At 57.5% G+C, this 257537-nt stretch overlaps 12 protein-coding genes and 1 pseudogene across 48 annotated transcripts; 6 read left to right on the plus strand and 7 right to left on the minus strand.

Annotated features, from left to right (window-relative positions):
- The first annotated feature begins 1930 nt into the window (after positions 1-1930).
- ASPSCR1 (ASPSCR1 tether for SLC2A4, UBX domain containing) lies at positions 1931-26669 on the plus strand. 5 transcript variants are annotated; one of them, XR_012492025.1, is made up of 16 exons: positions 1931-2112; positions 3066-3121; positions 6229-6343; positions 7837-7937; positions 13222-13279; positions 14230-14303; positions 14614-15046; positions 20708-20847; positions 21016-21097; positions 21468-21534; positions 22175-22237; positions 22525-22632; positions 25844-25895; positions 26170-26239; positions 26319-26491; positions 26578-26669. XR_012492025.1 is itself a non-coding variant. In XM_074319502.1 (16 exons), exons 1-16 carry the CDS (start codon positions 2011-2013, stop codon positions 26589-26591), a joined length of 1653 nt encoding a protein of 550 aa, XP_074175603.1. In that variant the 5' UTR covers positions 1935-2010; the 3' UTR covers positions 26592-26669. The 5 variants fall into 5 exon arrangements, 4 of the variants coding, with proteins under 4 accessions (XP_074175604.1, XP_074175603.1, XP_074175605.1 ...); XM_074319502.1 differs by having other exon boundaries at positions 1935-2112; positions 22580-22632; XM_019735691.2 differs by lacking the exon at positions 1931-2112 and adding an exon at positions 2294-2564 and having other exon boundaries at positions 22580-22632.
- Positions 26670-27933: 1264 nt separating this feature from the next.
- CENPX (centromere protein X) lies at positions 27934-31809 on the minus strand. Of its 3 annotated transcripts, none has more exons than XM_019735577.2 (5): positions 31624-31809; positions 29018-29069; positions 28794-28847; positions 28476-28564; positions 27934-28361 (listed from the first exon to the last, which is right to left on the minus strand). In XM_019735577.2, the coding sequence occupies exons 1-5, from the start codon at positions 31792-31794 to the stop codon at positions 28347-28349; spliced, it is 381 nt and encodes a 126-aa protein (XP_019591136.2). In that variant the 5' UTR covers positions 31795-31809; the 3' UTR covers positions 27934-28346. The 3 variants fall into 3 exon arrangements, with proteins under 3 accessions (XP_019591136.2, XP_074177096.1, XP_074177097.1); XM_074320995.1 differs by having other exon boundaries at positions 29014-29069; XM_074320996.1 differs by lacking the exon at positions 31624-31809 and adding an exon at positions 29434-29473 and having other exon boundaries at positions 29014-29069.
- A 99-nt stretch (positions 31810-31908) lies between these two features.
- Positions 31909-39471, plus strand: LRRC45 (leucine rich repeat containing 45). Of its 2 annotated transcripts, none has more exons than XM_019735564.2 (17): positions 31909-32637; positions 32956-33017; positions 33383-33453; positions 33743-33921; positions 34090-34218; positions 35173-35285; positions 35633-35691; positions 35989-36066; positions 36329-36464; positions 36552-36629; positions 36716-36827; positions 36943-37013; positions 37407-37499; positions 37712-37804; positions 38269-38439; positions 38512-38659; positions 38905-39471. In XM_019735564.2, exons 1-17 carry the CDS (start codon positions 32418-32420, stop codon positions 39099-39101), a joined length of 2010 nt encoding a protein of 669 aa, XP_019591123.2. In that variant the 5' UTR covers positions 31909-32417; the 3' UTR covers positions 39102-39471. The 2 variants fall into 2 exon arrangements, with proteins under 2 accessions (XP_019591123.2, XP_019591122.2); XM_019735563.2 differs by having other exon boundaries at positions 31911-32637; positions 38266-38439.
- Positions 39472-39669: 198 nt separating this feature from the next.
- Positions 39670-42528, plus strand: RAC3 (Rac family small GTPase 3). 2 transcript variants are annotated; one of them, XM_074320993.1, is made up of 7 exons: positions 39670-39831; positions 39921-40217; positions 40785-40856; positions 40998-41115; positions 41249-41311; positions 41741-41904; positions 42049-42528. In XM_074320993.1, exons 1-7 carry the CDS (start codon positions 39824-39826, stop codon positions 42107-42109), a joined length of 783 nt encoding a protein of 260 aa, XP_074177094.1. In that variant the 5' UTR covers positions 39670-39823; the 3' UTR covers positions 42110-42528. The 2 variants fall into 2 exon arrangements, with proteins under 2 accessions (XP_074177094.1, XP_074177093.1); XM_074320992.1 differs by having other exon boundaries at positions 41741-41900.
- A 1399-nt stretch (positions 42529-43927) lies between these two features.
- On the minus strand, positions 43928-45870 carry DCXR (dicarbonyl and L-xylulose reductase). The gene is made up of 8 exons (XM_019735573.2): positions 45688-45870; positions 45519-45616; positions 44874-45028; positions 44735-44777; positions 44556-44655; positions 44414-44478; positions 44222-44339; positions 43928-44127 (listed from the first exon to the last, which is right to left on the minus strand). The coding sequence occupies exons 1-8, from the start codon at positions 45761-45763 to the stop codon at positions 44024-44026; spliced, it is 759 nt and encodes a 252-aa protein (XP_019591132.2). The 5' UTR covers positions 45764-45870; the 3' UTR covers positions 43928-44023.
- Positions 45871-61888: 16018 nt separating this feature from the next.
- On the minus strand, positions 61889-65841 carry RFNG (RFNG O-fucosylpeptide 3-beta-N-acetylglucosaminyltransferase). 4 transcript variants are annotated; one of them, XM_074320972.1, is made up of 8 exons: positions 65490-65841; positions 64974-65022; positions 64291-64393; positions 64030-64183; positions 63818-63906; positions 63570-63735; positions 62919-63004; positions 61889-62742 (listed from the first exon to the last, which is right to left on the minus strand). In XM_074320972.1, exons 1-8 carry the CDS (start codon positions 65766-65768, stop codon positions 62082-62084), a joined length of 1587 nt encoding a protein of 528 aa, XP_074177073.1. In that variant the 5' UTR covers positions 65769-65841; the 3' UTR covers positions 61889-62081. The 4 variants fall into 4 exon arrangements, with proteins under 4 accessions (XP_074177073.1, XP_074177075.1, XP_019591141.2 ...); XM_074320974.1 differs by having other exon boundaries at positions 61889-62843; XM_019735582.2 differs by having other exon boundaries at positions 61889-62843; positions 64291-64396; positions 65490-65840.
- GPS1 (G protein pathway suppressor 1) lies at positions 65767-70898 on the plus strand. Of its 4 annotated transcripts, none has more exons than XM_074320969.1 (15): positions 65798-65937; positions 66103-66306; positions 66856-66948; positions 67506-67687; positions 68082-68246; positions 68331-68466; positions 68571-68648; positions 68748-68805; positions 69195-69280; positions 69465-69559; positions 69656-69761; positions 69836-69916; positions 69997-70134; positions 70226-70360; positions 70456-70898. In XM_074320969.1, the coding sequence occupies exons 1-15, from the start codon at positions 65905-65907 to the stop codon at positions 70528-70530; spliced, it is 1665 nt and encodes a 554-aa protein (XP_074177070.1). In that variant the 5' UTR covers positions 65798-65904; the 3' UTR covers positions 70531-70898. The 4 variants fall into 4 exon arrangements, with proteins under 4 accessions (XP_074177071.1, XP_074177070.1, XP_074177072.1 ...); XM_074320968.1 differs by having other exon boundaries at positions 65799-65937; positions 68745-68805; XM_074320970.1 differs by lacking the exon at positions 66103-66306 and having other exon boundaries at positions 65767-65937; positions 68745-68805.
- Positions 70899-71195: 297 nt separating this feature from the next.
- Positions 71196-77035, minus strand: DUS1L (dihydrouridine synthase 1 like). 3 transcript variants are annotated; one of them, XM_019735570.2, is made up of 15 exons: positions 76876-77018; positions 76583-76708; positions 75710-75953; positions 75126-75234; positions 74584-74634; positions 74163-74275; positions 73742-73824; positions 73556-73659; positions 73279-73423; positions 72953-73049; positions 72786-72874; positions 72306-72451; positions 71981-72018; positions 71671-71746; positions 71196-71564 (listed from the first exon to the last, which is right to left on the minus strand). In XM_019735570.2, the coding sequence occupies exons 3-15, from the start codon at positions 75944-75946 to the stop codon at positions 71425-71427; spliced, it is 1428 nt and encodes a 475-aa protein (XP_019591129.2). In that variant the 5' UTR covers positions 75947-75953; positions 76583-76708; positions 76876-77018; the 3' UTR covers positions 71196-71424. The 3 variants fall into 3 exon arrangements, with proteins under 3 accessions (XP_019591129.2, XP_019591128.2, XP_019591131.2); XM_019735569.2 differs by having other exon boundaries at positions 76406-76708; XM_019735572.2 differs by lacking the exon at positions 76583-76708 and having other exon boundaries at positions 76876-77035.
- A 6819-nt stretch (positions 77036-83854) lies between these two features.
- On the minus strand, positions 83855-101514 carry FASN (fatty acid synthase). Its single transcript, XM_074320960.1, has 42 exons — positions 101259-101514; positions 99321-99455; positions 98630-98782; positions 97426-97599; positions 97104-97304; positions 96860-96982; positions 96661-96776; positions 96445-96579; positions 95455-95920; positions 95191-95378; positions 94909-95098; positions 94241-94335; positions 94015-94149; positions 93719-93922; positions 93469-93584; positions 93074-93246; positions 92802-92993; positions 92648-92728; positions 92357-92536; positions 91957-92136; positions 91674-91877; positions 90670-90974; positions 90050-90442; positions 89779-89943; positions 89577-89695; positions 89337-89491; positions 89027-89230; positions 88751-88901; positions 88485-88663; positions 88280-88399; positions 87982-88104; positions 87633-87856; positions 87357-87558; positions 87114-87265; positions 86915-87006; positions 86521-86672; positions 86197-86439; positions 85904-86083; positions 85388-85618; positions 85056-85276; positions 84872-84970; positions 83855-84798 (listed from the first exon to the last, which is right to left on the minus strand). Exons 2-42 carry the CDS (start codon positions 99445-99447, stop codon positions 84409-84411), a joined length of 7533 nt encoding a protein of 2510 aa, XP_074177061.1. The 5' UTR covers positions 99448-99455; positions 101259-101514; the 3' UTR covers positions 83855-84408.
- Positions 101515-103821: 2307 nt separating this feature from the next.
- CCDC57 (coiled-coil domain containing 57) lies at positions 103822-197952 on the minus strand. Of its 8 annotated transcripts, none has more exons than XM_074320961.1 (19): positions 197827-197952; positions 184091-184437; positions 182422-182530; positions 178134-178235; positions 176853-177010; positions 176648-176722; positions 173948-174148; positions 171550-171708; positions 168553-168715; positions 168050-168190; positions 162397-162619; positions 161626-161769; positions 156519-156622; positions 154149-154349; positions 149304-149490; positions 135943-136058; positions 131783-131905; positions 131025-131241; positions 103822-104211 (listed from the first exon to the last, which is right to left on the minus strand). In XM_074320961.1, exons 1-19 carry the CDS (start codon positions 197950-197952, stop codon positions 104033-104035), a joined length of 3075 nt encoding a protein of 1024 aa, XP_074177062.1. In that variant the 3' UTR covers positions 103822-104032. The 8 variants fall into 8 exon arrangements, 7 of the variants coding, with proteins under 7 accessions (XP_074177062.1, XP_074177067.1, XP_019591080.2 ...); XM_074320966.1 differs by having other exon boundaries at positions 131777-131905; XM_019735521.2 differs by lacking the exon at positions 197827-197952 and adding an exon at positions 188241-189107 and having other exon boundaries at positions 131777-131905.
- Positions 126808-127434, plus strand: LOC109449370 (protein Hikeshi; annotated as a pseudogene).
- A 68-nt stretch (positions 197953-198020) lies between the features above and the next one.
- SLC16A3 (solute carrier family 16 member 3) lies at positions 198021-207534 on the plus strand. 9 transcript variants are annotated; one of them, XM_074320983.1, is made up of 8 exons: positions 198291-198668; positions 199866-200052; positions 203972-204097; positions 204649-204796; positions 204965-205212; positions 205460-205603; positions 205868-206632; positions 206903-207534. In XM_074320983.1, the coding sequence occupies exons 5-8, from the start codon at positions 204990-204992 to the stop codon at positions 207157-207159; spliced, it is 1389 nt and encodes a 462-aa protein (XP_074177084.1). In that variant the 5' UTR covers positions 198291-198668; positions 199866-200052; positions 203972-204097; positions 204649-204796; positions 204965-204989; the 3' UTR covers positions 207160-207534. The 9 variants fall into 9 exon arrangements, with proteins under 9 accessions (XP_019591092.2, XP_019591091.2, XP_074177084.1 ...); XM_019735533.2 differs by lacking the exons at positions 198291-198668; positions 204649-204796 and adding an exon at positions 198021-198121; XM_019735532.2 differs by lacking the exons at positions 198291-198668; positions 204649-204796 and adding an exon at positions 198107-198245.
- Positions 207535-210063: 2529 nt separating this feature from the next.
- Positions 210064-239866, minus strand: CSNK1D (casein kinase 1 delta). 6 transcript variants are annotated; one of them, XM_074320984.1, is made up of 10 exons: positions 239457-239866; positions 233408-233518; positions 220076-220224; positions 219396-219624; positions 218804-218974; positions 218251-218399; positions 216212-216383; positions 215653-215792; positions 212929-213035; positions 210064-211895 (listed from the first exon to the last, which is right to left on the minus strand). In XM_074320984.1, exons 1-9 carry the CDS (start codon positions 239530-239532, stop codon positions 212967-212969), a joined length of 1266 nt encoding a protein of 421 aa, XP_074177085.1. In that variant the 5' UTR covers positions 239533-239866; the 3' UTR covers positions 210064-211895; positions 212929-212966. The 6 variants fall into 6 exon arrangements, with proteins under 6 accessions (XP_074177085.1, XP_074177087.1, XP_074177089.1 ...); XM_074320986.1 differs by having other exon boundaries at positions 212929-212999; positions 239457-239865; XM_074320988.1 differs by lacking the exon at positions 239457-239866 and adding an exon at positions 238890-239107.
- Positions 239867-257537: the final 17671 nt, after the last annotated feature.

Here is a 257537-nt window from a genome sequence, read left to right on the forward strand (position 1 = left end):
CTACATGAGCGGAACCCTACAGCACGTGAGCAGCCTTTGGGACTGACTTTGTCACTCAGCCACTTCCCAGGATGTGGCTGCCAGGGATGACCTCTGACCCCATGTCACCTGCGGCCTCCACTGCGGTCACATCCTAGAATCGGGGCAGCTCAAGGCTGGAACAAGCCCTGAGCTAAGGAGCCAAGTTGCAGTGAGGGCTGGGGAAGGCAAGCAGAGAGGCGGCCTTCCAACAAGAGCGAGCACATGGCCCCAATGTGCAGTCCCAACTGAACACGAGCTCGCGGGGGCAGGTGATGGTCCTTCCTGCTGTGGCCAGGTGCTGGTGTGTCCAGCCACCTCAAGTTTTGGCACTGGCCTGAAATAAACCCCTGCCTGGGGAGAGCCCAAGGAAACTTCCGGGTGTTTCCTGCCTCTGGAGGCTTGTTGAGCTGTGGGTCCAGGATCCCCAGGTCCCCACACAGCATCCAGGGGTAGTCTCTGGGGTTTGCTTGTTTTCACAGGTGCCTCACAGGGGCTTGGTCTGTCCTGCCTGGTCTTCACCAGCTCTGGCCCAGCCAGGCCACCAAGGGGAGGATGGTCTGCCCTGCTTCTCCCACCTCCCACTGCCAGGGTGCCCTGCCACCACTAGGTGAGAACCAGCAGAAGGGGAATGTGCACTTGGGGGGACCGAATGCTGTTTGTCTCTCCATCGAGGGCCATTCCTCCAACAGATCTTTGCTCAGCACAGACCCTGTGCCAGGCTCTGCTCTGTGTGCTGCACAGCGGAGGGCCAGGCAGATGGGCCTGCGGGTGGAGACAGCCAGTAACCAAGTGAGCAAGCACGGAAGGCCTGTCCCAGTGCAGAGGAGGCTGACGAGCTGAAGAGGGCAGGCTGCGGAAAACTTGGGGTGCAGGGGGCCTGGCTGCTACAGAACTGCATGTGGTGCCCTGATAGGTTGAAGGGTAGGGCTGGAAAGCTTGACCAAGCCTTGGTCAGAGATGCCCCAGAAATGCCCCAAGGGTGTCTGTGCCAAGGCCCCGTGTGCCCAGCTACACGCAGACAGTGAGGCCTGTGCATGCAGGGAGCAGTGGACCGGACAAAGCCATGAATTACATGACATGGCAGATTGGTGGGCATCGTCTCTCATCCCTGCAGACCTGGTAATGGCCGGTAAGGGGGCTTGACCAGATCACCTCCAAAGTGCCCGGGACATGAAATCTCCAACATCCTGTGATACTCCTGGCCTTAGGGGAGGGGGCTGACCTATGGTGACCTGTGATGTGTATGGCTCAGAGGCCTTGAGGTTGCAGAGTGTTGGATGGGCTGCCGGACAGTGAGGGACTGAGGGGCCACCCTGAGGCTTTCCCGTTTTCTTACGCATGCAGGCGGTGTCCGAGTTTGTCAGTATGCTCTTGCCTATGAGGCTGCCGTGTCACTGACATAAAAGCGGGGCAGCACCCACGCAGGAGGGCTGGGAGGATCCCACATACCCCTCCTCCAGACCTTCCACAACCAGGTTCGTCCAAGTTTATTTGGCTGCTGGTAGAGTGAGCCTCTACTGACAATGTAGACCGCCCACCTCAGACTTGCGCTGAATCTGCTCTCTGGTCTGGAGCTTCTGGAGCAGAAGTCTTTACTCTTAGCCATCCTCCGACCTTCACACCACCGCAAGGACAGAGGTGACCACAAGGGATGGGAGAGTGGGGGTAGTCGCCCGGAGGGGAGCCCAGGCCTCGGCGCGCCCGCGGCCCGCACGGCCTTCCCCTTTCTGCCGCCGGTTCCACGTGGCTAGGTGGAGTCCCGCGGCCACGTGGCGACCATTGGGGTGAACACGCGCTCCGGTGACCCTGCGGCAGCGCCGGGGGCGGGGCCAGGACAGGAGGCGGGGTCTGGGGCGGGCCCGGAAAGTGCTCCGGCCCCCGCCCACAGGTCCCGCCCCCGCGGCCGCGTGGCTGTGCGTCCCGGCTGTTGCCGATAAAGTTGTTTGAAGTCTGGCAGGCGGCGGCGGCGGCGGGTCACGTGATCGGAAGATGGCGGCCCCGGCAGGCGGCGGGGGCTCCGCGGTGTCGGTGCTGGCCCCAAACGGGCGGCGCCACACGGTGAAGGTGACGCCGAGCTCCGTGCTTCTGCAGGTGCGGCCGCGAGCGGCAGGCGGCGGGCGGGGGGCGGCGGGCGGGCCGCGGGGGCGCGGCGCCGGGCCCACTCCTGCAGTTGGCTCCGGGGGGCCACGGGGCCGGGCCTGCGGGGCGGGGCTCGAGGCGGCCAATGAGCGGCCTCATGGTGCGGCGGGCCCGCCCACATCCGCGCCGGGGTCCGGGGCTCTCCTGTCCCGCGTGGCTGCGGACTGGGGGCGGGCTGGCGAGGGTCGGCACTTATGTCATCCGCTCCGAGTCCGCGGCGCGCAGGAGCTCGGCCTGTGTTCCCATCCCTGGGGCGTCCTCCGGCCCGTGTCCGCTGTGGCTGGGTGTGCCGGCCTCTGCCTGGAAACTGACTTGCTGAGTCACTGCAGTTTCATTGGGGCAGTTGGTTGACCCCAAATCCGTTACATTAAAAATGTTTATTGGGTTCTGCTGTGTAGGGGACGGTGCGCATATTACGGCCTGCTGGGAAGAGCCCGTGGGGGGTCGGGGGGACTCGGTGCGTGCAGCGCACAGGAGGGGGCCGCCCACGATCCCCTTGAGCTGGCTCTGGAGTTGGCTCGTGGGGAGGAGGGTGAAACGCGGCTGGCAGAGGGGCCCAAATTTGGACTTTATCTCTGAGAGTGGGGAGGGGGTTCTGGAATGTATATAGAAAGATGTCTGTAGTGATGCATGGACTGTTGGGGACTGGCCTGAAGGTTGTCGAGTAGAGCTGGGGTGACAAGTCAGGTGCAGTGAGGAGGGGGACAGTGAACAGCTTGTGGGTGAGGCATGTGGAGCTGTCGAGTGGACAGTCCATCATGTGGCTTGTACTAGGCTTTGTCCAGCAGGGCCAACTGGCTCTCCAAGAGATGGACTCTGCCCTCCGCGGCCTCCGTGCCACTGTGCCTGCCAACCAAGTGACCAGGCCAGACACAGTGGCTCACGTCCTCTCATCTCACGCCTAGGTTCTGGAGGACACGTGCAGGAAGCTGGACTTCAACCCCAGCGAATACGATCTGAAGTGAGTGCTCTGGCCAGGCTGCCACCCTGAGGCCACCCACCTCCTCCCCCAGGGCCCTGCTGAGGGGCTTAAACCAACAGAAATTTACTCTCTGACAGTCTGGAAGCCAATAGCCCCAACCCAGCTCTTGCAGGGACAAGCTTTCGCCTGAGGTCTAGGAGAGGATCCATCCTCCTCTTCCAGCTTCTGGGTCCTGCTGACAGTTCTCGGCTGTGGCCACGTCACTCCAGTCTCTTCCTTCTCCTCACATGGCCTTCTCCTCTGTGTGTGTGTGTTCTGTCCTCTTTTGTCGCATAACCACACTTGTCATGGGATTTAGGGCCCATCCTGATCGAGGATGACCTCATGTTGAGATCCTTAACTCACATCTACAAAGTCTCTCTTTTCAAATAAGGTCACAGTCGTGAGTTCTGGGAGTAAGGATGTGGGCATATCTCTCAGGGATCATCATTCACCCACTGCACAGGGTTTTGTGCATTTGGTTGTGTAAGTTTCTGGTGGGGCTCCGAGGGCAAGAGGAAGTAGCTGTGGAGAAATGGGAAGAAACCGGCACACTAGGTTTCTTACAACCCCTGAAGCTGCTTGCACGCATGGGTCTAAAACGGAAAGGACTGGAGCCCCACACTGGTGGGTTGCGCATCTGTCCCACGGGAGGAGATTTCACTGTAGTGATATGTTTTTATGGTATGGCTGTCCTCGCTTTAGTGGCAGAGAGGAGCCTGTGGCGTGGGAGCCTGCTTCGTGGGCCTTGCCCGTGCTTTGTCGTGCGTGGGGCTTTTCGCAGAGGAGACTCTGAGTGGACGCACCCTCACGTTATCCCAGCTCCCCATCTCCTTGCCTGACCCCCAAGAGTCCCAGGACTCTGGCTCCATGCTGGGCTGTCCCCCAGCTTCCTGTCACAGAGCCACATGCCCTCTCTTTTCCCTTCACCTGCCTCAGTCCTTGGTTAGTATTTAGTTGGAGTTATCAGATGTCAGGTCTCTTGCAACCTTATCACCTTTCTCGTGTCTCCCTCTTCTCTGCTGACTGTACAGCTGCCCATTGAAGAACATGGGTTTGAACTGCGCAGGTCCTCTTACACGCGTGTTTTCTTCAGTAAACACCTGTACTGTTTCAATCCACGGATGTGGAGGCCCGCCTGTGTGCACCGATCTGTGCCATTTCACGTAAGGGACTTGAGCATCTGCGGACTTGGTGTCCATGGGGGGGTCCTGGAACCCATCCTCTGCAGATACCGAGGGAGACTGTAGTTAAGTTTTGGGGAGTCAAAGTTACATGCGGAATTTTCAACCCCGGGGGTTGGCGCCCCTAGCCCCCTTGTTGCTCAAGGGTCAACTGTGTTTGTTTAAAAAGGGCTGCTACTGCTGGGGAGGGCAGCCTCGTGTGTGGTCACATGTGCAAAACCTTCCCCTGACTCCAGGTGCCCAGCCTTCTTGCCCTTGGGTTCTCCCTCGATCTCCCGTCCTGTCTCACAATGGACATTGGAATTGTTGCGTGACAGTCTCCAGGCAGTGTTAACATGGATATAAAACTGCCTTCTTTCTCACTCCTTCCAAATGCCTGGGCCTTATAAACTGTTCACGTTCTGAAAACCGTTGTTTCCTGCTGTGTATTGGCATTCATGCAGCTGGTGACCACGGTATGTGTGTGCATATCCCCCATGCTCTCTTGCCAGCACCGTAGTTATCTCCTAAACTTTCATTAGAAATAGAGCTGAGTCCGACTTTTTCTGCGGCCTAAGTAAGGTCTCTTATTCACTCTCCTCCTGATTTGCTGTCTGTCTCCTCTACAGTCAAGGCCACGCAGATGTGGTGGTTTCACAGATGCCATGGGCGTGAGCTTTTCTCAGGCCCGAGTGCTCTGTAGGGTTAACAGTGGTGGTTCTCGCTCTCGTACGGGTCCTGGGAGCAAAGCGTGTTGGGAGGAGAGGGACCAGGGTCAGGAAGGCCCCGGGGTTGCCTGGCTGAGACCCCCCTGCCCATGGGTGAGGCAGCGTCCCAGTCTCTGAGGCTCGCCCTCCTTCCTCTTCTCTCAGGAGTAGGTGTGTGACTCCTTGTAGGTCCACAGCCGGCATGTGATCCATCTTGGACATCAGGGGCCGCCTTTGTGGTCCCAGCTCTGCCTTTGAGTGGCCTGGGCTACCTATTGGTTCTTCTCACCTGAGTTTCTTGTTTGGGAAGCACCACGCTGAGCATGGCCCCGGCCTGGCCTTCCGTAAACGCAGGCTGCCAATTAAGACCAGCAGGGTCACGGAGGCTCCTGGATTCTCTCCCTGCCCTCCTCTCCTGCCATTGGGTATTTCCTGACGTGGCTCATTGGCTGTCTTCATCCCCCCAGTTCCTTCTAAGAAACTGTGCTCCCTCTGGGCCCACGACTTCCGTCACAGGGATCAGAGGAGGCTGCAGGCCCACCCTGTTGTCTGAGGGCCCACGTTGGCCTCTTCCTGAGCGGGTGGGAGACTCAGAGCTGCCAGGTCCCTGCGCAGCGGCTAATCTGAGCTGGATGTGGGCAGAGACTGATGGGTGGCTCTGAGGTTGAAGACTTCGCTTTGCGAGCCGGGAATGGCAGTCTCGGCCCGTCATTCCCGGACCCCGGCCGTATGTGGGCCTGGCTCTCCATGGGGGCTTCCGGCCGGTTCCCTCTGTGGCTCTCTAGAGCCTTTGCCTTCTGTCTTTGGGGTTGTGGCCCTGCCTCAAAGGTGGCAGGATCAGGAGGAATGGGAGCTGGTCATTTTGGGAGTGAACGCAGTGGCTGGACTGTCTCGGGGTACAGTCGTTTGGTTAAAGCTTTCCGAGCACAGCAAGGTACATGCCCCTCAGTTGCTTCTGTGTGTTTCTATTCCCTGACCTGTCCTTGGGCCGCCCATTGCTTCCCATTGAAGGAGCAGCCAGCCCCTCGGATGCCTGTCTCCCCTCTTGCGCTGCCTTCCTGCACTCAACTGTGTCCGCTCACTTTGTCTTTCCTTCAGAAGACCTGTCGCCAGGGACCCACTTCCCCCTCTGCCAGCCAGAACCCCGTTTTCACAGCCTCAGAGGCACTGGAGGGAGTTGCTGTGCAGGCTGCGTTAGCATCTGCACGGCAGCCCTGGGCTCTGGTCTGTGTTACAGGTTTCAGAGGAACGTGCTTGACCTCTCTCTGCAGTGGAGGTTCGCCAACCTGCCCAATAACGCCAAGCTGGAGATGGTTCCTGCGTCCCGCAGCCGTGAGGGGCCCGAGAACATGGTAGGTGCCCTGGGGCCGGCCAGCCGTGCTGCGTCCCACTCTTCCCCGTGGGCTGTGGGCTGTGGGCAGCTTCGCAGCCGAGTTCTTGCACCCATGTTTGCCTTCTTGGGGCCAGGCCAGAGCCATTTTCACTTGGATGATGGGAAATGTGCTGAGGGTGCTTGGGGCTTAGCAGTGCTCTAGCCTCCGTCTCAGCGTGTGAGCGGCACCCACCAGCCAGCAACCCTGGTCACAGTCGTCAGGGTCTCGGCCCACCCGCAGAGCTCTGACAAGACTCGAGTGTGACCTCAGTTTGGGAGGAGAGCACGTGGCCCGGAGGCTCCGGATTTGCCCTGGCTGCTCCCACCAGCCTCGCCAAGACCATAGCCCGAGTCTTCCACCAGGTCAGGAACATTGTGGTCCTAGAGATTTAGGGAACAGCTGCCACGGAGAGGCACCCTCCTAAGCACCCCTACTCCCTACCCCGTCCTTTACTCAACTAATTGCGAGGGGGGCGGCCTTTGTGCCGTGAGAAACAAGGGAACTCGGGCCCTGGGGCGTTGCTCAGGGCTCCAGAGTCCACCAGGAGGCAGGCCTCAGGGACTGACCCTAACACCTCTTTTTTCCGTTACAACCAGTTCTCAAAGTTTCACATGGAGGGAACCCTGACTTCCCTTGGGGCCTGCTCAGGTGTATATTGGGAAACTGGGTTCCCACAGAGCGGCTCCCTTTGTTTGGGGATTTAACGTAAATGTGCACTTGAAGAGGCCCTTGGCCCAAACAGCAGGCAGGGCTGTGACAGAGAATCCAGCGTCAGGCCATGCGGGTGGGCTGTACGAGCTCAGGGTTGCACACACGCCCACCTCTGGGGCCCTGCCCACCTCTGGGCCCTGCCCACCTCTGGGCTCTGCTCACCTCTGGGCCTCTGCCCACCTCTGGGCCTCTGCCCACCTCTGGGCCTCTGCCCACCTCTGGGCCTCTGCCCACCTCTGGGGCCCTGCCCACCTCTGGGGCCCTGCCCACCTCTGGGGCCCTGCCCACCTCTGGGGCCCTGCCCACCTCTGGGCCCTGCCCACCTCTGGGCTCTGCTCACCTCTGGGCCCTGCTCACCTCTGGTGCTCTGCTCACCTCGGGGACTCTGCGTGAGCTCTGGTGTGTCATCAATTGACAGGGAGTCCAGAAAGGAATTTCCCCCCTTTTGGGTTGTAGGCTTGTGTCTCTGTTTAGGGACACAATTACTACAAATAGACTTATAAAAGCAACACGCTCATTAATGGACAAGTTCAGAAAACACAGCATACTCGTTTTCTATGGCTGCGTAACAAATTACGTCCAAACCTGGCAGCTTGAGACACAAGAACCTACCAGTGTGTGCAGAGGGGCAGTACTGGCCGGCAGCATTTGGCCCCCACGCCCCACGAGATAACAGGAGCCCTCCCACCCGTGCCCTGACAGCCGGCCTGGGTCCAGACAGCTGCTTTCCTTCTCCCTCAGTCCGCCTCTCGCCTCCTCAGGTTCGCATCGCTCTGCAGCTGGATGATGGCTCCAGGTTGCAAGACACTTTCTGCTCGGGCCAGACGCTCTGGGAGCTTCTCAACCATTTTGCACAGACGAGGTGAGCATCAGGGAGCGGGTTTCAGCTCTGCCCACTGCACGGTGGGGGTGGTGCGGTGGGCGGTGGGGCTGTTCCAGAGCTGCGGCCCTGGGCTCTGCTGCGCTGGAGGCTGCACCTGGGGGGCTCGGTGGTCCCGGTGAGAGGACTGGTCTGAGATGGGGCGCTGCCTGTTCACTAGCCACAGCCAGCTTTCCTGGTGTGATGCCAGGCCTCGCCCTCCAGGAAGAGCAAGGCCACACTTGTGCCCTGTGGGGTTTGGTGAGCAGTGAGGGGAGAAGTGGGGTGCTGGGCCCCTCGGCTGACAGATGCTTTAGGTATAAAACTCCGTTATCATGAAAATGGGTTCTGTTTGAAAAGAAAATGTTCTTAATGATAATTGACGTGTGTCTGTTTCTACGTGGTGACTAATGCTTTAAACTGGGCTCCTTAATGTGTCAAAATGGTCGCCCTTTAAGAGTTGGCCTGTCATTATGAGGTGGAAGTCTTGTCCACTTTGAAAGGTCTCAGCCAGCAGGACAAAGGGACTGTGGGCAGGTGTGAATCTGTGCCCCACAAAAATGAGGAGTAAGCCAGAGGAGGGGACTGGGCTCTGCGGTATGGGGCCCACCTCCCTGGAAGGACCCGGGCACTCAGGGCGCCAACAGAGCACAAACCAGAGGGAAGCTGGGGGCCTCCACGGAAAAGAGACCTGGGGACGCCCTGCGGTGAAGATAGGGTGAGAGTCCCGTGTGGGAACAGTCAGCAGTGGGGGCAGACGAAACCAGGCAAGTGTGGAGAACAACGTCCTCTGCGGGTATACTGGACTGACCTGGTCCTCAGGTGTCAGGGGAGGGCAGGGCCGCCTCAGGGACATTCGTGGTTCACAGGAGCCCTGACGACGGGTTTACTTCTAAACGATGTTTATGACGTAGTTTAAGAAACATCAGGAGTGGAGACAGCTCTTGGAAGAAATTGGTGCCATCAGGGGCAGGCGGGCCTGGGAGGGTTTATAGAGCCCTCAGCCCAGACAGCAGTGGGTACGTCAGGATGCATGCTGGCAGTTTGTTTGTGTGCTTCATCGACACAGGAGTATTGTGCCCTAAGCAACTTGTGCACGCTCTTTTTTTGCTTATGAAGCTGTCATGATGTCCCAGACGTTCCTTTAGAGGGTCGTTTGCTGTGTGGTTCGTTTGTGTGGACGCTGCCTCATTTGTGCAGCCCCAGCCAGCACTTCTGGTTTTCACTCCACAGACACCGGAAGTCTGTGCACACTCCCAGCTCCTCCCCGAGAATAAATTCCGAGAGGCAGAATTGCTGGGCTGGCAGGTAGGGGCATCCTTAAGTTTTACCTCCAAAAGTGCCAAGCCCAGCCTTTCCTTGGAAGCTGGCGTTCCTTTGGTGGGGTTCACTGACCTTGAAGCAGGTTCCCATCAGGGAGGGTGGGTGGCGCCAGCCCCAAAGCGAAGACCAGATGCTGAGGCCACTGCAGGTCCCGGACAGGTGTGAACGAGGTGCTGGGTGCAGAGTGACGTGCTGCTGGGGGCCTGTGGGCAGGTGTCTCTGGGGTTCCCCGCAGGGTGGAGCCCAAGGAGCTGGCTTTTCTTACTTGGTGCTTTTGTGAAGAGGTGAGTGTCCCAGAGCAGCTGGCGTGCAGCGCTTGGCGGGGCGTCGGAGGCAGCACAGCACCTGGGTCTACTGTTGCTCAGGTGGCCGGTCCTTTGCCTGGGAATCAGGGTGGGCATCTGGGGCTCCTAACTGGCCACTTGACATGCTACCTGGGCCACACGTGCGGGCCACAGAGGTAATTAAGAATTTCTGGTAGCCACATCAAAGGAGAGTAAAAACAGGTGTGATTAATTTTAAGCATTTGGTTAACTGGACTCCATATACCAAATATTACCCTTTGAACATGCAATCAACAGGAAAATGAGATTTTATATTCTTCGTTGTGGGAGGTCCCTCACACCTGGAGCCGGCCTCCCTGTGGGCCAGCTGCCGCACGTGCTCAGCTCTCACATGGGGCTGCTGGGTGCCTCGGTTGGCCCTCGCCTGGATGTGGACTGGCCAGTCTTCCTCCTGCTTCTCGAGCATCTGCTCCAGGGAGGGCCACGAGGAGAGGGGCCCCAGGCACACCACCCCCAGGCTGGATTCTCCCCCACAACCCTGACCCCTCTGCTCCCAGCCTGATTTCACCTCAAGCCCACCTCAGCACCACTCATCCTACCAGTAGCAAAATTGTGGATTCGGGGGTCCCTGGGGAGGGCAGGGCGTCTACATATTTCTCTTGGGGTCTGAGGTCTGAGGCTGGGGTGCAGCCTGGGGGTGTACTGGGGGCAGGTTTGTGTGCCGAGTCCCAGGGCCTTGCACTTGGCCAGAGGCATAGATGCTGGGTGTCCACTCAGCTCTCAGGCAGGCCCCACCTCGTTTCCGTGGGAAGCCAGAGGCCACTTCCGTCTTCAATTGTCCCTGGTCTGTCTCTCCTGGAGAAGGAGGCTGGTTCTGTCCAGCCTTGACCGTCTTGCTGCCTTAACCTCATCCCCTCATCTTTTCATGCCTGGGCTGCCAGGTGGGAGGTGGGTGTTACCTGGCCCCTTGGGACGTGACCTCACCAACGTGGGAGTCCCTGTGGCAGCAGGAACCCTTGCAGCCTGAAGTCACAGCTCTGTCAGTTGGCTGGGTTTTTGTTGTCCTGGCGTGGGCAGCGTGGTGGTGCCAGGTGTGTGTTGGCAGCACCTGTGTTTGTACCAGCCACGACTTGGTCAGGCCCAATAGGTGACACAGACAGAAGGGGCTTCAGGTGGTCTGGCTTGTCCCCAGTAGTGGGGACAGTGTGCTTTGTTCCCCTGTACCCTGCCTGGCTGGCTCCCGCTGGCCCCCACCCGACCAGGGGAACAGGTTTGCTGGCCTTACACTCCCTAAGCACCATGGCGCCCAGCTGAGGTGGCGTCTGGAGCAAGGCAGGCACCCACGCCCAGCCTCGCGTGGTGGCTGGTGGCTCTGCCTGGGTCTGGAACACACAGCTTCTCGGGAGGCCCAGCACAGCCCCCTCAGGGACGTTTGGAACTTCAGCGAGGCCTGTTGCAGGGGGGCGGGGGGCTCTTGCTGAGGGTGCGTGAGGGGACGGCTCCTTGATGCGCTGGAATGTCCCCTGGGTCCACTGTCCCGGACGGAAAGCTCTGCTAATTGGCCGGGAAGGTCTGGAAGTGATTGGGCCACCCCTCCCCTCGCGTGTTTACAGGGAATCGGATCCCTCTGGAGGAGCCGCACATCAAAGCTCGGCTGGCTAGTGTTTGATGTCCAGAGGCCTCGGAAGGCAGGAGGCAGGCGGCAGGCGCTAGGCCCTGTTTGTGATTTGTGGTCCTGCTTGCATGGTCCTGGGGAGGATTGTGACAGGTTCTCCTCTGGCACTTTAGGGTCTTGTGGTTTCCTGAGGCCTGGCCTGGGGTCACTGGGTCTCGGTGGGCTGAGTCCCAGGCCCTTTGGGGCACGCCCTCATCCCATTGTGCGAGGTCACCCAGCATGGCAGCCCAGCGTCACTGTGGTCGAGGCTTTCAGCCGGTGGGTCTCCTCCTTCCTGCGGAGACCTCAGGAGGCAGTGAGGCTGGTGGTGCCCAGGCTTGGGCAGGGGCAGGGCCACACCGCATCCAGGAGCTCCCACAGCTGGCTCTGGATTGTGGGTCACAGCCCTGAGCAACACACAAAAGCATAAGCTAAAAGCAGAGAAACAGGCAAAACCCACACCAGACCACACAGTGGGCCTGGTCACGGCCTTGGACGCGGAGTCTGTAGAGTGCGTGTGCAGTCGGAGACCCCGCTGCCTCTGGTCCCGGGCCCAGCTCCCGTGTCTTCCCGTCCCAGTCACGTCCATGTGGGTGAGCAGTGAGGCCTGGAAGGGCAGTGCTGCACGGCCTGACGTCCCTCCGGGCCTCCTGCCCTGTGGGCCCAGCCCCTACGGCTGCCTGGGTGTTCCAGGGACCGTCTGGGGTAGGCGTTTATTTGGAGGGCTGGTTTACAACTATGGAAATGCTGGAGTGACTTCTCCTTGGTGGGCACAGGCCCGTGTCTGCCGTGTAAACGCTGCAGAACCAGGACTCGGTTGGCATGCAGCCCGTAACCGGGGTCGTAGCTTGGGCCCTGGTAGTGCGAGGTGGCGTTGGGTGTGGTGTGGCACGGGTGCGTGCGTGCATGTCTTTTGCGCCCATCCAGCGGTGCTGCGGGGGCCGGCTCTCTCCCATCTCGGGATCCGGCTTAGGAGGGAACAGGACTCGGTGGCTGGTCCTGTGTGGGCAGATGCCCGCTGCCATCTTACTGGAGAGCACAGCCTCCAGGATAAGAGGGGGGACAGTCTCGCCCTGGTCAGCTGGTGACCTGGGTGACAGCGCTGAGGCGTCGCCGGGTGGGGACACCTGCTGAATTTGCTATTAATGTTTTCCCAGACGATGGAGAGAGGTCTGCGGTACGTCCACAGTGTTTCCAAGCTGTTTGTCCCCAGGAGGTTCCCACACCCAGCCGTGTGGCTCAAGGCTGAGAGCCTGGGCTGCCCAGGTGCGCCTCTGTCCTGAGCCCTGCACAGCCTTTGGTTTTGTTTTGTGTGTTTACTGATGACAGTGATTTCAGGGGCCCTCAAGAGCCATCGGTGTGGGCCTATCCTGTGACCATGCGGACCTCTGGACACACTTCCCGAGGATGCACCATTGCACCCTCCCCAGGGGTGGCCCTCAGGCCGCCCACCCTGGGTGCAGGCGGCAGGGCCCCAGTCCTAACACGAGGCTCCGGTCAAGAGCCACCGCTTGGCCCTCAGGAAGACCCCGGTCCCGTTTGTTCCCATGTTGCCCTGTGGGGCCTGGCTGGAGGGGACAGCACTCGGAGTACTGGTGGCCTCAGAGACCTGGTGTCTGCCTCAGAATCCACTTAGTGGATTTGTGCCCTGAGCTGCTGCAGGCACTTTAGGGGTCAGCGACTCTCCTGGAGGACAGTTTCAGATAAAAGCCCAGATCACAGTCCCCCGGGACTATCTTTCTCATCGCTGCCCCTGGGCACAGTTGATAGTGACCCTGGGCCCGTCCAGGAGGTGGCCGGTGCTGCTTGCCTCCCTGCTCTGTGTCCTACGCTTCGAGTCTCGAGGCTGGTGGGAGATACGCCCAGGCCATGTGCTGGTGGGTCAGGCCTCTCGGGCAGGTGGCTGCTTCCTTCTGGGTAGGGTGGGAGGGGCTCTACGCTGACTGCCTGGGTGCCATCCCAAGGGCACCGGTGTCCCTCCTACGTGCCAGCGGCCAGCCTGTGATGTTTCCTCCCTCTCCTGCAGGGAGTGTCTGGAACAGCCGAGTGAGGCCAGCCCGGTCTGCGTGTCTATGAGGGATGAGGTAGGTGCTGCCGCCCCACCCGCCTGGCCCCGGGCCCCACCTCCTGCTCCCAAGCGGCCACGCGGGCCCAGCCCCGTTTTCCAATCTGGAAAACTCACTCTCCTTCAGACCCGCCTTCAAAGAGTGTGTGTGGGGGGGTGGGGGTGGGGGGGCTTCAGTTCTGAAAGCATGATGTGTTTCATGGAAGAAAGGCAGGCCGCCGGCTCCTGGAACTAACCGCGGGCCGCCCAGGCGCTCCCAAACCTCCCTCAACGCCCTGTTTGTTTTCTCAGCTTCTTTCAAAGCCCAAGAGTCACAAAAGTGGTTTCATTTTAATAAATATTTGCTTTGCTCCGTGTTTTGATCTTTTTCAAAACCGAGTTCAGCGTGGTGCAGGCCCAGCCTGGCCAAGGCCCTGCCTGTCCCCACCCACCTTCCCGTGACGGGGACCCTCCTGGCGCTTGGTCCCCTGGCTCACAGGGGCTTTTTGTTTTGACTCTGGCCAAGTGCCCTTTCCTGGCCCAGGGTGGCCACTGTCCCCAAGGGGCCCCAGGAGGGCCCTGATGTGGATGGGATGCACCCACCAGGGCTGAGGGGATTTAGGGAGTATGTGCTCCCCTGGAGGACCCAGACCACTGGGCCTTGGGCACTTGGGTCGGGTCAGGGCCATCGTGGTCAGTCCATCCCTCAGAGGGCTGGCCAACTCGCCAGAAGTGGCCTGCCCAGGCCTGGGATGAGGCAGGGTAGGGGGACAGAGCCCAACCAGTGAACAAATGCTTGGGAGCAGCTGGGGGCCCCATGGTGCTGGCACCCAGGCTGGAATGGGGCGTGGGAGGGCTAGGCAGGAGGGCAGGGCCTCTGGTGCCCTCAACAGGGTCATTGCGAGTCCTCGGCCCAGGCCAGGCAGGTAGCTTTGTCAACGAGGGGTCAGCGGATGTCCGGGGCACAGCTGTCCTGTCCCCTCCTTGCAGGTGACTGGCAGAGCCGCCTTGCAGAGCACGACGCTGCAGTCACTGGGCCTCACCGGGGGCAGTGCCATCATCAGGTGGGCCCTCAAAGGAAAGAAAATGGGAAATGTGGAAACAGAGGGAGGGGCACACGTGCCCTCTTGCCACCTCTCCCCTAGATCTGAGGCCACTGCCCTGGGGCTCTCCCACCTGTGTGGTGGGGGTGGGGGTGGGGCATGTCAGGCAGGCGTCTGCTCTCTGCAAGGGCCAGTGGGGCAGGTGTGCAGCCCATGCATGCGTCCCCCACCAGGTGAAGTGAGACGTGAGGGGGCGGGAGGGCCTCCAGGGGACTGGACTCAGATGTGAGAGCCATGTGTGGACTTTCATTCTCTCTGCCCCCACCCCCAGGTTTGCCATGAGGCAACGCATTTCAGCCATCAAGCAGGAACCTGGAGGTTCCCGGAGTGAAAGCCCAGGGAGCCCGACCCCTTCCGTGTCGGCCGAACAGGCAGCCAGCAGCCCTGTCCTGCCGTTGAGCTCCATGGGTCTCAGCCAGGGGGACATGAGCCGTCAGGACCAAGTAGTCACCTCAGGGGCCAGCCACGTGGATGGCCTGGGCCCAGAGCCTGCGTCCATGCAGGCAAAACAGACCTCAAAGCAGCCCGTACCTGCCCCCTTTGTGCCTTTTTCTGGCGGGGGACAGCGCCTGGGGGGCCCCCCTGGCTCTGCGAGGCATCTGATGTCACCTTCAGCCCAATTGCCAAAGTCCTCCAGCCCCGGAGGCCCCTCCAAGCCCAAGAAGTCGAGGCCTGGCCAGGAGCCCCAGCCAGAACTGCAGCCGGTAAGGGGTGAGCTGGGTGCCGGGGTCCTTCCTGCTGACCGCAGCTGACCTCTTGGCCGGTCAGCCTTGGGGGACAGCAGGGTCGCTGGGCACTTTTTCATCTTCTCAGGGAAGTGATTTTTTGGCATTGTTTTGTCTTCAATCAGCTTCACTGAGGCACCATTTTAAATGTAGTTTGATGGATTTTGACAAACTCATGTTGGCCCATGACCACTGTCACAGCCAAGAGAGCTTGTCTTTCGGGTGGCCCTCGCGTGGGTGCGGGGACTGTGAACACTCCTGTCCCAGGCCGTGCCTCAGAGCCGTCACCCTCCACCCTGCTGTCTGAGTCACTGGTTTTGACTTGCAGGTGGCTTTGGCATTGATTGTCCCATGTCGCACTTACTGCTGAGCCAAGCATCCCCGCAGCTCATCCACCACCAGCCGGTGGGGGTGCGGGCAGGCGGAGTGGCTTAGCATCACCCTGACCCAGGCACAGGGACGTTTGGGCCATGTTAGAAACCAGTCTGCAGCCCCCAGTCTCGTGACCTTTGTCACTTGGGCCCAGAATCAGTGGCCAAAAGCAGATGCATGTGTTTGGGGTGAGCCAGTGAGGGGGGCCTGACTCCCACTGGGCTTGTTCTTCCTGGGGTTCCTGTGTTTGGGGCTAGACACTGGGGCCAGGACTGGTTGTCTGTTTCTACCAACCTCACAGTTCAGGGATTGCACGGAGTGGGGCTTCTGGGCCCCTGGCCCCCCAGGCAGACCCTGGTTCTGTGTGTCTTGGGGACCTGTGGATGGCCCTGTGGGCTTGTTCTTGCCCAGGAGGTGGTTGCTGTCTGGATACAGGGTCCCTGCACATCCCGGAGCACTGACCCTGGGCCCCAGGCAGGAGGGGGCATCCGCCTGGTCGCCAGCAGCGCTGCCTTTGATCTGGGAGCCCAGCAGCTGGTCGGTGGTGGGGCGTCCCCGCCCGCCTCGTGCCTCCTGTCACTAACAGCCGCACACCCAGAGGGCCAGCAGGCCACATGGTGTCTGCTTTGTGTCCCTTTTCAGTGCTGGGGGAGGGGAGAGGGGAACAAAACAACTTTTGGGGGAACTTCAAAGGTACAGTTTAGTAATCAAAAGGAGTTTCCAAGTTTCCCATTAATGTTTTGCCTGTGTGTGGTTTTAGGATTTAAATAAAGAGTCGGAAGAGACAGGGTAAAATATAGGCAGGTCCTCGGCTGAGCCTGGGATGGTTTACAGACCCGGCGGCTCCAGCCTTTGATGTCGGAACATTAATTATTAGAAGGTAGTTTAACTGGCCATCAGAACCGGGCTGGGCGAAGCTGGGGCTGCCTGGCGGCCCCTGGCCTGCCCTTTGAAGTTCTCCTGCCCACCGCCCCGCAGCTCTATGCGTGCAGCCTCCGTCCCAGCAGGCACTCCGCCACCCCCGCCCCCGCAGAGGGCATAGGGTCCCTGATCAAAAGCCCCGATCCCCTGGGCAGGATGGGTGGCTGATAGTGGTTGCCCCTGTGCCTGACCATCCTATATGAAGGCACCTGGCACTTCCTTGGCACCTTGCACCATGTCTCAGGGCGGCATCAGCCTTGCTTCTGGCCATCCCCGCTCCCTGGCCTACGGGTAGGAGGCTGGGAGGCACCTGTCCACATGGAGAGCGGCGTTCACCGCCCTGCAGCCCTCCTCTCAGCCTGGGACGCCTGCCCGTGATGTCTCCCCGAGAGCAAGTCCCACTGCCTGTCCCTGCCACGCCCAGTGGTGTGTGTGGATGCCCCAGGCTCTGGCTGCAGCCCCAGCCACCCTCGGGCACAGTATGGCCTTAGCTGGAATGCCCACTGAGGTCTCTTGGCTGATAGGGGAGCAGCTTTGAAGGCGCCAGCTGAGTCTTGGTGGCAGTTTTTGAAGCCTGGTGACAGGCAGGTGCCCTTCAGCATCTCTGTCCTGCAGTGTCTTGTCCACGATGGGACTCAAGGGAGGGACAGATGCCCAGCCTGTGCACCGTAGTGGAGAATGGGTGTCTTGGCGCCCCTGGCACCCGGAGCTGCCCAGACAGGCCGGGGGGCTCCCGTGGATGAGGCCTGGTGGCCCGGTTTGCAGAATTTGGACCCCTTTAGCCTGCTGACTGCAGGCTCCCCGGGGCAGCTTCTGTGCCTGTGGCTGAAACCCTTGTTTACTTCAGTGTTTGGGGCTCCATTCGCCTCTCCACAGCAACATGCCTGGCCCCGCCATGGCCACGTGGGAGCTGCCCAGCCTCGATGCTGGGGCCCAGTGCTTACCTGCCCTGTTCTCTTCCTTCTAAAACACCTCTCATGTCTTCTGCTGGGAAGGCCAGTGGGCAGGCCCAGGAGTGCCTGCTGGGCCCTGGGCCTGGCTGAGGGAGGGCCTGGCCCCGCCGAGTGCTGGCTGCTGGGCATCTGTGCCTCCGAGCCTCGTGTCCAGGGCCATCTCTCCTGTAGCTTTGCGCCTGCCTGCCCAGGCCTTTGGCGGTGCCCATGCCCTGGCGCTCCCTGCAGGGGCGGTGGCTCTGGGAGTAACTCGGGAGGTTTGGCCTGCATCCCTCGGTAGTGATTCATTTAAGCTCTAAGCCTCAAGGGGAAACGCTTCGAATTCTCTCTCCCCAGAATCATTGTCAGGACCGTCTGGGCTGCAAAGGAGGCGGGAGGGGAGGAGAACAAGAGCCCTCACCAGGAAGCTAGGAATCTGGGCTTGAGGTCACCTCCACAGAGGTTTTACAGTTTTTTCTCCGTGTGTCATCACGTCCTGGAAAATTACTGTCAAGAAAATGAAACTCAGCGGGCAGCAAGGCCACTTCTGACATGAGGGGAACCCTGTGTGCCCAAGTGGGTTCTCAGCCACTTGTGTGGCAGCTGCTGGAGCTTGTCCACCCAACTGTCCAGAGACGGTCAAGCCCATATCTCCACCCAGCGCCCGGTCCTCTCATCCCCTCTGTACTCAGCCCCCTGTGGTGACAGCCAGTGGTGTGGGGCTGTGGTGGGCACTCTCGCAAGCCTTCATCTCCTCAGGTCTCCCTCCACCACCTGTCCGGTGTACTAGGGACTTTCTGAAGGCACCAATGGCTGTCCACAGCTGACAGTTGTCACCAAGTCCCCAGCCCTAAATGGCGTGTCGCTCCAGCCTTTGTTCAACTCTGACTTGTTACCCAGGGCTGCCTCTGAGCATCACCCTCAGATGGTGCTCCTGTTCCTTCTGCATGCCTCTGGGGCCCCTGGCAGTATCATCCTGGTGAGACAACTATAAGACGGTCCACCAGTGAGGTGACGGCAACTCACGTTCTTGGTGGCAAGCCATCTTCTGTGTGGCTCCCTGGAAGCCTCGAGCCAACCTGGAGATTTGAGTCATGGCGGTCAGCTGTCAGGAGCGTGAGGAGGTTCCAGGCTCCATTATTCTCAGCGCAGAGCCTGGGACCCTGCCAGCCTCTCAGATGCCAACTGAAAGATTCATCTCAGACCCCTCCCCAGGCACCAGGGATGTGCCCCTTAGCCAGGACGTAGGACTCACTCCCATAATGAGGGTGAAGGCATGACACGTTCCCTCACGGCTGCCACCATGTGCGTTCTGCCTTCCTAATGATATCCTAGATCTCTGTTCTCCATCCAAAAATGTCTCCATAAACTACCTGGGCTGGGAGCCATGCATAATACCTGCTCGTGACCAGGGACCAGTGGGTGAAGGGACAACAGACGAGGCCAGATTGCGCCGAGTGGCCACAGTGAGCACTTGGCTGGCTGAAACCCCTCCTTGAGCCTCTTCCCCCGGGAGCTGTCAGACCAGCCCCTCCCCCACCTCCCTTTGCCTGGAAACGCTCTCTCCTGGGAAGGCTAAGGTGAGGGTTTGAAGCCTCCTGGCTTCTCCCTTGTCATTTGGTAGCATGGTGACATTTCCTGCCAGCCTAGCCACCAATCTGTATTCCTGTGGGACAGGGCCTGCCTGGGGCCAGGACGTGGCAGCAGCCCTGGGGCTGGGCTATTCCCTGGAAGTGCCAGGAGGACAGCAAGGCCAGAGTGGCCATGTGCTCCCTGGGACTGGCTTCACCGCCTGTGTCCCAGGCTCAGGGACTCATCTGGATGGTCAGGCTCAGCTTGGTGCCACCGGCTGCATGTCACCCAATTGCTGCATTCATGGGGTGACTCTTGTGCCTGGGGCTGGGTCCTCTAAGGGAGGTACTAGGACAGGTGGCCCCAGAGCCTTTGTGCTACAGCCCTTAGGGGCCTGGCTCTGGACACGGCGATTCCTGCTCAGGCACATGTGTGTTCTGCCCTCACCCCCCACCCCCCAGGAGCCCAGGCTTGCTCTCGGCCCTTCTGGAATGCAGGCGCCATGGCTGTGGGGGGCAGCCTGGCGCCTGGCATCTTGTTATAAAAAGCTCTGGCGTAGACTGCTCGTGGTGGCTGCAGGATGGTTGTGGCTTTGAAGGGGCAGCCCCCAGGGGCCTCGGTCAGCCACCTATGGGCTCTGCTGCCCAGGCCTCAGCTAGCCCTTCCTGGCCACTGTGCCATAGCATTCTGAGATCAGAGGGTTTTCCTGGCGAGAACCCGCCTCCTTTCTCTGGGGGAGAGGGCATTGTGAAGTGTGACTGCAGGGACCTACCAGAGTGGACAGTCCAAACTTGGGTGTGGCCTGGGAAGGGCCGCGCTGGAGATACCTGGCAGGTGCACTGGGGGAGTGCCTCCCCAAACGCTGAGCAGCTTGGGCCTGGACGTCCCAGGCCAGGGGTCTGACCTTTAGGGCAAGCGGGGCTGTATGGAAGAACCATCAATCTATCAGAGAAGCGAGTTCCCAGCACCCGCTGAGCCCGCCCTGGCCCCAGGTGTGAAAAGCTGGAGGTGTGTGGGGGTGAGGGAGGACAGGACCTGGCGTGGACACCTTGATCAGGCCCGGCTCCTGCAGCAGCCTGAGTGCTGCAGAGTGTCCCCTGCCCCCCTGCTCACTGCCATTACCCACCCAGAGGCCACAAGAGCAAGCCCTGCCTTGTAATTTCCATCGCCCTTGCTGCCAATCAGGATTGACGCTGTCCCTTCCTGTGTCCCCAGGGTGGGCAGAGGGAGGGGCCAGGCTGCTCCCTTGGGGAGTGGTAGTGGGGTCAGCTGGGCCGTGGGGCCAGCGGTGGCAGGTTTTTGCCAAACCTCTAATTTGGGGGCTGCCGCTTCCCCTGCCCCTCCCATGGAGCCCCAGACGTGGCCTTGACCAGGTCACTGCTCCCCAGGCTTTGGGGACCCTGATAGCAGGCAGCTTCCTGGGTCCCTTCCGGTGGGGGGGGGTGAAGGGGGGCTCCCATGGAGACAGGAAGTGAGGAAAAGAGCTGCTGGGGGAGGCGGGCCCTGCCAAGTGGCCACTCCCTGACTCCCCCCAGCAGTGACTGAGCCAAGACCCCAGGTCCATGTGCCCTCCTGGTGAGCGAGGGTCCCAACAACAGCGTTGCTGAGCAGACCGGCATGGAGGGAGCGGTTCCAGCCTGGACAGGCTTGGCCTGGGTTCCCAACCCACTGTCCCACACCCCACCCTGGAGACCTGGCCCTGGCTGATAGCTGGGGCTGGCGAGTCCTGGGCTTGGCTCAGGTCTGCACGGCTGCTCCCTCAGCAGGGTTTGGGTGACCTGGCCCCATGTGGCACCCGGGCCCCTTGTGGGAGTCTGCGTCAGCAAAGCCCTCTGCCTCGCAGCCGGTTGACCGGGACCCCGTGGTGTGCCACCCTGACCTGGAGGAGCTGCTCCAGGCCTGGCCCGGGGAGCTGCCGGATGAGTTCTTCGAGGTGACTGTGGACGACGTGAGAAGACGCTTGGCCCAACTCAAGAGTGAGCGGTGGGTGTGACCCCAGCCCCTGCTTCCCACCTCAGGCCCCCAGTACCTGTGCCCTCACACACCTGGGAGCATGTGGGGCCCAGGCAGGGGGCACCTAGTACTGTCCAGCTTGTGTGGGACCTCCACTGTGGCTGGGGAGACCCAGGCCTTCACCCACCCCTTCCGCAGGGAGCGCCTGGAAGAAGCCCCCTTAGTGACCAGGGCCTTCAGAGAGGCTCAGATGAAGGAGAAGCTGGAGCGATACCCTAAGGTACCGGAAGGGCTGGGGTGTCGGTGCGGGCTCTGAGCTGGGGCCTGCCTCGGCCACCGCAACCCACACGCCGCTGGCTGTGGTCAGCTGTGCTTCACCCAGGCCTGCACAGCCTGGTTAATTACTGAACCAGTCAGCCCGTTTTATAATGAAAACAGAGTTCGGTGTGTTTTTACACACACACGGGGGCACTGCCCGGGCCTCGCGTCCAGCTCCTGGCACAGCTGTAGCCAGGGATGTGGTGGGGACAGCGAGGGCCAGGGGGCGAGTGGCACTTCCTCCTGCCCCAGTCCTGGTGTCTGCCTCCCGGGGTGGGGGCCTGGCCACCGTGGGCACAGGGGTGCTGCTGACGCCTGCCCTGTCTGCCCAGGTGGTCCTGCGGGTCCTGTTCCCTGATCGCTACATCCTACAAGGCTTCTTCCGCCCCAGCGAGACAGGTAAGCAGCTGCCTGGGCACCTGTGAGGGCCGAGCCCCTCCTGGCTCCTCCCTCGGAGGTCCGTGGCCACCTAACCTCTGGGCTCCAGGGAGGCGGATGTTTTCAGGTGGCTGTTGTCCCTGTGGGGCAAGCAGCAGACTCTGAGCTTGCAGTCTGTTGGGGTGCAGGCACAGGGCCAGGTCCGCCTGGCGGTGCCTGTGACCCTGGGCACCCCGTCACCCCCATCTGGGCATGGAGGGAGGTGGGCCCTGAGCTCCCCATACCCAGCAGCGGAGTCCCTGGCCTGGGGCTGCAGCTGACCTGGAAGGAAGGCACTGATGCCACCACTTCTGAGTGGGGTCCTCTAAGCCCCCACAGGGCTGTGTGACAGTATTGTCACACCTGGGGCCTCCCCAGTCGGTGCTCAGGACTGGGTGATGGGCAGAGACAGAGGCAAAGGGAAGGGGTCCAGCCAGGCCGAGCCCCTCCACCCCCCCACCCCCCACCCAGCGGGGCCTGAGGGCCTGAGGCCCTGCCTGTGGGGAGTGGGGACCTGCACAGCTCAGCCCCGGCCGTCCTGTCCCCCAGTGGGCTGGCGCCATGCATGCGGGTGGGTCCCTGCTGGCCCTGCGCCTCTGCTCACCCGTCCTTCCTCCTCCAGTGGGGGCCTTGCGGGACTTTGTGAGGAGCCACCTGGGGAACCCTGAGCTGCCCTTCCACCTGTGTGAGCTGCCACGTGACCTGCTCGCGTGTCCCGACTCCCTCCTCAGAGCAGCCCCAGAAACAGTATCTGGAGACCCGGGGTGGGGGTGGGGGTGGGGGCGCTGGCCTCCCTCACAGGGCACCTGGGTGGTGAGGGCTGGGATCCCTGCAGGTGAGTCTGCCCCAGGTCAACTCCCCTCACCTCCCAAGCCTCTTGCCCAGGATTCTGCAGCATCAGAGGGGGTGAGAGGGCTGAGGGCGGGTCTGAAATCCTCGAGCTGATAAAGCCTGGGCTTCCCCCTCCCTCAGGCCTGCCTTCCGAGGGGCAGGGGGCTGGGCCCTCCTCACACTGATCTCTCCACAGTCATCACTCCTCCAAAAACCACCCTGGACGACCCCACGCTGACCCTCTTCCAGGTACTGGCTGCTGGGCCTGGGTTGGGTGTGCTGCTAGGTCACTCCGCAGGGCGAGGCCAATGTCAGGAGGACAGGGTGGTCTTGTGCCCTGCAGAAGGTGGCCTGCAGGCAGCTCAGTGCCTCTGCAGTTGGCCCTGGGGGGAGGGGCCCTGGGGCAGGGCTGCTGGGCCCAATCCTGAAGGCTCAAGGGTCGGAGACCACTGCAGGTGGTCAGCTGCCTGCGAGGCCCCTGGGATGCCAGCTGCTGGGCAAGTGTGGCCCTGGGTTGCGGGGCTGCTGCCCGGCCTGCTCCCTTCCCTGCCCCTGCCTTCCCCCACCCGCGCGGCCTCTGCTGGGAACGCCGTGCTGGGGCTGGGCCCTCCCGCTAGCTGGCAGTGCTTCTGCCCGACCCCCCTGTCGGCCCCTGGAGCTCCTGCAGAGGGTGCGGTGCCGAGTGTTGATCTGGCGCCCTGCTGGGCTGCCTGCCAGAGCTGGAGGAATGTCCTGTCCCTTCGCCTGGGAGAGCAGCCTGGGGCCTCCCCAGCCCCTGGCCTAATGGTTTCCTCTTCAAAGTCTCCTCAGATATTTTAATTACTAACAGAGGCCAGCCCTTGTTAAGTGGCCCGCAGGCCCTGCAGAGGTCTGAGCTGGGGCTGCCACCGTTGTGGGGGAGATGGGGCAAGACCGGGCAGAGAGCTGGACGCTCACCAAGGAAAGAAGGCAAGGTGGGCGGGAGCTGAGCGCTGGGCCCCTTTTTCAGCCCCCAGGAGCCCCAGAGGCGCTGGGCCTCTTTCCTCCATCCCCGCCCGCCCTCCCTCAAAGGCCAGCCTGTTGATGTGTGAATTTGGGAGATGTTTGGGGATGGAGGGGGACCAGTGCCCAGACCTCCCCCCTAATTGGGAGCCCTGGGGTGCTGCCTGTCCTGCCCCCAAGGCCTGATTCCTGGTGACACTCTGCCCCGGCTACCAGCAGCCGTCTCCTTTCATCCGTCAGCTCAGCCTGGAGCCCGGGGGCCTCCGCGTGGGCTGGCGGGGTGTCGGCCCTGTCCGCCGATCAGAGAGCTGGCAGGGCCCGGAAGGAAGCCTTCCTCCCTCTCATGGGGGAGTGGGCGCGGAAGCCGCTGGCTTTCATGTCCCTGGCAGGGCCGCACTCTGCTGCTGGCTGCCCAGGAGGCTGCCTGGGGCCTGCCCCGTGCTCCAGGGAGGGACAGCTTGCTCAGGGTGGGTGTGGGGGACGGGCAGCCTAGCTGCCCCATTTGGCTGGGAGAGGCAGGGGATGAGCACCAGGGTGGGAGAGTGTGGGTGCAGAGGCCCCAGTGCCCCATATCAAACCTGCTTCCTGGGCCTGAGTCCCCTTCAGAGCTGGTGCTGCCCGCCACTCAGTCCAGAACCCAGGCATCACCCTGGGTGGGTTCTGCAGACGGCCACGATCTGTGGGGCCCCCTCAGCCTGAGCAGGCAGGTAGACCCTCTGTGCTGGTGGTCACAGTGGTTTTCTGTGCTGTCTGCTCACCACTGGTGGATTGGGAGTCAGAGATGCAGGCCAATGGGGAGAGGGCTTCCAGCAGATGCTGAGGGGAGGCCAGGAGTATGGGTTCAAGAGGAGCTGCCCCAAAGGGCCCTGAGAATTCCCGTCTGGTGGGAGGGGCCTTCAAGGCTCTGAGCCCTGCAGCCCCCAGACGGCCCAGCCCAGCTGGTCCCGTGAAATAGGAACATGCTGTCAGTCGGTGCCGTGACAGTGGTCCCAGCACTGGGGGTGGTTTTCCGAGTCAGAGCCTGGCCATGCTGGGAAAGGGGTCCCCACTCTACCACCTGAGCTTCCGGCACCTCCAGAGCCCTAGGGCAGCTCCCCCACACCCACGAGGCTTTGATCCCAGGTGTCACAATGGGGTTTTCAGAGCTCACGGCGTTGTCTGTGCCCCTTGGTTTCTGCTGTGGTCTCAGCGTTCCTGGACCTGATTTGTGAGGCTTCCTCTTTTTAATGCCCCACCTCGACTCCAAGAGCTCGGAGCTAGAGCCAAGAGCAGAGAAAACGCGTGCCCAGCTGGCAGTTGCTGTGGTCCTTTCACCAGAAGCTGGAGACATGGAGGCTCATGCCATTGCTGCTGCCTTGGCCAGCTTTAGGGCTTGTAGCTGTGGTCTCCCTTGGATGCAGAAGTGGCTGGGGAGCAGGTTATGACACTGGGGGCTCTAGTGCCATCCGTCGACCTCTACACCACAGTCCCGCCTCCATACGCCTCCGGGGGCACATAAGGGCTGCATGACCCTCTCGTCCCACACCTGTGCAGTTGGAGTCGGTCCCTGAGCAGAAACCCTTTCCGCCACCCCCCTACAGCTGGGGGCTTAGGAGAGGTGCAGTTTCTGGACCCCCAGGGTGGGTGTTGCACCCAGTTGCAGCACCCTCCTGGTGGGAGGGGCTTCCCGCTGGCTGGACTGGCTCTTCCCACCAGGCCAGACCCAAGTCGAGTCAGGGTACCTGAGCGTGGCTTTTGAGCTGTTGGCTGGTGGATTCTCAAAGGCAGCAGACCTGGGTTGCCCCTCCACCTGCGACTCCCAGAGCAACTTGACTCTGAGTCCCCACTCCCTGTGCCCGTCTCTGTTCAGCTGCTCCCAGTGGGTCTGACTTCTCCTCAGCCTGAGGGTGCCCACCTGACTGCCCCCACAGACCCTCCAGCACTCTTCTTCAGGCAACATAGTTGGGGGAGAGGAGGTGGAGTGGGAGCATGGCCAGCTGGGGAAGGGCTGGTGGCTGCCCTGTGCCTCTGCGGCCCCTCTGGCCATTCGCCTTCCCCATACCCTGACCAGACAGAGCCGACCTGTGGGCCTCCTGCCTCTCTGCTGGGGAGGGGCCATGCAGGCCTAATTGCTGCCTTCAGAGTGTTAACTATTCACCCCAGAACTGGGAACTAGGCAAGAGAGAAGAGGGGAGGGATTAAAATGCCAGCACACAGCTACGCTTCCTGGGCCTACGCTGGGGCTGGCCCCTGGAGGGTCCCCTGTGGTCTGATGCCCTGGGCTGGCTTGCACTGGGGTTAGTGCCAAAGGAGGTGCCTGCAAAGCTGAGCTTGGGCAGCTCTTGGGGGCTGGGGAGCAGGAGGGCTATGGTGAGCAGCTTGCCTCCAGGTGCAGCCCCAAGGCTACCATGGAAGTGGGGTGCAGCCAACCTGCCCCTCTTGCCAGCCTCTACCCACAGTGCTCACCTGGACCCTGAGCTCCCCTCTTCCCTCCCTGCAGGCAAACCTCTTCCCTGCTGCTCTTGTGTACTTTGGAGCTGAGGAGCCAACAGGTGGGTGGGGACCCCCACTCTGCTCACCACCGCACTCCCCACCTGGTCCCCCCCCCCACTGGGCCCAGTACCCTGGCTGATCAGGTGCCCCAGAGCAGGGGGCTTCCTTTGGGTGTGGGAGGGAGATCTGTGGCCCCACACCCCCATACACTACTGGGGCTTCAGGCTGAGACAGCCACCTGCCCAGGCCATGTCCCCAAGCGGAGCGGAGGTGGTGGGTGGGCCCGTGGGTGGGGCCCCTCTGCTTTCTGACCTCGGGCTGGGCCTCCTGCAGTGCTCTACCTGGAGCCCAGGCTGCTGGAACACACCGTTTCCCCGTCTGCAGCTGACGTGCTGGTGGCCAGGTGAGTGCCCGCAGTGGGTGGGGGGCCCACTGCTGCAGCGCTGGCATCATTCATTCCCATTCATTCATTCCATCCCCAGGTGCATATCCAGGGCCTCCGTGACTCCGTCCCCACCACCAGCCCCTGACTCTGCGCCCGTTGAGTCCCAGCCCGCTGCTGAGGACGCAGTGGGGCCCCTTGAGCCTAGCCCCAGGGCAGCCCAGCCTGTGAGGAGGGATCTGGGCAAGGTGCCCAAGTGGCTCAAGCTGCCTGGTACTGTGGGGGGGGTGGCAGGGCAGGGAGGGGCTGCTGGGCAGGAACCCAGGACCCCCAGGTCACCTGGCATGTTTGAATTGCAGCCACCAAGAGGTGAGATCCGCCAGCCCAGAGGGCCCACTGCTGGCAACAGGATCCCTCCCCACCCTGAGCGGGAATAAAGAGGAGAGCTTCTGAAACCCTCCTGTGGCCTTTCTCCAGAAAAGGGCCCCACAGCCCTCTGCCCCAGTGCCCCCTCCCACCACTACACGACTCTCTGGAGCTCCCCACCACAGGCCTCAAGCTGCTCCTGCAGCCTGGCTGGACCGCAGTGTGGGCCCTGCATCCCCTTGCTGCAGCCTTGGTCTTTAACGAGGGCACAGGTGTCCTCTTGGCTTTTACCTAACGGACATCATTAATTCCCCTGCCCCCCAGCCGGGAACACAATTGTGGGGAGAAGGGCCTCCAGACATTGCCTTCCTGGCTACGTCACGGGCCCGGCCACCCTAGCCCATGGCACAGAGAGGGGAGGAAGGCGGCCCCCACCCTGGAGGGGCAGGGCCTGGCCTGGGGTTTCCCGCCCGCCCTCACCATCTGAGGCACTTCAAAGTGGCTGTGGGGCACGGGTTCTGGCACTTGTCGCCAGCCTCTCCCTTCAGGTCTAATTACTTCCACATGCTCCCAGTGCTTTGAAGCCCGGAGACTCCCTGAGGGGCGGGGGAGAGGAAAGTGTGGGGGGCCCAGCGGGGCCAAGTTAGGGATGGGGTCTTGCCCCTAACCCATGCCCTCAGTCCTCAGGGATGGGGGCTGACGTTGCCCCGTATGCCCTCCCCTGGATCCCCAAGGCAGGTGGGGTGGCTCTGCGTGGGGCAGCTGTTGTCCCACCTGGACAGCCCTCCCCAGTGTCCCACCTCGGCCCAGAGTCTTCTGGGTGTTTCCCGTCCTGGGCACTGTCAAAATGAGAGGGAGGTGGGTGCTGCAGGGTGGGGAGGCAGAGGCTGGGAGCCGGGCCCTGGAGACCCCTGAGCACCTGAGGGCAGGCAGGCCTCCCAGACCTGGGTTTGGCTTCTAGTGTGTCCCCACCCCAGTCTCCGAGGTGGGCGTGGCCTGAGGCTGACCTGCCATCCCTGGCATTGCCCAGGGCCTGGTGGCTGGTCTCCAGGTCTCTGCCACCCAAACATCCCACCAGCAGACCCTGCCGACACCCTCATTCCCGTCTGCCTGCCAGCCAGGGGAACCCCAGTCAGGCAACCCGTGGCAGCACCACCTTCTCCAGACCAGTGACCACGTGTGCAAGGGCTCTGATTTCACAGCCCCTCTCACGGCCCAAAGCAGGGCTTACACATGCTGTTTATTATTCTGTCCTTAGCATTGCTTTCGTCCTACCAAGATGGATGGGGGCGAGTCGGCTTTGAAGCAACTTGACTTTGGGTGATTAATGGCAACACAGAGGCTGGGCCTGAGAGGCAGCTTTGGTTTATTGGTGTTGCTTTCTGAGGACAAATCTATAGCTCAGAGAAGCAGCTTCTAAGCGAGTATCACATGGGTAGGAGTTGACACACCAGCTTTGATGTTGGGGTGGCAGGGCTGCAGCTCTGCTGGTCTGTGGGAGACAGCCCCCGCTTCTCCCTTGGCACCTGCTTCCCAGGGCTCCTAGCCCAACACAGTGACCTCTGCTACAGTCAGGCTGTCGGGGACAGAGGAGGATGTGAGGGAAAGGGGTGCATTTGCTGAGACCGGCCCGGTTCCAGGGCTGTAGGAGAGTCAGGGATCAGCAGCCTCTTCCCCGTCTGAAGCCAGAGACCACAGGAGACACGTGGACATGGGGCTGGGCCGTGACGCAGGCAGGCGGCTGGAGTGAGGGTGGAAACCCCTAGAAGTCCAGAAGCTGTGGGGGGACAGGAGCACTCAGCCTCACAGGTGCCAACCATGGCCAAGCCCTGCTCCTGGGAGGGTGGCACAGGGACAGACCCATGAGCTCACCCCTGTCCTGCCCACCTACCAGCTGAGGCAGCACCTTCTCCAGCTGTTCCACGTCCACACGGGCCAGGTCCTCTGCCTGGGCCTGCCGGACACTGCGGATGGCCGCTTCTGCCATGAAAAGAGAAGCAAGAGGTACAGAAGGCTGGGGGGCTTGAACCCCAATGCCCCTGGGCCTCGGCCCCAGCTGCCTCCCTGTCCCTGCTGGCTGGCAGGTCAGGAGTCTGAGGTTGTGGCCCCTGAAACACGGAGCTTTCCAGGGACACAGAGCCTAAAGAGTAATGTGGGGAAATGGGTGAGACGGGACGAGCGATCTGGGCAAGGTGGGGTCTCAGCTCACCCGAGACGAAGATCTTCAACAGCTCTGCCATGAGCAGCAGTGCATCTCCGCCAACTGCAAGGTGGAGGCGCAGGTCACAGGCTGCACCCTGTGTCAGCCTGGCCAGGGGCTGCACGCTGCCCCACACCCCCACTTCTGACCTGGGTCCTCCCCGCCCCAGTGGCCCACACAGAGCTGGGAGCCCCGCCCCGAGCCCCACTTCCAGTACCCCTGTACTTACACACCTCTGGTTTTGTCATCTTTAAAATGCAGGTGCAGCAGTTTGCTCACCAGTTCCTGGGGGGACCAGCGGGACGTCAGTGGCTCACTGCCCCCGCCCCCCCACCCAAATGCTGCAGACTCCTTAGGCTTTTCGTTCCGGGTGGGAAGGGGTTGTAATTTCTGGCCTGAAACGCCCTCTGTCCTCTGAGTGGGGGACTGGGCGGTGGGAGAAACCTCCCTGTGGATGCCTCCAGGACCAGAAATTAGACACGTGGCAGGCAGGTGGGAGCAGCCCAGGTGCCAGCCTGCCCCTCTCCTGGAATCCAGGAGCCTGGTGTTCCCACCCCCGGGGCCAAGGCACTTCCTGTGAGGGGCTGCTCCCATGCTGGGCCCCTTCACAGGTCTGTCCATGCCCAATACCACACAGCTTGTGCCAGACCTGCTTCAGGTGCCGGGTCAGTTCCATCCGCGGTCCCTCCCTGGAGAAGTGAAGGAAGGAGTCTTCCTATGAGATGAGTGCTCTGGGGACTAGGGGACTACAGCACTGGGCAGAGACCTGGCTGTTTGGTCAGTGGGTGGTGGGCATGGAGAACAGAGCCTTGGGGGTATCTGCAGGGCTTCCTGACAGACATGAATAGGACGTGGGTGGGTCCAGGCCAAGACTCCACAAGGCGGGCTTGAGCCCCCAAAAGATGGGGCCACTCCACAAACATGGGGGCTGTGGGTGGAGATGGGTTCTGGGGACCAGGGACTCAGGAGCTCAACTTAGGACACATTTGAGTGAAGGACATGCTTCAGATGCCCAAGCAAAGCAGCCGGGTGGGTGACTGGAGCCAAAGGGCCTTCTGGAAGGTTGGAGCTGACGACGAGGATTTGGGAGGTGGCAGCATGGACGGACCATGACAGGCTTCCCAGGGCAGGAGCCAGCAGAGCGCCTGGGGAGGCAGGAGGACAGCAGCAGCGAGCGACCAGGAGCTCAGAAACAAAATGGACTGTTCTGCAGGGAAGGTGAGCGGGGGATTGGCCTGGCCTCCCCGTAGCCACGGGAGGTCACACAGCTTCACCTGTGCAGCTCAGCAAAGTTCAGGAGCAGAGCGGAGTGAACACCGGTGTGGCCCAGGCTCAGAAGGGTAAACTTACCACGTCACTAGGGGAAGCCGCAGGCCTGGCTGTCCCAGCAGTGGCTGCGTGAGCTTGGTGCCACCTGCTGGTCCTTCTTGCCACTTACCAGGAATGGCTCAGAAGGCTCTACTGCCCCACCTGCTCCCAGACCCCCAGGAAGCGCTAACTAAAGGGGTCAGTACCAACTGGGAGTGGCACTTCCCAAACAAGTGACATGAACTCAGCAGGATGGGAACTGGGATGAGTTCAGCTTCTGTCCCACTGCACGTTGGCACCACTGCCCCTCCCTCCATCACCCTCATCCACAATGAGCACAGCTCTGGCCAGAGTCTGTGGCGCCAGGACTGCAGAGCTGTCCAGGTCGGCCTGATGAAGGCCAAGCCCTGTACCCCCCTCTCCAGCTGTTACAAGGTGTGTGTGTGTGTGTGGGGGGGTGTCTCACAACCACCATGGTGGATCACCCAGCCTCAATGACGTCCCCTTTTAGGTGATTAACCCTTTCTGGGCCAGGGCTGAGCCATGATCCTGGGTGATGAAGAGGCAACAGGTGAACCCGAAAGCAGTCCCATGCCTCTGCAAGGCTGAAGTCCCCACTGGGGTCAGGAGGGACACAGGTGCCCACAAGGGGCTGAGATCCTCCTTCCCTCCACAGCTCACAAAGGTCCACAGGCCCTCCCTGCACACCTTCCTGATTCAAGGACTCAGTGCCACCTCACTTTAGGATAGAGCAACGAAGCCAGACTCAGAAACTAGCCGCAGCCTCAGGCGTGGGAGCCAGTGGACATGCTACGCACGCAGAGTGGCACTTCCCACAGGCCTGCTTCGTTTCTCCCCTGGTCATTGGGGATAGTACTACCTTCTCCTAGGGGTGGTAAGCATTAAATGGGCTAATCTATGTCAAGTGCGCATAACACTGCGTGACTGCGCCAGGGGGGTTACTAAAAGGACTTGTAGGACCCCCCCACGCCAGACCAAACCTAGATAAACGTGCTGCCCCGAAACGCAGCTTCAGCTGGGCTTCAACAGGTGAGACACAAAGCACAGGGCTCGAGTGACAGGGGACAGACCAAAGGAAGCTTTAGGCTATGCGGCTATGTGACAATGTCAGCGAGCTGGGCGGAACGGTGCCCTACGCCAAGCGGTTTAGGGAGAAGAAAAGTGCAGCCGGATCCGCGGCCGCGGGGTGTGGGGGGCAGGCTCAGGCTCCTCTCTGAGATCCCCTGCATTTCCGCCGTCGCGGGGCCCACCTCTGCCGTTTCTGCAGACCCGCTCCCTCTTGCCCCAGACCACTCGGCCTTCTGCCACCGGGCCGCGGGACTCCACCCCCGGAGGGCGAAGGACGCGCGGGGTGGGGTCGTGGCTGGATTCTGGGAATGGGCTCGCCCTAGAGGGCACTCGCACGCAGCGCCGGGGCTGGCTCAAGGCCCACACATGTGTCACGCGTGGGGTCCCGCCGCACTGTCCCCACCACCCCCATCGTCCGCCCCAGCATCGTCCCCTCTCTCACTTTCCGGAAGCCGGAGCTGGTTGCCTCCATGACCGGCGCTGTGTCGCGCGCCCTCCGGAGCCCTGAGCCCCCGCCAATGAGCCCTGAGCGCGCCTTTCCAGCCCCGCCCCCGATCCTCCAGCCAATCACCACGGAGCGCGCCCTCAGAAGCCCCGCCCCCGCTGCCCCCATCCAATGGGCCGTGAGAGCGCTGCCTCGGCTTCACGGGCTGGAGGCCCGCAACGCGAGCCCGTTCCTCGCCCTCATTAGCCCGCGGCGAGCGCCCCTCCTCCGCAAAGCCTCCTGGGAGTTGTAGTTTCTGCTAGCCTTTCCCGGCGCTCCTTGCTCTTCCTGGTTACTGAGGCGCCGCGGCGGCGGGGTACACCGTGGCCAGGAGCAGGGGTCGGTGGTGCGACTACTGGGGGCGCGAGGGTACGCGCGATGCCTGGACCGGCCCTGCCGCGGGAGGCCCTAGCCCCGAGGGATCTCCGTTCCCGCGTCGGCCCCATGCTCGGGCGGTCCTCTGGCCATCCTTGCACTCCTGGGGCCGCCCGCGTGTAGAAACAACTCAGTTTGTTTTTCGTTCCTCGGCTGCCGAGGTCGGACCTGGGGTCGTTGAGCCCTACACTGAGCTGCTCGGAGTCCCTGCCTGCCCCCAGGGGAGAAGCCCTGCCCTACTGCCAGCAGGAGAGCAGTCCTGCAGCGGGGCCAGCAGCCCCCTTCCCCCAGCTTCGGCTTCCCGCGTCGCTGGCTGCCACACGGTGAGGCCTGGCTCTAGGAGCGTGCTGAGGCAGCCCTGCTGGCACCCCAGGGACATGGAGGAAGTCCGGCGCTCCTACAGCCGGCTGTGCAAGGAGAGTGGGGCCGAGCCCCAGGAGACTGTCCTGCAGCGACTGCACGAGCTGCCGCGGGGCCGGCTGGACCTGGCCACGCAGAGCCTGACAGCTGACACCTGCGCGGCCCTGGGCAAGCTGCTGCAGAAAGAGGCTTTTGTGACCGAGCTCGTCCTGAGCGACTGCATGCTGAGCGAAGAAGGTGGGCACCGTGGGCGGCTGGGGCCGGGCAGCCCTGGCAACCTCATAGCCGGCTTGGGTTCAAGCCCTTTGCCTCAGGGCAGCCTTCCCTGGCTTTGTCGGCCCCCTGCTCCACTGCTGCTCCATTGCATCTAGCTCTTTGGGTGGACTCCCCCGTCCCCCTTGTGCTCTAAGTTCAGGCAAGCAGCAGGGTCCCTTGAAACCTGGGAGCAGAGAGCAATTTCTCTTTATAAAAGAGAAGCCTTAGCATCCCACCTTAGGAGAGTCACAGTGTGCTCTGGCCACCAGGGACAGAGAGTGACTGCTCTGCCCCTCGCAGGGGCCATACTGCTGCTCCAGGGGCTGTGCGCCAACACTGTCCTTCAGTTTCTGGATCTAAAGGTGAGGGGACTGCCTTTGGGCATGCCACCTGAGGGGAGGGAGGCCATGGGGTGTGGGCATGACCACAGAGACACCGTCTGTAAGTACTGTTGGCACACAGGGTTTTGTGTGCCATTTCCTGGTGGTCTCGTGAATGTGTGGGTGTTTGGAGGGTGGGAATATGAGTTCCAGAGTGTCCCCATAAGCACACTGACCGAGCCCACACCAGGAGGCTCCCTGCGGTCAGGGAAGGAAGCGTCTGAAAGGAGCCAGACCTTCTTGCCAGAGTTTATGCTTGGCCTCAACCCCACCTGCAGGGCCTGTTGGAGTACACACGCCCGAGTCCGGCCAGGACAACGTGCCTGCTCTGTCTCTTCCTGTCCTAGGGCAATAACCTTCGGGCTGCAGGGGCCGAGGCTCTAGGAAGACTCCTCCGACAGAACAAGTCCATTCAGAGGTAAAGTGGCATTGGCCCCACCCGCCCCCAACCCCCTCTTTCTCTGCAGGTTCAGGCTTGGCCCCAGAGGACAGGGTTCTGCAACCCAAGAGTTCATTCCTTCACTCCTTCCGGCCAGTTGTCTGTTTACCATCTGTCCATCTGTGGGGAGTGGACGGGTACAAGATACTCACGGGACTCGAGGCTTCCTGCTGGAGACCCCAGACCTGCGTCCCTCCTCAAGCCCCCTGGACGCCGTGGGAGCAGGGCGTTCCTTGGGCCACGCAGCTCATGTCCGCCCTTCCCGCAGCCTCACCCTGGAGTGGAACAACCTGGGCACATGGGAAGATGCCTTTGCCACCTTCTGCGGCGCCCTGGCGGCCAACAGCACCCTGCGGCAGCTGGACCTACGCAACAACCAGATTAGTCACAAGGGTGCAGAGGAGCTGGCCCTGGCCCTGAAGAGCAACACCAGCCTCCAGCAGCTGGGTGAGGCCCTGGCAGACCGCTGTCTCGCTTCCCGAAGCAAGGGGTGGCGAAGGGGGTGGGGAGAACCAGGCCGGCTCCTGCTCTGTGGGCGATTCCTCCAGGGAAGCTTTCGGGCTGGGCCCGCACCCCAGGTGCCTTCCGTCTGGTGATAACAGATATCTTTTCCAGACTTGCGCTGGAATAACATCGGCCTCCTGGGTGGCCGGGCCCTGGTGAGCTCTCTGCCGAGCAACAGAACCCTGTGGAGGCTGGAGCTGGCTGGGAACAGCGTCCCCAGCGATGTCCTCAGAGCCGTGGGTAGGGGCATGAATAAAGCTGGAGGCCCAGCCTCCAGGGGGCATGCAGACGCATCCTGATGGCAGCCTAAGTTAGAAACAGAGGAAGAGGGAGGGTGAGAGCTCGCAGAAGGAGAGGTGGCAGCAGGCTGGCATGGCACTCACTGTCCAGGGCCACACTTTTCATTCCTGACACCTGCGTATTCTGTTCTTAAATCCACCACTGGGGGGGGGGGGGGGGCAGGGTCACCCATTTCACAGATGAGGAAGCTGAGGCAATGTGGCTTGGGGCCTTGCCCTGATGGCTGTGCTGCTGCCTCAAGTGGCATCTGCCCTCATCACACCTGAGTTTGTGGCTGTGCCCAAGAACCGTGTGGGAATGGGGCCACCAGGTCCAGGCCACAGCCTGCATGGTCTCCTCCTGTCCATGACCTGGACAGCTCAGCCGCGGTCCCAGCAAAACACTCTGCCACTCCCTGTGGCTCCTCATCCTGCCCGCAGCGCCAGCAACCCGAGAGCCCAAGCTTTGGCTGGAATTCTGCACAGGTCACCACCTCCCTTTGGTTCTACCCAACCTGTGTCATCTCCAGCTTCTCCATTCTTGGCCTGCCTCTGGGTCACCCCAACGGTTGTAATAGTGACTCCACAGCAGCCTCTGGCTGGTCCCTCTCCAAATGCTGCCTGTTAAAAGTCAAACAGCCACCTTTGACCTTTGGGAGGGAGCCCAAGTGCTCCTCTCCATGTGCATGTCCCCTGTACCTGGTGCCTCCCAGGTTCCTGGCCCCACTGTTGCCCCCCCCCCCACTGAAGGCTTTCATCCCTAGTGCACTAGGGGTCTACCAGATTTGTGGGTGAGACACTACCTCGCATAGTCGTGATTCCCAGATGGCTGGCTCCTGGACATGGGGCGGGGCCGGCTCTTGGCCACCCCCGAGACTGAGCAGCCCCTGGTGGGTAATTCAGCTCCTTCTGACAGAGCAAGCCATGGACCACAACCAGGACCGGGAGGCCACCTTCCGCGAGAACCAGGCCCGCGCCCGTGTACTCAGCAAGGAAGTGAGGCACCTCCAGGAAGAGAAGTCCAAGCAGGTGAGAATGGGGCTGCCTCTGACCACAGAGCCTCACCCTGGCCCCCACCCTGGCTGCGTGAATGAAGGGCCCCCCAAGGCCTCTATGCCTTGGCTACCTTTCCTTTCTCTGGGCCCTGGACTCTCTCCAAGCGGCTGACACCCAGGCCCAGGCGGTGTGGTCTCTTGGTCTGACCCCTTCCAGCCAGGCAGGTGGACAGGCTCCTCTGGGGGCATCTGGGCCTCCATGTGCAAGAGACATCCTCCTTTGCTGTCCTGCTGCCTTGGTGGGTGTCTACTCTCCTTCCCACCTCACGGGAGCAGGCGGACTCTGGGCCCTGACAGATCTCTGGCTGTGTCTGTCCCCAGTTTCTGGACTTGATGGAGACGATTGATAAGCAGCGAGAGGAGTTGGCAAGAAGCACCAGGCAAGCTTGGCCCAGGGCCGCGGGAGGCAGGGCTGGGGTTTGGTTGGAGTACCCAGGGTTCAGGCCCTGGCTCCGGCCTCGGGGGGATCTAACCTGAGCCTTGTCACTTGCCTACGGATGAGGTCATAGCGTGTGCTTTCTGAGGAAGTTGGCTGGAGGTTTCAGGGAGCACAGAGCACTTCCTCAGCCCAGTACCTGAAGTGTGAAATAAGTGGGAGGAAGGGCAGCTGCCAGCAGGGCTGGGTGCCGGGAGGGCTCTGGGGTTTGGGTTTGTCTGACCCTGCTCTCTGCCCACAGGACATCGGCAGCACGCATCGGGCAGCTTCAGGAAGCCCTGAATGAGAGGCAGTCCATCGTCAATGCCCTCAAGGCCAAGTGAGTGGAGGAGGGGCAAGAGGGGGACAGGGTACTTTCACAACACTTTAGAGACAATGCTCACGTGACAAGGACCTGAGTCCCCATGTACAAGGTAAAAGTGGGAAGTGGCTGCATGAGAACCCCGGAGGGCTTCTTGGAGGAGGTAAGCACTAGGTGGGGTGAATAGTGGCCTGGCAATATTGAGAACAGGAGGCCTTTGCAAGGCTGTGGCGGGGTTCACAGAGGGGCTGGGGTGGGGCTAGCCCTTCCTTCCTTGCAGGCTGCAGATGGCCGAGGCTGCCCTGGCTTTGTCAGAGCAGAAGGCCCAGGACCTGGGGGAGCTCCTGGCCACCGCAGAGCAGGAGCACCGGAGCCTGGTACAGAGGCAGGCCAAGGAGCACAGGCTGGAGCAGCAGGTGGGCAGGCAGCGTGGCGGGTGCCAAGCAGGCAGGCGGTGCGTGGTGGCCGGTGACCGGTGGTGCCCTTTCCCTTCTCACTCTTAGGAAGCTGCGGAGCGGGAATCTACGCTGCTCAGAGACTTGTCCGCTGCCAATGAAAAGAACCTGCTTCTGCGAAACCAGGTGTGGAGGTGTGGGGCCAGGTCCCCGTGAGCCCGGGGTGGGTATGGGCTGGGCCAAACCTTTCCTCCCACGGTGCGGGCTTCCAGGTAGACGAGCTGGAGCGGAAGGTGAAGTCGCAGCAGGAGCAGCTGTTCCTGACCAGACAGGAGCTGACCAACACGTCGGCTGAGCTCAAGATGCGGGCCATCCAGGCTGAGGGTGTGCACCGAGGGCCCTGGGGACGGGAGCCCATGGTCTGGGGTGGATGGGGGCATGCGGGCATGGGAATGCGGCACCCCGAGGAGCCCCTCCACGCTTTCCCCTGGGCTTCCAGAGCGCCTGGAACTGGAGAAGAAGAGGTCTCGGCAGAGCCTGGAGGACTCGGAGCATCTGCGCTTCAAGGAGGTGCCTTCTTAGTGGTGTCATGTGCCTCTTTCTCCCTCCACTGTCCGCCTGGGGCCTGCAGATGTCTCACTGTGGCCTAGTGTCCCCAAAATACACCCCTGGCCGGGCTCCGCTCACCAGCCTTGGGGTGCGGGGTGGCGATTCTCCACCATCCCCAGCAGATACCAGACCCATAACCTGACCAGACTCTAGGAGGGACCCCAGCTGCTCTGGGGCCACGGCACAGGTGGCTGTGTGCTCCATGCCACCTGGGGCGTGGTGCTGGCATGTGCCCTCCACTTCCTATGAAGCCACTCAGGGCCGCCCCTTGCAAGGAACAGGGTCCCCAAGATTGGCCTGCCTCCCAGGGTGGGGAGCCGGCCTGTAGCCCCGCACCTGTCTGCACCTGGCCAGGTGGAGCACATGACTCGCCATCTGGAGGAGACCGAGAGGGCCATGCAAGAGAGAGTGCAGAGGCTGGAGGCTGTGCGGCTGTCCCTAGAGGAGGTGAGCACGTGCTGCGCTGGACACCCCTTCTGTGTCTCTGCCTCATCAAGCCCCCTTGGGGACCCACCCACCAATGTCCCCGTGAGGCCAGAGGGACTTAGTAAGATGGCATGAGGACTCCCTTGGCCGTGGACATCTCGCCTAGTGAGCAAAGCCCTAGGGGCTGGTGGGGGCCAGAGGCGCAGGCTCAGTGGTTGCTGTCTGCGGTGCAGGAGCTGAGCCGAGTGAAGGCCGTGGCACTCAGCGAGCGTGGCCAGGCCGAGGAGGAGCTCATCAAGGCCAAGAACCAAGTCCGACTGGAGGAGGTGAGCCCAGCCTGCTGCCCACAGTGTCCACCAGAGTGGGGCCTGAGGAGCTGGTGTGAGCTGCCCCGCTGACTCTGTAGGGGGAGATGGGGGTCAGGGAGACTGGGGGACAGGAGCTCCAGGGGTGCAGGGGGTAGGGAAGTCACAGCAGGACACTTGTCTCGTAGGTACTACTCCCCACAAAGCCACTGTCATCCGTCCCTGAGCTGGGGGAAGGGGGTTGGCTATCTGCACCAGAGGGCAGGATGGAGTCCTCCTGGGAGCAGGGGGAGGGGAGCCAGGAAGGGATTTCCCTGCTAGGCTCATGGAAGTTGAGCCTGGTCGGATCAATAAACAATGACTTGAGTGAAAGCTCCTCTGGGTCCGAGGAGGTCACCCCTACCTGACAGCCACTGCACACCTGAGCTCTGGGCCACACCGTGCGGCCCCTGCTGCTCACCAGCCCCTCTGTGCGCCCACAGCAGCAGCGCCTGGGTCACCTGGAGGAGAAGCTGCGGCTGCTGGCACAGGCGCGGGACGAGGCACAGGGCACCTGCCTGCAGCAGAGGCAGACGGTGGCTGAGGCTCAGGCGCAGGCCAGCCAGCTGGGCCTGCAGGTGGAGGGCCTGACGCGGCGGCTGGAGGAGCTGCAGCAGGTAGCTGGGACTTTGAGGGCCCCCGGGGTGCCCATGGCGCCCAGCTGACACCTCACTGACCATGCCTGGCAGGAGCTGAGGAACAAGGACCAAGAAAAGGTGGCTGAGGTAACCAGGGTGCGGGTGGAGCTTCAGGAGCAGAATGGCCGCTTGCAGGCTGAGCTGGCGGCCCAGGAAGCATTGAGAGAGAAGGTGGCAGCCTTGGAGCGCCAGCTAAAAGGTGAGCTGAACCCCGAGCCTCTCCATGCCACCTCTGCAGCACCTTGGTGGGTTAGCCGACAGGCTGCTGGGCTGCAGCTGAGCCTGGGTCTCAACTCCCAGAGGCGCTGGCATGGGGAGCTGAGTGTGTCTGCATCCAGCGGATCCTGTGCAAGACCCGCCTGGCTTCCCGGTGGTCACTTCAGTGGCCAGTGGCCAGTGCCCAGACAGCACCCAGTGGTTCTCTCTGCTCTTCCTCCCCTGCAGTGATCGCGAGTGACCACCGGGAGGCGCTGCTGGACAGGGAGAGCGAGAACGCCTCTCTCCGGGAGAAGCTGCGGCTCAAGGAGGCAGAGATGGCCAGGATTCGGGATGAGGAGGCCCAGAGGGCCAGCTTCCTGCAAAATGCTGTGCTGGCTTACGTGCAGGGGTCCCCACTGAGGGCTTTGAACCCTCAAAAGTGAGGGGAGGCAGGCAGTCTTCAGGAGTGGCAGGAAAGTGGCTCTCGGGGATAGGTCGTTGCGGGTGTGCTTGGAAATCAGTGCCAAGATGGATTAGCGAGTGGTTCTGCTGCAGCTCACCACCTGGGTGCCTGACCGGGTCAGCGCGGAGCCTGGCTGACCAAGAAGGCTGGAGTGGCCAGTGCATCAGACACCAATGTGCTTGAGAAAATGAGCCCATGATGGATGGAAATCTGGGGGAGTGGTGTTTTGAGTTATCCCAGCCCCCCTCCCGTGTTTTACAACCACCTTTTACAATGTAACTGCGAAGGCAGCAGGCACTGACCGCTCACTGGGGGTGCTCTGAAATACAGAACTTTTGCACTTTGTGATATATTTTGAGCCCTGTGCCTTTCTTCTACTACCTCATCCCGTGCTCCCAACCACTGCAGGGTCTCAGGAGACTCTGCTGGGTCCTGCAGGAAAGGACCCCCCCCCCCCCCCCCCCGTGTGGCTGGGTCACCCCTACTAATGGACTGCTGCCAGGGAGGGAGAGTAGAGCTGCAGCATACAGGAGGGGCCGGGAACAGTGGGCCCGGGCTGCCCACCTTGGGAGGACTGCAAACACCTGAATTGCAAACACCTGAATTGTCACCAGCTGTCCCCTGGCCAGAGGGTGAGTGGGCCGCTGCCCCTACACCGTGGTTTTACTGGAAGGAACCACGTGCACACAGACCACCCAACGCATGTGCAGGTGCGTGGGAATCGCCGGCACTCCCCCTTGGCGGGGGTCACAGGGGCCTCAGGGAGCCCCCATGCACCGAGCCCTGTATCTCACCACAGAGACCGCCCGCCCCTCCCCGCCGTCGCCGCCGGGACTGGGGGACAAGCTGGGGGTGTGTGCACCGGGTCCTGCCTCCTTCAGATTTTTCCGGAAAGCCCGCGCCCCTCGCCGGCCGCGCTCGGCTGTCTCCGCTCCTGGCGCTCGGCGGTGCTCGGCTGTCTCCGGCCGCTCGGCTTGGTGCTCGGCTCAGGTCCGCGGCCGCTGCGGCGCGGGCATTTCTCCGCAGCTCGGCTCGCGGCCGCGCCCGCCCGGCCCGCGCCCATGCAGGCCATCAAATGCGTGGTGGTCGGCGACGGGTGAGTGCGCGGCGCGGAGCTGCGGGCCGGGGCGGAGGCGGCCCGGACGACCCTGGCTGGGCTGGGCGCACGGTTCCGGGGCGCGGCCAGCCAGACGGGCGGCGCGCGTGGCGCAGGAGGGCGCGGTGGGGCGGGGTCCTGGCTGGCCGGCCGGCCGCTGGGCCAGGCCTCCAGCCCAGGCGCACCTGATGCTGCCCGGTACCCCCCCTGGCCGGCGCCTGGCCTCCCAGTGGGTGGGGCCAACCCTCTTACCTGGGCAGAACCCTCAGCTGGTCCCTCCCTCCCTCCCCTGCCATCCTCCTGGTGGCACGGTGGCGGGAACTCTGCCTGGGGCTCTGAGGCGGCTTGCCCCACCCAGCCCGCGCCCACCACTCCGCTGTCGGGAGGCCCGCCCGCCCTGGTCGTCCTCTCCCAGCCCTAGGTTGCTGCGGGACTGCTGCGCTGGGACCCCTGTCCCCACCCCAGGAACCCTAAGTTGGCCTGTGGCTCCATGGGAGGGGGCTCTCCTCGCTGGGCAGAGGGGCTGAGGCGGCCTGGGAGCAAAGTGGGCTTGCGCTCTGTCCACAGCGCCGTGGGGAAGACCTGCCTGCTGATCAGCTACACGACCAACGCCTTCCCGGGAGAGTACATCCCCACCGTGTGAGCGGGGCTGGTGGGTGGGCACTGCACAGGGGCTCCCCTGGACTTGGAGGTCAGGCCCAGCGGGTGCTGACAGCTCCAGTAATGTGCAGGCCTGAGAACCCGAGGCTTAGGCTGACCCTTCCTGCTCTGCCGCTGCAGTTTTGACAACTACTCTGCGAATGTGATGGTGGACGGGAAGCCAGTGAACCTGGGGCTGTGGGACACCGCCGGGCAGGAGGACTACGACCGGCTGCGACCACTCTCCTATCCCCAAACTGTAGGTGACGACAGGGCCAGCCCCAGGAGCTGGGTGGCGTGGGTGGGGTTCCCGAGGTCCTGATGCAGGGGGGACAAGGGCCCTTTGGAGCCTCCTTGAGCAGTCCCACCTGGGCCCCTCTCTCCCTCCCAAGGACGTCTTCCTGATCTGCTTCTCCTTGGTGAGCCCAGCCTCCTTTGAGAATGTGCGAGCCAAGGTAGGGCAGGGCTGGGGGCTGCGCAGCTGAACACAGCGGTGGGGGTGGGGGGTGGGGTGGGGTGGGCTGGTGGGATGGGTGGGGGGGAGGTATTTCCAGAGGACTTGTCCTGACAGGACAGGGTCTCTGGCCTGAAGACTATACAGGCAAATTGGCCTTTGGTGGCACACGGTTGTTCTGCTTGGCAGGGGGTCTGCAGATGGCCCCGGAGGGGTGGTGAGAGAGCAGGGTTGGGTCAGGGGTGGTAAGCAAGGCTCTCAGAGAAGGGAAGCTTGATAGGCCTTGAAGCTTCCTGGCTGGGTATTTTTATCCCCCACCAAGTAAGCAGGAAGGGCTAAGTGTGCGTGTAGGGGTGGAGGAGCCGTGGTCTGCTCTTGGCCAGGCTGGGGAGAAGCCCGAGGAGTAGGGTCAGCGCCTCCATCCCCACAGTGGTACCCAGAGGTGCGGCACCACTGCCCCCACACTCCCATCCTTCTGGTGGGCACCAAGCTGGACCTCCGTGATGACAAGGACACCATTGAGCGGCTTCGGGACAAGAAGCTGGCGCCCATCACATACCCCCAGGGCCTGGCCATGGCCCGGGAGATCGGTGAGTGGGCTCCGCCAGGCCTGCCAATGGCAGGGAAACAGAGGCAATGGAGGTGTGCTCTGGGGGGGGGGACACCAGGCTGCCCCACCTGCAGTGACCCCCCACTCACGCTCCACCCCCTCGCTGGCCCCTCCCTCGCTGTCCCCAGGCTCTGTCAAGTACCTGGAGTGCTCTGCCCTGACTCAGCGGGGCCTGAAGACAGTGTTTGACGAGGCCATCCGGGCTGTGCTCTGCCCGCCCCCTGTGAAAAAGCCAGGGAAGAAGTGCACAGTCTTCTAGAGCCCGTCTTCTGGGGGGCAGCCCCGCCCACCTGTGTCTGCTGTTGTGTTGAGTGTCCAGTGTCCCTGAGTCTGCTGTGGGGAGTGGTGGGGGTGGGGAGGGGCAAGAAGCATGGGGCTGGGCTGGGGCAATGGGGTCCTGGCCGCTCTGCCTCCCCTTTCTGGGGGCTGGGCTCCAGCCTTCCCTGACCCTCACAGTCCAGGAGGGAGCAGGGTCTCCCTCAGGCTGCAGGGGTGGGTCCCGGGCAGCCCCAGGATGGGCTTCCCCAATGGGGGAGGGGGGTTCTGTCCTTGCGCCCCAGATGGGGCAGCCCTTTCTTATTTTATACAATAAACCTTCTCCATCAACACCTCCTGCCTGCTCGCCCCTGCCTGCCCCTAACTACCCCCCAGCCAAGGGTCCAGAGGGGGTGAGCTTGACCCCACACCCTGGACAATAGGGGAGAAAACAGCTTGCTGAGCTGTCTCAGTCCCCAAAAGAGGTGCCCAGATCGAAGTGAGAGAGTGTATTTAACCTCTTCTGGACAAAGAAAGCCCCCAGTGCTGACTTCGGGCCTCTGGGAGGGGCACACAGGATCGAGGTGGTCTCCACTGCAGGTATGGTGGGGAACAGTCCGCAGTCAAGTCCCTTGGAGCCATTTGGGCAGCCTCCCCCAGTCCCTCCACCCGCCCAGGCTGGGGCCACTGAGCTGAGTATTCACGTAGAAAAGTCAGGGGAAAAGGCAAACAGACAGGACCAGTGTAGACAAAAGTGTGAAGGTCAGGACAGACGTGATGTGGGCAGGAGAGAATGGAAGGGCCACTGGGCAGCCGGGCGTGGCTAAAGTCAGAAACAGAGTGGGGTCAGCCTGGGAAGGCCCAACAGCCATGGTCCAGGGACTCAACACCGAGGCAGACCTGTGATCAGAAGGCCATACTCGGCTCCCCCTTGTGGCGTGCAGAGGGGGCTCACACTGGCTGGGTAGAGCCAATTGCTAAATTTTCAGGAATTTCGCTAGCCAGTTGTTAACAGCCATACTTAATTACATAAACTTAGTTAGTTGTATTAGAAACAAAATACATCACTTCCCAACTTTTGCACGTTACCATTAGTTATGCTTTCAGGGTTATTTATACCTGCTGGATCTGCTGGGGAAACCGTAGGGGGGGGGGGCAGCACATCGCTCCCAGCTGTGCTCTCAATGTCAAACTGGTGCGAGTATTTACACCATGGGAATCGGCAAATTCCACAGCTGGGGCTTGATTACGTAGACTTCAAGTGATGGAAAGTGTGCCGTGTTTGTTGTCCTTATACGCTATGAATAACCCAAAAAGCTGAGGAAATGTCCCCAGTATCTGAGAACTGTCATCTGATTCAGCAAAGATGTTGCTCGGGTCACTGACAAATTAATGAAGTTCCAACATACTTCCCCCTTGTTTCACTTTTGTTCATTAACTGTGAGGACTATTGACCCACATTCATGTGAGACTTGCACTCCCAGAGCTGTTCGTTAAAAACGCCACTGCTTCCAGCCCAGAGGCCTCTGGACAGGGTCAAAGGCCAGCCTCGGTCAAATGCACCACCCTCGGGAGCCGGTCTGGAAAGTCCCACCTCCCAGCCCGTGCCAGAAAGTTGGCCAGATGTGAAAAACCTCAGGCCTGGGACATGAATTGAGTGGGTGCCTCCCCACCTGGGACTCACTTCTACACCAGCCCTCAGCTCTGCATCTTTTGGCCACTTGCCGGCCGCCTTGGAATCAGTGTGCAGACTGGGCAGAAGAATCGTGTTTATTGGAGGGATGGGGGTGTGGGGGTGGGGAGGACTCAGCATGGAGCAGGGCTGTGTGGGTGGAGGGGTGGAGGGGCTCAGCTGGCCAGGAAGCCCCCATCCACGGGCAGAGTGGAGCCTGTGATCATGGAGCTCCGGTCACTCAGCAGGAAGAGGATGGCGTCCACCACGTTGTCCACCTCTGCAGGCGGGGTGGGGCCGGGTGTGGGTGAAGAGGGCTGCCTTCCATCCTTTCCTCCCAGCCCTCACCCAGGCCGGGGGCTCCGCTGACTCACCAGCAAACCTGCCCAGTGGGATGCGGTCCAGCATGGTCTTGGCCTTCTGGGGGTCGCTCCAGTTGACCTGGCCCATGGCTGTCATCACCACTGTGGGGTTCACTGCATTCACCCGGATCTGTGCTGGGATAGGCAGGGGTCAGCAATGTGGCACACGGGCTGGGTGATGGGAGGCACCCCGGCAGGACTCACCTTGTGTGGCCCGAGCTCCAGAGCCATCACTTTGGTCAGCATGTCCATGGCACCCTTGGCGGCACCTGTGAGGGGCAGCATGAGTGGGGCCTGAGCTGGATGCAGGCGGGAGTGGGGGTGGGGCCAGGGCAGCTGGGCTCACAGTAGATGGTGTGGTTCCTCAGTGCACGCTGGGAGGCCTGACTGGACACATTCACGATGGACCCTGGGGCTCCCCGAGCGATCAAGCCCCGAGCTACAATCTGGAATCACAGAGGGAAGCGAGTGAGGCTAAACTGGTGTCACCCAGCAGTTCCCATGCCTGCCCTGAAGGCAGCTCACCTGGGACACCTGGATGACAGCCCGCAGGTTCACGTCAAAGGAGCTGCAGGCAAATGAACAGACCCTGGTCAGGGATGGGCTACTGCTGCAGGGGCAGCCCACACCCCAGGGTTCCTGCACCCGTCCCCTCCGGGCTCACATGTCAAACGCCTCCTTGGTGACCTCCAGGAAGGGCTGCAGCACTGCCACAGCGGCGTTGTTCACCAGCAGGTCCACCGGGCCCACGCCACCCAGTGCCCGCTCCACAGCCTCCCAGTCACCAAGGTCCACGCACACGGGTTCCACCCCGGGGCACTGTGTGTACGTATTAGGTGGTGAGGGCACAGCTACCAGTCTCCATGCCCAAGAAGGGGCACAGCGAGGCAGCGGGGCTGGTGTGGGTGACCTTTCAGCCCACCAAGGGGAGGACTCAGGGGTCCCCGAGGGCCAGCCACCTTCCTGGGGCTCAGAATCCCAGTCTGAGGAAGGGGGAGGGGAGTTAACGCGCCTCTAGGCGGTTAGGCAATGCAGGGCTTCAGGACCAGGCGCCTGGCACCGCCTCCCGAAAGCCCATTTCCTCCCTGCGCCTGAGCCTCTGGCCGAGGCATGCAAGACAGCCATTTCTTCCTCCTTCCAAGCCCAGGGACGTCGCCATTCTGTCGGCCACTCGGGGGCCCACGGAGTCCGCGCGCCCTGCGAGGGTTTGCTGGGGGTCCTTGGTCAGCCCCCGCACCTGGCGCCGCGCGTCCCGACCCACCCCCGGCGCCACCCGCTGCCGGCTGGGCTGTGACGAGTCGGCGCCTACCTCGCGGACCAGGCTGTCCAGGTCGGCCCGGGTCCGGCTCACCGCCACCACCTGCATCCCAGCCGCGTGCAGCGCCTGGACCGTGCTGCGCCCGATGCCTGTGGCGAGAGCGGATCAGTGCGGGCGCCCCTCCCCAGCCGCCCCCAGCTATCCTCGGCCGCCGGCCCACCTTTGCCCGCCCCGGTGACGAGCGCCCGGCGGCCGGCGAGCCCCAGCTCCGAGGCGGTGTTGCCCGGCGTTGCCATTGCTGCCGTCCAACCACAAGCTGAGGCCTGGGGAACGCCGAGTCCCCAGGGCGCGGGGCGGGTAGGCGCGGGGCGACACTGGGCGGAGCGGGGGTGCAGCGAAGCGAATCGCAGGGCGCCGGGCGGGGACATTTAAATAGAGGCCCCTGCCGAGCGATTGGCCAAAAAGAGAGGGCGCAGCTGAGGCGGGGCAGTCAGGGTCCTGGGGCGGGGCTCTTCAAATTGCCAGGAGGGCGACCCATCCACCTGGGCGTGAAATTGGTTTAGCCGGTCTCCGCCAGCATTTTTTTCCCTGCCAAGAGGATTACTGTATTACAAAAAAAAAAAAAAAAAAAAAAGGTATGGTAGTTAATACCAAAAAGAACGTGTAAATGGAATACTCAATGCTAACATTTCCTGTTTTGTTTTGTTTTTAATATTTTATTGGGGGAAGGGGAACAGGACTTTATTGGGGAACAGTGTGTACTTCCAGGACTTTTTCCAAGTCAAGTTGTCCTTTCAATCTCAGTTGTGAAGCGTGCAGCTCAGCTCCAGGTCCAGTTGCGCTTGTTAATTGCAGGGGGAACAGCCCACCATCCCTTGTGGGAGTTGAACCGGCAGCCTTGTGGTTGAGAGGATGCGCTCCAACCAACTGAGCCATCCGGGAGCTCAGCGACAGCTCAGCTCAAGGTGCCGTGTCCAATCTTAGTTGCAGGGGGCGCAGCCCGCCATGCCTTGAGGGAGTCAAGGAGTCGAACTGTCAACCTTGTGGTTGAGAGCCCACTGGACCATGTGGGAGTCCAACCGGCAGCGTTCGGCGTTAGGAGCACTGAACTCCAACCTCCTGATCCACTGGGCCGGCCCTCCTATTTTGTTTCTGAGAAGAAAAAAATTTGGCAAAAAGGACTGCTGCATGCTCTCCCGCCCCCATTCCTTGGAGTGGCGCACTGGTAGTGCCTAGAGGGAAAGAGTTTGGACAACCAAGTAAGCCTGGAGAAGTACCTAATGCCCACGAGGGTCCCCCAAATCATCCCGCAGCCCACAAGACCACCAGCACTTTAGAAATCTTGCATAGGATGGGCGGGACAGGACCATGGGGGATGCGGCGGCCGGCAAGGGCTTCCTGAGGCTTTAGGGTCAGTTACAGAAGTACACATGCCCACGTGTGCACTGGCTCCCCCTGCACAAGCTTTTTTGCTCTGTGGGTCATGGTGGGAAAGTCTAGAACCACTGCCCCCAGGACCTTCTGTGGCCAGGAATAGGGAATTGGCGATTCCAAGACCTCTGGGTCACCTGGGGCTTTGGGCCCAGAGATGTGGATAGGCTAGAGGAGAGGGTGGCCAGGGACAGCAGGAGGCACAGATTTGAGAGGCCCCTGGAAGACAGTAAAGAGAGTCCTCCCCATGAAGCCTGGCCTGTGGTGTAGCGTGCGCACACACACACATGCATGCACCCTCCGCCGCCCTGCAAACCCTGCCGGATCCTTCCAACCTTGGACCCTGCTCTCTGCCTGCCAGAGACCTAGCATGTCCCTCCTGAAAGACCCACATGCAGATCCCTCAGCGGCTTCTTGCCCCCAGAATAATATCCAAACCCCTTCACTTGTCCTGCAATCCTTGGTGGGCCAGCTAGACTGACCCAAGCCAGCTTTGGCGCAAATCCTGCTCTGGGAGGCCCTCCCGCTAGCCAGAAGCGCCCTCAGCACTCCCCACCCCCACTGTATGCCCTGTACTCTGCCAGCTCAGCAGTATGTTTGCCTGGAGGGCTCCACCCTAGCCCTTCATCCCCTGCCCCCGGCCCAGACACAGTCCTAGCCCAGCTGACTGACACCCATGCCCAGCCTTCCGGATGGCACATGCCACGTGAGGGCCTGACCCAGGCCAGCACAACTGGAACCACCGCGCAGGGCTGCAAGACCCTCTCTGCTGTGCCTGAATTCCGGCCGGGACAGTAGGAAGCTCCTCCCCAGCGTGGGCTGCCCTCTCAGGGGTGATCTTGTGGTGGGAGGTGTGCCTGGAGAGGAGCTGGACTGGGGGCGGGCGGGGGGGTGGTAGGTGTTGGATAAATTAGGTTGGCCGGGCACCCAGCCCCTCAAGCTTGTCCCATGTTCCCTGGGGATGGCCTAGGGCCCAGGCCTCTCCCTGGACTCCACAGACCCTCTACCCTCTTCGACCAGCAGCGGTTAGATCCCATTGCTGGGCTGGGGAGCCAGGACAGAGCCTCAGGGGAGGGAAGGTGCCCAGGGCTGGCTGGGTGTTGCAGGAGGGGAATGGACAAGAGGAATCTCCTCCATGTGAGGGAATCTCCGTCCTACGGCCACAAAGCGGGCTGGGCGGTGGAATCTGGCTGGCTTCAGGATTTGCACTCTCCCCCTCATGGAAGATGAAATGTGTGCCCACCCACAATTCCTGACCCTGCCGGCCCCGTCTCGCACCAGCCTCGCCCAGTGCCCCTTCAGAGCAAGGCTCCCGCCGGTTCCAGGAGAATGGCCTCCGTTTACTAATTTAGGCAAGTCGACCCCAACTCAGGGGAGGACACTGTGGGTGGGGACCACAAGGGCGGGGTCTCATGGCAGCACAGTGTGCAAGCAGAGGACGGTCAGCTGCGGGGCCTGGACGGGGGATGGGCTGTGGGGTGGGCAAGGCCATGGACGGAGTGTAGAGGTGGAACTGACCGGTGTTCTGTCCCAATGGGATCTGCTGGGTAGTGGGGAGCAGCCTGGGCACAGGTCTGGGGGCCATGGTGGGTAGGGTGGGGAACAACCGCTGGCGGGGCAAGCTGTGAGAGGCACAAAGGGACTCGCAGATCCCGACACGGGCCTGTGAGGCTTGGGGTCTTGCTCTCTGCCCGCTCTTCCCACACCCCCACCTGCCCCACTCACACCTACCTTTCCCCGCCCATCACCAGGGCCTGCAGACCACTGAAATTCAGCTGCATGGTGCAGAGTCTTAGCCTCTGTCCAGCAGGAGAGGAGGACGTGGAGGTCTTACAGGCGGGGTGGTGGTGGGGGTGTGGCAGCTTAAGGAGGAGAGGCTGGGTGGGGGCATAGGTACAACTTCTCCTTGTTCATAGGACTCTGTGCCCCAAGAAGGGGCCGCCCTCCTCACCCACAACTCAAGGTGCTGGCCAGCTTTGGAAAATAAATTAAAAATAAACCCTGGGTTGGGGTATGTGCCCCTTCCTGGCTTGCTGGGGGCAGATGGCCTAGAGTTGGCCTCTGCAAGCCCTGAGCTGTGTACCCCTCGATGATGGCCAAGGCACACTATGCTTAAGGCTGCCCCCCCGCTCCCACCAACACAACCCCATCACGACCCCAATCTGCCCTTAACCAGCCGAGGACTCCCCTGATCCCCTCCCCTCACTGGAAATACATCTTGGTGCAAATCAGTGGACTCTTCTGGGGGTGGGGCAAAGGACTTAACATGCGCTCCCACTTTGTGCCACTAACACCTGTGGATTCTGATACCAGTTTCACTGCAGGAAATGAGCCTGAGGGTGCTGCTCAGAGAACCTCCTGACTTGTGGAACAGGGCTCATAGGCCCGATGTCTGCGGAGGTTTGGGGATCATGGCAGGGCACACGACACCTCCACCAGGTCCCTTAGGCATGGCTCTGACAGGCAGGTGGGCCCCTGCCACCTCTCCCTCAGACTTGGGGCTGGACCCCCAGACACAGTCCCAGGAAGAGAGGCCCCTGACAGAAAAGCCATTGCACCTCTCTGAGATCGCCCTGACTCCTGGAGGCTCAGGTGAGATCAGGTAGGGAGAAAAAGATAAATGTTTGAATTCTGCTTTCAAAGGTGTAATTTACCAAATTGCTGTAAGTCAGAGTTAACAGGAGGAAAAGTTTCCTTATATCTGGAAAATAAAGATTAAAAAACCGGCAATACAGGAGGTCCTTGAATAACCACATTTTGTTCAACATTGTGTCATTATAAGTTACTGAGAACAAAATCACTTCCTGGCTGGGGCCACTGTCTGTGTGGCATGTGCACGGTCTCCGTGTGTGTGTGTGTGTGTGTGTGTGTGTGTGTGTGTGTGTGTGTGTTTCCTCCGGTCTCCTCCCGCACCCCGAAGATGTGTACATGAGCTGGCGTGTCCAGATTGCCCCAGTCTGAATGAGTGAGCGTAGCTGGGTGTGAGTGGCCCTGCGATGGAAGGGTGCCCTGTCCAGGGGGCTCCTGCTTTTTGCCCTGAATTGCCAGCAGAGCCTCTGGTACCCCTTGACCCTGAACTGGAACAAGAGGCTTGGAAAATAATGATCTTACTTGTTTTTATTCCTCTCTTAAATGCAGGTATAGCTCACATTTATTTCATTGTTTAATATTAGAAATGTAAAAAAGAACATAAATAGAGACACTTCCAAATGGAGCAGGAGCTGCCATCCCAGAAGAACCACTTTCCTTGTTGCCTTATTCCTCAAACCTTTGGGATGTTAACAAGGCTAAACAACCTCGGGACTGAGCCTAAAGCAACATTGTATCCCAAACAACTCTTTGCAAAGGTAACAAGAAAGCACTTGTTATGACTCTGGGCCTGAAAACTAAAAACACTGTTTCGAATCAGCATCACTATGTTTCTGCTCCAGTGGCTTCCCTGAGAGATGAAACTGCCCCTCCCTTTCTCATAAACTCCAGGCCTCTGTCGCCTGGGACCACAAAGGTTTCTGTCAGAATCAGTGCTTGCCAAGTAATTTTTCTTTTCTTCCCCACCCCCCAAGAACAAATAGAACATTTATGAAAATTCACTTCAAGACAAGTATCACTTACCTAATTCCGTTTCCTACGCTTTGTGTCATATAGAGCACATTTCTGACCAAAACGCAATTACGTTAGAAATCAATAGCAACATCAACAACAAAACTAGAAAACCTCATGTGACTGGAAATCAAGAAAAAAAGCTCAATACATCACAAGGCAAAGAAGTAATCATCATAAAAACTAGAAAGCATTTAGATTCTTCTGACGAAAGTATTATATGGAAAAACAAATGTCTTACAACTAAGGTAGAAAGAAAGTCACCTAGAGAAGAGGCATGAGGACTATTTTTGCAGAAGGAGCTAGGATAGCAGGTTGGGTTCCCAGCCTGCTGCCTGTGTGCCACCAGACACAGAGCTGGGCAGACAGACGTTAATCAGTGATGCAGAGCAATCTCTCTGGAGATTAGAGATTCATGAGGCCCCTCCCACAGCTAAGCCCACAGAAAGGAAACACTCTTGTTGTGCTGTACAAGAGTTAAAGACAAACCTGGCCCTATTCTTCTTGCATCTTACTGAAGTTACAGATAAACTTGCCATTGGTTTCCTATCCTAGCCTTCCTACCCCCATACCAGTGAGTTTTCCACAGAAGCAGAAAACACAGGTAAACCCTAGGCTGGGATGGAACCGGTCTGTCTTCCACTAGCAATTAGAGAGCGCCACTGCATGTGGGGGTGGCCTTTGCTCGCTTACTCTCTGCTAAGTAAACTTACTTTCATTTTAACTCTGTTAGGTCACTGTTTGAATTCTTTCCCACTGAAGCCAGGATGCTCTTTTCTTTTCCTGCAAAGAAAGTATGCAAACTTTTTTGTCGTTGTTTTTACATCTGTTTCTTTTTATTTCTTATTTATTATTTTTCAATTACAGTTGACATTTAGTATTATTTTATATTAGTTTCAGGTATATAACATAGTGGTTAGACATTTATATAATTTGCAAAGTGATCCCCCCATTAGTCTAGTACCCATCTGACAACATACATACTTTTAACAATATTATTGACTATATTCTACCTATGCTTTACTTTACATCCTCGTGACTACTTTGAAACAACCAATTTGTACTTCCTAATCACTTCACCTTTTTCACCCTGCACCCCAAACCCCGCCCATCTGGCAACCATCAACTTGTTCTCTGTATCTATGAATCCTTTATGTTGTGCTTGTTCATTTTATTCTTTAGATTCCACATATAAGTGAGATCTTACAGTATTTGTCTTTGACTTGTTTCACTTAGCACAATACGCTCTAGGTCTACCAATGCTATTGCAAATGGTAAGATTTCATTTTTTTTATGGCTGGGTGCACAGGAACACACATGTGTACATGGGACACAGGGACACACATAGGCATGGGCATGCAGGAACACACGTGCACACATAGACAGACACAATAAAACACAGGACACATACAATACACATGTGTGCACACCCACGCAAACACACATGACTGGGCACATGCATTCACACACGGGCAAGTAGCACACAGAGATGTGTGGACACACGTGTGCACACACATCAGCACACAAGCACGCCCACATCTGGCTGACAGGATGAGGAGGCCCCGGAATGTCTGCAGGTTCATCCTGGATGCTGAGCTGAGCCAGTTGCCAGGCCTGGCCTCGTCCTCTGCTCAGCCTCCTCCTGCAGGACATCCACGCTAAGGCGAGGACGGAACCCTGGCACGCTCTGTAGCTGGTCACACAGGCTGGATCTCGAGGCAGAACAGCCAATAGCACACTGGTGCAAGTGACTCCCTGAGACGGCTGCTGCTTCCCAGTCTCCAGATGGCTCCTGGGACCCTGCCGGGCCAGAATTGCCCCAGTGCCCAGAGCTCAGCCCAGTCCTGGAGGCTTTGAACGTGACCACAGTGGGGGAGGGGGCTGGGGAATGTTCGCCCCTCCAGGAGGGTGGCCAAAAGACTCCTCACACCATATTTTGTTTTCTTGAGGACAATGAGGGGATTGACAAGATTTAAGACCTTGCAGCCCCATCTTGCCTGGAGACTGTGCTGGTCCTTCTAATCTCAGGACTGTCCTTGGGTCGCCTGGGAAAAGCCACACCAGCTACTCCCAGACTAGGCCCAGGCAGGAGGCAGGTGGGGATGCAGAGCTAGGGAGGAACCACCAATCTTCCTGACCGCATACTGCCTCCCTGTGGACCCCCATCCCCACCATGGGGCACTGAGGCCCCATACCTTTCATGCTCAGGAGCTCATCCCCCCGTCTACAGACACAGCCCCATGCATTATGAGTGCCAGAGCTGAGGGCCCTGCTGTTGGGTCCATGGTAAATTTGGGGGGCTCAGGACAGTTTTCTCCTCCACAGGCCAGGTCACTGTCTCCTCAGCTTCTTCTGCCTGCTGCCCCCATGCCCCGGCCTCTCTGTCACATGGAGAGGATGGGCCTTTCCTCCAATGTGATGGTGTCTCTGGGGAGTCCACAAGCCCCCTCGGAGCTGGCCGAGCTCAGACACGTTTCTTCTTCTTAGGCCCCACTGCACCCTTCCTGCAGCTCGTGCCTCCTGGTGGGGCTGGTTCGTCAGGAAGTGCTGTAAGTCGCCCCCCACCCACCGGAGCAGAGGGAACAAGTCCAAAAAGACTGAGATGTACAGCATACTGTCCTGTCCGTAAACTAAACATGTAGCACAAACAGTCGTGGACATCTGCTTGCAGTGGTAATGTCACCGATGTCACCCAGACTCGCCCTCACACTGTAAATCATCACGGAGCATGACAAAGTACACCTGTCATCATTTTCGGGAAAATGATAATAAGCAGCACAAGACTCTCTTCCCTAGAGGATGGAAACCCCTCAGCTGAGACCCACAGATGCCCTGCCTGGGATGACACCTCTGAGTGCAATAGTCCTGTCCAGCAGGGTTTGAGGCAGCTGAAGGGGCTGGAACCCCAGGGCACAGCATCGGAGAGCAGGAGGCCACGCCAGCAGTCTGTGTGTGGTTCCTTTGAGTCCAGGGCTGAGGACTAGGCTGTACACGTGGGGTGAGAACAGCTTCTAGGGGTGCAGCAGCGCTAGAGACATGGGTGGTCTGGCCCAGCCAGATGGGACAGAGCTCATTAACACCAAGTCCAACTCCCTGGGTATCCTGCTATGACCTGTAATGTCAGGACCGGTAGAGGTAGGCCTACTCTAGTTCCACTCCCTGAAGTCCTGATAAAATTCACAGGGGAAATAGAGTTTGGAGGCTGAGTCTCACTAATTTAGAGGACCTTGGGAAACCCCATACGTTTTCTACAGGTAACCCTAATGATGCACAAAACCAAACTTAAACAAGGTCAAAGTGATTAGTCAGTAATTAAACTGCTTACTAGAATGAAAATCAACCCTCTTTAAAAGAATATAACAAAATCCAGACTCTTTATGGCACATCATCTGCAATATCCAGTATACATTGAATTTTTTCTAGAAATGAAAAGAAACAGGAAAATGCTATCCATAGTCAAGAAAAAAAAAATCAGCCAATTAAAAAATTGTCTGGATTTACCAAGCAAGACTTTAAAGCTGCTATTATAAATATATTCAAAGAATTAAAGAAAATATCATCTTGATAAGTGAACACATAGGAAACTTCAGCATAAAATGGAAACTATGAAAAAGAATCAAATGGAAATTTTAAACTTTAAAAGCACAATAATGAAATTAAAAAACATTACTAGATAAGTTTAACAGCAGATTGTAGATGACAGAAGAGTCATTAAATTTGAAGGCAGATCAATAGAAATGATCCAATTTCTGTTGGATCTAACCAACAGATGGTTCAGTTGGTTAGAACACAAGCTCTGAACAACAGGGTTGCCGGTTCGATTCCCACATGGGCCAGTGAGCTGCGCCCGCCACAACTAGATTGAAGACAACGAGCTGCCGCTGAGCTTCTGGAGGGGGGTGGGCCAGATGGCTCAGTTGGCTGGAGTGCAAGCTCTCAACAACAAGGTTGCTGGTTCAATTCCCGCATGGGATGGTGGGCTGTGCCCCCTGCAACTAAAGATTGAAAATGGCGACTGAACTTGGAGCTGAGCTGCGCCCTCCACAACTAGATTGAAGGACAACGACTTGGAGCTGATGGGCCTTGGAGTAACACACTGTTCCCCAATATTCCCCAATAAATCTTAAAAACACACACACACAAAAAAACAACAGTGAAAATGAGACTGCATTTCAACTTATGGAAAAACTGGGTGAAATGTTTCATATTAAATGCATCTGATTTAAAGCACAATTAAAGTTTCATAAAAATAAAATATTAAAAAAGAAACGATCTAATTTAAAGAAAGAGACCAAAGAGAAATCAATAGACCCTCAAGGACCTGCTGGATATGATGGATAATCTAATATAAAGGTAATTGAAGTCCCAGAAGAAGAAAATGAGAATAGGGCTGAAAAATGTTTGAAGAACTAATGCCCCATATTTCCAAAAATTTGATCAGAACCATCAACATACAGAACCTAGAGCTCACTGAATCCCAAGCAAGGTAAGTGTAAAAAGAACTATATCAAAGCACTTTATAGCCAATCTGATTAAACCAAAGATAAAAAGAAAATCTGGAAAGAGACCAGAGGAAAAGCACCCATATTCACAGGAAAACAATGGCCTGAGTAAATGGGTGATGACTCCTCACAAAAAAACAAGGAAGGTTATAAGGCAATGAAATGCTATCTTTAAATTGATGATGATAATAATAATAATAATAATAATAAGAAGAAGAAGAAGAAGAAGAAGAAATAATATTAAAAAAAATCTATCAACTCAGAAAGTCTCTATGCAGCAAAACTATCCTCTAAAAATGAGGGTCAAACGAAGACATTTTCGGGTAAACAAAAGCTGAAAGATTTTTGTCACCAGCAGATCTGCTCTATAAGAAAGCTACAGGGTGTTCTGTAGCCTGAAGAGAAATTAATCAAATGATGCCTTGCTTCTGCCAGAAGAAAGGAAGAATGCTAGAAATAATAAATACATTGGAAAATATAAAATACAAATTTTCTTTTAAAAATTTCCTTTGAAAACAATTGACTACTTAAAATAAAAATAAGATTGTAAAGCGGAATTTTTGGCATATGTGAAAGTAAAAGACAACAACAACATCCCAAAGTATAGTGAGGGTAAAAATGATTATACTCTTGTACGGTTATTACATTTGTGAAGAGGTATGAGGTGTCAACTAGTTCAATACTGACCCTCAACAAATCCTGATAAATTGAGGATGCATATGGTTAACACTAGATTTATAACAAAATAATTTGTAAATGTAGAACTAAGAAACCAATAGAGGAAATAAAAATACTAAACCTACTTGATTACCTCTCCCTTCCCCCAAGAAAGGCAGGAAAGGAGCAACAGAAGAACAAAAAGCAGAAGGAAGAAATGGAACACATAACAAGGCGGTAGTCCTCAACCCAACTATACCAACAATTACATTAAATGTAAACTGACTACACATTCCAACTGAAAGGCAGAGATCGTCGTACTAAACATAAAAGCAAGACCATATGCTGTCTACAAATGACTCACTATAAATATGAAGTTACATATACAGTAGCACCTCGGTTTTCGAATGTCTCTGTTGACGAACATTTTGGTTTACAAAAGCCATAAATCCAGAAGTAAATGCTTCGGTTTTCGGACACGCCTCAGAAGTTGAACATGTCACGTGGCATCCACTGAGTGCAAGATCCCGAGGCCTAAATGTCAGCTGTTTTTTAATGTTTCAGAACTCGAACGGTCTTCTGGAACAGATTATGTTAGAAAACCAAGGTACCACTGTATGTTGAAGGTAAAAGATGGAAAAAGATACACCGTGCAAATAGTAAGCATAAAAATCTCTGCCACAAAACAATACACATTTTACAGGAACACAAACACACACAATTATACACTGAAACACATTCAAATGGTGTCCGGGAGGGGTGTGGTACAGAGGACAGGACTACAAAGGAACGGGCCGGAGACAAAGACGGGCATGGCGTGCACGGGGGTGTGATGAGGAGATCCTCATCAGCTAGATGTGGAGAAGGGAAAAGCAAAACAGAGGAAAGCAGGAGAGGGAGGGAGCCCTAGCTGTGGGTGCCCACCCTGGCTCAAGGACGGGGGACACGTTTCACGGAGGGAACCTCCCAAAATTGTGCATTTTGAGGCTTTTGCTCCTGTCTTCCAAGCAAGGGGAAGAAACAGCAGGTTAGGGGCCCAAGGCCAGCCTGTGAACCCCAAAGAGAACTGTCTGCTCTTCCCAGGGCCCAGGCTGCCTTTGTCCAGAACGCAGCTGGGCAGCCCCGAGGCCTTGCTCAGGTGGGAGGGAAGGCGCTGAGGCTGCTCTAACGGGAGATGGGGGGAGGAAGTCCCGCCCTGCTGGGCTTGGGGTGCCCAGACATGGTGTGGGTGGCGGGGACAACCCCGGTGCCCAGCACAGGCTGATGGGACCGTAATAAATGCAGATGACAGCGGTGGCCTGGGCTTGGGAACCCCGGCCCCAAGCATTCCTGCATCGAGGACAGAGTCCAGCAGATGGCGCCGCCGTCCACCAGCTGAGGCTTCCAGAGGCTCCTCCCATGGGGACCCACCCACCCCTCGCGGCCCCTGCCGTCACCGTGGTGACTATCCCTGACTACAGTTTCAAAATGCAGGGGCTTACCTCCCCTTCTCGTAAAAGACAGAAGATGGACGACTCCCCGGCTGTTCTGGGGCATTCCTTCTGCGTCGTCCTTCTTCCCTTTACTCCGTTTTCCTTCCCCTTACTACTCCTTGAAAAATCTCTCTGCGGCTCCAGACCAAGTGTCACCATCCATATCATTAGGAATGCTTTCAGCTGCCAACAGGCAAGTGACACCGCGGGAACAACAGGAGTTTGTGCCTCCTGGAGGGACGAGAGGGACGAGGCACCAGCCCACACCTGCAGACCCAGGCTCTCCCTCCTGTCAGCGCTTCTCCACCTTGTCAGCTCCCCTGCTGTTAGGGGGCCCTGTGACTCTTTCCAGCCAGTGCGAGAAGTAACGTGGGTCCCCTCTGGGCTCAGGCGGCACGTGTCCTCTGTCCTGCATCTCAGCTGGTGATGCTAGGGTGACTTAAACAAAGGACTGAAGAGGCCTGGACTCCCTACTCACCACGCATGCAGGTGACAATGTGATGTGGACAAATACACTTTCAGGGCTGTGCTTTCTGCTGCACGACCTCGCCCATCCTGACAAACACTCCACTTTGGCTTTTTTTTTTTTTTTAATATAAATTAAATAATTAATAAACTAATTCTAGCACCATTTGTTGAAAAGACTTTTCCCCACTGAGTTGCCATGGTGACTATTGGAAACCATCTGACAGGGTAAGCGTGTGTCTGCGTCTGGGCTCTCTGCTGTGCCCAGCACCTGTGGCCGACGCTGTGCCAGGCACACTGGCTCGATACCGGAGCTGGACAGCAGATCTTGGAGTCAGGCTCTGTGAGTCCTCCAGCTTTGTTCTTTTCCAAGATTGCTTTTTGTATCTATGCATTTAGCATTTCCATATAAAGTGTAGATTCAGCTGGTCAATATTTTTGTAATGTATTTGTCTGATCTGGGTACCAGTCGTGCTAGCCTCCAAAATGAGCCAGGAAATGTCCTGTTCTCATCTATTTCCTGGAAGATTCTGTACCAGTGAAGTGGTTCCTTTCTGGGACATTTCACAGAATCCACCAGTGCAACCATCTGACCCTGGGGATTTCTTTGTGGGAATGTTTTTGTTAATAAATTCAAATTAGGTAATAAATAGAGGGCTATTCCAATTTTGAATTTCATCTTGGCTCAGTTTCTAAATAACATCTTTACTGAGATATCATTCAAAGAAGTGTACAGTTTTCACATGTACCATTCAGTGGCTTTTTATTATATTCACAGATGTGTAACCATCGCTTGCCCTATTCCAGAATGGCTATTTCCATCACTCACAGAAGTCTGAGGTCACAAAAATAGAGAACCAGTTAGGCAGGGAGCCGTTGCCTGCAGGGAAAATACGTATGCACGCAATTTGCAGATTGTGATCTTAAATCCTAAAAACACCTCCGTGCGGTGGACTCTAAATTTTTTACTTTACAAAAGAGCAAATGAGGTTAGGGCGTGCTAAGAGACTTGGCTGGGGCGCAGAGGTGGGAGTCAAAGCAGTCCAGCTGGACCACAGCTCAGTACTCAGGCACCTGGGAGGCAGAACCCCACCTGTCCGGGTCAACCTTCGCAGGGGATGGCACACCTGGCAGCTCTTCCATGTCTGCGAATGACCAGGAAAGCAAGATCGATTTGGGGTTACGAATAAATTTCATCGAGTGGGCGAATTCACAAACAGACAACGAGGACTGACTGTGTTTTCATCACCCCCAAGGGAAGCCCGTACCCATTTGCAGTTACCCCCACTCAGTAGAGCCTCCAGCCCGGCAGCTGGTCCCGGCTGCAGGTCCTCATCCCAGAAGCCTGCACTCGCTCGGCACCCGGCACACGATGGCAGGGGTGCACTCAGCAAACACTCATCCCCAAGGTGTTAGAGGGCAGGCTGAGTATACAGTTTAGTTCTTAAACTTAACTAACAAGATTTTAAAATTTTCTGATTATACATCTACTATATTGTCCATTATGACACAGATTTTGTTATTTGTAAAATATGAAAAAGTGGGAAAACATTTTACCAATTGTTGCATTTTTCAGAGGCAGTTATAGATAAACATTTTGGTGTGTTCCTTCCAGGCTTTTTTCTCTCTGAAAAGTATATGGACCAGCTAGCCGGCCTGGCAGGCCCTGCAGCCTCAGGATGCCACCCAGCCGCTCGGGTGACTGGTCCTTGGACCTGGTGAGGGGAGGGGTTGCGCGTCAGAGATGGTCGGGGCTGTAGGTTGCTCCAGCTGGACCAGGGGCAGCTTGGTCCAATCTGATGCCCTGCTCTGTGCTCTGTGAGCACAGGAGAGGTCTGTGGGTCGGGGACACTCAGCTAGTTTCTAGGTCTTGGAAGATGCCGCACATTCCACATCTGGAAATATGGGATGTGGCTTCTGAGCAGACAATTCCTGATGACCTTGCATAGAACCCTTTCACAGTGACTTGCGCCCAAGGCCAGAGGACCCTGGCTGGCTTCTCCCACCCTCGTGGGCTGCTGGAGCCCATGTGCCTGACTCCGGGCTTCATTCCTACGCCTGAGGTCTGGCTGGGCCTCGGCTCTCTTCCCGCCCCATCCACACTGCAGTCCCCTGCACCGAGTTCACCAGCTCGGCAGCGACTGGAGTCCTGGCTTGCCAAAGTCTCTTCCCAGATCTGAGTGGCAGGACTGGCTTCTCCTGGGAACAGTTATTTGAATCCAAGTGGAAAATTACTGGTTTCAAAGTGTATAATCATAATCCAACAACACAAAATGGCAGTGGGGTGACTGGTCACTTATGAGAAAAAAAGCCTCAGGTCTTGAGGACATGAACTTAGACCAAAAAAGACCAAAAAAATGGAACAGGCCTGGCTCACAAACCTGTGGCGAGATGCAGCGTCAGAGGATGGCTTACACACCGAGAAGCGTCTACATGTTTCCCCGAATATAAGACCTGACCAGACAATCAGCTCTAATGCATCTTTTGGAGCAAAAATTAATATAAGGGGCCGGCCTGGTGGCTCAGGCGGTTAGAGCTCCATGCTCCTAACTCCGAAGGCTGCCAGTTCGATTCCCACATGGGCCAGTGGGCTCTCGACCACAAGGTTGCCAGTTCTATCCCTCGGGTCCCGCAAGGGATGGTGGGCTCCGCCACCTGCAACTAAGATTGAACACAGCACCTTGAGCTGAGCTGCCACTGAGCTCCCAGATGGCTCAGTTGGTTGGAGCGCATCCTCTCAACCACAAGGTTGCCAGTTCGACTCTCCAAGGGACGGTGGGCTGTGCCTCCTGCAACTAGCAACGGCAACTGGACCTGGAGCTGAGCTGCGCCCTCCACAACTAAGATTGGAAGGACAACAACTTGACTTGGAAAAAAGGCCTGGAAGTACACACTGTTCCCCAATAAAGTCCTGTTCCCCTTCCCCAACAAAATCTTTAAAAAAAAAATTAATATAAGACCCAGTCTTATTTTACTATAATGTAAGGCCGGGTCTATAGTATAAAATATAATATAATAAATATAATATAACATAATGTAATACAATATATGAAATACCAAGTCTTAATTTTTGCTCCAAAAGATGTATTAGAGCTGATTGTCTGGCTAGGTCTTATTTCAGGGAAATGTGTTATATGTGTGCTCCACGGCATTCCAAGTGCTCGGGCTGGTGCAGACAGAGCACAGGGGGAGCCACACGTCCCCTCCCAGCGGCACTGCAGGTGGAACAAACACCTCTGGGAAGCTCCGGGCAGTGACAGGAGCTGGACGCTGCTCACAGGTCCTGAGTAATGACCCACTCATAGGAGCCGCTCGCCAGACACTTTCCATCAAGGGGACACGTTTTCTTCCTCGTCCCCCACCATCTAGGACATCGTGTCATAGGCGGGGCCTGGTGCAAGGCTCAGGAAGGCAGGAAACCCTTAGGTGATATTCAGGGGAGTGGACACAGAGCCCCAGTCCGCCATGAATGGAGCACCAAGCTGACCACAGGCCATGTGCGGCGAGATGCGGCCCACTGGGAGAAGCTGACAGCCGGCCCCATCCCACAGGCACCCACTCCTGTCCTGGTGACCTTGGGTCTGTCATTGGTGCTATACCATGTCCAAGGCAAGTTTCGAGAATTCTCTCTTCCCCCTTGTCGAGATGAGGCTGGAGGCTTGCGGGGACTGTGCCCCTCCACTCGTCTTGACCTCCAACGTTGTTCCTCAGCCCAGAGCCTGATGGAGCAGTCGGGGCCTCTCCCGGGCTCCCACAACCCCAGGCCCCAGCCCCAGGACACCTGGGCCCACGTGTCCCCGGGGTTCCTTTTCTTCCTGAGGACACATCAACGACTCACACACAAACCAGCTGTGTAGACACCAACCTGCTTATTGGGAATTGCCTGTCTGCCCTCCACATATGTCTCCACAGCCAAGCACATGCATGCATATCCACATGCCCATGCACACAGCTGCTAGCACATGTGCACAGCAATTCACACAATACGTGCCAGGAACAGGTGTGCATACCCCCCGTACATATGTGCATGTGTGCACGCACACACGTGCACACAAACACACACACACTCCTAGTGTTGATAACACGCAGGAAGACTGCCTCCAGGGTAAAGGCTTGCCAGATGCTGTCATTCCCTGCAGGACCCCCCACCTCACACAGAAGACCCCTGGGCAGCTGACGGCGGGGCTGTAAGGAACTCGACTTGTGTGGGACGGGGGAGACTGCACGTTGTGTGGCCTGTCCGGAGCTGAGCCGCCAGGAGTTACGCTTGTCCGTTGAGACAACGAGCCAAGTAGAAAGTGACAATCAAGCTTTTATTCACTATTGCAACAGCATAGCAAGAGGCCAGGAAAAGCTACTAGCCTCCCTCTGTCACCTACTCCTTCCGTGGAAAGGCAGTCAGGGCAGGTGCTTGCAGATGGAGGGGGCTGTCCCACTGCAGAGGGGGCCCCAAAACAGAAGTCTGCTGCTGTCTTATGGACTTGGGGTCAGGCGAGCAGGACAAGTACTGAGTCAGACTGGAGAGGTGTCTTCAAGGCCCCCAGTAAGGGGGTCTGGCTGAGGAACCTGACAGAGGCCTTGGCTGAAGGGCCCCCCAGTAAGGTGGCCTCTGCTTGGAGACACCCAAGAGCATGGCTGGCCGGGAGGCCTGAATCCTTGAGTGCTGTGTTCCCCGAGACTGCGATGCCCTGGCTGGGCACCAAGCTCGGTGTGGGGAGGGCCACGCCCCCGAGGCCTGCAGGTAAAACGTCTGCGAAGGAACCCTGGCCTTGGGCCCACTCCTTAGCACCTGGTCCACCCGGGGCCCCCTCCAGCAGGTGAGGAGGGCAGGACAGAGCCCAGGAAGCCGGACACAGCCCCCTCCCAGGCCCCAGACACGAGAGTGCAGACCCTTCCTGTGGGAGCAGAGATGGGAGAAGGGCAGCCCACATACTACTGGGCCCATGGGCAGGGTGGGCATGTCCTCGCTCTCCCAAGGTGCCTGGTCCGGGCCTGCCAGGGGCTGTGGGGGAGGTCTGCAGGCCAGCTGTCTGCTGGGTGCTCACGTCTCCCTGGATGTGGCTGTGGCCATGGCCTTGACCGCCTGAGGGAGTCAACTGAAGCCAGCAGGAAGCAGTACCATTCTTCCTCCCTTGGGCAGAGCCACTCCTGGGTCAGGAGTCAAGGGTCACTCAAAGGCGAGGTCACCCTGCTTCTGCACAGGACACCAGTCCGTGTCCGGGTAGAGAAGGCAGTGGACGGACTTAAATCTGAGAAGGGGGAAGTGGTGGTCAGGGCGTGGGAGGGTGGGCTGGCTCCAGAGCGCCTCCCCACTGCGCACTCACCGTGTGGGGTCCTGCTGCAGGCTGAAGCCTCCGGCCACATTCACCACGTTGCGGGGGTTCTCAGGACCCCCGTAGCTCAAGGTGACCTGGGAGAAGAGGAGGGCGACACACTCTTTCATGGCCAGGCCTTGCTTCCTCCATCCACCTCAGGAGTCCAGCCTAGAGAGGCTGCTCGGCCTCCTGGCTCCCCTGGGGCCCCCACCCCGTGCCCTGCCAGCTAAGTCTGGAAGAGCACTGAAGGGCGATGTGGGCAGGATAGAAGACACCACAGGACGGCCACTGGTGGCTCTGCCCAAAGCTGACTGGCCCTGCTGGTGGCCTGGTCTGACTCCCGTCACCACCCGAACCCCTGCCCACTATCCAGCTGTCCTGGGCCCGTCCACATGGGAAATCACAGCAGCTATCCTTTATAATTGGGCCCCCAGATGAGAATGGTGTCCCCACCATACTCGGGACCTGGGTCCTAGCAGGACAAGTCCAGAGTCCACACTGGGGCCCACCTCAGCCACGTGCGAATCCCTCCTGAGCCCTTAGCCCTTGCTCAGCTGAGAGACCCTCTGGGTCAGGCCCCTTCAGCAACAGGGTGGGTGCAAGGTCCCCGAGGCAGGAGGGACAGCTGCCAAGACGCCAGGGTGCACCCAGCGGCCGTACCTGCTGCAGCACAGTGGCGGCTGGCAGCCTCTGCAGGTTCTCCAGGTGGGAGTGGAAGAGCGAGCTGTGCAGCAGGCGGGCTCCCAGCAGGCCCTCCACAATGTAGCCCACCGTGCAGTCGTCCGGGAGCCGCACCCGCTCGGCTGTGCTCATGAAGCTGCCCAGGCTGGGGGTGGGTGCTGGTCAGTGCCTCCTCAGTCCCCCACACCACCACCTGGGAAGCCGGCGCCCCCATGGCCCCTACTCACCTGGCCCATGGGCTCATCTTGAGGGCAAGGCCTCTGCTCAGGCAGAATCCAGCCCCACCGGTAGCAAACCAGAACTTGACAGTGGTCACCTGGGGAGGAGGGAGCTGTCAGGGCTCCTCACCCTGCCCCTCCACCCCGGGTGGATCACACATCTGCCCTTCCCCGTGGGGTCTCCACACGCTCGGCTGCCACTCCCTGGGCCAAGCACTCACGGTTCCACCTCCCTGGACCCGCTCAGTAGCCTCGATGGGGTGGTCCAGGCTGGGCCGCCCCAGGTAGACGTCCTGGCTGGGTGAGAAGGTGGACAGCAGCTGTAGCAGGCTTCTGGGATTCACGTAGTTGTCGTCATCCACGTGGCAGAACCACCTGGGGGCAGTGGGGAAGTCTCTCGAGTGTGGAGCCTGCCCAGGTGTGTGGGCCCAGCTGCAGCCCTGGGCTGTCCGAGGGGACGTGGGGGCGCGGCCACCACATACTTGCGTCCAGACTCGATGAACTTGTCATACTCCACTGACATCTTGCAGCACAGTGCCTGCCGGGTGTGCACGGCTGAGCAATTGGTGTTGATGACGTGGCTGCCTGCTGGGTTGAAAGATTGGGGACCTGTGAGGACCTGGGCGAGGCCTGGAGCGAGGCCTGCCCCACCAAGGTCAGGGCAAAATGTGACTATCCACAGGCCTGGCTGTCTTGCCCTGCTCAAGACCCCGAGGCCAGATCCAACCACAGCCCTGGCCTGGCCTCACTCAGCTGACCCTATTACTGACCTCTGTGGTCCAGGCAGATGACAACTGCTTGGAATCCCATGAGTAGAAACTCACCACGAAACAGGACTGCGGGGGGAACCCACCTGACTGGTGGGGCAGACCCAGGAGGGATAGTTTCCTGGTGGGGCTTCTTCATGGGCTGTGGCTCGAGCCTGAAGCCCTGGAAGTCAGCCAGCGGCACAGGGAGGCGGACCATGGCTGGCAGAGTGAGGCCCTGGATGGATGCTGGGCTGGTGGCAGGTGGGCATCCTGGCTCGGCCTTTTACCAGTCAGTGACCCGGAGCAGGTGGCTTAAGCCCCCTGAGCCACTGTGCACAATAGGGGAGTATGTGGCACTTCAATGAGGATTCTGTGAGGGTCCCTTGGGCACGCTGGCTGGGATGGGGGCCACTCACCTCCCTGGAGCTGTAAATCAGGGTCGTCCCCATCGGTGAAGATGAATGTCTGGGGAGAGAGAACCTGTGAAGTATAAGTGGCACTCCCCATGACCCCCGGCCTGGCAGGGCCGTGGACCGGGTGAGAGAGGGTGAGGCTGCAGAGTGGGACCTCAGGAAGAGAACTGGTGCCAGGCCAGGCCTGGGCATGGACATGGGTGGTGGTGGGGGGAGAGGAGAGCGTGGTGTCCCAGCGCCAGCCTGCTACTACCGTCGGCATCTCGGGTGAGGCTGGGACCAAGCCAGCTCTCACAGAAGTTTCTAGGGTCTCCGCCCAGTGTCAGCTGGGAGAACCCTCCCAAGTCTAGCGCCCAGAAAAGAGCAAGAGGGGTGGACACCGGGGGCCCTGGGTCCCCGCTGACTCAGGGCCTGGGGCCTGGCCACCACGCAGGGGACACAGCCCTGGGTGGGCGGTTCCGGGGTCAGTGATCTCGCAGCAGTGGCGCCGGGGCGGAGGGGTCCCGGGGCGGGGCCCACCTGCCGTGGGGCCCGGGAGATCCAGGTGCGCAGCAGCAGCCCCAGGCGCCGCCCGTGGTTCTTCCGGGTGGTCTTGACAGCGATGAAGACGTCGTCGGGCCGCAGACGGGGGGCGTTGGCGCGGGCGGGGGGCCTGCGCAGGCCGGCGCCGGGGGTCGGCGCCGGGGCCCGGGCTGGGGCGGGCGCACGGGGCAGCGGCAGCGGCAGCAGCAGGAGCGCGGCCAGGGCCGCGGCCAGCGCGAGGCAGGCCCGGCACAGCAACCCCCACACACGGCTCATGCGGCCGCCGACCGGCCGGCAGCGCCCGGGCCAGGCGCCCTCCGCGGCCCCTTTAAGAGCTGCCCCGCCCGCGCCCCGGAAGCGGCGGCCGCGCTGCCCCGGAAGTGGACGGCGCGCCGCGGCGGGGTGGGCGAAGATGCCGTTGCCGGTTCAGGTGTTTAACTTGCAGGTAACGAGCCGCGGCCGGCGGCCCCTCCGCGCCCCCGCCGCTGGGCCGGAGCCGAGGCCGAGGCCGGCCGTGCGGCGCGCGCGCTCCCGCCCCCGTCCCGGCCGCAGCGGCCCCGCGCGTCGGCGCTGGCAGGCCCGCCTGCGCTAACGCTCTTTCTCCCTGCAGCAGCCAGCCAGCTCTGTGTCAGGGTCGGGGGGTGCAGAGAGTCAGGACAGAATGAGGGATAGCCCGGCCCCCAGCGCGGCCGCCTCGTCAGTGACAGCGCTGTACCGCGCCCCTCCCAGCGGTAGGGCAGACCTCTTCCTGCCGGGCACGGCCGGGGACTTCAGCCTGAGCGCCAGCCTGTCGGCCTGTACGCTGCTTTACGAGGTACCGTCCAGGACAGGGGCCCAGGACAGCCAGCGAGCGAGCGAGCCGGGCGGGGGGCAGGCCTGCCTGCCTGCCGGCCGCCGTGCTCCCGGGAGCGCGCGGCTCGCGCCGCCAGGGCCGGCCCGCTGCGCCCCCGGCGACCCCCTCCCGCCTCCGGATCGGCTGGCGCCCGGCCCCGCGGCAGGAGTCGCCGGCACTGCTGCCCCGGCAACTCGGGGTCGTTCCTGGGTTGAGGTCGCGTCCGTCTCTTCCTGTGGCTTGGAGGAAGCTGCGCCAGGACGGTGGCTGGGGACGTGCGGGGACCCTCGGGGGTCCCTGGGTAGCGGTCCTCCGATGAGTGCTTTCCCGCTCCAAAGATGGGCGATTAGAATCGGGCCAGGGTCTTGTGCCCATGAGCCGCTAGTCTCGAGGCGCTGGAGACGCGGGAGTGGGGAGGGGCGGCCGCCGGGGAGATGGCTGGCGGAGCGCAGCTCGGAGCACAGTGAGGGTCTCTTGCCCTCCGTGCGCAGTCCCGCGCTGGAGGTGACCAGGTGTCCGCCCACGTTGCAGGGGGCAGTGGAGCCCATGCAGATCGACGTGGACCCGCAGGAGGACCCGCAGAACACGCCGGATGTCAACTATGTGGTGGAGAACCCCACCCTGGTACGGGCCTGCGGGGGCCCCTGGGGCGGCTGGGAGGCGTGTCGGTCCTGCGGGGGTCCAGGCCAGGCTCCTCACTCTGGCCGTGTCTTTCTGTGACCCAGAAACCTCGAGGGTTTCTAACTGCCCCCTTATGAAGGGGCTCTGCACTCCACTTCTCCCTGCCTGGAAGGGCCTGCGTGCCAGGCCACCCTGCAGGTTGTCTCACCGTGAGGACAGGTCTTCCTTGAGGCCCAGCTTATGAAGTCCTGTCTCCTCGCTGCCCAGCCTAGTGACTGGCAGTCATGAGTGGGTGCCCATCTGGCCCTGGCCATTCCCACTCCACGTCCTGGGTGTAGCTCCACTCCAGGGGCCCCTGCACTTGCCGTCCTGTGTGGCCTGCCCTCGGCACGTGGATACTGGTCCATCTGGTGCCCACATGCCCAGCTGTTCCCATCGTGGCCCAGGGCCTTTCAGACACGGGGGAAGGGCCAGCATTCAGGCTGCTGCTCCTGACTCACTAGCTGGCGCTTGGGGTCTGGGGTGCCTTCCTGAACAACCCGCCCCCCGTCGCTCCCCAGGATCTGGAGCAGTATGCGGCCAGCTACAGTGGTCTGATGCGCATCGAGCGACTGCAGTTTATTGCCGACCACTGCCCCCCGCTGCGCGTGGAGGCCCTCAAGATGGCCCTGTCCTTCGTGCAGAGGACCTTCAATGTGGACATGTACGAGGAGGTCCACCGGAAGCTGTCAGAGGCCACCAGGTGAGGCCAGGGGCCAGGCGTGGTGTGTCCCCATCGGGCCCAGCCCAAACAGGGGCGCTTCTGTGCTGCTGTAGCGTCTGGCCCCACCCTTGGAGGACAGTTATGGCAGCACTCCCATGGCACAGTGACCAGCCTTGTTGAAAAGCCAGGAAGGGCGGTAAATGGCAAAATGGGTTGGGTGCTTACTCGCCCCGCAGGGGGAGTTCAGGCTCTTTATGTCATCCCAGCTTTTTTCTGCATGCGTGTGCTCATGTACTTATTCTGCAGCTCCCCAGGCTCCCCCGGTGCCCCCCTGCCAACTGGGTGCTCCCAGTGGGGGCTGTGGGCAGGCAGGGGCCTGTGGGAGGTGCCCTCCTGCTGGCACATTGCCCCTGACGGCCAGGTCCTCCCCCAGGGAGCTGCAGAATGCGCCAGACGCCATCCCCGAGAGTGGCGTGGAGCCCCCGCCACTGGACACGGCCTGGGTGGAGGCCACACGGAAGAAGGCCCTGCTAAAGCTGGAGAAGCTGGACACGGACCTGAAGAATTATAAGGGCAACTCCATCAAGGAGAGCATTAGGTGCCACTGCGGGGGACAGGGAGCGGGGTGGCCAGGCCCATACCCTGGGGATGGCCAGGCCCATACTCACAGCCCAGCCCACAGGCGTGGCCACGATGACCTGGGTGACCACTACCTCGACTGTGGGGACCTTAGCAACGCCCTCAAATGTTACTCCCGGGCCCGGGACTACTGTACCAGCGCCAAGCATGTCATCAACATGTGCCTCAATGTCATCAAGGTGGGCCCTGCAGTGGGTGGGAGGGGTGGGAGTCACAGAGCATCACTGCCTTGTGCCAGGCAGGGCTCCCCAGGCTGAGTCGGCCCCACCTGCCCACCCACCAGGTCAGCGTCTACTTGCAGAATTGGTCTCACGTGCTGAGCTACGTCAGTAAGGCTGAGTCTACCCCAGAGATTGCCGAGGTACCCTGCCGCCTTTGCCCTCCTCAGGCCGGGGCTGGGGGTGGGCGAGGGTGTGGAAGGCACTGCTTGCTCACGTGCTGCCGCCTACCCCTGCAGCAGCGTGGGGAGCGGGACAGCCAGACCCAGGCCATCCTCACCAAGCTCAAGTGTGCCGCAGGTGAGGGCCCTGGGGCCCTGGGCGGGAGGACTCAGCTGGGGCAAAGCCTGGAGCCCCACACCATGGCTGTAGGTGACACCTGCCCGGCTCGGGTTCCGTGTGGTGAGGCCATTGTGTGACCGGTGCTTAGGAGCAGAGACACTGCCTTCTGACAGCTGCTGTCAGGGCAGGCCCCCGGCCTGCACGTCCTTTGCATCAGTAACAGCTGTGCACGGATGGCTTCCCCAGGCGCCTGACTTGAGGGAGGCACCCTGTCCAGGCTTTTGGCCATTGTCACTCACCGTCCTAGCCAGAATATCTGTCCCTGAGGCTGAGGAGCCGCTGGGGTGGGAGGGATCCTTGGAGGTCTGGCAGCGTCCCCTTGGGACTTCATCCTTCCCGTCCCCCAGGGCTGGCTGAGCTGGCTGCTCGCAAGTACAAGCAGGCAGCCAAGTGCTTCCTGCTGGCTTCCTTCGATCACTGCGACTTCCCTGAGGTGAGGGCTGGGACGTGGGAAGCAGGGGGAGGGCCCATGGGTTGGGCTCTTTGTTGGGGGGGTCTCTCCCAGTGAGGTCCTAGGCACTGAGTGGGCATTGGGCAGGGCAGGGTGGCCTCCACCCTGGCTTCTGTCCTGACTGGCAGTGACCCCGGGTCCTGGACCGCCTCCCTCTGCCCCTCAGCTGCTTTCCCCCAGCAACGTGGCCGTCTATGGCGGCCTGTGCGCCTTGGCCACCTTTGACCGGCAGGAGCTCCAGCGCAACGTCATCTCCAGCAGGTGGGTGGAGGGTGGGGTGCTGGGCCCTGCCCCTCCCTGGGCCGCCGGGGCAGGTGGGCGGGCGCAGGGCGGCTCTGAGGAGTCTGGCGCCCTCAGCTCCTTCAAGTTGTTCTTGGAGCTGGAGCCACAGGTGCGGGACATCATCTTCAAGTTCTACGAGTCCAAGTACGCCTCGTGCCTGAAGATGCTGGACGAGATGAAGGTGAGGGTCTGGGCCTGGCTGGAGGGCGGCCGGCGAGGGCCGACAGGTGGTCCCTGACCAGCTCTCCTTGCCAGGACAACCTGCTCTTGGACATGTACCTGGCCCCCCACGTCAGGACCCTGTACACCCAGATTCGCAACCGAGCCCTCATCCAGGTAAGCGGGGGCACAGGCCGAGGCAGGGCGCTGCGGCCGCGCCTGGAGGCTGGGCAGCTGATGTGCCCTCTGCTCTGCAGTACTTCAGTCCCTACGTGTCGGCTGACATGCGCAAGATGGCCACGGCTTTCAACACCACGGTGGCAGCTCTGGAGGACGAGTTGACGCAGCTCATCCTGGAGGGGCTGATCAATGCCCGCATTGACTCCCACAGCAAGGTGGGCGCCCCGGGGGTGGGGCGCATGCAGGGGGCGGGGCGCCGGGGCGGAGCCAGGCTCGAGCCCCGCCTCACCCCGCCTCACCCCGCAGATCTTATATGCCCGTGACGTGGACCAGCGCAGCACCACGTTCGAGAAGTCCCTGCTCATGGGCAAGGAGTTCCAGCGCCGTGCCAAAGCCATGATCCTGCGGGCGGCCGTGCTGCGTAACCAGATCCACGTCAAGGTGAGGGCAGGGGCGGTGCACAGGCGGGGAGGGGCCGGGCCAGGCGCAGGCGCACTGGCGCACCTCCTGGGCTAACGGTCCTATCTCCATCGCAGTCCCCTCCACGAGAGGGGAGCCAGGGGGAGCTGACACCAGCCAATAGCCAGTCCCGAATGAGCACCAACATGTGAGGGCATCTGTCAGCGTCCAGGGCCATCTGCGTGCCCTGCCCCGCCCGCCTCCTCGGACTTGGACATCTGGGCCTACCTGCTCTCCGGGCACTTCTGGAGGTGCTACCTGTGGCCCACTTGCAGGGGCCCAGCCACTGGACCCTGCCCGGGCTTCCCTGTGCCCAGCTTCTCTGCCCTCCCCGTGCTGTGCCGCATGCTGGGCCCCTACGGAGGAGGGCCCTTCCTGCAAGGAGAGGCCCGCAGGGCTTGACCCCCAGCGCCCAGGGTCCCGCCCACCGGCACTGCCTCCCAGCCTTCCTGTTCACGTGTGTTTCGGGGTTGCAGACGATCATGAAGCTTAGTCCATTAAAGGGCGATCTGAGAACACACCCCTTGCACTGCTCCATCTCCCTGGGGCCAGGCTTTGGGGCAGGGCCTGGGCCTTATCCCTGGGCTGCCCCTGCCTCATGTTTCGGTGGCAAGGCAGGGGTGGAGGGGAGGGAGCTAAGCCCCAGCCTTCCCTCTGCAGGGCTGAGGCTTGTCTAGGGAAGTCTTGGGCTATGACAATATCAAGGCAGAAGGTTCTTTGCTTGTCTGCCTGGCCCAACTCCCACCTTCCCAGCTCGTGGTCAGGGTCAGGGGTCTTGCTGGGCCTGGGGACATCATAGGTCGGTTCTCTGCGTGCGTATCTTTGAAGTGATTTATTGTTCACTTTTGAACACACACAAGTTGCGAGGACAGGGCAGGTCCAGCCTGGGAGCCTGCTCGCTGGTGCAGCATTTCCAGGCCCCCAGGGCAGGTGGGCGAGGGGCAGACGGTCAGCTGGTCCTTCCATGTGAAGTAGCAGAGGACTCCCTGAGTGAAGGCGTTTCCTTAAGTGGGACTCCGCGGCTTTGGCAGCAGTCCTGGGGCTCGTCAGGCCAGCGCACCACCCAGGACCTCAGGCAAGCCCCCAGGTTCCCCAGGCCCAGCCTGCTGAGGGTCCTGCAGCCGGGACTGGGCCCCCTTCCAGGCCAGAGACTTCTCCAGTTTGGTTTTAAAAAGCAATCCATGACCTGGCAGAGGGGGTGGGGGTGAGAAATGGGGCTTAGGAGGCCCAGACCTCAGCTGTCCTGCCTACAGGGGTCAGGGGAGGGGCTGAGGGCGGCGGGCGCCCCTCACCTGGGCAGTCTGCCATCTCTTTGAAAGCGCGCTTCTTGCAGCAGCCCCGGCACAGGTTGAACACACATCTGTTGCCCTGGACACAGGAAAGCCAGTGAGCCCGTGCGCACAACTCTTAGCTTGAGTGGCCTGCTCCCCAGGCCAGGGCCTCCCTCCCAGACTCCGAGGGGCACAGGCAGCACCCTCGGCAGACAGGGGAGAACCGCTCCCGTGGGTCCCAGGGACTCTAAGACAGTGTCAGCAGGAACCACCCTGCCTGCTGACCCTGGGGCTGAGCTCTGCCCTGGGCAGCGCGGCAGGGCTGACTCACCTTTGGGTTCCCACACTGATCACACCTGGCATATTTTGCTGGGAAAAGAACACAAGAAGGTCCTGATTGAACAGGTGCGCCCCCACCACTGCTGTCTCCCACACGAAGCCCCTAGCAGGCGTCCCTGCTCACGGTGGCCGCCTGGCCCGAGCACGTGGCAGGCCTGGTCCTTCCAGGCTCCATGCCCATCTCTGCATCTCCCACTTGGGTCTCTCCAGGGCGTGTGGGAGGGTCACAGGGCCCTTCCTGCTGGTCTCCCCTATGGCTTGCTAAGATCCACATGGGGGTGGCCCCCTCCCATGGCCCCACAGCAAGAGCAGCTTACGCTTCAGTGAAGGGTCAAAGGTCTTGTGAGGGTTCCTCAGCTGCTTCTTCTGCTTATTCTTGGACAAGACGTCCATGCTGCCCTCCTCTTCCTCCAGGGCCCGCTTGCTGCCAGCACCCCCGTTCTCCTTGCTCCCCTCCTTGGGCCTGAAAGGGAAGGGCAGTGGGCAGAGCTCAGCTCTCGGGCTGCTGGGGCTGGGCTGGCACAGAGGTCGGGACACTGGGACCCTAGGTTCTGAGCCACTGAGCCGCAGCCTGGCCCTGCCTCTGAGAGCCCAGAGGGGATCCAAGGGTCACCCTCCTGACTGACCCCAGGACAAATCCACCCAGGGCTAGACGTAAAGATTTAAAAACTAAGCATCTGCTGATGAGAGATCCACTGGGCACCTAGCAGGATGGGGCTGAGTGGCACTGCCCTCCCCAGCCCTTGTGTCACCCCTCCTGGCTCATGGGCCACAGCCCAGTGCCTGTGGGAGCTCACCCTGGCCGGAAGTAGGGCTGGCAGATCCAGTGGAAGAAAGGCAAGCCGCCCGCAGGCTTCTCCCCTTCCTTCTGCCTGGCCATGTCCTCCTGCAAAAGCCCAGGGGGCCGTCGTCAGCACCCAAGCCTCCTCCCACCCGCTGGGCATCTCGCCAGCCCTGCACGTGCCTGACACCGCAGCTTCAGCTCCCGGCTCACAGCCGCCACGCCCTCCAGGGTCTTGGCTTTCGCAAGCTCCTCTCGAAGCATCTGGTGCACCTGCAGCCTGAGACAGACGCCCTGTCACGGTGGGCCCACCACCCAGCTCACCATCCACCCTGAGCCCTGGACACAGGGCACTGCCTCTCTTCCTCCCCAGGCTTCCCGCCTGACCTGTCACCCTGTCCCTTCCAGACCTGACTTGGTGGCAAACTTTCCAGAAAGCTCCCTCTTAAAACCCCCAAGGCCCCAGGTAGGGCTCAGACCCACAGCATCTGCCTGGCGGGGCGACTCACGTGTGGTGCCACAGCTTGAAGAGGTGGGCCCGGACGTAGGACAGGGGGCAGGGGTGCTGTCGCACGATGTCCAGGTACTCCTCAGCCAGCTCCCACACGGCCGGGCTGCGGCCCTCGAACAGGGCGGGGTTGTGCAGATTGCCCTCTGCAGGGGGAGGGGCTTGAGGCTGTGGGCCCTCCTGTCCCAGGGCACGCCCACCCCCACCCCACATACAGGGCAAGGCTGGCCCCGCTCAGGCTGCTTGTGTGTGTGAGTGTGGGGGGCGCACAGCCTCACCTGCACTCATGACGCCCTGCACCCCCGTGTCCTGGATGCAGCGCTCCACGTCCCGCAAACACTGGATGTTCCCATTGGCGAACACGGGGATGGCCACGGCCTTGCTGCGGGGAGCAGTGCGGCACTCAGCCCGGTGGCAGGCCCAACCCCCCCCTCCCCGGCCGGGTGCCCGCCACGTCCCCTCACCGCACAGCCTTGATGTGCTCCCAGGACGCGGAGCCCGACAGAGGCCCCTTCTGCTCCTTGGTGCGCCCGTGCACTGTCAGCAGCTACGACAGACGCCTGGCTCAGCCCCACACCAAGCCCACAGGGCCCTCCCCTTTGGCTTCTGTGCACCAGCCGCCCACACAGTGCCTAGCTCTGTCCCTGCCCCCAGAAGACCCAGGTGCCCTAGGCTGCACTTGGGGCCAGCTGATGGGGAGGGGAGGAGGGAGAGGGGCCCAGCACCCCACCCCCACCCCGCACTTGCCTCCCTCATCAAGCATTGCCTCAAGGTCACCGTGATTCTTGTCCACCCCCCACCCCTCCCGGGTGAGCTGCTTGTGGGTAGTTCCTGGAGTCAGGGCCCCCCAGGCACGGGGTGGGGAACAGCCCATGGCCCGCTCACCTGACAGCCAGCCTTCTCCAGCATCTGGGCATACCTCACGGTCTTGTCAATCTCTGGGAAGACACGGATTTTGCACGTGACAGGGACAGAGAGTTTCTCGTGGGCCAGCAGAACTGGGGGAAAGGAGAGTTGGCTTCTGAGAACTGTGGCCTTCACCCTCAGGCAGGCTGTGGGGATGCACGGCTAATCCCCCAAGGGAGCAAAGGCCCCGAACACATGGTCCCCACTTGACGGCAGCTGAGAGCCGCCTTTGTCCCCCATGACATAGGAGGGGCCAGAGCTGGGCAAGGACACTTGCCCTCTGGCATGGGACAGGTGCCTCTGCACAGCCTCCACCTACAGCAAGGAGCGCACTGCGGCCAGGACTCTGCTGCCCACGGCCCTGTCATCCGCCCGCTCACCCCGCATGCGCCCGACTCACTCATGCTCTGCAGCAGGTCCCACTCGTCCTGTAGGAAGGCTCCGTAGTGGCCTGCAAATGACAGCATGTGCTCTGCATTCTCCTCCCCTCACGTCCACGCAGGCCGTGAGGGCCTGCACGCTCGTCCAGAGCCCTGGGCTGGGGCCTCCTGAGCACCACCCCCACAGGCTCCCCAGGAGGGGGTGTCTCAGCGGGGCAGTTTCTAGGCACCAGACTTGTCCAGCTGCCTGAGCTCAAGGGTGCTGAAGCAAGGCCCATCCCGCACGGCCTCTGCCCAACCAGCCACTTCTCAGGCCCAGCGAGGAGGAAAAGCCAAGCCCCACATGAGGGGCACGGCAGCCAAGGATGTGACAGGGACCTCCTTCCAGTAAAACATTTATCCAGAGGGAGCCCAACAACCTCCCAAGCACTAGAGGAAGTGAGGACCCTCTGAGAGCCCGCAGAACCCTGTCCCCACGCTCTGCGCCCAAGGAGGGCAGCCCTGCGGTCCCCTCACCCCGGCCTGAAGCAACTGCTAGACATGACACTGGGCCCCAACTCACCTCGCTTGGCGATCATTTGTGGGCAACCCAGATTCAGGTCGATGCCATCGCAGTAACCCTGAGCCAGGAGAGCTGCCTGTACAAACACCTCTGGGTCGTTGGCACAGAACTGGAAAAGACAGGCCTGTCACCACAAACCCCAGCCAGGCTCTAGTCCCTTTGGCCACCTAGCTCCACAAGGATTCACATGGGACTGTGGTGGGGTGGTTCCGGGGGTTGACTATAGGATGGCGTCCTGTCCTAAATGCTTCTGAAACGACGAAGTTAGGACACATCCCCACACCACCAGGAAAGTGCATTACAGATTCACAGAATTTCTGTCAGTTGTAACAGAAAACCAGTGTCACTGACTTTCCTGAGGGCAGCCATTCTTTCTAACCGGAGACAGCAAGTGGGGTGATGTCACACGGCTTTGGACCTTTCGTGGCACCTACCTGTCCATTCACCAAGGTCTGAGCCAGCTCCCTGGGAAACAGATGTAGGTGCGCCTGGCGCTTCTATGGCCCACCCGCCTTCCCCGTCCTCCCTTCCAATCAGGAAGCTGTTTCTGGAAAGGCACTCGAGGGCAGGGGCAGGCAGCCCACCTGCACGATGAGGGGCCGGTCCTCGGGGCACACTTCACAGTACAGGTTCTCCTTCCGGTAGTTGGCATCGCGGACGAAGACCTGGGCGTGCAGCATGGGGGTGTAGCAGAGCTGGGCCCCATGGCGGCGGCTCAGCAGCCTCCAGGCCAGCTCGCTCTGGTCCACCATGGGGGCCACCACGTGCCGGGCCCCCCCCAGGGTGCGGCTCCAGAACTCGAAGCCCTCCAGCTTCGGCATCGCCACGCTGCAAGGGGGAGAATCCCAGGGCTCAGCCATGGCCCAGGAGAGGCAAGGCGGGCAGAGGACCAAGCTCAGGACGCGCTCCCCGCCCCCCCAAAGCCAGTCCAGTGCTGCCCCATGGTCATAAGCATGGACACTAAAGGTATGTGTTGGTGCAGGCCAAAAACTGAAACCCAGTGCCATCACCTTCCAGTGGAGACCTTGGGCAAGTCAGTCAACACCTCTGAGCCTTAACCCCTCACTTGTTAGCGGGATTAAGATGTTTGCCCGGCAGGACTGGTGTCAAGACCCAACAACATCCTGAGAGCCATGTCCCAGTGGGCGCCTGGTCCCAGCAGGCCACCATAAAAAGCAAGTTCCTGACCCGCCCCCCACGCCCCGCCCCAGCCCAAGGCAGGAGCACCCCGTGGCCACATCACAGGCAGATGTGCAACCAGGCCTGCTGTCCCCACCCACCCTCCTCCGGGTGTCAGGGGGCCGTCCCGGTGCTGTGAGGGTCCCAGCCTGGGCCGTGTGTCGGCGAAACGGAGACAGCGCTACCCTGCGCTCCTCCATCCTCCCAGTGAAGGTGCGCGAAGCAGAGCTCTTTCCTGTGGCTCGTCTCGTCCGCAGAAGCAGCCTGGAGGGACCCACCTTCCCCGCCGGCCCGGCCCGGCCCCCGACACCACGAAGCGCCCAAGGAACGGAGGCTTTCTCAGTGGGCGCTTACTTCACTGTGCAGCTGTTCAGCGGGGTCACTTTAATAACTGCCGCGCCCAGCTGTGCGTTTGGACGCACAAAAACCATCTAAGTGCCACGCAGTCCCCAAAACACCAAGGCAGAGTGGGTCTGGGCAGCCGACACGCTGGTCCGCGTGAAGGAGGAGCCGGGCGGCGGCAGCGCTCGGGAGCCGCGGGCGCCACGGCCAAACCCCGCGGGAAACCCACCTGAGTCCGGGCGAGGTCCTCCTGGGGCGGCCTGCGGGGCTCCAGGCTCGCGCAGGGTCCAGAACCGCCACGCCGAGGCCGCCGCCGGGCCGCCGCCGGGCCCAGGGCTCCGCGCCTGGGCCGCCGGAAGGTGCGTCCGCCAGGGAGGTCCGGGCGGCGCGCGGTGCTGCGGGAAACGCGTCCCCGGGAAACCGCGCCCGGCCGCCGAGCGGCCCGCCAGCGAGGCCGGGGCCGCGCTCGGGGTCGGAGGGCTGAGGCCGGACGTCTGCTCGGCCACACCGGAGTCCCGCCCCAGCCCGCGGCCCGAGCAGGATCGCTCCTCTCAGGATTGTTTTCCTCCCTGCCAAGCATCGCGTCCTGGGAAGCCGCCTTGGGCCCCGCGGACTGGGCGTCACGGGCCGCCTGCCTGTCTCCTCCCTCCTCTTGTGCACAGTTCACAGCCTCCGACCTCCGTCTCCACGAGGCTAACGCCGGCCCGCCATGCGCGATGGGGCACAGCCCAGGGCCACTGGAATTCTCCAAAGTCACGAAAGGGTAGCGTTGCCAGTAGCAGTGCTTCGGGTGTCGCAGGTGGAGACAGTGATACCAGGACTGGGACGTGGCGCCACTGTCAGCCCCACTGTGTGACACGGAGGGCACTTGGTCAGGCCTCCTCGGCGTCGTCACCTCCAATCGGGGGTTAAGCACAGCCCCTCATCCCTTCAAGCATCATCCGCGACAGCAGGCGCTCTGCCCCGGCTCCCACACCAAACGCCGGGGTACCCTCAGGTCTCAGCGCCTCCCGAGCTGCGTGGGGGAGGCCAACGCCTCACAGCCTTCGCATTGTTGGGTTTTGCACTAGTTAAATTAACGTCATGCGTTCCTTTTTATCTTTTCCAATGCAGCTGCTAGAAAGGTTCAGTTTACATATGTGGGTGGGGGTTTCTGGAACAGAAGGTGAAGCAGCTCACCACATCTTCTGGAGAAGCAATGATCAATCAAACTGGACAGAACTGTTCACAGCACTCGCTCCAGGGCTCCGGAAGTTGGCCAAAGGCATATGACATTTGAGAAACACTCATTATTTAAAAACAAATTACTTGAGAAACACTCATTACTTAAAAACAAATTACGGGCTATCAGTAGGAAGTAAGAACAGTGGGATACTGGAGTTTCCTCTGGGACCGCTTTCATCTCCTCCCAGGAGAGCAAGGCGGGTCTGGAGGACCTGAGCCCCCTGCTGACGCTGGAGAAGGCTGGCCTGACTGGGGGAGGGGAGCCCATTGAAACAGGTGTTCCTCAAGAACAGTTGCAACCACAGTAGCAAACTGTAAGGTTAATGTAACAGCCATCTCTAAGCAGGCAGTTGACCCCTTTCTTCTGGTATCTTTAGTTACATAGTGATAGCCTCTCCTTTGTTCCTGACATTGGTAATTATTAATAGACAACTTAGATGAAATGGACACATTCTTAAAAACACACAGACTACCAAAACTGACTCAAGAAGCAATAAAACACCTGAATAGACCTGCCACAAGTAGAGAGACTGAATTATTATTACATCCACGTCATGGATACGACACAGCATTAAAAAGGAACAAAGTATCGATATGTGCAGCACTCAGATGGTTCTCAGGAAAATTATGCTGGGTGGAAACAGCCAATCTCAAAAATAAGTCTGGTTGCATTTATAGACTGCTCTTGGAGTCACATCATTATAGAGACGGAGAACAGGTTAGAGATGCCAGGGGCTCGGCTTGGGGGACGGTGTGGGAGGGAGCCTTACAGTGACGGAGCAATTCTTTCTTGCTGGTCATGCTGCTTGTACAGATCCAGAGCCACACGTGTTAAGATTGCACCCCTATACACACACATACACACACACGGACACAGGTAAAACTGGCGAGCTCTTTGTGCTGATGCCCACTTCCTGGTTTCCATCCCGTCCCACAGATGTACAAGATGTTGTCACTGGGGGAGTTGGGTGAAGACTACACAGAACCTCCTGCACAGTGTTTTGCCACGTTCTGTAAATTTCTATATGTAGTTTAAAAAAAAAACAATAGCCAAGGCAGGAAAACAACCTGTGTCTGTCCACTGACGAATGATGAGTGGATAAAGAAAATGCGATGTGGAATATTACTCAGCCATGAAAAAGGAAGCCTTGCCTTTGGGGACAACATGGATGGACTTTGAGGGCATTTTGCTAAGTGAGTTAAGTCAGAGACAAATGCGGCATAACCTCACTTACATGTGCAATCTAAAAACACCAAGCTCATAGAAACAGACTAGAATGGTGGTTGCCAGGGCTTGGGGGTGGGGAAAAGAGAGATGTGGACCAAAGGGTACAAACTTCCAGCTACAAGATGAGTAAGTTCTGGGAAGCAAACAGACAGGTGCTAATTCTAAGTAGCAACAGCATATCGCACACTTGCAAGTGCTGAGTGAGTAGACCTTGAATGTTCTGATCATGACAACGAAGGTGATTCTGCAAGGTGAAGGACGTGCTAGCCTCACTGTGGTAAATATCTAGCGATATATACACATGCTTCAAATCATCACGTTGGGGACCAGGTGTTTCTAGTAATGCTGCAGCGAACACGCTGGTGCATGTGTGGCTGTGGATTGGGGGTATCCACCTGAATTGCTGCAGGTATACATTCAGTATAAGTTCCAAGACTTGGGAATGCGTAGGAAATCTCTCTATATACAGACACTACTCAGCTTAGGGTGGGGTCGTCCCAGTAAAGCCATTGCAAGTTGAAAATTTCACAAGTGGAACAATTAAATCCCCCCCAGGGGTGCCACCGACAACAGAGCACGTAGTCAGTGTTCTGACCTTTGCCCATGTGACGGGAGGAATGACCGCTGAGTGGTAGCTTGTAACCTGCATTTTTCTTATAATAAGAGGTGTCTTATTATGTTATGGGTCTGACTGACTTGCATTTGGTATATATTGTTTGTTTTCTTTTTCTTTTTTTAAAAAAGATTGTATTGGGGAAGGGGAACAGGACTTTATTGGTGAACAGTGTACTTCCGGGACTTTTCCTGTCAAGTTGTTGTCTCTTCAATCTTAGTTGTGGAGGGCACAGCTCAGCTCCAGGTCCAGTTGCCATTGTTAGTTGCAGGGGGCGCTGCCCACCATCCCTTGCGGGAGTCGAGGAGTTGAACTGGAAACCTTGTGGTTGAGAGCCCGCGCTCCAACCAACTGAGCCATCTGGCACTGGCCCATGTAGGAATCAAACCGGCAGGCTTCGGTGTTAGGAGCATGGAACTCCAACTGCCTAAGCCATCAGACCAGCCCGTTTTTTTCTTCCTTTCTCTCTCTCTCTCTCTCTCATTTATTTTTTCTAAGTCAAATTGTTGTCCCTTCAATCTTAGTTGTGGAGGGCGCAGCTCAGCTCCAGGTCCAGTTGCCGTTGCTAGTTGCAGGGAGTGCAGCCCACCATCCCTTGCAGGACTCGAGGAATTGAACTGGCAACCTTGTGGTTGAGAGCCCACTGGTCCATGTGGGAATTGAACCAGTAGCCTTCGGAGTTAGGAGCATGGAGCTCCAACCACCTGAGCCACTGGGCTGGCCCCCTGTTTTCTTCTTGACTTTTGAGAGTTCTTTAAATTCTGGATACAAATCTTTTCCTCCTGTTTGAAAGTGATTTGCAAATACTTTCAACAGTTGGACATTTTTCACTCTTTTAACCATGTCTTTCAAAGAGTAGAAATGATCAAACTTTGATGAAATCCAATTTAACATTTTATTTTCTTATTGATTGTGCTTTTGGTGTCATTTCTAAGAAATATTTGTGTAGCCCCAAGTTCACAAAGATTTTCTCCTATATTTACTTCTAGAAGTTTCAGTTTATAATTTACATTTAGGTCTGTGATCCATTTTGAGTTAAATTTTGTATGTGTGGTGAGGTAGGGGTTGCAGTTCTTTTTTGTTTTCTTTCTTTGCGGATGGAGATCCAACTATTCCAGAACCACTTGTTGAAAACACAATCCTTTCTCCATTGACTTGCCTTTGCAGTTGTTGAGAAGCAATTGTCCTTACATGGGTGAGTGTATTTCTCCACTCGCTATTTTGTTCCATTGATCTAATCATGTGTCTTGATATCCGTAAAACAGCCTTGATTATTGTAGCTTTATAATAAATCTTTAAAAATCTTGAAATCAAGGGGCGGCCTGATGGCTCAGTTGGTTAGAGCACGAGGTCTCAACAAGGTTGCCGGTTCAATTCCCACATGGGATGGTGGGCTGCGCCCCCTGCAACTAGATTGAAAATGGCGACTGGACTTGGGGCTGAGCTGCGCCCTCCACAACTAGATTGAAGGACAACGAGTTAGAGCTGATGGGCCCTGGAAAAAAGTTACCCAATAAAATTTAAAAAAAAATCTTGCACTCGGGGTGGCTGGTTAGCTCAGTTGGTTAGTGTGGTTAGCACCAAGGTTGACATTCAGGACATCAAGGGTAATACGACGACAGCTCTGATGGCCAGTCCAGAAAAAGAGTTCCAAAATTGCTTTGAAGGGTGGATTAGGTGCTGGCGTTGGTGCATAGCTTCCCAGGGAGAGTCCTTCATAGGTGACCGTAGTGATATTCGGTAGTGAGATATGTAGCACTTTTTATAGGATGAGTTCACGAACTTAATTGTCAGACCTCTTAGACGATGAATTACGGAATTGTACACTTGAAACCTATGTAACTTTAGTAACCATTGTCACCCCAATAAACTTGAATTAAAGGGTTTTAACTACAAGTTCATTTTCTTTAATAGATGCAGGGTTGTTCGGGTTGCCTGTTTCCTGTCTTGTGTGGAATTTGCTCACTTCATCTAAGTTGTTTGGCACAAAGCTGTTCACAATATCCCCATAGTAGCCTTCTAACGTGTAGAATCTTAATGATGTCACTTGTCATTCTTGATATTGGTAATTTGTATTTTCTCTACATTTTTTTCCAGCTCTATCTAGTCTAAGGTTTATGAATTATTGGTCTTCTCAAAGAACTAGCTTTTGATTTCATTTTTTTAAAAAACTTTCATTTATTTTAAGTGTGTTTTTCCAAGACCCATCAGCTCCAAGTCAAGCAGTTGTTTCAATCTAGTTGTGGAGGGTGCAGCTCACAGTGGCCCACGTGGGGATCGAACCGGTGACCTTGGTGTACGAGCATCACACTCTAACCAATTGAGCTAACTGGTTGTCCCTCATTTGTTTTTTATTTGATTTTCACCCTGGTGTATATTATTTCCTTTATTCTGCTTACTTTGGGCCTCATTTACTCGTTTTAGTTTCTTAAGGTAGAATTTGCAGTCATTGAGAATTCTTTTTTTGACACAGGTCTTCACTGCTCTAAATGTCCTCTATGCTGTAGCTGCATCCTACACATTTTTATGCCATTTTCATTTTCTTTCAGTTCAAAACACTAATTTCCTTCAATCTCTTCTTTAAATCAAGGGTTATTTTATGTATAACTGTGTTATTTGGTTTCTAAATATTTGACGATATTCTAGAGATCTTTTTATTATTGATTCTAATTTTATCCAATTGTGGTCAGAGAAAATACTTTATAGAGGTTGAATTCTTTGGAATTTATTAAGACTAGTTTTGTGACCCAGCATGTGGACGCTTTTGATAAATTCTCCCAGGAATCTGAAATGTCATTCTGTTGTTGGGTGGATAAACGGCAGGTCCAACTGGTTATCGTGTTGTTCATTTTCATGTCCTTTTCTGTCTCCTTTTTCTATCAATTATTGAGAGGGGTTTTGGGATCTCCCTTATTTGCAGATTCATCCACTTCTCTTCTCAGGTCTGTAACTTTCGCTTCCTGTCATTTGGAGCTTTTTTAGGGGCATGAAAGTTTAGGATTGTTACCTCCTTTGGATTTGCTATGAGATGACAATCTGTAGTATATTTTTGATGTTAAGACGCCAACTCCGTGAGTCCTTTCACTACTGTTAGTTGGCATGTTTCCAAGCGGCATTCATGCTGTAGCACATACGGGAAATTCATTCCTTTTGGGGGCTGGATATTCCATTAAGAGGATGGACCACACTTGTATATCCACTCACCTCCATCTGTTGATGGGCTCGGGTTGTTTCCATGTTGTGTCTGTTGTGGGTAAGGGCACTGCTGCTGGGAGCATTGATGTCAAGGACGTTTGAATGTTTGAATCCGTTTTCAGTTCTTTTGGGTACATAGTAGTCACGAAATTGTTGGCTTGTATGGCACTTCTGTCGAACTTTCTTAGAAACATGGAATGGCCCTTGGTCTGTCTCTGGGGTCAACACGAGCTTGGCGAAGCTGGAGTGGGCCTGCATCCACATCCCTGTATTTTCAGTCCTGGCCCCTGCACCCTACCCTACCGTAGGGCCCAGCTCTCCCTATCAAAGCTCACCTCCACCAGTGGGCCTAGAAACCCCCACTCCAGTGTGTCCACCTCATCCCTTGGCTCTCCCTGCCCCTCCCCCTTCCTCCCAGCCTCCACTCCTTTGCATAAACCCTGAGTCAGTCTTAAGTTCAGCTTGGCCAGTTCTGCAAACACTGATGCAGGTGTTGCTGTGAAGGTATTTTGCCATGTGGCTCAGGTTCACGTCCACAACCAGATGACCTCAAGTCAAGATTATCTTGAGGATGTGGGTAGGATGCCTGCCATCAGCTGAAGCCCTGGGAACAGACCCCAGGTTCCTGAGGAACAGGAATTCTGACAAGACGTGCCTGGGGGTCCTCACGATTGCTGCCAGCCAAGTCTTCCAAATGCTCCTAATAGACTGTAGGCCTGTCTCCTGCTTGTTCTGTTTGTGGTACAGCCCCGCAGCCCTCCAGGGGGTGTCTAGCCTGCTTTCTGCAGCGGGGCGCTGCCACTCTCCCTCTGGCATGCCCAGGAAGCATGCTAAAGGCTGAGGGGAGCAGAGGGGTCCCCTGTGGGCCCCCAGGTCTCAGCCAGGACAGGGCTGGTGCTTGCAGTGGCTGGTCAGGGAGGAGGGCAGAAGAAAAATGACCAGAGAGGCCACAGCTCACAGGCAGTTTAATCGTGAGAGGCTCAGAGAAGAGCAGCAATTTTACCAGGTTGGTGTAAAAATGAAACAGGGGGTCTTTGAACTAACAATTATAGTAAATTTCAAAATCTGAGCAGAAATTTGAATCACATTTCTTGAAAAATTAAGAGAACAGAATGGGTGCCCGGTGCCGGCTGCTCTGCCACACAGGCGTGCATCACTGCCGGCTCCGTTGTGCCGCCGGCTCCACCGTGGACATGGCCGGGGGCTCCCCAGAAACGCAATAAATAGAATCCAAACTGAGCCACGAAGGGACCCATGGGCAGAGGCTCGTGGCCCCGTGGACTCTTCACAGACCAGGACAGGTCTCCGAGTCAGCAGTGCAGGTCCCGGCCCTGCGCCCACATGCGAGGTGGCAGCAGAGTGGCCATGTGGGAGGTACCTTGGCCCCGGGAGGGCTGGCGTCAGTCCTACTTCTAGCACGGTCCGCGGGCAGCTGCGCGGGGTACAGGCCGCGCGGTCCCACCGGCAGGACCCTCCCTGGCCCGAGGGACGTGGGGGGTGGGCTAGCCCTCCCGCACGCTAACGCGTGGCTCGGCCAGGGAGCTGTGGATGATGCCCAGGATGGCCTCCAGGCCACTGCCCTCCAGCAGCGTGCGGTGGTCCCCCTCGATGATGTGCACCGACACCTTGCCATCGCACACCTGAGACAGGTTGTAGTCAGCGCCCAGGTCGTCGCCGTACGCGCCGCCGGTCTTGGCGCGCAGCAGCGTCACGTTGCCATGGTAGGTGGCCCGCGGTGTGTACTTCTCCGCCGCCCGCAGCTTATGGTAGAAGGAGTGAGCGGCGAAGGTGAGTGCGCGGCGGTCCAGACCCGCGTGGCTCTGTACGATCAGGTCCACGGCAGCCGCCACACGCTCCTCCAGGCCCGCCAAGGGCAGCAGCACCTCCAGCACCTGCGGGACAGGACGCTGAGTGGGTGCCCACGTGCTGCTCGGGTAGCCCGCCCCCCACCGGCCCGGGACCCACCCTGCTGTGCTCGGCATCGGTGAACTGCTGCACGAAGAAGCACAAGGCCTCGGTCTCCGCCTCCCCCTCACAGCCTGGCGTCAGCTTGGCGCGGTAGCTCTGCAAAAGGAGGAGGGGCTGCTATGGCTTCGCAGACGGGCACGGGGCCCTGGAACAGGACGTGGGACCCCGACGCTGCCCTCACCTGCGTGTACGCCAGCACATAGGTGTGTGAGCCGTCGAACAGGAAGAGGCTGTTGTGTGTGTGGGCGGGGTTCTGCTGCGCCTGCAGCTGCGAGCACATCTCAAAGGCCACGCAGGCCCCGTAGGAGTAGCCAGCGATGCGGTAGGGCCCCTCCGGCTGCACCTGCCTGATGCACTCGATGTAGTAGGCAGCCAGGCTCTGGATGCTGTCCAGGGGTGCAGCTGTGGGGGGGGCAACAGGCTCAGCTGCGGGTGGGGGGGGTCCCTGGGCCCCACAGGCACACCACCCGCCTGGTTGGGGAGCGTAGCTTGGCAGGCAGGGCCCGGCCACACCTCGGGTGCACTGCAGGCCGTAGGTGGGGATGCTGAGCTTGGCGGCCAGGCTGTGGAACACCGCAGTGGAGCCCTCGATCGGGTGCACCAGGAACAGCGGCTGCTCGGAGCTCTGCACCGAGTTGAGCCTTGTCAAGGTCGGGCCCTCGGGGTTCACCAGCAGGATGCTCAGGTTCAGCTGGGCCTGCTGCTGGGCAGGGCTGCTCTCCTTGGGCGTGGGGGCTGCCAGCTCTAGGGGGAGGGGCAGATGCCAAAGAGGGCCGGGGCGCACAGGCACACGCGCAGACACACGCACGCTTGACTCAGGCTGCTGCAGGCCTGGTGACGTGTTGGGCATGGGATCCTGGCCCTCCAGTAAGCGCTTAGGAAGGGGCCAGATAAACAAGCCCTGACATAGGGGCCCAAGCTGCCTACGGGCCAGCAGCTCTGGTGGGGTGGGGAGGGCTGTGCTGGTCCTGGGACACCTGGCCCAGGCTCCCCCAGGGTCCCCCCAGCTGTCTTCCACCCCACACGTACCTTTAGCCGAGCCACTAAGTCCCTGCAGCTTCCGAAGCGTTAGCTGCTGGATGTCCCTCATGGACATTGCCAGCTCGTGCTCGCGCTCCAGCATCTGGCGCACCTCCACGCCCATGAGTGAGTCCAGACCCAGGTCCGCCAGCGAGCTGTCCAGGTTGACAGCGGCCAAGTCTCGGATGCCTGGGGAGAGGCGCTTAGTTGGCAATTTGGGAAGGGGGGCTGGGGCAGCAAGCACGCCCCCTTGTACAGCTAGGGGAGCCGAGTGCCGGCCAGAGGGGACGCTGCTTCCTCACCCAGGATGTGCGCCACGGCCTTCAGCAGGTCCCGCTGGCCGCTGCTGTCACTGCGACCTGCGGCCTTCTCGGCCAGCACATAGCTGGACAGGACCGGGTAGGGCTGGTTCAGGAAGCGATCCAACACCTCCAGGCAGGAGACTATGCGCTGGGGCAGAGTCCCACCAACGACCGTCTCGTTGGTGCCCATTGATTCAAGGATGATGCCTACGTCACCAATGGCGCCCCACTGCACGGCAAGGCCTGCAGGCGAGGAGGGTTGGGGTGAGTGGGTGCACAGTGGGGCTGGCAGCCAGCGGTGCAAGGATGGGCAATGGGGCGCACCTGGGAGGTTGTCTTGCTGACGCTTTTCACATATGCGTTCCATGGTGGAGTTGGCGAAGCCATAGTTTGTCTGACCCATGTTGCCACGCCCGCAGCTCAATGAGGAGAAAACCACGAAGTAGTCCAGCTCGGGGCACGCCTCCCGGGTCACCCTGTGGGTGCCTGAGTCACAACCTGGCCGGCTGCCCCTGCCTACCCACTGCTGCGTCCCTAGGCCCTCGGCTCTGACCCCAGCAGAAGCCTGTGGCCTGGACCCTGGAAGGGGGTGGGGGCACCGTGTGGGGGAGGGTGTGGGGTGAGGGGGGAGGACTGGGAGCTGCTCCCTGTACACGCTGGGCCACAGCCAGGCCGAACTGCACTGGGGTAGGGCAGGGCAGGGGGCCAAACACCCCACCTGTCCAAGTTCAGGGTGCCGCTGTACTTGGGCTTGTTGACGTCCTGGAAGAACTCAGGGGTCTGGTTCTCGAACATGGCATCTCTCAGGACCTGGGGGTGAGGCGTCCTCAGTGCCTGGCCTGGTCCCAGGGCTTTGGAGGGGTTGGCCTGGGAATCCTTCCCTGGGTGGTCAGCACTGGCCCCTCAGCTGCACTCACCATGGCCAGGTTGAAGACGCCTCCTACAGGGCCCAGTTGTGTGGCCTCGGCGATGAGGGCCCGGGCCCCATCCAGTGAGCTGGCGTTGCTGGTGGACACCAGCAGCTGGACTCCCTGGAGCCTCAACCCGTGGACCTGCTTGGCCTGGTAGCCTATGGTCACGGGGCAGTGGGCCGGGCCAGTCAGCTTTCGGCCGCCCAGCCCTCCCGCTGCCCTGCCTGTACACGCCCTCACCCAGCTCACCTGTACGAATCCCCGAGCGAGAGGTCAACACGAGCTTCTGGGCCCCTCGCAGCACGAGCCAGTGTGCCAGCTCCAGGCCGAAGCCACCCAGGCCCCCGGTGATGATGTAGCTCTTGTGAGCCGAGAAGAAGGTCTTGGGCACGGCCACCATCAGCGTGGGTGTGGGCGCCTGCAGCATGGCCTCCCGCTCCTCCTCACGCACCTGCAGTCCAAGCAGAGCGTGTTCACACGCTGCCTGCAGGGGCCAGAGCCAGGGGTGCCGGGCGTCCCCCTCACCTGGACCACCACTTTGCCGATGTGCTTCCCCTGGGCCATGTAGCGGAAGGCGTCCTCCACCCGGTCCTTGGGGAACACGGTGCAGTTGAGGGGCTGCACCACGCCATCCCGGATACCCGCCCGCAGCAGGGCCGCCACCTCCTGCCAGTTGGTGCTGGCCTCGTCGAACAGTGCGTCCAGCAGGATCCCGTGGAAAGTCACGTTCTTCAGGAAGACGGCCATGCCTGCGTGGCGGGGGGGCGGGCGGGCAGAGGGCTCACCACTCTCGGCCCCCTGCTTGCCCCGGGTACCTCACCGCAGCCCTCAGCCCCTGCCCACCCGCCCATTCCAGCCCATTGCCCGGCCTCACCCAGCGGGTTGTTGTTGGAAAGGTCAACTTTGCCGATTTCCAGGAAGCGGCCGTGCTGGGCCAGGCACCGCACACTGGCCTGCAGCTTTTCTTCTGCCAGAGAGTTCAGGACCAGGTCCACGCCTGGTGGGGGACAGAGGGGTCCTCACAGTCACGACCACTGCCGGGCCTATCGGCACGAGTCCAGAGGGCCAGAGTCTTCTCCAGCTCCACCAGGGAGGAGGGAGAGAGTGTGGGTGGGTGTCGGACGGTGGGTGATGGGGGTCGGGAGGCCGCTGAGCGCCCACGGGCCACGCACCCTTCCCAGCTGTGTGCCGGAGCACATGCTGCTCGAAGGATGTGTCCCGGGAGTTGGCGAAGCTGGTGTCGTTGAGCTGGGGGAATCTGGCTTGGAGGTATGCCCGCTTCTCAGCTGACCCTGGTGGGGGAGAGGCACGTGATGACGAGCCTGGCTGAGGGGCTGCTGGGTCGGCTCAGGGCTCCAGGGATGATGACCAGCTCACCCACGGTGGTGAAGACTCGGCAGCCCATGCTGAGGGCGATGGTGATGGCGGCCTGGCCCACACCACCCGAGCCTGAGTGGATGAGCACTGTCTCCCCACGTCGCATGCGCCCGCGCACCACCAGTGAGTAGTAGGCCGTGGTGTAGACGACAGGCACCGATGCCGCCTGCTCCAGGGTCCTGCAAGCATAGTGCACAAGGTCAGCTCAGGCCTGAGCCCCGGCCACATCTGTGTGGGGCCCCAGGCTCACTGCCCGATGGACTCACCAGCTGGAGGGCACGTCCCACAGGAAGTCCTGAGACAGCAGGACAGAGGTGGCCAGGCCTTCGGCGGGTACCAGCCCCATCACACGCTTGCCGTTGACATCTCTGCCGGAGAACTCCATGCCCAGCATGCAGTCCCGGGAGGTGAACTTCCCTGGGGGCGAAAGGCGGCTGAGTCCAGCATTTCCCCAGGAGGGCAAGTGCATGAGCTCAGGCCCATGACCCGCCCTTCCCAGGTCCCCCTGCTCCCCGCCGCTGCATGCTGCCCGCACTCCACACCTGGAATGGCATCAGGGGACAGCTTGCCCGTGGCCAGCATGATGTCCCGAAAGTTGATGGAGGCGTAGTAAACAGTGCAGAGCTGGACTCCAGGGCTGGATGCTGGGGTGTGGCGCAGCGGGGAGCAGACCCAGCGAATGGAAGAGAGATCCCCTCGGGTGAGGACGTTTACGTAGGCATGCTCTGTCTGCTCCTTTGGCTGGTCTGAGGGCAACACGAGGTGGGGCTGCCACGGGGCCACTGGGCTGGGGTCCCCGTTCCCTCCTCATCCCCCCAGCTGAACAGCAAGGAGCCGGCTGGGGGTGCTCACCGTGCTCCAGTGGGAAGTGGCGGAAGGCCCCCCAGGCCCCATCCCGGTACACGTTCATCACCAGGTCCCCCTGCAGCACCTTCTGTAGCTCCGTGGAGCCCGGGTCCATCTTGGGGACGGGGGACGTGCTGCTGAGGTTGGACACCAGGATGCACCTGTGGGCAGCAGCGGTGAGGCGAGGCTGGGGGAGGGGAGGGGAGGAACAGGGAGGGGGGCAGCGGGGCAGGCATATCTTCTCACCGGACCCGGTGCCCCCCAGGCTCCTTGCGGAGACAGTTGACCATGCCTACGACGCCTGATGTGGTGCAGCCGACTGCCGTCAGCCACACAGGTCGGGAGGAGTCATCAGCCAGAATGTTCTGCAGGACAGGGAAGGGTTGGCCTGTGGAGGGTCCCCAGGCCCCTGCGTGTGGTACTGGGTGGGAGCTGGGAGGGAGCTGACCTTGAGCGAGTCCACCCATCGGAAGCTGGTGTCCTCCACGGGCAGGAAGATGGGGCTGTCTTGCAGGGCCGGCCGGCGGCACAGGAAGAGCACGGAACCGTAGAAGGACCTCTTCAGGGCCACCAGCTGCAGGGCTGCCCCAGCAAACAGGCTCTCCCACTCGTCCTGCGTGTGGGGGGTGGTCAGCACTCTGGAGGGCTCTTGGCCCTGCCCACAACCCCACCCCCCACCTCCCAGGCCGGCTCCCAGCTCTGCCTCCGGCACCCCGCACCTGGCTCAGGAGGCTCTGCCTGCCTGGCTGTGGCTCCGGGCAGGTCAAGAAGGCCACTGTCTCCCCGAGGGAGTGTCCTCTGAGCAGGGTGTGCAGCAGCAGGAAGCCGCCCTTCTTGACAGCGGCCACCATGTTGTCAAGAGCTGTGGCCAGGTCCCCAAGGGTGGCCACTGCGAGGTTGCACACCAGGAGGTCAGCCTCACCCAGGCTGCTGGGGGCGGGGCCTGCAGGGTCCCACTGGCCCTGGGCCACGTCATGCTGCTGAAGCTCAGCCTGGGCAGACTCCAGGGCCTGGGGGTGGCGATCAGTGGCCATGTATTCCAGCTGCGTCATGGGCTGGGTGTTGAGCAGTGCCGGAATGCGGGAGTACAGGTGGCCATCACCAGCCAGCACCTGGAGGGGACAGATTCCTAGATTGCTGCCATCCTGGCAGACATCTCGACACTGGCTGGGTGAATGTCTGCCACAAAGGCCTGGACCCCTATGGCCTGTCCCTGTGGTCCCGCCAGTGTTTAGGGAGGAACAACGGGAACGGCAGCCTGGCAGTCTCGAGCCAGCGAGCTGGCACTGGAAGGCGCCCTGGCGCCTTAGGTCTGAGCCTGCATGGAGCTGGCACCCACCTCCACCACCTTCATCTTGATGCTGCTCAAGTTCTCCAGGGCGGTGTCCACGCAGGCCTTGAGCGCTGGGGAGTCCAGAAGGCCGCTGAGCAGTGGGTCGTCACGCAGCAGGGGCCTCTCCCGGGCCAGCATCTGGCCCAGCTCCAGGTGCAGGTTCCCGTTGAGCTGCAGCTGGCAGGCGGCTGCCAGCACCCGAGCCAGGCCCTGCTGCGGGGGCTCCCGGGGCACCTGGGCCCCATCCAGTCCAGGCACCACCATCTTCAGCCCCTGCTCCGCCACCTTGGTCTGCAGTACCTGTGCCAATCCTGAGGGGTAGGGGGAAATAGGCACTAGGGAGGGGCCTCACCTGGGCTGGTGTCTCCTGGCCCCCTGGGCAGTTGTCTGCTTGGAGCAGGGACTCGGGTGACCAGGACCCAGGTGGCCTTGTCCTCCCAGGACACCAGACAAGCCAACAGATGGGGGAACAGACTGGGCAGACCAGTCACCCAGGGCTGGGAAGTGGCGTCAGCCACGGGCCACTCACTACTGCATGCTGAGGGCAGAGGCTGCTATGTCCCCACTGAGGCTTGAGCCCCACAAAGCATGGGACTCCACAGAAGGTGAGTTCAGTGCCCTGAGATCCCCAGTTGCCCCCCTCCTGCCCCCCCATCAGCACAGGTGTGAGCTGTCCACAGGGACAGGGGACCATCTGCAGGGTCAATGCTCTGTGGACACTATGCCAGAGGCAACGCGTCATGTGTCATGTTTGAGCCCTGGGCCCCCTCTGAAGACTGAGGGATGGTTAACAGCGATGGGAGAGGCCGCTAATATCAGCTCCGGGTGGGGAGCCAGGCTGGGGGGTGCGGGGAGCTCACAAGGGGGCCTCAGGAAGGGCAGGTCTGGGTTCCTGGTGAAGGAGAGGGATGGAAAGGCAGAACAAGTCCCAGTGACGGGCTATGTGGGGAGATGAGCTGCCACCACTGGAGGACCACAGCTGCAGCACCGGGCCCGGAGCCAGGCCTCACCCCTGCACCGCTGCAGCTCCTCCTGCAAGGCCACACTTCCGGCCAGGCACCTGCCCTCCACGTGTGGCGTGAAACAGAACTTCTCCAGGGAGGGCGTGTGCTGTTCTTGCTGCCGTCGGGGGGCCACCGAGGTGTTGAGCCGTGAGACAAGGACGCCACCAGCCACTATGCTCTGCAGACAGCTGTCCACCGTCACATCAACCGCTGTGGGGACAGGCTGTCAGTGTGGGCAGCGGCTGACACAGGGACAGTGCTGGGGGCACAGGTGCGGGGGCCGGACTACCTTGGGCCTTGCCCTGCACTGCATACACCTGCCGCTGGTGGGTGGCCGGGTCGATGTGGACAGCACCAATGCGCGTGGGCAGGCGCAGGCTGCGCTGGCTGGAGCCCAGGATGGTTATCTGCAGCATGGAGTCCAGGAAGGTCACCCAGTTGTCTGCCCACAGCAGCTGGCCTGTGCTGCCTGCAACAGACGGGCCATCAGCTCAGCTAGACCCGGTCTCCTGCACCCAGAAGCCCTGGGAGGCCGTGGGCCCCTCACACCTACGACTGCCCTCCCGCCACCTGGTTTGGGCGACGGTGCAGTCACGTGGCACCTGGACACTGGGCAGCAGGTCAGGCCCAGTCTGGCCTTAAGAGGGACCTTGACCCCCGAGTATAAGTGGGCAGCCCGTGTGCCTCACCTTCCAGGTCGGCTTTGAGGACACCCTGGAAACGAGGGCCATAGTCGTAGCCTCGCAGCCGCAGCTCCTTGTACACGTCCTCTGAGGTCAGATGGAACGCTGCCGTGGGGTCCGCCGGGTCCAGGCCACCGCGACTGCTGAAGAGCTTAGGGTCGGGGTCCTCCCACTGGTACACCTTCCCTGTGAGCAGGGGTGTCAGAAGGGCCTGAGGGTGGGGACGAGCCAAGCTGGGAGCCAGGGCCCCACCCAGGACCCCACCAGGGACCCTGCAGCCGCAGGCACCCTGCTCACCGCTCATTATCAGGCTGCCATTCTCAGACACCTCAAACGCGCGGGAAGCCTCCAGAAGCCGCACCTCCAGGGCCACGGAGCCTGTGGGCAGCAGGGTCAGAGGTCAGCCCCAGCGGCCAGCACGCCCGCACGCCTCCGGGCCACGCCGCCTCACCTGTCTTAGGCAGGATGGTGGCCTGGTGAATTGTCACGTCCTCAAACACCACAGGTGTCTGCTCCATGTTTTGGTCCAGGGCATGCGCCAGTGTTCTCCAGACCAGGCACAGGTAGCCGGTGGCGGGAAAGATGACACGGCTATTGATGCTGTGGTCCGCCAGGTAGTGGTCAGGGGACTCGGGGCTGGTATCTGCACGGGTATAGGTCTTAGTGCCCTGCCCGGAGGAGGGGCCAGGCCCACCACCGCCCGCCGCCCGCCACCCCGCTCACCAATGTTGTAGACGGTGACAGAGGCACAGCTGGAGCCACTGGGGAAGTCCTTCGCGGTAGGCACGTCCCAGGTCTGGCTGTGGTCCCACTTGATGTGGGGGGAGATGAGGGGGGTGCCCCGGGGAGCTGGGAACTCCACAGGCGGGAACAGGTCATTGGGGCTGACGTCAATGCTGGGGGTGGGGGCAAGGTTAGGACATGTCTGGCCCTGGGACCACCCTGCCACACCCACTGCCATTGGTCTCCCCTAAGGCACCGGGTGCTGCCAAGACAGGCCGAGGCCACAGTGAGGGTGCTCAGTGCGGCCCAGCACCACCGGCCTGAACCCTGGGGATGGTGGTTCACTACAGAACTGCTTGGGGTCCCCCCGGGGGCCCGCAGGGGCGCAGACTCACCCGGCCAGGTGGAGCTGGCCCACGTGGCTGAGGAAGAAGTGCAGGTTGTCCGCGTGGTCCTTCTTCATCAGGGGGACGATGGTGCAGCTGGGCTTCAGGCCTCTCTTGAGGACGGCCTGCGTGGGGCACAGCAGGCTGAGGGCTCCCTCGGGTGGTTGCTGCCCACCCACTGTGCACACAGGGCCACACAGAGCTCCGTGACCCTGACGCGCCCCCCCAGCCCCATCACCGCCCTGGTCCCAGGGCGCACCTGCAGCAGCGCGTGGGGGGCGATCTCCAGCACCACGGCGTGTTCCGGCACGTGCCACAGCGCTTCCTGGAACAGCACGGGGCTCACCAGATTGTTGACATTGTACTCAGCCGAGGGCGTGCGGGCCAGGCTGCTCTGCCACTGGGCCTCGGGGATGGAGGTGCTGAGCCAGCGTGTGGAACGGGGACGCGGCTCCCGGATCACCTGTGCATGAGGCCGGCTGGGTCAGCGCCAGGGCCCAGCCCAGCCGCCGCCCTCCGGAGGCCCCTCCAGCAGCCCCGCAGGGGCCGGCCCACCTTCTTGAGAGCTTGCAGCAGCGAAGGGGCGATGGCTTCCATGAAGTACGAGTGGAAGGCCAGGCCGCCCGTCCGCACCTCCTTGGCAAACACGCCCTCCTGTCTCAGCTGCTGCACGAACTGGGACACTGCAGCCTGGGGGCGGGGAGGGAGCTAGAACACGAGCTCGGCCCCCACGCAGAGCCCACCCCAGTGTCGGGACAAGGCCTTGCCTCGCAGTGCACACCTGAGGTCCTGAGATGGTCACCGTGTCCTTGGAGTTGTGGCAGGCTGGCACAACGCCCGGGGGGCAGCGCAGCTTACAGTCTTCCCAGGACAAGCCTGTGGGCAGAGACAGTCTCACAGAGTGGCCATAATGACCAGCCAGGGTAATGACAGCCGCGGACTGGTGCCTTTACGAGGCACTTTCCCCACGCTGCATCCCATCTTGGGCAAAGGTGTCATTACCATGCTCTCACGGTACCACCGGTGTCAACACCCCAGGCTTCTGCCCAGTGGAGGCTGCAGCCTGGCCCCAGCCAGGCCCTCGGGTCCCCCGCCTGCCTGAGGAGTGAGCAGCCGTCTCTCACCCGCAGCCTCCCAGGGCCGAGTGCTAACGGAGGACGGGCAGGACGGCTCACCCCGTACCCTGACTTATCAAAAGTCCCGTAGGTTCTCGTCCTCAGGTGGGTTCAAATCAGGCTCACACAAAGACAACCACACTGGCCTTTACTGACGCCCATTGGTGAGTGTGCCGGGCACCAAGGCCACCAGGCACGGGGCAGCCATGTGGATGTATCTAAGGATGGTGGCCAGCAAGTGACCCCTAGGCCCCTGCTTCCACCCTCCCGCGCCCCCAGGGGCACCTTCTGGCCCAAGGGTGGAGAGGAACAGAGAGCACGGGGCAGCACCTACCTACGGCCGCCATGGACCCTGGGGGGATGTTGGCCTCCTTGATGCACTGGCCCCTCCAGTAGGCGGCTAGGATGGCCTCCTCCCGAGAGAGGCAGCCGTCAGCATAGCCACAGGCCACCTCCCCCAGCGAGTGCCCGATGATGCCATCTGGCCTCAGGCCCATGGAGGTCAGCAGGTCTATGAGGGCGATCTGTGGGAACGGACGTGTCACCTCAGGGCCGGGACGTCAGACTGCCCACTTGACTGTGCCCTCAGGTCCAGCCCCAGACCCTGAGGGCGCACCTGGATGGCGGTCAGGCTCACAAAGGCATGGACAGTGTCGTCGAAGGTTGCCTCGTCCGTGCTCAGCAGCAGGTCTGCCACCTGCACGCCCAGGGGCTTCAGGACGTCATCCGAGCGCAGGACGGAGTCTCGGAAGCTGGGCAGGCGCATGAGGCTGAGCCCCATCCCGCGCCACTGCGTGCCCATCCCTGTACAGCGACACGCGTCAGCACGCAGCCGCCCGCCGGGCCGCCACTCGCCCCGAGGGCCGGGCACAGGACTCACCAGAACAGATGAACCAGAGTGGGCGCTGGCCGGCAGGCACGCGCTGCACCTCTGCCTGGCCACTGCCCTCGCTGCCCAGCACGGTGTAGCCACGGAAGGGCATGGCGGAGGTGGGGGTGGCGGCGATATTATTCAGCATGCTCACGAACGCCAGGTCCTGGTGGTGCTGGCGGCCCTGCTCCAGCAGAGCTTGCACGGCCTCAGCGGTGCGCCCACTGGCCAGCAGCAGGCGGGGCAGGGCAGCATGTGGGGCGGGGGCCAGGGGCGGGCATGAGTTGGGTTGGATGATGACGTGCACGTTGGAGCCACCAAAGCCAAAGGAGTTCAAAGCCACGTTGCCCCCGCGGACGGGCAGGGGCTGCACCACCACCTGCAGGCGCCCATCACACAGTGCCGGGATTTCGGGGTTTGGGCTGTTGAAGTGCAGGTTGGGGACCCAGAGCCCATGCTCCATGCACAGCAGCACCTGCGGGCAGTGGCAAGTAGTCCTGAGGACCCAGCAGCCAGGGAGCTCTCGTCCCCACCTCGCCCTGCCCCGGTGCAGGGCTGCGATGAGCAAGTTCTTGCCCCTGCCTGGGTCCTGTCACCTCACAGGCCGAGTGGCTGGGGGCCCCGACACAAAGGCCTCCTCAGCCAGACCCCACCCAGGTCCCCATGCGAGAGTTGGGGCCGCCCAAGGGAGTACAGGAAGCCCCCCACATCCCGGAGCCCGAGTGATGGTGACCTAGGTCCTCTGGTGACCACTGTCCGTCTCTCCACTGGCCACCCAGCCCCCACCCGCTGGTCAGAAGGCCTGCCTGGGCTGCCCCCGCCATTTCCACTCTCATCGGCCCACATGGAGCCAGCCGTCCGCAGAACGTGACCCAGAACGAACCAGGACTGAGGCCTGGCCCATGCTTGTGCTCTGCTGCCTGGGCCTCAGTGGCCGACAGCTACCCTGAGGCCCGTGGGGACCTCCCTCCACCTGGCAGCCAGGACCAGCCCACCCACCTTGGTCAGTGCCACCAGGCCTGAGGCGGGCTCTGCGTGCCCCATGTTCGACTTGGTGGACCCGATGAGCAAGGGCTCCTGGCGGGTGGCGCACAGGGCTCGGGCAATGCCATTCAGTTCCTGGGGGTCACCAACCTGCGGGGGACATGGGGGGGTCAGGACTCGACCTGGCGCCGGGGGTGTGGGTGTGGGTGTGGGTGTGGGTGGGGGCCTCACCATGGTGCCCGTGCCGTGCGCTTCGATGTACTCCAGGGACTCAGGGGTCACCGCGGCCGGATCATACAGGGAACGAATGAGCTGCTCCTGCGCCTCTCCAGACGGGAAGGTCACGCCTGGGGGAGGGGCCGGGCCTCAGTACCCTGACCGCCGATGGGCTGCGGCAGCCCCGCCGCCACCCCCCCCAGCCTGCTCCCACCTTGCTCCTTGAAGCCATCGGTGTTGGCGCCTGTGTTCAGGATGGTGGCATACACCCGCCGGGCCAGGGACTTCTTGGTCAGCAGGATAGCTACCACAGCCTCCGCGCGGCAGTAGCCATCCCCTGAGGTCAGAGGGTACCTCAGGCTCAGGGACTTGGAGGACCCCAAGCTCCCTGGGCCATGAGGCGAGGCTGCCCACGGGCCCGCCCTGGCCCACCCCCAGGTCCCCCATCGCGGCCTCACCCGCCTTGTCGAAGGACTTGCAGGTGCCGGAGGGGCTGAGCATGCCCAGCTTCAAGAACTGCACTGACGTGGTGGGCTTGAGAAGGACGTTGATGCCGCCCACGAGGGCCGCAGGACACTGCCCGCTGCGGATGGCCTGGTAGGCGCAGTGCAGGGCCATCAGGCTGGAGGAACAGGCCGTATCCAGAGCGATGCTGGGCCCTGCAGGAGGGCAGGCGCAGGGCTGTGAGCCCTGGGGCCCAAGGGCTCAGCGGGGGAGGGGAGGCGAGCACCTGGGAGGGCCTCGCTGTCCTGGGGCCCACACCCCACAACGGGCACCCACCTTTAAAGTCGAAGTAGAAGGAGAGGCGGTTGGCCATCATGGCCCGCTGGCAACCCACCATGCTGTAACCCAGGAGGGTCTCGGGGTCTCGGCTCAGAGCCTCGGAGGCCTCAGAGCCGCTCACGCCCACCCACACGCCGGTGTGCGACCCTCGGAGCGAGGCCGGGTTGATGCCTGCGGGGAGCAGCAGTCAGACCCCACAGCTGGGCCTGCTGGGCCACACCCTGCCTCCCAGCTCTTGGGGGGAGGCTGCTACTCGGCCTTCTTGGCTTGGGTGAAGGGTGCTCCATCTCAGCCTAACTGGAGAGGCGGGGCAGACCCAGGCAGAGGGAGCAGAGCCTTGGCCAGCCCATGGAGGGCCGAGAACGGACAGTCAGATAACCAGGTCACAAAGAACTGGGGCGGGGGTGTGGGAAGGGGGGGGTGGGAAGGTGCGCCAGGTGGGGCTCCAGGTTCTGGGTCAGGCAGTGGCTGGAGACAGCCAGAGGTGAAGACAGAGGGCAGCATTGTCCTCAGTCTACTCCCCTGGCCCCTGGTGTTGCAGACAGGGTCTGGTGAGCCCCAAGGGCCAATGAGCACCCAAGCCCCAAGGGCAGCCTGCCCTGGGACAGGCGAGATAAGGAGACAAAGGGAGACAAAGGCTAAGTGTCCAGGCTCTTAAAGGAGACACTCCCCGGGAGTGGCGTCCAAGGTCTCTGGGTGGGGCCTGGGCAATGGAAAGGCCACCAGGGTCTGCTTGCCTCCCCTCCCCCCAGAGGGGTGCGTGCCCATAACCCTGTCACGTTCAGTGTCGATCCCAGGGACTGGCTAGTGTCTGCTGACCAAAGGTGGGAGCAGGAGGCCCCCAGGGTCCTCATCAGGGCCAGCCACCCACCCCTTCCCACAGGCAGGGTGGGCATAGCAAGGGCAGGAGTCCTGGGGCTCAGCACTGGCCCTCACCCCAGATCAGCCATGCGACGGGGAGCCAGCAAACTGGGGCATCAGGACATGCCTGGATACGTCCCTGCCATTGTGACACCCCGACTTGCCCCAGGGCCCACGCCTCCTGAGCCTCAGGGCCGGGGACAACCTCGGCTCCCCTTCCTCCTGGATCAGCTGCACTCAGAGTTCTGCTCTGAACATGTGCTGCTTTTGGAAGCGAACAAACAGAAGCACTGCCATCAGATTGTGGCCCCAGGCCGGCCAGCAGCTCCTGGTCACCCACCTGCGTCCACAATGGCCTCGTAGGAGACCTCCAACAACAGACGCAGCTGGGGGTCCATCGTGTGCGCCTGCCTGGTGTGGACCCCAAAGAAGGCGGCGTCAAACTTGGACAGATCCTTCAGCTTGCCAGACCGTTTGGGCAGGCCATAGAGTCCTGCAGACATGGGCAGACGGACGGCGCCCGTTGTGGGACGTCACAGGCCCCACGGGACCCACGGAGGAGGCCATGCTGCGAGGAGAGCTGGCTCCCCAGGAGGGTAGGCAGCAGCCCCAAGAGCGGCCATTCTGCCAGGCCTGCGTGTCACTTGGCAGCGTGTGGCTGTCTGTGACCCCAGAGCAGAGTGTGGTGGGGCACAGCAGCGTCCCACAGCCCACCACCATCCTGGACCCTCTCTGCCTGGCCCAAGCTGGGCCAGCCCCGCCATGCTGACTCACATCCTGTAGATCAGGTAGAGCCACCCTGCGGGGGAAGGTACTGGGTGTGAGGGAGTCAAACCAGCTTCCCGAGAACCTGGGACATGTGGGCCAGCCGTGGCCGGCCGGGCTCTCGCCCACCTGGCCTCACCCTGGCCCTGGCCCCGGTGCCAGGACCCAGCAGGTCACATAGCTCAGCTGTAAAGTGGGCACGGATGCACACCAGGGCCGACCCTCTGCCTCCTGAGGCCAGAGCCCAGAGCCCAGAGCCTACTCACCGGCCTTCCACCGCCTGTCGTCCTCTGTCACCATGTCCACGCCACCGATGAGGTTGGCCCAGAACTCCTGCATGTTTTCCGACTCGGGCAGCTTCCCTGACATGCCAGCGATCACCACTTCCTCCATGCTGCTCCCTGCGGGGTGCACACGGGTCAGCTCTGGCCCCAACAGCATCTGCCCTCCTCTACCTGGCCCATTCAGGGTCTGAGAGCAGCATGGAGGACCAAGCCCCCCCCCCCAGACCAAGGGCCAAATGGTCAGCTCCTGGTCCTGCGCTTCCCGGACGGAAGCCCAGGGTGTGTGTGGGTTCAACTCTGGTCCAGCCAGCCCTCACCTCTTACTGGGCCTTGGCACTGGCCTGTCACATCTGGGGCCCCGACCTGGGGTGATACCACCATGGATGGCCCTGCTGCCCTGTGGCCACCCCTAGCAGTCAGTGGCCTCTGCAACCTCCTGCTGTAGTGCTCCTGGGAGGCCTATCCAGAGAAGGGCCCAATCCCTTCCCAGGACAAGACCTCCTGGACGTCAGCCTGCTAAAAGCTGGCCCAGGAAATCAACAAGGAAGGAGAACGGGCACCAAGGTTTGAGGGAAGGAAAACATAAGGGTGGGGAGGAGCAGCAGCCCATCCTTCACTCAGCACCCCAGGCTGCCCTCCACGGCCCGATGCCACCCAACTGCCCGGACTTGGGCAGGGCTGTGGGTGCCAAGGCCCGCAGGGCTCTGTGGAAAGGTGGCCCCTGCTCCACAGTGGGCCAACCCGAAGAACTTTCCCTGGTCAGGTTGCAGGCAATTGCTGCGCAGACCCATACAACTGTGCAGGTGAGGCCGCAGGATACTACTTGCTGACCTCCACGTAGCCTGCCTGACCCAGGTCCCCAAGGCGCCTGCAGAGGGAGCCCTGGCCACCCTGAGCTTGTGGGCGCAGGACGGTGGCTCCTTTGCAGCCCGAAGGAAGGGGCAAAGTCAGGGTTGGTCTAGCAACTTCTGCCAATGCCCTAGGGCCTTGTAGTGCTAATGTCCGGTGGGGGTGGGCACGCCAACCCTTTGCCCTCCTGGGTCTCTCTGAACAAGGGCCGGCTGAGTAGAGGAGAGCAGCGACTTCGTTGGGTGGCCGAGTGTCCCTGATGTCTCAGCAGGGAAGGAGCCCCCTCCCCCAGCGCTGAATAAAGAGCTCTTTGCGGGCCCAGGGGCACCAGCTCCGGGGCGGCTGCTTCCTCCAGAAAGCGCCGGCTCTGTTCTCCCCCTACTTGCTATTCACGCGGAGTCCGGCGGGGCCCAGACGGGGGGTGGAGACCCCCGCAGCGCGCACCGCCTCCCCAGTCTACCCCGCCGCTGCCACCGAACGGGCTGGAGCTGCTTGCCACCCCAGAACTTTGGGGGTTCCGGCCGGCGCCCACGTGGTGGGGAAGCCGGTCCTCACCCGGCGCCGGGGGCCTCTCCACCACATCCCTCCCTTCTTCCCGGCCCTCCGGTTGGCTGGAAGGGAGCCTCCGGCTGGGGCTGGGCCTCGGCTATCCGGCACACGAGGAGGAGAGGTGGTGGTGGTGCCGCGGTCGAGCTCAGGGGCCTGGCCCGCATGGAGACCTCTGAAGGCGCCAAGGGGCCCGGCGCGCACCAGGCGGCGGGTGCTCCCACCGGCCCTCGGGGGTTCGCAGCTGCCCGGCCAACCCCACTCCGAGACCAAAATGGCTGTTCGCGGCACTCTCTGGCGTCCGCCCCTCGCCATCGTCTATCTGTCCCACCAGGCCTGGGGCGCGGCGCACGGGTCCTTCATCACCCGGCCCCGGACGCTCTACGGGGGCTCGGACCGCGAGACCCGAGCGGGCCTCGCAGGGCGACCTCTCACCACGGGCGCGCCCCGTGGCCGGCGGATGCTGGCCGGCGGCGCCCTCCGAGCCCGGCCGCGCCGCCCCGGCCCCGGGCTCGCCGCTGGTACCTGGTCTGGGCGCGGGCGGCAGTGCGGGCGGGCGACTGAGAACGAGGATGGAGCGCGGCGGAGAAAGGGGCCAGGCCGCTGCCGTCTCTCTGGCTCCCTCTAGGCCGGCGCCGACTCTATTTAACTGCGGCCGTCCCCGCGCGGACACGCCACATGGGCTGACAGCTTGGCTGCGCCGCCCAGGCCAATGAGCGTCGGGGCTGCGCCCCGGGACCCGGCGCGCCGCCGCCAGTGGGGTGATGCCGCGCGCCGCCGCCGCCACCGCCGCCGCCGCGACCCTGCGCGGGGACGCGCCTGGGGAGGAGGTGCCGAGCTGGTGGGCCGAGGACTCGGGGGGCGCTGGGGCGGGGCGCGCCGCATCACCCCCGCCCTCCACTTCCGTTTCCCGCCCCGAGGGTACGCGGTGCGTCCCCACCCCCAGGGCCGCTGGGGCCACGTGTGCGCGGCGCGCGGGTTAAACGGGACCGGGCGTGTTTGGGCTACTTCGGGGTGGGGGCGGGCGGTCACACCGGGGCCACATTAGAGTCCAGGCGGACCCCCGTACGGACGGACGCACATGCCAGCGTCTGGGGCGGGCACAGCCGGCTATGGGCGTGGCTCGTTTTGCCGCCGCGGCCAATCGGGGGCCGGGGGCGTGCGCACAGGCCCAATGGCGGCGCGCGAGGGGGCGTTGCTAGGAGATAGGGTGAGGGGCCGGCCCCAGCGCTGCGCCGGCCGCGGCGGGCGAGCGCGGTCGTTGACCCAGCCGGGGGCGCACTGGCCGGGGTTACTGCCGGTCACCGCAGCAGGGGACTGGTCCTCTCTGCCCGGCCGTCCCGCTTCGCGGGGCCGGCGCGGGAAGCCGGGCGGACACCTCCCGAGCCAGGCAGGGGTCGAGTGGGCGCACCGCCGACTCCCCGGAGCCGGCCGCAGGGAGGGGCGCGGCCATTTGGCGAGCGGGCTCTGCACGGACACCGCTTGGTGTGATTCGAACAAAGGAGCCTCCCTGGACAGACGCACTCGCGCGCGCACTTGGCCATTCGCACCCTCGCGCGCTTATGCGCACCGGCGGAGGCTCAGCTCTGCGTCCGGGCTCACTGGCGCGCCCTCCCTTGCAATTCTGCCTAAACGGTTATGGAACTTACAACTCCCTGCCCCGCTGCTCACTGGGGGCTTCTGGCTCCTGCACAGTGGAAGGAAGGGCAGGACAGGAAAAGGGGAGAGCTTGGAGCCCCCACAGCGGAACTGCTGTTCTGAACAACCTCTCCGCGGGTTGTCTTTTTCCTCTTCTGATTTAAGAGTTTATCAGATACCTGGGGTCCCCGGCCAGGGGCGGCTGGGCGGGCTGGGCTCGAGACCCCGGGCTCGCACCACGGAGGGCGGGTAGGTGGGGGACTCGATCATGAGCTCTTAAGTGAGTCTACCGAAAGTGACCCGGCATCTCCATTCACTTTTTCAACTAAAAGAAGTCACATGGCCTTGCGGCATTCGAAGAGGCAATGCGGGAAACAGCAGAGCACCGACCCCCCCCCCCCGCCCCCACCCCCCCCCCACCCCCTCTCGCGGAGCTGCTCCAACTTGCAACTTCCCGGCGGGGCTGACCGAGTCACCGCCGTTGCTTCTGCCGGAAGCCCGCGCGCCCAGGACGAGCAGTTCTGGCCCCTGGAAAGGCCGACCTCCCTGGCCGGGTGTTCAAAGGGGGCTGAGTGAAGCACACGGCCGATGCCCAGGGAGGCATGAGCCACGGCACCGCACACCAGGTCTGTGATCTCCGCGCCCTGCACCCGGCAGCACCTGTGAGCCAGGCAGGTAGATGACACTGTCTACATTTTACACAGGGGCTAACTGAAGCCCAAGACGTCACACACAGGGAGGGCTGGGTCCAGCCTTCCCCGTCTCCTCCTTTCTCCTGGAGGGTGAGAGCTGGCCCCGTTGGGAAGCCTCAGTGCTGCACCCAGGTGGCCTAGGGCACAGTCATGCTCCATCCACCTGGGGTGAGGACAAGGCCTGTCCCCAGCCCTCAGCACTGCTGTGCCAACCAGGGGCAAACACCAGGGGAGAAAAGGACTCAGGACTCAGGACTCGGAGAGTTGAGCACAGGGACATCTCCCCACACTGCCCTCCCTCCCAAGACAGGCGATGTGGCTGTGACAGCCTAGAACCCACGGGTGTCAGGACGTGCAGTTGTGATCCCTGGGATGTGTTCTGGTGGGGGAGAATGGGTGTGGCTTTGCAGCACCTGGAGTGACCGGCATAAGTTTGTTTCTCACCCTTGCAGTTGCCCGGTCTGGGGCCACCTCCACCCCAGCTGCACCCTGACGCGAGCACGAGAGCACGCACGAAAGAGCATGTGGGGGGCAGCTTGGCGAGGCAGCCTCTGCTCTGGCGTGGGGTCACCGAGCCTCACGGTCCTCATTCCTCCTGGGCTGTGCTCTGTGGGGTCCACCTGCTTTGCGGTGGGCCTCTGCTCTCCATGCCCTGCGACTTGCCGGCGCCTGTGGGCAGTGACATGGGCAACCTGGCTCTGCTGGGCACAGTCCTGATGCCCAGACACCTCCCAAATAGGACAGGTAAACAGCTCCCAGGCCAGCAGGCAACCGGCTTTAATGCAGTCCACACTCAGTCTGTGAGGCACCCCAGCAGCACTGGGGGACCTGCACTGCAGCTCACAGCACCCCCCTCCCCATGTGGGCACACACACGCATCCCTGATGTGGAGTTTAAAGCACAGGCCCCCAGCACCAACTAGGAGTGGGAGAGATGGACAGGAGGACAGGGGAGGGGTAGCCAAGGAAGTCAGTCCTTGAAGTTGTAGTTCCGGACCTTAGGGGGCCGCTGGTAGCCTTTAGGCTTTGCAGAGTGGGCCCTGGAGGGTCTTTCGGGCTTGGCCTGGGCTTTCATCTTCATCCCTTTGATGGCCACGGGGCTCCGGTCAGGGTGTGGGAGGCTGTCAGCTGCTGGAGGTGCCGTGAGCTCTACCAGATGAGAGAACAGAAAAATGCAGTTACATCCCAGGCCAGGAAGCCATGTGCTTAGAAAGCAGCTCACTTGAGTGTACACTGACCGGCAGTGGTTCCTGCCAGCAGGAACCAAGACCACACGCCCTGGCTGTTGGCACAGGAGCCCCGTGCAGGCCAGAGGCCCTTCTGTGGTGACCATTCAGTGGCAGCAAGGTCCCAGTGTCGCCGCACAGGAGGTTTGTGGGCACGCGCTCTCCAGATGCTTTGCAGGGCGTGAGCCTGTCCCTCCACTGGGTACAAAGCGCACTCGGCCCTGAGAACTGTCTCCTGTCATAACCATCCTGTAATGGCTCCATGGAGGGGGCTACCAAGGTTAATGGGTGACTCCTGGCACTTGCCCACTGTCAGCGCCTCTGCACCTCCAATTGCCCAGCAGCCTGGACACACGTGGCCAGGCCCAGGCCAAGGACCTGGGTGTGGCAGCACACACCCCACGTGGGCCAGCATGCCAGAGCGGCCCTTCCTCTACACTGGGGCTTCGATGGTGATTTTCTTTATCCTTTGAGCTTCTATGTTCAAAGTTTTTAGAGCTAAGAATGTATTTCTTTTGTAAAACAAAAAGGATGTTATTAAAAAGCAATTGTAAGGGCCGGCCCGGTGGCTCAGGCGGTTGGAGCTCCGTGCTCCTGACTCTGAAGGCTGCCAGTTCGATTCCCACATGGGCCAGTGGGCTCTCAACCACAAGGTTGTCGGTTCAATTCCTCGACTCCCCTGCAACTAGCAACGGCAACTGGACCTGGAGCTGAGCTGCGCCCTCCACAACTAAGACTGAAAGGACAACAACTTGACTTGGGGGAAAAAAAAAAGTCCTGGAAGTACGCACTGTTCCCCAATAAAGTCCTGTACCCCTTCCCCAATAAAATCTTTTTTAAAAAAAGCAATTGTAAGATGCAAGTTCAAGACTGGCTGTCCGTTAGGGTGGGCCCAGCAGGTAGGCCCAGGAGGTCCACACTGAAGGGACCAGAGCCCAGAGCATAGACCAAGGGGGGTTGGCCCACGCGGCACTGGCATCTGTCACGTGTGAGACGCACTGTCTGCCCAGTGTCACCCTGGGCCTGGAGGTATGAGCTGGGGGGAGAGTATGGGACGGCAGGACACACCAGGTGGAGACCTGAGGATGAGGAAGGCAGGGCTGCAGACCGCTGGTGCCAGGGCTGGTGTGGGCGGGGGGCTGTGGAGAGCACGCACAGGCGAGGCACATGGGGGCTTGATGGCACCCCACTGCCCTTCCGGGCAGTGTCTCCAGCGAGCTGTCCGGACATGCCCAGGCCCCTGGCCCTCGCCTTGGGCCCCCGGAGCTGGTCTCCTGTCCTCTCAGCCTCCCTGGGCTCACACCCCCATGGCCTCCCTCTGCCCTTGGACCCAGTCCTGGCTCCAGGCCTCCCAGCATCCTGGTCCTGGAGGGATGGCGATGCGGGTCCCTGGACCCTCCCACACTCCTGCTTCCTGCCGCCATCACTGCTGCTCCCTCTCCAGGAAAATGTCTGAGTTTTTGGTTCTCCAGCCCCAGACTAAACTCATCCTCCACATGCAGAGCTTCCCACATGAGCCTACAGGCCGACCTGAGCACTACCCTCTGCTCGCTTGGTTTCCTTCTAGAAGGCATTGTCCAGTGTGGAGCAGTGGGGTCAGGGCCCTGACCACTGTGACCCTGGGGGAATCCCCCCAATGCGGGGACTGGCCCTCTTGGGTGTTCCAGGGGCCGCCTCCTGGAGAAAGGGAAGTTTAGGGAGGAGGGCAGCCCAGGCCCAAAGCTCTGTAGTGCTGAGGGGGGAGAGGAACTCAGCCAAAGCAAAGAGGCTGGAGGGCAGACAGCGGCTGTGTGGTCTCCCAAAGAGCCCGCACTAGGATGTGGCCGGTGCCTCCAGGGCAGGGTCAAGCCGGCTCCCATCTGAGTAACCTGAGCTGCCCTTGTCTGTCTCACCCGACCTGTTCTGCCCGCCCAGCCCAGGTTCTCTTCCAGCCCTGGGTACTGATCAGGCCTCGGGGGAAATTACAGGCCTCGGGGAAATTATGCGGGCACACGGCTTCGTCATGGGGCTCTGCTGGGCCCTGAGCCGCCAGCCTCTTCCAGGCCGGGCTCGCGTCCGGGATGGTGGTGGCCAGTCTTTTGTCTCAGAGCCTCCCAAGGGGCAGTGCTGGTCCCAGCTCCCTGGTGGCTCAGAGCCACTGCCCAACCCCCGTCAGCATCGGCCTCCAGGTCGCGCACTTCGGGCTTCCAGGTCTGTGCTCCTGAGAAAGGGGTCATGGAGTCCGTGCCTGGCCTGGTTCTCCAGAGCCCTCCCGGGGGCTGGGGGCAGCTCAGCACTCACTGCAGCCTCAGCTGGTCCAGCCAGTCCTGTCTCCACTGCCCCCCAACTCCCCTCTGGGGGAGGTGCTGAGATCCCTCTCAGGCCCTGAGTTCACTACTCCTCAGACAGGACAAATTACACACCCAGGTCTCCTCACCCTGAACCCCCTTTTTGATCAGTGTTTCAAATTAGGTTATGTCACACATAACTGTCCCAGGCAACCTAGCACGGTGGTGATGGAGCCCCAGGCCGTCAACATGTGTTGGACATGGATGCGGGTGTAACCTCCCTCCCCCTCCCCCAGCCCCAGGTTTCTAGAAACTGTACCTACTGCCCAGGACCCTGCCTGCCCCCTCCACCCGCAGCGAACCTATAGGAAACTGCTGCCACCCTTGGTGCCCAGGCTCTTGGTCAGACTCCAACTCAACAGGGTGGGGAAGAGGCAGGGAGGGCCCTCAGATCCTTCAGACCTGGCCTCGGTGAGCGCTGCCCACAGACCTGTCCTTCTTAACACCCCTCCCTTCCCAAGGCTAATACCCCACACTAACCCCTAATCGCTGCTGCCTCACACCATTTTCAGGGGCACCCCTCCCTGGTTCCAGGCTCACCCAGACCTGTCTGCTGGGGTCTCGGTGTGGCCCAACAAGGCTCCCATCCTGCGCCACGAGAAAGGGAGCTTAGGGGACACGTTCTGTGGGCTAGTTCTGCCCTGGGGGAAAGGAGGCATCATCCCAGGTGGGCATGCGGGCCCCGCCCCCCATGGGCTCTGTCCCCTCTCCCTGACCCTGCCTGAGGGTCAGCTGGGAGAGGCCCGCAGTCAGGTGGGTAGGCCAGGACAGAGGCCAGGTCGGTGGCAGCTGGGGGGGGGGGGGAGGCATGGAGGTGGCTGAAGGTGGCGGCCAGGCCATAAGCCTGGCTTGGTCCCCACTTTGGAGGGAGAGGGCCCAGCGGGAAAGGAGGTGCAGAGGGCTGCTGGTCGTGGTGGCTGCAAACTGGCCTCAGGACCTGGAGCGATGCTGCCGTGTGTCCCCTGGGCTGCAAGCACTCAGCTGTATGGGGCCAGCAGGTGGTCACGGCGAGCAGTGGGGTGTGTGGACTCTGACCTGCCTTTTCAGAGACCTAAGCCCAAACACTGGAACATGAGAGAAAATTCATGAAAGGCACATTTTCAAAAGGGGCTGAGGGGCTGGGGTCAGCTAGGCCGCTCATGGCTCTAGGAGGCCCCCAACGCCCCCGGGACTCCAGCAGTGGGGCCATCCTCACACGCTGGTGCAGACCAGCAGGCCACACACGGCCACCGGCTGCTCTCTGCTCCTCTTGGCGGGGGGACAGCTGTCAGTGAGGCAACGCTCTCCTTTTCCACAGAAACGTGGCCCCTAGGGAAGGCTGCCCATCTCGCTCCAGGCGCCAAGAGCAGTGAGCCTGGCCAGGGTCTCCGCACGCCACACCAGGCCCCTGACATGGCTCTGAGGTCTGGTGATGGCCCTTTGGGCCCCGCAGGAGAAGCATGGGGGCGGCCATGCTGATGGCATGTGGTGTGTGGCCAGCTGTTCCCTGTCCCAGTGGAGCCCAAGTGGCAAGCAGGGCGGCCGTGGCCACGCGCACCGGCACCTCGGCCTCCAGGGCCCGTCCACGACTGCAGGCGAAGCTTTCCATGCACACACCTGCCTCGGCGCCCCGCCCTACACAGGACTGCAGTGGCCCCATCCTGACAGGCGGTGCTGGGCCGAGGGGCACAGCTCCTGCCCAGAGAAGCAGCTGTGCCCAGCAGGCGCCCACAGGAAGCAGGGCAAGGCACCCTGATGGAGACGGCTGCACCCAAGCTCTTCCCTGGCTCCACTTGGGGGGAAAGAGTACGGCCTCCTGGTCACCACGCTGGGCTCAGGGAGGTCCCAGAAATGGACCAGGCGGACAGAGCTGCTGAATCTACACTTCTTCCCCCACAACCTGGGCTGCACCCATCAGCTCCTTCCTGGCCCCGTGGAAAGGCTAACCCTCAGGAAGTGGCGTCTGGAAGGTCCTCTGCCCAGGAGCCTCGAGCAGACAGCTCAGCTCCCCACCCTCGCCGCCTGTGGGCTGGACCGCGGCGCACGAGGCACCAGGCACTTGTACCATGAAGAGGCCAGCAGATGGTGGGGCCACCAGTAAAGGTGATGGGGTCGGTGCGTGGGAGTGACAAGGAGCAGCTGGGCGGGGGAGTGGGGAGGGGCAGCCCCAGGTCCTGGCGGAGGTGGGCATCTCAGGCCCCCAGCACCCTCGTCACACCCTCCATGCTCCCCGGCAACACTCGGAGAAGACGCCACACCAGTCCTGGCACAGTACCCTCCCCTGGAATGTAAGTTAGACGGTCGACATCCGCCCAGAGATGGAGCTCCCCCTGGGAGGGGCCTTGGGCAGAGGAGGGACGAGCCTCCTGCCTCGCTGCCCTCAGCTCCCCACTGTGCTGGGGACTCTCAGGATGGACACGTCCAGAACAGGCTCTTCCACAGAACAGGGCTGGCGCTAGGCCTGGAGCCAGAGCACGGACACAGGCAGAGGAGTACATCTCAGTGCTGAAAGCACAGCCTGTCTCCCTTAGTGAGCACAGCTCCGCCCCTCCAGCCCCTGGTCCCACGACCCACCCTGGCTTCTGGCCACCATGGTCACGGGCAGCAAGCCAGAGGCTGACCTCCAGCAGGTTACCTCCTTCACTTTGCAGCATGTAGAGAGCAAGCGGCCACGACCAGTGGCTTGCGGCCACCATGGCTAACAAAAAGAATGATCTTTGTTAGCTCCTTGGTCAGGCACCATGGGGGAACAGCTGAAACAAAGGCACCTGCTGCAGTTTTGAGCATTTCACCTACACCCCCACCCATGAATTGGGCGCCCCTTCTGTGGACAGCTGGGCTTTTCTGCCCACCAGAAGGGTTCCCTCAGTCCCCACATGGACCAGGGGGGTTCAGCCCTGGTCACAGAGGGAACCATAAAATCCACACGTTTGCCGCAGGGTCCAGTGAAAGCTTAAAACCACATGAATTTTAGGGTGGGGACCTCGTGCTTCCTGTGTGTGAGTCTGTAGTATCAGGATTATAGCAGCTCCCTGTTTTAAACTAAAATACAAATGCAGCAGTACCTGGAACCTTCTATCCATGAGACCCCTGGTTCCAGAGAACAAAGCCCACAAAGCACCTTCCTGTCCTTCCAGAGCTAGAAGAATAAGCTGCTCACTTCTGGCCACCAGGTGCTGTCCTGATGCTCACGTGAGGACTGGATGGCATTCTTGGAGGAGGAGCATGTAGGACAGTTTGGATGGGGCCAGACTCACATGTGACCCGCCCAGGTCTCCGTGTCCAGTTTAGTCACACACCTGCAAACACCTACAGGGCACAGGGGTCCCTACACCAGCGGGACACCAGCTCTGCTTCTGCATAAAGATCCACACGGAAAACATTCTTGGAGGGAGCACTTAAATAGGGACAGACAAATCTGGCAGGCGCTGTGAGAGATGTGGGAAACAGGAAGTCAGAGCTGTGGGCCGGGCGGCGTCAGTCCGATGGGGCCGCGTGGCACAGCGGGGACCAGGGGTGCATGTAGGGAACGGATCCTGGGATGGGGGCCGATGTGGGAACAAGTCTAGGAAATTGGTGGGGCTCATGGACGTGTGCGAGTCAGGAAAACTATCTCAGGACACAGTCAGAACATGCATCTTGTAAAAGAGCGAAGAAAACGTGGTTTCTCCAATGAAAGGCAGGAATGCAGAAAAGTGAAACAGAAGAAAGTAAATGGGAGATAAATACTGTAGATTTAAGCCCAAGATAAGAATTCAGTAAGTATAAGTGAGTTAAATTCACTTAGGAAGACAAAAAAAATTCTCCAACTGGATTTGAAATAAAGAAAACAAGATCCAACAAGACATGGTGTGACACTCATTTAAAACAAAGGACACATAAAAACTGGAAAACAAAAAAAAGAGGTAGAATTAAGCAAAGAGTGTGACAAGAGGCAGAGAAGTGTGTGCCAGTAAAGGTTCGACCTCTAGGCACACTGAGTAACAGCCGAGGGCTGCAGGGGCAGCGGAGTCAGTGAGCACGGTGGACGGTGTGCCCGGCCTGTTGATCACAGACAGCCTCGCCGAGAGTGCACACACGTGCCCAGTGGACTGCCGGTGGATTACGGGACGCGGCAGCAGGCAGGAGGGTGACGCTCTCTCCTGGCAGCTGCAGCCTCTGCAGTCACCTGGCAAGTGTCCCTCAGGCCAAGTCGGATGCGGTACAGCTGGTCACCAGCACCAGGACCCCTCAAGTGTTGGCTGCTTCCAACTGTACAACATGCCAGTGAGTGACACGTGGGCAGGAGAGGAAATCGCACATGAGTTAGGAAATATTCTGAGCCGAATCGTAGAACGGGTAAGACACTGAAGCCATTTACATACATTTGTCAGGAGATACTAAGTAAAACTGGGAGGTGAGCTCAGCCCCCAACTTGGGAAGCTGGAAAGAAAGGAACAACAGACTTAGGGAAACAAGAAATGAGGAAATCGTGAAGCCAAAGGCAAATGAAATAGAAACCCTGAGAAAACAGAACACAGAGTATCGCTAGAACCCAGACTCCCATCTGCAGAGATTAGTACGACTGATCTACAACTGGGCAGGCAGCTGAGCAGCGCAGGGGAGTCACGGGGGAAAAAACGAGCGTCCTGAAGAGCGATTCAATAGAAAGCGAATAAAACCCAGATGAAATGGAAAATTCCAAAACAAGGACCAAAAAGAGGCATTTGAAGTGTCCAACACCTATGAAGGAAATTGAAGGCTAAGCAAACACTTCCCTCCTCCAGAGCCCCAGCTCAGACGCACAGGTATTTCTACGGAATTTTCAAAGAAACCAAGGAATACTCAATTTCTACCTTATTCAAATAATTCAGAAAAGCAGGAAAACAGTGACAGCTGCCCAGCTTATTTTATTCCCAAACGAGGTAAGGACCATGCAAGAAAAAAATCACAGGCCTCTCCAACTTGTTAACAGGGAGGCAAAGACGAAATATAAACTTGAGCAAATCACATCCAACAAGTGTTCAAAACACAGCATTCCCAGCGGTGCACACCTGGCTCAACGCCAGGAAACCTGCTGCCATATGTCACCACATTAATAAACGGAAAGGAAAAAAGCAGGCTTATCTGAGTCAATGCAGAAAAAACATCGAACAAGGTTTAACACCTGCTTATGAGGTCTGACAATTAACTTTGCGAATTCGTTGCAACAATGTTGCTAACCTTTTTTGATATCAGAGGGATTATTTATTATGAATTTGTACCAATTGGACAAACAGTTAACCAAGTTTACTATTGGGGAGAGCTGAAAAGTCTGTGTGAAAAAGTTAGACGACCTGAACTTTTTGCCAACAATTCATGGCTCTTGCATCACGACAATGCACCAGCTCACACGGCACTGTCTGTGAGGGAGTTTTTAGCCAGTGAACAAATAGCTGTATTGGAACACCCTCCCTGTCCACCTTATCTGGCCCCCAATGACTTCTTTCTTTACACCAAAATAAAGGAAATATTGAAAGGAAGACATTTTGATGACATTCAGGACATCAAGGGTAATCCGACAACAGCTCTGATGGCCAATCCAGAAAAAGGGTTTCAAAATTGCTTTGAAGGGTGGACTAGGCACTGGCATCAGTGCATAGCTTCCCAAGGGGAGGACTTCAAAGGTGACCGGAGTGATATTCAGCAGTGAGGTATGCAGCACTTTTTCTAGGATGAGTTCACGATCTTAATTGTCTGACCTCGTATGATGAATACTCTTAGTAAATCAGGGATATCAGGGACATTTTCACCTTCGTAAAGGTTATTATTTCAGACATGCAGCAATGATTACATTTAGTGGGAAAACGAGCCTTAGGGGTTCAAGTTAGGAGATCAGACAAGACGGCCACTGTGAGTGCGCCTGTGAATGTGGCCCCAGGGCCCCAGCCGAGCCACAAGGAAAGAGAAGGAAAAAGGAGAAAAAGGAATGGAAAGTAAGAAACAGTCAGTCATTATCTGAAGATAATATAATCATCCACTGAGCAAATAAACAGCTCCAAAGACGAGCTGTCAGCATTAATACAGAGGCCCAGCAATGAGGATGCTCAGGTAAACCCACAGACTCCAGAACACTCCTGCAGACCGTGACCGGCTAGTAAATGTGCTACCGCAAAAAGCAAGAAAACGCTAAGCCAGCCTGCCGCCCTGGTTACAGTGTCGCTGGCTGCTTCTGCCACCAGCCTTCTGGTGGCCTTTCCTTAGCAGAGGATCTCGGCCACTGTTTTTTTGCCAAGTAAAATCTGTGGCATCCTCCAGAGACCATATAACCCCTTCTGAAGGAAGCAGACGGAAGTGGGTTTGTTCTATACACTGGTTTTCAATGTTTTCTAAGAAGCTGAGATACCATTTCTTACCACAAAGTCTGGTGTGTGGGCTGACACGGAGGGGCGTCTGGCTGGGGATATGGTCTGCACTAACGGCCTCCGGGTTCCTTCTCGGTACCACGTGGAGGGTAATCGGTAAGGGTGACAAGGGCCTGCAGCCACCAGGAAACGTGCGGGAGGTTGCTGCTTGGGTCTGTCCCATGCTGGGTCTTCTCGGCTGTGCCCATGACAGACTCCGGTCTCCTACACTAGAAACTGGGGGACCAGAAGGCGGTCCTGGGGCAGAATGTTCACTGACTACAGCGTCCCCAGCTCCTGGGTGGTGCCGTCCACAGGCTTCCTTTCCAAATATCATGTCTATCGAGCTATGGGGCAATGAAATGAACCCATTTTTAAGCATACATTTCAGTGGGTTCTAGGAAACATATCCATCCATGTGCATGGAACACTCTAGCACCCCAAAGAGCCCTGTCTCCAGCCCAAGGCCACCCTGATCACACGGGCGTTTTCGAGGTTCATGTCTATAGAGGGCATGTGGTACTTTTTGGTGTCTGGTTCTTCCCGAGACCAAAGCAGAGCTTCTGAGATTCATTCCTGTTGTTGTGTGTGTCAGTGGATCATATCACTTGTGGAGCAGTATTCCATTATATGGCCACACTGTCGCTTGATTTTCCATTTATCTGTGATGGACGCTTGCATCACTCACAGTTTCGGGGTGTTACAAGTGTTCACGGCATGTCCCCGGCTGCATGTGTCCCCATCCTTCTTGCAGTCACCCTGACCTGAACGCTGGGCTGTGCAGTCAGGGGGGCCACACTGCAGTGCCCCAAGATGTGTGACAGTTCCCGCTGCTCCATGCCCTCACAGCCACTCAACGTCATCAGGTTTGAAAGCATCTCCGGTCATGTGAGCGAGCGGGTGGTGGCATCTCGTGCTGGTTTAAATTTACATTTGCCTGATGACTAATGACACTGGGCGTCTCTCATGGGCTTACTGGCCACTTGTACGTCGTCTTCTGTAATGTGTCGTTTCAAGTATTTTGGATGTTTCTTATTGGGCTTATTCGTTTCTTATTATTGGGTTGTAAAGTTCTTTGTACGTTCTGGGTACAAGTTCTTGATATGTAGTCAAATATTTTCTCCCAGCTGGTGGCTCCCTTTCATCTTCTTAACAGTGTCATGTGAAAAGCAAAACTGTACTATTTTGATGAAGTCCAATCTGTGGTTTTTTTCCATTTATGGTTCAGACTTCTAGCATACTATCAAGGAAATCTTTGCCTACCTATCTCAAAGTCACAAAGGTTTCCTCCAGTGCCTTCTTCTGTAAGTTTTATAGTTTTAGCTTTTATGTTTAGGCTTACAATGGATTTTGAAGTAACTTTGTATCTGGTATTAAGGTGGCGGTCGAGGTTCATTTTTTTTCTATATGGATATGTAATTGTTCCAGCACAATTTATTGAATAAACTACCCTTTCCTTTTAAATTACCTTAGAACCTCTGCATAAATGGAAAAATCAATGAGCACGTGTGTGTGTCTGTTCTGACCCTCTGCTGTATATGCCTACCCTACACCAACAGCACACTGTAGCATTACAGTAAGTCTTACAGTCAGGTAGTTTATGGCCTCCAACTTTGTTCTTTTCCAAGATAGCTTTGGATATTCTGAATCCTTTGCATTTCCCTGTAAATTTTAATTTTCAATTTCAATTTTAAGGATGCTTGGATTTTGATTGGGTTGTGTTAAAACTATAGATAAATGTTGGAAGAAAGGACATCTTAATACTGAGTCTTCTCAGCCATGAATATGGTATATCTCTCCATTCTTTAGGTCTTAATTTTGTCAGCAATGATTTTTTTTCAGTGCACAGGTATTTTGTTTAATAGATCCATAAGTATTCCCTGGTTTGGGATGCTATTGTAAATGGTATTTTTATTGCAATTTCCATTGCTATATATAAAATATAATTGATTTGGTATCTTGACCTTGTATCCTGGGTCTTTGCTATTGTCACTTTTTAATTCTAGAAGGGTTTTTTTTTGGTAGATTACTTAGGATTTTTTATGAATTAGATCATGTTTTATTTCTTCTTTTGTGATCTGTATGTCTGTGTCCGCTTTTTTTCTTGGTCTATTATGGGGCTAGGACTGTCAACACAATGTGGCATCAGTCTTTGACCATGAAGTGAGATATTGGCTGTAGGCTTTACATAGATGCCCTTTATTGAGTTGAAGAAGTTCCCTCCTATTTCTAATTTGTTGAGGGTTCCTTTTTTTTCTTTTTGTCATTCATGGGTGTTTAATTTTGTCAAATAATTTTTCTGCAGTTATTGAGACAATCATGATTTCCCTTTTTGAATCTGTTAATATAGTGTACTAAACTTTTAATGTTATACCAACCTTTTGTTGCTAGGATAACACCCACCAGGTAGGGAAGCTCTGCCCTTTTCCCGTCATCTTTGGCATTGATATTCTAATATTTTATTAAAGATTTTTTGGTCTATATTCATTAAAGATACTGGCCCATAGTTTCCTTTTCCTTTATTTTTGGATGGGATTAATATCATTTTTTTATTAAATGTTTTATAGACTTCACCAGTGGAGCCCTCTGGCCTGGAGTTTTCTTTGTGGGAAGGTTTTCAGCTACACATTCAATTGCTTTAACAGATACAGGCCTACTCACATTTCTGCTTCTTCTTGAATCAGTTTTGGTTAACTCGGGTCTTTCAGAGACTTTGCCAATTTTAACGACATTAACTTGTCAAACTATTGACATGCAGTTGTTCTTATTATTCCATTACCTTCTTACTACCTGTAGGACATGCATCGATGCCCCTCTTTCACTCCTGACATTCGTAATTTGTATTGTCTCTCATTCTATCTTGATCAGTATAACTAGATGCTTGTTGATATTTTTTCAAAGAATCAGATTTTGGCTTCATTGTTTTCTTGTATTCCCTTTCTCTTTTCTATTTCGTTGTTTCCCACTTTTATCTTTATTATTCCCTTCCTTCTATAACCTTTGAATTCAATTTGTTCTTATTTCTCTAGCCTCTTATGGTGGAGGTGTCGATTGCTGATTCTGCAGCAATGTTCAATAATGCAAGCATTTAAAGGCATACATTTCTAACCACTATTTTGTGATTTTTTTCTTTGACTCATGAGTTATTAAAAAATACTCCATTTTCAAAATTTGGGGATTTTTTTTTCTTTTTTTCTTTTTTAGGTATCTTTCTGTCATTGATTTCCAAGGTAACCCCTCTGTGGTTAGGAAACATAGTCTGTATGATTTCAATCCTTTTAAATGTATTGAGACCAGTTTTATGACCCAATATATATCTTGTGGAATGTTCCATGTGCACCTGGAAACATGTGTGTTCTGCTGTGTTGTGTGAGAGGCGTAAACATGTCAGTTAGGGCAAGGTGGTTAAGGCACAAAGCTTTTATGTCTGTATTTATTTTCTGCTTGTTCCATCAGATCCCGGTGAAGAGGTGCAGAAGTCTGCAACTGGAACAGGGATCTGTGTACACCTCCTTTTATTTCTGCGAGTGTTCGCTTTATGTGTTTTCAGCTCTCTTCTTAGGAGCTCACAATTTGGGACTGCTGTGCCTTCCTGATTGACTGACATGCTGTCATTATAAAACGTCCCTCTGGTACTCCCTGCCGGGAAGTCTGAGTTGCCTCATATGAACACAGGCACTCAGCTTTCTTTATCTGTATCTTTATATTGAACGTGGGTTTCCTGCCTTTTTCTTCCAGTCGGCTTTTTAATGGGGCATGTAGACCATCACATTTAATGGTATTATCAACATGGTTGGTTTTAAATGAGTCTTCCCATTAAATTGTTTTGCATGTGTCCCATCTGTCCTTTCTGCCCCTTTTCCTTGTTTCCTGCCTACTTTTGGATGTTTTATGTTCCATTTTACCTTCAGGACTACGCTATTAGCTCCATGCCCTTGGGGTTTTTTTTTGGTTTTTTTCAATGGTTGCTCTATGGTTTACAATATGCATTTGTAACTTACCACATCCAACTTCAAAATAATATTACACAACTTCACATACAAGAGCCTTACAAGAGTAGACTTCCTTCCCCTCTCCTGCCATTTATGCCATTTTGTCACACAATTCACTTGAAAATCTATCACGAACCCCGTAATACACTGTTATTAGGTGTGCTTTAAACAATCCATTACCTTTCCGAGAAAAGGGAAAGTGTGTTTTCATCATCGGCCCACACAACTGCCACTCCTGCATCCGTGTTCCTCTCTGGTGATTCAGGATTCCATCTGGCGTCATTCAGCGTGAAGAATAGCCTTTACAATTTCTGGTAGTGCAAGTCTGTCGGTGTGAATTCTATCAGATTTGTCTGTCTGTAATAAACGTTTTAAATTTGCCTTAATTTTGAAGGGTTTTTCTGCTACATATAGAATTCTAGGTGACAGCTTTTTTCCAGCACTTTGAAGGTGATGGTCCTTTGTCTTCCGACTTAGGCAGTTTCTGAAGAAAGGCCTGTCATGGTGTTGATCTGCATTCATTTCTATGTAATGTGCTTTTTAGTTTTTCTTCAACTGCTTTTAAGGTTTTATCTTTATCACTGATTCTCAGGAATCTGATCATGATATTCCCTGGGTTGCAAGCGTGGGTGTGTGTTTATCCTGCTGCTTGGGACAAACTTCTTGGAACTGTGAGTTAAGAGTTTTTATCAAATTTACAAAGAAAAGGGCATTATTTCTTCAAATGCTTTTTCTGTCCCCTCTTTCGTCAGCCGCGTGGACACGACCTGTCAGGGCACCAGCGCACTTCTCGCCCCCGTGTTTTCCTGGGCATCATTCTGGAGGTCGGCCGCTGTGTCTCCAGGACCCCATTCCTTTTCCTGCCATCTCCACTGTGCTGTTAGCCCCCCCCCCCAGTGAGTTTTCCTTTCAAATATTGTACTTTTCATCTCTAGAAGTTTTGTTCGGCTTTTTTATATTTTCAAGTTGTTTCATGTTTTTCTTTAAATACTTGACTACAGCCACAATAGTTCTTTTAATGTCTTTGCTTGTTCCCTCATTTCCGTCACTTCTGGGCCTCTTTCTACGGACTGATTTTCCTCTTGAATATGGATCACATTTTCCTGCTTCTTCCCAGGCCCCGTAATTTTTGATAGGATGTCAGATATTGCAAATATTGTTGAAATTTCCTCATTTTTTAGAGTGTTGGGCTCTGTTTTGGTAGGCAGGTGGACTCCTTGTTTGGTCACTTCAAAGACTATTTTTAAGCTTGTCTAGGATAAGTCTACATGGGCCTTCACTCCAGAGACGACTAGCCCGGGGTCTCCAACGAATGGAGGTGATCGCTGGGGACCCACCACTCTGACTGGCTGGAGCTTGACTATCTCCCTCCCCTGTGACACTCTGGAAATGGTTCCGCTTACAGGTTGGTTGTCTCTCTTCTGCCTAGATCTGTGCAGCTTTACTCTACGGGTTTGTACAGAGTGAAGCCTCGCCAACCCCAATTCCCACTCCCTCAACTCGGTAAAGCTCCTGAGCTCCGCTGGTACCCGTCCCCGTGCCAGCAGTCCAGAGCCGGGGGCCCCGGAGCTTCATCGCTGCACTTCTTTGAAGGTGACAGACCTGTGCTGCCTATGCCCAGCGTCTGAAACAGCTGCTTCTGTATTTGGTCCAGTTTTGTACCTGTTTGTGGAGGAATGTTGAAGTCCAGTCCTTATAAGAGGCTGGCCAGAAGCAGAAGAGAGGGCTAGCCAGGCTGTGCCCAGAATAAATACCACTAAAGACTAGGTGGCTTTGGCTAGTTCTTAAAGTATTTACTTTGTTTCAAAAGTTATTTCGACACAAGTTTTCCTAGGTGGCAGTAAGTGCTACATTATAACAACTTCAAGAGAAGAGCCAACAAAGATCTATTTCACCATCTGTTCTCAAAGTTTTCAGGATGCTCTGTACTTCAGAAGTCTCAGGCTGTGATCACTGGTGATGGCAGGAAGCTGGCCCCCTCACCCCCCCGGTCAGGCACTGCTGCTCCTCCGGTGACCAGCACATGGTGCCTGGGCCTCTGGGGCGCAGGTACAAGACGATGCTGTGGGCTAGGGCTCATCCAGTCCCCTCCTGAGCATCGTATGGGCGGGGCCAAGAGGACAAAGATAACAGCTGAGCAGCCAGAGGGTAGGACCCCTTCACCCCGGGGTCCTGGAGCAGTCGCGCTCACAGTACTTAACAAGCCCCCGTCGTGCCCTTGTGGGCTACTTCCCAAGGTCACTGTGACAGCAGCAGTGAGCATGTGGCTGAGCCCTGTGCTGGAAGGTACTTCACCTTGTTCCTGGCCCGTGTTCCTACAGCCCAGCCCTTGAGCCCTGACCGGGGCTTGCATCATCACGTTTCTGGTGCAGAGGACAGCCCTTCTCCGGCTCACAGCAGCCTCTGTCCCATGGGGTAGGCTGGCCAGTCTGTGAGCTGCGTCTGGCAAGGTTCTCTTCGGCCTGCTTGTGTCACGGTGGCACACCGAGCCTTGTACAGATTCCCAGAGCCCAGGGGAGTTCTCTGGTTAGCGCACAGGCTGAGCACACAGATAGGCAGATTAGGACGCAATGTTCCGGGAGCAGCGTGTACAGTGGGATCATATACTGTCCTCTGTGGTCACCCATCTTGTGTGGTTTCCACTGTTCCTTTGTCATTACAAGCTGCGCCCCACTCCTCCCCACCCCGCATCCATCACTCAAGTGCAGCGTGGGGCGGCTGAGCCCTAGTTTCACAGGAAACAGAAAAACACCTGTGGGGAGGACAGATTGCCCCATTCCTGTTCCCGAGGCTTTTGCTGTGTATGTGGTATGACACGTGAACACACTCCCTGGGGCCCACAGGCTGATACGGCCACGGGCCATGATGCATCTTCTTGTTTTGTTACCCATGTGAAACCATAAACACGGCTCTTTACTGGAGGGCCATGTGTCACTAGGCGTAGCCAGATCTGGTTCTTTGGAGGGCCTGCTCCAAAGTGACCTGCGTTTTGGCTCACTTTGTTTTGATTTTTAATTAGTTGCCAATATTAAAAAACTGAAACATTCTATATAAAAATAAGCTTTCTAGCCCATCTCACTCAACCCACAGAAGAGCTGGCTTGTTGGTTCCACCACGGGGGGAGACAACTGTGGGGTGGCCCCAGCCACCACCAGCCCAACGTCTTCACCAGCCACCTGCTGCCTGGGGCCCATGGGTACCAGTGTTTGGGACCTGCCCTGCCCGGTGGACTTAGGGTCTGAAGTCAGACGGCGTGGGTTCTGACCCTGATCCACACTGTATGCTGGGTGCCCTTCAGCGACTAAGCAGCGTCTCATCATGTGAATGCAGAGGCCAACTTCCCTGAGCTGCCGGGAAGGAACAATGCCACATGGCGGGGCCCAGGGAACACTGGGAGAGGCTCCGCAAACACTGCGCTGGGATGGGTGTGTGCTCTGCCTGGGCCCTTAGAGGAGAACAGCCTGACAACCTGCTATCTGATCTAGACGTCATCTCTGTCATCCATGGACATGTCCTAACTGCACACGGTTTCAAATGACTCTGTATTAACAGCCAGGTAACACGCTTATGCACATCTTAACATCTCACCCAACCCTTTTTAAATGAAAAAAATTTAATTTAAAAATTTTCTAATGTAATTTAAAAAAAAAACAAAAATTTAAAGGAAAAACCCAACACTACGATTGTGCCCCTTTGAAAGTCGTATTCCTTCTTATTCCTCATCTTTTCTTATTCCCTCATTTTCAGTTTGGGGGGTGGGTAAGAGTCTCCTCCCAGCAGGAAGCAGGGTGCACTGTAGGACCCTTCAGACCCCAAAGAGAGACAGAGATGGGGAGGCGTGCCCTCCTCAGGGCTGGGCTGGGTATTGATCCCTGGCAGCCAATTCCTCCACATTCCTGTCTATTATCTGTCTGACTCTTGTGACAACCTTGGCCCTTCCCCCACCTACCCCATCCCTGTCCCCTCTGGGACTCCAGGGAATGGAATGAAGGTTGGGACTTGGAACATCTGGCTAAGTGCTATGCAGCCTGGGGTGTCACTGGGGACCTGGGCCTGTGGCCTCCCGGGAGCTCTGTGGAATCAATCAGTTCACCCTGGGGATCCCACACCTCAGCCCAGTGAAGCTCTAGGAAGGCCTGGCACTTGATCAGCACTTGACCAACACTGGCTTTCAGCTGCACTCTCCCCTTAGAAACCCACCCAGATGGCATTTATTTGTAAATCCAGGCATCTGGGCGCCGCCCTCCACCCCCCAACCCCGCCCCTGCTCAGGGCCTGGGCAGCTGTCCCTTCTAGAGCACACGTTCCCATCCTTCTGTGTCTGACTTTCAATAATCACAGAGAACATTCATTTTCTTATTTCAAAGCACACATAACTGAAAAACTGCAACTGAGAACCAATAATGAAACATCATTGTGCACCTATCAGACTGGCAGGAAAAGCAAGTGCCTGATAAGGATCGTCCTGCACTGCAGTGAGGAAAGGCGCGCTGACAGCCCGCAGCCGCGAAGCTTCAGTGTGGTAACAGGTCAGGACGCGCACTCTGACCCAGGCACTTCCCTCTCCTTCTCCGTCCTGTCCATGGGCTCTGGGCAGCGCGGCCAGCCCTGGGAGCTGCATACCCGCAGAACCTAAGTGCCCATGAGCCCGAGAAGGTCAGAGAAAGTGCCTGGACAGTCACGGCCGCCAACCCCTGAGAAGGCCTGCAGCTCAGGATGCTCCGCGACACCAAGAAATGCCACAGACGGACACGGGAAAAGCTGCTGCCCACTGGGGTGTGCAACTGAGCAGGACAGAGGACACCGCACGAAACAGCGTGCAGAGCCGTCTGTGGCAGCAGGGCGCTGGGCAGTTGTGTCCTGGGGGACAGGGATGGGGACTGGGAGGTGAGCAGGGGAGGGAGCGGGAGGACGGCACAGAGTTCACCTAACACCCTGGTACCATTTCACTGCTCTCCCAGCCGCAGGGAGCAGTCACTCATGACCAGAGGCGGCTGCAGCTCCCTTTGCTCCAGTAGCCGACCCACAGCCTGCAAGGTTGACACACCGACAAACTGAACTCCCAGAGGGCTGTGCGGCCACCTCACCCGCCTGAGGCCGACCCACCGTGTGCCAGGGAGGTCAGATGCTTGTATCTGCCTTGTGTATCTGGTTAGCTGGGGTGACATACTCAGGTATCACTGACCTACCTGTGACGGTGCTTAAGAGTATCTTTCCAGTTTGATTATTTTTGAGGTTAAAAAAGAACTATCTTAGAAATTGTTAATTTTAAATAATATCTAAGGTTAACCTTCTATTTGCTTGCAAACATTCAGTTCCAATTTTGTGTACTTGTAGGTTTGATTTCAAGCTCTGTCACTGCGTGTGGTCTAGATGGCAGGTGTCACAGGAAGCCATGTTCCCACTTCCCAGGCTCTGTGGGGGAGGGGTATGCCCTTCCCCCTACACCCGCCGTCTTGAAATTACACTAACTGGTTACTTCAATTTGGAGAAGACAGCTGCCTTTATAATACTTAATTATGATATTATAAGATCACACAGTTACGTCTTAACCTGAGTCCTTGTCTTCCTAAGAGCCATCGTTTAGGTCCCAATAAGGTTCTAGCAAATATTCTTGGACAAAGCAGAAGTGTCACCCAGATAATTCAATTATGCATGCTCAAATACTCAAGATAGAAGGAGAGGAGAGAAACTCTGTGGACAATTACAACAGCTAAGCCGCACTGATGTCAACCTTCTCCCCCAACTCAGTGTCACAGGGCAAGCCCAAAGCCCATGCTGCGATGTCTTTCCCACTTTTTATTGTAAAATGCAGCTCAGGAACAGCAGCCGCACTCCTCCGCCCCCACTCCTGTCACCACATCCCCCCACCAGGCCCTGTTCCAGCCCCACGCACAGCCCTTCCCCACTCCGCCGCCCAGGGACGCCCCCAACCCCGCACACTGTTCCCTTCCAGGGGCAGGTTCTCTGGTGTAAGACAGTCTCCCAATGACTGGTCAAGGGGAGGCCATGTTACCACGCAGCCAGTGAGATGGAAGAGGGGGTCTGTTGGGCGCCCTGGGTTATTGAAAGAAAGAGAAAAGAGAATTAAAGAATTAAATCAGAGGTGAGAAACAACTTCCGCCTCTGGCCTCTGACGGATGCACTGTGAAACACCCTGGAGGAAAGAACCCCAGAGCAATTGATGGACCTGTTTTTGGTCAGTGCGGTCTGGAATGCTGTCAAGATGCCGTGATTTCCTATGGGTGCCGCCATGAGACAATGTTGGGAAACTTATATGTCACTTTCACTGATCTGACACACACCACTGCAACTATCTGTCTCCCCAGGCCAGCTCCAGGCCAGCCTCTGTCACCAGCGGAACGAACGGGACATCACTGCCACCTGTCTTTGTGAGTCAAGATGACCACCCAGGATGTGCTCTGTTTTCACCCACAGCCCCCAGCAGGGACCCGCAACCCCATCCACGGCCTGCCCACTTGCCCAGCTGCCATTTCACAATTCCCGTCCTGCAAGCCACCCACACTTCCCTCAGCGCCCACGGCTTTGCGTCACATCTGAAGGGGGGAAATCAAGGGATATGACAGGAACCGCCTTCCCACCACAGGCCGACTGTTGGGTCAGGTCTCCGCTGGCACTTGCTCCTGCCTGTCACGGCTCCCACAACTTCTGTTCTGGACCCGCCTGAGCCGGTGTTTGCACAGCTCGCAGCCTTGGGGCACAACTCCCTCTGGGGCAAAGGTCAGATAGGCTTGTCCACTAGATAAGAATGAGGTTCTCCCTGCTCGGGGTTCCTCAGCTGAGACACATGCCCAGAACACAGGCCCTGCTCCGCTTTGCCTTGTGGGACAGGGGCGAGGGGGTCACACAAACACGCACACACAAGGGGACCCATAACTGTCTGCTGTGCCTGACCCAGGATTCTCATTCTTCTGCCAGCAACCATGAAGGCAGCCATGTGGCAGGATCATAGGTCAGCGTGCAAGTCAGGTAAGCTCAAAGCTACACCCCCCTTCTGTCCTGTCAGATCCCAGCCCCCCACCCCGTCCTGTCCTGTAAGACCCCAGCCCCCCACCCCCTATCCTGTCCCATCAGACCCCAGGACGCATGCCCCCAGGACTTCCCTGCTGCCCTCCTCACATGACAAATCATCACAGGTCACCCTTCTTTCCTGCCTGCCTTAGACAAACTGTAACCTTACACCACCTCCACGGGTGCCTGTGGTCTGCTGCTTTTCAGAGCAAGACTTCTCCAGTAAGGCATCCAGCCATTCATTCTTCTTGCCACTTCAGCCAGGCAGGCTGGAATGACAATCACACCTCTCCACTGAGACCACTCAGAAGACCACAGTGACACTCAGCTTGTGAGAAATGGGAGTACTCTTCTGTCCTGACATTACCTGACCTCCCTGTGGCACCCCCCCCAGGTGCCACTTCTCCTCCTTACAACTTCTCATTACAAAAGATACCCAAACTAGGGGCCGGCCCGGTGGCTCAGGCGGTTGGAGCTCTGTGCTCCTAACTCCGAAGGCTGCCGGTTCGATTCCCACATAGACCAGTGGGCTCTCAGCCACAAGGTTGCCGGTTAGACTCCCACAAGGGAAGGTGGGCTGCGCCCCCTGCAACTAGAAAACGGCAACTGGACCTGGAGCTGAGCTGCGCCCTCCACAACTAAGACTGAAAGGACAACAACTTGACTTGGGAAAATGTCCTGGAAGTACACACTGTTCCCCAATAAAGTCCTGTTCCCCTTCCCCAATTAAAAAAAAAAAAGATACCCAAACTACATGCAGCACATATAATGGACACGTATGGTTTCAAGAATATCAATTTAAAGAATAATAAGAAATAAAATATTTTAAAGAATAAAAGAAACACCTGTCTACTCAGCTTAAGAAACAGGCCTATGACCTGTTTTGTAAATAGTTTTATTGGGACGTCCACGCCCACATGTACAGTGTGGCTGCTGTGGGGCTTGGGGGGGGAGGGCGGGGCGCTGCAGAGACCACCACGTGGCCGTAAAGCCAAACGGAGACCACATGGTCCTGCCCTTCGCAGCACACACCAGCCATCTCCCACTGGGAAGGTTTTCAGTGGACGCAGGTGGTGGTGAAGTTCTGTCTGATTGTCTACAAGTCACTGTTTTGCCCTCATTCGGGAAAGGCAAAGTCCCCGTGTGGGAGACAGCTGTCTTCTCCTGGCACAGACAGCTTGTCACTGTCCTGGGCTCCCACTGCGTCAGCCTCACCTCGCCGAAGGTACCCTATCTATTCTGACACCTTTCAAAGCAGCCTCACGACCTCTGGGGTCCGGTGTGTTGTTAGAACACATCCAGTGGGCATTTCTTTGTGATTCTTCAAGCTGGGATTGCTCGGGCTTCCTGCGATTGGGAATTACCACCTCGTAACACTTCAGCCCATCCTCAGCCCCATCCCCTCAAGTGTCACCTCTGCCCACATTCTCTCCTCCTGAGGCTCTGACCAACACGCGTCAGAGCTTCTCACTGCGTCCTACACGGCTCTTCTCCCTCCGTCATTCGTTCGTTCATTTGTTCTTCCCTTCCTCCCTCTCTCCCTCCCTCCCTCTCTTTGTCTCTCTGGGTAATTTCTTCATATAGAATGTCTATTTCATTAATTCTGCAGTACACACTCTGCCGTTGACCCCTTCCACTAAGTTTTCAATTTCAATAAATACATTTTTCATTTCTTAAAGTACTACTTGGTTCTTCCTTCAGTCCACTTGGTCTTTCTTTATAGCTCCTTGTTTCTGGAGTGAATTTCCTTGCTGGTATTTTACTTTTTTAAACATACGAAGCACAGTTATTGATGCCCTGTACCTTCCAGCAGGTCTACGTCTGCTGGTCGTGCTCCTGGGGCCCTGCTCCTTGTGTCTGCGATCGCATTTGTAATTGGAATCTGGTTTGCAGGAATTTTTCATGGCCTGGAACAAAGGTGGAGTCCCCCCGAAATGGCCTGCATTTGCTGTTGTCTAACTCCTGGGGGCTCCACCAGGTCAGAACGACTCCAGGATAAAATTCTCAGACCACCCAGGGGTCTAAACTGGGGCTAACCCACACGAAGGCTGCCTGCAATGGCAGATTATAAGTAGCTCCCAGTGAGTATGAGGCCATGCCCTCAGTGCCCCCCACAGCCCCGAGCAGGGGAGGCAGGTGGAGGGGCAGGGGTGGGGGGTTGTGATTTACCTTCACACTGAAGGTGTACCCCTTCTGAGTTGCAGCTTCATGGGGGTGGGGGCCCCCACTGCATTCCCGCCCTGGGTGAACCCCCTGTTTTCTAAGCCCTGTGACTTGCACCCATTTTCAAGCTCACCCCCTTTGACCAAGTCCTCGGCTGACAGCCAGCTTCAGTGCTCGGCCTGCCGTCACGGCTCCTCCCTCAGTGGCTCTAGCTTGAGAAGGCCTGAGCCTCCCTCCGTTTACTGATGCCTCACAGCATGGTTTTAATGTTTTGTTCAGCACTTTAGCTGTTTTCAGTGCAAGTGTCAATCCAGGTACTTACCTGATACATGACAAGAAATGGAAGACTAGAGTTTTATGCTTAATGAAGGAACATCTAAGTGAGGCAAAAATGAAAATACTCTTACAGATAAGGCCTCAAAAAGTCTCCCATATATTAAGCCCCGGAAGTACTTGCAGCCTGAGAGGCGTGCTGTTTAGGAAGAAGTGTCAGGGGTCGCGGGGGCAGAAGGCGTTCCTGCCCCTGGCATAGTTGCTATGTAGTGGCGAGGCTTGCGTTCTCTGAAATATTTTGGAAGGTTCTTAGGCTCTACTAGCGTAGTATCCCAAGGACTTCTAGTTGCGGTCTTCAGGTCCCTGCCTGCTGAGAGGAATCGCCGCCGCCATGTTTGCCTGCTTAGTGGCGGGAAGGCTGGTACAAACAGTTGCACGGCAAGTGGCAGAAGATAAATTTGTTTTTGACCTACTTGATTATGAAAATATCAACCATGTGGTCGTTTTTATGCTGGGAACAAGTCCATTTCCTGAGGGAATGGGAGGATCTGTCTATTTTTTCTACCCTGATTCAAATGGATCGCCAGTATGGCAACTCCTAGGATTTGTCACAAATGGGAAACCAAGTGCCATCTTCCAAATTTCAGGTCTTAAATCTGGAGAAGGAAGCCAATACCCTTTTGGAGCCATGAATATTGTACCAACTCCATCTGTTGCTCAGATTGGCATTTCCGTGGAATTATTGGACAGTCTGGCTCAGCAGACTCCTGTAGGTAATGCTGCTGTATTCTCAGTTGATCCATTCACTCAGTTCACACAAAAGATGTTGGACAATTTCTACAATTTTGCTTCATCATTTGCTATCTCTCAGGCTCAGATAACACCAAGTCCATCTGAAATGTTCATTCCAGAAAATGTGGTTCTGAAATGGTATGAAAACTTTCAAAGACAACTAGCACAGAACCCTCTCTTTTGGAAAACATAATTTGAATAAAATAATTTTTAATGGAAAAAAAAAGTTTCCCATATAAAATTCTCTTCTAAATTTGTCTTAAAAGAAGAAATACACATCCATGAGACTACTAGGAGAGACTCGAAAAGCAAATAAACTAAAAGAACTTAGTCAAATTCACTTTTGTCAGAAACACAGCCACCCCCGCACAGCAGTTAAGGAGTTCATTATAGATGCTGATAAGTTAGAAATTGGTGGATGAAATGAAAGTAAGTGGGGTCTTCATAATTTAGGAGTGAAAACTGAGACTACAACTTAAAAACAGGCAGAAGGGAATGGGAAATGTGATCTACCCAAAGAGAGGCAGGAGAAAACATTTCAAAGAATTTAAAGCATGCCAAATAGAAAACAAGACATTGGAGGAAAGCGCTAATGAGAGAGCATCATAGTAACTGCAAACGTATGAAACCACCAGACTAAAGCACAGACTCCGACGGGGACACAGGGAAAGGAAGCCAGAGTGCTGCGCTTTCCATGGCTGTGAGCCTCATCCGTCAGCCGGAGGATGCAGAGGCTGAAACGATAGGACGCAGAAAGCCAGTGGAGTATGAACCCACGGCACTGAGGTGGCCTCCGGATGTAAGACAAAACAGATTTCTTGGCAAAAAACATGAGGGCCAGCAGGAACATGATGCAGTGGTCTTGGCAAAAACCTAACACACGCACCTAAGGACACGCCTCAAGATACAGTGAAGCACCACACGCAGGTATGGTGCTTCTCACTCTCTCAGAAGGATTCACATCACGGTGATTTTATACTCTGCCCAAAAGGTAAAAATAGAGAAATCACTAACCAAGACAGTGAAAAAATAAAAAATCTCATGACTCTGGGGATTTAAAAAAATTCCACACAATTTAGAGAAAAAAATAAAAACGCGAGTTAAGTCCTGAAGCAGGAGGAGGGGACGACAGAGGACAGGCCCCACGGGAGCCTCGGTCCCGTGGTAGGGTCAGTGCTGTGGTCGGTGGGCACGCTGACCAGGGAACAGGGAACAGGGAACAGGGAGGTTCCTGACCTGACATGGGCATCAGAAAGCTCCCAGGTCTCCTGTTTTTCCTTGAAATCTTGCCCCCTGGTTTTTGTTTTGTTTTGTTTTTTCCATTCAAACAAAGAGCTAAAAGCCCAGATGGGAGAAATGGTAGTTCTGCCAAAGGCAGTGGGAATTTGGCAGGGGGGCAAGTACAGGCCTTTGGACAGGCGGCTGGAGGGCTCTGCAGGAGCCTGGAAAAGTGTTTCTCAGAGGTGAGGGGCACAGCTGAGGGGCTGGAGGCAGGCCTTCTAGAAGGCAGGAGAAGTGGGACCAGGACGTGCACAGGCCGGTGGGGGCGGGGTCCTGTTGCAGGAGGCATGGTCTCTGGGGGGGCGGGGCAGAGACTACTCTCTGGAGGACGTTGCAGGTACTGACTTTCACTGGTAGATACAAGTAAAGGCTGAACTTACTGAAACACCAGAAAAAAGAAAACACTGCTGCTGGACGGGGAAAACAGCCCAGCCTCGTCTCCTACAAATTTCCCACAAACACCTGGTCAAGGAGAGACTTACATTGATAAAAGTGAACTGTCATCTTGGGATACTTAATCATGGAGCTGGGAGGACTGTGGGGTGGAGCTGCCCCCCCCAGTTGACTCTCTAGCCCGACTTCCTGTTGAACTTTGTGGTGACTTCAGGGGGAGGGACGAGAAGACTAGAAGAGCCATCTTGGAACCAGGCCATTATGTTCCTTCTACACGTGGGAGCCGGTTGGAGCCCCGGGTTGGAGGTGTGCGTTCCCGCACTGCAGTTTCATGGTTTTTGTTTCTTTTTCCTTTTTCCAGAATAAACCGTTGTTCTTGTGGGTTTATCCAGAGAGTTACTTTTGCCAGTCGACAACGTCTAGTCAAGATGAGGGCAGCAAAGCGCCGCAAGAACAGAGGGGGGAGGAGACAAGCAAACGAATGGCAGTGAACGTTCCCCCAAAAGCTCCTGGCAAAGCCGATGAGAAACACAAAACATGCTGAATGAAAACGGTGCCGAAGCAGTGGCCACGCAGATTCCAGGCCACAGAGCAGACAGAGCTTGGGGGACAGGGGACGTGTGAGCACAGCAGTGAGCTGGCAGCTTCACGGGCGCTGAGACAGTCCAGAGCTGAAAGCTAAATCATAACAGACCAACACGATGTCATCTCTTCCTGCGTCAGAGAACAGGCGTGAGGACCCTAAGAAAGCTGGTGGCAGTGGGGGGACTAGACAAACTGAGTCTAAAGCCTATGGGAAAATCAACGAACGCGGAGAACTCGGGTGCTCTGAGGAAGGAGTATGAAGAGGGGTCCCGGGTCAGCCAGACCTGAGAAGGCACCAGAGCCAGATACCACATACCGCATGTGAGCAGACCAAGAGGCAGTGGGACACAACAAACAATGCAGGTTCAGGCTCAAATATACCAAGAAGATGTAGCATTACCGCAGGATGTCACACAGTGGGGGGCGGAGAAGTGGGGTGCTTTAGCAGCTGCTGTGGAACAGCTCAATGGCCAATCTGGGGAAACTGGTTCCTACTTGTAGCATATACCATGATAAATTCCAACTAGTCCATGGACTTAAATGTAAAAAAACGAAGCCGTAACTGTGTTAGAAGAAATCCTGGAAGGATCATCTCAAATCTCAGAGTGGAAAAGGCCTAAGTATGGCACAAAGCCCAGAAAGGATTAAAAACAAGGACGTTAATTTAACTACATAAAAATAAAAACCATGTGCATGACAAAAACCACCATAAGCAAAGTCAAAAAAAGCAAATGAAAAACCTTGGGAAAATATCTGCAATTTATGGCTCAGAAAAAGCCTCATTTCCATGATATATGACGAGCTCCTACAAATCAATAAAAAAGATAATAAAGCACGTATAGAAATGGGCAGAGAACTAAAGGAAAGCACACGCATAATGTCCTCCCGGGAGGAATGGCGCTGAAATGACACCTTGCCGCCTGGGGAAGACGGCAGTCGGCGGGTCCTGTGCTGGGAGGCTTTCGGTGTGAGCTGGCACGGTTCCCAAGGAGCCAGCTGACCGTGTCTCCAAATGAGACCTGATGACACTTCTGAGCGTACTGTCACATGTGTGCTGCAGCCCATGCAGCTACTCACTGTGGCATTACGGTGACATGACTGTGACAAGCCAGAATGGCCATCCGTGGGAGGGTGCTGGGACAAACGCCGGCCCGCCAATGTGGCTGACACAGTTAGCAGGCGTGTGGCTGTGAGACAGGGAGGAGGCACTGTCTGGACTGACCTGACGCTGAGTCAGTGCCTCTCCAACAGGGTCCCCCCCCTCCGCCCTTCCTGCTACATCCTGGTCTCATGCAGCAACCCCCAAAGGGGCCCTTCAAACGGGCCTGCCTGCTTTTCATGGAGACGATGCTCCGCTCTGCGTAGATGCGACAACGTCATCAGCTGGATGCTGAGCTGGGCTCTGTCCTTGGGTCTGCACGGAGCATGCGGGGGTGCTCGGGGGGCATGCCACAGGAGGGAGGTTCACCGAGTACAGGAGCTTCACCAAGCAGAGGAGAGCAACTGGAGAGCAACCACGGTGTCCTCAGTGGCCCAGGAACACACGCGCTCGCCTACCTGGAGTCGAGTCATCCTGGGAGGTGAGGCCAGAAGGGCTGGAGCCCAGGTCCAGTAACTTCCACGTGTCCTGGAGGGAGCTGCTGGCAAGTGACGAGGACCTTTGGGTGTGGTGTCCATTGTCCTGGTGGAATTCTTGAGCCTGGTGTGGCTTTGGGGACTGGTTTTCTTTCTGACGAGTTGATCTGCAAGTCACTGTGGAGACCTCGTGTGGCTTCTGTAAAAGGTAGAAATGACAGTTATCCTTGGAAGCACTCTCCCTCCAACACAGAGGCAACAGGGCTCCCTACCCATCTGGGCAGGTGACAGGCCTTTGTGGTGAGCCCTCAAGGACATGAGAGGAAGGTCACTGGAGGCAGGCCGTGTGCCCGTGGCTGGGGGCTGCCGGTGTGCCACCAGCTGGGGTCCCTTGGAACTCAATGCAGGGATGGCAGAGGCAAGGCCGTCAGGACGCGCTGGGGTCTGGAGGGACGGGCGAGAGGGTGAGGCCAGTGTGCCACAAAGAAGGGCCACTGTGGGGCCTGGCTCCCACCACCACCTCATTGTCTGGCTGGACCCTTCTGCTAACACTACAGCACCGTCACCTACATGAAGGTCTGGTGACCGAGATGGCACTCAGGGTAATGGCCTTCTCCTGTGACACCAAGCATGGCATTCCCGAGGGTGGTCCCCACACTGAGACGTGGCATAAACACACAGCACCAGGGTACAGCCTGGCCCTGCCGTGCCCCCCTCTGTACCCCCCTCTGTACCCGCACCGGCTCCGCCTTGCCCGCTGCACAGCCTCTCCAAGCATCGATTCTACGGACTGTCTGAGCCACGTGGGGCCGGCTCTTTGCTGCGCTGTCGCAGAAACCATCCTCCTTCGTATTCTTGGCGTCCTGCCGTGGACATTTAAATAAGGAATTCAGTGTCCACGGTTGTCCACTGGGCATTTTACTGAGTCTTCACTCAAGATTAGAAGAAACACTTTTCCCAAGTTGCTGGTACTGGGAAATTAGTCCACTTGGTGACAAGCCAAAAGGGAGGGACATGCACTGTCCAGCGGCCAGGATGAACTTAGCCCCACCCCGCCACACTTCTCACACCAGGCTCCTGCCCTTGTCCACCGGCCCCCTGCACAACGGAGCTTGTGGCCACTCCCACCTCACTAACAGCAGCTCAGAACTCATGTCACCTCATGCTATAACAGGCCCTCTGGCTCGCTTTTATTTCCATCCGTTTAAAATAAACTGAAAGGACAAACTACATACGGGGAGACTGTATTTGCAAAACATCCCACAGATGAAGATTAGCATCAAGACTGTAAGCCCCCATATCCCTTGAAACTGCACAGACGCCTGATCCGTGAGGGTGGAAGTTTCCAGTTGTACTGAAATGCTCCTGAAGAACGAAAAGTGAGGAGGCTCCCAAGGCAGAAGCACACGACCCAGGCTGAGGGGACACTGCTGCCCCTGCGAGGACCTGCAGTGCATATACGCCCTTAACCAGAGCGTGGTGTCGGACGGAGGGAGGCTGACGGCACACTCGCAGGAGCCAGGTCCCCGGACGGGCACTGGCAGAACTCAGCACCAGTCCTGGGCACCATCTCAGCAAATCAGGAGCAGAAAGAACTTGTTTAAACTGACGAAGGGTCTGCACGAGGCTGGACTTAGGTCCAAATGTGAAACTGCTGATATATAACTACTTTGAGCCACAAAAATGGCAATTTTGTGTGGATCGACAGAAGACCAAAACCTATGGCAGAAGCTAAACTGTGTGTGGGGGGGTCATTCTCTGAACAGGATACAGTGGGGGTGCCAGCCACCGGCCTCTGTGCTGCAGCGTGTCCTGGCCAGGCAGCAGGGTACAGCCTGGGGGGCGGGGCGGGCCCTCCCCACAGAGCCACGTCTGTCAGAGTACAGAACCCAGGTGACCATGGGGGCGCGCATATTAGCATCAGTTTGTTCCGCAGAGCTGGCAGATGAAATCATTCTAGAAACGTCCGCTGTGTTCCTAACAGCCACCATGGCTAGAACATGTAAGTTGGAAGGACTGGCACAGCCATCAAATGGACTAGGCAAACCACAGCTCCCAGGCCAAACCCCACCTGCCCCACTGCTTGTGCAGCCCAGGAGCTGAAAGTTTTTATATTTTTAAACAGTTGGAAAAATCAAAAGAAAAAGAATATTTCACAACACGAAAATTATAAGAAACTAAAATGTGAAGATCCATGAAGCTCACCGGTGCGGCCAAGTCCATCTGGCCACGGTCCGCCCGTGGCCGTGTTCAGGCTGGACGCGACTTGATGTGTCCAACAGGGGCTGCACAGCCCTTAAGGGGGAGAACAATTGCTGTCTGGCTGGTTGCAGACACAGTCTGCCAACCCCTGAACTAGGATGTGTGTCTGCATGGACACAGCTCAGACACGTTATGGTGAAAGAGAGCAGGTGTGCAGAAAGGTGTGTGCACAGGCAGACACGACTTACAACGGCTTTTCAACTGTCGCTCAGAGACACCAGCCTCAGCCAGTCTGAAGGGGTGGGAGGGAGTATGGTAGAGCACTACAGCGGCTTTGACTTTCCAACATTTACTTAGTAAGTTGGATGGTATTCACACAGGTGTTCTTTGGATCTTCTTAGAGTCTAAAATATTTATTTAAAAAAAATCAGTGCATAAATAACACTATCTACCCAGTAAAGATTAAATGAGAGAGAATAGCCAACAGAACTTGGTAAAGGAACAGAAACAAGGGCAAGCTTGTTACATATATTTGTAATGTGATTTGTAAAAACATGACAACTTTGAAGCAGAAGCATGACTGCCTGGAACGCTGTGGGAAATCAGCGCATAGCCCGAGCCCTACAATCCTGCAGCGTCAATCCCACAGACCAAGGCCCACCGGCCGGCTTCTCCAACTGTCAGTGCCCTGGAAGCCACGGAGGGCAGAAGACCTGTTCTGGCTGAGGGACACTCACGCACACAGGCACACGTGCACGCACACAAGGCACACGTGCACGCACACAAGGCACACATGCACGCACACAGGCACACGTGCACGCACACAAGGCACACGTGCACGCACACAAGGCACACGTGCACGCACACAGGCACACGTGCATGCACACAAGGCACACGTGCACGCACACAGGCACACGTGCACGCACACAGGCACACAAACGTGCACACACAGGCTCACACTCATACACACACGAGGTCTGAAAACTAAGTTCGCGAGCTCGTTGCAACAACGTTGCTCACCTTTTTTGACATCAGAGAGATTATTCATTATGATTTTGTACCAACTGGACAAACAGTGAACCAAATTTACTATTTGGAAGTGCTGAAAAGGCTGCGTGAAAAAGTTAGATGACCTGAGCTTTTCACCAACAATTCATGGCTCTTGCATCACGACAATGCACCAGCTCACACGGCACTGTCTGTGAGGGAGTTTTTAGCCAGTAAACAAATAACTGTATTGGAACATCCTCCCTACTCACCTGATCTGAACCCCAGTGACATCTTTCTTTACCCGTAGAGAAAGGAAATATTGAAAGGAAGACATTTTGATGACATTCGGGACATCAAGGGTAATACGACGACAGCTCTGACAGCCATTCCAGAAAAAGAGTCCCAAATTGCTTTGCAGGGTGGACTAGGCACTGGAATCAGTGCACAGCTTCCCAAGGGGAGTGCTTGGAAGGTGACTGCAGTGATACTCAGCAATGAGGTATGTGGCAGTTTTTCTAGGATGAGCTCGCGGACTTAATTGTCAGACCTCATATGTGCACACATATACACCCACACATGTGCACACACAAGTGCTGGACCGACTGAGGTCATGGACAGGCTGCTTGACAGAGAACGGCTAAAAAGGGGTGGCTGGCAAAATGTGAATATTAAACTCTAGGGCTGTATGAACGCTGTTTCCTGACTTTGGTAATTTACTATAACTATGTCAGGGGGTGTACTTATTTTTAGACATAAAGGGGTTCCATGTCTGAAACCTACTTTGAACTGGCCCAGGATAAGATCTGTCTGTCTGTCTATCTGTCTGTCATCGCTCCCTCTCTCTCCATCGAAAATGTGGGGGAGGCAGAGGGAGCGAAGAGAGAGAAGATAAAGCAAACGTAGCGATAAGTTAACAACTGGTGGGTTTAGGTGAAGGGCCATGTGCTATTCTTGCAACATTGTGCAAACTTTAAATTCAAAATAAAAAATTAATTAAAAAAATAAGCAAGAGTATCAATTTGTAGCACATGATAAAAATGTGAACTCCAAGTCAGTGAGGAAAAGGGTATTGTGACAATTAGTAAATAGAACAACCGGGAAAATGAGTGACTATTAACCTAAACTCAGAATAGAGAAAAATGCGTTAAGCCAAAAAGCAAAATAAACCGTCACAGCAGACTGACAGTTCATTAGAGTAAAAAAAAAAAATGTTGCCTGTAGATTTAAGAAAAATTAAAAATTAAAAAGCAAATCACAAGTTTGAGAAAGATTTAGAACAGACAAGTAGCAATTTCCTTTATCTAGAAAGAACTCTTATAAACTAACAAGAAAAGTACAAACACACCAGTAGAAAAATAAGCAAAGAATAAACAAATGGGAGATAAATAGATTGAAAACTTTAATACCACTAAGGATACAAGACATTTTTAAATGATGCAATTTTTTAAACCTACCATATTGGGGAATATTTCAAAAAAGAACAGCGGAGTGGGTAGAGCTATAGTCGAACATATGTCTGATATGATTTGTAATGTAAACAACAGCAGAAACAGACTGAAATGTTATTGGTAACTACGTTTGGGTGCTCAAAATTGGAGGCTTTTAAAATTGTGTTGACTGTATTTTGAAGTTCCTGTAATGAAAATGTGATACTTAAGCAACTAGTCCAAAGTTATTAAAATACGTTTTTCAGACAAAGGAGTGTTACCTGCGCTGTGCAGTGGGGCTGCAGCTGTCCCACAGGCAGGCCGCGATCCGTGGGCGCCTGGGTCTTGTCACCTGGGGTGCGGGTCTCGCAGCCAGGCAGCGGGTGACGTGGTTTCCCTGGAAACAAGATGAGGGAAAGCGTTTGCTCTCTGTGTGCACATAACTTCCGATTTCTCTCATACACACTACAAACACTCAGGAACAGCTTGTCCCTCTTGAGAACCACAGTCCCTCTGTGCCCGCGAGCTGGAGCTCGGGTGGACAACTGTGAAGGGTATGCGCGCCCCGCATAGCTCATGACACACACAGACAACTTCCCACAGCTGTGTCGACAGCCTCACACAGCTTCTCAAAGGGGTGGAAATGGGCTCCTTCATCAACAGACTTGAGGACACACCTCGTGGCAGCAAAACATGGAAGCAAAGTGTAAGCCTGCAGTCAGCTGTGCACCGGGCTGTTCCCCACCTGCAGTGCGGATGGCCCACGGATGCACTCCAGCACCCAAAGAGTCGCGTACCTGGGGGGTGCCTGGAGCCAGGCCCCCACAGACGCCAAGGGATGGTGCTTGTGAGCAAGCTCGGCATTCTTTCTCAGAAACGGGGTGGGCATCCAGTGAGTCATGAACTCACCTGGGTCACATTACTGAAAAAGCCTGGAAATTGATCTTTAAGCTGACATAGGGCAAGACACCTTTACTGCTGAGCAACATTTCTCAGGAACGAATCGGCTTGCTTACACACAAGCTTCCCGCCGACCCAGCTGGTTCTCTGTGGGTTGCGCTGTCGGTATTTACCAGACTGGATGCTGAAACAGAGAAACTTTCTAGAAGCCGACATCTCCACTCATCTGAAGACCGCGACCTGAACACATGCGTGTGATGGGCCTCTGAGTGGCTCTGCAGTGGGTCCTGCTGCCGTGGACCTCCTCATGTGGCCCTAAAGTAACAGTGGGTTTTTCCCAGTGATTCAAGGACATAGGAGGGACAGAACTTGGAAATAACTTCATTTTCCTCAGTTTACAACAGCTGAGTTTAAAAGCTATAAAATCAGAAGGTGCACAAACAGCCAACGAGCCCATGAGAAGACGCTCAGCATCATTGGTCACGTCAAAACCACAGGGAGACACCACTTCCCAGCACCAGGATGGCTGGCATCGCTAAGACAGAAAGGAAGTGTGGCCAGAGATGCGGAGAGATGAGAGCCCTCCCATTCCACCCGTGGGACGTGAACCAGTGAGATCGGCATGGACACTGGCCTCGGCCTGTCACACAGAGTGAGCGTGTGAGCTGGCAGGTCACCCCGAGGGATAGACCCAGGAGACCTGTAAACAGGTTCAAATGAGGACTCGCCCGAGCACGTTCCCAGCAGCGCTGTTCACAGTTGCCAGAGACAGAAACAAGCCAGACGGCCATCACTGGGGGGTGGACGGGCCGTGCACACACTGGAACAGCCTTGGCCATGAAGAGTGGAGCTCTGACGTGCTGCAACGTGGACGAGTCTCGAAAACACGTCACACAGCGTGGGGCTCCCTGTGCATGAAATGCCCACAAGTCCACCCTTGGGACAGAGCAGACTGCTGGTCGCCAGGAGCTGAGGTGGGGGGTTCGGGGTGGGCGGTGACTGCTGAGCAGAGTGTTTCACTGGGGATGAGAATATTCCGAAACCAGATGGTGGCAATGGTCACACAGCATCGCGAGTGTCACTGACAACACTGAACTGGACACATTAAAATGGTTTAAAAGTGACAGTTTGTTATATGGATTTGAGCAAACTTCAAAAAGGAATGCCAGTTTTAAGAAAAACTATGAAATGTGTTCAAATCTTAGAAAGTCTGCCCAGTTTCGATGGGTTGTTCCGTCAGTTTGCTGTGACACCTTCACCTGCACTGTGCAGCTCGCTTTCTGCCATCTGTGTAATCTACCCAGTCTCGCCAGGATGATTTTCTTTCCTTTGTGGTTGTCTTTATTATGCTTGAATTATTAAAAATTAACAAAGCTCCTACAGGCAGGAGAGAGCCGAGGTTCCTGCAGTCAGAGCCTTTGTGTTTACTCTGAAACGCCTCCAAGGTGAGCAGACATCTGCGAGGCATCCACGGCCTGCAGAGCAGTGCTGGCCCGGTCCCGTGTCTGCCTCAGAATTTCTAGAAATGTAGTCGAGACAGACATGGGACTGTCGAGACCTCAGGACCAAGAGTGAACAGAACAGGACTTATCCCCTTGGGGCTGGAGGGGCTGACGAGGGCTGATGGCAGCTTCTGTTTGGAATGTTGTAGGTGTCGTCCTACAACAGAAGGAACCCTTTCCCTTTCCTCTAAACTGAAAGGAAGCATTTCTGAGTGCCACCTCGCTCTCCTCCCCCCACCCCCCCACCCCCCAGCCCTCCAGAACAAGGAAGCTCTTGCAGGGCACTTACTTCCCGGGAAATACAGTCATGTGCCTGGGCTCAGTGACAATATGGCTTGTTTTCACCAGGACTTGACTGGAAACGGCGATTATGCAACCAAGGCTCTGCCAGATTAGAGAATGACACGTGTCTGACTGTGGGCACCTGGCACCCATGAGGAGCTGTGCTTGTCTTGATGGAGCCAGGGCAGCTGCCAACACAGTGTCAGGATCACATCCTGGCAGGTCCGGGACCCTCAGAATACTTTGAAAACCTCGGGAGGAAATAGGAATTTGCTCAGTCACCCAGCAAATGAAACCTGGTGAGTCCTGGACTCCCAGCTCCAGGACAACAAAGAATCTGTTAAATGTCCAACCCGGAATCCACACGGAAACTTCTAGCAGAGCAGACTCCGGAGGGCCGACATGGCCAGTGAATGCTCTGAGGACGCCCAAGGAAGTAAGCAGGCCGACAAGACCAGACTTGTTTTGGGATCAAAACTAATCTTTCTTTGAAATTATTCTTTATCAAAAGCAGAGAAACTGTAGGGAAAATTGTGGCCTCACCCACAGCACACCCTGGAGCTGTCAGGCCTCTGGCACTTCACAGACACGCCTGGACAGCCAACCCCGCCTGTCCTCCCCCCTCCCCCAAGAACTAGTTCTGCTCCCATGTGCATCTGCAACTCAATTCCTTTACTCTATATAAACTTGTGCTTTTCTGAGTTTTCCTTGGAACTGGTTGTGACATCTGACTGGTCCCCTGACTGACGACAGGAGAAAATCCTCAACACGTACTCATTCCCATAACTGTGCGAGAGCCACGTTTTACCTCCTTCTGAAAATTATCTGGTTAAAGAAATAGTACTAAACGTTATCACACGTCAGACAGGAGCTGCGTCCCAGGGGCTGAGGAGCTGTAACTGTCAGGCACCTTTCTACCCCGGATGACACGGCCTGAGAACCGACACGACCCTGTGGTGAGGGGAGACAGACAGGTACAGGAACCTACTTCTCAGCCATTGAAGTCAACAAGTAGAAATAAATTCAGAAAGAATGTTAATAAGTACGGACAATAAGACGTACTTAATAGAACTGCTTAATAGAACAGAATCAAAAGCAGAACTCAACACAGGCTTAAAAATAACTACAGAAATGTGGAAACTCTCCTAAAAACTCGAGTGAAAGAGAAAACGAGCCCCAACCGCAGAACATCTAGAAGCTAATCGCAGGGTAACAGTATCTCGAAGCTTCTGGGACGGCCAAAGTGAAACTTGGATGGAAAAGTCACACCTTAAAGTTGTACTAAACGAGAAAGAATAAACATTAAAGAAATCCAGAAAAGCACAATGAAGCCCTCGGAAAGGACGAAATAGAAAGTGCAGGTAAGAACAGGACCCCACCCATTGGCTCAGCTGCCCCTGGGGAAGCTGCTGGAAGGCAGCAGAGACAGAAATTCCTCTCACACCTTAAGAAGCAAGTCCGAGTGTCCAGTAAGATCTCCAGAAGAGACTGGAAAGAAATGGGAAGGAGAGTATTTAAAGCATTTAAAGAATGAATGGTTGAGATTTAAACCATGGAAAAAATAATCGCAAGTCATAAGATTTAAAAACCACACTGACTCTAGAATCGGATAAGTTACAGCAAAGCACCACCCTGAGATAGGGGACAAAGGGAGGAGAGATGGGGGCGGCCAGAGGACAGGTCCCTGCGGAGGTGGCGCTGTTCCCTCCCACACAGCCCTCAGGCCAGCCTGCCGACTTCTCTGAGGACAGTGGAGCACGGGTTTCTTTACAAAGTTGTAAGAAAACGCCAACACCGAGTTTTATTTTGTGGACGAAAATGGGGTTCTATGGAAAGTAACCTCCCAAGGGGATCTGATCACAGATGCCCCAGGCCTGTAACTCTGCCGGCTGGCCTGCCTTTCGGTGGATCCAGGCTCACACAGGCCTCTGCAAAGCCTCTTTCGGACTCTCCTCTTAAAGCGAGACCCCCCTCAGGAGAGCACAGGCCTGTTAACTCTCCTGTAATCCCTCCCCGAGGCTTTCCCCACCTCCAAGGAATCTCCCTCCCGTTCCTTCCTTCATTCCCAGGCATAAAAGAAGCTGCAAACTGTCATTTCTCGGCAGCATTTATCTCTTGCTCTTGCTTCCAGGCGTATCCTCTGTGCAGCTCAAATACATTTTTCTAAAAATTCTCTACAGGTTTGGACATTCTTACCTCCACAATTTCCAGCTAAGCCATCATTCTCAGTGCTGGCGGGTGCTGACATCAAGGGGCGGGAGTCTCAGTCACCCAATTCAAAAATGTGGCTGAAATCCCGCTTCTCTCAATGCACTTACAATGGGATTTTAGATGTTCATGTGTAATCATAGCAAGTTAAATGTAAATAAATGTTTTCTCCTTATGCCTCAATGCAGTGTTGGCTCTGCTGGCTAACCATTTTGAAAACATGAAGCGGGAATTCTAATTCACTGTTTTATCACATCTTTTCTAGATGAATCAAAAATTCAGCAGGAAAATGACATGATAATGAAATACAAATGGCACACACTCATCAAAGAAATACAAATTAAGACAATGAAATATTTTTACCTAAGTAGATAGGCAAATAACTCCTAACAAATACGTAGTTTGTGAGCTGTGGTCAGAAAGGCACTTTTATCTACAGCCGTAGCAATGCAGGGTCACTCCCTCTCTGGAGGGCGGTTTCATGCACTCAATACTTTGACATCCCAAGAAGGTGTCACAGAGGGTGTCTGTGTGCCTGGACACTGCAGAACTGCTGGCAGAACAAACGACACCGGTGTACGATGTCGCCTCTGAAAGGAGCCAGCCATGGTAATGACCTCAAAATGTGCACAATGGGCCGTTCAGTGAGAAAGCATCAGAGGGGTTGGGGGGGCCAGCGGGGTGCGAGGGAGCCTGTGAGCATGCACACAGACACCCTGGGGGACAGATGAGAGGCTCTAGTCGGTTGTGCTTCCCTGTACAAATTAATACTTCTCATAGTGAGCAAACAGCCTTTTTATAATCAGAAAAACAAAAATCTTTAAAAAATGTTAGGTATCAAAGGCTGCATACCATGTGATTCCAACCCTATGACATTCCAGCACAGACATAACTAAGGAGACAGTAAAAGGATCAGGGGTTGTCGGGCTGGAGAGGGGGGGATGAATGGAGGGGGGTACACTTTCAGAGCAGTGAAAATACCCTCCATGACGCTGTAGTCGGGGGTACGTGTCACTATCCGTTTGTCCAAACCCATAGGATGTACAACACAGAGAATGACCCTAATGTCAGCTACGGACCCTGGGGGTCAGACCACAGAAATGCCAGGGGGCTCTGATTCTGGGAAGAGGAAGCTGGCAGGAGAAGGGCTCGGAAGGGACAGAGGTGACCGGAGCTGAAGTCCACTCAGCGGTGCGGTCTGCTCTGGCTTCCCCGTGGTCTTGGCCTGGACCCCATGGCAGGCGGCACGACGGTCTCTATCTCAGAGAGGGGCCACCATGTCACATGTCACCTACTGGAGCCAGCGCCACAGCCGTGTGCTTCCTCGTGATGGGCTGATGGAAACGTGGACGGGGACAGGCCCAGGTGGGTCCTGACACCTCCAGCCGCCCACACACTCCGTCTGAAGGCCTGGACCTGCATGGGAACCTGACGCTGGTCACTGGCAGTGTGGGATGGAGACCTGCCAGGCAGCACTGCTGCCAAGTGGTGAGGGGCAGCTCTGCCAGCTGCCCGCGGGGACAGGCTCTTCCAGAGGCAGACGGGTGAGGACACGGCTTGGGGCAGGTACAGGTGAACCCTGGGGTCTGCCCTGCCTGGCGGTGCTGGAACTGCCAGAGAAGCACCTGGAAACCACTGCAGACAGAGAGTGTGGCTTGGCCTTGGCTGTTAAATGATGACAAGACGCTCTGTCACAGGTGGTCACCATGCAGCACTCAGTGACTTCAGCCACACAATTTATGAACCAGACATCTTTCCAGAAAAATGTGGACAGACCAGTCTTGCCCAACATCTCTGCCATCTGGTCTAAACACTGGGACAGCTGAGTCCCACCGCCAGTGTGGCTCTGGGACGGCGGCTCCTGAAAGGAAGCACACGGAGCGGGTGGTGTGTTCACGAGCACAGCGAACCTCAGCAAACCCACACCTTTTCTTCCCACAGTCCTCTCCCCAACTGCCAAGAAATGGATGTTTCCTTCCAGCCTTCCGTGTGCGTGCGTGCAGCCACTTACACATGTGAACACACATGCACACATGCAGCCACTCAAAAATGTGTGTACACTCTTTCACATGCAGTCACACATGCAGCCACACTCACACATGCAGAGTCACACATGTGCAAACTCAGTCACTCACACAGTCACACACACGGACACACACCCCCTTGAGATGTCTGTTGATTCAAGTATGCTTGTCTGCAGGCTGCGTCTTGCACAGGACACGTCCAGGCTGAAGTACGCAGAGCAGTCAGCAGGCCAGGCTGGGCTGTGCTGAAATGATACAGAAAGTGAGAGCTTCTGAGGAACCTGGAGCTGCCGTCGGACCGTGTCTGGCAGAAGCATCATCCATACAGCTGGAACCAAACGGCGAAACCAGACCCCTTCACATGGAGTTTGAGAAGTGTGCAGACAGCTCCCTCCTGCTTCTCATGGCCGAGTGCGTTCCCAGGTCTGGACTCCAAGGCTCTAGGCAGACAGTGACATGTTCCCAGTCACTTTGTTACTGTAACAACAATGCTGCCAAGATCATAGATTTCTGGGAGGATTGCTGATTCGAACGGTGTGAACAGTTAAAGGTTGGACAGACGCAGCCCAATAGCTGTCCAAAAAAAGACTTCGCCAGGGAAGGTTCCTGGGTGTCCGTGTGCTCAACACCAGGCCCGGAGTCTTTCGTCCGAGATTTGAACCCGATGCTTAACCTGCCCTGATCAGGCTCTGGGTCAGGCTGCTGTCACTGCACCATCATCAGCTGAGTGGATTCCTCGTGGGACCTGCCATCCCCACAGGTCTGCAGACACCCATTTCAGGCACCGGTCCTTTTACGAGTGTGTGTCCAATGCTTAGCGAACATCCCCACGTTATAACTGTCTTTGTTTACGTGCCTCTCCCTTGGAGATGTTTTAAAAAGGAATGACATCAAATCTGTAGACCTTCCCCTTTCCCATGTCTGGGTGGCTTTCAAGTTTCTAACCTTATTTAGGCGGGACTTTCTCACCAATGAGGGAGGGTAAGTCCAGATGACCACACATCCCCACATCCCCCCACACCCCGAAGTCTGAGAAAATGAAGGGGAGGCCCCCCCCAGCGACCGGAGAGTGAGCTCACAGGCTCCCACGTGGACTCCATGAGAGAGACGACGCAGAGCTTTCTAGCAAAAGGTAACTGACTAAACTGATCCAGGAAGAGGCAGGAAACCCACCCAGACAAATCACCACAGAAAATGAAGAGTTCAGTCCGACATTCACAAAGGCACCAAGTACAGAAAGCTCTATGGTTGAGGGCTCACCAGCCTTCAGAGAAGGCTGTAAACTTCGTCAGCAGGGAATGACCTTCCTGTGACTGCTTAGCAGCCAGGGAGCAGGCCCGGTGAGAGGGGCTGCGAGTTTAGCCAGAGTGGGGGCCTAGCGCGCAGGAGTGGCAGGGGTCGCAAGCACCTGGCACCCAGTGGGAGAGGCTCCTCTACTGGGTGGGGAGGCTGGGGGGATGAGTGTGACACGGGGCTCAGGGCAGGCCACCCCAAAATATGCAGCTGATGTAAGAAACGTCCAAACCCGTGGAGAATTTTTGTGAGTGCATTTATGCCCAAACTGATGCCAGTTGCTGGGAAGCAAGGTGTCCAAGGTTCTGTAGAGTGACAGCCTTGCAGTTTCTCTTACTCATTTGAGATTAAGGAGGGAAGGAAGGAAGATGACTGAGGGTAGCAGAAAGCATGCGGGGATCGGATTACAGGACAGACTCTTGCTCTGGAGGCTTCTTTCAAAGGCCTGTAACCTAGATGCACAGACAATGGTCAGGGCTGCTGGACAAGCCTTTTGCTGAAGAACTTACAGCCTGGGGTGGGACTCACCCACTTGCCCGCCCAGGGAGGAGTCTGTGGTCAGATCGCGGGCGAGGTTCCTTTCCTCAGGACCCCCTTTTTGTCCACAATGCCAGTTTGCACATTTTGAATTAAAGTTACTTAAGAAACAGCTGGTGCACAAAGGATCCTCTGACCACTTCTGTCTCCCTGAGAGCAGGAAATCAAAATCCTTGCATGACAGACAGGGGACTGGGCCCAGGGCTGTGTGCATTCCCCACGAATTAAGCACCCAAGCCTAAATTTCTTTGTCTTGTCAATCCCTCACAAATATATGGTTTCTTTATCTACAAAGTATAAAAATTGCCTGCTTTGGTCATTTCTTTAGGTTCCGCTTCTGTGATACCTCTGTAGGTACAAATTAAATTATTTTTTTCCTCCCGTCTATTTTTCTTGTGTCAATTTAATTCTTAAACCATCCAGAACTTTCCATCCCTATAGCTGATGCAATCTGCAGGACACCGGCAGGGCCGAGACCCTGGGCCTGGGACAACAGGTGGCACAAAGCAGGAACCCCTGCCCTGTCAGCCTCCCAGATCTCTGTCTTCAGGGTCCGGTGAGTCAAAAGTGGTGAGACTCTTTGCCTTTTTCTCTAAGTTTTGGTTAGCAGGAAGTGTTTGTGAAAGTTTCTTGGGCTAGCGACACTGGTCAGCTTGGTGAAGGATACTCTGGGTTTGTAGGTCTTTTCCCAGAGATGGTCACTGCTTGTCTCTGCTTATTATGCCGTTTGTCTCGTTCTGTGTCCTGAGAGCTCAGCTTGGTGACCAGTGAGAATATCCTCTCTGGCCTCCACCATCCAGAAGATGCACTTACAGGGGTGCATCTGGGGGCCATTCAGGTAGACTGGGGTTCCCAACATGAAGTCGAGCAGCACTCTCTCTGTTCTGCCCTGCCAGCTCCCCAGGGAGTAAGTGGGGTCCCTGCCCTTAGGGGCTTTTGTCGTCTCAACCTTCATCATCCATTAGTGCTGGAGAGATTCCAGTGCAGTCATGCCGGCCCGGGGCCACAAATGAGCGGGTTTGTGGCTGGAACAGCTCACAGTTTGAGGGAGACGAGAGACACCGCATGCACCCCACCATCCTGACCACCTGTATGACGAAGGTCTGTGCTGTCTCTGACTGTCTCTGGGGCGTGAACATTCAGGATCTCATGAGGGCTGCCTTATTTTGTACCCTCTTTGGGGATACATTTGTGTCCATGGTGAAGCCATAAAAGGCTTATTAGTTTGAATCACTATTGAGATGATGCTACTCGTCAACAGCGAGATGATGGATCCTTTAAATTGGAAAAACTTCTAAATGGAAAAAAAATTTTAGAGAGCTCCCATCCTAAAAAACTGTGAGTCTGGTGTGCAAACGTGGTTTGGTAACCATCTAGTTGGGGCCCCCAAAACACAGCCAGACAAACATGTGGGTTTTGCACCCCAGTTGCGGATATGGCAGGACAGGAAATGTGAGTTAAACTCTGTTGGTAGCTGGGATCCCACCAAACAGCTGTTGATTCTCAAGGAACTCACAACCTAGACCTACAACGGCCACTGTCAGGAACGACGCAATGTATTTAAAAAGCACCCTGAAAAGCAAGAGCTTCCAGACCAAACAGCTGGAGGAAGAGGGCACCTGCTTCCACGGGCGTCAAGTGCCCTCAGTAGGCGGCGGGACGCCAGAACAGCCTCACCCAAGACTTGTGGTCCAAGGCCAGCAAAAAAGTAAAGCTGTCACAGCACCTAATGCAGAAGACTGCCCCTCCTCTCGGCTGAGCGGCCCTTCCTCTGGGGAGACAGCCCACTAGGCCACCTGAGGCCACACACCCCCTCGGTCGGGTCAAACGCCCAGCCAAGGGCTGTCACTGGAGAATTGCTGAGACCCAGGGAGGATCCTCAAACGTTTCTGTCAATGAACAACCTCCTGAGATTAATGGGTTTCAATGGATTTACTGTTATTTTTTTTTCCCCTTCTTCCACCTCTCCCCCCACTCCGGTTCACTCCGGTTCAAACCGTTGTTTCTCAGTCTAGTTGTGTAGGACACAGCGCCCTGGCCCCTGCGGGTATTATGAGCCTTGTGCTCCCCCCACTGCTGAGGCAGTCGGTCTCTGGTTGTCGGTCGGCCACTCACGGCACCACACAGCAGTACACGGCCACTTACACTGGCTGCCGACCACTCACGCTGGCCACCAGCCGCTCCTGGCCGCACACAGTAGCCCATGGCAGCTCACCGCAACTCAGCTCCAGGGAGAGCCATTGTTCACAATCTTAGATGTAGAGGGCGCAGCTCACTGGCCCATGTGGGAATCGAACCGGCAACCTTGGCGTTAGGCACACCAGGCTCCAACTGCCTGAGCCACCAGGCCGGCCCATATTTACTGCTATTTTAAAAACTAAAATAAAATAAGATGGGAGGCCACTGGTCTGAGTGAACGTCCAGAGCTGATGTTCAGAGCCTGGTAGGAATTTCTCTTAGGCCTTTGCCCTTGAACTAAACGCAACCGGAAAAATGGCAGTTAATCAACATGAAGATGGAAAGATGCTGAAGGGAGAGTCACAGGACTCGTCCAAACAAGGTGAAAAGTTTAAAATAGTGATTAAGAAATAGTCATTAATGCACTAGAACAAAGTGTGGATTACAGCACTACCTAAAGTTGGGAGGGCCAAAGGATCCCCAATGGTCCCCCCAATATTAAAGGGCCCCAAACAAGTCCACTCTATTTATCTGTTTGGAAACATTGTGAAGGCCAGGAAATAAACTTAGCAGCAGCCCCCGAGACGGCACCAGGGGTCGCTTTGCTGTCCCGCCAACAACTCCTACCCCCCAGGCCGCGCAGCCACCGCCCTGAGCACCTGCCTGAGCACCTGCTGTCCTCTGCAGGGTGTCCTGGACCCCCCACCACGAGGAACTCCTGTCCCCTGGAAGGGAACAACTCTTGTAAATTACAAAGCCCTTCGCTACCCTCCACTTCAGAAGATCCCACCAAATTTCCAGAGCAATTGGAAAGATTAATGGCCATTCCCAACCCCGCTCCTAGGGGCTGTTTGTCTGTCCCTCCTGCCATGACTGTCCTGTGGTTATCAGATGGCCGCACGGCCCCCAGAGCACCCTCCTCCAGTGAGCTCAGAAAGGAGCCATCAGAGGCCATCGTATGAGCATGCTGTGTGTCAGGACAGAACTCCCGACTCCCTCCGGATGGGAAACCTCCCCGACACACACAGCAGTGGAGTGGAGTGGGTGGATGGGTCAGCCTTGATGCTCAGCTAGAATCCAGTTCTGTGGGGACTGACAACAGCTGTCTTTGACTTGCAAATCTTTGCAAAACCAGACTTGCAACTCTGGAAGCAATTCAAAGTCCTGCCTGATACATTTCTCATTAAAGGGAAAAAGGGGGGGAGGGGCAGAGAAGGAAATATTTGGAAATTGGGAAATGAGAAATCTTAAAAATCTTATCCACAAATATTGGTAAAAAGAGCTTTGGCCTTCTGAGCAGGCGAACTTAACTTATTCCAACTACCACCAAAAATTGGATCCAACTGTTCTCTTATAACCTAGTGAGTTTTGTGCTACTATTACCCATCTAGTGACTAATTTAAAAAATGAGAGCTGTTTGCACCTGTGTGTGAGTCTATGTACATATGTGGTAGATGTGTGACATCTTTCTACCCCCGGATGGCACTGCTAACAGTAATTTGTAAAAGAGCTCTATTTAATTGGTTTAGAACTTACATAAAAATTCTCAACAAATACAGAAATTAACCCAAATGTTTTTTTCAAGTTAGCAGGATATAAAATAATCTTTGGTAAATAAAAGCTTAAGTTTGTTGGTTTAACTAAAATAGGCATGTTTTCAGAGTTATCAGAATCATCTATCATGCAGACATACAACTTTTATTCTACCTCGGTTATTAATCAAATAAGTTCATATTACCACTGTTACAAAATCTGTCATCCAGAAGAGTAGCTTGGGTGATAGCTGACTTTGTGTAATGTCTCAAAGTTTTCATGAGTATCTAAGTATGATTATGAAAATCAAATGAATTAAATATATGCAAATAAGATGAGTGTTGCCGAGCTTTTTTGCAGTTATTGTTCCCAGTGTTTACTTAAATAGTTTCCTAAGTCTCTTTGGTAACATACAACCTTAGGGTTTTCCTAAGTTAAAGGAAATGAAGAGAACGCACTAAATGTCTGGATCATTTCCAAGTACAGTAAAATAACAAACCATTAACTGCTGACCACAGGTTCACCTACTTTTGGCTTCCTTGTTACCGAGAAAGGGCAGAAATGGTGCATGTGCTGCTCTCCGCCACCTGGACCCCGTCACCCACTCGGACGCCCAACCGAACACAGTGCTTCTGTGTCAGCTCTTTGGCAGAGGACACACAGCCTTCCTGAGGGTGTGGGGAGGTGCAGTGAAATGATTTTTACGGTGTTGGCTCCGGTCAGGAGCCACAGAGACACAGAACGGCCTTTTGGCCACTGCTGCTTCAGCAATGGCCACAAAAGGGAAAAGTGTGCGCATCTGTTTTGAAGAGCGTCGCCGCCTTCCTGGGAACCAGCTCCTCTGAGGCAGGCAGCCTGCACATCTGCGGCCGACGGCCCCAGCCTAGGTCGCAGCAGAGACGCAGGCGGCCACAGCCAGCCTGGGAGCATGGCAGCCTTTGCTGCTCACGGTGCACATGGGCCGCCGGCCACGTCCTCACCTGTGGGTTTTCTCACCAGTGCTGCCAGCCAGCAGGTTCACGCACTCCCGCCCCAGACTAGGCCGCACCGCACCGACTCCTGACCCTGCTTCCCTCCACAGGGCGCCTCTGTTCTCTCTCCCGCCTTCCTCACCCTGCACCTTGGCAGCGGTTCCCTCCATTCCCCAGGGCATGGCGTCCCTGGCCGGTACCCTTGCTGGCTCACCTGCAGGCCGGCCTAGCTCGGCGCGGAGCCGGTTCCCCAGCTCCACCAGCTGCTCCTTCTCCAGGCGCAGGTGCAGGATTTTGCGGGCTGCCTCCTTCAGTTTCCTCTGGAGTCGCTGCACGGGCAGGGCCGGTGAAGGCTGCACCGCCAGGCCCTCGGTCCCCGCCGGTCCTACATCTGCCAGGCCCTGTGAACCAAACCCGCCGATGAGATGAGCCCCTCTATCTGGCAGTGGGGGTGCAATGCTCATCTCAAAACTGGCATCCCTGGGTGACAGATGCCATTCCAAAGGGACCACTGTCTGCAGGCATTAGCAGAGATGGACAACGGCCATGCACCCGATGCCTTTGACAAGTGGCATGAATGAGGCCCCTGAATCTCCCAGTCACATCCTGGGTCCTTCTCCTCACCCCCCAGTGTGCCTTTGTGTCTTTCCAGTGAGGACAGGAGGAGCCAGCTGGCAGTGCCCCCAGGGCCCGTGAGGCGGGAGCCCCTGGCATGAAAGGGGCAGGACAGGCCTGGCGGCAGCCTCCCTCCCTGTCTTCCTTCCCAACCCGCACTCAGCAGCTGGGGCGCCTCCCCCACTCCCCGCAGCCCACTCCTCAGCGTCTGTCCCTATCCTCCCGGCTCTGTCTGGGCACTTTCTCCACCTGCCATCTGTGTGGACTCTTTCTCAGCCACCGCAGGCCGGCCCCAGTTCCCCACCATCCTGACGACAGTGCGGAGAAAAAGCAGAGGCCAAGGGGGGAGGCAGCAGCACCTGGGGCTTCTGGGCCAGCACTCGAGTCCTGAGCACCCCATCCCCCAGTCCCGACCCCACCGCTGTCCTGGACGTCCTGGCCTGTGCCCACCAAATGGCTCCTACGCTGACGTGCCATCACACTTGGAGGCGTGTTTGGAGTGAGGTGGGGCGTGGAGAATAACAGAAAGGGAAAGAAGGATGGGGGGCTGTCTCTTCAGTCAGGGGCCCACGAGGGGCCAGTGGCATCCAAGGCCCTGAGGGAGCAGGACACTCCTGACCCTGTGAAAAGCCAGTGTGCCCTGACCTGGCGCCAGCACAAGAAACTGGCAGCCCGCTCTCCCTGTCCCTGCCCCTTCCCGAGGCGCCTCTCCAGGCTGGCACGCGCGGTGCTCTCCCACGACCTGAGGCGCACTGACTGCCCACACAGGCTACTGTGGCACGTGGAAGGGGGCTGTGGCGGTGGGACCACGTAAGGGAGAGTCACTTGGTCCTGCAGCCCTGCAGCCCCATGCACCCAGCCAGCGACCTGTCTTCCCAGTGAGCGGGGCTTCCACCTGCTTGTCTCTCAGGGACGCAGGACATGAGTGGGGCCCCCGGGCCTGTGGAGGGGCTGGGACAGGCCTGGAGGAATGGGGGCTGGAGCTGGGCTCATGCGTAGGGGCCCCATACGCCTTCAACGGGCTGAGCCATGCCACCATGAAAGTGTCACAGCCTTCCAGGCGTGTCCAAGGGCAGCAGATGACTGGGGTGGGGGCTTGACCAGCCTGGTCCGCTGCAGGAACACACTGTACACTCACTCGTGTTCTCTTAAGTGAGGAAAGAACAATCCTGAAAACAGAATTTACAAACCTCAGAATGCCTAAGAGATTTCAGAGAAAACTCACTCTTCAAGAGCAGAGCTCCGTCCCCAAAGATGGCCCAGCACGAGCACAGGTGACACTGCCCCAGGCCTGTGATCCTGTACGGGCCATGTTCTCGTCTCAGTGGCTGCACACGGGGGTGGGGGGCTGCAGCCAGGGACCCCATGATCGTGGGCTCAGGTGGTTTTACTTTGCTAACTCCCCCCACAACAAAGGCGCGACAGTCACGAGAACCTGAGGCCCAGCTGAGACCGCTGAATGGCTACGTGCTTGGTCCCACCCTGTGCAGCTGTCCACCCCCACTGGTCCAGATGCCGACCAGAGCAATAGAGGGAGAGGTGTCTCAATGATCACCCTGTTCCCAAGGGTAGCGATTGACGGGCTCCACAGAGAAGTCCTGGAGGCTGAGGCCAGGACCAGAGCGAACCCCAAACGCAGGCGCAGACGGCGCTCTGTCAGGCTGCACCATGGTTCCCCAGTAGCCCCGGGCTTCCCTGGGGAGCCCACGGGAGGACCGAGAGCAAACACTGCCCCCCAGTGGACCCAGCGCGCCCTGGCCGTGTGCTCCTGAGGCAGCCCAGTCCGGTTCTGGTTTTCAGGACTGGGTGGAGTGGTAGGAGGAGGGGTGGCCCTCAGTTCTCTAGGGCTGGGGCGCTACAGACAAGGGAAACGTGCAAATGTGAACCTGGGGGCACCTAGCCGAGGGGGGTTCCCACTGTACCGAGGACCCCGACTTGGCTGGAGAAGGAGGGCGCTGGCTTCCACTTGGTGGAGTTTCAACCTTTCAGAGAAGCTGCAGGAAGGCACTGGGGGCTCCACACAGCCTGGCCAGGTGCGCGTGGCGGCCACTGGCCCATCACTACCTGCCCCTGAGCCGCTGCACGGTAAGTTGAAGACACTGTCCTTTATGCCCAAATACTTCAGTCTGTACCTCCTGAAAACAGGGACATTGTCTTCATTACCAGTCATCAACCCTGGAGATTTAACATGGATCCGACACGATGACCCAGAGCACCATGCACCAAACGTGCACAACACCCTTCAGAGCTTGTTTTCCGCTGTCCAGGGTCCTGGGTCCAGCGTCCCCTCCACTCCCTAATTGGCACCCTGGGCCCGATGACTTCAGTGTGTCCCTCGGTTTGGGGTCTGAGGTCTCCTCGTGGTTACAGTTGGGAGTAAGGCTATGTCCCCGGTGTGGCCGGTCCAGAGGCCCGCAACGTCTGTCTGTCCCAGTGTCGGCGACGGGAGCTGACCCCTCGGCTAAGTGGTGTCTGCAGGCTGCTCCCTGGAAAATTACTGCTTTCCCTTGTAATTGAGACTTCACACGTGGGACATACCGCATAAGGACCTGCTCCTAATTTTAGCCTGCAGTGCCAGTTTTCCAGGTGCATCGCCCTGGTATGTGCTGAGGCGGCTGTAAAGGGGCGCTTCCCTCTCCACATCTTTCTTCTTCAGTCTATTTGCATCAACACGGCCTCCTGAGCCCCGTTTCTTCAGTGGACTATGACCCTGACTCCAGGGCTGACTGGCCTGGATTCCTCGGGGCGGGGGGGGGGGGGGGGGCCCTAGGCAGGTTCCTATGACCTCGTGTCACATCTCCATGCTGGTTCCTCTCAGCTGTGGGAAGTGCAGAAGCCAAGAGCTGGGACACGCGCACGCTTCTGTCTGTCTCTAAAATAACCCATGACTATGCTGGCAACTCCACCCCAGTACTCCAGCCCCTCTCCCCACATGTAGCCGTCTCCCAGACGTGGGAGCCTCGTGCCTGCAGACACACAGCTGGGCAGTTATGGGCGGAAGCCTGGGTGGGCCGGTCTGGGCAGAGGGACTGGCCCCTTAGTTGCCTAGGCCTCACATTTCTCACCCAGGAAGTGACCTCCCCAAGGTCACAGGACACTTACACACGTAAGGAGCGTGAGACCCTGACTGCTGTACAGAACTAAGGCCCAGGGAGTTTGTCCCCCAGCTGCCCAGGGAGGGCTGCAAGGGCCTCCAGCCGCTTCAGCTCCCAGCCTGTCTGCCAGGGGGTCAAGCACCTTGATTTCAATCCTGCTTATCTGCACGATTTCTTCCCTTCACCCTGAGCAAGGGGCCCAGCGAGTCACCAGTGGAAGGGCTGCTAACAAGAGAACTGCCAGCCCCTGACTGTGACCAAGCACCGGGCAGCACCTGCAACAAGGTGTGGACATGGGGTGGCCGCGACAGAGCCCCCACGCCAGGATGCACACGCGCGCGGGAAGGTTGTGGGATGGCATCCTCTTCCCGGCAGTGCCGAGGTCAGCCCCACGCCTCCTGCCCCTTCCACACCCGCCCCGCACGCCCCCCAGGCACATCTGGCCCCTCCTCGTGTTCCGGTGCCAGGGAGCACCTCAGACCACATGTCCTCCCCCAGCCCTTTCACAGCCCAGCAGTGGCTCTGGGAGGCCCATGCTGCTTAGGTCCCTAAGTACCACTCAAAACTGGCTGTACGTGACGGCGTGTGGCCTCCGACTTCTAGGCTATTCCTGTGAGAGAACTCCTAGTGCCCACCAGGCATCATGTTACTGTCCTAACTCCTTGTGCTGGTGAAAAAGTAGGTCACCACAGGTCACCACAGACCCCTGACGCGGTCTAGGAGCCACGTCAGAGGACCCCGTAAGGGAAGTCTGCTCTTCAAACACCGCCATCACAGCCTACGGGAAGCGGGAAGCGGGAAGCGGGAAGGGGGCCGGCTGTCAGGCGTGTGCGGGGGACGACACGCAGCCACATAGCTCTCTCCACGGCTCGGAACCTCGGCTCCGACCCAGCCCCGATGCTAGACGGGACCGGGTACCGAGGGCCTGAGCAGGACAGGGAGTCCCACGACGCCCGCACCGTGGCCCTGCTGTCACGGGCACAGGGGGAGCAAACACTGAGAAGCTCATGGAAAAACAGGTTCCCCTCAAAGGAACAGCCCCAAGTTAGCACCTGGTTTCGAGGCTTCACAGAGAAGGGACTCTTGCTGAGAGGGCAGGACAGCCCTCTTCACGCATGTGTTTCCTGTCAACGACTTCTGGATGGAGGGTCGGAAAGACCCTGACGACCAAGGCTGGGACTGCCCCTCGGCAGCATGTCCACCAAGGACAGAGCCCACCAAGGAAGAGGGCAAGCCCCCCCAGGGGCTGGAGGCTCTGCAGACCAGCCATCAGGCAGCACCCACAGGGCACTTCTGCAGTGAGACCCTGGACGGCCAGAGCTGATCGGAGGCCGGCACAGGCCACCCACCTCTCTCCCAAGGACCACGGTGTCTGGGGCTCGTGGCTGCTGCTGGCTGGGAGGCCCCCCGCCTGCCTCTGGGGCTGTCCCAAGATGCTTCTCAAGCTCAGCCGTCCGCTTCCGCAGCTCCAACACCTCTAGGCACACCTGGTCCACCTCGTGGGCAAGCTCACACCGGACAGTGCCCTTGTCCAGGGGTTCCTGCAGCACCTGGGGACCATGGAGGACATCGTCAGGAAGTAGCACCACCGGGACCGTGTGCAGAAGGCAGAGGCGGGTAGTTTCATCCTCAGACGACCAAACACAGGGATCCCTGTAATGATTCCTATTCGATTCTCTAAATTTGTCACATACACACTAAAAAGGGATCATCTGGAAACAGACTCCGTTAATTAACAAAGAAACAAAAGGAACATCCAGGGGGACATTTTCCCCAGGATAATCGAAGCATCTGTGATTTCCAAGAGAAAATGAGAAGCTCCTATTTAAATGTTTATCCTGATTGTAGTGTGTGCATGTGTGTGTGCGTGTGTGAGTGTGCAAGCCTGTGAACTCCAGGAGTGAGGTGCAACTGGAAATAGCAGCCCAGAAGACCTCTCCCCCCATGTGTGTGCAGATCTATGATCTTATTAACAGAAACAGGAGAGAGGTCACGTTCACGTCCATCGCAACAGTAAAAATGTACTTTCAGTCAAGACAAAGCACCAGATTTCTGGAGCATCGCCTGCTCCTGCAGCTTGTGGAAAGCTCAGAATAGTGTTTCCAGTGGGGTGTTCTGTTTCACAGAAGATGCAGAGTCTAAAGGACGGTGTAATTATGTATTTCTCAACTTAAAAAGACATGTAAAATCTCCTCTTTATGTTGTCTCATGAGAAACAGGTGTGCAAAAGGCAACAGGATGGCACGACACCAAATGTACGGCAAGAAGAAAAAACAGGTACGCTGGACTTCATCAAAATTAAAAACATTTGTGCTTCAAAGGACATTATCAAAGAAGCGAAAAGACAAGCCACAGAATGGGAGAAAATTTTTGCAAATCGTATATCAGATCAGGCACTTGTATCCAGAATATTAAAGAACTCTTTACAACTCAACAATAGAAAACAAATGGGCAAAGGGCTTGAACAGACATTTCTCCCAAGAAGACATACACATGGCCAACAAGCCCATGAAAAGAAGCTCAATATCATTTGTCATCAGGAAAATGTCAATCAAAACCACAGAGATCCACTTCACAGCCACCAGGACAGCCATAATAAACAAACAAACAAACAAAAATAACAAGTGTCGGTGAGGACATGGGGACATCAGAACCTCACGCACCACTGGTGGAAAAGTAAGATGGTGCGGCCACTGTGGAAAACAGTTTGGCGGCTCCTCAAACATCACTCAGAGAAGCGACCTCACAAGCCAGCAATCCTGTCCTTCCACACACCTCGAAGAACTGAAAACGGGCTTAAGAGAGCCGTGCAGGGCAGCCAGAGGTGGACACTTTGTCAAGTGAAGGGACAAAGTGTGGGGTGCTCACCGGGCCTGCCCAGTCACTAAAATGATGAGCTATGCTACGATGGATGAGCGTTATGAAAAGGGAGACAGGCCACTCACAAGTCACCCTGCGTGACTCCGGCTGCGCGAAGCTCTGAGCAGCCAGGCTCAGAGACAGGAGGAGCAGAGGCTCCAGGGCTGGGGGAGGGGATGGGCTCCATGTTTCATGGGGACAGATTCTGCTTGGACGATGAAAAACTTCTGGGAATAGACAGCGGTGACGGTTACACAATATCATGACTGTACCTCCTGTCACTGAACGGCAGGCACACTTGGAAACGGTAAGCTTTTGCTATGTACGTTTTACCACAATAGAAAAGGAGATTTTGTAAATGTGCAACAATAAAGAACAGCTGTGACCCCAGTATGGTGGAACAGGGGGGACTGTGCACATCTGTCTTGTCTGCACAGGACACCGTGACTGTGATTGCCCTGGCAGGGCAGGGCTCAGAGGACTCGCCACTGCTGCTGCATGCTCCTGCCAACCTCACACCGAGACGGGACACCACTGAAGAGTCCTGCATGGGCAGCAGGCAGCATGGCGGCAGAGAACAGGCTCCTCACTCGCCCGCCAGGGCCACCCATCGCCAGACTATCTTCTTGTCTCCCAGGCACTTCCTGAGCCTCCTGGGAAGGCACACAAGACAAACCAGCCACTCCTCACAATAACCCATCCGTTGGAGGGAAACAGGTACAGAGAGTTCCAGCGACATGTCCGAAGGCACAACAGGGCTGGCATCCAGCAGCTGGCTCCAGAGCCCGCATGCTGCCCACTCCAGGAGCACTGCCCAGTCAGACACATGCAGGGCCTGAGTGTGGGCGGGGCGGCCGTACCTTCTGCCTGAGCCGGGCTACCAGGAAGTTCAAGAGCTGTGCTCTATCTCCCAGCCTCCGGAGCGCTAATCCTGTGGACGCGCCAGCAGCAGGCACAGTTCCTCCTGTAGAGAGAGTGGTTCTGTCAGGCTCAGGTCCCCTAAGGTCATGACAGAAGGACAGCCATTGTCAGTGCTGGTCCCCCTCGATGTGAAGATGAGTAATGGCACGGGGTCTCTACGAAGACTGAGATGTGCTGGACATAAAGTATAATCCTTTGCCAAGAAAGCAGGAATTTTTACAGGAAAAGTCCAACCTTACCACCTGGTGTCTGGTGGAGGTCAAACGGCACCAGTCTCCTAGTCGTTGGGGAATTAACAGAAATGTCACACAGCCCACAAAGAAAAAAATCACAACAGACATTAGATGTTATTTTGAACTGAATTATGATGAAAACAGTGCTTATCAGAATGTAAGAAATGCATCCATAGCTGTCCTCTCAGAAATATTTACAGCCATAAAACAAACCAAAATAATAATAATAATAATAATAATAATAATAGTAGTAGTAGTAGAGAAAAGAATATTTACAGCCATAGAAGCTTATTTTAGAAAAGAAGGCTGAAAAATCCATGAGCTGAATATCCATTTCAAAATATGAGAAAAAGAACCAGCAAATAAAGTAGAAGAAAGGAATGAATAAAGCTAATGTTAGATACTGAGGAAACAGAAAATAAAAGTATAACCAAGGATCAACAAAACCAACAGTTGGTTCTTTGAAAAGGTTTTTAAAATAATAAAACCCTGGTGAGACCAGGCAAGAAAGATGGGAATAGAAACAGGGTGGTGACTGAAAAGGCCATCTCTTTAGATCCCAGAGGCTTTAAAACTCATAGGAGGAGACTGTAAGCAGCTCTATGCCAAAACTTTGACAATTTAGATTAAATGGAGAATTCTCTAGTAAATATAACATAAAAAAATGACACCCAAGGGGCCGGCCCGGTGGCTCAGGTGGTTGGAGCTCCGTGCTCCTAACTCCGAAGGCTGCTGGTTCGATTCCCACATGGGCCAGTGGGCTCTCAACCCAAGGTTGCCAGTTCAATTCCTCGAGTCCTGCAAGGGATGGTGGGCAGTGCCCCCTGCAACTAAGATTGAACACAGCACCTTGAGCTGAGCTGCCTCCCAGATGGCTCAGTTGGTTGGAGTGCGTCCTCTCAACCACAAGGTTGCCGGTTCGACTCCCGCAAGGGATGGTGGGCTGTGCCCCCTGCAACTAACAATGGCAACTGGACCTGGAGCTGAGCTGCGCCCTCTACAACTAAGACTGAAAGGACAACTTGACTTGGAAAAAAGGCCCGGAACTATACACTGTTCCCCAATAAAGTCCTGTTCTCCTTCCCCAATAAAATCTAAAAAACAAAAGAAAAAACAAAAGAAAACAGAAACAGGGAACATCTTTCAACACGTTTATGAGGCCAGAGCAACTGACATGAGCAACACGAGGAAGGGCGGTTACAGTCCAGTCCTACTCATCGGCACAAACGGAGTAATTCCCAACAAGATGCTAGTGAGAGAACATATTGCACGTCGAGTTTATTCCAGAAACACAAGGTTGGTTAACACTGGGAACCAGTGTGAGCTTCGTGCTCTGGAAGAGATGGCCATGTACACCAATGCCCTCTGTCACGGGACTGACGTGGGGGCATACACACCGGACGGCAAGGGGAAGCAGGCCCACGGCTCTGCAGCTTTCTAGTGAGATGCGGCGCTTCTGGTCCTTTCTTTCTTCCTGTATCTCCCAGCTTCAGTGCTAGAGCAGCCACAACCCAGAGACACCCATGAGCTCAGACTGGGACGAGGACCCCAGGCAAAGGGAGGCCACGGGCAGAGAGCCTCTGACTCCATAATCCCTGTGCACACGGGCACCCGGGAGACAGGGACCCCACCCTGCACTCTTCAAACGACAGCAGCCCTCCCAGTGAGAGCATGTGGGGAGGGAGGTGTGCAGGGTGGGGGGAAGAGGGGGCACAGAAAGTGATTCCTAAGTCGTGTGCAGCGTCCCTGAGGAGCCTGTGCGCAGTCTAGTAGCATCCGCACAGCCCAAGCTTCGAGAGCCGGGCTCTGCGGCACAATACCACCCAGGCCTTGCACAGCCTCTGGCGCTAGGCCGACAGGACGGGCATCGCCAAGGCCCTGGAGAGTAAGTGCACATTTGAGCCCAGACCAAGAGCGTGGGCAAAGGTGGGCAGCCTAACCAAGTACAGGTAGGACTAAAAGAGATTTGGTAAGAACCAGACTTTAGAACATGACACTCAAAACATCCAGTAATAGAATCCAACATTATCCATCACACCAACAACCAGGAAAATCTCAGCTTCGATGGTAAAAGGTACCAACAAAATGACACAAGTGTTGGAACTATGTGATAAGGATTTCAACGCAACTGCAACAAGCAATCCGATACACTCTTAAAATAAATGGAAAAATGAGTCTCAGCAAAGGAGTAAAAGATATAAAGAAAAACAAAATGGAAATTTTAGAACTGAAATTAAAATAAACACCTCACTGGATGGGCTCAATATCAGAATGGAGATGACAGAAGAAAGAATTGGTGAACCTGAAGAGGGATAATAGAAATTATCCAATCTAAACAATAGAGAAAACAGATGGAAAAGTAATAACAGAGCCTCAGGGACCTGTGGGAGAATAACAACAGATTTTACCTTTTTTTAATCATCGGACAAAGTCCCAGAAAGAAAAAAAGAGCATGAAAAAATACTTGAAAAAATAATGGTTGAAAACTCAAATTTGGCAAAAGACATAAACCTTCAGATTCAATGCCAAATAGGATAAGCCAAAGAAATTTATGCCCAGACACATCACACATTTCTGAGACTAAAGACGGCCTCTCGGAAGCAGGACCTACAAGGAACTGATTCAAGTGGTGACGGCGTTCTCCTCAGAAATGCTCACCTGACTTCTCACAGGAAGGAAGTGACACAATGTATTTAGTGCGAGAAGCAAACAACTGTCAGCTCCTCACGTTATCCCAGTGAGTACGTTCTTCAGGGATGAAGGGGAAACAGAGACATCGCAGAAAAAGGAAAACTGAAGTCCACCTGCTGTCAAAGAACTGCCGAAGGAAGTACTTCAGGCGGAAGGGCACTGACAGCGGAACGGAACAGGACGCCAGGCATACGGAAGCGTCACGGAAAGGCGAACATCCCAGCACCTGCGGCAGGTGATGTCGCTCCTCTCGAGTTTTTAAAATGACGTTCGACAGCTAACAGGTGCAAATGAGAATCCTGTGTGATGTGGTTCTTGGTGCATGGGGAGATGGCCTCTGTGACAACAAAGGGGACGGAGGGGCCTGACCGGTGGTGAGGCTTCCGTGTTCCACCTGAGACGGTAAAGTGCTGACACAGTTGACTGTGACGCATAAGTATACTGTAATCTCTGGAGCAACCATCAGAACAGCTACCCAAAGAAATACACTGAAAAAGTGTAGATAAAACAGGACACTAAGCAATGTTCAAGTAACCCACAGGTAGCAGAAAAGAGAAAGCTGAGGAACTGAAAACAAACATTAAATGGCAGGCTTGATCCTAATGGCAATAAGTGCCCCAAGTGTAAAGGGCACACATGTATCAGTTAGAAAATATTAGCCAAATGGATGGAGAAAACTGACCTGGCTGTATGCTGCCTTCAATAAATTCACTTCAAATAAGATGACGGAGGTAGGATGACGAAGACACAGCACGCACACACTAAAGAAAGAATGTTTGCTCAGCGACCTAACTGGTATCAGATGGAGTGCCCTTCAGAGAAAGAAAGTTGCCAGCATAAACTACGTGATGACATAAGCGTCAATTCACCCAGGAAACCTAACAATTCTAGAGGTATAGATCTGGCAACAAAGATTCAAAATACATTGAGCAAAAACTGACAGAATCGTGACAAAAAATACAGATTTGTATCACAATAGGAATAAGAAGAAACTTCCTATGAAGAAAAAAAGGTCAACAAACATTAAACTTAAAAGTGAAATGATGAAAGTTTTTCCAAGATCAGGAAGAAGTCCGCTATTACTGACACCCTTTGGAGAGCCCGGCAGGAGAAATAACAGAAGAAGAAATAAAAGACAGCAGCCCTGGGAAAGAAGAGCCTCCCAGGACCTGAGACGAGCCGACGCAGGCACAGTCCTGCTGCTTTCCTCTCCTTCCTGAACAGCGACCCTATGAGCCGCTCAGTGGGTGGCGTGAGGGGGTGCCGGGACTGTGTCTGGTGACCCTGGGTGGGCTATCCAGCTGGGGACAGCACCCTAGCCAGGTGAGGGGCGCCTGTGTGGTGGGCAGCCTGGCTTGGTGGTCAGAGCACGGACAGGGCCAGGGAGGCGCCCACAGAGCGGGCCTGTGTGGGGAGGGGTGGCGGCCACAGTGGGAGGCTGCCGACGTCCAGGGAAGTAAGTACTGTGAGAGCGGAGCCCGGCTTCTCATGTCGGAAAAGGAAGTCAGAAAAATGGAACAGGAGAAAACGAGAAGGGACCCTGTGATGTTGGACTAAGCACAGAGGAACAGGCTGACCGCTACATTTGTCTTCAAATTAACACCTTCTGTTCACCAAGAGGCACCAGTAAAGACGTCAATGCCTGTTGTTTAAGATCAGCCTGTGGCATTTGCTATGGCGGCCTAAGCAGACTCAGGCCCCAGAGACACAGAAAAAGGTGGTCACCTCACTGACAGGATGACGCGAAGTTAAGCCATAACCAGATGTCCTATGGGCTCAGCACAACGGCTACCATGAGAAGGACCGATGACGCTAAATGGTGGCGGGACGGAGACTTGGCTGCCCCAGGCCTGCTCACAGGGTGTGCAAACATGGAGAGCGGCCGGGCGTTGTCACCAAGCATCGTGTAGGAGAAGCAGAGCACAGAAGTTACAGCATGGGATTCTGTTCCGTGAAAATGGAAACTGAACTGCAGGGTGAGGGTCGACGCCCGGCTGACGGGGGTGCTGGTGACGGGGCCCGATGTCGGCATGGTCCCCACACCGGACTTTCTGGGGATTTGCATTGCAGTTTAGAAAAAAGACTGACAGAGTGTGTGCCACAACGGGACAGGGACTCTCACCTGTGGCTCCTGCTGAGGTGCTGACACTGGGCTGAATGTCAGCATTAGACAAGGACGCCCTCGAAGGCTCTTCCAGCTGTTCTTCCAGGGTTTTAAATTTATGCTTCAGGTTTTGTATTTCTGCTTCAAGGGCCAGAACGTAATCTGCCAAAAAACCCCACCAAAACCATAAGCACAGGTGACACATGGGCACACGCATTCCTGTCTCATTAGTGTAACCGAGCTCTGTCTGCTCGTGTCACTGACCCCCCACACTGTCCCCGTGCACCCATGTGCCATCCTCCCCCCATCACTCACTGGGCTTCCCATGGAGGGCTCAGCAATCGGCAACAAACCCGTAACTCTCCCACAACCCCACGAGCCGTGCACAGACGCAACAACCGTACCCTGAGCGCAGAGCCATCTCAGCAGCCTGGTGTCCCTCCACCCATGGCCACACATAGATCCCACTCTGAACAGGCGGGTGCCCACCTCCGCCTGGCAAGGACACTCCAGGAGAGCGCTCACTCGCCCAGCACCATCTGAAGCTGACTCTGGTTTCTAAGGGTGTCAAGCATGTATTCATCCCTCACTTTTTTTCCCACTTTACCAACAAAACGTTTTTATCCCACATATAAAAACTGATGTGCGATCCCTTCTCTTGGAGGAAGAGCAGCCATCATACTTTGAAGTAATTCATGAAAGGGATGTACACACATCCCTCCAACGGATACCTACTCTGGACCCAGCGGAGCCTGACCCGGCCCTGCTGCGCCCTCCAGGCCCACTCACCAGGAGTGGTGGCAGCTGCCGCCGCCTTAGTGTCAGGCTGCTGTGTGGCCTCGATCTCCCCTCCTAGCCGGGCAGAAGGAAGGGCGTGGCCGCTTAGAGCTTCCATCTCTGTCCTCATCTGGGCAACAGCGTCTCGCAAGCTTGTGTTCTGCTCCTGGAGCCGCCGGATCTCACTAGATGGAAAACTCTGACTGATTTCTTCTTCCTGATGCCTTAGGAGCATCTGTCAGATACAGAAAAAGAAACACAATGGTTGTGGCTACAAGAGAGACCAGTCTCTGCACGTCCAACGTCTTCCCACCCTCTGGGTCCCTGCTGTCCCCATCGGTCCTCCAGGCGTGTAGGGACCTTCCTTTCTAAATGGACAGAAGTATGAAAACATCTCTTTTTCGTCTAGCTTACACAAGATAAGACTGCTGGTTTTCAAAGGTAACTTTTACTGAGAAATTTGGGCACCCTTCCTTTTCAGTCAAAAGTCATCAGTCACCCGCTGGAGTGGCTGTAATAAGAAAGACAGTAACAAGTGCAGGCAAAGGCGTGGAGGACGGACCCTGCACACGTACACAGCAGCCACGGAAAGTCTGGCGGGTCCTCACACAGGGTTGTCGTGACCCAGCAATTCCAGTCCTAGGTAAATACTTGAAAGAACTGAACAGGTATGAAAACAGAAACTTGCCCATACACGTCCACTGCAGCACTGCTCACAGTAGCTCACAGACACCCTGAAATGTCCACTAATGACCAATGCAAATGCAAAAACAAACTGTAACTCAGTGGGATGCTGTTTGGCCACAAAAAGGAATCAAGTTCTGACACACGCTACCACACGGAAGAGCCATGAAGACATCACACTAAGTGACAGGGACTTTAAGGCACTCAACGTTACACAGATGCTCAAGGATTTAAAGAAAAACAAGAACAGACACGGAAAAGAAATGGGAGGTATTAAAAAAAGAAGCACCTGGCATGTGTAGGGATGAAAAACACATCATCTGAATCAAGAACCACCTGGATGGGACCGGAGTCAGAGCAGGCCAGACACCGCAGAGGAAAGAGTGGTGACTGTAAACACAGCAAACATTCGAACAAGCAGAGCGACAGACCAGAAGGGGACCATGACTAGCGCCTCGGCGGCCTCGGCAGCAACAGGAGCCGCGCCACGCAGTGAGCAAGAACCCGAGTGCTTTATGACATAGTGGACAAAAATTTTCAAATGTGATGAACACATTAAGTCCACAGGTCCAAGAAGTCCCATGAACCTGCAGCAAAATAAACACAGACAAAGCACCCCACAGAGCATCAGAGGCAACCGGTACAAATCAGTGACGCAGAGAAAACTAAGAGAGGCGAGAGGAGAGGTGCCTGGGTTCCACGCAGAGGGGCAAATGCTGCCCTGTCCTGAGATGCTGGGACCCAGAGGCCGAGGTGGCAGCACCCAACACGCAGAGGAAATGCAGCACCTCAGACCCCTGGTTGGCAAGATACCCTCCAATGCGATGGCCGTGATGGGCTCCACGGCTATGGACATGCCCACTGGCCATGACACCTAGAAAATCAGACACCACTGTATGATTCTAGGAAGCCACTGTCTTCAGACACCAGCACAGAGTGGGGACGCCTGGGTGCAGGGACGGATGGCATGAGTGCTGTGGCCCGCGCAGCTCTGAGTCCAAGCTCAGCCACACCCTGTCCGATGTCCACCTGCAGAAGGTCCCTGCCTCCTCCCACAGGCCGCGGCTGTCCCAAATGCCCGAGCACGGATATCCCGACACAGGAAGGAACACCACCCCAGGACGCAGTGCCCGAGGCCTTCCGACTTCTCCCACCTGTGGCCGCTGGCTCCCAGGTGGTCTGTGAGGGACAGAGCAGCTGTGGAGGGGCTGCCAACAGGACCGAGTGGCCTGGCGCCTGTGCGGCACCGACACATACAACTCATCATCCCAAGGCCACTCGTACGAGGCTGGCTCCTGACGTGCAGGCCGGACAATGCGGGACTCTGCCGTCTGCGGTGTGCTGCAAGAATGTCAACGGTACGAGAAACACCTAATGCAGGAGCGGATAAAAGGACTCGGTGCGGGGCAGGCGCACGTGCAGGAATATACGAGACACGGAGACAGTCAAGCAGAAGGAGAACACAGAGGTCGGGTCTTGCTGAGCAGGGCCTGTCTTCCTCCTTGTAAGGAGTAATGAGTAACGCCGGCATCCACTTCCGAGCCTCCCATGGGGCAGCACATGCTGGGTCACAGCACCCATCGTGCTTTGCGAGGGGCACCACCACAAGGGTGGGGGACCTGGGACCCGGGGTCACAGGTGGATCCCACCCTGGTTGCCTCCCAATCAGTGACGTGCACAGCGCCAGCACATGTTCACCAGGTCCCAAGTCACTCTAGGTGCTAACAGGCACGTAGCAGACGGCGCTCACTGATCTCTGCAGAAGCTTGGCAAGATCGAGCCAGCGGATTCCAGAGACCAGTGTGCCAACCTAACACTCTGCTGGTGGCCACATGAGACTTTCTCTCCCAGATGAAGCTGTTTTCCTCTGCTTGTCACCGTCCCCGCTTTTCACAGGCTTCCTAAAGTCATCCACGGGCTCCTATGACCTGCCCTGCTCTGTACCCAGCTCGTACCCTGGGCCCAGCGCTCACCCTGACACTGTACACTGGAGGGGCGACACGGGTGTGTGCCCACACCTGCTCCACTCCTGCACATTACACAGGATGGCACGCTGGAGGGACATGGTGCGGTGCCTGGTCACCTCACTCAAATTCTTCCCCTGCCACCATGGGGCAGGACGGACATCCTCATCTGTGGAATGGGGACGACAGTATCAGCCTCCAGGTACCAGGGTGGCCGGTGGCTCTGGGGGGGGGGCACAACCATGTCATCCCAACCAAGCCTCAGCTGTACAGGCCACACGTTGTCCCCCTGCGGCCGTGGAGAGGAGGGACCTGCACCACGGTCCCTTGAACGGTCACTGCAGGGTCACCAACAGCTCCTGCTGGGGCTCTATATCCATAACTGCCAAGCGGGCTGTGGGCAGGTGCAGACATGTGCCCAGTAGGACCATGGAGGCTCAGCTCTGTGCCACCAGCTACCTCCCACTGCAATTTACATCCTATTGCTACTGAAGACTCAATCTCTGCCCAGAGGCCCACAGAACCCCGGCAGTGCGACCCACCCTCACCGGCTGTCTGCGGTCACACCTGCCAGGGTTATAATCCTGGGAGGTGGGATGTGGTCACACCTGACAGTTACCCCAAGAGTGGGACGCGGTCACACCCAACAGTTACCCCAGGAGGCAGGACAAGGTCACACCCGACTGTTACCCCAAGAGGTGGGACGCGGTCACACCTGACAGTTACCCCAGGAGGCAGGACGTGGTCACACCCGACAGTTACTCCAAAAGGTGGGATGCAGTCACACCCAACAGTAACCCCAGGAGGCAGGACACAGTCACACCTAGCACAGTTAAGCCCCCAGGAGGCAGGACGCGGTCACACCCGGCAGTTACCCCAGGAGGCAAGACACAGTCACACCTGACAGTTACCCCAGGATGTGGGACACGGTCACACCTGACAGTTACCCCAGGAGGTGGGACATGGTCACACCTAGCGCAGTTAAGCCCCCAGGAGGCAGGACGCGGTCACACCCAGCACAGTTAAGCCCCCAGGAGGCAGGACACAGTCACACCTGACAGTTACCCAGGAGGTGGGACACAGTCACACCTGACAGTTACCCCAGGAGGCAGGATGCGGTCACCCCCGGCACAGTTACCCCAGGAGGCAGGACACGGTCACAACTGACATGGTTATCCCAGGAGACGTGAAGTGGGAAGTGCAGGGGTGGCGACACCTGTAGTTTCTGGCTCTAAACTTGGTCCCACTGTCTTTGGAACTGTGTTGAAGCCCCCTCCCCACCATCCTGGCTGGAGCCTGTCTCTCCATCAAGACTGGCCCTTGGCCAGCAGGTAGCCTCCACTTGCCTCACTGCCAGGGCCCATGGCCAGGTGCCCTCTGCACAACCAGAGCTGTGGGACCCATTTCCTAGGGATGGGTGGGTGCTGGTGTCGCTGGCCCCCAGGCCCACTGCTAAGATTCTCTGTTTACCTAACAAAGCAAACAGCCACTGACAGGCCCCCTGGGCCACTGAGCTGGTGCTTGGAGATAAACGTCTTCTTTTAATTGCCAGCCTGTGGGGGATACACCGAAGGAAAACATGGAGGGTGACACAGATGAAAAGCAGCATTTGCTTTGTTTCTGTGCCCTACAGAAGGTCCCTGTGTGACAAGGACCCATGCAAAAGCCCCTGCTATGGGCCCCCCACCAGGCCCCACTGACCACGAGTCCCCAGGATGGGGGTGGGACCCAGACGTGTGCACTTTTGTAAGCGATGGATATACTCTGTATGGACCTTGTTGGAAGGGTGGGCCGCATGGCTACATTTGTGTCAACCATACACTTAAGATCTGTGCATTTCACAGTGTGTAAATATAACCCATTTTAAAAAACCACTACCAGGGCCGGCCCGGGGGCTCAGGTGGTTGGAGCTCCATGCTCCTAACTCCGAAGGCTGCAGGTTTGATTCCCACATGGGCCAGTGGGCTCTCAACCCAAGGTTGCTGGTTCAAATACTCAAGTCCCACAAGGGATGGTGGGCTCTGCCCCCTGCAACTAAGATTGAACACGGCACCTTGAGCTGAGCTGCCGCTGAGCTCCCAGATGGCTCAGTTGGTTGGAGCGCGTCCTCTCAACCACAAGGCTGCCGGTTTGACTCCCGCAAGGGATGGTGGGCTGTGCCCCCTGCAACTAGCAATGGCAACTGGACCTGGAGCTGAGCTGTGCCCTCCACAACTAAGACTGAAAGGACAACAACTTGACTTGGAAAAAAGTCCTGGAAGTACACACTGTTCCCCAATAAAGTCCTGTTCCCCTTAAAAAAAAAGAAAAAAAACTCATCAAACTGTACATTTAAAAAAAAAAAACCACCACCAACAACAAAAACCTGCAGAGAAAAGCAAGAACCACTCACAGGCCTAGAACGATCCTCGCTCATCAGCCCGTCAGCTCCTCCTGCTCTCTCGTTCCCCAGCGTCGCACTGTCCCTCTGGTACCTCTGGCCGTGGCCCATGGCCATGTGGGGCTGGACCCCAGCTGTGCTCCTTCCAAGTGACAGCTCAGGCTCAGTACTTAGGGGGCCTGCGTCTCAGCTGCCTTGGTACCTACGTCAGTCAGAGATTTAAAGACTAGACAGACGTGAGCTCTGAGGGCTGAACCAGGCACAAGGATGCACTCAATAAGCTCTGGCCACCACTGTCACTACCTGCTGAGCCCGGGGCTTCAAGACAGGGTCACAGCACAAAGCAACCCCTGCCGGTTCTGGGGACATACCACTGCCACAACGTCCCACTAACTGTCTGCCACGGCATAGTAGTAGAACCGGGATTTTTAGAGATTTCAAACGCTGCAGAAACAAAGAAGATTCTGGGTACAGACCACACTTACTCCATTTGTGCAGTCACGTAGGAAGGAACACAACTGAAGAACCAACCACGTGGTTCTGTTAGGTCCTATTTTCCCACGGCTACCCTGAGAGCAGGTTCTGGGACACTGGGCGCTGAGGAGGGGTGTTTCCCAGGTGGGAAGGGGGCACTAACCTGTGCCTTGTCCTCGTCCTCGGGGAGGAGCCCGCGTGTCCTCAGCACCTGCACGGCCTGGTCTCTCTCTAGGGTCACAGCCTTCAGCAGCACCTCCTGGTCACACAGCTTCCGCTCCGCCTCCTGGAGCTTGGCGGCAGCCTGGGCAAAAGGTGGGACTCAGTCCACCTGGGGCGGGTGCGGAGGGAGCAGTGCCAGCCTTCCGGGTGGAGAAGGCCGGCGTCACACCCACGAGGAGATGTGCCACGGGAGCCACCGGCTGTGGGGGCCATCACCCAGCCCACTGCACTGGTCAGTGGGGGAAACAGCCAATGAACCTCAGTGTGAGGCTGCTGAGCCAGGCGGGCACATCCACCACTGCAGCTCTTGTTACAAATCAAAGTGCTCCATGAGGTCCAAGGTCACGGTGAGAGCCCAAGCGGCCTCCGTGGCTCCCAGTGCATGCCCAGGTCCTCCTTCCACAGGACACCGGCGACAGCCATGGTGGGGCCCTGGGCACACACCTGCTCCCTGGCCACAGTCAGGCCCTGGATCAGCTCCTCGGACTTCCGGTAGTGGTCCCTCTCGATGCTGGCACAGAGGTGCTGCCAGTCCAGGCCCAGCTGCACCTTCTCGCGCTCCAGGCTCTGCTCCCTTTCTGCCGCCAGAGACAGCTGCTGCTGGTACCTGGGGCGTCACAACCACGGCACATTAACCTTTCCCTCGGCAGTAACGCAGGCCATGGGGGCACAGAGCCGCAGACACTGGAGAGGGTGTAGAGCCGCGACAGGATGCGGAAAGCCCTGGACGAGAACCAGACTGGCTCGCAGAGTGCCGCTGGGGGCTCTGCACGGCCGCCCTGAGTGTGGCAGCGGTGACAGAAAGGCATGGTCACTTGTGGGATTGGGTGGTGTTGTACAAGCCTCCCTCCCGCCCACTGGCCTCAAGGAAACAGCTACCGTGCTATGAGGGCCACGCAGCTGGCACCCAAAGGTGCCTCTAGGGCTGAGCACGACCCCAGGCACAGCCAGCAAGGAAATGGAGACCCAGCCCTACAGCCACTGGACATGACCTCTCAGGCAACTTGAATGGGCCGGGAAGGGGACCACAGCCCCAGAGGACAGGGTGGCCTAGTGACAGCTTGGTTTCAGCCTCATGAGGCCCTAAGCAGGGACTCATTGAGCCGTGCCCGGACGCCTGAGCACAGAACTGGAAATAAATGGGATTGATTAAAGCATTCAGTGTGTGGTGATTTGTGGCAGGGCAACAATAAAGTAATACACAACAGGTCTAGAACCCACAGAGACCGCAATCTGCAGTCTGGTATCCTGAACCTGGCTACGTCACCGTTCACACAAGAAGGCGGAAAAGACACAGAGCTTGTCCCCTACGAATGGACCCCTGAAGAGAAACGATGAGAGGACACAACAGGACAGGGCTCCTCGCCACAGAAACACAGGGGTGGAGGCAGCAGAGAAATACTCTAAGTCAGCGATTAGAAATCCATTTAAGGGTCAAAGGCAGCCATGCGCGTCATGAGAAGAGAAATGAAAAGTAAAATGTCTGAAGTGGAAAACTCACCAGCCGACCAGCAGGGCAGACACAGAGGGGAGAACGGCCGGCGACCTGGTGGGACATTATCACGCAGACATGCGCTGACACACATGCAACAGAAAGGCCCAGAAGGGGATGGGCAGGGTCTATAAACGCAGCAGGACACACAGCCTCAGCAAGACACACCACAACCCAATTGCTGCAATTCAATAATAGAGAAACGTGAAGTGGAGAGAGAGGCACAGTCTGTGCAGGGAACAGAGTGACCACACAGCTCCCACGAGAAACTCCGGACGCTGGGAGACACAGAAGCAGCCTCGACAGGCTGAAGGAAAGAACTGCCGCCCCAGAGTTTTTTCATGTAGTGAAAAGGCTTCTGAAAGGTAAAGGCCAGAAATTTCAGACAAATCAGGTCTGAGGTAACTGAGAAGCAGGGGAGCCGCACTACAGGGATGGGAGAGGAAGCTTGGGGCTGGAGAAAAAGGGGACCTTACGGAAACTCTGAACCTGACTTTCTAAAACTGAAAAGCATCCGGAATAAATATCAGAAAAAGTATAAAACTTTTGTTCTCATTTTTAAGTTTTTAATTAAAGAATAGTTGGTTGATCAAAACAAAAATATATATGTAACTAAATATATAAAAGTAAAATGTATGACAACTACTAAAGAAGAGGTAAAAAAAGAAATAAAGGTTAAAGGACTTTATATTACACATAAAGAGGTATATATTTAAAGGTAAACTGTGCATATTACAAACCTTAGAACAATCACTAAATAAGGAAAACAAAGAGATTTTATAAGACAACAGTGAAAAGAAAATGGAATCCTAAAGAATACACTATATTTTTAAAGAAAGAAAAAAACTTAAAAACATGAGGAAAACAGGAAACAAATAGCAAGTTGGAGATTTAAACCCAAACATAACAACAGCACTAAATTATCTGCAATGAGCAGGCAGAGATTGTCACACGAAATCAAAACAGCATGACTCAGCCAAACACATGGACAGGAAATGTACTTTAAGTACTACGCACCATCAGAGTCAAAGGTGGGAGACGTGCCATGCAGACTCTGAGCATGAAAAGCTTCAGTCAGAGGGGACTGAGGCATGAGGAAGGCCACCAGAAGTGGGTGGGCAGTTCATCCAGGAGCCATGACAATCCAGTGCGGGGGCACTGGGGAAAGATGTCAAGGGCACAGAATTGGCAGCTGAAGGACAGCTGACCCACAACTAGCGGTGTAGATCACACTCACACCCACACACCCAACTAACAGAACAGGCGGCAAGGACACAGGAGGCAACACTGCCAGCACCAACGTGGCCTCAGCAATGTTTACGGAGCCGGAACCCAAGGGTGGGACCCGTGGTTTTCAAGCCCATGTTAGACAGCCACTGAGAGATGACATGCTCTGAGGCCACAAAACAAGCAGGTACAGAAAAGTTAACATCAAACAGAATATGTCCTCTGTCCAGATCAGAATTAAATTAGAAACCAGTAACAAAATGCTATCTAGAAATCTGAAAGCAACACACTTCTAAATACCCCACGGGAAAAAGAAATCACAAGGGTAATTAGAAAATATTTTCAGCTGAATAATATCAAAATCTGTAGGATGCAGCTAAGCAGTGCTTGAAAGAAAATACAGCATTAAATGCTTATATTTCTTACAAAAGGGAAATGGTCCAAAAACCAATAAGCTAAGATTCACCATTAGAGGCTATTGAATATCAAATTAAAGGTGAAGGAAGTAGAAGAAAGAAAATAATAAAACCAAGAGTAAGTGTCAATGAAATGGGACAAAAACAATTGAGAAAAACTCTATTTCTATGTGTTTCCTGTCTTTCTCCCCCAATAAGGTGTGACACTGGGGCCTTGGTTCTGCTCCATTTTGCACCCGCAGCGCCTAGGGCAGTGCCTGGCCCCAGGAGGCGCTCGATGGAAAGGTGGGCCTTGGGGACAGTCACCTTGCCATGTCCTGCTGGCACTTGGCGAGCTGCGCCTTGAGCTCCGCCTCTTCCTCCTGCAGCGACTGGACCTGCAGGTCTTTGGAGGTCATGTCCCGGGAGAGCTGAGCGACCTGGGCATCCCAGCCGGACCTCAGAGCTGCTGCCTCCTCCCGGAGTCTGAACAAGAAGGGGGCTGTGAGGTGGGCGGCTCTGCACCTGCTCCGTCAAGCTCTCTTACTCGGCGCCTCCAACACACACGCATTCACACCCACACACACACCACATACACTCTCACACACATTCACACACACACACACCATGTACACTCACACACACATTCACACACACACCACGTACACACACACGCACACACCACACACTCTCACACACGTGCACACACCAAACACACACCACACACTCTCACACACGTGCACACACCACACACACACCACATACTCTCACACACACCACACACCACACACACACCACATACTCTCACACATGCACACACACCACACACACCACACACCACACACACACCACACACTCTCACACATGTGCACACATGTTGATGTAATCGCTCTATTTCATTATTAGCTATTGTCGCTGACCTCTTACTGTACCGAACCTATAAATCAGACTTCATCATAGGTGTACACATACGGGCGGAAACACAGTACATGCAGGGTTCAGTGGGAGCCGTGGTTTCGGGCACCCACTGGGGGTACGTACCCCGCGGGTGAGGGGGACGCCTGCACGGTAGGTTACATAAAATATGCTCCTGATGTCAATTTTACCCATTTCTTTTCCGCCGTGACCGTGGGCACCACAAAGTTCGCACGCTGCGCCCCCGTCCCCACTTCTACGCCAGGGACCAGGAGGGTGCACGGGGTACAAGCCGGCTCTCACAGGGTCCTGGTCTCTGTCCGGGGCTCCCGGGAAAACCGGCACAAACAGGCCCAGCAAGTCAGAAAACTCGAAATCAGGGCGGTTTTTGTTGCTGGTTTTGAAGGGGAGTGTGTCTCAGTGTGACGGACTCAGATAGCGGCTGGTTCCTGGGGACCCGCGGCCCCGGGGGCACCAGGTCGGACAGGCATGGCTGCCGCAGGTCAGCCCGCCAGACCAGTGCACAGGGAGCGGCGAGGGCGGCCACGCGGCCCGGGAGCCACAGCCCCGCCCCTCGTCCCGCCCCCGCCCGCCCCGCCCATGCGGGGGCGTGGCTCCAGCGGGGGGCGTGGCTGCAGCGCGCGCGGACGGTTGGTGCTCCAGCTTCTCTGACTAGTGTCGTCTGCATCTAACAGATCAAACAACAAAACCAAAGGCAAACCTAAGGAAACATCCGAGTAAGCTTTGACTTCCGGGTAGCTGACAGCTGTAAAGCCGCTCTCCACATAAACAGAAATGTAGTTGGGCAGAGGCTGCTCTGTAAGAGACGAAACGCTTCCTGAACCAAGGGGAGCAGCAGCCGCTAAGCACAGCTGCCCCCGGCAGGGACCCCTTAGCTGTCCTTGGCAAACAGGGCTTCTGTAAGGGTCGCTTCCTCAGTGCTCCCAAGAGAGCAGAGTGCAGTCTCCATCTCAGTTTCAGTAACAAAGGCTCTGCGTGTACGCACGTCCCCTAGGTGCAGCGGGACAGAGGGCTTAGATGCCAGAAAGAAAACGGTTGAAGAAGAAACCAGTTAACGGAGAAACTGAACCCAAACTGGTGTGTCCGGGGCAGAAACTGTCTGGCAGGTCCTCAGAAAGTAGAACATGACATGAGCACGTGACCCAGCAATGCCACTCCTGGGGACAGACTCAAAAGAACTGAAAAAGAGACCTAAACAGACACCCAGGTTCACAGCAGTCACAAGAAGGGAACCACCCAGGTGTCCATCCACAGATGATGGAGAAATGACATGTGCTGTCTCCACACAGTGGAGTGGGACTCGGCCTTAACAAGGACGGAAACGCCGACACTACGGCGTGGAGCACCTGGAGGACGTCATGCTACGTGGATCCCACTCGTGTAAGGTGCCCAGGACAGGCAGATTTGTGGGGACAGACAGGGGGACGGTGGTGCCTGGGGCTGGGGGAGGGGTTGGGGGAGGGCGTGGGGAGTGTTTCCTGTGCACACAGTTTCCGCTTTACAAGATGAAAAGTCCTGGAGGCAACGGTGGTGACAGCTGCACCACACTGTAAATGAGCTGAAAGCCACTGAGCTGACCACCCAAACGGGTTAAGATGGTCAATGTCATGTGTTTTACCAAGGAAATAACTGCACACATTCCATTCATACACACGCGTACTAACTAACCACACAATTCCAGAAAAAGAACATTTAGAAAAGGAACATTTAGAACTACAGAGGGGGCCCCTGCGGCGCCCGCTCCAGCCCTGGTCTGAGTCGGAGGAAGCAGCCAGCCACCCACACTCACTTGTCCAGGGTGGCGTCCTTCTCCTTCAGGGCGTCCGTCTGCCTCCACTCAGCCCTGCGCAGCTGCAGCTCCAGGGCCTCACACTGCACCTGCAGCTCCACGACCCTGGCCTCCAGCGCCTGCAGCTGCTCCATGTGGGCGCTCTTCACTGACGCCAGCACCGCGTCCCTTTCCCGGGCCAGGCGATCGAGCTCCTCATGCCTGGAAGACAGTGTGGACCACGCAGCTCACGCAGGGCCCGCCGCGGCCCCGACACCAGGCTCTCCCTGCCCCACAGGGGAGCTTACATCCCCAGCCAGACAGGTGCTGCCCAATCATCGCTGTAGCAGCCACTTGTTCCTTCACACGTCCCTCCTCACACCAATTGCTGACTAGGCAATTCTTAGATGCCAGGCCCCTGGCCTGCCCTCAGAAGATCACAGCCCCGCGGAAGAAAGAGCAGAAACAGCTGCTTCAGTAAAGCACACCTGTACCACCACCAGCACCCTGTCAACACCTGAAAGCAAAGTGCAGGGCAAGCTGCCGGGCGCCGCGGTCGACCTCGCCCAGGGTACATGTCACAGTTATGCGATACGTCCCTGAAAGCCCGTGCGCGCTGGGGTGCTGGCTGCGTTTCGGTCTTTGCTGGAAATGCCACACCTCCCGGAATTCTGTCACCACAACAGACGTTCATCTTGACAGCGTACCATGGTGACACGTACTGTCTCACTGACGTCTGCCTATGCTGCTCAGGACCGTGGATGCTTTTGCTCTATTTGATTTCAGGAAAAAGTGGAACCTTGAAGAAACACAATCCATGACCTCTTTTACATCCCATCTGTATTTTCGATGAGCCTGGTGTACTTAGGTCATGGTTTGTGCGTCCGCTGCAGCCCCAGCGATGCCCCCTCCTCTTCCTCATCCTGCCAAAGGCCCTGCGAGCAGGGAGCACCGGTGCTGGTGGCTGGGCTCATCATCCAGGCCCTATGTGCCACCTCTCTCATCACGTCACAGGAAGTCTGCCCATCATGGCCAGTGGAATGGAGTTATTTCTGAACCGTGTGATGTGCCTGCTGTTTATTCTCAAGAGCAAGCACCGAGACTGCAGGGCATGGAGTACTGTGGGTGTGCCTGGGGACACACGCCTTGTGTCACCCTGGCTCCATAAACACCATCATCTGAGCTGCATGAGCCATTGCACTGTCACATACACATTCCAAGGCAAACTGTTTGCAGTGTCCTTGTTCTAACAACTCGATTTCAAATGGGTCCAGAACAGCACTCAACTGTCTTCATCTTGGCTGCACTAGTAATTCATCTCACAAGGTGTGTTGTGACGATGTCCTCCACACACAGACACACCGATGTGAGCTGACAAATGCAGTGACAGCCTTGCCAAGCCCACCTGCCCTGGCGGATGACTGTGTGGGGAGGGCCTCTGCCACTCAGGTGAGCTGGTGGACGTCTTCCCTCACCTGAACGATCTGCAGCTCCCAGGTTTGGGGGGAGAACTGTAGGCTGTGATGAGATGGAAGCGTTCTGTTCATAGATGCTATGCCAGCAAACGCATACTGAGATTCACAGCACTTGGCTTCCTTCGCCTTTCTCAGTATATTGGGTTTTTCAAGGTGCCCCCCAAGTAGAAAAATATCGGGTACATGTCACAGTCACGTGATACGTCACTGAAAGCCTTTTAGCTAAAATTCTGGAAACTGAGAGTGAATGACTGCCAGCTGGGTGCTGGAGGAACAATGCACCACCAGCCGGCAGGCGGTTTACTGTGGTCCTTGAGGGAAGGCCAGCAGGTGGCTGTTGGCACATAAGGTGAACTTGGAAGGAGTGTGCAGCACGTGAGACGCTGTCAGAACCCACCCAACCCTTGCCTGGGGGCATGACGTTGTGGCCAGCCCCGTGCAGGCTGAGAGCTGACGTCGGGAAGCCTTCTCATCTCATCTGAGCAGGAGGAGCAGTTTACTTAATAGTTATTGAATTTTACAGGGTATGATATTGCTGTGTGAAGTCTGTCCTAACCATCACATCTTAATTCAGAAGCGCTTAGAGCCTTGAGGCCCAAGCAGATCTTATTCTTTTACTTTACACGAACATATGTGTGAATCCAGGTGACTGACTTCAAATTCTTCCAGTGCAAGGGCTACACTACAGTCAGACAGAACTGCTTGGGGACCTGGAGTGGAGACAGGAGGAGGAGGACACAGTGACATTCCTGGCAGCTGGACAAGAGTGGGTCCGTGTACTTCCTCATTCGATGGCAGAGGGTGTTAAATGGCTCTGGAATTCATGTACATTTTAAAGACCAACCGAACAGTTTCATTTCTTAATGCCAGTGTTTATGATATGTGGGAAATTACATTCATTTCAACTATTTCAATTCATAATTTAAAAGATTCTAGGGGTGGCTGGTTAGCTCAGTTGGTTAGTGTGGTGCTGATAACACCAAGGTTGCCGGTTCAATCCCTGCTGGGCCACTGTGAGCTGCACCCTCCTTAATAAAAAAAATTAAAAAAAAAAGATTCTAGACGAGGGCTTAAACACACATGAAGAGAACAGCGCTTGTCTTGCTTCTTCCACGGCTGCACAGGACAACAGGCTGGTGGTGAGCAAGCGGCCTCAGCACCGCTGGCCGGGCTCGGTGGGTCCAGGCGAGGCCATGCTCTGCTGAAACCTGTTCACACCACCGACACTGGGGCCAGGAATACTCACTTCCTCCTAAATGTCTCCTTTTCTTTCTGCCTGGTGAGTTGCACAGAGTGGAGTCTACCCTCCAAGTCTTTTATCCTGAAAAGAACCAATATTGGTGGGAACGTGGGTAAGGGACGACAGCCAGGCTGGCCTGCAACTAGCCAGAGCAGTAGACACCTCCAGACACAGCGGCTCCACCCCCAGGGGGACGGGAGGGGCTCCGCACCGGGCGTCCTTCACGGCGGCGAGGTCCCTGAGCTCCTGGGTGCCACGCTGCAGTCTCTCCTCCAGCTCCAAGTTCACCATCTGGGTGCTCTGCAGAGACTCGGCAGCCTGGGCTCCTGCTTCTCTCAGAGCCTCGAGCTCCTTGTTCAGTAGCTTAACCTTGGAGAGATGGAGACGGAGAGCCTTCATCGCAGGTGGTAGAGGCGAGCGACGCCACTTTATTGGGATCGCAACACAATGTCCTCACTCGCTCGCTCCCACAGAGGAAGCCGAGATGGGGCAGGGCCTACAATCTGGGAGCCCCCCCAGCCCCACCTTCCTGGACAGGGGTACCCACCATGCTGTGGAGCACAGGGTGACCCCACACAACCCTTCTCCCCAAGTGGCCTGGTGAGGGTCACTGTGCGCAGCCCCAGCCTGGTGGTCTGGACACCTGCTGGCCTGGCTGATAGGGGTGAACTGGGGGCAACTCAGGCAGGTAGGCAGGCGGGCCCAGGGGGACTCAGGAAGGTGGGCAGGTGGGCCCAGGGGGACCCAGACTGGCGCTCCTGGGAGAACAGTTGCTAAGACCTGTTCACACAGGTCTGGGCTCCCGCCATGCAGAGCCACCAGGGTCCTTGGGGCCCGGCTGGCCGAGTGCTGCTCCTGGACGGCGGCACTGTGCGGGGCTGGAGGTCTGGGGAGGGGCCCTTGCCGACCATTAGGGCAGAGTTTCAGTGTAACTGACACCTGTCTGGACGCCTGCACAGATGTAACCAGTCAGGGCTGGCTGGGCCGGGTGTCATCCTCACTGCCTCCTCCCCCTGCACAGCTCCCTGCCCCTCGGGGCTGGTTCCTCTGTCAGTGCTAAAGGTCACGCATACCCGGCAGTGTTGGGCTAGTGCTTGGACAACCCGTGTTCACGGAGACGCCGCTAGCAGGGGAGTCAGGGGCACGAGTTTCAGACAGGCGCTGAGCCCAGCCTGGCCTCCTCTGCTGTCCACGGGGACACGGGCAGCGCCTCGTCATGGGCTCCTGCCCAGGCACTCCCGCGGGACACAGGACAATGACAGAGTGTGCAGTCTTGGGCAGCTGGCCAGAATCGGGGTGGCACCTCCCCAGGTCAGGGTAACTGGACCCAGGGTGGTGGTGCCACTGCTCCTCGGGCTGGCAGTGACCTGCACTCCTGAGCGGGCCCCGTGGCCGGCACTTCTCCTGCACATCACCCCTGGCTCTGAGCAAAGGAGGAGGCCTTCGCTGACTCGCGGTCCCGCGGTCCCCGCCACCCGAGAAGGGCCGTTACCTGCAGCTCGTGCGTCAGGGCGGCGTGGCTCGCGCTGTCGGCCTCCAGCCGGAAGCTGCGCTCCCTCTTCTGCATCTCAGATTCAAACTCCTGCAGCAGCTCCTACAGCAGGAGGGCCTCAGGGTGAAGGAGGCAGCAGGGACCCAGCAGAGACCCTGGTGGCGGGAGCCTCGCCAGCACCAAGAAGGGCCGCGAGCCAGGCCAGGGCCACGGCACTGCATCTGGGAGGGCTCAGCACCAGCTCCCACCGGGGACGCATGTCTGTCCTCCTCCCTGCAGTCCCGTCACCTTCTGTCCCGGCACACACAGGGTGAGAATCGCTACAGGCCTTGCGATGACGAGACGCACGCCAAGTCCCCACCGGAGCCGCACTTCGACCAGTTTTCCTGCTGGTCCCATCTCGTCTCTAAACAGCATGCTCACGCACCATCCCTGTGCCAGGCCTCCAGGTGACCTGCTGTTTTCTTGCTACAACCGCGACTATTGAGCAGCCCTAACCCCGCACATCCCAGGACACCAGGCTCCGCAAACAGTCTTCCCAGCATCATCCAGTCTGACTCTAAAAGCCAAATGCCGTCAATTATTACAACAATAAAATAATTCCTGCCCACCCAGCAGTGAACCCTCATCCCCGCTCACATGGTGTCCAGCTCCTCATCTCTGGCGTTTCAAAGGACCCTCCTCCCACCCCGCTCTCTGCTTCTCTGTCTTGTCCCCTCATTTTCCGAGTGGTCCCGTTCCCAGGACGCACCCCACAGTGTGACCCTCCGGTTCCTCTGGAGCCCACCATCTCCACGCTCCAGTCAGCCTCCCCACTGGGCCACTGCACAGCTGTCCCCAGGGCTGCCCCTCTTGGCCCCCATGCAGCCCTGGGGACTCCTTTGTGCTGCATCCCCTCTCCTGCTGGGAAGAGCCTCCTTCCACCCACAGTCCCCCTCAGGGGGAGTCCTAGGGCCCCCCAGCCCCATTAGGTCCTGTCCAAGGGTGTTGGAGCCAGGAGCCCAGCACCTCCAGCCTCTTTCAAGCTCACTGGCTCCCACCTCCCCTCGGAGCTACTGGCTTGGCCCTGTGACTGGGGACACGAATCCTGGGGATGACGGGCAGCCACCACCCAGTGACGAGTGCCCGGCTGCTCTCTCCCACTGTCTGAAGGTCATGTGAGGCCTAAGAGGCCCTACACGGAAGTACAACTGAAAACCCACGCTTCACTCTTGTTATCCTTTAAGAAGCAAAACAACCCTGTTGGCAGCAGCCTGTGAAAGGCACGGACAGTCACCCACTGGAACACGGCACCAAATGCCTAAGCACCAGTTTGTGCTCAAAGCGCTGCTGGCTGTGGCTGCCAGGGCCTGTGCCCAGCGCTGAGGGAAGTCAGCCCAGGAACAAGAGATCCGCTGCCCTCGCAATGCCGCGGTGCCCAGCCCCTGCCCCCCAGACACAGACACGCGCGGCCATGCCCACCTCCTGGCCACCTCTTCTCCCGTCCTGGGGACCCTGGCCAGTGCCCTCACCTCCCCCGTCCTCACGTGCAAGGCTCAGCTCTTCTGTCTACACCACCCTTCAGGGATGCCCTAGGCTCCCAGCTGTGTACCCTGTGACCCCCACGCCCCCCGACCTCCAGCGTCCACCCAGAAGTGCAGTGACCACCTCCCATAAGCCTGGCCAAACATGGTCCCCATCTCAACACCAGTGCTCAGCCCCACACCAGGATGTCCTCAGCACCTGCCTCTCTCGCTGGCTCTGCCACCCAGGTGTCTCAGAGCCCGCCTGCTTGCCCAGGGCTCCCGCCGGCCCATGCCCCACCTGCCCCCGGGGCTGCCGCAGCCTCCTTACTGCCTCTGCATCCCCGGCCCTGCTATGGGTCCTAAGTGCAACAGCAAGTGACCTTTTAAAATGACAATTAAGCTCACAGCACCCGGTGCTCAAAGCCCCCAAGACCGTGTCACGACCCTTGAGCAAAAGCCCACCCTCACAAGGGCCTGTGAGTCCCACGTGCCCCCCCCCCCTGAATTTTGCACGCTGGCCCCAGGCTCCCTGAGCAAGCGGGCATCTGCCAGTCCCGTCACCTGAGCTCATGGGCCCTGTTCTCTGGGTGCCCTTCCCAACCACCATTTCAAAGGTTAGTCCAGCCCCCCACCCTCGTGTCACGCAGGTGCTGCCCTTGGGCCACTGGATACTGTACTGTCCAGGTGTTGCCACAGCAGAGGGTCAGCTTGCCCAGGACAGGTAGTCCGGTGCTGACACCGTAAGCCAGGCCCTGGGAAGGCGCCTAGCACCGGGCTGGGGGTTTGTGTTCAAATCTACTTGCTGAATGAATGAATGAATGAATGAATGAAGCACAGCACGTCGCCTCCCGTGGCTTCTCACCCTGTCACTGGTGACCAGCCCAGCCTACAACCTGCACACATAATGGAGTTACACTGACCCAGCTCCATCGCTTCCATTTCACTTGTTGAGAGAACCCATGGTCACCACTTAGTCACTCCCACCTCTGACAAACTGATGGGACACAAAGGTCTCCGGAAATAAGCTCCAGGGACCGGCCCCCAGGAAAGCACGAAGCGCACACGCACTCAGACCACAGCTGTCACTGCGAGTTCTAGTGGAGGCCACTGCACCCCAGGACCGGAACCACACCAGGCAAATGCTACCTAAGCTTCCAGCAGCAGCCCTTGGGAGGGCGGCAAGAGCAACGCTGGAGAGTGAGCACCAGGCTTCCAGGGTCCCAGACAGGGCTGCTATACATACCAAGCCCCCTGGTGTCAGGCCGTCTCCTCGTCCATGCAGGAGCTCAGGGCCCAAAGGAGCTGGCTTGCAGCAGGGGCTCCGAGTGTGCACAGCCTGGGACACGCCAGGAGGCCGGCCAGCCACCCCTCCCTTCTTGGGAAGTGACTCTGGCACCATCTGAGGAAACCTCCTCACTGTCAGATAAATCACCCAGATCAGGCCCCGGCTTAGTGCCCTAAGGACCAGGCTGGTCCCAGATGTCAAACCTACTCGTAACGGACAAAGTGCTTTGGTCCAAACCAAAGTCCTATGCAGAGAATGTCAGGCGCTAAAGGATGTTCTCAGTAAGTGGCAGCACCGTGGGCAGTGGACTTCCAGAGGGAGGGAAGGCAGGGCGTCCACCCCGTGGCCATATGTGAAAGGGCAGTCAGGGGGCAGTCTTCGCCACAGGCAACTTCTCGGCCCAGCTGGCACAGAGCCCCTCAGGACGCTGTCCTGTCTCGGGTACCTACGCTGTGGTGTGGGACGGCGGGCCAGCACGGCAGGCCTGTCCTGGAGACCAGCTGACCCCGGCGCCTAAAACACAGCCAGCACAGGTGGCCACGCAGCACACATCCACCGACACACAAGGGGACAAGCGCGATGGCTCACTCAGCAAGCCTCTGAGAAGGGGCGAGACGGATGGGGACATAGCACCAGTTGACTTCCAGATCACAGACCTGAGTACAAATGAGACGTGAGGAGCCATCCCAGGGCAGCTCACAGTGGCCACGAGTTCACAAGCTGGAGCGTCTTAGACTCAAATGAAAGCTCTGCCGTTTGTTAAGGGGATTCTGGGCAGGTGGCTGAATGCCTCTAGGCTTCTGCCCCCACCTGTAAAATGCAGATCGAAGCTGTGCCTCTGCTGCGACAAGCACACAAATTCACACACGTGCACAGGAGCCTCATGGAGGCGTTTTCCCTAAACACCAGCCATTGCTACAATGACATAAACTCAGCACACCTGGAAGGAGACCAGGAGACCCCCCATCACTGGGTTCCTGCCCCCATGTGGCCCCCCATACGTGGGCTCTGGCCATAAATGCAGAGACTGTCTTCTGAACAGACCCCAATACAGCTGAGTCTTTCAGAGATTAGGCTGAGTCTTAACAAAACCGAGAAGAGATTTTGGTGGTAGGTTGAAGTGTCACCTGTCAGTTTATACTTTAATTTATAATCACCTATTGTTCTGCTGAAAGAAATATAGTTATCACAATTAGAGTTCCCAGTTCTTTTCTATAGTAAATAACTCAAATTTAAACTTCATAAAACTTTTTTTCTAAAATAAATCAGGGAGAAAATGTCTCCTCACTTCTGAGGGATGAGAACGCTGTGGCGTGAGCACAAAGAAGACCAACGTCCTCAGATTTCCCGACAGAAGTGGACACATCTGCCCAGCAACCCAGCTGTGGTCCCTCCCACGGACACCACACAGGGCCAGGACGGCCGTCTTCCCTCCCCTTGTGCATTCTGGGGGAGCAGCCCCAGGAAGGGGCCAGATGCCCACGCCAGTGCGTCCCACCTGCCTCTGCAGAGCGAGTTCTCCATCGAGCTCCTGGAGCCTCCGCTCCAGCTTCCATTTCAGCTTTTCATACTGTTCCCGCTGTTGGTCCAGCTCACTGTTCTTGTCACTGCACAAAAAACACAGTGTAAAGAAAAGCCATACTTGGGCGGCCGGATGGCTCCGTTGGTTAGAGCACGAGCTCTCAACAAGGTTGTTGGTTCAATTCCCACATGGGAAGGTGGGCTGTGCCTCTGCAACTAAAGATTGAAAACGGCAACTGGACCTGGAGCTGAGCTGCGCCCTCCACAACTAGACTGAAGGACAACGACTGATGGGTCCTGGAGAAACACAGTTCCCCAATATTCCCCAATTTAAAAAAAATTAAAAAGAAAAAAGAAAGAAAAGCCATACTGAATAGTCCTCAAAAGGATACATTGGCTGAGTAAACTTTACAAACATGAGGTGGTACTTCGCTTTTGCAGGGGTGGCTTCAGCAGGACCTGTGGGAGCAGCACTTTCACCCACACCTGGGCCTGAGCGCTACGCCCGGGCCTGGCGCTACACCTGGAAAGGTAACTGCCTGAGAAGAGAACATGAAATGGGATGCATACCCTCAGAACACAATCTCCAAATTGTCCAGGATATAATAAAAATTCACCTAGTCACACCAAGAACCAGGAAAATCTCCACTTGAATTAGAAAAGACAATCATCAGATGCCATCACCAAGACAACAGATGTTGAACTGATCTAACAATGACTTTAAAGCAGCCGTCATGAAAGCATTTCAACGAGTGACCTAAACGCTCTTGGAAAAGAGAAACTCTCAGCAAAGACAGAGGGAAGAGAATCAAATGGAAACTGACAACTGACAAGTGCAACACCCACACAACAGGTTCCCTGGGGGGCTCAGCGGCAGGAAGAGGATGACACAGGACAGAATCCAGGAACTCAAAGACAGAACAATGGAAATTACCTAGTTAATTGAGTCCCAGAATGGAAGAGAAAAGAGGGAGTGGCCAAAAATGCATTTGAGGAAGTTAATGGCTAAAAATGTCCCAAATTTGGCAAAAATACATGGGCAGAGGACCTGAGGAGACACTACAGAATAACGCAAGGAACCTCACGGCTGCTCTAAACACCCCCAGGCGTGAGAAAGAAGCTGGGTTCTCAGTGGAGGGACCCTGCGTGCACCGTGTCATTTTTAACAGGGCCAGGGCCAGCCTGATGCGGACGTGTGCGCTCCGTGTGAGAGGTTATCGAGACACTTCCCTGCTCCAGGAGAGGCTGGCCTTGGTTAAATGTGACGGGGGTAGGTGGTGTGGGGTATGACAATGCCACCAGCCGCGCTGTGGGGTGGTGTGCATGACGGCATGGTCAGGGGGCGGGGCAGCTCTGCCGGGGGCTGTGTACTCTGGTGTCCCTGCACGCAGTGACTCTTGGGACTGTGTGTGTGTTGCAGGGACCCCGGCAGGCTGTGCATCATTACAGGGGCTGTTGGTGGCCCTGCACCCACTGAGGTGGCTGAGCCCCTTTCTTGCGCCTGGCCTGCCACAGAGGAGTGCCTGCGTGGTACTGCTGGGCAGCTCTGTGCCATCTGAGTGGACGGCCTCGGCACCCACACAGGGCCACGCAGCACTGGAACGAACGCGAGCACACGTGTGCTCGGGCGGGCGAGAGCCCCGTACCTGTGGGCACGCTCCAGCGCTCGGCGGTGCTCCCGCAGCAACCGCTGGTGCCGCCGCTGCAGGTCCTCCCGCTGCTCGGCCTCACGGGCCAGCGCCTGCCTCAGCCTGGCCGCCTCCACCTTGAGCTGGCTCACCTCGGCCTGCCAGGCCTCCTCCAGGCCACGGGCCCGGGCAAAGGCGGCATCGTAGCGCTGCAGCTCCCGGTCCCGCTCCTCCAGCACCTGCAGGTTGTACAGGAAGTCCTCCTGCAGGCTCCGCAGCCGGCCCCGCGCCTCCTCCAGCGCCATCTCCTGCAGCGCTCGCCACGCCTCTCCCTGCGGGCCGGCTCCGAGGGCAGCACCGCGCAGCTGCAGCAGAGAGAAGGCAGCCATTAGGGACTCACACAGTGCCCGCCTCGGATGCCCACCTGCAGTGAAGGCTGCCACCCTAGGAAGCAGGGGGAGTTCAGGGCCAGTTACCACCTGCCAGGTCCCACCATGCATTCTGGGCCACCAAGGGGCAAATCCTCTGGGCCCAGCAGGTCAGGAGCATACACATCATAAATAACACGCATGTGACACGTTGTAAATGGCACACACGCTCCAAGTGCCATGCATGCGATGCATTTCATGAGTGATGTGCGTGTCATAAGCAACAGACATGCAGCACGTCATAAATGACACGTGACATGCATGTGACACATAAAATTAATTCCATGCGTGACAGAAATGACACGTGTCATAAGTGCATAAGTGCATAAGTGGTATGCACGTAAGTGGCATGTGATGCATGCCGTAAGCAGCACACATGTCATTAGTGATCCACATTCTATGGGTTGTGGTCCTGTGCTGGCTGCAGGGCTCCACTGGGACCAGTCAGGCCAGGTCACAGGTCAGTCCAGCCACCACGCTCGGGGAAATCCCAGGCATGGAATAACGAGGTGACACAGCAACCTCCATGGTTGGGTGTCCCATACAAACGAGGCATCTAATGGCTGCCCCCCAAAACACAGCACACACGTCAGCCCAGCTGCCTGCCAGCGGGCTGTGTGAGCGAGGAGCCAGTGTGCAGCCTGGTGAGTTCTGGGGTCTGGCACCATCGGTCCCATCAGCAGAAGCCACTGCACACACAGGCCACCATGGGCCTGTGCTCACTCAGGGAAAGAATCAGGATGGACGCACACACACACACACATTAAATGACGTCACGCTGCTGGGCCCTGACGAAGTGCTCCTGTGTCGCCACTGCGGTGCTTCAAAGGACACCAAGGTTTGCGAGGCCCACAGGCCTCCCTCCTCAGCACCGGCCCCGCATCGCTCACACAGCCACCCACCAAGTTACTCTTCTCACACGGAAATCATGTGACACCGTGCCCGTGGCTCCTGGCCATTTTCAAGATAAAGTCCAGCCTGTTTGGCACAGACCCCAAGACGGGGCCTGGCCCATGGTGCCCACCACAGCTCCCTCTGGATTTCCAGCTGCTTCAGCGAGAAACTAGCTTCTACCATGTACACCAGACTCCGCTGCTCTCAGGACCCCAAAGGTGCCCACGCATGAAGGGGCACCCCGAGTGTTCGGTCCTCCTCTCCTCCTCACCCCATCACAGAATGGCCTGACCTGCTGCTGCAAACTCACCAAAGGACGATCCTAAAAGCCCCAAGGCTGAGCTCAATCGGCCGTAAATGTCACAAATCCAGTCTGCACCTAATCTGTCAGCCGCAAGTCCCCAGCAAATTCCTGGTTTCCAGGAGGGATCCCACAAAATTGCTGGGAAAGCTGCAGAAATCTCCAGAGGGGAGAAAGCTGTCAACTCGGCTTTGCCCATGGCACTCACAGTCCCCTGGGAGAAGCCAGGATATCAGGAGACCTGCTGCCAGCTGGGGAATAGCCAGGACCACTCCAGGTCATCTCATCACTTTGGTTTGCTCATTTGTACAATATTGAGTTTTCTAACCCTTTTTTCCCCCTTTATGTTGTGAGTTTACCTGCCAGGTATAAAAAGCTCTTGGAAATCCCAGGTCTTAAGAAGGAGGAAGTCACTACTCGTGAAACCATGGTTTCCCACGCATGAAAACAAGCAGGCCCCAGACACACGGGCAGCAGAGGCCCCACCCAGTAGGCCACCTCAGTCACCGGTTGGGTGGGATGGCCTGCTGCTAAGACGACACCGTGGCCCACACTCACCAAACCTACCCTGAGCCTGCAGCCCAGCCTCGTCAGAGACAAAGGGAGCGGCGCTGAAATCAGGCACTCTCCACGCACAGCACAGTGTTTCCCGTGGGCCAGGGGCTGTGAGACGTGGACGCATCATACTTAAAGAGGAAAGAGTGCAGGGCAGAGGATGAGTCGCAAGGAACTACGAAAAGCAGCTCCATGGATAAGAACTCCCCATGCACAGGGGCTGGCCTTGCCCTCGTGCCCCAGCAAGCTGGCTGTGGTGACCACATGCGGGATAAACAGGCAAGGAGCAGGAGACAACTGTCTGTGCCAATCTAACCCCTCACCAACATGACCAGCGCACCACAGTGACACACATCCAAGTCAGAGATGAACCGTAGCTGCCCAATCTGCCAATGTGACACTTTTGCTTGGCTGACCAAAACTTTGGAGCGGTTTGTTTTAAACATTGGATAAGTACTTAACAGGAAGGGAAAGTCTTTCCCACTACAAAGCATAAGCAGCTGCAGACTCTAACCTGTACACGAAAGTCAGTCCCCAGGTGCTATGAATGGCCGTTGAGGTGTACTGTCTGGGCGGAGATACCGAAGCAGGGGTGCTGCGTACCCCTTCTGCAGAGAATGCAGCTCTGGACGCACCAGGCTTCCGCTCAAGTACGAACAAGATGCACCTTCCCTAATACGAAGACCCAAACCTCCAGTGAGGAATGTGGTCTCCTTGCTGCTCTGTAAATGTATCGAATGAGCTTAATTTACAAAATGCTTTCATGAGCCTTGAAGGAGAGTCCAGAGGTGGCTCATGGCACTCAGGGCAGGGGACCCAACAGGAGCCCCCTCTGGCAACCCAACACTGGCAGTGGGGCTAAGCTCAGTACATTTCACCTTCAAGGGGCCCATGGGGTGACAGTCACAGACCTGAGACCCAAAGCCTTCTTTCCCATCCTTCACCTACTGCCAAATAGTACTCACAACTATGTGTGAAACTGAAGTAAGGAAGTGAATAAGGCCGGGGGTTTGCCAAAGGACACAGAAGCCAGCGGGAAGGGGCACCGAGTGCCCACATCTAGACAATTAGAGCTACACAATTAGTGACGGTAACAGATGGTAACCCGTGGAACAAAAATGTCTACACCAACATAAATAACTGAATAACTAGGAAAAACAGGGAGAAAGGAAGGCTCTTTCTTACAGTAGAATTCCAACTAATGCATGTAGAAGGAATAATGAAAATGGAAAAATGACCATTTGGTGACTGATTGTTTCAGAATAATTGTTTCAGAAAACACTCACTTGCGGATGCTAAAATCAGCGACAGGCAGCATGTTTGGAAACAAGATATGTACTCCTAGTCTGAAAGTATCTCCCCACAAGACACTTATCTACAAAGGGGAAAATGGTAACTTCATGACAGAGACAGCTGGTGGACACCACCTAAACCCTGTGACCAGTTAGCAATGGGACAGATTGGTGTCGTGTGCTACTGGTAAGATGCACTGAGAAGAACACACTTTCACTGCTGGAGGTTTCTTACCAAAAATGCAGAACCTGACATTGGTCACGAGAGAAACCCAAATTGAGGGGCACTCTATAAAACGCGTGAAAGCCAAAGCCAGACTGAGGGACTGCTCTGGATTAAAGAAGATGAGAAAACAAGGATGGTCCTGGATTGGACCCTGCAGGAGAGCAAAGTCATCCGTGAGATAACTGAACACATCCTGTGCATCAGATCATGACTCTGTATTAACGTTAAGATAATTTACCTAGTTTGCGAAAGGAACTGTGCTGGTATGAGGTTATTTCGGGGAATCTGGCAAAAGGTACAGGGGAAATCTCTGTACTCCTTTTGCACCTCTTGAGTAATTCTCAAATAATAATAATAAAAAACTTCACTCTGGGCCAGCCCGCCGGGTTTGAACCCGTCCTCACCGGCCGCAGACGTGGGCAAACTCTTCGTCCCGCGCGTTTCGTCCCCGTAGCGCCCGCTCCCCGCTCACCTGAAAGGGCGAGGAACAGTCCGAGGCCGGAAACAGCGCGGCGCCAGCGGACGCCTGCAGGACGCTACGCGCCCCCGGGACGGCGCTGCAGGGCACCGACGCGCGGGGCCAGCGCCAGCTCAGTGTGCGGGGCTCCGCGGCCTGGCAGGGGAGGGCCCTGCACCGTCAGCCCGGGCCCTGGGTCCCCACAAGACCCCGCTGTGTCTGGCAGGACTTGAGAGTCACGAGTCCTTCCAAGGAAAGCGAAGAAACCGCGCAAAGTGACCCGAGAGGCCGTGAACGAAGGCACCTCCGCGTCCCCGCCCCGCCCCCCAGCCCGCGTCGCACCCGGAACGCCAACGGCGAGCAAGCGCAGGTCCAGCCACGTTGCCATAGCGACACGAGTCGGTCCGCGAGTTCCGGGTGCGCTCCGTGCAGCGCTCGGGTTCCGCCGGCCTGAAACGCGAGCCGGCCTCCGGGTTCCGGGCTCCTCCCGTCCCGCCCCGCCCCGCCCCGCCGGGTCCGCCCCCGGGCGCCGAGGGGCGCAATGGGGGACCCCCCTCGGACCTGACTCCCCGCAGGGTGAGCCGAGTGAGAAGGGCGCCGGACCATCGTGGGGTGGCGGGGTGGACCGGAGGCGGCTGAGCCCAGAAAGCCAGGACGCGAGCTCCCCAAGCGCCCCGTCTCGTTGCACCGAGGGTGGACCTTAACCCGGGGCAGGAGGCCGCACGTGGGGCTGCGGGGACTGCGGGGCCGACACCGGGGCTTTAGGGAGCGTGGCGCGCACTTCCACGGGGCGAACCCCCGAGCCCCGCCCGGGCACGTGCGGCGTGGTGCGTGGGTCCCTCCAGCCGTGAACGGCGCTTGCACTCGTGCGCCGGCAGGCGGCAGTCAGGCCCGGGGCGGCCCGGGCGCCGGCCTTCGGTGGGCGAGAATTCGTCAGTGCCTGTGCGCTCAAACCTGTGCGCTTTTGTTTGTGTGTTCAATTGTACGTTAAAAGAAGAAACAAAACTGCTTCTGCAGGCAGCCCGGTGCTAGGTACACCCTCCAGCAGCGGCGGAGGGGCCACTGGGGGTGGGGAGGACACAGTGGTCCTGAGTGGAGACTAAACGGATGCTCAGCCCGCATGGCGGTGGCACCGTTGGACAGTGTCCTGCACGCCGCTTGGCCCAACCCCTCCTGTAGGTCTGTGCTCTCGACCTGGATGGCATACCGGCCGGTTCGCAGGCTGGTCCCAGTGCTGGACAAACGTTTCAGCCGTAAGAAAAGGCTCTGTTTTAGGAGGCAGCTCCTGGCCAGAGGTCCAGGAGGTATTAAATATCAGAGACAGATTGATGACTAACCCTGGCCGCATGAGAAATATAAGATGTGAGATGTGATCCAATCACTGTGCAGAAACCACTGAAAATAGCCCACCTGCTTGGAGGAGCTGCAGGACCTGCTCTGATCCTGTCTTGCCACAGCTTTCCTGGACTTGGTTTGCTTCTCCATAAAATGGGGAGGACACCTTCCCTTCCTGGTGCTTTGCCAGTGAGAAACGTGTGAACTACACAGCGCTGTTTCCCTCCCGCTGAAGGGGCTCTGGGGTGTGTCTGTAAACAGGCGGGACTCCCCGTTTTAATGAGTGAACTTCACCCCTCACCCTGACCTGACCCACCCCAGTCCCAACTCTGATCCTGATGTTAACCCCAACAGCAGCTCCAGGCACAGCATGACCTTGCCTTCTGCGGGAAGGGCCCACTCCTACTGCCCTCTTGAGGTGATGAGGTGACAAGGTGATGAGGTGATGTGCTTCTTCCTGGTCCCCCCTCCAACCTCCGCCCAGCCCCCAGAATTGACCCTCCCCCCCCACCCCCCACCCCCGAGTGCTATCTGAGACTTCCAGGGTGACCCAGGTCCTTACCCGCCCCCACACGTCACACAGCAACACGGTGGAGGCCAGCCGGCAACAGGCCCTGCCGAGCCCAAGCGCTCACCACCCGGCAAGGGGCTTGTCAGGTCACACCTGGCTGGCCCCCGCAGCCCCTCTGACGTCTGCCATCTTGCCTGCTTGGCCTCTCCAGAGCCCCTTCTCCATGCCCCACACCCAGTAGCCCAGTAGATGCCCATGGGGGGACATGCTGGTCCCCAAGGTCAGACCCACAGAGCACTTTGGCGCCTGTTGTCTTTACCCATCTTAACTGCCCAGTCTGGGTGGTGCCCCTCTCCACAGTGCCCCCCATGGGTCAGGCCAGACTCCCTGTTCTCCCAGTCTGTCTCCCCTAAGCCACGTCCAGCCTACTACGTCCCAATGGCTGCGCAGGTGCCAGTGTCCTGGGGCCACAACAAATGACCATAAACGGCAGGCCTTAAGACAACAGTGCCAGAGACCAGAACCAAGCTGTCGGCAGGGCTATGCTCCCACCAAGGCCCTAGCTAGAGCCCTTTCTGCCTCTTCCGGTTTCTGGCGGTTTCCTGACAGCTGTCGGTGTCCCTTGGCCAATCACTAATCTCTGTCCCTGTCATCACATGGCCCTCCTGTATGTCTCTACCTTGATATGGTATTTTTTAGAAGGACATTGTCATATGGGATTAGCCCGTGCCACCCCACCCCCACCCGACGCCAGTGTGACTTTGTCTTAGTCACATCTGCAATGACCCTATTTCTAAGTGAGGTCACATCCTGAGACCCTGGGGTTGGGACTGGAGCACACCTTACAGGGACCACCGTTCAACCCTGGGCCTGTGCTGGGCTGACAGCCCCCAGTGCCAGCTCCCCACCGGCCCCCCTGTGGTCACCCTGTCACAGATGTAGAAACCCCAGTGGAGGGTTTCTACAGTGAGGGACCCCACACCCGAGGACAGTGCTTGTGGGGTGATAATGTTGAGGACACCAGAAGGTTGGCGAGGGACTTCCCAGCGTGTCACAGGGGATGGCCCCCTGTATCACATGGAGACCTCATAGCCACCCTTCAGGGTAGTTCTAGAACCTTCCCCACTTTACCGACGAGGAAGCTAAGGCCAGAGGGGCTCGGGAGCAACCGAGGCTGCACAGCTGGGTGGGGGTCAGGCCGTCTTCCTCCCATCAGCACCCCAGTACCTAAGCCCGTGATTAGGAAACGCCCTGTGTTGGGCCTGAGGCAGCACCTTCTCCATCTGCCTGGCTGCCCCCTGCTCCCTGGGGCCCCTGCCTGTGAAGACGCCTCCAGAAGGGTGTGGGCACAGCTGTCTGGGCAAAACCCCTGGCAGAGTCCTGGGGAAACAGGGACCCAGATGGGGGTTCAGTGGAGATGCCCTTCACCCCCAATGTGTGCCAGACTCTGGAAGGCCAGGCAGATGGCCCTGCCCCCCAGCACAGGGTGTGCCCTGTGAACCTGGGAGCAGGGGAGGATGTCCTCTCGGCCCCATACACAGGAAGGGACTCGGTGGGGAGGACCGTGCTCCTGGGGGACGAGGATTAGGGGCCCAACACAGCCGTTCCCAGAAGTCGAAGCCTGGAGGCAGAGGCAGGGTGGTCAGGGCCCCACCAGCAATCAGTGACGGATGTGCCTACGGCGGGTACCAGTGGGGCACCTGACCAGGCCGGCCCCCTGGGCTGTCTTGGGGGAGGAAGCCGGCATCCACCTTCTTTGCTGTCCTGCCCACTACACAGATGGCAGCCTGTGAGCAGGTGATTCCAAGGGGATTTGTGGCATGTTCCCACTGTAACCCAATCTCCAGAGACCGTGAGGCCCACCCCTGTGGGGTGAGAATGAGGAAACAAAGGTGAGGCAAGCCAAGAGGCTGGGAGGCCCTGAGCAGGCCCTGTGCACCTGCCCGGCCTCGAACGACCCTGAGTGGAAACCTGCCCTCAAGCTGGCGTCACTTCAAGGGGCAAGGGACAGGGCACCAGGGCATCAGAAGGCCCTGGCCTCGTCCCGCCACCCCAAGCCCCCAGGTTCAGCTGAGCTCACAGTGGGTGCTGAGTCACTGGGGGAAGGGGAGATGTGGTCAGCACAGGAAGCTTGGGCAAGGCCTCGCCCTCTCCACACACTGGGAGGGATGCTGAGAGCTTGGCACGGGGCCCAGCCTCCCTCCCTTGGCCCCCTCACCAAGGCCTGGCTGCCGTTCTCCCCCCTCCATCTGGCCTGGGGAAGGCCAAGGGTGGGCAGAGATGCCCATCCTCTGCCTGGGGAAACATGCCTCCATGTGCCAAGCAGGGGCTGGGGTCATGACCTCTGTTCCCTGGGGCTGGGATGCTTCAAACTGAGAGCAGGGCAGGGTGGCCCAGGTGAGCTAAGTTCCATCACTGGAGAACAGAATCAAGGACTCAGGTAGCCCACACCTGGGTCACACCTCAGCAGGTACTGAGTCCTGCCTGATGAGCGTCAGGGAGAGGCAGGCAGAGCAAGGGCAGGTGCACAGTACATGGGTGGGCGCATTAGCTGGGTCCCTCGGCAGCCAGCTGAGCAGGTGAGACCTGAATGGTGGCCAGAGGAGAGGACAGAGGCCGGGGCGCTGGGCCGCGGGGTGGTATGGACCACCCGATGGGGTGTGGGCTGCAGGAGAGGAGGCCGGACCAGGAACCAGGCAAGGGACACGGGGGCCCTGGGGCCAGGCTGGTGGCTCCTGTGCGTGGACGTGCTGTTTCCCCAGCGTTGCTCACTCACCTGCATTCACAGAGTGCCTACTCTGTCCCAGAAGCTTTTCCAGGCACCTGGGTGGCCACAAGCCAGGGCACAAGGAGCTGCAGGACTCGTCCAGGCCTGGATGTGGGAGTGAGGGGAGGAGGGGAACCTGGAGGGAGGCCCAAGGGGCTTGCGGGACTGGGAGGGTGCAGCAGGGAGTCCCACCTAAGCCAAAGGGCATCTTAGAGTCACCGGCTCGAGGATGGTCTTGAGGGCCCTGAGAATGGACAAGGCCCCTGCCCAGAGGGGTACAGACACAGAGGAGGAGGGGGCGGGGCCCTCAACATGGGGTCGGGAGCCTGGGAGGCAGGGAGCCGTCCACTGGCAGCAGTACAGCCCCACACGGCCTCGGGTCCCCCCGTGTGGTCTGAGAAGTGGCCCCTGCACATCAGGGTCGGGGCTGGAGGCCTGGACAGACAGTGGGGGGTAGTGGGGTGCTCCCCCGGCAAGGTCCCTCACTGAGGAGGGTCTGTGCAGTCAGCTCCTCAGCAGTCCCCGGCCCATGATAGGCCCTGCACCTCACCTGGTGAGCAGGTATAGTTGCAGGTACGACTTGGCTGCTCTTGGGACATGCCAGAACCACTGGAGCAGGCCGCTGCCAGCAGAGGCTGTGTAGTCACCAGCTCTGTCCTGGGCCCCCATGTGGGGAGACTGGGTGCTCGGGGCCAGGCCCAGCCAGTGGGGGTTCCCCGCCCTTGACCTTGGTGGTGCTTCTGGCCACCAGCCTTTCATGGGCAGTATCCTAGGTTCCTGCCTGGCCACCCCACGGCTTCTTAGCGACACCTCATTCAGGCCAGGGCTGGGGGCAAACAGTGGCGGTGAGGTGATGCCCCACAGCCACTGCTCCGGAGCTGTGCAGTGTCACCTCCCTGTGCTGATGGGACATGCAGGGAGTGCAGGCTTATGGGCAGCAGAGGAGGTGCCCACTGGGTGCCTGGGCTGGGCGGCCTCAGGAGGAGAAGACAGAGGAACAGACAGTGGGGACATCAGAGAAAGGCTGAAGGGCAGCCCTTTGGGCCTGGAGGGGGCGGGTCCCGGGGGATGGGGGGTGTGGAGGCAGGAAGCAAAGAGGGAGGTGAGGGGCCCCAGCCAGTGGAAAGCATCAGGTGACACTTCCAACCCTGACTTGTTTTCCCCTGTGTCCCAAGGCCTAGATGGGCAGAGGGAGCCCTGACAACCCCCCCCCCCCAGCCCACAGCTCACAATGGGGCAGGGATGGCAGAGCCCCATGGCCGCCCATGGGACGAAGGGCAGGCAGCAGCACAGGAAGAGGAAAAGCATTCGGGAGGCTGGACCCAAAGGGCCTGGGGGCAGGGGGAGCCCAAATGCTCGGGGCCACTCCCTGGCCAGCCTCCAGCCAGATCTCAGGGACAGAGGTGAGTCTTGATGGTCTACAGAGGAGCCAAGGTTCCAGGCACCTCATGCCCTTCATGCCAGGTGAGCACTCCCACACCCGTGCCCATCAGTAAGGCGCACGGGCTCCAGTGCTGTAGGGGGCAAGGGGCTGGGGCAGGGTTTGGCTGCCCCAGGAGCAGGAAGGGGGATGCCCAGGGCAGCCTCGGGCCCCACAGGGGCCCCGCCTAGTGTCGCCCACTCCAGCTTAATCACCAAGCGGGCTGATCACACACACTTACGTTTGAAATTTTGAAAGTAACAGACCACAGCAGTGCTGCAGCAAATGCATTCCCTCGTGCAAAAGCAAACAAGACCCCATCTCACCCACATGCGGAAACCCATGCAAAGTGGATCCACAAGCTAAACACGAGAGCTAAAACTATGCAAGTCTTAGAAGAAAACACAAGGCAAACTTACATGCAATCGATTATTAGACATGAGTCCAAAAACATGGCAACCAAAGAAGCAAAGATAAAACCTTCATGCATCAAAGGCCATTATAAGAGCGAAAAGACCACCCACGAAACGGGACAAAATATTTGCAAATCATGTATCTGCTAAGGCTCCATCGAGAACAGTAAACTCAACAGAAAAGACAAACAGTCCAATTTTTAAAATGGGTGAAGGACTCGAATAGACACTTCTCCAAAGAAGATACACGCGTGACCAGCGAGCCCATGAAAGATGCTCAACATCATTAGCCATCAGGGAAACGCAAACAAAAACCACAGTGAGAGGCCGCCTCACCCCCCTGGGATGGCTACAATTTAAGAAAAGAGAAAATACCACATGTTGTGAGACTAGGAGCCTGGGTACCACTGGAGGGACAGCACAGGACGCCACTGCTGTGAGAAAGACTCTGGCCGTTCCTCAAAAGGCCAAACGTACAATGCGTGAAGGAGCAGCGGCAGTGCCACTCCTAGCTCTGTACCCAGGGAAATGAAAACATGTCCACACAGAAACAAACAGGATGGTTGTTTACAGCAACACCGTTCACAACCACCAAAAGGTGGAAATGACCTCAGAGTCCACCCACAGATGAGTAGGTCACCACAGGTGGTCCATCCCTGCGACAGAATGTTACTCAGCCATAAAAAAGAAAGAAGGGAGGGAGGCCGAGGCCCAGACGAACCTTGCAAAGCTCGTGTTGGGAAAGCAGCCGTCACAAAAGGCCACATCACGCGTGAGTTTTCTCCTGCACCCAGAACAGGCAAACCCAGAGACACACATCAGACAAGTGGCTGCCAGAGGGTGGGGGGGAGGGATAGGGACTGATTAATGAGTGTGACACCCCAACCCCCACCCAACACAGACACCCCACCCCCGTCTTAACGGCCATGCCAACAGCTGCGCTGGGCACAGTACACCAGGCTGGGCAGGCGGGGGGGTCTGGCCTTTGGCCACAGCTAGCTGGCTGAGTGGGTAATATGTTAATTTTCCTATGAGCCTGAGGAGACACTGAGGAAAAGGCCCCAGGAAAGCGTGGGAGGCCAGGGGCGTGTGTGGAAATGCCTGGCCCTGGGGCCCGGCTGCCCTCACTGGCCTCAGTCATCTGGAAAGGCGGCCTGGCCTCTCCAACCTGGAGTCAGGGAAGGTGTAGCCGCAGGTGTGGAGGGAGAGTGCAGACTCACTATGACATGGTGCCACCAGGCCCCTAAAGAGAGCCTGGACCCCAGGGCAGAGGTTGTAGCTTGGCTGGAATGTCCATGCCGTGACTCAGCTTTCTTCATCTGCCCAGGGGTTCCCAGGTCTTGAGGATGGGGGAGTCTGCATGGCTCCATCAGGCCCTGGAAGGTTCCCTGGCACCCAAGACCTGACCCCGGGCCAGAGCAGGCCTGTCCTGCCACCCTCCCTGGGCACGGCCACAGCGACCCTCAGAAGCCTCTCTGGGTTTCCAGTGTCCTTTTCGGAGCCTTCCGTCTGCATGCACAGCAGCGTGGCAATTGCTGCCCCTCCAACCCACCACCTGTGCCAGAGACAGCTGGTGGGAAGCCAACAGGAGCCTCAGCCGGCTGGGCAAGGGGACACAACCCTGGAGGCCCCTTGGAGCACACCCCAGGGCCTGCCTGGACCTGCAGGGACTGGAAATCAAGGAGATGGACAGGAGGATGGGGCAGGTGGGGGCTCCTGGACCGTGGGGGAGGGCAGCGCAGTCCTGTGAAACCACCCCCTCGCCAGGGGTGGCTACACCTCCCTGGTCCCCCACCCCCTTCCCTTTCAGAAAAGGGCAGCCTCAGTTGGGGGGCTGGCCCAGGACCAATGTGGGGGACCAGGCACTGGAGCAAGCTCTGGGATGGGTGCCGCTGGCTTTCTCCACCCTTCCCCTGCACAGCACCCACTTCCCCATGTTCAGGGTTCTGGGCCCTGGGAGGGGCCTGAAGCACCCAGGAGGAGATGGGAGCCCCTCTGGAGGCCACCTTCTCCCAAACTTGAAGGTGCCCCGTGGAGCTGTGCAGATCAGAGCCTTGCAACCTGAGACCTGGGGTCCATCCAGATGCCAGGATGGACGAGGGCCAGGTCCCCTCATGCTGGGACCTCACACGGAGACTTTCTGATGGCTGAGCACTCAGAGGTCCAGGGGGACACCCGTTAAGGAGCACCAGAGTCCTGGGAGGTGGGGCTGAAAGTCTCGGGTCTCCAGGCTCCTGGCCCCTGCAGGGCCCTGGTCCGGATGAGACCCTGGCTTAGCCTTCCTTACCCTCTTCTGATTACCTGCAAGTTCAAAGGGCACCACACAGTAGCTATCATTCGGCACCCCCTTAGGTCTTCCCCCCCAACGCCCTCAGTCAGAGCCCACGCCCTGTAACACTCTGCTGGGATGGGGGACTGCAAGGCCAGGGCCGATCAGCTCTCCCTCTGTGTCCCTGTGAGGGGGAGCCCCCAGCAGCTCTAGGTGGGCAGTCAGGCTGGTCCTGGGGCCCACAGCCAAGGCAGACTCCGTCTAAGGGGCTGTGGGCCTGGGGGACAGTCCTCTCTCACTGCAGGGCTCCCACAGAACCACGGTGTCCCCAGCTGACTGCCCCCAGCTCTCCCAGTGGGACCTGAGGAGCCCCTCCCCTCTGGGAGGACAAAGGCCAGACCTCAGGCACCCCTCAGATCACTGGGTGGGGGATCACTGCGTGGGAGTCTGCCCAGGTCTGAGAGCTCTGAGAAGGCCCAGCCCTGGCCTTGGGAGGCCTTGAGGGGGCAGGGACACCCCAGCCACCCAAGCCCCACATGGCCCAGCCAATGTGAGTGCCAGGGGGTAGGTGGGGGGTGGTCTCTCTGTGGACTTGGCATCTCAGAAGGGGGCTTTGGGCCAGGAGGCCAATACCGCCATTCTGCCCACCCCGTTTTATTGTGGGGGTGCCCACAGGCCCCTGGAGCAGGTAATCCTCCACTGAAGTGCTCGGCCCTCCATTCTAGACAAGCTGGGATCTGTGACAAAGCCCAGAGTTGCCAGTGCCTCCGCCTCCTGTACCCCCAGGAGACTTGGGGTGTCATTCCAAGTTGGTGAGGTGGCAAGTGTTCCTGTGGTCCCAGCTGTCCCCCACCCCCAAGCCTCGCCCCCTGCTGCCTCCTCAAACCTTAGCTCTTTCCACTTTGCAGAGAACAGTGGGGCTCGAGCGCCTTGCCGGATCGTCGCACCCCCATGGGCGAGTACCTGCAGGGAGTGGGGATGAGAACGTCTTGGGACCTGGCCGTCCTCCCATCCCCACGACCCGGCTCTGGGTGCGTGAGGGGAGGGGCACGGCCGCATGTGGCTTCGCAGGGCGCGCAGCCACACAAGGAAACGGAAGTTCTGAGGGGGTGCCGGCCTTGCCCAAGATCACCCAGGCAACGCAGGGCCGGCGGCTTCCCCAGCCCCGGGAGGAAGCGCAGGTTTGGATGGGGGCGCAGATCCCAGGGTGGCCTGGGGAGGGAGGTCTGCGGGCCCGAGGGCTGCTGGGGAGCTGGAGGCGGGAACTCCACGGGGTCTGCGGGCACCTCGTGGCATGGTGTGCAGGTGGGTGCGCGTGGCCCGGGGCGTGGGGGGCAAAGGGGATCACTGCCGGGAGGTCGCGGGACCCCGCCAAGCTTGGAAGACAGCGCGCACAGAGGGGAAAATGAGGTGGCTAAGGGCCGGGCGGCCCGACCGCGGGCGCGGCGGGCGCGGGGCTGACCGGGCGAGAAGCCACGTCTCCCGGCTGTGGTCCGCGAGCGGGCCCCTCCACCCGCGGGAGAACCCGGGACGCGCCGTCGGGGAGCACAGGGTCGCCCCTCCCGCGGTGGCATGGGGTCCAGGCGGGGCGGCATGGGCGGCGCCAGAGGCCGTGACGTGCGCGGGGGACGTGCCGCGCGAGCGACCAGAGCACCGAGTCGCCCCCGGGGCGGGCCCAGCAGCCAGGCGGGCAGAGACGGGCAGAGGCGCGCTGGCGAGCGGCGGCAGGTAGGCGCGGCCCGGATGCTCCGCGCGGGCCGGGGGCCCGAATCCTGGACCCTCCGAGCCGCCCGAGCGCTGAGTACGCGCTTTCGCTCCCCTTGCCGGGTACCTTCCTGGTCCGGGGATGCCCGGGCACGGACGAGCCCCGCACCTCCCGCAAAGGGGGCCCTGGGGAGCCAGCTGCGCCCCCTCCGCGTCCTCGGACCCGGGTCGCGTGATCTTGCCTGACCCTCCCGGGCGCCCCTCCGTCGGGCGGACCTCGGGGAACGGGCTCTGGCTAGGAGGTGGCTGCGCCTGGCGGCCCAGGCTGGTCCCGGTTATAAATATAGATCGGTCCGCAGCGGCCGGGCGCGCGGGCTATATTTGGTGGGGCCCCCAACCCGAGGCAGTGGGGAGCACATGCGCCGCGGGAGGTCCTCTCTCTCACCTCCTCCCCCTTCTCGCCGCCGCCCTAAACACTCCCCGACCCACACCTGTCCTCGGGCGACGGCTTTCATCCTAGACTCGGGGAATTAGTCTGGGCTCCCTGGGTTCGCCTCAACCCGTCCCAGCCCCCAGCCCGTGGGAGAATCAGGCAGGGCCTCAGGAGTTTCAGTTTACTTTTGTGAAAAATGGGTTGATAATGCACCTACCTGGGTTTCTGGACCACGCTGAATGAATGGAAGGGAAACAGGTCATAGCCACTGGGGTACCTGGAGTCTGAATGAGGGACCAAGGGGCACCCCAGAAGGCCAGAGTGCTTCTCTGTCCCAGAGGCACTGAGCTGCACGTCCAGAGGAGCCTGGGCTGACAGGATCACGCTGTATGGTGACCATGGCCTGGCTGGGTGGTCTGATGGGCATCAGATGGCAGCCGGACCTTCCTCTATACAACCCAGGACCGAAGGGCTTGTCCAGTCAGAGCAGGGGTGGATGCTGTGTGGGTGGGTGGGTTCCAGGGTCCCCCTGCCTCATGACCAAGGCCCAAGGGTCTACTGGGGTCAGGTGGGTGCTAGGAAGGAGAGACGCAGGGCTGAGGAGGTTGGATTGGGCTTTGTGGGGTGGGCAGGGGTTCACGAGTTGTTTCCGTTGGGAGGTCTGCCCCCAGAGGGCCTCTGGGGTTACTGGTGGCAGTGCCCAGGCAGGTGTGGTGTGGACAGAGCCTGGGGTAGGCATTGGGAAGCCTGGTCCCAAGGCAGTAATGACCCCATGTGACCCCGGGCAGGGCCTGACACACAGGAGGAAACCTGGCTCTGACTTCAGCTGGACACCAGGAGAGGCTGTGCTCCCCAGGGCAGTGGCCGAGGAGTGTGTGTGGAGGAGGACCAGTGGGCTCCCACTCACTGGCCCTTCTGGGTGGTGGTGAGTGGAGAAGACGCCACACAGCCATCGACCCATCAGCGCGTCTCAAGGTAAGGCCTGGGTACAGTGGGCACGGGCCGCACTGGAGGTGGGGGGAGGAGCATAGTTGCCTCAGTCCCCATCTGTGAAATGGGCCGTTAGGAGAAGCCATCCCAGAGATCCGGGGTCGAGTACCCTGTCGAGGGAAATGAAGCCGGTCCTGCCCTGGGGGAGCCACGGGATTCCGTGTGGCTCCGCTGTTCGCTGACTCCTGCGGCCCCGTACATGGGCCGCGCGGGCCGGATAATACGGTAGCAGACGGGGAGGGCGCCTACTCCAGGCAATACGGCGTCGGCTCCTCCCTTGGCGCGGTCACGTCCCCCACGTCCCTCAGCCAGGCGAGCGGCCGGGGCGGAGCCGGCGGAGCATCCTCCCTTCCCACCCCCTTCCCCCCGTCTCTACCCAGGTGGGCCCCACCCAGCCCGGCAGGGGTCGCCCGACCCCCACCTGCGCCCACTAGGCCCCCAGGCAGAGTTGGTGGGAGGGGCCGTCCTGGCTAGTGGGACTTGCTGGGGCAGAGACTCCTCTTGAGCCTTCCCCTTAGGGAACTGGCTTTAGGGTGGGGACTGCAGGCAGCTGAGGAATAGGACCAGGTGGCCACGTGGTCGGGCGGGCAGGCAGGCACTCCCAGGCTGGGCGGGGGCCAGGCGGGGAGGGGAGGGGGCTTTGGGCTCCAGCTTCCACTGCCTCCCAGCCCCTCGCTGACCTCCGAGCCTTCCAGAGGGGGTCTGACAGGGCCACCCACGGCCACCAGCCTGTGGCCTCCTCCTCGTCAAAGTGGGGGATGGTGTTGGAGGGAGAAATGACTCAGAACCAGGGGCTGGCCAGGGTGCAGTGTCCAATCTGGCCAATGAGGCCAGTGTTCCCTCCCCCAGGCCCTGCAAGCAGATGTGAGTGCGCCCTAGAGCTTGCAGGGGTGCCAGCCATGCACTGGGTGGGGGTGTGTGATCAGCAGAAGTGGGGTGGAGGGCCCAAGCCAGACCCTAGCCCAGCGCCAACCACCCACCTCCCCAGAGAAAGCCCCTGGCACTTTCCTCATCACAGCTCCGCACACAGGTGGGTATCTGGGGTCCTGCGCTGAACCTGGGCAGGTGACAGTGTCCCAGACCTGCTGGTTACCTGTTTGCACAGTGGGCAGTGAGGGAAGGAAGGGGAGCCCTTCCCTCCTCTGAGGACACAGAAGCCTCTTGGCTGGCGGCCACCCCCACTGGCTTCAGGGGCCTTGGGGCTGGCTGTTTCCCCAAGTCTAGGAAGGAATATAATTGCCCCTTTGCTGCATCGCAGGCCAGAGCTAGTCTCCAAGGCCTGGAAGTCCAGCTAGATAACTGGCCAACCTCCTCTAACAGGAGCCTTTAATCACTGGGACAGGCGGCAGGCTTTAGGGCCAGGGATCAGTTCCCTGCAAGCAGGGGACATGGGCTGCCCTGGGGCTGACTGGCTAGATGCAGGACCCCAGGTGCACTGGGGTGGCTGTGCGCCTGCAGCAGGAGGGGGTCCCCAGAGCTGGATGAAGCGACAGGATGTGGGCTTGGGGGTGTGAGGTTGGAGATGCAACAAGGAGCAGATGGGCTGGGGCTTGGCACTGTCAACACCCAGATGGACTTCAAAGCCGGGGAGTGTAGGCAGAGGAGGGGGCACTGGGGAGAGGGGTGACCAGAGACGGCTGCAGCCTGACCTGGCAGGAGGCCAGGCCTAGAACCGGGCAGCTGGGACGGCCAGTGGGCCCCAAGGGAGCAGCCTGCAGGGGGCCCCCCTTGGGAGGGCACAATGGATCCTCCTGAACGGGTCAGTCCAGGGGTCCCCCGTGCACGCCTGCTCCCGCCTTCTGCTGCTCAGCTGCCAGTTGCTCAGGGGTGTGGGGCCTGCCTGACCCAGAAGCGGGGACACAAACCCCACCTGGGAGATCAGCTTTCTAAAGCTCAGAGAGGGTTATTTCTGGGCTGGGACATGGTTCGCATGCTTCCCCAGGAGGGTAAATGTCATGAACAGTCAGGGTGCCTCCCAGCGCAGGGCTGTCTCTTCCACCCTGGGTCCTGATTGAGCAATGGCAGGGTTTTCCGTGAAGCATCAGCCAGTTGCACCTCAGCCAGCCCCAGCCCTCAAGATGGGTTGGGTTGATGAGGCCATTTGGCTTTTGGAGGCCTGGCCCCGCATCTACCCACCATACATGGGCAGAATCCCTTTCCCCAAACCTCAAGCCCACTCCCCACACCCTCCCCAGCTTGCCCACTGCCCCAGCATTTTCAAGTCAAAACCTCACTGAGGACCAGCTGGTGTGAGGAATGGGGCAGGGGGCCATTTCAGTACGGCTGGCCCCGCAGGCTGGGGGTTCGCTGGGAGAAGTGTTTGAAGAGCCAGTGGGCCGACAGGGGCGGGTAGGAGAGAAACCCTGTGTGGCCTTGATCCAAGCGCAGAGGGCGGGCCCTGACCCCGGTGAGCCTCACATGGCAGCCACACGGGCCTTCTGGGACCCACACAGGTCCCAGAACGTGCCATCCCCAGCTGGCCTCTGGGCCTGGCACCGCCCCTTCTGCCTCTTCAGCATTCTAGATGCTAGTTCAGGGGATGCCCCGTGCCCCACAGGCAACTGGTGTGTATCTCCTGAGGACCCTGGGGGCGTCCAGGGAGGGTCCAGCCATAGCGGGCAGCAGACGAGCAGAGCACAGGGCCAACAAGGTGGGGGCGCCCATGGTCCCCTGGTGAGAGCGTCCAGGTGTGGCAGGTACAGCCAGGCGGACCGTTTTGCTGTGTGACCCTGGCTACAGACACACTCCCCTCCTTGTCCTCTGCACGGCCCACCTGATGTATTTACAAAGTGCAGTAAACGTCAGGGCACAGCCCAGACAAGCAGGATTTTGAGCACAAGCAGCGCTTCAGGCACCCGTGGCCGTGACGCGTCCTGCGTCCTGGTCCGGGGTGCCCATGCTTTCTGCCTGAACTAGGGGCACTGCATCACACAGCATTCCTACAATGTATGTATTTTTCAGTTTTTTCTTTAAAGTTCCCCTGCTGTGTGTGCCTGAGAGACCTTTTAAACGAGAAGCTTACGCGAGTTGGGACAGTGGCCGCCCCGCACGCCCAGCAGTGTTTGGCTGCAGTCAGAGGCTGGGTTCTGGAGACCCCAGGGCTGGGCCAGAGTCCCGGCCCGGGTTCCCTGTGTGCCTCAGATGTGGAAGGGGGCCGCCCAGGGGGCTTGCCAAGTCACAGTTCTGTGGATGCTTTTGCAGAATGGGGGCTCCCCTGGCTGGGGCGCCCTGTGCACCTCTCGGCTGTGTCCCCCGACGGGTGCACAACCCTTGGCTCTAGAAATGGCCCGCGCTGCTCACTGAAGTCCAGGGCTCCTCAGTGGTCAGGGCCTGGAGCCATGGGCGGGGCCCGAGGGCCCTGGGGTCTGGGTGCCCTGAGAGACCCTCTCCTGGGCTCCCAAAAGCAGCACGTGTGCCCCTAGCCAGGCTGGAGCAGCACAGGCTGACGGCAGACCTCTGGCCCAGACTGGGGGGCTGCTCTGCTCAGTGGGCTGTCCGTGTAGTCATCACCCTGACCACTAGCTGGCCCCTGGGGGGCGGGCTGTCCCACGGTGGTGCTCTCGGACGGCAGCCTCTGCTCCGGAAAACACCCCGCCAGAGGGCACAGCACCTGTGGCCAGGATGCCCGGGGTCAGGGAGGTGCAAGAGGCACGCATCTCCCACATTCCTTTGCTCCCACACTGAAGCTGTGCTCTGGGTGCAGGTACAGACCATGTCCTCACTCGGGTCCTGTGCCAGGCTCCCTGTGTGCCTTAGCTGTGGAAGTGGGCCACCCAGGGGGCTGCGCCAGGCCAAGGGGGGGGTCTGAGGAAATGGCAGGGTGGAGCGAGGGGGGGGAGGAAGGAGCGACTGAAGTGCTTGGGCAGCAAGACTGCAGATGTGACACGTCTGGGTCTTTCCCCAGACAGCTGGTTCACTGCACACCACCAGTGGGGACGGACCTGAGCTTCAGCAGCCAGCAGCGTGGGCTGGACTGAACACGCCCCAGGTCTCAGGCCTGCCCGAGTCCCCTTGGAACAGCTTCTGTCCGGTGAGGTGGGGGAACAAGGCCACCAGGCTGATGGGGAATCAGGGGATTTCTGGGGCCAGGAGCAGCCAGAGGGACTGGAATGAAGATGCAAGGGGAAGGCAGGGTCTCCAGCTGGGCTGCTGGGTCTGGGCTGCCGCAGGTGTGGGGCCTGCAGTGGGTGCAATCAGCCCCCTCCTGGCCGTGGCAGCCTGCTCCAGTGGGCTGGATGGAAGAAGCCTGCCCCTGCCCACTCTTCTCTTGCCAGAGAGGGTCAAAGTCCGTTAGCAGACATGCCTCCACCTGGTTCAGCCTCTGCCGCCCAGCCCAGGGCTCCCCTTCCTTGATTTACCCGGAGGCCCCTGCCTCCTCCCAGAAGAGCTGTGGCCTGTGGATAATTAAGGTGGAGCAAGCGTCTGGGGGTGACCAGGGGGTCCGCCTGTATGGGCCAGGTCCCCACCTTCCCCACCTGCCTCCTGGGTAGTAGTGATGTCCACCCCAACAGCAGGGCCAGCTGCCCTGGCAAACCCCCCTTCAGGCTTCCGGGCACCGCACCTAGAGTCTGCCCTCTTCAGGAGGTAACCTGAGACCTGGCTGAGCCCAAAAAAGCCACTGCCCTTTAGAGCCAGCTGTGTGGGAGCCACCAGCCAGACAGAGGGAGGAGGGGCCGCAGCTGCTGGTCACCCCAGACCCTCCTGCTGTGCCCAAGCACTGGTGACACAGGTGAGGGCCAGAGGCCGCTGAGCATCAGGTGCGTCCAGAGCTGAGCTCCTGCTGGGGGCTGAGGCCCGAAGGGAGGGCGGCCAGCCCTCAGGTGTCTGTCCCCACACTGCTGGGCTGTGGCTGGATGACCACCTGACAGCCCACTGACCTCATCTGCTTCTTTGTCAGGGACGAGAAAGCAGCCCTCCTGGCCATGGGAGGGGCCGTGGTGGACGAGGGCCCGACGGGCATCAAGGCCCCGGACGGGGGCTGGGGCTGGGCCGTCCTGCTGGGCTGCTTTGTCATCACGGGCTTCTCCTACGCCTTCCCCAAGGCGGTCAGCGTCTTCTTCAAGGAGCTCATGCATGAGTTTGGGATTGGCTACAGCGACACGGCCTGGATCTCCTCCATCCTGCTGGCCATGCTGTACGGGACAGGTAAGGGGCCTTCTCCCCGGGGTCGGTCGGGCCCGTCCACTCAGCCGTGCAATCCCCGAGCACGAGGTCCGGCCCCCTCATGTGCGGGCGGCAAACACGGGCTCCTCTCGGTGTGAATTGCGCTCCGTTTGGGGGCTGCCCGTGACCACACTCTGGGCAGCGGGTACTCCCGGTGTCTGCTGAGCTGGGGGCATCTGCCTGGGGGGCTCGGAGAGGCTGGACCCCACCACTCAGCCTGTCCCCGCAGGCCCGCTCTGCAGCGTGTGTGTGAACCGCTTCGGCTGCCGGCCAGTTATGCTGGTGGGTGGCCTCCTGGCATCCCTGGGCATGGTGGCCGCCTCCTTCTGCCGGAGTGTCATCCAGCTGTACCTCACCACAGGGGTCCTTACTGGTGAGTGGGGCTAGCCAGCTGCAGGCTGGGCGGGCAGGCGGTGGCAGATCCATTCCGGGTGGCCACAGCTCAGGCTGACCAAGGAGAATGGGGCGGTGGGTCCCCTGCCACCCCACCCCCCGGGTGCCAGCCCGCCCCTCGTTCCCCATGTGTGTCCTGGGCGTGTCAGTGGGTGACCATCTTCCTACACTGACACCCCACACATAGAAGCCTGTCCTGGGACAAAGGGGCAAGGCCACTCACCTGCCCCCGCCCCTCCCCCAGGCCTGGGACTGGCGCTCAACTTCCAGCCATCACTCATCATGCTAAACCGCTACTTCAGCAAGCGGCGCCCCATGGCCAACGGGCTGGCGGCGGCGGGCAGCCCCGTGTTCCTGTGCGTGCTGTCTCCGCTGGGCCAGGTGCTGCAGGACCAGTACGGCTGGCGGGGCGGCTTCCTCATCCTGGGTGGCCTGCTGCTCAACTGCTGCGTGTGCGCCGCTCTCATGAGGCCCCTGGAGGTGCCCCGGGCGGGGGCGGGGGCGGGGAAGGGGCCCCAGGGGCCGGCCCGGCGTCTGCTGGACCTGAGCGTCTTCAAGGACCGTGGCTTCCTTATCTACGCGGCGGCTGCCTCCGTCATGGTGCTGGGGCTGTTCGTGCCGCCGGTGTTTGTGGTGAGCTACGCCAAGGACCTGGGTGTGCCGGACGCGCGGGCCGCCTTCCTGCTCACCGTGCTGGGCTTGGTGGACATCTTCGCGCGGCCCGCCGCCGGCTTCGTCACGGGGCTGCCGTCGGTGCGGCCCTACTCCGTCTACCTCTTCAGCTTCGCCATGCTCTTCAACGGCATCACCGACCTCGCGGGCTCCACGGCGGGCGACTACGGCGGCCTGGTGGTCTTCTGCATCTTCTTCGGCGTCTCGTACGGCATGGTGGGGGCGCTGCAGTTTGAGGTGCTCATGGCCGTTGTGGGCACCTCCAAGTTCTCCAGCGCCATTGGCCTTGTGCTGCTGCTGGAGGCCATTGCCGTGCTCGTCGGGCCCCCGTCGGGAGGTGAGGCTGCGGGGCCGGGAGCCCGCCCTGCCCAGGGAGGGGCTCACTGGGGGAGGACTTAGAGGAGGACCCCCTGCTCGGTCCAGACCCACGGCCGGCAGCTGTCAGGAAGGAGTGGGGACCCGCTCCATCGGCTGTGGGAGAGGCGGGCGGCCTGGGCCAAAGGCAGGACCACACCCGAATCTCAGGGGTGGTGCTGCCGCATCCCTGAGACATGAAGGGGATTCAGTGGGTGCCTCTTGCCCCTGGCTGACGCTGTCCCCTTGGCAGGCAAACTCCTGGACGCGACGCACGTCTACCAGTATGTGTTCATCCTGGCGGGGGCCGAGGTGTTGACCGCGTCCCTGGTGCTGGCCTTGGGCAACTTCTTCTGCATTGGGCGGAGGCCCGCTGTAGACGCGGAGGGGCCGGAGTGCCCCAAGCCCCCTGCGGATGGCAAGGTGGACTCCAGGGAGGTGGAGCGGTTCCTGAAGGCAGAACCTGAGAAAAACGGGGAGGTGGCTCACACCCCGGAAACGAGCGTCTGAGCCGGAGCCCGTGGGGCCCGTTCGTTTCACACAGGACTGGCGTGGGCAGCGGAGCGTCACCTGAACAGTGTTTGTCAAGGTAGGCGGCGGGTAGGAACCATGTCATTCCAAGCGGATCTGCAGTAAAGCCAAGTCGAGGTCACCAGCCGTGTGCACCAGGCGCCTCGCCTGCTGACCCCCGAGCAGCCGGTGCCCAGTCCTGGGCTGAAGGACCTAGAAACCCACGCTCGGAGACAACACGACTTTAATCAGACGGTGGGCCCATCCCTGCCCTGTCTGTGCCCTACACCCCAGCCTAGCCTGAGTGTCTGGGACACAGCGCCCCTCCTGCACCTGTGGAAGGTCTGGAATAAACCTGCGTGTGGGAGGAGCTGAGTTTGGTTTAACGCTGGGGTGGTCCACTTTCTGAACAAGCCAAGCCGGAGTGGTCCTTGGCAGGGAGCACGGCCGCTTCCTAAGTGCCACTGGTTCTGCGCCCTGCCATGCTGGACCCTGACGGCTCGGAGCTGTCACGCGGGACCCAGGCGGCCAGTGCCCCTATGAGGTGTGTGCACTTGAGCTGAGACATGTGTTCACTGCTGTGTGTTTAAAGAAAATGGTCTTCCTGCCTTGCGTTTATTACCCTCGGCTGGCTGAGAGCGAGTAGCCCTAGGCGGTCAGTGCCCGGGGCCGGAATCTGCTCCCCATCGGCCTCATCCAGTCCTGCCGGCCTCACCCCGGGACCTCACACCCACCTGCCCTCGTGGCCAGCATGGCCTGCGTGGCTGGGAGCCCGATCAGAGGCCGCTGGGGCCGCCTCAGTACGTGGTGCGTCGAGGGCGCTGGGGACGGCAGCGGGAGCCCTGGCGGGCCGAGTGCAGCCGGAGAGATGCCACCTCCCTGCTCCTCTGCAATGAAAAGCAAGCGAGCACTCACATCGGGCTGGGGCCGCTAACCCCACCTGCTCGCGGCCCAGGAGCTCTGCACAGAGGCCCCTGCAGTCCCACAGCTCTGGGACCCTACCTGTCACCCCTTCTGGCCCTTCTGGCCCCTCTGCCAGGGGTTGGGCTGGGTGGTACTGGCAGCCACAGGGTCAAGGCACAGCCCTGCACGTGGTGACCCGCCTGTGCCTGGTGGGCCAGGCAGGGCCCCTGGGCAAAGCTGAGGCTGTTGCAGGCCCGAGCTCCGTGCTCCGTGCGAGGCGGAGTGGGGCCCTGCCCTCCCCAGCGCCCCGGGCGTTCACACCTGCCCCCACCCCCTCAACCTGGCAGCTCCCCAGGCACTTTCATTCCAGGCCTGCCGATTGGCCCGAGCACCCCACAGTGTTTTCCCCCGTAACTCTGAGCCGCCTCACCCTGGCTGGCCAGGAGCAGCAGGTGGTGGGTGTCCCCTGCTGTCCCCACACCAGTGACCAAAGGGCCTGGCTCATGTGAGGACCGGCAAGCCCCTAAAGTCATGCCCTGGTGACACTACTATTAAGCTAGCTCAAGATGGTCAACATGTCTGGATTGCCCCACGGAGGTGTGGCCCACAGCTGGCCAGTGGGCTGGGGTCCATGCAGTCCAGGGAGGGCGAGAGGTCCAGGCCCCCTCCCCTTGGCCTTGGGAACACGGCCCACATGCTCCCAGCCATCACAGTAGCAGCAGTACCACTAGACTAAGGCTTGACTAGAGGCTGACACTCAGGGCCAGGGAGAGGGCGAGCAGACAGCCTTGTCTGCTTAGTTTTCTGGTTCCGGATGTTTCCAGCTGTGCCCAAGACACAGAGAAAGGAAACTTCCTGTTCTCAGGTAGCTGTGGCCACCAAGGGCCCTAAGGGTCGTTGAGGGGGACTGGGAGGGTACAGATGAGAGCTGATCCTCTCCCTCCAGACAGCCCCAATACCCAGTGATGCAGACACCTGTGCTGAGCCATCCTCTGCAGAGGGCATGCACACATCACCCCAGTGAGATGCAGGGGACACACAAAGGACACCCAGGACACATGTGGTCCCTGACCTGCCTACAGCCCCCCCACCTGACAAGAAAACAGAGGAGGGTGGCTCAGGGCTGGTCCCAACGCCATTGCAGCTGGGTCCAGGCACCGGCAAATGGGGTGCAAACATAAGAGACAGGGCCAAGGAAGAGCCCAGCCCTCGCCCAGAACCTCAGGGACAATCGGGCACAGCCAGAATGGCAGGGGGTGGGTGGGCCCAGGAAGAGATAAAGCAAGTGGGCAGGGCGTGGGGCGTCATCTGCCCCCCATCCTTAGGGCAAAGAGGCAGAAAGCAGCCCAGGCACATGCAATGAGTGGCAGTGGACCCAGAAGCGTCTGGGTCCCCTGCACGAGCCCCTCCATGGCGGGTGAGCGGCGGGAGAGGCCCGTTAGCACAAGGGGGCGGGCGGACGGGACAAGGGGTTTGAAGGATGGCAAGCTGCCTTGGGCTGGGGTGGGGGCGGGGCAGGCTCCGGCCTGCCTTCCTATTCAGTGCCATCCCCAGTTCTTGGGGGAGGGGGCTCTTGGGTTTCAACAACTCAAGTGGGAGAGGGAAGCCAAGACCATGCACAGAACAGATGAACAGACAGACGGACGGACAGATGCCGCCTTTCCAGACAGTATTTGTCTGCTGGTTAGAAGGGAAGGGACGGCGCCCAAGGCCACATGGGAGCGGATGTGTGGCAACCGTGTGTGCCCCACCACGGGCAGCGGGAACAGGTACCATGCTGGCAACCCCAAGGTGGGGGGATGTCGTTCAGGAGCTTCCCAGAGGGTCACTGGGGTCGCGTCCCCACCCAGTCTCTCCCCACCTGCCCCCACCAGCTGACACACCACCATGCCGGGAGGGCAACATCAATGCCCACCTCCCAACATGCGCTTCCACATGGTCAGTCTACACACCGAAAACTGTCCCCCTGACGAAATAAAAGACCACAGGGCGGGGCGGGAAGAAAGGTACACGTTGTCATGAATTTATTACTGACACGGTGCTAAGTACACAAATACAGTGGTCATACAAACGCGCAGGGCAGACCTGCCCCCGGCCCCAGGCTGCACAGACACTCGGCTACGGTTCCCACGGTTCCCACAGGTGGTGCGTGTCAACACTGTCCCCAAGCACTGCTGAGTACGGGCCTGGGGCCATCCCCCTGTCCAAACGGTCGAGGTCTGGAGTGGCCGGGCCATCACCAGCACTGGCCTGTGGGTGCAGCGTCCCACCTCCCGCGAGGGAAGCCCGCCTGCATGCGGCGCTGGGCCAGCCCGAGCCCTGCACAGCAGCTGCAGCTGCAGCCTGTGTCAGCGTCCCCAGCCCAGCATCCCAGCATCCCAAGCACCCCTGTGCCGGGGCTGGGAGGCAGGAGGGTCACACACCTGGACCTTCCAGGCCCCTCGCTGCCTCCGACACCCACTTTCCAAACGACACTCCACAGTGGGGTGACAGGGCCACCTGTGACACTACCCACGAACACATATATTGCACCTCGCTTCCCCGAGATGGGGGCTCCTGCCTGCTGGCTGCCGCCACCACTGGATGCCTCTGAAGCCGCACAAGAGACGGCAGCTCAGGAAAGCCACGAGCCCAGCCGCCCGGTCGTGGCGGAGAGCCTCAGCAGGCCCCGTCCCTGGACTTCCGGTGTCCGTTCCATCCCAGCAAGGCCATGAACACGCACGCCCACGCCCTCCGGGAGCGGCAGGTCTCCAAGTCACTGCGTCGTGGCTCTTCAGAGTGGGTCCCCGGCCCGCCACCTTGCAGCACACCTGGCACCAAGTGTGGACGGCCACGGCCGTGGTTTTCAGAACACAGATGTTAAAACACATGAAGGGCCAATCCTCGCTGCTAATATTTACAGTCTGTTCAGAAAATTTCCCAAACTCCAAGGCATTGAGGCCACCACCACCACCACCACCACCACCCACGACCCTGCGGGAACCAGCGACACACAGAAAGCCTCGGCTCCGAGTCTTCAGCGCCTGGCTTCCATCTCGCATCTGGGAAGAACAAACGGGCACCGGCATTTCAGTCACGGTCGGGGGGGTGACAGCCAAAACCAGGTGAATGAGGTCACAAGACACACAGCACACAGACACGCACGTTACTTACACACGCGTATACATGTGACAATTTCTGAGAGAAAACCCCCTTTGCACAGTGGACCGCACAACAAAACAACGACAGGAAACAGGTGACAGGTTCCCGCATCCCTGCGCCCTGCCTCACTCCATCCTATACAGAAACTCCACGCCAGTGTCCGTCAGCGTTCTTTCAAGTTCACACCTTGTTTAAGACCGCAAAAACAGACAAGAAAGAAACAATAAAAAGATTTCTTTACACAGATTTAAGCCAATAATTTTTAGCAAAATGATACAAAACTGTCTGAACCAAGTAGGTCGGTGGTTACAGCAGACTCGCCAGGGAGCACGGGCGTGCCACTGCGGGAGGGAGGCTGCCAGGCTCCTGACCGCAGTGGGTTCTCGGCAGCCGTCTCCCTCTGCTTCTCTTCCCAGCCCCGGGACAAGAGTTCACGTGGGGGGCCTCAGTGGAGCCCCTGGCGGTGGCAGAGCTCGCAGTCTGTCCGTTTGGTTTGTGTTTTGCCTCCCCATGGGCGCTGCTGGGTGGGTGGCCTGCAGAGCTCCCGGTGCTCTAGGCCGGGACGTCACTAGTAAAGCCATGTAACAGAGTAGATCAGCCATGCATTCATTGTGTGCCCTTCACAGCAAAAAGGAGCGTTCTCATCGGTGCACGACAGACTGAAGACCACTGGAAGCCACCCGACCGGGAATCTGTCGGAGCCAAAGCACAGGACAAGGTCAGTGCGTCCTTCCGGCTGGGGCGGCAGCTCGGGTACAAAACAGTGATGGCGCCCTGTGAGGCGGGGGCAGCTGCGCCTAGCCCCACACTGGACACCCATGCCCCCAGCCGCTCCAGGCGCTCCCTCTGCGGCCAGGACATGTGCTCAGCGGAACAAGTGACAGGAAGATGGGGAAGGAGGAAGAGGCATGCAGGCGAGGAGGCCTGGCAGCCGCGGAGCCACAAGCTCATGAGCGACAGGAAGAGTCAAAGCAGGAAGTTACTTGCTCCCAGTCCCTCTCCTGGAAAGGAATCTGGTGTTTTGCAAACAGGGACCAGGCCCCGTGGGGCACCGAGATGCCCTTCGGGGGAAGACGTGACAAGCACTTCCCATCAAGACGTTTCCGAGAGCACCAGCATGTTAGAAGGGTAGCAGGCCGCACACAGCAGCCGAGCCCTCGGCGGGAAGGAGTCGCCAAGTGTCACCCGGACGGGAGCACGGCTTGGCGCCCAGCCATGCACCAATGGCAGAGGAGCGGGCGGCTGGGGTGACGGCTGGTACAGACGGCACAGGGGTGAGATGCTGCGCAGAGACCAAGTTCGAAAAGAAAAACAGACGAAGACAGAAATAAACGCGGAAGGAAGAGGGAGAGAGGTGACAAAGCCAGGACGGCAGAGACCCCAGGAGTCTCCCGCAGCAAGAGCCCCCGCCAAGCGTGGCCACTCAGTGAGCGCAACACACAGACCCGCACAGCTGACCTGGAGCCGGGACCAGGGGAGCCAGCGCAGGTGCACAGCCCCGGGCCCCTGCCCCCCACGTGGGCACCGACGCACACAGTGGGCAGGTGCTGGGGTCACCCGTTTGGGGACTGCTCGCCCTACAGCTGCTCTGGAATCCACACGCGGTGAGGACTGGGCAGGCCTCTCTCTACTGGCAGCGGCTGGCATGCAAGCCCAAGCCCATCTGTGCACTCCCAGGGGGGCGAGGGGTGAGCCCCGCCCGCGAGCCCCGCCCTGAGCACTCACCCAGTGCCGCCTTCCACGGGGCGGGACGGGCCGTGCAGCTACTTGCCGTGGTGGTCGAAAGGGATGCTATTCTGAGGTGGGAGAAGACAGCAGTCGGTGAGGGCTCCCTGCGGCCAGGACGGAGGGGGCGTCCTGTTTCAGCCAGGTGCCTCAGGGGGACCCCAGCCTCACCTCTGACACCCTGATCACGAGCCGACTGCAGCCACTGCCCAGGACGATGTGACCGAGGCTGACAAGGGCCAGGGCAGAGCCCCGTCCTCCCACGGAAAGAACCTGACGCCCTGACGCCACCTCCCTGTGACACACAGACTGGACGCACTTCCTCACCGACACAAGGAAGATGGTGATGGGACCTTACCCGGAGGACGGGTCAAAAGCAGTAAATCAAAAGAAACGCCAGGCCCCGGAACCAGCAGCCATTTTAACAGCACAGCTGGGTGGTGAGGCCCTTTCTTGTCACAAAGACGACGACCCCACAAACAGGCTCACCCGCCAGGTGTCCTTCAGGCTCCACGTCATTCTGGCCGAAGGACCCAGACTCGTACTCTGGAGTCCAGAATGCGGGACCTGGAGTCTCCCTGGGGGGGCTGGTCTAGCATGAGCTGCCCGCCTCTTGCAGTCTCAGCGCATGAGGGCCATGGGGTCAGGACAAGGGACACAGGAGCCGACCCCAGCCCCGCCCAGCTGGAGAGGGTCGGCGGGTTCTCACACAGGCTGGCCGGCGGCTCCAGACAACCTGTGCTGAAGCTGCAGCACCCGTGGGGCTGGCGTCTGCCTGGGACGCCACGGCACCTCCCCAAGGGCTCAGGGCCCAGGGAGGTGACCACACAGGAAGCAGGTGACCAGCACCCGGCCAGGGTCTATGCGCACATACTGCCTGCGGCTCCTGCTCAACACTTGCAATGCTGCTTCTACTGTCACCCCTTTCTTTAGGGGGAGCAAGTGTGAATGGAGGCCACAGAATCGCAGAACCTAGAGGGACACACACTCTGTAACTTCCAAGCCCCTCGGCTGAGTCCCAGACGGAATCTGTGCTGTCCCCCAGACACTGACCGTGGCCTGGGAGGGCGGAAGGCTCTGAAAGGAAGGCCCACGGTGACCAGGAAAACCCAAAGAACACCCCCCAGGGGCCATGTCCTCGACGTGAAAAAGATCCTGAGAAAATCTCCAGGGTGACCAGGAACAAAAAGTAGGGTGCTGTACTTCTGGGAGGGGAAACACCCCAAATCAAACCTCTTTCCCTGAGCCCCCGCCCCCATGTTTGGGCCCCGCTCTCTCCCTCCATATAGAGAGCAGGAAAGTGAGAGCAAGGACATAGGAGCGCAGGGCACAAGCTCACCTCATCTAGCTGAGATCTCACAGGAAGGTGTCCCCGGGGGCTCAGGCCGGGCAGTGAGGACAGGACTCGGGCCTGTCCCTGCCACGCACCCACGGGACCTTCCGACTCATTACCCCAACGACCCCAGATGCTTAGTCTACACTGGCTGAGTCCCTGACATGTGGCGCTGAGTCCAGACAAAGCGCCTGCTGTCCATAGGCCCCGGTCAAGCCTGAGGCCTGAGGAGTCCAGGGTCACAGAGCTGGCCGCACGCCCAGGCGCATGCGGACAGCACCCAGGACCTGCTCCCAGCTGCTGGCTCATGGCTCCCAGGGCTTGTGGGAAGAGCCCCAGGAAGACCTGTGCCTGTGGTGAGGGAGGGGTGGGTCCAGGGGCCGTGGTGGCCCAATCTCGTTAACCTAAAGACCCCTTGAGCCCCACAATTCAGTCTCCCTAGAAAAAGCTACAGTCCAAACCCAGCCACCTCTAGCAGAATCACCAGTGAACGGAAGGTGCTGATCGGAAGGAAAGCGGCCGCCGGGCACACCTGTTCAACCGCGGCTGAGCAGCCAGCTCCAGGCCACCTCACAGGCACATGCACCCCACACGCTTGGCCCACCCCACTCCCCAGCACCGGTGCCCACACCCAGCAGAGCCCGGCCACCGGGACAGCATCTTGGTGACCAGCCCGGGGCCTGGGCTGCCCCCAGGATACACACGGAACGCTTGCCGAAGCGGGAGGAACAGCCCCGCTCAGGCGGGTTCCTGGCCATGGCAGGGCCCCTGAAAGCCACCTGAGCAGATGCAGCTGCTGTGTTGAGACCAGCGCACAAAGGCGAAAGAGCAGCAGTGACAAGAGCGCGAGTGGGGACGCGATGTGGGTGGAGGGAACCGATGGGCAGGATGCGTACGCCAGCCCCGTCAGGGGAGATGGGACCCTTGCCCCAGGGCTCGTCACCAGGCGCTGGCTCCCCCAGGCCTCTGTCCACACTACATCACAGGACTGATAACAGTACTGTCCCCTCCCCGGCACAGGCTCTCTGCGAGGAAGTGTCCCAGGCTGGGTGTGGCAGTGACAGACAAGCAGCGGGCCCCATCTGCGTCGGGAGGACGGCCGAGCCCCCACAGCCACCCAGGCCTGGGCACAGGACAGAGCAGCCCCAGCACCTGCCCCAGCACGGCAGAGAGTGGGGGAGCCTGGGCCCACACTGCTTGTCACCAAGGCTCTCAACCAAGGGCTCAACAGCAGCCAGGGGACAACATGCCCCATGGGTTAAAACACTCACAAACTGGGGAGGAAAGGGGAGGGGGGATAGCGGGAAGGGAGGAGACCCCCCCCGAGCCCAGCCCACGACCTTCCTGTGAGACCAGCCCTGTGGAGCAGCGCCAGCCCACGGGGCACATACCTGAGAGGTGGACATGCGGGACGTGTCTTGCCGGCCCGTGAGGTCGGACGAGGACATGTTGACGGGGGCGCCCCGGTGCAGCCGCATGCTCACCTTCCGCTCGCGCTCCACGCCGGACACGGGCCGCGGGGAGGTGTTAGCTGTACAGGAAGGGCGGGTGGTGGTGAGGCCTGGCAAGGCCCACACCCACCACCAGGGCTCCCTCCTCAGCGCCAGGTGGAGCGGGCCAAGGGCTTCCAGGCTGGTCACAGGCAGGGGGTCCCTGGCTAGCACCCAGGACACCAGAGCCCCAATGGGCAGGCCCCCAGGCCTCTGCCCAGGACGGGCAACTCGTGGGGGAACATACGTCAGAAGTACGAGAAGCCACAGACGTTCCCGAAGGCGCCGGCCCAGGCAGCTCCGTGGCCTGCCCACCCTCGGGAGTGACATACTGGGAGGGGGACGCACAGAGCTGGCTCTCCCCTCCCACCCAAGGTCACATAGCCCGAAGGGCCAGAACCACCATCACTGCCTACAAAGGGGGGATGTAGCACGAGCTGGTGGCCCCAGGACCACTCACCAGTGTGTGAGGTAGGGGTGAGGGGCGTGGGAGGAGCCACTTCTTGCGTCCCCCTCAGCCGGCCTGAGGCAGTGGAAGGCAAGCCGCGGGTGGCAGGGTTCCGGGAGTGCCTCAATCGCTCCTCCCGGTCCCGGCGCTCCCGCTCGGCATCGTCGGCGGCCCGGCTGGCACCCTGAGAAGGAAAGAGATAAGACCAGCACTGAACGGGGCTCACCAAAAAACCACCCAATCCCTTGTCTCCCCAACCCGAGAAAACACCGTGGCATCGGGGACAAGACCACCCAAGAAGCCATCCATGCCAACGAGCCATTTCTCCCTCCAGGACAATGTAGAGATGAGCAGACAATCTGTGAGTGATGCAGCAAGGACCCCACTTCCCAACACAGCAGAGGAAATCCCATCCCGCCCATCGCCGAGGCAGCTGGATGGCCCTCTTCTGTCAACATTTGCACAGGACAGGAAATCGGCTTGAGGTGTCAGGGGTCAGCCCCACAGGGTGACAGTGGGGAAGTCTGAGAAGGTCCAAATCCACACGCCCCCACCCCCAGGCCCTGGGGCAAATGTCGTGTTGGTGCACAGCCCCCGTGAGGGAGCCAGCAGCCAGGCGTGTCCTATGAGCAGCCATTACTCAGTAACAGCCACTGCTGGGGGCTGCACGCCAAGTGGTTTGGCTGCGACACCCACACACTGAGGCTCACGCCGGACCCCCAGAGCTGCCAGGCCAGCCTGCAAGCTGCAGCCCACGGCCAAGTCCAGCCACACACATCTATTTCTGAGACGTCCACCCACTGCCTGGGGGGAGGGCTGGCTCCAGCTCCAGCGTGCTTGACACTGCGGCACATTTACCATCGGGCCCTTTATGGAGAAGGTGTGCCGAGCCCTGACACGAGGAACTTGTAGTGGCTCTGGCAGGAGGCCCACCCACATATCCACACTCTGGCAATCTGTGTGGGCAGCACCATGGCTGCCCTGTAAAGTCACCTGCAGGGCACTGTCCTCCCAGCTCCGGGCTGTCCCCCGGGTGGCACAGGCCACGTCTCGGTCAGGCTGGCTGTGCCGGCTGGACCCCACTCAGGGAGGCTGAGTCCATACAAGCCCCCTGCACGTGCCAGGCCGGGAAAGGCTTCCTGTTTTGCACCCTGTGAAGGAGGCTCTGCCCATCAGTCAGGCTGTCACCCGGGATAGGTTCCAATTTCTGGTTTAAGCTCTTAACTGAACAGAACACGTTTTTAACGAAAGAGGAAGTGGAAGTTGCAAAGCAACTGGAGCTCTGACGGTGCTGTCCAAAGGTCAATGACCTGAACCTAAAGAACCAACTCAGGCAGGATGGGCAGCGGTTTTAGTGGAACAAATTCAAGTGTGAGCTCCGCCCCCCTCCTGCAGCACTCGCGTGAGCCTTCAGCGAACAAATTGGGCCTCAAAGATGAGTTGAGCTCATCGCAGGGCCAAAGCCAGACTGAATGTGCGGCGCCCAGCTGAGCGGACGCCAGGTGCTCGGCAGGGCCCGGCTGGGTGGGGGGCAGGTGGGGCGGGCCCTCCCCTCCTGCACAACCAACATGTGGGCACCGTGCCGACACACACGTCTCAGACAGTCAGAAACCACGACACGCAGGAGTGACGACGATGATGATAATGAAACCATCTTCAAAGTCAAGAAGGCAGAGCATTCAAGCAGAAGCTCTGCCTCCAAGTGGACCTGCTCCTGTGGACAGAGTCTACTCCACATGGCCTGCTGCCCGCACCCCACAGACTCCAGTGCCCCGGGGAGACCCCGGTCCCCCATCGTCCTGCCTGCCATTTGCTTTCCCTTCAAACACCTTGTTTGGACACCTTGCTTCTCAGCACCTCACTTTCAGGGGGACCCCACAGCCACAGCCCTACAGAAACACCAGGCTCCGCAGTGCAGCAAACAGGCCTTCCAGAGTTCAAGCCTCATACAGCTCGCTCCTTACAAGACACGACCACACAGCGGCAGCGGCCTGGCGCTGACCAGGCTGTTCCCGTCCTCACTGAGCCCCAGTGCGGTGGTGGCCACTTACAAATTTGAGCATGTTCCAATCAAACACATAGTCATAGGAGAAACCCTGGCGATGGAACAGGTTCCTGAAGAGCTGTCTCAGGTATGAGTAGTCCGGTTTATCGTCAAAACGCAAGGAGCGGCAGAAATTCAGGTACGTGGCAAATTCAGCTGGAAAATGACAAGAAAGCCAGCGCTCACTACAACGCCCCACCCGGGAACCACCGGTGTTTAGGAAAGTACTGTCTGCCCCGCCCCCCGGGCCCCACTGCCCCCACTGCAGGTGAGACGTGGGGTCTGCAGTACCGGTCACAATATGGCATGGCAGAGCAATTGTTCCCCCTGGGGCACCCATCCTAGGGGCAGTCCCACAAAGCAAAGGGCAACTCCGTTATGGCTCCGGACGTGCTGACGGACAGGCCACCAGCCCACTCTCACCTCCCTAAGCACGAGGGCACACACGGGCCCACGAGGACCCCTCTGAGCCGACTCCAAGGGGGTTCGCCTTGTTCGCCTCCCAGTGCACCCCCCAGGCACTGGGGACACACGCCAGGCAGGCCCTGCAGGACACTCACAGGGGTAGCCTTTGCACAGCACCTCGATGGGGGTGGACATCTTCTTCTCGCTGATCCGCTCGTACTTCTGTCTCTTGGTGGCAGCCTTCAGGCCCTGCCAGGGCAGGGAGCCCAGGTTGAAGTACATGAGCACGTACCCCAGTGACTCCAAGTCGTCCCTTCGAGATTGTTCTGGAAAGAGAAGGGAAATGGGTCAAGGATGGCCCATGTGCACTTGCATCAACCAGCAGACACTTCCCATGGAAATGAACCTTGGAAATCAGAGAAACGCATTTGGATTCTTTTGTTTCACCAGAAGTTGCCCGGGATGTGACGTTAGGAAACATCCACACCCAGAGAAGTGACAGCACCATCCCAGCTGTCAGAAGCGCGATCACCTGCCCACCCCCACCGCGCCTCCCAGAGCAACACGTGCACAGCCCCCGAAGCCTGCCTTTGCACACAACTTTGCTGGCAAGCACCCCATGCAGCACCCCAAACGTGCTGACACACCCAGGTCCCCCGAGTGGCTGGCCTTTCCCCGAACTGAGGGACGTGCCCAGGCAGCTAGGCCAGCGGGCTGGCGCAGGACAGCCCAACACCCACGGCTCACCGATTCCGAGATGCGTGTTGATGGAGGCGTACCGCGCGGTCCCCGTGAGGTTCTTGTTCTCGCGGTAGGGGATGTGCTGGTGGGTGCGGGCATCCCGGTACTTCTTGGCCAGGCCAAAGTCGATGATGTACACCAGGTTGCCCTTCTTGCCCAGCCCCATGAGGAAGTTGTCAGGCTTCACGTCCCGGTGGATGAAGTTCTTGGAGTGAATGTACTCGATACGACTAATCTGTAGGCACAGCAGCAGGGCTACGTTACCCCAGATGGCGGTGCGTGGGGCTGCATGTTCGGTGCCCCTTGGCCAGAGCAGTCATTCAACATTCAGGAAGGGGTCCTGAACCGACCACCTCACCCCCACATGGGCCTGGACATTTCCCTCATTGGCTCTCCTGGGGGTGGGCAGACAGTGGCCTGTAGTGACAGCCGCCATGGGACACCGGTCTGCACCAGAAGTCCCCTCTGCACCCCGTCGGGCAGGGGCCGCCCCCGACCCCGTGAATGTACCAGGCCGTGCCCACAGTGGCTATCCAAACCCAACCTACTGGGTAATTCTCATGTGGCAAGGGTTGCTGAACGTCCATTCCCTCCCTGTGCACAGCAGGAGTGCTGATGGGAGAGCGGCCCGTGCGTACGTCATCAGGACCCCGGTCAGACCCATCACTGCACAAAAACGCACTCACCATTTGGTCAGCAAGCAGCAGGACAGTTTTGAGACTGAATTTCCTGGAGCAGAAGTTGAAGAGGTCTTCCAGGCTTGGTCCCAGCAGCTCCATCACCATCACATTGTAGTCGCCCTCCGCCCCGCACCACCGGATGGTGGGTATGCCCACTGCAAGAGACCACGGGCGTCACCAGGGCTGAGCTGGGCTCAGAAGGCCCCGCCACGCCTAATCCACACCACACAGATGCTTTCTTTCTGACCAGGGTCAGGCGGGCAGCAGTCAGAAATGACACAAGGTGAGAACGTGAGGTGTGGGAGTGGGCGAACACAGGGCAGAGAAGGCACAGCAGGGCGAGAGAGGGGCTCGGGCTGAACAAGCAGAGTCCCCACCCTGCACACCGCGCGCCCAGGTCCCAAGGACTGACATCTGCTGTTAGTGCGGCGCGTTTGTCACAATTCTGAACCAACACGGACACATTTTACTACTGAAAGCCTATTCACAGTTCCTTAGTTTTAACCTATTGTCCCTTTTCTGCTCCAGGATCCCACATGGCATTCAGTCCTCACGTCTCCGCAGGCTCCCCTGGGCTGGGACATCTCTCAGATGCCCCTTGTTCTGGGTGACCTTGGCAGTTCTGAGAGTGCTGGGTGGGGGTTCTGGAGACTGTCCCTCTACTGGGATTTGTCTGACGTGTCTCTCACCATTATTCTGGCCTCGTGGGCTTGGGGGAGGAAGACCACGGAGGCAAAGTGCCCTTCTTATCACGTGACGTCAGAGTCCGTGCTCTAAATGTGACTCGTGAGTGTTGCTGTGACCTTGGTCACCTGGCTGAGGTGTCTTCCAGGCGTATCCTCTCTCTCATGCCCTTTGGGAGGACGTCACCACGGCCCCCGCACTTCAGGGGTGGGGGGTGTGCTCTCCCTCCCCGAGGGCAGAGCACCTACACACATTACTTGGGATTCTTCTGCATGAGATGTGTCTCTTCTCCCCTTTTATTTATCCATCATTTTTGTATCAGTTTGACCTACGGATGTCTCTTTTTACACTTTGGTCTATGCCCCAATACTATGTCACTTACTCTGCTGTTCAGCGTTCCAGCCGTGGCCGCAGGGGCCCTAACACACCCATCATTACCGGGTTGTTTGGAGAGCACTCACTGCCGTGCTTTCTGGCCCCCGTCACGTGCCACATAGCATTTCGGTCGTGACAGGCTGCATACGGCACACACGACGGTGGTGCGTAGGTTATAAGGGAGCTGAAGATCCCTCTGGCCTAGTGATGCCGTGGCTGGCATGACATCACAGCACGTGTGGGGGCGCTGGCGTAAACAGACCCACTGCCCTGCCAGTCCCAAGAGTCAGCACATACGACTGCGCGCAGCACACGACACTTGACGATAATAAACGATGGTGACAGCGGTTTCCGTCCTTACGCTGCTGCACTGGTAGTGTTCCTGTTACGTGACAGTGTGCTCTTTCCACTCTAAAATGAAGTGTGTGGGACGGCAGCAGCCGTGTGACGCCGGCAGCAGCCTCATACACCCCGCGTTCTCCGCGTCTCTTGAGGGCAGCGTTTCCTCTGCTTCAGTCGCTTCATGAATTCATGGAGGCCGAGCGCAGTGTGTATAAAGTGCACGGCTGTGGGCAGCCGTGTCCGTGGCTGTGGCAGCCCCTGCTCGCTCCCTGACTCAGCGAAGTCCCGTCCTGCAGGCTCCTCGGCAAGTGTCCTGCACACACAGGCGGACCGTTGCTTACCTTTTATCCGTGTTCTCACTCCACCTGTGCTGTGTTTAGGTCTCTTTAGACGCACAGGCACTCACCACTGTGTTACAGGTGCCGACAGTACTCAGTACAGTAACGTGCTGGACAGGCTGGTAGCCCAGGAGCCTCGGGCTATGCCATCCAGCCCAGGTGTGCAGTGGGCGGCACCGTCCAGGTGTGTACGTGCCCCTGACGTTCGCACGACGACGAAATCGCCTAACGCCGCATTTCTCAGAATGGATCCCCATCGCTAAACGATGTGTGACTACACAAAAATGCTAAACTATTTTCAGTTTAGAGTAATAGCAAGTTTTGATACCAAGAGGGCAACCCCCTTTCATTTTGAAAATTCGTATTTCAGAAATGTATCTTCCATATTACATGAGAACAAATTAAACACATGAGATACAAAGCATAATGTAACACAGGCTTGTAGCCCAGCACCTCACAGACGCAGGGCGCTCCTAATTGACTGCACCTACTTTTACCCGCCTTGCTCCCACTCCCGGGATCCCCAGAAAATGACTACCCAGAACTTGGTCACTTCCTTGCTTCGAATAAAACAAGCATTCATGCTATCTACTATTCCACTTGGAGAATACATCACAATTCACCTATTCTTCTGTCATCTGGGTTGTTTAGGGTTAATTTTCCCGTTACAGACAGTTAAGTACACTCTTACCCATGTCCAATGACAAACTCTTCCATGTGGACTGCTTGTCCCTATCTGTTTTCCCCCAGGTACATACCCAGAAACACAAGGTACAAATGATCTGACAATACAAGACACTATCGAACTGTCTTCTAGAAGGATCAAGCAGCTTACACTCCCACCACCTGGAGCAGGCGCTCGCTGCCAAGAGCACGTCACACCTCTCGACTGTTAACTATCTCTCAGCTTCTATGCACACATGTGCTGGCCATCCACGTTTCCTCTCTTCTGAAATGTCTGCACATTTCTGCCAACTTTTCCTATCAGGATGTCTTTTTCATATTTATAGTAGTTCTTTCTAAATTCTGGATACTAAGTTATCTTTGTTTCAAGTGAGGCAAATTCCTTCTCAGTTAATGGCATGTTTTTATTTTCTTTTGGAGTCTTTTGATAGACATGCTCAATTTTCACAAAGATAAATGTATCAATCTTTTCCTTTGTGAATAATCTCTTTAGTATCTTACATTAAGAAATCCTTTCTGTACTCAGTCAGAAAGGGATGTTATTATCTTCTTTTACAAGTTTCAACATTACTTCTACTTCCAGCCCAGATGGAGTAATGGGGACCCAATTTACCAAAAGATAGTTTTGTTTCTGAGACAAAAAAGCAACAAATGACACTGAAGCCTGAAAGACAGGACAGGACCAGTGCAGCCCCGGTCCTGCCTTGAGAGTCAGCAGAAAAGCAAGACTTGAACACATGGAAGTGACTTCACTTCATCCCATTAACTAAGCCAAGGAAGAACCTGAGGACTATTCAAGTACCCAGCACAGAGGATGGTAGAGAGAGTTCAGTGCCTGGCACCCAAGGTCACCAGGTATGCAAAGGAGCAGAAAACATGACTCAACCTGAGAACAGTCAATCAGTTGAAACTGACTCAGCTGCCAGAATTAGCAGAGGGCAATACCAGTTATTATAAATTATAACTGTATTCCATGACTGCGTTTCATCAAAGTTAAACAGAGGCATGGCACGGGAGATAAACAGAAGACTCAAATTCACTTAAAGAGACGACCACCACAGTGGTTAAGGCGAAAGACACGTGGGGTGGGATTAAGAGCAGATCAGACATTGCAGAAGTCGTGAACTTGAAGGTACAGCAATAGAGACTACTGAGAAAGCCAACAAGAGCTTCAGTCAGCTGTGGGACAACTCTAAGCCACCTAACATTTCTGTAACTGGAGCCCCGAAGGGAGGAAAGAGAAGGGAGGAGGGCAGCAGAAACCACACTGGAAGAAACAGCTGGATGAAAACAACAAACCCACCCATTCGAGAAGCTCAACAATTCCCAAGCACAAGGACCCTGAAGAACGTGACACTAACATCCCTGATAATCAAATTGATCACTAGTGATGAGACCACCTGGACAGCAGCCAGAGAAAGAAGACGCATCACATACAGAGGAACAAAGACCAGGATGGCTGCAACTTCTCATGAGGACCAGCACCGTATGAAGTCAGTGGAGAATACCTTTCACGCACAGCAAGAAACGCGGGCAAGCTACAAAAGCATAGGTGGCGAGGAAACCTCACTCGGCGAAGACAAAACCAAGGCATCTGCAGATGTGAAAAGCTAACGACCCCATCACCTGCAGGCCTGCACTGTTATACACGCTCCTCAACAGACAGAAGGCGAGGGCAGCTAGCTGTGAGTGGGGCTCCATGAAGCAAAAAAGACACCGGAAACAGCAGCACACCTGCAACATATGAGGTCTAACAAGTAAGTTCACGAACTCATCCTAGAAAAAGTGCTACATATCTCATTGCTGATATCATTATGGGCACCTTTGAAGTACTCCCCTTGGGAAGCTGTGCACCGATGCCAGCGCCTAGTCCACCCTTCAAAACAATGGCCATCAGAGCTGTCATCATATTACCCTTGATGTCCTGAATGTCATCAAAATGTCTTCCTTTCTGTATTTCCTTTATCTTCGGGTAAAGAAAGAAGTCATTGGAGGCCAGATCAGGTGAGTAGGGAGGGTGTTCCAGTACAGTTATTTGTTTACTGGCTAAAAGCAGTGCCCTGTGAGCTGGTGCATTGTCGTGATGCAAGAGCCATGAATTGGTGAAAAGTTCAGGTCATCTAACTTTTTCATGCAGTCTTTTCAGCACTTCCAAATAGTCAACTTGGTTAACTGTTTGTCCAGTTGATACAAATTCATGAGTTATCCCGCTAATATCCAAAAGCGTTATCATTTCAACAAGTTCATGAACTCAGCCCTGGTATGACTGTTCCAACAAAACTGGCAACGCGACACGGGGTTATTACAGGTCTGAGTCAATGCACATGTCAGTGCCACAGCCTGGGATGGGAGACATGGAAGAGCACTTCCTTACGATTCTCCTGCTCCCTGTGAAGTCAGAGTGTTACCTGCAGAGACTGCGACAGGTAAAGGTGTACGTGATGAACACTACCTGGACCACTGAAGTAACAGGAGAGAACGGTTAATAAGCAACAGAGGAGCTAAGCATGAAAAAGTCATTAAGAAATGTCAGAAAATGTTTCATCCAAAAAAAGGCAGGATTAAAGAGGTGGGGAAACAAAGACCAGAGGAGACAAAAACCACCAGGAGGGCAGATGCAAACCCAGCCCACCAATGATCACATTAAATGTGAACACACTAAGTAGCTGATAGGTCTTGTAACTGTTAAGTGAACCAATATCTAAGGAGACCAATGTCACCGCGGTCTAACTGATTAAACAAAATGCAAGTTCCTAGATGTCTCAGCACCACTGTAACAAAATGATGGTATCTGAGGATCCGCTACAATTTAAACACCCCAAATGAGACATACTTTCTCCAATTCGACAGAAAAAAAAGCACCAATTCGCTGGCTGCTTATACTAAGCACCATGTGGATACAAAGAGTTACAAGGAAGAGGACAGTGTATCGCACTAATATTAGACAGAAGAGCACAGAATGTTATGTAGAGTCAGGCGCTATGGAGGAGACTATTTCCAGAAATGTATGTATCAGTCATTACATAGTGACTGACAAAGGCATCCAATTATCAAGAGAACGTAACTCTTTTTTTTTTTTTTTTAATTGGGGAAGGGGAACAGGACTTTTTATTAGGGACCAGTGTGCACTTCCAGGCCTTTTTTCCAAGTCAAGTTGTTGTCCTTTCAATCTCAGTTGTGGAGGGTGCTCTTCAGCTTCAAGTTGTTGTCCTTTCAGTCTTAGTTGTGGAGGGCACAGCTCAGCTCCAGGTTCAGTTGCCATTGCTAGTTGCAGGGGGCACAGCCCACCATCCCTTGCAGGAGTCAAACCGGCAACCTTGTGGTTGAGAAGATGCATTCCAACCAACTGAGCCATCAGGGAGCTCAGCGGCAGCTCAGCTCAAGGTGCTGTGTTCAATCTTAGTTGCAGGGGGCGCTGCCCACCATCCCTTGCGGGACTCGAGGAGTTGAACTGGCAACCTTGTGGTTGAGAGCCCACTGGCCCATGTGGGAATCGAAACGGCAGCCTTCGGAGTTAGGAGCATGGAGCTCTAACCGCCTGAGCCACCGGGCCGGCCCCAAGAGAATGTAATTCTTAATGTATATGCAGCTAACAAGAGAGCTTCCAAACACATAAGCAAAACCACAAGGAGAGACACACCCACCCTCTGACCCAACAGAACAGTCTTCTCAAGTATGCACCGGGCATTTACCACGGTAGACACAAAACAGGTCTCAATGAAGTCCAACGGATTCAAAGTCAGACAAAGTATGTCCCCAGACGACACTGGAGTTCAATTACAAATAAGTAAAGCAGAACTCTGAAAAATACCCTAATACATAGACGCTACCGTGTTTCCCCAAAAATTAGACCTAGCTGGACCATCAGCTCTAATGCGTCTTTTGGAGCAAAAATTAATATAAGACCCAGTCTTATTTTAATATAAGACCCAGTTCTCATATGAGATCAGGTATAATATAATATAAATACTGGATCTTATATAAGAACGGATCCTATGTTAACTTTTGCTCCAGAAGACGCATTAGAGCTGATGGTCCAGCTAGGTCTGATTTTCGGGGAAACACGTAAGTTATCTGTGGATGAAGCTTAGCGGGTAGCGTCAAGACCGTCCCCCTTAAGTAGTTCGCACACATCCGTGATTCCCACCTGAACCAATCACTACGGCAATAATTTTTCATTTCTAATGGTTCCTCCTGCATTTCTCTGTGGAGTTTAACTTAGTAGCATTACGGACTTGTGGACTCGCCTCCCTGTTTCCCATGTGCTATCATCCATTCATGATGAGGTTCTAACTGTACCAGATCTGGCCACATGTCTGGGTGTCCTCTGAACATGTGCCCGCTGACCTCTGAGCACCTTCCTCAGCCACAGCATGTGCCTGGCCCGCCTACCACTCACTCCCTGCCGTCCCAGCAGCCTGGCCCCTCAGTGGCAGTGATACTGAGAAGCCACGATGGGTGCTAGCTGTGCTCAGCCCTTCAGCTTGTCACTACTTCCAGGCACTGTGAGTTTTGACTGGGGGGCAAAGGCCCCTCTTCCTCAGGAGTGTCAGCCAATCTCAGCCCTTCGCTATTCTGTGCATTCTCGAGTCAGCTTGTCACGTCGGAAGAGAAGCTCTGTTTGACCAGAAGACCAGAACCCTACTGAACCCTAAGAGGAAGTCTGGGAGAACCGACATCTTACTGAGTCTTCCACTCCACAAACATGCAATGTCTGCACTTGCTCAGAGTCCTCCAATAAAGTTTTAAATCTTCTGCACACAGGTCTTACCTGGCTTAAGTTCTATTCCCAATCACCTTATGGACAGGTTATGACTGTCAACAGTATTTCAAGACTCACACTTCGGTTTCAGGACTTCTCTAGGGCCAGCAGCCACCTGACCAGGGCCCTGGAGCTCAGCGTCCAAGCAGGTGGCCATGCCAGGTGCTGGCGGAGCCACCGCAGCCGCACGGGGCTGGCACCATGAGTTGACGACACTCAGCCCGCAGCAGAGTCTGGGCCCAAGAAGGCTGCACACGGAGGACCCTGGAGCCCGAGGGAAGGCGAGGCAGTGGATTCAGCTTTCAGAAGCCTGCCAAGGGCCTGGAACCTCTCCAGCCACCAGCCCTGGTGGGCATCATGTACTGGGAGCGACAGGCGCCACAGGGGCAGAAGATGGAGGGAGACAGCTGCCACAGTGGTGGAGGTCTCGACTAGCGAGCCAAGGAACAAGCTGCCACCCAAGCCCCAGAAGCGCCCTTCTGTGGGAGCATCAGCCACCGATGGCGCCAGCTCCCAGGGCCCCACAGCCGGGCCCTCCCAGGAGACCCAGAAAGGGAGGGGCGGGGGGGATCAGCAGAGTGGAGACCAAGGCAGGGCGGACAGTGGGCACTGCCATGGATCCCAGGCCAGGGCCCACAGCATCACCGCTCCTCCAACCGCTGTCCGCAAGTGCACTAGAGGGCTTCAGGGACACCCTGCAAAAGCTGCATGCTTTCGCTACCGGAGTTTCCACTCCCAGAATTCCCAGCTTTTGAAACTGGCCTGGACAGGGAAGTTGTTTCCCTTTTAAAGAATACATACTGAGGGACAGACGGCTGGCTCAGTTGGTTAGAGCACAGTGCTCGTACCACTAACGTCACTGGTTTGATTCCCACATGGGCCAGTGAGCTGCGCCCTCCACAACTAGAGCTAAAACAACGGTTTGACTTGGAGCTGATGGGTTTTAGGAAAACACACTCTTTCCCAACATTCCCCAATAAAATAAGAATCCGTACTAACGACATTTCCCATGTCAGAGTGAAAAGATTAAGCATGAGGCCAGTTTGACAGACCAGCTCACAAGCCGCTGCACTCTGGGAGGGGCTCTCCCAGGGTGAGGCAGGTCTCACCGCTGGTCGCCCCCGACCACTTCGGGGAGGATGCTGAGCTGCCCCAGCTGCAGACCTGGCAGTCCACCCCATTCTGTTGACTGCTCCTTGGGCCCCACCTTCTCCAGAGGCCAAGGCGCCGGCTGTGTGAACACGCATCTTGTGCACTTGAACTTCCCTCCTGGTGTTGTCTGGTTGTTCCTGGGCATTTGAGCTCCAGGTCTGAGCAGTGGCAGCTTGCAGGACCTCACCACAGGGCGCTTCCTGCTGCTGGGCACTGTGGGGGGCACACCTCACTGCCAATCAGAGCTGGCTCCTCCACCAGTGTCCCCCCGAAACCCCTCCACATCAGTGCATCATGGGAGACGAGGTTCAAGGCTCCATGGTTTGATCTCCTACCGGAAGAGCGGGGATGAGCGTGAGCAGGGAGCGGTCAGGAGGGGACCAGTCCAGGTGAGGGGTCCACAGGCTGAGGACGGACTCCTGCTCCGGATCTCCAGTCCAGGGCACAGACTGGGTTCACCCACCAGGTCCTTCAGCGGATCGGGCCAGGCCCACCAGCACAACAGGGTCCGTGCATTTGTGAAACACGGGAGTTGGGCAGGACAGGTTTTCAGGATACCTCTGCACCCATCCCGAGCTGCCAGGAGGCTGTGTGAAGCACAGACCAAAGCTTAACCTTGAACAACACTGGTCTCTCCCGCCTCGGCTTCCAGAGAGACAAGCCAGGATTTCTCTGCGGTGCCCATAGCAGTGGGCTGTGTCGGCAGCCGAAGGAGAAAGCACTCGGTTTGCGAGCTGTGACTCACATGTCAGGACAGACGAGTGCAATGGACACATCGCGTGACGTGTCTGATCCTGGATTCTTGTCGCTGCAGCTGCTGCTCCCCGCCCCCCGCTGCTGTCTGTCAGGCTCTGTGGGGCCTCCGTCGCTGACTTGGTGACTGACCACTAGGTGGCCAGCTGCTGTAAATATACTGGTTTGTTTTTTTCCTCCATGTTCTTCTGGGGTTTTATTGTTCACCAACCGCGTTTCCTATTGAGGGAAGAACAGCCGGAGCATCTTTGACACATGGCCATGCACCGGGCAAAGGGTCTGGAGCACAGGCTTGGGGGCCCCTTGACGGGGGGAGAAGGGGGGGTGGGCAGGCGGTGGGGTGCCTGAACTGCCCTTTCCTGTCCTCTTTCCCGGTTTCCTATTTCAGACCAGATCTGTGGTCCTACAAACCTGACTCCAACCCTACTCCCTCCTCTATTCCTAACCTCCCAAGAAAAAGACCACAGACTTACACATTTAATTTGTGGGGCGCCCCACAACTCTTAAGTGATTTGTGCAAAAGTCCTGAAGAAGCTACAGACACTGGTTCGCTTCCTCCAAGTCAAGCCCATCCTGGAGGAACTCACCCCAACGCACTGCTGTATCTGGACAGGTCAGCCCTGCTCTCCAGTCCCAGGGTACAGAGAAGGGGAAGGGGAGCTTCCTTGTGGAAAGTGGGGTCAGGAGAACAAGAAAGGGAACATGGATGTGTCTCCAAATCACTCAGGAACTTTTTATGCAGGTCCGAGAAACTTATGTCAAAGCGGCCACAGACCAACAGGAGACAGACGAGTGTAACTCCACATTTACTGCTAGAAGCCAAAGCCTGAGTGAAACCATGAATTTCTAGGGAGGGAAGCTTGTGTGTCCTTTTCCAGCTCCCCTCCCATCCCTCGGGAACTGCAGGCCGAGCCCCTGGCCCTCGGTGACCCCATCCCTAGAGTGGTGACTTCATGGTTCCTTCTGGGGGGCTGGTTCTTCCTTTCCCACTTGCTGTCATCATGTAACACACACCCTGACCCTTTTCCTTCCCCTTTTCCCTGGGAAAATACAATCAATAAACACTTACTAGTACTTAGGGGGCTAAAAACAATTACATTTTATAACTGATTGATCCTAAGCTAGCTATCTGGCTCAACTTCTGGGTTTCCTATGTAGGAAGTTACACCGTGCAACTATAGTTGTATTTCTTCCTTTACCATCTGTATTCTTTAACTCCCCCCTTGCCTACTGCGTAGCTAGGACAGCCCACGCCACACTGAAGAGAAACGGTAATGGGGAAGCTGAAGCTATGTGGGTCCAACAGGAGCCCTGAGCCAGGCAGATGGGAGGGTAAACCCACGTGACTCCCTTGGAACACATCCCTACGCACGCATCTGGCACCCAAAATCCTGCAGGGCCTACTCCCCGGAACGCAACTCCACTTAGTTGTGTCATGGAGGCCCCATCCCCAAGAGCACAACGCTAAAAGCCAGGCGAGGCTCAACACCACAGAGAACCGTTCATGCAAACACGGGAAGTGGCCAGACAGCACCGGAAATCATCTGACTACAGCTGTGTCACCACATCAGACTCTCAGGACCGGGCCGGGTCAAAATGGACAGCTGTGCAACACGCATGGGAAGCTGTGCCCCACAGATGTAAAGGGTCCCATGTGGAGAAGACATGGTGTGGACTTGCCACCCGGTTACACGGCAGCACCTTTCCTTTCCGTGTACACACTGTGCGTCTTGTCACCCATGAGGTTAGAGGTAAACGCGGTGAGCGCCAAGGGTTCCCGGCCAAGAGGGTGCGGGCCTCGGCCTAGGCAGACGGGGTGCAAACTAAGTGGGGAGCCAGCCACTGTCCAGAGCAGACGGCAGCTGTGCAGCAGGGCCCTGGGAGCCACACACCCAAGTTCCAACCTGTGTCCCTGGGAGAGTTCTGTAGCCATTGCTGCCTCAGTTTCCTCATTCGTGACACGAGGCTGATGATACACTACTGCACAAGACTGCTGTGGGGGGCAGTTCTCCTCAGCCAGGCACTCCGCCATCATGCGGGCGGTGTCCCGGATGACCCTATATTACAGGCTACTGTGCGAGGTACCCCTGGGCATCCAGCCTTCTCCTCCAACGCCATCGACCCCCACCATGACTTAGCGTAAAGAGAAGGGAAGCAGGGCCAGCCTGGTGGCTCAGGTGGTTGGAGCGCTGTGCTCCTAACACCGAGGTCGCTGGTTCGATTCCCACACAGGCCAGTGAGCTACGCCCTCTACAGCTAAGACTGTGAACAACAGCTCTCCCTGGAGCTGGGCTGCTGTGAGCTGCTGTGAGCGGACGATCGATGACCAACTGCCTCAGCAGTGGGGGAGCGCAAGGCTCCTAATACCAGCAAGGGCCAGGGGGCTGTGTCCTACACAACTAGACTGAGAAACAACGGCCTGAACCGGAGTGGGGGGAGAGGTGGAAGGGGGGAACAAAATAGAGAAGGGGAACAGAGTTGCTTGCCATCCCTCAATGGCGACCAAACGCTCTGCACGCACTCAACACGTGTGACACAGGAGGCTGGTCAGGACAAAGCTGGCGCTGTCTGGGCAAGGTAACGGCATTCCACGTCCTCCCTCTGTGGGCCCAGCGGGGTCATGCTTAGGAGGAGGGCACAGACACCACCAGAGTTATGGGCTCTGCTTCCCCGGGCGTAACCTAAAACACAGAACCCACCAAGCATGCATCTGAAACAGGACCGAACGTGGCCTCTGTGTGGGCAATGGTCAACGGGAGCAGGTCCATTTCTGGAATCCTGGTGGGTTTCCAACCCTAGAGACGGGGCGTGGCAAGACCAAGAGAGGAAGGGACGCTTCAGAGCCTAAAGCTGGGGCTCCGGACACCAAGTACTGTCGCACCCTGGGCATCTAGCGACATCTGCAGGCATTTCTGACCCTCCCAACCTGGGGCACAGAGCTCTGTGCAGAGGGGACCCCCTGCAGCAAGTGACAGTGGTGCCAAGGCTGAGACACCCTGTTCTGAACCCAGCCTCATGGGTTCCTACCCCAACGGGGGCTGGCAAGCTTTGTCCCCCGTCTGCCTTGGGCGCCCCAGCTGCAGTCCTCACGGAGAGGCTGCTGCCTGACACAGCATGGCTTTGCAGCTGGGAGGTTTTATCCGACTGCCAGCACCAGGCCGTCAGGGCCCCACCAGGAAGCGCAGCCCGTCACCTCGCTCTACTTGTCACCACCTTCAAAGTGGGCTCTGCGGAGCTGGCCTTTGCCGAGGGCCACTGGAAGGAAGCACACTGGCTGGGTCCTCTGCTGACCTCACTCTGGGGACAACAGGGGCCAGGACATTTTCAGCCCATGTGCTACATCTCTGGTCCTGTGAAACACAGGATGGGACGCACTGGACACGGACACCGCGGGACCATACGTGATGCTGTGGTACCTGCTCCAGAGACACTTTATGCTGCATAACTGAGAAGTGTTTCTCGCAGCAGCAGGTCATGTGCTTCTGTGGAGGAGAAACTCTGAGGACAAGCGTGCCTGTGGCAAAGCACCAAGAGCCCCTGAGAAAGTGCCGCAGGGGCTTCTGGTCCCCGGGCGGCCCTCCTTCAGACCAACGCTAACCCAGCTCCCCAGAACCCCACACTCAGGAGCAGCACGGACGCGCCCGCCTCCCGCTCAGTGTCCTCATGACTAAAACCCCCCAACGAAACCCCTCTTGCTCCATTAGCGGGACTATTTTTTTTTTTTTTTAGGACTACTTTAAAGTCCAGAGAATTCTGAGGTCCAGATTCAAAGTCCTGATCTCCACCTGAGATCAGGATGGGCGCCCTTGACATCAGGCACCCTTAGGCCCGAGGGGGAAGTTTGGGGACAGAGTTGCGACAGTAATTGAGCTGGAAGGGGTTGCAGAGGTAGCTGAGTTCAAACCCCTTGTTTCAAAGCACATGAACAAAGCGCATGTGACCGTGGCACACGCGACAACCGGCAGTGCTGGAAAATCCGAATTCACACAAACCCCGAGTTCAAGAACACTGCCGCATGAAGCGAAGCTAAAGAAGGTAGCATTTAAGCCACAAGCGCACGACGACGTTTCTTTCTGTTCAGTGAGGCCCTCTGCAGGCCTCTCCGATGGGCTCCGGAGGCAGCCACAAGGCTGGGTCCAGGCCGGCACACTCTCCTCCCTTTCCCCAAAGACACCAGAGACTTCGACTCATGACACATTGTCTCTCATCAAACAACCTTGGTGTCTTTTTAACAGGTAAAGGCCATACCTCCTCCCTGCATCATTTTGTAGATTTTGCTCTCAATGTGGAGCTGAGGGTGTTTGGTTTTGACACATTCAAGCTTGATGGCAACTTCTTCTCCTGCAGCAATGTCCGTACCTTGGCAAAGAAAGAAAAGCACAGCATTAGTGACCGTGCGACCACACCTCACCCACTGTTACAGCACCAGGAAACAGGGCACCGTTGGACTCTTCCCAGAAGGACCAAATGATGGGCGTGCTCCACTTCCTGTTATGAGATGGTGTCAGTGGTCGACCAATCCCCATGGACAATTATCCGTATTTTCACTTTTTAAAACAGGAATATTTGATATCCCATCAACCACTTCCACATGTGCCCACTCAGATCACGTCACTAGGACCCAGAGATAGGCCAGCACGGTCCTCTCTGCAGCCTCCCATCTCTTCCAGCCTGAACCTTCTGTCCACCCTGGGGGTCAGCCCCAGAATGACTTGTGTTCCGGGGACACATTCTGTGGGGTCCCCTTTTCGCCACGCTGCCGCTGCCTTGATAGGCCATTCTCTAGAGGGAGGGCTGGGTTTTTACCAAACACCCACCTAGCCTCAGTCCACCCAGCCAGGGTACACAGCCGCTCACATGTCCAAACAGTCAGGGCACTTCTCCAGCAAGCGCAGCTCCCACAAGGTAGCAACTAAGCCTCCGCAGGCCAGGCCAGGGGGCATCCAGGGAGGCTCAGCAAGCTGCCTCCTTCCTGGACCACAGGGCAGCGCTGCATTTGTTACTGACACTAGGCCAGCAGGGGGACTGTTTTCAAAGCCCTAACTACACCTATGCAACGCATACCTGTCACACATCTTCTGTTAGTTTTGTGCTGAAACTGGCAGTATATCTGCTAATACCCCCGAGTATCGGCCCATGAGTTTAAAGGCAAACTTAGAGTTTCTACCTAAAAACATTACACCTCTGATTTACTCCAATGAGGAACTGCAATGTGACAACCACCACTCCGCAGGTGCCACACACAGATGCTGCTGACTTCCATCCTGACCCGAAGCTGCCTGCATACCTCCCTCAAGGAGCTTCAACTGCAGAGAACAGAAGTCTCGCATGGCACACACCCAGCTCTCCGCCCCTCTAAGTATAAACGCTCTTCCCACCCTCCCACCCCCAATAGTACGGTTATTAGTGACAAAACTAACACCGGCTCCAGCAGCCCAGACAGGACCCGGGACATCTCTCTCCCGGGGCACTGCAGTGTTGGGTAATGCCAGCTGGCCCGTCCCAGGGACTCGTTTCCCTCACCATCTAAGTTTGGCAGGGAGACCTGCAGGGTGAATCACGAGGGACTTGTGAAGATGGACAGGTTAAGGGCAAGGTCAGCAAGCCTCAGAACAATGACCCACCTGCAGGACAGCTGCCCACTGACATCCACACCCAGGAACCTCAAAGAAAGTCTCCTCTAGTGTGCGGCACGAGATGCGGCTGCTCGGCGAGCGAGGACCCCAGCAAACCTGGTGCCCAGCACTGCGTTCCATGGGAGTAACTGCCAACTGGTCCCTGCCAGTGACCATGCCAGGGTTAAGAGCTTCACATCGCGCTCCAGAGACAGACAGGTACACATTCTGTTCTTCCTGCCTGCAGTTGGGAGGAGCCATCCAATCACAAGAGAGATGACTTCACCGCAAAATTGACTGTGCGAAGGAAAAGTGAACGCAGAGTTCCTGTGAGGACCTGGAACTCTGAACTGAACTCGCCAGCCCAGGAGGAACGGATGACTCATCGCACCAGTGACATCAGCAACTGCACATGCCTCGCAGGCTGAGTAGTTAAGTACAGCCTCTGGTGGGAGCATTCGCTCCTCCAATTCTGTCAACACTGTCACCCTAACGAGCCAGGACTCAGGTCCTCAGTGAAACAACAGCCTGGGCTAGCACCTTCGAGAAGGCAGGGGACATCTTGGCTGCACCCCACTGTGGCTGATAAAGCTAACACAGAACAGTTACCCCTGTAAAACTTACAGTCTGGGGGCAAGTGACCACAGGCAACTCCAGAGCACAACACAAATTCCTTCCTCCTGTGGTTAGTGTGGGGCCAGCCTGCCCCCAGGATGACACACACGAAGGTCACCCTGAGTCTGACGACTCCAGATGGCGCTGGACGTGGGCTCTGCCACACGAACACGAGAGCAGCACACTGGGCTGCTTCCTCTGGGAGGCCTCGCCCACTGGGCACACGGACCGAGCAGACTCAGGTTCTGTGCGTTCAGGGGCCACTGAGCAAACCTGAGGCTCACCAGTCTGCAGCCCCGCGGTCCACGGACAGTGTTGCTCTTGGTCCCCAAACTGCCGCCCGTCCAGGAGGGGACACACACAGGACAGCGAGGAAGAACCAAGGAGCTCTGAGAGCAACATGACACTGCTGTAACACTTCCATATTATTTTGCAAAAGGATTGGTCTGCAACAAATTGGGACGTACAGCGCCTGGTGCTTCAGCACAGTCACCTCTCCAAGTACTGGGAGGTGGGGACAAGGATTTCAAAGCTACCAGCTGAGCTCTGGTTCCGGATTCAGAACAAGTCGAAACCAAGGGGCACATAAGCATTTCTTCAGTGTCTGTTTACACTAAGGTGTTCGATCTCCCCAACAACCTCAACTTGGGAGCGGCTCGGAGCCCCAGGCAGACAGGAGTTCCCTCCCGAGGCAGGTGGGAGCCTATTTCAGATAGAAGTCGGTGCTGGTCCTAGGAAAACAAACTATGTTTTCATTTGACAGACAAGGCAGATGGTATAGCCACTGACCCTAACCCCAAGCCTGACCCTGCCCTGGGACAGGGAGGGAACTCCCACTGAGGAGTGACAACCACAAAGAAACAGGGAAAGGCCTCACAGCAGCAGGGCAAAGGTCACCTGCAGGACAATTGTTGACAAGGCAGCTGACCAGGATCATGACCTCTCAGCTTAAGCCACCACCCTAAAGAACGCAGGCAGGTGTCCAGACTGCATTGAGTGTAGGCGACTGCTTTCCCCTCCTGACCAGCCAGCTGGCCAGCCAGCCAGCACTTTGGAACCCCTACTGTGTGTCCGACACCCCGCTGGGTGCCACCAAAGAGCAATGACAGTTGGCGAGGGGAAACCATGACAATCAGGTATGAAGGGGTTTCTAAGCTTTAGCTCCCAGAAAAGGGAAATGTGCACATTGTGAAGTAAGACCATGGTCTACCCGGGGGACAGGCAGACAGGCAAGGCTGTCCTCTGATAAACTGAAGGAGCGTCAGGATCAAGTACAAATGCCCACAGCAGGCAGGAAGAAAACCTCCATTCTGAGCAATCAGGAACGAGGGGTCCAAAGACCCAGCCGACAGACGCCGAGGAGAGCAGAGCTCCGTGAGAACGGGGGCGCACACTGCCCCTCGGACCTCAGCTCCTCACAGGCACCCCTTGAACCTGGCTGCACTTCAGAACAGCCCCTACGCTGACCACGGCACTGCCACACAGCCTGGGCTCCCGTACCCCAGCTTCCTGGTCACACTGGGGTTTGGAACACGGTTCCACGTTAAGAACACTGGCTCTGCCTTGCTTTTTGAACATTATCAAACGTATGAGACGCACACTGCCACCAAAGCGAAAGGACTTCGGGGACCCACTGCCTTGCAAGACACATCACCTCCAGCCACCAGGGGCTAAAGCTTGCGGGAAGCTCAAGCTGAGGGAGGCCGGGGAGTGAGAAGCTTCGCCTCATGCCCACCTGCAATTCCAGGTACAGGCAACCTTCTGCCTAAGCGTGTGCTGCACGCACGGAGAATGTGAGCACCGAGGCCTCCCCATCCAGCCCTGCCCAGGAGCCTTCAGGACCAGTCAAGCTTAGAAGGGGAGGCAAACTGAGGTTCAAGACTATACGTTTTGGGGTCCACGGTGGCCCCAGTCCAAGTACTTTCTGAAGCCCATGAATGGGAGGAACAGCCCCGAGATATGCCCCCCTTTGAAGGGGCAATTTGGGGAAGGGTTGGAATGACCTGGCAGGGCCCCGTGCCGCATGCCCGAGTCAGCCTGCAGGACACCGGGAGACAGGCCAGCACTGGGCCTTCCTGGTCCACGAGGCGCTCAGCAAACTGGAGGCCAGCCTTCCCTCCATGAACACACCGATTCCCACGAGGAGGACTCAATTCCTTAAGTAATGCCTAATTAGAGGCCTAAACAAACAGGAAACAACTACAGCACAAATAATGCAATCCATCCCCTGCTCTTTGGACCTGTCATCTTTGACCCTTAACTACAGTACACAGTGAGCTGCTTCAAACCCACCTTTTGCAGCCACATCTCACTCAAACTAGCACAGTCACTTCACATTTTCGGTGGGTAACTTGCAGTCTGAAAGGACTCCCATGTGGGCCAAGAGCCAATGCTGAGGGAAGACGCCTGGTTGTGTTCCGTCCCATACAATACCTCACGTGCACCCCGATGGTGGGCTGTGTGGGTGCTCAGGAGGACGTGAGAGCCAGCATCCATCCATCTTAGAGCACAGGGACAGAGACCGAGGACAGACTCCTCTGGCCTGGTCACCCGGACCTGTAGCAGGTGCGCCCACATGGCTGAGGCCCAAATGACGCAGTGGTGAACGAACAGGTGGGTCCCCACGGAGCTCCCACTCCCGACGAGACAGTTTACATCGTGTGACTGACCTGGTGACAACTGGTCCACAATGCAACTGTCCAAACCCAGCTTCGGAAAGCGCAGAGCTGTCTGGCAAGTCTGACCAGAGGACAGAAAATTTCAAGACATCTACTTTTTGATGCCTGTGCAAGGGTGACTAACGGACTGGCTTTTCAGCACAGCTCCTAGATCGTAGGTTAAAACTTTTGCCAAAATCTATTGTTCTATAAATAAGGCAAACAGCTTGCACTTACCCGGCCCAAAACGCTGCTGAGAATGCATTCGGCTGACTGCTGCATATAAATATTTAAATAGAAGAATCCCAGTGTCTCCAAAGTGTATTTCACTCAGCAGGACGGTAGGCAGAAATGTGGCATGTGACAAGGTTACTCTGCAGGGCACCGAGGCACCAAAAGCAGTTATGAACTTCCCCAACGAACGTGTGGGCCCCTCTGAAGTCTGCCAGCCCGCGAGGCCCTGCGTCCTCTCCAGGTGACAAGACGGAAGGACGGGCGTGCGGGGAGCACACACACCTGGGACCAGGTGAAGGCACAACCAGAAATACTGACAAGCGAAGTACTCCCGACCCTCCCTGCCAGGCACAGCAGCCAGAGGAAAACAGCAGCGCGGGGCTGCCCACCGCGGGGCCCGCGAACCCCCAACCTGCCACGGCGGTGCCAAACCCGGGGGTGGGGGCACAACTGACAGGCGATGCCTGAGAAACGCAGACACCTTCCTTCCAAACGTCCGACTTCGGGATTCAAGCCTCCTCTTATCACACATGTGTACGTGCGCGTTCGTTCGATGTAAACCTAAGCCGATCCAGAACATTCCAACACCAGCACGTTTTTCAAATCTACCTGGAGAATTTCACAGCCCAAGGGACAAGCGCAGGAGGACAGCTGGTCGTGTCCGCGCGGACCTGGTCTCCAGTCCCCTCACCGTCCCTCCTGTAACAGGCGCCCAGTCGGGACTCGGATGCGCAACACGTCCGCGGCCACCGCTCGACCGGCCGACGCCCGCCAGGGGCTGCTCAGCCGGGGCCGCCTCGTCGCGAAGGGCACCGAGGGGCGCGGGAGCCTCGCCCGGCCCGCCCCGCCCAGCCCCCCGCACGTGCGCAGGACGCGGGGGCCGCACACCGCCCGACGCCGTTTGTCCGTCTGCGGGTCACCGGCGCGGGCAGCGGGCAGCGAGGGCCTCGGGCCGCGGCCCGGCCACTGCCCGGCGGCCCCGGGCGCACGTTGGGGCAGGTGCCCTCGGGCCGGGCGGCGCGGGCCGCACCTCGGGAAGGCCACAGGGTCCCCGGGAAGCTGCGGGGTCCCGACAGGAGCGGGTCCCGGGGCGGGGCCGGGGTCAGGGGCCGGGGGCGGGGTCCCGGGCGGGCGCCGGGCTGGGGGCGGCCCCGGCCCGGGGGAGGGGCGCCTCACCAAGATAGATGTCTCCGAAGGAGCCGCTGCCGATCTTCCGGCCCAGCCGGTACCTGTTCCCGACTCTGAGCTCCATGGCGGCGGCGGCGGGCCCGGCTCGCTCCTGCCCTCCCGGCCGCTTCCTGGGTCTGAGCTCGGGGAGGCGGCGCCGCTGCTGCCGCTACTGCGGGTCCGGCTGCCGACTCCGCCCCCCTCACGGCCCCGCTTTCACCATCGTTTTCCGGCCGCCCCGCCGCTCCCAGCGCCTCAATAAGGGGCGGATGGGACAGTCCGAGCGCCGCCGCCCCTGCTCCGGCCCCCTTCGGCCCCGCTCGCCCTCTCCCCGTCGCGGATGGACTCGGATATTCCGGGCCTAAATTCCCCTTCAGCTGCCTGAAGGAGCCGCCGCCATCGCGCTGTGACGTCACTTCCCCTAGCAACCCGGCGGGCGGGGCCGCGCTGCCGGGGGCGGGGCCGCGCTGCCGGGGGGCGGGGCGAGCGGGCTCAGGCGTCCTTGCGAACCACCGACGCCCGGGCCAGCCCCTTATTCTCTGTGGCCCGGCGCCCCCGCCGCAGCTCCGCGGCTCCCACCCGGCCGCTTCCCGTGTGCAGCCTCCACGTTTGCCCCCGCGGGTGTCTGGGAAGCCAGGGGCTCCTGGCCACAGACCCGGGACAGGCCCGCAGGCAGCGCCCTCGGACTCAAAAGGAGGAGGGCCTTCCGCCCTGGGTCGGCGCCGGGAGGGAGTGACACTGGCCGGGCCACCGGGGACAGAGGTGTGCACGGCTCTTTTGGCCGCCCGGGACTTAGCTACTGTGCAGTCCAGGGCCTGCTACTGCCCCCGACGTCCTGTCCTACACACTCAAACCTAGGGCGGAAGGACGGAGAGGCACGTCCTCGGGTCTGGCGTCAGGCCTGAAGGGTGAAGGTGAAGCTACCAGGGCTTCAAAGGGTGAGGCCCGGACAGCCTGCCTCTCCAGGCCCATCCTCCTGGAGACTCAGTCAGCATTGTTATCTAATCTGTGTGCCGTCTGAAAGTTCTTCCTTGCAACAGAAAGCTGGAACGTTGAAGTTCAGGCTGATCTGGACTCCACTCCAGTCGCCGGGAAGGGAGTCTGGGAAAGGCCCCCAAACTGAGAAAAAAGGACTTCCATATGGACATTTCTGTAGGCCTATCCTCAACCCCAGCTAAAGGGAGCAACGGTGAAACAGGCTATTAACATATATGTTTGGACATCTAGCAAACACACTCCTGTGTGTACAGGGGTTACAAGAGGTGTGGGCTAGAGCAGCCAGAGCGGATGGTCAGGACCAGGCCCTTCCTGTGGCACAGGCAGCCTCAGGAGTGCAGCCTTTGTCGGAAAATATTTGGAGGTCCGGTTGGTGAGGCCGGCATCAATCCCTGAGCAATCAGTCTGTGGTGGTACCCAGAGATAGAAGGAGAGGCCGCGAGGCAGGCTGAGGAGTGGTGGGCAATCAGGAATGCCCCCGTCCCTGCCCAGTGGTTGCCCAGTTTTTCAGTCTTATGGGGTGGGGGTGGGTTTTGACAAACTAGTAAAATAGCCATGTTGGCAGAACTGATGATGGGCAGTGCCTGCTTCACCCACCAGAGAAAGCCACAAGTGCAAACTGGAACCAGAAAGGGGCCTGGAGCCCGCTCCCTGGAAATAATGGACCAGCCACTCCCTGAGCTGCCCCGGCTGATGGATGGCCTGCAGTCCCCTCCTGGGGCCTCAGTGTCCTGTCTCAGAAAGAAGTGGCAGCTCTTTGGACCATCCCAGGCCCCAGGTTTCTGTCTGCTTCACCTGTTTATTCACAGACTTGGTCAGGATAATCAGCCAACACATAATCGGTAACATGTGAGCTCTCCAGAACATTCTGTGACTCCCCATGACTTCAGCAAGAAGTTAAACTACATTGTCTGATCAGAGCTCGTCCCTAATGACTGGTCTCACTGCCTCCAAGACTACTGTCCACAGGCTGCTGTCCACAGCATGGCTGTAAAGATGGTTCTAGAGCTCACATCCCATGCAAGCACTGCCTGCTTAAAACCCACCCAAGTCGAACCTTCGTACTCCTGGAGGGAATGTAAAACAATGCAGCCACTTTGGAAACCAGTGTGGGGTTCCTCGAGAGATAAAGGCAGAGTTACCGTGTGACCCAGAAGCTCCACTCCCAGGTCGGTACCCAAGAGAACTGGAGACATCTGTCCACAGAGAAATTTGTGCACAAATGTTCAGAGCAGCGTTTTATTATTTATCACATGTAAGCATCTTTTTACAGCCCATATATCCGTAATGAATGAATGGATAAACCCTATGTGGTCCACCCATATAGTGGAGTGATTATTACACAACCATGTAAAGAAAGAAGCTCTGACACCTGCTACAATGTGGATGGACCCTGAAACGCTGAAGAAGCCAGATTCAAGGGGCAACGTGCTGTATGATTCTGTTTATATGAAGTGTCCAGAACAGACAAATCCACAGACCAGGAAGCGGATTAGGGCTGGGGCGCGGGCTGGGGGGAGACTGCTGATGGGCATGGGGGCTCCTCTTTGGGGAGGACCAAGGCATTCCAGAACTAGGTAGCAGATAAGTATGCAACATCATGAATGGACAACAAGCCACTGAACTGTACACTTTCAAACAGTTAAAACGGTGACTTTTATGTTAATTTTATCTCAATTGGAAAAAAAGCATGGGTCAGCCTCTGGGGACTGAACCCATCTTCCGTACTAAGATTTTGGAGGGTCCTCACCATCCCACAGGAATGATGACAGTTCCCTGATTGCATCAATGTCTCTGCTCAGAGCCCCTGCAAATGCTGCACCTGTAATGTGTTTCCCCCCCTCCTCCCACAGACACACACACCTTTGTTCAGCTAACTTCCTGGTCTTCCCCCTCCCCATGGATGCTGCAATGGAGACAGCCCAGCCCAGACTGAACAGGAGGGGAGGACCCACTACCTTTAAAGGCAGTGACTGAGAGGCTAGGCTGGGGTGGGGGTCAGGTGCCCAAGTTTCAGTTCCTGCTCTGCCTCCAGCTCTGCAACCTTGTGCTGGTAACTCAACCTCTCTGTGCCTCTGTGCTCTCATCTGTGAAACAGGAATAATAACAGCATCGAACCCTAGGGCTGTGGAGAAGGGTGACAGGGTTACCACGGGCACAGTTCAGAACAGGGCCTGGAAACAACTGCTGTATAAATATTAGCTGTTTATATAACTACTGTTTACTTGGAAAAGGAGCCATCACGCAGGCAGCAGCAGTGATGTTTGCCACCAGAGCAGCTGGTGGTGCCGACTGGACAGTCACCTCCCACTCAGACCCACCGGTGAGTCAGGACCTGTGCCCACCCCTCACCCTCAGACCTATGCCTATGCACGATGGGGGACCAGCACTAACGATTATCCCCATTTCATGAACAAAATTTGCCCACGGAGTTCTGGCCTAGGGGAGTTACGATGGACAAGACAACCATCACAAAGGGAATAGTGATTGCCAACTGGGCCAGGACTATGGGGGACCAGACGGGTTGCAGGATGCACCACACGTGGGAACCAGGCTGTAGTTCACAGCTTCCAGCATCTTCCAGAGGGAGGTGACTGTCCCTGAGATCTGAAGGAGGAATGACCTTGGTCTGGGGGAGGGGGCTCACAGGGAGGGCCCGCAGTGGGACCTGGGGGGTCTCCCAGGGGTGAGAAGCACCGCACGCACGAGTGTGTGTCCTGCACAGCTAGCGCGAACCACTGGCCGAGGAAAACTGGAAAATGCCAGGGTCACCAGGGCTCAGGCTCTGACTGGACAGGGGCACTCATGGGAGCCGGGAAGAGCAGCCTTTCAGGTTTACGGTGCTCTGTGAAAACCCCATGATTAGAGGGGCAGAGGTGTGAACCCCGACCCACACCAGGAGGGAAACGGAAGTGCGCAGATGCTCACAAGCAACGTCCCACCACCAGCCAGGACACAGGCAAGGCTGACAGAGGTTTCTTTTCTTTTTTTCCTTTTTTCAGAGATTTTATTGGGGAAGGGGAACAGGACTTTATTGGGGAGCAATGTGTAATTCCAGGCCTTTTTTTTTTTTTTTAGTCAAGTTGTTGTCCTTTCAATCCTAGTTGTGGAGGGTGCCATTCAGCTTCAAGTTGTTGTCCTTTCAGTCTTAGTTGTGGAGGGCACAGCTCAGCTCCAGATCCAGTTGCCGTTTTTTAGTTGCAGGGGGCACAGCCCACCATCCCTTGTGGGAGTCTAACCGGCAACCTTGTGGTTGAGAGGACGCACTCCAACCAACGGAGCCATCTGGGAGCTCAGTGGCAGCTCAGCTCAAGGTGCCGTGTTCAATCATAGTTGCAGGGGGCGCTGCCCACCATCCCTTGCGGGACTCGAGGAATCGAACTGGCAACATTGTGTTTGAGAGCCCACTGGCCCATGTGAGAATCGAGTTAGGAGCATGGAGCTCTAACCGCCTGAGCCACCGGGCCGTCCCTGACAGAGGTCTTTTGGGGGCAGAGTCCCAGAGATCAGTTTCGAGGCTCTCGGACTCATGTGGAAAGGTAATGGCTCGGGTAGTAGATGGCCATCCGCTGTGGCTGGGTGGCCATCAGCTGTTACCGGTTAGCCCTTAGCCACTAATATAACTGCTGTGGCTACGCTGGGGCGTTGGTTGGTTGGCAGAGAAGCGGATGGCGGATTGCGGATCGTGTGGATGCTGCTTCCTGTGTCTCCAACCCAGCCGCCAGCGAGAATATAGTGGTGTGAACCCCCCATCCATGGCTCCGTGGATGTTCTGTTTTGGCCTCACCATGTTCTGTGTTCTTATGTGGGGAGCAGGAGCTGAGACCCCACATTACAGGCCTCATGAAGGGGGGTGTCAGAGTTGGCTGGGATTCTAGTGCTGACAAGTGTTTGCTCTAGAGGCAGCCACTAGCCACACATGGCTATTAAATTAACTAAAATGAACTAAAAGTAAAAATCCAGTTCCTCAGCCTCAGTAGCCATGGTCCAAATGCTCAGTGGCACGGGGATCGGACAGCACAGCTCAGAACATTTCCATCATCCCTGGAAAGCTCGCTTGGGCCGCTGGGACCAGGGCGCTCAGCTAGGGTGGGAGTGGGGTGACATTTGGCAGTGTCCCATTGTCACAATCGGGGGATTGCTGGCATATCAGACCTGGAGGTCAGGGATGCAGTGCACAGGGTGGAGACCCCGCCCTAGAACAAGCCCAGTGCCTGATTACTGCTCTGCCCACTGGGTGGAGGGGGCCTCGCTGAGCCTGACTCTGGGTTGAGTGACCCAGCCCTGGTCAACCTCAAGCATGTTCTCTCAGGAAGCCTCTGGAGGGGCGTCCTGGTGCTGACGCAGGAGTTGAGGGTTCCAGGGTCAAGTCAGGGCAAGTTTGGGATGCTCTCCAACGGGGCTCACCCACAGGCCTGGGAGTGGGGGGGCGGGCAGTGCTGTGCAGGCCAGCATTGTGATGGGGTTAGGAGGTGGGGCTTTTGGCAGTGATGATGGCATTAGTGCCCTTATCAGAAGAGGCCTGAGAGCTAGCTCTCTCTGCCACATGAGGACAGTCAGGAAGCGGGCCCTCCCAACACACACCATGACTGCTGGCTCCGTGATCTTGGATTTCATTTCCAGGACCGTGAAAAATAAATGGCTGTTACTGCAGTCACCCAGTCTATGGTATTTTGTTATAGCAACCTGGAGTATTTACCCAACTGAGTTATAAACCTGCATCTACACAAAAACCTTCATGACAATATTTATGGCAGGTTAGTTCATAATTGCCCCAAACTGGATGTAACCAAGATATCCTTCAGTAGATGAATGGATAAACCAACTGAAACATTCAGACATCTGGACATTATTCAGCACTAAAGCAGTAAACTATCAAGCCACAAGAGACACGGATGAATTAAGTGCATATTGCTAAGTGAAGGAAGCCAGCATGTAACGCTACGTGTGTGATTCCCTTTACACGCCAATCTGGACCAAGCAAAACTGTGGAGGCAGTGAGAACAGTGGTGCTGGGGGTGGGTGTGTGGGGCTGCAATGCTGGACTCCTGAAACTACACATTTGTTAAAATCCACAGACTGTACAGCAGAAAGAATGAGCCTTAATGGATTTAATCATGCAAATTATAAAGAATAAATAAATCAAATAAATGCAAATGTAAAAGTATTACTTGGGAACTGGGGGTCTGAGGCTGGAATGACAAAAGAACATGAAAGCCACTCTGAGTGGGGAGTGGGTGCTAACCCAGGTCACGCTGGGAGTGGGGTCTGTGACACTGAAGGCAAAGGGAACCCCCCATAGACCTGCCCAGGTTGGTGACGTTTCCCACGGGGTACGCACTAACGATTCTGACACCACGGACGTGAACACTGGAACTGAACCACTGAATACACCGGTAGTGGGTTTCTCACTGCTGGAGTGGGAGTTTACAGGTGAGCAAAGGAAAAAGGCTGGAATGATCCATGAGGTAACAGGTTAGAGGCATCAGTAGCAACTCATGCTTAATATGGGCACTCATGGAAAACTGTAGATACAGGTGTGTGTGTACACACGCAGCTGAGAAGCACTGGCTCAAAGTAGAAACAAGCACACCCAGCACCATCTCTCGTTTGGTCACTCACACCAGTCTCCAAGGAACCAAGGCTACTTGGGGAAATGGTGGATTTGAGGATAGGGCAGAGAATTTAAACAACTTCATAGGTGGAGCCCTAATCCCAATGTGACTGTGTTTGGAGAAGGGGCCTTTAAGGAAGTGATTAAGGTTAAATGACGTCATAAGGGTGGGGCCCTGATCCTAGGGAACTGGTGTCCTTATGAGACAGCAGGAGTGAGTGTAGAGGACAGGTCGTATGGTATGAGGACACAGGGAGGAGGCGCCGTCTATAGGCCATTGAGAGAGGACTATTGGTCGGTGCCTTGACCTTGGACGTCCAGCCTCCAGAACTGTGAGGAGTAAATGTCCATTGTTTAAGCCACCCAGTCCGTCCATGGTGCTTTGCTATGGCATCCCTGGCTGATTCACACAGCGAGAAAGTAAAGACGTGCTCAAAAACTCTACGAAATAACAACCTGCAACTAGGGACACAAACAGCTCCCAATTGCTCAAGCTGCAACAATTGGAACAAAAGAAATAAGTGTTGGATTAAAACACAAAGTATAAAATAGACATCCATAGGTCAAACTGATACAAAAATGATGGATAAATAAAAGGGGAGAAGAGACACATCTCATGCAGAAGAATCCCAAGTAATGTGTGTAGGTGCTCTGCCCTCGGGGAGGGAGAGCACACTCCCCACCCCTGAAGTGTGGGGGCCGTGGTGACGTCCTCCCAAAGGGCACGGGATAGAGGAGACACCTGGAAGACACCTCAGCCAGGTGATCAAAGTCCCAGCAACATTTATGAGTCACGTTGAGAGCACGGACTCTGACGTCACATGATAAGAAGGGCACTTTGGCCTCCGTGGTCTTCCTCCCCCAAGCCCACGAGGCCAGAATAATGGTGAGAGACACGTCAGACAAATCCCAGTAGAGGGACAGTCTCCAGAACCCCCACCCAGCACTCTCGGAACTGCCAAGGTCACCCAGAACAAGGGGCATCTGAGAGATGTCCCAGCCCAGGGGAGCCTGCGGAGACGTGAGGACTAAATGTCATGTGGGATCCTGGAGCAGAAAAGGGACAATAAGTTAAAAACTAAGGAAAAAAGTGTGGACTTAAGTTGGTAATAATATTAAAATATCAACATTGGTTCATGAATTCTGACAAATGTACCGTACTTGTGTAAGATGTTGATAAGACCTTGGGTGCTGGGTGTGTGGAGACTCTGTGTACTAGCTTTGCAACTTTTCTGTAAATCTAAAATTGTTCTAAAATAAATTTATTTAAAAAGTATATATTTTTTTTCTGTAGGCTCCTGATTGTTACTGTAACAAGTTAGAGCTCTTCCCCATCATTCCCCGCTTGGTAGTAATTTTAGTGAGCATTTAAATCTATCATCCTTGAGATGCAAAAAATAGACACACACAAAACACATCTGAAGGGCTGTCTATGGTGTCAGGGACAGGAGAGCAGGGAATGAACAAGAAAATGCAAATAGATGAACCGAGAGAGAGCCCTGCACCTATGAATCACGATCATGTTCCACAGCATGAAGCTTGTGATGAACTTGACCCCCAGAGAAAGAAGGAAACTGGCTGTGAAATTGGCAGGCTAGTATGCAAGCCTCAGAACTTCCCTCCTTTCTGGTGAAGCCTCTAAGCCTCATTTTACTCTTCTGATAAAGGGGGCAGAGAGGGGAGGCACCAACCACCGTCCCCACCCCCAACCCCAGCAGGGCCTCCAGGTGAAAGGAAGGAAGCTCTTGCTGGGGCTAGGGGGAGTGGAGCTGCCCAGAGACACCAGTGCTGCACTGGGAGAACAATAAAATTGACATGTAATTTAAGAAACACACAAAGAGAACTATTTCAAAATACACAGAGAGACCTAGAAAGTAAGGAAAGAAGGACAATGCGCAAAAAGTACTCTTGGAAGACCTAAAATCGCCCTCCTGCCTGCCCCTCTCCTGTCAGTGAACCTTCCCTGGGATGGCTGCCTGCTTCTTTGGAGTTGCATTTTCTTGGAAGTCTGGAGGTGGGGAGGGGTGGCTGAGAGTTCTTCAGGGCCAGGGTCTCCCTGCCCAGGTGAGGACACTTGGTACCCCTATCAGAGGGGCCAAATTTAGCGAATAAACATACAAGACACCCAGTTAAACTTGCACTTAAAACGAACAAGGAATAGTTTTTTAATATGTGCAATATAGGCTAAGCTATAGGGCCCAAAACGTTAGTGGTTCCCTAGGGCGGGGGAAGGGGGTGGAGAGGGACAGCTGATGAGTGCAGGGCTTCTTTCCAGGGTGATGCAAGTTTTGCAGACTTAGACGGGACGCACAACCCCGAATACACTGACAACCACTGAACCGCACACTTTCCATAAGTGAATTTTATGGTAAGTGCACTGTTTCTCAATAAAGACCCTGTATTTAGTCGGGCAACCCAGTGTGCTCCTTCCAGAGGCGCATCCTCGTCACGTTGTCGGAACCTCGGACAGACGACTGCGCGGTGGCCCGGTGGGGGAAGAAAGACAGCTAGGTTTTCCGAGACCAGCGAGTCAGAATCCCAGACCCACACGTGACCATCCCGCCGGGGCGTGGGGGCCCCTCTCCGACCTCGGATTCCCAAGCCTCCCTGCCGGGCGCAGAACAATCCACGTGCCTATTTGGGAGACTCACTCCAAGTCGCTCTTCTGGGACACGCAGCAAGGGGAGGGGCTGGTCTAGGGGCCGCGGGAACCGTGCACCTCCATTCGCCTGTGCACCTCCATTCGCCTGTGCACCCGGCGCACCAGCACACATCCCGCCGCCGCCGCTTAGAGGTTCAGCGGCTCCGCCTTAAAGAGACATCCCTGGGTCCTGATTGGCCAGTTAGAATCATGTGCCGATACCCAGCCCAATCGCTGAGGCTGCGGCTTGTTGTACTGTGATTGGTCAGGGCCCGTCAAGTGCCGGGAGGTGCGTTGCTGGTCCCCCGCAGGCTATCGCCGATATAGCGGCCCGGAGGGCTCAGGTCGGGCGGAGGCCCTCGGAGAGCCAGTCAGATTAGGGTTTCTCCGCACCCTCCGGGAACGCGGGCCGGCCGGCCCCGCTCGGAGCTCCGAAGCCCAGCCTTCCGGCAGCCTTCGCCCGGGGCAAACCGGACACTCAGCGTGGACAACCCCAAAAGACTGAACTCCTGCCCGTCGCCCCATCGCACCAGCGCCTGCTCGCGTTCTGCTCACCGACCCGTCAGGGTTTGGTTTAATGAAAAAGTTCACACTCAGTCAAGTTGAAGTAGTTTTACCTCGTCCCCCACCCAGAGTCTGCCGTTAACATTTCTGTACATCCGTCAGGCCGTCGTATTGTTAGGCCTGTAAGCATGTTACAAACATTTAAAATACAGAACTTAGACATACAAACATGGGGGAAAACCCTTTAAATCAAGAAAATGCTAAACTTTTTGGTGAGCAGGACAGGGAGAATACATGCAAATTAGTGGAAATGCTCCTGTTTGGGGGCTGGAGGTAGGTTTGCCGGTGCTCAGCATATAATTACACCATTGTAGTAAAACTATTATCTTTATATTACTAAATTGCACATATCAGTACTTCACCCAAAGTTTTTCAGCGCACATTAGCATGCAGTATTTGTTTATAGATTTGAAACGTTACATTTACAATGAACGAAGTACGTGAATCTTAATTATCCGTTCGCTGAATTTTAGCAAATACAACTGTGTACCCCAAGATGCCCATCACCTCAGAAAAATCCCTGGTGTGTCCCCCGCCCCGCCCGCCCCGCCCCTCAGGCAACCCCGCCCCTCTCCCCCTCTGGCTGCGCCCCCCACTCTGTCCCGCACCCTGTCCCATCCCTCCCAGGCTGTTTCCCACCGCACCTCTCCCCGCACCCCCAGGCTGCTCCCCTTCCCTGCACCCCTCGCTCCCAGGCTGCTCCCCCCGCCGCTTCCCAACCTGGGAGACCCTGGGGACCCTCGGCGGCCGCCGGGCCCTGGACCGACTTGGATGTCGGACGCCTTTTTTTTAGCACCCACGTGGTGGGCGGTTCTAACTCCTGTAAAGATCGCCTTTCGCGACTTTCCCTCCTATGGGTCTTCCAAAGCCGAAGAGCGCGGTAACTGTGCTTTTAACTCAGAAAAAGGCGCGTCCTAGCTCGCAGTCACCACGTCCCACCAGCGAGTCCATGTCCCTCTGTCCTGACCCATTTCCTGCTTCATGATCCCAGGAATCACCTCCGCATTACTCTTCAGCCTTGCCCACAATGACTGAAACAGTAAGGAAACGGAAGGATGACGACGTCCCCTGGACAGTGACGCAGCCGTGACTCGAAGCTGGTGCTGCGGCTCCGCAGGGTGGAAGCACCCAAAATCGACCAGGGGCCGCCTGCAGAAGATACCTGACAGGAAGAGGGATCAGAGAGGAAGGGGCCGCGCAGCCTGGGTCCTGGGCGCCGGTCTCGGATGGCCAGGTCCTCCCCGCATGTCGCAGACTCCAGGATCAGGAGCGAAAAGCGCATTTCTCACTCGGTTAGCCCTTGCCCGGCGCGGACACTCTGCCACCGGCTGGCTCTGGACCATCTGCTGTGCCCGAAAGGACCCAGGCCAGTTGTGCGATCTCTTAGGAAGCCTGTGCTTCAAACATACTTGATATAAATACAAAGAGGCTTTCTGTGTTTACATTCTTATTAAAATTTCTAATAAAGATTTTTATTTTCTTTTTATTTTTACTTGTGTGAATTATTGGTGCTCTGAATTAAAAAATAAAAAGAGGACTAGTGTCAGCTTCCTGGCACACAGGGGTGAGGACTGAGGACCAGACCACAGGTAGGGGGAGGGGGAGGAGGCCCTGGAGGAGGTGTGGCCCAAACCAGCCGGGAGGGGTGGAGCTATGAGAGAGGCCGGCAGGGCTGGGCGGGGCTGGAGGGCGGGGGAGCAGGTCTCTGTGCCGGCGGGCGTGCGTGGGTGCAGACCTTCCAGAACCTTCGCGCATGCCGCATGCCTGAACGTGGGTCTCCTGAACCAGGAGAGCTTCTTTTCTAGTTACTTCCGATGTGAGTTGAGTCATCTCCCCAGGATGCTCATGTGACTAACAAGCAGGTTCCCATACTAAGTACCCCTGACTCCCCAGACTCATTGGTGAGCCCAGGCCAGCATCTACCTGGATGTGTGGGCTGGGAGCTCCTGGACTGTGAGGCGAGTGACCGAAAAGATAATGAAAGACTCTAAACCCAAAGTCTTTACTGTAACCCAGAGCCAATCTTCTTAAGAACTGTGACACCCCACTGTGCCCCTAGCCTTCCTGCCCAATGCAGGGCCACCCCTGGGGCTGGACAGAGTCCCAGCCAGAGCAGTGTCCCCCAGCAGCCCTTTCAGAGCTCAGGTGGGGTGGCTTTTTTGGGTCACTCTGCCCAGTGTGACCCCCCACCTATCCCCAGGCCTGGTGCAGGGCAGTGTCCACCCCCGGGAGGGGAGCAGCGGGCAGACTGTGTGGGGGCTGGAGGGAAGCATGAGGAGGGACAGCTACCTGTGGCCCCGGGGTGTGTCCGAGGTGCCCAGGGCCTCAACAGATCAACACAGCCGGACGCTGGTCAAAGCGGTGAAAACGGACTTGATTCAGTAAGTGTCAGTAGGTACCAAGCTGAGCTCCATTCCAGACCTGAGGTTAATGGGGGGATAAGGGAGCTGGGAGGGGGCCGGTTCAGGAGGGTCAGGCAAGTGAATAATTACAAAAGCAGGAAGGGGATGTGTGTGAGCCCATGTGGGCCCCCTAACTGGTGGGAAGGCCCCATTTCACGTGTTGGCCAGAACCCCTCTTGGCGGTCAGAGGTGAGGAGTAGTGGGGTCTGGGAAGGGACAGCAATCCTCCGTTCCAGGGAAGGGGCGGGGACAAGCTGCAGGCCTAGGAGAGGGCATTGAAAACTTGAAGGACAGTGGCCTTCCACACTGCTGCATGACCCTGATATTAGCAACAAGCCTAACGCCCAGGCCGTCACCATTACAGGTTTCATGCCCAAACCCGAGGCCCGGGGATGGGAAGCTGACAGGGCCTCAGACCCTGCAGGCAGTTGACTGGGGGGGGGGGAGGGAGGACATCAAAACCCCAGCCAAGGTCCAAGGAGCCAAGTGCAGGCGAACTGAGCCGGGCTGGGGCTGGGGGTCCCGTGCAGAGAGGCAGGGGCTCCGGCTGCGCTTACAGGTTCGCATGACTAGGGATTGTTTTGAGGATTCAGCCTCCACTGTCCATCGTGGGGCTGGAGGTCACAGGGAGGGCAGGTAGAGGTCGGAGGTCAAAGCCCCCTGCCAGAAGCTGGACCCCATGAGGGCAGCCTTCAACTTGGAAGAGAGGGGTGTCCTGAGGAAGAAGTAGACACGCCTTATCACAGAGCCAAACACACAGGCCCATCCTTCCTTCCTGGCAAGTCTCAGGGGCTGCCTCATTCGCCTCAGCTGCCGCCAGAGACAGGGCCTATGTTAAGGCCCAAGCCTGGAGCCTGGTTAAGGCCGGGCTCAGGCCCCTGCAGAGGTTGCTGTGAAATGAACCAAACTGTAATGCCCCACCCCCGAGTCCCCCCATGACCCCCTCATCGACGTCCTCTGTGATGGGACCCTCTAACTTCGCCCAGTTTGAGGAGTTTAAGTGCCCTCCGCCTTTCTGGTCATCAACAGGAGGGCACTGATCTGTAAACCAGACCTCGTCCCCCACAGCATGGACCATGTGGACTACAGGGTTTTGAGACATTTGCTAATTCTTGGGCTTGGGCGAAGATGGCATCTGGTGCCTGCATGTCTTTAGTTACAAGTGAGGCTGAGAGCTTCACGCCTGGCTGTGTCATTTCTTATGTGTTTGGGACTTGCCTGCTCACGCGTCTCCTTCTGATCGACCTCAGGAGCTCTTTCGCCCGTGAACAAAATGGGCTCCTCGTCCTCTGTCTCCTCCAGCTCCCCACAGACTGACTTTGGGACATGCGCTCTGCTGTCCCCTACAACCCCAGACTTCTAGGTTGATTTTTTTTTTTTTTTTTAGGTTTTATTGGGGAAGGGGAACAGGATTTTATTGGGGAACAGTGTGTACTTCCAGGATTTTTTTTCAAGTCAAGTTGTCCTTTCAGTCTTAGTTGTGGAGGGTACAGCTCAGCTCCAGGTCCAGTTGCCATTGCTAGTTGCAGGGGGCGCAGCCCACCATCCCTTGCGGGAGTCGAACTGCCAACCTTGTGATTGAGAGGACACGATCCAACTAACTGAGCCATCTGGGAGCTCAGCAGCATCTCAGCTCAAGGAGCCGTGTTCAACCTTAGTTGTGGGGGGCGGAGCCCACCATCCCTTGCAGGAGTCGAGGAGTTGAACTGGCAACCTTGTGGTTGAAAGCCCTACTGGCCCATGTGGGAATCGAACCGGCAGCCTTTGGAGTTAGGAGCATGGAGCTCCAACTGCCTGAGCCTCTGGGCCGGCCCTAGGTTGGTTTTTAAAGTTCCAAACCTCAGACCCCCCCAAACTATCACAGAATGTTGTGGGGCTGTTCACTTCTCCAAGAGAGGGTGACAGCCTGTGACCCTCGCCCAGCGCATGGGAAATAGTCTCAAGGCTGGGAGGCTCCATCTCTTGTCAAAGCCCCCTGCCACCTCTGGGCCTCAGTTTCCCCATCTGTCAAGAAGGGACTGGACTCCAAAAATTTGGTGCTTCCTTCCAGGCCAGGTGATCAAGCCAGGAAACACTGGCTGAGCCCTTCCCTCCAGTGCCCGATCCTACCGCCAGAGGGCAGACGGCCCTCCCGGGAGCCCAAAGGGCCCTGAGCTGCATCGTTAGATGGGAAGGCAGTTGCCACAGTGAGAACCCCGATGGGTTAGGGTCCCACGATGCCCACAGGGGGCTGGGGGACCCCCTGCCCTGCTCAAGACCTGTCTCAGCCACCGTGATGCATGAGACCAGGTGCTCAGATGCTGTTGGGGAGTTTGTCACCCACATGCAATAAAGGCCCTCAGAGGCAGGTCTGGGGCCCCACGGATCCAGCAGACTGAGAGGTGAGGGCAGAGCAGGCAGGGCATGGTGGGGAGGGGAACGTGCAGTGCAGGGTGTGACCTCAGGGCGCCTCCCTTGTTCGGACCCCTCCCCTGGCTCCCCAGGAGCAGATGGACAAGCCTCAGGCCCCACAAAATGGACTCTGCCTGGCAAGGGGTCCTGGGGTCAAGGGGAGGATGGCCAACTGAGATGGGTGGTACCCAGGTTGCTGGACAGAGATGGTGGGGAGTAAGGGACCAGAACACATGGGCTGGACTGAGCCATGTGCCAGGAGGTGCTGGGGCAGGACCAGCCAGCAGTGGGAGCACAGAGAGGACTGGGTGGGGCCATTCGGTCCTCAGCCCTGACACGGGGGAGCAGGGATGGTGGCCTACCAGGCGCCGATCCAAGCTCAAGGCAGGTTCTCTGGGTGAAGGAGCACCCCTGCTCTCGAGTCTGGGTGTGGAGGGCATCAGGGCACCCTGGAAAGAAATAGATGAGGCAAGGAGGGGCAGCGGGTGACGACGGGCCTTACAGCCCTGGCACTGGAGCTGAGGGGGCCCAGCACACTGACAGCCAACCTGGAAGACACACAATGTCACGGGGAGGGGACGTGAGAGACAACCCGACTTATAAGCAGCCTGGCTACAGGTGAAAGGATGTGACTCTACGTCGCAACGGCCGCCCACCCAAGCTCGGTGACCAATCAAAGGGCGTCAGTGTGTCCCTGGGACCCCGTGGTTGGAGGATCACAGGCTTACAGCCAGCTTCCAGGGCTGACCACTGCTCTCCAGCCCCACGGCCCAGCAGGTGACAGCCCCTTGGCAGGGGGAGGTGGGGCCCAAGGAGATGGAAGACCTGGAGGACTCCCTCTCTTCCTGCTCACTCCGCCTACTAAGTCTTGGGTGAGCGGCGATAGTTTCATCCCTAACCTGCGCACGTGGATGTTTTGCTGACTCCTTTTTCCTGCTGCCTGTCTCTGAGGATGTTGGTTACTCTGGTCCAGGTGGCCATCGCCTCCTGCTGGGGCCGCCCTGCCCAGGACTGTAGGTGTCACACCACAAACCTGGAGGGGCCCAGGTCTGGCTGAGAAGAGAACACCAGACTCGGAAAGGGCAGAAGAGAGGCAATTTATTCTCGGCAAGCCTGGGTTGGGGGCCTCTCCCCGCCCTCTGCCAGGCTCCCCGCTGTCCTGGACCCAAGTCTGTCCAGCAGAGAAGCCCCTCCCACCATGTGAGGGAAGGGCAGCAGCAAGATACGGAGGCATTCTCCCTGGTGACTCCAAGGTGCCAGGGCAGCTGAGCAGGGTGAGCAGGGCAGCCTTGAAGGTGGGAGGCAGGCACGGAAGGCTTCCTGTAGGAGGTGCCAGGAGCCACGCCAGGCCCACTCCTGGTCAGAGGGAGGCCTGGGGCCTCACTGATAGTGGTTGGGCATGGACATGGTGTTGCTGTGGCCAGGGCTCCCCCAGGTCCCTGCCCACATTGGGGCTGAGTTCCCAGGCCAGGAGACTTGGGCTTGGGCCTGGCCTGCAGGTGGCTGTGGCATTGGTCTGCCATGGTGGTCTCATGGGAGAACGTATTTTACTTATCAACCAGTTACCTGATTTATGAGTGAGAAACACACAAGTGCCAGGATGTGGCTGCTATTTGTGATATTGCGGGTGTTGGGGGTGCTGGGCAGGTGGGGGTGGCTGCGGGGGAGCGTGACGGGCTCCGGAGGATGGGGGCTGCAGGACTGAGCCGACTGGGGCGGATGTGAAGCCAGTGGGTTGTGAGAACTCGGTGGTGATGTGGCAGGCCCAGCAGCTCCTTCCTGCCCGCCCCCACCCCCAGCAACCCCCAGCCCAGTGGAACCGCAGACTCAGGGCAGCCTCAGCAGGCAAGACAGACAGACAGGTGCTTGTGGACAGATTGACACTTCACAGCAGCTGGGCTCTGCACTACAATGAGGGGCTTGGGGGGGGGGTCTCCTGCCCCTCCCCCCCAGGTCTGCAGACCGTCAGGCTCCGTGAGGGCAGCAGATGAACTTATCTGCTGCCCTGACCCCTCTGCCAGTGCCGAGGACGGGCCCTGCTGTCCACCGAGGTCCTCCTCCTGCCCAGAACATCTGCTTGTGGTCTCACACCGACAGGCAGGGGCTGCATCCCACTCTCTTTTCAGCCCGGGCAGCCCAGCCTTGACCGTGACCTCTACTCCTGCCATGCGCCAGGCTGTCCAGACTGAACGTCCTCAGCCTCCGTCCACTCCCTGCACTGCTGTCCTGGGCTGAGTCACTGCCTGCTGCCACCCAGCCAGCGGGACCCGGTGGTCCCCTCGGTGGGCTCACACATCTCCCAGCCCTCCAGGAGTGAACGTGGGGCCTGGCTCCCCCTCCTCTGTGCCACCTGTCCCACCCCTCCTCCCTGCATTCCTGCTAGGTCCCCAGACACTCGGGGAGCCCCACCCAGTCAGCACAGCGCCCTGCTTCTCCACGGTCTCAGCTATTTTTCTGCTGACGCCCCCTTGCCTCCCAGATGCCTGCTCTCTGAGGACGGGGCCCCTCGTTGGTTTATGCGCTGCTGTGCCCCCAGCACCTAAACCTGCACCCATGCAGGGGCCGCTCGGTCAGCATCCGGATGGACATAGAAGTCACTTATTTACAGGAAAGAGAACCTGCGGCCCTGGTCCCACCTCAGGCCCCACACTGGTTTCAGTCTCGTGGACGCTGATCTGGCACGGCCAGCCTGTCCCTCCCGCTGAGCACCCAACACCCTGCCGTTGGGGGCCCAGAGCTGACCGACAGCAAATTCGGTGTGTGGCAGGCCTCATAGTTCCCGCAGTGGGACAGGGGCTCGGGCTGGCCTCATGCCCCCAGTGGGGTCTGTGACCCGGGATCAGGGCTGCCCCTCAAGTACCCTGGTCCCTACCATAATAGAAATAGCCATCCCACCTCACTGTGCCTGGAGGCTGTGTGAAGGTGGGGCACACTGGAGTGTCACAGCACCTCCAGGAACCACCCAGCGGGGAACAGGCTAGTTTGCTGAGCAGCAGGCCTCAGCCCCTCCCAAGACCTGGAGGGCAGGTGTGCTGTGAATTTGCTAGAGAACTTTTAACCACAGTGGAACCCAGCCTCCTTCCACTGAGCTTGCATGCCCTGCAGCCTCCAGGCCTGGCCACGGGGGAGTTGATCTGGGGACCTGTCAGTGGGATTTAGCGGGGTCTATTTATGGGTGTGCAGTGCCTCCAAGATAGATGAAGTGTTTGCTACCTGGGGCCTCTGCTCTTCAGCACCCATGAAAACACACGTTTTCAGCTCCAGGAGTGGGCTCCATGATGCAGCCTGACACAACTATAACCACACCCCCTTCCTTTTTCTGTTGATGAAAATCTTGAAAAATAGAATTTCTGGGGTCCCTGTATCTGTGGGCACTTGTTATGTGTGTTCCCAGCTAGCTCAACACATCCCCCTCTGCCCGCACCTATTGTCCTGGTCAGGGCTGTGCTTTCAGATGAAACAGCATTTAAACTCTGCATTTC

This window comes from Rhinolophus sinicus, linkage group LG15, assembly GCF_036562045.2.
Source record: "Rhinolophus sinicus isolate RSC01 linkage group LG15, ASM3656204v1, whole genome shotgun sequence".
Classification (NCBI taxonomy): Eukaryota; Metazoa; Chordata; class Mammalia; order Chiroptera; family Rhinolophidae; genus Rhinolophus; species Rhinolophus sinicus.

Excerpts from the sequence above, each read along its gene's own strand:
- RAC3 (XM_074320992.1), top strand. Across the intron at positions 41,116-41,248 it reads CACTCTCCTATCCCCAAACT|GACGTCTTCCTGATCTGCTT; the intron begins GTAGGTGACGAC and ends CTCCCTCCCAAG. Across the intron at positions 41,312-41,740 it reads TTGAGAATGTGCGAGCCAAG|TGGTACCCAGAGGTGCGGCA; the intron begins GTAGGGCAGGGC and ends CCATCCCCACAG.
- DUS1L (XM_019735572.2), bottom strand. The coding sequence starts at position 75,946 with ATGCCGAAGCTGGAGGGCTTCGAGTTCTGGAGCCGCACCCTGGGGGGG. Across the intron at positions 72,452-72,785 it reads CAGCCCTACTTCCGGCCAGG|GCCCAAGGAGGGGAGCAAGG; the intron begins GTGAGCTCCCAC and ends CTTCCCTTTCAG. Across the intron at positions 71,747-71,980 it reads ATCAGTGTGGGAACCCAAAG|GGCAACAGATGTGTGTTCAA; the intron begins GTGAGTCAGCCC and ends TCCTGTGTCCAG.
- LRRC45 (XM_019735563.2), top strand. The coding sequence starts at position 32,418 with ATGGAGGAAGTCCGGCGCTCCTACAGCCGGCTGTGCAAGGAGAGTGGG. Across the intron at positions 36,630-36,715 it reads ACCTGCTTCTGCGAAACCAG|GTAGACGAGCTGGAGCGGAA; the intron begins GTGTGGAGGTGT and ends GCGGGCTTCCAG. Across the intron at positions 38,440-38,511 it reads GGCTGGAGGAGCTGCAGCAG|GAGCTGAGGAACAAGGACCA; the intron begins GTAGCTGGGACT and ends CATGCCTGGCAG.
- ASPSCR1 (XM_074319502.1), top strand. The coding sequence starts at position 2,011 with ATGGCGGCCCCGGCAGGCGGCGGGGGCTCCGCGGTGTCGGTGCTGGCC. Across the intron at positions 20,848-21,015 it reads GCCCAACTCAAGAGTGAGCG|GGAGCGCCTGGAAGAAGCCC; the intron begins GTGGGTGTGACC and ends CCCCTTCCGCAG. Across the intron at positions 22,633-25,843 it reads CCACGCTGACCCTCTTCCAG|GCAAACCTCTTCCCTGCTGC; the intron begins GTACTGGCTGCT and ends CCCTCCCTGCAG.
- RFNG (XM_074320973.1), bottom strand. The coding sequence starts at position 65,768 with ATGAGCCGTGTGTGGGGGTTGCTGTGCCGGGCCTGCCTCGCGCTGGCC. Across the intron at positions 63,736-63,817 it reads AAGATGAGCCCATGGGCCAG|CCTGGGCAGCTTCATGAGCA; the intron begins GTGAGTAGGGGC and ends ACCCACCCCCAG. Across the intron at positions 62,743-62,918 it reads CTGCAGCAGGACCCCACACG|GAGTGGCTCTGCCCAAGGGA; the intron begins GTGAGTGCGCAG and ends CTCCTGACCCAG.
- GPS1 (XM_074320968.1), top strand. The coding sequence starts at position 65,905 with ATGCCGTTGCCGGTTCAGGTGTTTAACTTGCAG. Across the intron at positions 66,949-67,505 it reads TGGTGGAGAACCCCACCCTG|GATCTGGAGCAGTATGCGGC; the intron begins GTACGGGCCTGC and ends GTCGCTCCCCAG. Across the intron at positions 70,361-70,455 it reads GTAACCAGATCCACGTCAAG|TCCCCTCCACGAGAGGGGAG; the intron begins GTGAGGGCAGGG and ends TCTCCATCGCAG.
- DCXR (XM_019735573.2), bottom strand. The coding sequence starts at position 45,763 with ATGGCAACGCCGGGCAACACCGCCTCGGAGCTGGGGCTCGCCGGCCGC. Across the intron at positions 44,656-44,734 it reads CTGTCATCCAGGTGTCCCAG|ATTGTAGCTCGGGGCTTGAT; the intron begins GTGAGCTGCCTT and ends CTGTGATTCCAG. Across the intron at positions 44,128-44,221 it reads CCCACTGGGCAGGTTTGCTG|AGGTGGACAACGTGGTGGAC; the intron begins GTGAGTCAGCGG and ends CCCCGCCTGCAG.
- SLC16A3 (XM_019735530.2), top strand. The coding sequence starts at position 200,826 with ATGGTGTTGGAGGGAGAAATGACTCAGAACCAGGGGCTGGCCAGGGTG. Across the intron at positions 201,098-204,964 it reads CATCACAGCTCCGCACACAG|GGACGAGAAAGCAGCCCTCC; the intron begins GTGGGTATCTGG and ends CTTCTTTGTCAG. Across the intron at positions 206,633-206,902 it reads CGTCGGGCCCCCGTCGGGAG|GCAAACTCCTGGACGCGACG; the intron begins GTGAGGCTGCGG and ends TCCCCTTGGCAG.
- CCDC57 (XM_074320966.1), bottom strand. The coding sequence starts at position 197,952 with ATGGGAGGACGGCCAGGTCCCAAGACGTTCTCATCCCCACTCCCTGCA. Across the intron at positions 176,723-176,852 it reads GCCGCCGTGAAGGACGCCCG|GATAAAAGACTTGGAGGGTA; the intron begins GTGCGGAGCCCC and ends GGTTCTTTTCAG. Across the intron at positions 136,059-149,303 it reads CGAGCTAGGCCGGCCTGCAG|GGAAACCACGTCACCCGCTG; the intron begins GTGAGCCAGCAA and ends TCTTGTTTCCAG.
- CSNK1D (XM_074320984.1), bottom strand. The coding sequence starts at position 239,532 with ATGGAGCTCAGAGTCGGGAACAGGTACCGGCTGGGCCGGAAGATCGGC. Across the intron at positions 218,400-218,803 it reads GCTGTGCAAAGGCTACCCCT|CTGAATTTGCCACGTACCTG; the intron begins GTGAGTGTCCTG and ends GTCATTTTCCAG. Across the intron at positions 216,384-218,250 it reads ATTGGAACATGCTCAAATTT|GGTGCCAGCCGGGCCGCCGA; the intron begins GTAAGTGGCCAC and ends TTTCCTTCTCAG.
- CENPX (XM_074320995.1), bottom strand. The coding sequence starts at position 31,794 with ATGGGGGCAGCGGGGGCGGGGCTTCTGAGGGCGCGCTCCGTGGTGATT. Across the intron at positions 29,070-31,623 it reads CCAGCTCCGGCTTCCGGAAA|GAACTGGTGAGCAAACTGCT; the intron begins GTGAGAGAGGGG and ends TGGTCCCCCCAG. Across the intron at positions 28,565-28,793 it reads GTTGAAGATCTTCGTCTCGG|AAGCGGCCATCCGCAGTGTC; the intron begins GTGAGCTGAGAC and ends TTTTCATGGCAG.
- FASN (XM_074320960.1), bottom strand. The coding sequence starts at position 99,447 with ATGGAGGAAGTGGTGATCGCTGGCATGTCAGGGAAGCTGCCCGAGTCG. Across the intron at positions 97,600-98,629 it reads CGAGGCCATTGTGGACGCAG|GCATCAACCCGGCCTCGCTC; the intron begins GTGGGTGACCAG and ends TGCTCCCCGCAG. Across the intron at positions 88,664-88,750 it reads TGGGACGTGCCCTCCAGCTG|GACCCTGGAGCAGGCGGCAT; the intron begins GTGAGTCCATCG and ends CTATGCTTGCAG.